This window comes from Desmodus rotundus, chromosome 13 (genome assembly GCF_022682495.2).
Source record: "Desmodus rotundus isolate HL8 chromosome 13, HLdesRot8A.1, whole genome shotgun sequence".
Classification (NCBI taxonomy): domain Eukaryota; kingdom Metazoa; phylum Chordata; class Mammalia; order Chiroptera; family Phyllostomidae; genus Desmodus; species Desmodus rotundus.
In genome coordinates this window covers 73,155,371-73,399,163 of record NC_071399.1, presented here as the reverse complement: position 1 = coordinate 73,399,163, position 243,793 = coordinate 73,155,371, and the positions used below count along the sequence as shown (strand labels likewise).

The following is a 243,793-nucleotide window of genomic DNA, read 5'->3' as shown; positions in this document are numbered from 1 at the left end:
ATCTCTCCACCTTCACAGCAGTGAAAAAGCCTATCTAATTCTTAATTACAATTCAGTAAGAGTAAAACGAGAAGAAAAGAGTCTAATTTGCTAAAATGAATAAAGAGTACTTCTCTTTCTGTTTTAAAATTAGAATGATCAAATTATCCCTATTTTTTTTACTACATATTAAAGGGTGAGAAATCTCCACACAAGTTCTAAACTGAGTATATATAATAAATAGAATATAACTCTTCCATATTTTAAGAAGTTGGCTGCACTAAGCTAAGAAGATTCATATTTCTTATACAATGCGTGATATTCCAACGTGATATTGGAAGTACAATATTTATTGTGATATTGTGACTTAAAACTAGAGTATTTTTGAGATTAAGAAATTAGATTCAGAAATTGTTATGCAACCTTTAGACGGAATTGAAACCATGCACATAAAAATAAAAATAAAAATAAAAATAAAAATAAAAAATAATAATAAAATCCCAGCGCCCTTTTGAGAGCGCCCCCTCTCTAGGGGGCAGCAGAGATGCCAAGAGGAGGACGGAGTTCAGGGCGACTTGAGAAAGGCCGACTTGGTCGGAGAGTGCGAGCGCTGGGCGCAGGACTGCTGCCCCAGGGGCGGATTGGAGGGGCGGGCTGGGCCAGGGGCCGGAGAAGGAGGCGGAGGGGCAACGGCACGGTTACGCTTTCGTAGGATGGGAGGCGGGGTAGCAGCCCGATTAAAGAAGCAGCCTGGAAGGAAGGAAGGAGCGAGGGAGGGACGGGAACAGTTGGAGGAGGAGCAGCGAGCTGGCCTGTGGCGACCAGAGGCGGAGCGGCCCCCACGAAGCCACGTTTTGTTTTTGTTATTTTCCATGTGAATAGCAGGCCCTTTCGGAAGCCCTTTGCGCGTGGAAGCCCGGCGGCCCCGACCTTCCAGGTGACAGCCGGTCACCCTGGTAGGAGTCAACTCCGCCCCCAGGCACCCCTCCCGCCCACAGAGCACTCCCCGCCCAGCCTCCCGGTGCCAGCGGCTCTGCGGCGCTGGAGCAGGCGGCCACCCGCTGCAGCGGCGGGGCGAGGGGACTCGGCGTCGTCCTCCTTCGACCGAGCAGAGCCGCGGCGGGGGAAGGGGAAGTCCGGCCTTCAGGCGCCAGCCCGAGGAAGGAGGATGGCGACTTAACCCGCCCTCTCCTGCCAGTCCAGCTGCCAGGCGCTCCCTAGGTGCCCGCCGCCGGAGCCTCCGAGCCGCGCCCGGGGAAGTGCCGCATGGGGCAGGGCCGCTGAAGCCGGAGTTCGGGGTCCCGGTGGGGCAGTTGGCATAGTTTCGGCGGCGGCTGCAGCGCGAGAGTTTGGGGCGCGGTGCGACTCTTCCGCCGTCTCGCTGCCCTCGGGAGGCGCGAGTTATGGAGCCCCCCAGCTGCATTCAGGATGAGCCCTTCCCACACCCCTTGGAGCCGGAGCCCGGGCCCTCAGCGCAGCCGGGTCCCGGGAAGCCGGGCGACAAGAGGTTCCGGCTGTGGTACGTGGGGTGGTCGTGCCTGGACCGCAGGACCACGCTGCCCATGTTGCCCTGGCTCATGGCCGAGATCCGCCGGCGCAGCCAGAAGCCCGAGGCTGGCGGCTGCGGGGGCCCGGCGGCCCGCGAGGTGCTCCTGGTGCTCAGCGCGCCCTTTCTGCGCTGCGTCCCGGCTCCCGGCGCCGGGACGGCGGGGGGCTCCAGCCCTGCGACCGCGCAGCCCAGCTCCGCGGTGTTCATCTTCGAGCACAAGGCACAGCACATCTCGCGCTTCATCCACAACAGCCACGACCTCACCTACTTTGCCTACCTGATCAAGGCTCAGCCCGACGACCCGGAGTCGCAGATGGCCTGCCACGTTTTCCGTGCTACAGACCCCAATCAGGCAAGTTGGCGGCTCCAGGGCGTGGGGGAGGGTCCGTAGCACCCGGGAGGAGTAGCAGGGTTGGGGGCGCTTGGACCCTACACTGAGCACCGCCTTTGGTCCTGCTGCTGGCGCGCGCTCTCCACGTGGCGCGTTTGAGCGCTCGATCGTTTGATCGTAGGGCTCCTACGACTCTGAGTCCGGGAGCTTGCGCTCGGGGGGGCGGGTCGGGGTTGGGTGGAGGGATGAGACGACCCTCTGGACCAGGGAAGGCAGAGGGAGGCAGAGTGGTCCTTCGACGGCGGAGGAGTGGGCGCGCCCTGGGAGGATGCGGAGAGCAGCGCGCGTCCCGGGCAGATCGCGGTGTCTGGGTCGAGACTGGCAATGGTATGCCAGGCTTGTGCCTTGCATGCGTGCATGTGTGTGTTTGAGAGGGAACACGGGAGAGGGTTGGGTTTCTAGAGGCCCCGCGCGCACTCTCGGTCTTGGTGGAGTTCTGCCCCTTAACCCATTTGGATAGTTGCATCCTAGTCACACAGCTGCACCTGCAGGTCTCCGTCTGGGAGGCTATTTCGGAGCGGGGCTTAGGAAAAGTTATTTATTAGACATTGTCAGATTCTTGGCAAAGTACAAGTCTGCGTTTACGTGTTGAGCGGAAAGACTTTGGTTAAAAATGGTTTTTATATGCTAATTGAAGACAGAATCAATACCTACTTGGGTGATTTAAAAATCAGTGTCACAGAAGCCGTCAAAATCTGTTTTCTAATATCATTTCTCCACAGTCTTACTAAATCGAGGTGCCTTTACCAAACAATGCATTTTTACTTCCTTAAAAACTAGCGCGGTTCTTCATCTGGTGGTGAGAGGCATTTAACGAAACTTTACCATAGTGAGTGTCATGGAAAACAGGCTTTAAAAAATGTGTGAAGAGTTTTTACAATGCCAAAAGCCACCAAAACGCTACTCTAGGTGGTTATTTCATGTTTGTATAGTATTTTAGATCCTTTGGAAAAATGTCGTCTAAATATAAACAAACAAATAAATAAAGTCTCAGTTGCACCATGTGGCTGTTCCTCTGGTATCTGGGAAATTAATAGTCAGATGAGAAAAATAGCGTATGAGTAAGGCTTTAATTTCTAAAAAATTCATTATTCTAGTGTCTGTAATTGAAAGACTTTGTGTTTGTTTAGTACATTTTTAGAAAAGGCCTGAGGCTGAATTGAAGAAAATAAAAGCTCATTGTCTTAGATTTCATCACTTTGTAAACTAGTTTAATATCTTAACAGAACTCCCAAAGTGAAGACAGCAATTTAAACCTATGTGACCACTGTTATATCTATGGTAAGACACATTGTTAAAATTTGTTTTAAGATTGTGAACATGATTAAAATAAATTTCATTTTATACTTATTTGTTCAAAATTCACTTTATCTTTCACCTGTGTTGTGAAATTGGAGTGTGGTGTGTTCTTTATTTCTGAAGGTTATCACCAACTTCGATTCTGTCAGCAAGGAGGAAGACATTGAGCATTTCATGATTCTTAGTGGTTTGTGTTAAAGTTATTTTCTTCGGATCTGAAACATGACACCTCGTTGCTCATTTCGTGGATGGTCAAAGTTTGCTTATGGGCCATGGCACCTTGAATTAGCAACACTGGTTGTTGGGTCCCTCCTGGATTCATTGGTAGGCCAATTAAAAGCATCCCCTTTTATTTACCTCTTTATGTATTTAGGTCTTAGACGCTGAATGTGCTGTTACTTGGCAAATAATAATATGCTTAGGTTCATTTTCTCCTTTTGGCTCTTTAGGAGTAGTGGAAGCCATATGGCTTTTTGATTAAACAAACAAACAAACAAACATAACATTTCCTGTTTATTGCCATTTCTCTGTTGAGTCTGTGTAAAGCAGTGATTTTCAACTTTTTTCATCTCATGGCTCACATAAACTGATTGCTAAAACTCTGCAGTACACCATAACCCATCATGATTTTTGCAAACTTGACAATAATAGGTGTAATTTTGATTGATTTACAGAATTCCTCCCCACAATAATAGTAATTACTAACCCTTTTTGCTCCAAAGTGACTTTTTAAAAAATCAGGTGCCTATACATGTATCGAAGGATTTCTGGTACCAAGAGTTAACCAGCCAGACGCATTCTTATTATGCAGTGTGACCAATGAGATGCACTCTATGTGCAACTCTATTATATAACCTATATATTTATAGTTCAAGACAGGGCATTCACACCAACAGCTATTGTTGTATTAGCTGTTGTCATTTTTTTTGTAATTTTTAAAAATAAGTTTATTGATTTTAGAGAGGGAAGAAGAGAGAGAAAGAGAGAGAGAGAGAGAGAGAGAGAGAGAGAAACCTTGATTGGTTGTCTCCAGTGTGCCCCCCAACTGGGGATTGCACCCGCAACCTAGGTATGTGCCATGAACAGGAATCGAACCCGCAACCTTTGGGTTACAGGACAACACTCAAACCAACTGAGCCACAGTGGCAAGGGCTGTTTTCATTGTTTTTACTTGTAAATCTAAGGGAAAGAGGTCAGTGCCCCTGAGTAAATAGTTAAGTATTGCACATTTAAAAAATTCTTGGCGGCACACTGGCTAAAAATCACTGATCTCAAGATATGGATTCCTGTTTGTCAATTTGAAAGGCCAGATGTTGTACCTCTAGGGATTATCTCCAACCATAACTCAGGGGTTACAACCCTCAATCAGGGAAGAGGGTTGAGTGAGGACTGTGCAGGACTAGATAGTGGATGTCCTTTCTTAAGGTGCTATTCTGCTCCAGTTAGAAATCGCATTAACAGGATACAAGCCCAGTGGTGCCAGAGCTTCTGATTTCCCAAGAGAAAGTGGAAAGCAGGATTTTTATGAACGAGTGCACACTTTAAACTGTTAGCAAGTGTTTTAAACATTTAAGAATCCTCTCTGGGTCAAACAAAACACATCTGAGGGTTGGCTTCAGAGGACTAAGGACTTTAACTGCAAATCTTTGGCACTAATATTGCCAAAGATTGGCAAATATTGGCAAAGACAACTGCAGTCATCAGACACTGTGTGCTGTTTGCCACATTTCCTTTTGAGTATCTGAATTCAGTCAATATGGCTCTCGTAGTAGGGAACATGAGAAACATTTCTGGGGAAGCATTTATTAAGTACAGCTCCCATAAGTGACGATTCTTCTTCACTTGTTAAAGGGATGAATTCACCACATTATTACTGTCCAGTGGTATGCCTCACCTAGAGTAGGCTCTGGGTGGTTCTGGGAACCCTTGAAATCAGAAGGAGAAAGACCTGTTGTTTGCTTTGCCCCTTAGTTCTACATTTGAAGAGGAGAATTATTTAGTTGCGCTTTTAAGATCGTTGTTAAGAGATTCTCATAAGTATTTTCCACAGTCACTGAACAAAGTGTGGGAAGGTAGCTTGGAGCAGTAAGTCTGCAAACACACCCAGATAAACTTGCTTCTGTTTTCACCCTCATGCCTGTCCCTTTGCTGAGATGGGCCAGTCTGTAGATGACTATGTAACTTATTGTTTAATCTGGGGCAGTTTTCATGGAGAAAGGGGGTACCACTCATAATTACACAAACATGGCAAGTACAAACCTAGATCGTTTAGGCACATGGGGACATATGGTGACCATAGTTAAATGGAGAAGTTTGTGTTCTTGCTGTATCACAAGATGAAGCTAGAAACAACTCAGTGGTTTCTACATATAAAATGAGAATGTTTTGCAGAATATCTATTCACACATCTTTTTGGGGATTAATCTACATGTAACCTCAGAGATAGCAGTGTTAGTAGTTTGGGTCTGGTTTGGGAGGTTGCCATAGTGATGTGCCCTCCGGCTCCAGATGTTCCTAGTAGATCTGTAAGTAGAGTCAATTTACAGATATGTGTCTGGAGGAGTGCTCAGCCTGAATGGTCTAATACAGAGCTGTTTCTCCCACGAGCAAAGACAAGTGGGGGTGGGGAGCAGACCAACCAGTTCCAGATCAAATATATGCCAACAGAGATTGGTTCCCATTTACTCAAGCCTGTGTAGTCTTGCACAGGGGAAATGTCAGCCTTAGTGCATTTCAGCCAGACTCGGATATTTGAGCTAGTAAAAGTGCTTAACTCTAACTCTTAAAAAAAATCCCACTGGCATAAATTGAGTTGTAGATTTAAAACGGTTGGGGATCCAAGAATATCTGATTCTGTACCCAAGATGGGTCACTGGAATTCTTCAAATACTGATCTACTTTCAGAAAGAGGTTATGTAGCATTCTCTCAATTTTCCTATTAAAAAGCAGAAATTGTTTTATGTTATATATATTTTACCATATTAAAAAAAAAGCAAGAGTTGTTAGTGTTTATAAGCATAGTTAGAGTTAATTATCATTTGCATGAGACTCTTAGGAAAATTATATATCATCATTATAGAATGAAAATCATTTAAAAGACAAAAAACATAATTGCTATAATTTTCATGGATTTTGTTTATATTTTTGAAGCTTACAAGAACATATTTTCTGAGCTTTATTCATGTAACCAATTTTCAAGTTAATTTTTATTGATCTGTTTCAAGAAGGTCACTTTTCAGTTCTCCCTCATAGTTGATGGTCAGTAGCTTTGTCAAGATACTCATCAGGTAACTACAGAGATAGAAATGTGGAAGTTTTCACAGTTCTCTCTCTGCTTACTCAGTAGTTTGCTATTCTGGGCAGGTGGACCACTGTCTTCTCATGTTTGGCGTAGTCATTTTCTTGTTTTGTCCTTTCCTCCTGAACTGAGGTGGAGGTTGAAGTGCTCGGTTCCGTGGTGAAACCTTTACTGTGATATTTGGGGGAAGGTAAACATGCGTGCCCAGAGCTTCCCAGTTATGAAGGTGAGCGGTAATGAAGATGGAGGCTGTTCAGTATCAGGACTTGTTTATCACAAGCCAGAGGTTCTCATACTTGATTATAGGTCAGGATCACCTGGAGGGCTAGTTCAAACAATTTCTGGATCCCACCCTTAGTTTCTGGTGCTTACAAGTTCCCTGGTGATTCTCAGACTGCTGCCCTGGGGACCACAGTTTGAGAACAATAGCTCTCAGTGATTTTGCTCTTGTGGTTGGTTGGTTATATGACTACAATATTCCTTTGGTTATTTTTACAGTTCTTCTCAGACTTGAAAGTTCAAGGTGAGTATGAGGAGGGATAATATCCGACTAGGGAAGATTTTATGAAACTGTGCATTTCCTAGCTTAATAGCTTTGCCTATCTTTTTCCCTGCATAGAAATTGTTCTGCCACTCATAAGACCATTCACATGTTGAACAAAAACTTTACCTTTCAAACGAAAGTTTTAATTTCTGTGGAGGGAATAAACATTTTTTGAAAATATATCCTAATGTTACATTATGATAACTTCTTGCAAAAATTACAGTTTTATTTATTTGCATCTAGAGAAAACAGCATTCAGTGTGTTTGATATACCTGCTATTAAGAAACTCAGACAAAAAGAAATAGAGATCGACACTTTGGTGAATAAAATGATGGCCACTCTGAATAATTGTAGCAAACAATTCTGTTCACTGCTTTTTTTTTTTTTCTTTTAAATCTCAGGGCCTTTGTTTTGTTAAATTGTCTGGATGGTTCTTTCATTTGGGCCATGTTGGCATGTCTGAATCAAGTTAACATGAAGTTACTTAGATGTAGCACCTCATACAATGAGGGACAGATTAATTATAATTTAATTTAGTAGTATATTCAGAATTATTGACCAGGAAAAGGATGTGCTTGAAATATGGTTTACATGAAATATTAATACAAATTTAATAACTCATTGGGAGGCATCAACTAAAGATGTCATTGGCTTGTTTCTCTAAGGCTGTGGTGTGATGCTGTACCTCATAGTATGTCTACCTGAGAAGGTCTTTAATGTATTTCCTTAAAAGTTAACATTTACTGAGCTCCTGTTGGGTGATGCCACTGCCCTTACTGTTTTCCCCAGGTTGTCACATTTTATCTTCACAGTAACCATGTCAAGTATGTGCCAGCTTTCTCCTTGGTTTTACAGCTGACAAAGCTGGTACAGAGAAGTTAAATTATTTCCCTGAGGACACAAGGCTTGTAATAATAGAAGCAGGTTCCAGTTCAGGCCAACAGATTCTAAAGCCTGTTCTCTTATCTTCTGCTCTAGGATACAGTTGTTGAAAAATTGTTCTTAGTGTTATCAACTTTTGTGCCATCACTTTTTCCCCACTTTTTTCAATATAGTAGCTTAATTTTTTTTCTAGCCTTATTGATGCATAATAACAAGTGAAAATTGTATATATTTTAGGGTACACTCTGGTGTTTTGATATGTATCAAATGAAATGATTACCACAGTCAAGCTAATTAGCATACCCATCACCTCGTGTGGCTACCATTTTTATTTTTTGTGGTGAGAAAACCTAAGGTCTTCTCTTTTAGCAAATTTCAAGTGTACAGTGTGGTGTTATTAACTATAGTCTCCATGTTGTCCGTGCATTAGATCTTCAAAACTTGTTTATCCTGCATAACTGAAAGTTGATACCCTTCAGCCAGCATCTCCTCATTCTTCCTATCCACTAGCCCTGGCAACCACTATGCTACTCTGTGCATTTATGAGTTTTTAGATTCTGTATATAGGTGAGGTCATGGATTCTACATTCCACATATAAGTGAGTATTTATATTTCTCCCACTTTTATAGTGTAATTCTCCACAGTTAAATATGCTTATTACATTTGTAAAATAATAATTAATGCTGGATGCATGCTTCGACATCGTTATACCATTATGTGCTCTTCTTTTAACAGGGAGTAAAAAGTTATATGATTTGTTAGGCTGATGAAACTAACCAGCTCACCTTTTCCTAAACCGCCAGAAAAGTCTTAGGATCAAAGGGGGAAGTTAAAATACAAAGGGCTGTCAAGAAATAGAATATAATACTATCCATTTTTAAATTGCTTTAATATTGTTATTAAAAAAAAAACTAAACAGAGATCTGAACCTGCTTCACATTAGGTAAAAGGTGATATTAGATGACTTGACTTTGGGTGGTGGGTACACAATGCAAAGTACAAATTAGCTATCATAGAAATGTACATTTGAAACCCATATGATCTTATTAACCAATGTCACCCCAATAAATTTAATTAAAAAAAGAATTATGGATAAATATAGAGGGGTTGTGCCCACTACCACCACTAGTCTGTGTTTATGCCAATAGGCCTTTGCAAAATCCATGTAAAAACTAAAACAAAAGCAGTTCCCAGTGGAGTAAACTAAAACAGTAAAATAAAAGCCTTGCCAGGAGCCAATAGGAAGGGACAGGATCAGACCATCTCATAGACGAGGGAAGACCAATTTTCATAACTGGAAAGAAATTCAGTGAAGCAGACAGTGCACAATATTTAAAGAGTTAGGCAACGGGCATTAGGTGGTCTTCAAAGTGAGCAACCGAACCTGGGCTGTCCAACAGAGTAATGAAGTATCCCAGCAGACACGAAGAGCGTGCTACTAGACACCTAAGGGGAAGAAATATTTGGAGAACCAAGCAGGAAGACCATGAGTTTAATTGCAGATAAACTCAGGAAAAGCTCTTGGGCTGCCCAGCTAATGAGAATTAAATGGCTAAAACCAGAGCAAGAGGTGTATTGAAAAAGCTGGGAACCATCTAGGGCCTGAAAACAGGTTTGTTTATTAGTTTGTAAAAAGCCTAAGCCATAAAGGTATTTCTTCAGATTATATAACATATTACTGAAAATGTATAGGGAAGAGGAAAACATTGGCAGGAAAATCTCAGACATTCCACGCAGCAACATCTTCACAGACACGTCCCCTAAAGCAAGGGACATAAAGGAAAGAATAAACAAATGGGACCTCATCAAAATAAAAAGCTTCTGCATGGCTAAAGAAAACAGCATTAAAATAAAAAGAGAACCAACAGTATGGGAAAACATATTTGCCAAGGATACCTCAGACAAGGGCCTGATCTCCAAAATATATAAAGAACTCACACAACTCTACTCCAGGAAGACAAACAACCCAATTAAAAAATGGGCAAAGGACTTGAACAGACACTTCTCCAAGGAAGACATACAGAGGGCCCAGAGACATATGAAAAGATGCTCAGCATCACTAGCCATCAGAGAGATGCAAATTAAAACCACAATGAGGTACCATCTCACACCAGTCAGAGTGGCCAACATAAACAAATCCACAAACAAATGTTGGAGAGAATGCAGAGAAAAGGGAACCCTAGTGCACTGTTGGTGGGAATGCAGACTGGTGAGGCCACTGTGGAAAACAGTATGGGATTTCCTCAGAAAACTAAAAATGGAACTGCCCTTTGACCCAGCAATTCCGCTGCTGGGATTATACCCTAAGAACCCTGAAACATCAATCCAAAAGAACCTATGCACCCCAATGTTCATAGCAGCACAATTTACAATAGCCAAGTACTGGAAACAACCTAAGTGCCCATCAGCAAATGAGTGGATGAAAAAAGTATGGTACATTTACACAATGGAATTCTATGTAGCAGAGAGAAAGAAGGAGCTTATACCCTTTGCAACAGCATGGATGGAACTGGAGAGCATTATGCTAAGTGAAATAAGCCAGGCGGTGAGGGACAAATACCATATGATCTCACCTTTAACTGGAACATAATCAACAAAAGAAAAAAACAAACAAAATATAACCAGAGACATTGAAGTTAAGAACAATCTAACAATAGCCAGGGGGGAGTAGGGAGGGGCCAGTGAGGAGAGGGGATTACAGGAACTACTGTAAAGGACACATGGACAAAATCAAGGGGGAGGGTGGAGGTGGGGAAGGAGGTGGGTTTGGCTGGGGTCGGGTGGAGGGATGGGGAGAAAAGGCATACAACTGTAATTGAATAACAATAAAAATTTAAAAAAAGAACTGGAAACCAAAAAATAAAAAAATTAAAAAATTAATCTCTTGAAGTCAAAAAAAAAGAAAATGTGTAGGAAGATACGATAGTGAGATACAAAAAAGATACAATTGTGAGATACAAGACTACTTGATTCGCTCAACCAGAAGCACTGTTTGACTTAGAACAACAAATTACTAACAAGTAATATAATATTGATAATACAATGTTCTATGGTTCTGTATTTGAGAGTTTTAGAAATTCGTGTAAAAATCCACAACAATTCCAGAGTACAGACTGTTCAACTGGTTAGGGACCTCCACAAAATAAGAGATCTGCAGCAGCAAATTTAGGTCCTATATTTAGCCAGGAAGATCCCATTACTTGGAAATCCTCTTTCTTTCCCAGCCTCTTACAAGAAATGAAACTTGGAATAGATCAGTAACTTAAAAAATAGTAACTCCCATACCCTTTCTGTGGGATTGCAAAAATCTGTGTCAAGATTATCTGAAATTAAAGCAATAAAACTTTTAATTCCATATTTTCCCTTTCCGTCAACTAATCATAGAGTATCAGAAACATATTAAATAATATCTGAAAGTCTAAACTCAGAGGTTTCCTAACTTAAGGTTTTTCAGAATCCTTTTAAAGGTAAATAAGATGTTGATATAATTATTTTACTTTTACTTTATGTTCACAGATATCTAGATAAAAACTTCATATACTGATAGCTCTAGCTTTTAAACAACTCTAAAGCCAATACCAATTTATAAAATACCCACAAACACAAGTATAAAACCAGTAATGGTTATACTAACAACCTAAATTCAGTGTGAGAAAAGAGGTGATTTTCCAAACACATGACTATGTTCACTGAATTCTATATATAGCATGAGTTCAGCATACTGATATTACTGCTGTGGATCCTAAGATTTTTTTTTTTTTAACCACTTTTTTCTACTTGAACTCTTGCAAAACCATACATTAGCCAATCAGGTCATTGGGTTTTATCTAACCTTAAAATTGATATATTCTTTCTTTTCTCTTTAACCCAAGTAATTAAGATCATACAACCTGTTGCCATTGTGCCTTGTCTTATTGTGTATATTGTATAATGATGGTCAGATGCATTATTTTTATATTTATCATTTAATACTATATAACAGTATACTTTATTGTCACAATACACTTTTATAGTTTATACTCTAATACTTATATACTTCATGGCTCAGTAACATATATTTAGATGCATGGTTGTACCTGTTTCTTAAGTACATATCCTAAAGATTTTTTATTCTAAAATAAGTAGTTATAAAGGTTACAAATAGACTCTCATCTTTTACTTCCCTTCCATTCCTAAGGACATTATTACGCCAGAGTTCAGCTTCACTGTTTGTTGGATTGGTGATGTTCACATTGACGTAATTTCTCAAGTATTCTTATGTAAGCCCACCTCAAAGTTTAACAGTTTTTTATCTCTCTTTTGCCTGACCCACCACAGTTATACAACATTTGATTCTATCTGTAGGAATGATACTCTAAACTTCTAGGTTAATAATGATAATAATATATGTATTAATAATAATTGCTTTAAGAAATATATATAATGCATATATTTTGACTAGGGGGTCTCAAACTTGAGCGTGTATCATCTGGAGGACTTGTGTAATACTGACCACTGGACCACCGTGCCCCCTCCCGAGTTTCCTTTTCTGTAAGCCTTGAGTGAGATTCAGAATTTGCTTTTCTAACAATTGCGAGGTGGTACTGATGCTGCCGGTCCAGGACCACACGCTGACAACTACTGCTGTAGACCAGGGCTTGGCAAACTATGGCCTTTACTTTTGTAAACGCAACTGTATTTGAACACAAGTCCACTCATCTGTCTGCATATCGTCTATGGCTGTTTTTATGCTTCGGTGGCAGGAGTGACAATTTTTGGCATAGACTCCATGGCCAGCCCAGAATTCTTATTATCTGGCCCTATACAGAAAAAGTTTGCTGGCCTCTGCTTTAAATAATCCCATTAAAAATAGGTCTTTTAAGATACCATTTTATAGGTGAGAAAGCTAAATTGATAATTTTCCTAAGGATACAAATTAGCAAGTAAGAGTTTTGAGTTTTCAAAACCCTGTACTTTCTAAAACCCACTTTGAAAGTTTTTATTGATGGCTTTCAAATATATTGTTACAACCTAGCTCTTGTCTCTAAGCTTAAGCTTTTTTTCAGTATCTAAATGTTTACTTCACATTTGCACTTGAATTGGTAGTTGCTGACTCATGTAACCTAGGAATTATATTTTCATCCTACTTTTCCCTCTCTCCAGTTCTGGTCTCAGAGGAAAGCTGTGTTGATCCTACCTCAGAAACTTAGTTTTAATATGCCCATATCTCTCCATCAGTCCTGCAGCGGCTTATTCTAGCTCCCGTTATCTCTTGCTGGGACTAGTAGACTCCTCTAAACTATTCCCCCTGCTTTCCTCCTGTCTTCCATCAGTCCCTTCTCCCGTGGAGCAGTAGGAGTGGTCGCTGTAAAATTCAAAGCAGATTAGGTTTCCTGGTACTTAAGGTAACACACAAATTCCTTCTCCCCTGATCCTGTATGACTCCTCCCCATTTAGTATCTGCAGTCTTATGTTAGACTGCTTTTCTCCCGCATGCTCTCTTCATTGTAGTCACCCTTCCCCAAGCCCAACTCTTAGATTACTTCAAAGCACGTGCGCTATTGTAAATCGTGCTGCTATGAACATTGGGGTGCATAGGTTCTTTTGGATTGGTGTTTCAGGGTTCTTAGGGTATAATCCCAGCAGTGGAATTGCTGGGTCAAAGGGCAGTTCCATTTTTAGTTTTCTGAGGAAATTCCATACTGTTTTCCACAGTGGCCTCACCGGTCTGCATTAAGAAAAAAGCAAACAAAATATAACCAGAGTCATTGAAGTTAAGAACAATCTAACGATAGCCAGAGGGGACTGGGGAGAGGATAGTGGGGACAGGGGTTTACAGGAACTACTATAAAGGACACATGGACAAAATCAAGGGGGAGGGTGGAGGCGGGGGAGGGAGGTGGGTTTGGCTGGGGTGGGGTGGAGGGATGGGGAGAAAATGCAGACAACTGTAATTGAATAACAATAAAAATCAAAAAAAAAAAAGCATGTGTGCTTCCCATTCTTTGCTAGATCAGCTTTTTCTCAGGTTTCACTTCTTTGCTTAACTCACTTTCTTTGCTTAATGTCACTTTCTCTGATTGGCCTCCAGTGACCCTCTATCTAATAAACAAGGCAGGAATCCCAGTTTTGCACTTCTATCTCAGCCCTTTATTTGTTTTCCCTTTGTCCCTTCAACATTAAACTTAATTTTTTAACACTTTCTGCTGTTACTGTTACCACCCTTAGAATGCAAAGCTCCACGGGGAGAGAGGTCTTGTCCGTTCCCAGTCGTGTGCTCAGGACCTAGTGTTACAGCCGGGATTCATTTGAACAAATTGAGATTCAGTAGAATTGGTCCCTGCCCTTAAGGAATTTAAATCCAGAGGCAGAGTTTAAAGTTTCCTGGCAAGGATATGTGTATGTTCCTATATTTGTTGCCTTTAGTCATCATTAACTTTAACACCTGTTGGTTGTATTGTTTGTACGATATTTTTTGTTATGTTTATAAATTTAGAGACATCATACTGCTTATAGTATTAAGTGGGATTATAAGTAAGGTATGTAGTTTTTGAAAAAATGTGTAGACTCATTTGAGATGCACTTTTTCTCCCCAACCCATCAAAACACAGGAAGCTTCTAATGTTGTCCACAGGCAAACTGATGTCTGTGTGGCCTTTTTGTTGAATAACGTGAACTGAGCTTTCGGGCTTCTGGAAGATGATCAGAAGGGTGGTGGTGTGACTATATCCTTGCAATAATTGGATTGTTTTTCACTTTCATTTCAGCTCAGTTATTTTGGCTTCTCAGTGGAAAAATGATCTCATTTGGAAGGTTATTTAAGATAGTTGCACAATGCTTTGAATGGATTCTATAAATTTTTATACAAAGTCTAAAATTGACTGTTTTTTCTTAGGCCGTGAATTTTAAGCCTTATCCTAGAAAGGGCAGGGAAGACTCAAGAGGTGTTTCAAACTTTTTTTTTTTTAAATCAACAAGGAAAATGAATGAATGGCGGGGAGATCTATCAGGATGAGACCAGGGATGAGAAAGAAAAAAACCCCAAAAACCTGTGGCCAATGTCCACAGTGACCTGTTGACTGATAATAAGAGGTAGGGTTTGTATTCTGGATTTCTTTGTTTGCTTAAATTGCATGTCCTTGTGATAGAGTAATTACTTCTCTTGTATTCATTTTATCTAATGTTTAGAATAACAGCAGTTAATAATAGGTTGATCATACTTTTCAGTGGCCAGAGGTGCATGAACCACGAAGCTACAAGTAAGCTGGTATTCACACTCTGCACTAGAATATTCCCATGGGTTGGGGCTCTACCTTAAAGAATATACACACAAGGAAAGATGACTTCATTTTTCCAGGAAAAATTAAAAGCCTTGTGGCCATTTGTCTTTATAAATACAGGCCCCCTGCTTCTTCCTCTTTCCCTCAGAAAAGGGCATTTTCTCTTCATTCCTTCATTGCCTCCAGGTATAATTTATTTACCTACAAGCATCTTCATGTTCCTCAGTGTTTGTTCCCTTGGACAGGGTAGGCGGTTACCATTCGCTCCATCGGTGAGGCCGTGTGTTTTCCAAATGAGCTTCTCTGTTTTGTCATCGTCCTGTGTTAATGACAGAAATGATCTTTGGAAACCTACTTTACACTAGTAGGCGTGGCTTGAAGACAGATGTTGCTGATGGTGCATTGTTCAAAACAGCAAGTATAGCTGTTATTAAGGCAAAAGGCAAATATGTAAATGGTTTCATAACCCGTTTGCCCATTTACATTGTTTTCTTTTGCCCCTGGCGTGACGGATAAACTCGGGAGTCACTTCTGCAGAGAGGCAAGCTGTAATGTTCATGTGAGTCTGAGAGCTGATGCTGGTTAGCATTGGACTTGGTACCCTGAGTCTGAGGAACTAGTTAGTTTCATAGCTTTGTGTACATGAGATTGTACCGATTAATAGCTTCTCTGGAAATGTTGTTTGGTGTGATTTTGCTTTGATATTTCTTTGGAGAGCAGAATTAATTCTGGACATTGATGGTGGAAACTGACATAGGTATGCCCTGTAATTTTATCTACTTATATTTTCCAGATGATTTATTTTTAAAAGTCCTTCTGCCATCATGAGAGAAAATTACAACAAGCACTCAGCCTATATGTAGATCTTCATAAATCAAGCAGAGACTTTGAACTGATTAGTTAACTAAAAATTTTTGATTTAAAAAAATTTTTGTTAAATTTCCTCAGTATCTGATGCCGTGAAGGGCTTTGTATATGCCATCAGTTTTGGGTTTTTACTCTTGATAAACACAGTGTTTATTTGTCGAATGCAGACAGGGTAAATGCAAGAAAATTTCATCCTTATCTCGTATTATTCTATGCTTAGAACACATTCACTCATGATGTCATAAGAGAAGTGACTGACTCCTGCTTGCATCTTCATTTGCTGTTTGGTGGCCTTGCAAAGGAGAAGAGACCTTATTACTGACTATGCAGGTCTGACCATGTGGAACAGAGATGGTGAACCTCCAGAAGAGAAGCCAGATGTAGGATATTGAAGCTGTGGACCCCACTCTTCCATAACACAAACAATCTGTAAACCTGGGTTGTGGTTTTCCAGGGTGTTCCCTTGTTCATTACCTCATTCATTCATTCACTTCAACCATCTATCAGTTTGTTCAGATATTAGGTGGACTGAGTTCTTTCTATATGCCTGGTACTACCTGGGACATTGATAAGGAATGGTATATAAAATCAATGCATTCCCTGCTTCATGAAGCTTATAGTTTTGTGGAGGAGTGGGGGAAAACTAAGGAGAAAGCACTGCATGGTCGAGTAGCTGGATGCTTGGACTCTGGAGTCTGGTGTTTGGGACACAAGGCTCTAGATATGGGCTCCATGGCTCTGAGCAAGCTGCACTTCTTGTACCCTGCTCCCCTCATCCAGAGCAGGGGGATGATAGGACTGTTCTGAGGATTCAGTGAACCCATTCATGTAAAGCATTCAGAACAGTGCCATGTAATCAGTGCTCTGCAAATGTTAGCTACATATCCCCCAGTGTCCCATTTCCAACTGTGATGGGGGCTGTGAAGAAAAAGAACGTGGTGCTCTGAGAGAGTAAAAAAAGAAAACTTGCTCTAGATTGGGATGAGTAGTAGGTAGATTCTTCAACTCTATTTTCCTAATGCCATCTTAAATATTCCTTCAAGTTATCTCTTCTTCAGCCACGCAGCCCAGGGGCTACAGGAATGCTGGCCCCACCCTCAGCCCCAAGGTGGGAAAATGCCATTGACTTGTTCTGGAATCCAGGCACCAGCTAGTTTGTAAGGTTGTACCTGGCGATCCCGGGAATGTGCCTCAGTTTTTGCCAATGCACGAGGACAGAAGTTTGGCAGGGGCTCCTGAGAACGTTTTCTCCTTTGTGGTTGTGTATAGACTGAGAGCCCGGAACTCTTACAGTCCCTTCACTGCCAGAGGGAGAATGGGACTGCCACACTAAGGAGAGCACTCTCAAGGGACGGGGGAAACGCTGCGTCTGAACTCCGATGGGAACAAGCCTGGTTACACCCACCTGCAGGCCTTTTCGGTTTATGAGAGCTGAGTTGAATTTTCTGGTACTTGTAGACAAAAGCAAGACAGGAGTTAGGGAAGGAAGGCCTTTTGTGGAGATGCCAATTCAGAGTAACTCCCAGCTTTGCTGATAATAGGTGGGTTCCATACTATTTACAGATATGAGGAAGGAGTGGAGGAGAAATAGCCTTTAGGGACAAAAATCAAGAGTTTTCATTTGTAAAATAAAAGGGCTGGATATTAGCAATGATTTGTGTACTTTTTCATTTTCTGGCCATAGATACCGGAGAGAGATGACATCCTTCATCAGTAACTATGATTTCTAGAGCATTGGCAACCATTTTCACGAACATGGGGGCCAACGAAATAAGAATCTCAGCGGGGTGTGGAGGGGGATATGCGGGTGTTTTTCTACTTGCAAGCACATGAGAATCTTTTGGTGAGTTTAAGAAAAGTGTACATATTTTTTTGATTCTTGGGCCCCTCCCCAGATATGTGGAATCAGAATCTCTAGGGTGAGACCTGAGAATCGATTTGAAAACTGGTAACTGGAAGGCAGCCAGCTTGGCACTTGTGTGCAGCCTGGATTTGGGGAACCACTGCATTAGGGGGTGCAAAGCCCCTTCCTGTACAGGGGTTTGGTTACAACTCTAGGAACCAGTTCCAGCTGATGTGAGCTCCAGAGACAGCAGGACTGTAGGAGCAGGCGCAGCACAGTCTTGTTAAAATGCCTTAGCTGCCCTTGTGGCACTGCTGCGTCTTCTGTCTCTGGTGAAACTGGTAAGACACGTGTTCTTTCTGGAGTGACTGTCAAAACGCCGTATCTGACTGTGCACATGTTGGCAATATTGCGAGTGTATTAACAGTTACCAAATTCTTGGGTGTTTGATTGATGGTTATTAGACTATCTGTCAGTTAAACAGCAGTTAAAACACCACTTTACACATCAGTAGCTGGGGAAGTTCCATGAGAAATCAGGGGCTAGATCAGCCTCTAATTGGAAGGGTATGCTCTGCAGTGATCGCATGGACATTACTACCCATCTTCTGCCCAAGCGAGATAATACCTACGGGTGACATTTGTGGTCAGACAGCTAGAGGCTGTCCCAGAGAAGAAGTGAGGCAGTGACGCATTGAGGCAGGATTGGGAGCAGTGTTACAAGCAGTGGGGAAGTGAGATGTCTGTGATAGGGATAAGCCAAGGTGGGCACTGGCTTCAAGGCTGAGGCAGGGCCCCCCAAAAACGAGGTGCTCCGCAGAAAGAAATTGCTCTAATTACTACAGTTAAGGCTTTATTTATGGTCATTTGGGGCTGCATTGGCAGTTAGGCAATTTGCCCAAGGTGATGGATTCACTCAGCTTTGGAAAATGATGCTGTAGGCATTTTGGGGAAATTTAGCTCTGCTCTGCCACATCTTCTTTTCCTTTTCTCCTTCAACCTCTGCCCTCATAGGCTTTTGAGTGGTGGATGGAGAACATTTGTTCCTGGAAGGAGGTGGCAGCATATTAAGTCAACTACCTAGTAAGAGATAGGTTTCTGATTTGAATTCTCCAGAAAGAAAGAAAAAAATCAAGATGTAAATATAACTGTCTTCTCTTTGCTTATTAATTTTGGCTTATTTACTTTTAAGGTAATATAACTTCGGGAGTTATCTTAGGTATCATATGAACTTTTAACATTGGACACATTTGCATTTGTTCCTCTGGTTCACTTTACTGTCCATTATTAACTGGCTTTTATATTTAAACATTAGTGGATCTGAGAAAAGCAAAAATAATAATGGTGTCCGTGTAGGACTTTTAGAAGATGATTTTTGGTTACATGTTGGGCAGTGGAAGCCATGAAAATCTCGTGGTCACCAGAGTGTTTTAATTTCCTTGTCACCCCCATTGTTACCAGCTCCACTATGGCCACGAACAAATATTGGTTGAGCTAATCAAGGGTAAGATTAGCGGGTTAGCAAGCAGGCATGAGAGATTTAGGTGATTTCTACAGCAACAGGCAAACAGTGGGAGTAGCATCAGCTTGCCTTAAATGTGAGGGGAAGCTGTGGAGGGAACGCACTTAATGGTCACTCCATAGTCTCTGATGTGAGACCTGCACCATGTGTTGAGGAACTTGGATGTTTCAGGGGCTGGTTCTAGAGTTTAGAGAAAAATGACAGGTCATTTTTAGCAATCAATGTTTTTGTGCTTTCGTGAAATGTTGCTCTTCGTCTGTCTGAGACTTTTTAAAGTCAATACATCTACCTTTGAAGGAAATGAAGAACTATGTTATTAGGAAATTTTAATAGCAATGGTTCTGCCATTTGAAAATTTCTATCAGTAGAAAGAATGTGTCATTTTATGGGTTTAATCAAGTTACACATTTCTTTCAGTAGCTTCATCGTGATTTCCAAGTTGCTCAGCAACATAACCATGCCATTTTGAAAGAACATGTTGGTAGAGCTGGAAAGTTTATAGCCCCTAGTAATTTTTGAAGCTGCAGTATTAAGGAAATTTATAGCTCCATTATATATGGAAGTGGGAGCTTGAAAGCGTATGGTAATTGAAATCCACGCATAGCCCTTCACTTGAAGTCTTCTCCTGACTGTGGTGAGAAGCACACGTAGGTAGTGTGAACCTTTTTTCTTTAAAGCCCTCACTTGCGTTTCTTTTATGCCAGTATGTATTGAAGATTCTAAGATGTATTAAACATGTTTTTAAGAAAGTAGTAAACTGAATATGAGCTCCTGTGTTGTTCCTTCCTTTCAGTAGTACAGACATCCCCGGACCCCAAACGCTATGCAGAATGTTAGATGCACTCTTTTGTGATCTAGTGGCTTAGGTAATCATGATAGTGTTGAAGATGACAATCAAACATCATGTGGACTCTTCACAGAAACAGATTACGAATGGGTGCAGCTTAATCTTGTATTGTATAACGTTAGTGTCTGGTGTGTAAGACTCTATGATCATTGATGGGGTATTTGGCTCAACCATTTATTTCAGTCCTTGTTTCTCTCCTTTCTTAGGCGCAGCCCAGTTACTCATAGAATGCCCAAGCTCCTTAACATGACTTCACTTCGGCCCCTTCCCCTTTCCCCCACCCAGTACTCCAGCTCTCTCTTCCTGCCTCTTTGAAGTCACCATTTCTCATGCCCACCTGGCCTTTCACATCTTTATGTTGTCTCGGCCACCAGTCTGGTGGTGTGGTCCCTAATCTTTACTAATGCCACTCAAGTCACTTCTTTTTCTGTAACATCTTTGATACGAACCTCCAGCCCCCATTTGAAGGTTGCTTCTTCCTCTTGCTCCCATACTTCTTATTTATCACCTTATTATGCACTTGTCTAGTGTTCTTATTGTTCACTTGCAAGCCTTTCTCCACTACTAGTTCCTAAACTCATTGCAAGTTGTGACATTGTCCAACCACTGTGCTGTACACCTGAAACTAAAACAAAATAATATTGAACGTAAACTGTAACTGAAAAATCAAATAAGATGAGACAGTGCCATTTTTGTACCTTTAGCATCTAGCGCAATGACTGATATGTATTTCGCATTCATTAATGTTTTTTTGAAATGATTTCAACAAAATATATATTTTTGCTGTTTTTGAGTGTTTCCTTTCTGAGTAGAACTATGCTATGTGTCCAGGAGTATAAGAAGTGTGATATTTGACTTGGGCTTTAAGAGGTTTATATTGCAGTTGGAAGAGAAAGACACATTGGGGGAATGTTAAATAATTAAAGACAGTGAATGGTACTGCCACTGTTCTAAGAAAAAGAACATGGAGAAAGAATTTAGGTCCTCCATAGAGAACTGTAAAGGATGCTATGATTATACAGAAGAGGAGAGATATAGGGAAGTTGGATGGAGAGGATGCATCTATTTTGAAGGAGGAAAAGCAAGAAAGAAACAAGCAACAACCAAACACACAAACAAAAAAAGCAGTACCTGAGCATGGAGACTAGTAGGGATTGGGAGAATTAGTACATTGCTTAATCTCTTTTCTTCTCCTATAATACAGTAGAAATGTTATTAGTACCTATTTCACAGAATTATGAAAAAGAAGTATGTCATATAAAGCATTTAACACAATGCTTACAACAAAGGAAGTGCTCACATGATAACATTTTGTTACTATTGTTGTTGTTATACTTGTCATTAAATTATTGTGGCCAGGCATAAAAACACACCATTATGAGGGAATCATAGAAAGTGAATCGTGCAGTCAATCAGAAATACAGTTGAGGAGGATAAAGATAAGGTGTCAGGAATCAGATAAGCCGAAAGGAAATTGGGAATGAATGCATATCAGGGCAGTGTTTGGGGAAGAGAAAGGCAGAGAAGTTGGAAGAGCAGGTGAGAGCAGAACACAAAGAACTAGTGAAAAGAAGACGACCTTGAAGCTAAGGGAATGCTTGCCTGAGGCTGGTAAAAAAAAAAAGGATCTGCTTTCTGCTGGGACTGGATTGATCAGGGAGTGCACCAGCTCTCGACCTGCTGGTGGGAGCAGGTGTGCTGAAGGAGTGAGCTGGTAAGTAGGTCAACTTGTGGAAAGTGCGGAATTGCTGTTCAGGGTAGATGGTGACAAGAGAGAATAGTGGTGGAGGGAAGTAAGGATGTTGTTGAGGTGAAGGAATGGCCTAAAAGGTTTACTAGAAACAGGATCCAGGTTCAAATTTACCTAGTGCTTTCCCTTTCTACTGCCGAGGTTGGAAAGGCAAGGCTGGCAGTCCAGAAATGGAGTCAGTCTCCTGGGCCCCTAGGGGAGACCACACTCGCTTGGGCATCTTTTGCCAAATGTGAGACAGTTCCTAGGCACAGTATTTCAGCTTTAGTAGACTTTTATTTTCTTGTAGCATGAAACTAAAAAAAAAAGGAAAGTCTTATTTATTATTTATGCTTGTGGAAATGCTCAGGATTTTTGTCATGCAATATAGCCAAAACACTTTCTACCTAAGGTGTATACGTTAAATACAGCTCTCTTGGAGTACTGTTCTCAGACTTGCATGTTTATAAAAATCACCTGAGGTGCTTGTTAGACAATTTAGATTTATAGGCTTCACTCCAGACCTCCTGGATGGCTAGGGAAAGCCCCTGGGAATTCGTATTTATAAGCATCTCAGGTACATGTTTAGGATCAGGCAACTTGGATAAGTATTGCTTGTGTCAAATGAAAGACTGAAATCATTGTCCTCTTGTAGGTCAGGGGTTCTAGTTGTAAATTTGTAAGTCGTGATCTGATTGTACTCTGGCCCACGCTTTAAGATGTTATAAGAAAGGATTACTGTATTCTCCTCATTACACCTAGAGTTTAGCTTTAGGGGTTCTCAAATGGGGAGGCTGGGTTTTATCTCTCAGGGGACATTTGGCGATGTCTGGAAACATCTTTGGTTATTATACTAGGGTGTGGGTGCTGTAGGCTCCTAATGGGTAGACAGGCCATGGATATGCTAAGCATTCTATAGTCCACAGGACAGCCTCTTACAAACTAGGAATTGTCTGGCCCCAATGCCAAGGTCAAGGGAGCCTGGTTAGCACTAAGATCTGCCTGTATTAAGTAATAAATAATTAGTTAATTAGCTTAGTCTTAAATTGAGGTATATCTCATGCGACTTCACCATCCACAGTGAAATGTAAAACATTTGCTACACTTTGTGTCTCGTGCCTCCTCTAGTAAATACCCATTCTCCTTCCAGAAATCACTGTCCTAGATCATCATAGATGAGTTTTGTTTGTGTCTGAACTTTAAAATAGAATCATATAGTATGTACCCTTTTGTGTCTTTCTTTCGTTCAGCGTTATACCTGGGAGATTTCTCTGTGTTGCTGCATACAGCAGGCGTGTGTCCTTTTTTTTATTACTGCGGTAAGCATTACCACAACTTGTTTTCCATTCGCCTGCTGATAGACTTGGTGCTGTTCCCCATTCTCAGCAGTTAGGATTACGGTGCTTTGGCCGTCTTTGTGTGTGTCTTTCGGTGGATGTAGGCAATCACTTCTCCAGTGTATATGCCTAGGAGTGGAATTGTTAGATCTTGGGATAGTGTCCGTTTGGCTTTAGTAGATGCAGCCAAACAGGCTTCCCAAGTGCTAGATCTCATCAGCAATATGTGGCAGCTGTAGCAGCTCTACTTCCTTCCTACCGTCTGATGTCGTCAGCTCTTACATGTTAGCCATCTTTGGGGGGGTCTAGCGGTATCTTGTGGAGGTTTGAATTTGCATTTCCCAGATGGCTAAGCACTGTTTCATATGACTCATTAGCCATTTGGATATTCTTTTATGTGAAATGCCTATTCGAACTCTTTTGCCCATTTAAAAAATATCGTATACCAATTGTACTTCAATTAAAAAAGGAAAAAATGGGTTTGTTTGTCTTTTTACTATTGATTTGTAGTAGTTCTAAAAACATATTTTGTATACATGTCCTTTTTCAGAGATGTGTATATTGCAATATATTGTTCTAGTGTGGCACTTGCCTTTTTATTCTCTTTTGTCTTTTGTGAAAGAGAAGTTCTTAATTTTAATTAAATCCAGTTTACCAGTCTTCTGTTGTATTTAATGCTGTTGTTACCGGTTAGAGCACCAGCTTTCAGCCAAGGTGTGCTGCGGCGCACTGGTGTGCTGCGAGCATCTCTAAAACATGCAGCGCCTGCCTGTTTAGTCAGGGGAACCGACCTCTTCTCCCTGAGATTGTCAAATAAAAAATGACAACAGCCAACATAACAATAGCCATCTGGTGTGAACGGATCAAAATTATATCTATTTTTTTATCTGATTGGCAAAAAAATTTTTTTGGTATGCCTCAGAATTGTAGTAATTAATTTATGTGTGCCTTGAGATGAAAAAGGTTGAAAATAGCTGTGTTAGAGAAATCATTGCCTCTCTCAAACACCTGAGGTCTTTCAATGTTCAGGTTTCTGTGTCAGCTCTGACCTTTGTAGTGAACTAGATTTGAGGCAATTATGATTTTTTGTTTCCTTTTGGTACAATGCAGTTGGTTTAAATTGGAGCCTCTATAAAAAGCCAAATGAGTAGCCGGCATGTGTATATTTTGCTAGTCCCTTGAGGTGGGTCCGGGTCAAGGTCCTTTCTTTGTGGATTGGTACGTTGTAGGGAGCGCAGTCTCTGATCCGTTTTTAAACTAAATCACACGTTAAAGGTTCTGTTAAAGTGGAGTCAGAATGTGAAGGCACTTGTATATCGGTCTGAGTACAAAGTCATCCTCTATTTTTATAATTTTTCTCATTTTCTTTTATGGTTGTTCAGTCTATACTTTATTTGGGCAACAGTTTCTGCTTTATTGACGTGCCTTGGTCCCATAAGACACTTTTATTTTTCATTTGGGACTCATATTTTGTCAGTTTACATTGTATTTAGTTACATGAATGTGGTTACAACAGCTGTAGAGTGAGTACAAACAGGACTGGGGACAAAACACTATAGACCTATAAGTATAGGATTGCACCAGGGGGACAGATAAGCTGTCCCTCTGGTGCATGAATGTATGCGGGGGAGGGGGCCTCTAGCTACTAGAAGCCAGTGAACTTGTGGTCACATGGGGCATGAATGTTTTACATTCATCAACTCATTTGTCGGGAAGGTGGATTAAGAAGTTTCTCCAGTTCTCATTGACCCATGTAATTTGAAAGACAGGATGGCAAGGATGGAAAACCAGATATTTTAATCTTTTTGATTAGGTACATAGAGACTGTCTACTTTTTCTAACCTCTCAATTAGACAATTAAAACTTAAATTTGGATTTTTCATCAATTCATATTTTCTGAAAAGAATCACAAGTAATGAAAGAGTAGCCATGTATTAATTAGGAAAAACATATGTTCATGTTTGCATTTTTTTCCCTATAGAGTACTGAGTTTTCAAATTTAAGATAATAGTTTGGGATTAGATAGAAGAGTCTGGCAAGTATAAAAGGTTATATTTGGTTACATTTGCAATGTAATTATGTAAAGTACTTTGAAAGCAAAATCCATGTGCCTTTAGATGAAATCACTGTGAGTCCTGGGTAAGAGGACTGGGACCTGCAGGCTCTTGTTCGGCCTTGCTTGTCTGTCTACAGTCAGCCTTGTGTTAACAAGCCAAGTTCCACCCCATACATTCTGCTGAGAGTGCTCTGCCAATTTGAAGCTGCGTGTTGCTTAATAAAGTCTAGCAGCTCCTCTATGTTTTCTGTGTTTAATTTTGGAAATAATAGTATCTTTTACTTAAAATATTTTAGTTAAAATTTGGAAGTAATTTTTGGATACAGATTTAATTCCACATAAACAATAGTTTTATATTCTGTAGGAGAAGTCCTGTAAGAACTTAAAATGGAACATCTATGCTAGCATTTGTATCAGTATTTTTTTAAATCCTAGAAAGAATTCTATTAAATAATACGAGTAGATAGTTTAAGCTACATTTCAGAATGGTAGAAGATTTGTTTTATGATACATTGTTAGAAAAAATTGTATCTCACAACTATTCCTTTTATTGTCATTTTTGCTTAGTTTATTATTGACAATTCAGGCACTGGGAACCACATGTGATTTTTCTAGTTCACCATTTTAAATAAGATTTTTTTAAAATAGAATTTTTTTGTCCCAGTGGAAGCATATGCATTACTATACTTATAATTACTATAATTTACATAACATTGATTTAAATGTGTATGGATTTAACTCAATTATTTGGCAGTATTGGGGGGAATATGAATTGGTAAAAATTTCAAATTTAAGTTTTAATTGTATAATGTAATTATTGTGTTGAAAGTGAAGTCTGTGATACATGAAATGTACTGCTTGTAAGAGACTCTTAGGAAATTCGGATTTGAATAGCCAAGAAAACCTTGTAATCAGCTTAATTCTGTGTGTGTGACTAGGTATGCTTACGGGTACTGGGAAACAAAAAAACATTTAAAAAATCACATTGACATATTTATAAAGCAATAAAATATCAGATTTCATTAAATCAGAAGTCATTTACTGTGACTGACTTCTGCCAGGCACACTAGAGGTACAAACCTTAGCATCATGAGGTGTCGCTGAGGCTTCCTGACACAGGCAAGATTGATTGAATTAATGGGACACATGATATCACAAAGCCCGTCCTCATTTTTATTTATTTACTTTTACTTTTTATTATTTTAAAATTATATTTTATTGATTATGTTTTTCCAATTGTCCCAATTTTTCCCCCTTTGCCCCCCCTCACCCAGCACCCCCACTTCTTCAGACAGTCCCCACACTTTGTTCATGTCCGTGGTCATGTGTATTATTAAGTTCTTTCCAAAGCCCGCCTTCCAATTGCACAGTGGTCTTTCTGGTGAGTCTTTTATAGCATAAACTACCTAAGGGGCAAGAGTTACCTCATTAGGATAACTGTCAAATGGGAAGTGTGGTCTTTGAGGCCTGCTGGGAAACAAAGAGACTTTTCTCACTTGGGAAATTCCCAGAGATCAACAGCCAGCCGAATTCTTAGTATAGACTCTTCTATTCTCCCGCAAAGTGTGTCTGATTTTATTTGGTGCCTGCGAAGTTGAACTTCGCATCATTTCTTCAACGTATTTGAATTGCGGCGCGAAGCGAGATCTCTCGATTCAGAACTCTACTCTGCCGCTGGCTGGTTATGCAGCCTTGGGTGCCTGGATACTTGTTTGAGCCTCAGTTTTCTTGTCTGCGTAGGAGGGCCGATAGGACCTATTTACCGGAGAAAAAGTGCAGTGCCTCACACGCCTGCACGTGAAAGGTGCTCTATGAAATAATAAGCATAAAAAAAGCATTAGGTCTTCTTTTCCCCCTGCTACTTACAAGCATACAGCTAGGATTGCCTTTGTCTTTGTCCTATTTGACTCTTATTTGTAACATTTATATTATATATATTGTATGTTTTATGTGAAACACATAAAGACTAATATTTATACTAAATATATATTACCTATATTGTATGTTTGTTATATATAAATATATTGTTTTTGTAATAAATATGAATATTTATTATTAAATGTATTAAATAGATATATATTATACTTAATGTATATGTAGAAAGGAACATTTAGCTAAGGAACTGATAATACAACTGTTTTGACATTTAGGCATTTCTTGTCAAGCAAACAAATTAATGATTGGTGTTTTAAACTATTCTACTTGAATTAGTTATATATTTTGGGGTAACATTTGTACTTAATCCTTCAATACAAGATGTAATTTTAAATAAGTAAATCTCTTTTGGACCATATTTTGACTGGTTCAATTACTTGAGATTTGACTGTTTTTATTTTTTAGTTGCTTATATTTGTTACGCATTTGTTTGAGTTTATCCTTTTTTCCAGGCAAACTTACTCTGTATTGCAGATGTTTTATAATCACTTTATAATGCCTGGGATTGCTCAGTATATGCTGTTGTCTGTCCAGAAATCAAAACTCAAATGAACTTTTGTACTTCTTTCATAAAGGACAAAGATACCACATTGGAATATATGACCAAAAATACCCTAATTATTACACAATGGCTCCATCTGTTCAGAAACTGTAAATATATGATATAAGCATATCTTTTAAATAAATAAATGAATTAATTAACCTATTTTTTATTGTTGTTCAAGTGCAGTTGTCTCCATTTTCCCTCCATTACTCCCCGCTGCCCTACCCATCCCTATCTCCCACCCTTGATCCTACCCTCCCTTTGGCTTTGTCCATGTGTGCTTTATACATGTTCCTTGATGACACTTTCCCCTTTCCACCCCCTAGTTATCCCCTCCCTCTGCCCCTTTGTTCACTGTCAATTTGTTCTTTATTTCAGTGACTCTGGTTATATTTTGCTGCCTGTTTGTTTTGTTGATTAGGTTCCATTTATAGGTGAGATCATATGGTATTTGTCTTTCATCATCTAGCTTATTTCACTTAGCATAATGCTCTCCAGGTCCATCCATGCTGTCACAAAGGGTAGGAGCTCCTTCTTTCTCTCTGCTGCATAAAATTCCATTGTGTAAATGTACCATAGTTCTTTGATCCATTCATTTACTGATGGGCACTTAGGTTGCTTCCAACACTTGGCTATTGTAAATTGTGCTGCTTTGAACATTGGGGTGCACAGGTTCTTTTGAATTGGTGTTTCAGGGTTTCTTAGGGTGTAATTCCAGCAGTGGAATTGCCAGGTCAAAAGGCAGTTCCATTCTTAGTTTTCTGAGGAAAATACATACTGTTTTTCACAGTGGCTGCATCAGTCTGCATTCCCACCAACAGTGTACTAGGGTTCCCTTTTCTTTACAACCTAGCCTGCACTTGTTTGTTGATTTGTTTATGATGGCCATTCTGACTGGTGTGAAGTGGTATCTCATCTTAATTTGCATCTCTCTGATGGCTAGTGATGCTGAGCATCCTTTCATATGCCTCTGGGGCTATGAGCATATCTTTTAAAAACTTGTCACATTGGCTTACAAAACTGAATTATAGCACCAATGAAAATGGGGAAACAATTTGAAATATTTATTAATTGTAATAAAAGCAATAAAATGAGTGTTTTATAGAAAAATAGATTTTATTTCATAGTTTTCTAAGAGCCTATCAGTTAATTTTTATGATTAAATATTAACTCATATTCTATTGCATAGCTCTTCCCCCACAAGTTGTTAAAATTGGCAGAAGTCATTTTTAACAGAGAAACTAGTAGAGGTTATACTGTATTATCTTTTAAAAACACTTTAATCCCTTGTATGTGAATGGAGCAGTGAATCACAGGAGATAAGATACAGTTTCATATGTTTTATGAAAGTCTTCCCCTCTTTCGGTGAAGTGCCTTGTTTCCAGCTTTCTGTGTAGCCTGCTGCTGTGTGGGGGAAACCTGGGGAGGAAACCCTGGGCGGTAGAGTCTGGAGGTTTCTGACTTCTCACTCAGCCTCTTTTGTCAGAGCGGCTGGTTTTATTTCATTTATATACTGGGGTTAGATAAATGATGTCCTTTGGAAAAAAAAAAAAAGAATTCTCCTGAGTCCAAAACCAGGCTGATTAGAAACCCCTGGTCTAAGAGAATGTTTAAGGATTTCAAACATAAACTGAGCAGTTGGAAATTATACTAGACCAAAGAGAAGTAGAAGGAGGAAGCAATACAGATGGCAGAGGATGGATTCATTTTCTCTCTACACACTACAGTGACAATGTGAAGAATGTAATAGGACTATTTGCATATGGCTGTTAACCATATGCTACTTGCTGGGATAATGCTGTACTTAAAAAATATGTTTATTAATTTGAGAAGGGGGTGGAGAGAGAGACAGAGAGACAGAGAGATATCAATTTGAAAGAACATATCTGCCCACAACCCAGGTAGATATATGCCTTGATGGGAAATTGAACCCCCAACCTTTTGGTGTATGAGATGATGCTCCAACCAACTGAGCCACACCAGCCAGGCCTGTACTTTTTTTTTTATTGAGGTAAAATTTTTAGAATAGAAAATTAACTATTTTAAATAAAAATATACTTCAGTAGCATAGGAACTAGACAGAGGTGATGATTGCCTAATCATCACTATGTTGTACTTTTAAATTTTGTTTACTGAATTTATTTACACTGGGCTTTTTTCTAAAAAGACCTTGGAAATGGCATTTAAGAAAGACTATTAATAAAGTAGGAATGGAGATCAGGGCCAAGGGAAGGAGAAGGAAGCTAATATACAATCTGTAAGTGTTACTGTTGTTTTTATTCAAAGTCATAGTTGACTCTTAGGCATCCCAGTGGCAGAGCATTAAGGCACATCTGATTCGAAATCTAAAGGCAGCAAAGAATACCAGCTCCTCAGAGGAAACAGTTTTTCTTAACACTCAGTTCTAACTGAAATTTCTTATTTGGGACTTGGCATAACCATGAACAAGTACAGTTTTACAGTGGGTGCTAAAGCATTTTTAATGTGTCTCTTTCTGTGATACTGTTCAATTAAAGCTAAGGGCGCAGTGTTATTCTGGGAGGCAATGACAGGAGTTAGTTATAGCAGAATCACTAATATTTGACTTCTACTTACTTGATTTCAGATTAGTCCAGATAAATTTTTTTTTTTAAACTAGAAAGGGCCAGAATGTGAGGTTGGCAGAAGCCCTTAAGGGGGCCTGTGTCAGCAGGTCCTGAGGGGGTAGGAGCCTGGTTGCACCAGGGGTATATTTTGCAAAAATACAGTTTGAGGGCTGACTTCTTTTTTTAAAATATGCTTATGTAATGAGGCGTAGATGATACAACATGTAAACCAAGAAGTTACTTGTTTTAGTGAATGGGCTTAGTGGGTGGCAAACCTAGAAATAATTGGGGGATATTTATAGGCAAAAATTTCCTTGTTTAGATTTGGAAAATTTGTTACCAGCAGTGGAAGTCTAGAAGAATCAGAATAGATTTTATTGGTTCTTCTTGGCGGGGAGACTCAAAAAAAAAACCCCAGGAATTATCTTCAGGAGGGCTTCCCCCACTTGGTGAGTGTCTTAGTGTGTATCAGTGTACCAGCTGTTGTTGTGAAAGGCTGCTCTAGGCTTCAGTAAAACTTTTTTGAAGACTCTTAATGCATTAGCCCATTCCATGCGGGGTGATTTACGAGTGCACCTGCCCACACACATCAACAGGTTTTGACCAAAAACGGCATGATAGCCATGCCCCACCCTCCCTATTTACCTGATCTCACCTGGAGAGACTCCTCCCCACCTCCCGTGCCCATGAAAAAAGTCCTCAAAGGGAAACATTTTGCCAATGTGGAAGAGGTGAAAGAAAAAACAGCAGAAACACTAAAAGGCATCAAAATCGATGAGTTCAAAAACCATTTTGAGCAGTGGGAAAAAATGTCTCACTAGATGTATTGCATCAAATGGAGAGTACTTTGAAGGTGACTGAAATTTAAACATGTAAGAATCAATACACAATTTTTAATAAAGAAATCCCATTTGGGGGGTCCTCCCTTAGATATACCTACTTTCAAGTTGTTTTTCCCAAAGCTTTCACAGGTTTAGAGTGCAACTATCAGTTAGGAGAGTTCCAGCTTCATTGCATATTTGTAAGCACTGGGTATAATCATTAACACTTTTTTCCTAATATATTACAAAAGGGCATTGTTATTGTTGCTGTTGTTATAGAAGAGGAAACTGAAGGCCATGATTACAAAATTTTGAAGTCTATAAAAGTTGGAAAAAATAGTACTATTCACATGGTATGCCCTTCATGTAGAATGGCCAAGTGTCACATTTGGGGACATTTGTATTATCTCCTTTATTAAATGCTGAACCATTTGAAAGTAAGTTGTAGACATGATGTTTAAACATGTATTTTTTAAAAAATAAGGATATTTTATTTTATTCCACTACCACCCTATAATTATTATAGCCAAGACACTTAACACTGTTAAAGTTATCTATACACAATCTATATGCAAAATTTCTTCCTAGTTGTTCCAGAAATGTCCTTTATTGCTGTTTTTCTTTTTTGCCCCCAATCCAGGATTCAGTCAAGGAACATGCTTTGCATTTGGGTCATGCCTCTGGAAACCACATACTGTTGTCTGTGTCTTTTGAAAATTTTTTTTTCTTGTTTGTTCATTTATTGCTTTCAGTTTTATATCCCACATAAGAATCATATGATTCTTAGAAATAGGATTTCTTTGTGTTTTATGGCTAAATAACATCACAGCATTTTCTTTATCCATTCCTCTGTCGATGGCCACTTAGGTTGCTTCCATGTCTTGCCTTTTGTGTATAATGCTGCAGTGAACACAAAAATGCAGGTATCTCTACGAGTTACTGATTCTGTTTCCTTTGGCTATAAACCAAGAAATGAGATTGCTGAGTCATGTGGTAGTTCTATTTTTAATTTTTGAGGAACCTCCCTACGGTTTTCCATAATAGCTGTACCAATTTACATTCCCACCAACTGTGCAAGGGTTCCCTTTTCTCATCTTTCTCAACAGTTGTTATCTCTTAACTTTAAAAAAAAATTTTTATTTATTTACTTTTAGAGAGAGGGGAAGGGTGGGAGAATGGGAGAGAAATATGGATGCCTCTTGTACACGCCTCGAACCAGGGCCGAACCTGTAGCCCAGGCATGTGTGCTGACTGGGAGTCAAACCAGTGACCTTTTGTTTTGCGGGACGATGCCCGACCTACTGAGCCACACTGGACAGAGCTATTCTTCTTCTATCTAAATTTATGCGCACTACTATATAACTATATATATGGTTATATACCGTGTTATATATATATATTACTGAGGAGTATCATTTGATTTATATAACTACATTCTTTTACCTTTTCTCCGACAACTAAATATATTTTGTTGAGCAGTTGGGCATGTCCTATCGGTGGTTATTTTGCCTTTTGTTCTCTGTTACTCTAACAGCTACAGCTTTTTTTCAGGTGTTCCTTTTTTTCCTGCTTCATCTGCTTATAAAATGCTTTAAGCAAACTGGGAAAGTTACTCCCTTGTCATGTCTCTATGCTCTTCTCATTGTCAGAGTTGGTGGTGGTCTGACGTGCTTGGCGAGGCAGCTGGGGACTGGTCACCCCTGCAGCCTCGTGTTTCCTGCTCTCTGTGATTGCTGATGCCTGTGGTTCTGAGTAGGGACAGGGCTCCCTGGCAAATTCCAAGTGGTGCTCTCAGGCGCGGGGTGGAGAAGGGACTAGCTTGTCTCCATAGAGTGAAAGGAGTAAAGGAAAAGCCTCCCTGGTGATTCTGAGGAGCAGTCCTCATTTCCCTTCATCCAGAGTCCCTGATGGAGAAGGGAAGGCGGTAGGGGTGCGTGGAAGGCACTGCGTGGTACGGCTCCGACACTCTTCTCCTGCTCCCCTCTGTTCCGCGCATGGCACGGTGAGGACTTTTCCAGCCGGGGACCTCATCGTGCCCACGCTTGGCAGTATGCTTGGATTTGCATGTAATTATGTTTTTGTTTTCTGTAACACTATGTTTAGCACTTTCAGATGATTATAATCAAAGTACTGAAACACTTTATAAATTCATATGGAAAGTTCCAACATTGTCTGGCTAGAAACCAGATTATCTGGCAAATATAGCTGCCTTTGTGTCTGTAATTCTGGTTTTTGTGTTCTTCGCATAAACATTTGAAACCCGGTGACAGATCTCTCTTTTTAATTCCTTCATAGTTCAACTCAACCGTGGGGAAGAAAAACAGTTAAACAGTTATTTGTCACTGACATGTTCTGGCCACTGTATTCACTTCTCATCTGCCCACATTCAACGAGGGGCCTCTGACATGAAGTAACTAAGCCCAGGGGAGCGATGATAAACTCCATAAAATAACAGATCAATGAGACACATAGCGGTTTATTAATAATGGTGCTTGTCATCAGGCTAAGTGGTGGCTGGTATTTTTAGCTTAGACCAGGATCCAGAGCAGAGTCCTCAGCCCTGGCGGGATAGGATTCTGCATTGGATTCTTTTTGTTTGTTTTCCTTTGTTTCCCTTCACTATCTTTTCTTCATTTTCCCCCCAAGTAAGTCATAGTTAAATTTAAGTATTAGTTTTATATTACATTCCAGAATCAAATGTAAGTGATTTTACACTTGCCTTCTTTTTTTGGGATATTCTAGCATCGCCATGTTTTATTATTGTTGATCATTAGTATCTTATTAATAATAACACTAATTGTAATGACTACAACGGCTAAGGTTTAGTGAACATCAATATGTGCTAGACTCTCTACTGGACATTTTACTTTGTTTAGTTCTAAAACGATTCTGTGAATAATTTTATTATTAGTCCCATTTCATGGAAGAAGAAACAGGTTTTAAGAGGTTAAATGTAAAACAGCATTTGCCAAAAACTAACTAAATATCACTTCCTCCTCTTTGACACCTGATAATTTTTTTTGAGGCTACTCATACAGTGAGGAAGTGCCATATATATATATATGCATATATATATATATGCATACACACACATATATTATAAATTATCCAAGTATGTGCTGAAACCACTGAGTAGCCCTCAAGCGGAAATTATGACTAATCACTATTAATAAGTACATTTAGCTGAGTTCTCTGCAACACATTGATTGAGCTTACTCATTGAGTCCAGCTACACCGACCATTAGATACAAGGATGTGGAAAGTGAGTGCAGTTTGTCTTCTAATGTATGAAACAGACATGTGTGATTAAACTGCAGTACAGGTCAAATCATGGTGGTTGCTGTCATTCGGGGGGAAACAGCGATGGGAATAAAGAGAATGCAATGATTGATCTTTCCTGGCAGGATTGGAGAAGGCTATAGCGTTGTCATTCTGTTTCTGGATTTAACTGATCGAGTCACAACTTGTAACTTTAAATTAGTTCAAATTGTCATGACTCCATAAATCTGCAACATAGTAGGTGTTGTATGCCATCTGTGTCTGTGGTACATAGACCTTCCTGGGCTATGGGAAATAAGAAACTTTGTTTTTAATTTTCTTATTAACATTAAGAACATAATGCTTCTAAGGTACCTGCTGGGGGGACTATTGGAATTTTTTGTAAGAATGTAATTCCTCAATTTTAATTTTTGAGATTGATTAGATTGCAGTTTTGAAAAGTATGAACATAATAACTGTTTCTTCATATTAATTCATGGTTTCTTGTGGTATTTGGTGTTTACCCTTGAAAATATGGTTCTAGATGAGTACCCTAAAGTAGGTATAGCTGCCTTCATTGTATACATTTTGTGTATCGTTGTATATATAAAGCAATGTTTTTTTTATATCTCAGAAGTAATAATCATGTCTTATTTCCTTTTTTATCATCTGTCTGACAGAAGTAAATGCTCATTGAATGTAATTAATATCAAAATATGGAGGTATAAACATAGGTGCAGTCTTCAATATTTACTTCTTGCTCTTAGTCTAGTCTTCATATTCTTTCCATCACAGGCAGTGCCTTTTCTTGTAAAATTTAATTGTGCCAATCACGGCACTAGTGAAAACCCCTGGCTGTGTTCTCATTACTAGAAAAATGAAGTCCGGTTTTGTGCATGGCCTGCTGCCCGCTTCACGAAGCGACCTGGCTCAGCTCCGCCTCAGACGTCTCAGGGGACCTCTTTCCCCATGAAGACTGAGCTGCTTCATTTGTGTGCCCTCCATTCCCAATTGAAATACCCTTTTCTTTGCTTCCAGTTAAGGTACTTTTTACCCTATCGTAAGTGTTCATTCACTTATATGACTCTTTGGAACTTCTTGAAGATGGGGATTTCTTTTTTTTTTTTTTAAATAATTTTAAAAATATATTTTCCATTACCATTTAATCCCCTTTGTGCCTCCTCCCCGCCTGCAATCACCACACTGTTGTCCATGTCCATGAGTCCTTTTTCCTTTTTGCTCAGTCCTTTCACCCTTTAACCTCCCCGCCCCCCACCAGGACCTAATAGCTGTCAGCCTGCTCTCTATTTATGAGACTGTGTCTATTTTGCTTGTTAGTTCAGTTTGTTCATTAGATTCCACATATGAGTGAAATCATAGGGTATTTGTCTTTCTCTAACTGGCTTATTTCACTTAGCATAATGCTCTTCAGAAGAAGGGGATTTCTGATTTTATATATTTATATTGTTCATCTTTTAAATACCAGTGTCTGACACATAGTAGATAAAACAAATGCTTGTCTAATAATTGTGTGCTATTTTCAGAGTCCTGCATAGTTCTTATGCTCCTTAAGGATAAAGAATCTTTTCATAAAAGATACAATTCAAAGTCAGACATTAATTTTAACATTTAGTCTACTATTTTCCAAGGAGTTTGGACTGTTGTATGTACACCAGCTTCTTTTCATGCTGACATATTTTATACTAGTAATTACTAAAAATAACTGTATTAGTTTTCTTTTGCTGCTGTAACAAATTACAACCGAGTTAGAGCCTGAGAACAGCACACATTTATTATCTCACAGTTCCGAGAGTCAGAGGTGTGAGACTGGGGTTTTATGAGACTAAAGTCAGTGCATCGGCTGCTTTCCTCCTGGAGGCTCTGAGGGAGGATCCAGCCCTGACTTTCTAATCCAGGGTAATCTCTCCAACTCAAGACCCAATTGAATCCCCCCTGCAGAGTCCCTTTTGCCATCACGACACGGATGTGTTCGAGAGGGGGCATTAGTCTGCCTGCCACGCTGATTAAACTCTCTTAAACATTTATTTGTTTTTCGAAACAGTGAGCAAAGCAAAAATAGGAATGGACAGAAAGAAGAGCAGATTGAAGGATGGGTTCTAAGCAACTACAGGTGAAGTGTTTATCAATTTATACCAAGATTTAGACACAGTCAGTGGTTTATAATTTCTGTTAAATACTCTCCATGCCTACCTTATTAATTTGTATAGTTAATATAATATTTTTGAGTGAACAGTATGATTTGTGTAGGAGAAAGAACAAGAGGTTCAAAGAGCAAGCATACAAGGCTTACAGTTGTAAGCAGCATGCCCAGGATGATGACAAAGTATTGAGTATGAACTGCTAAAAGTAAAAATTGGAAATTTTATCACAGTTGTTGGCCTTAAGTGAATAAATATCAGTAAGAACTCAAGTTTTATATAAAGTTTAGCATAAAGATATTTAGATGTGGCAAGTGTTGCTTAAATTCTCCACGAAGAAACTGAAACTATCTCTTGGATGAGGAACAAGGCAGTTTTTTGGAGGTTTTCCCCATGTCAAATATAGTCATAGAACTTTTACGGAGAAACAGTAAGTTATGTTGCTAGAGCTCATCCTCACTTGGAGCAGCTAAGCTCTCTGTTCTCAAATATAACGTGCACAGAACCCTATAAAATAAAGTATTACACATTTGGTATTGAAAATGTAACTCTTCATTTAAATTACCTTAAACTGTAAATATTTTTACCTCATCCTATGTCCTTTTTTAGGAAATGATTTTACAGTTTCCAGAAAACGAGTCAGGGAATTGGGTTACCACTATTTGTCTGTACTGGGGGGGTTGACACTGAACCGCTACACACAAGAAGTGAAGAGCAATGCCATGGTTTTAGGTGAAAGTCTCAACATAGTAAAAGTTTTCCATAAGGCTTTACTCTTTGTAGCTTGAATTTTCAGTTACAAGTGTCATAGGGCCTTGTGTGTTCCTGCATTTTAGATCTACCATTGCTAGAGGGTTTTGCTACAAGTTCGTTAGCGCTGCTTCCTAAAAAACAGGTGCTTTGGAGTCCATTGATTGGATTTGCCCATTGCTCTACATCTAGGAGGGAACTTTTTCTTTTTTTCATCTGTAGACATTTGTAAGTGACTAGGCTTTTGTTAAGGTGAGTATTTCAGGAGGGGCTAATATTCAGAGGCATGGTTAATGAAATGTTTCTGGAGAACACTGAACATAAACATTGCTTGAATTAATTATTAGGAATTTTGCTCTGGCTGGTGTGGCTCGATGGATTGAGTGCCAGCCTGCAAACCAAAGGACTCCCAGGCATGGCACTTGCCTGGGTTGTGGGCTAGGTCCCCAGTAGTGGGCGTGGAAGAGACAATCACACATTGATGTTTCTCTCCCTCTCTTTCTCCCTCCTTTCCCCTCTTCTAAAAATAAATAAATAAAGTCTAAAAAAATTATTATTAGGAATTTTCTTTAGCATGGTCAGATTAATAGAAATGCTTAGTAGTTTTATTCTTTATTAATTGCAAGTTTCTAATAGTTCCTAGAAAATCTAATTAATGGGCTATATATAATTTCAAGAGGAAGTATTGACTATGAAAATTAAAAGGCAGAAATTGTTTTTTGAAAGAGCAATTCATCATCATTTTAATTTCTGGATAAAGCAATAAAGCAGAATGAGAAAAAGTTTATAATGGCGACAAATTAGGCTGTGATGGGAGAGTCTGCAGGGTTTTTTCCCCTATTTCTTTAGCTGCTTTGAGATTGTTTAGGCCAACAGTGTTCAACCAGTGTGTTGCAAGAGTTTTTAAAACATGCAACACTTGACTATTTAGTCAGAGGCACTGGCCTCTTTTTCCTTAGATTGTCAAATAAAAAAGTGTCAACAGCCAATACAGTAATAGTTGTCCAGGGGGAATGAATCAAAATCACACGTTTTCTTTTTTTGGTCAGATCAGCCAAAAAATATATTTTTTCATGCGCCACAGAAGTTTAGTGACTAGTTTATGTGTGCCATGAGATGGAAAAGGTTGAAAATTGCTGGTCTAGGCTGAGAATGTTTTCCCCCAAATAGCAATAACTGCAGATATATTTTCTCTAAAATAGTTTAGAAGGGATTTAAAAAATACAGGTTTATTAATGATGTTAAGAACATCTCTACTCTTTAGCCAGCCCTCTCTACCAGTAACCAGAAAGAGTGAAGGCACCTTTATGTTCACTGCGAATGACAGTGACTTCTCAGTGAGAAGGGCAGGACACTTAGCAAGCAGCCTGCTCAGTTTTATAGAGGAATTAGCTGCTACTGGTGAGTTAGCTGTTCTCGGAGAGGCTGTTATCCATTGGAGAAGTGCCAAACTATTTTAAGACATCAGCAAGTTTGTAGTGTATTAAATCTGAAAAGTTGTACATTGGTTTTTTGTGGAGGAGCTAGAAATAACCCTATATTTTTTATTGTCTATAATGAGAATATAACTTAAAGGAATTTATTTAAAGGGAGTAATTTTCTTGCCAGACTCAAGGAATGTATATACTGTAGCCAACTGATTGTAGATTTAAAAAAAAACAAGTAGTTCTAGTGACTTTTGTTTTGAGATAATTTCAGACTTACAGAGAAATTGAAAGAACATTACAAAGAAATCATATATTTTTTGTTCTGATTTCCCATTTGTTAACATCATTGCCAAATTTGCTTACAGTTCTCTCCACACATTTTTACATATTTTTAATGAATGTTTTGAACTGTTTGAGAGTACGTTGCAGATGCGATGCCCTCCTACCCCATTAATACTTAAGTGTGTTTTTCCTAAACACAAAGACACTTCTATGTAACCACAGTGCTACCATTAGAATCAGGAGATTAACATCGGTCTATCATTACCGTTTAATCCACAGGCCCCATTTACATGGTATCAATGGTCTCCATTATACCTTTCATAGGTCTAGGATTTATACCCAGTTCCTTTGTTTGTTATGTCTCTCTGGTCTCGTCCAATCTGGAGTAGTTCCTTAGTCTTTTCTTCCCTTTCATTACCTTAATAAGGGTGTGTCTCAATTTGGGTATGACATTTTAGAAGAAACACCACAAATGTGTGTTTTTCTCAGTACATCATATCAGGGGGCAGAAGATGTTGTTTTGTCCCATTACTGGTGATGTTAACTCTTTAAAAAGCTTGAGATATAATTGACATACAATATTAAATGGTGATGCTAACTTTTATCAGTTTGTTAAGGTGGTGTCTATGGTTTCTCTAGTGTAAAGTTGATGAGATTCTGTACTTACAGATTCATAATAAGTATTTGTGAGGAGATACTTTCAAACTTTTACCCATTAGCATTCACTGATGATTCATTAATACATAACACGTTATTTTGAAATGTCTACGAGTCTATGCCTCCTACTATATTCTGTTTGTACAACATAGTCTGAACCCTTAGTGCTCATACAGATTCAGGCTCATCGTAGATACTCAATAATTCATTGTTCAATTAATTGAATGACAAGGCAAGGATCGCCTACTTCTAACTATTTGCAAATACTTCCTTAAGAAATATCTTTGGTAACATAACATTCCTTTTAATTATTTTTAACTTGACATCTGTTGCCTGATCATTAGGGTAATGAAGATCATTTAGAAAATTTAGAAAATGCACAAAAACTTTCCTATAATCCTGTTGTCCATATGCCTGATAGACATGCCATCTGTTTCTTCATTTTGTGAGAATGAAAATTACACAGAAATAAAGAGCCAACACTCACATTGCTCATAATTTGTATACATTATTACTAGCTTCTGCAAATCAACTAGCAAATTCCAAATTTCTAGATCGTCTTCTGTAATTGATTAGAAGTATTTAATAAAGCTGTTGGGAGCCCATTGCCCCCTCGCTTCCCTTTTCTTCTGTCTGGGACACCTCCAGAAAGAGCTCGGCCTAAGCTTGCCATGGGTGTTCATTGGCTGGGGATCCCTCAGGGGCCAAGTTTGAGTCCAGCACATTTTAAGCCACAAGGCTTAAAATTCACTTTGTCTTTGAATGGAAAACAGCAAAGATTTTTTTCCGCTCTGCTGGTGGGATCTTGGGGCGTTGCATAGGAAGGCAAGTGAGAGCAAACACCCGTATGGCTGGAGCTGTTTTGGCTATATTGAAAGGAGGGGTGCGGTGAGAGAGAGTGGGGTACTGTGCTGGAGGACCAGCCTTACGGGGCAAGTGTTCATATCCACACAAACCAAATGGGAAGCAAAAGAATGAAAGAGTCAAAACAGAAACAGCCATCTGCATGTATCATAAACATTTGGTAAGTTGTGACTTCTCCATCTGTCCCCTAATGGGCGGGAGTACTAAACTATTAGAAAGCAACAACACTTAACAAGAGAAGCCCTTGTAATGGCTTCTTTCCAAGTTACGCCAGTTTCTCATCCTGCTTTCTAAGTCCCACTGGGGGCCCTTTGGTTATGTCTGGAAAGAAGATAGGTCTGTAAGAAGGAAAGGAGATTTTGGAGTGTGTTTGGAAAGGGATGAGGGGAGCAGTGTAGCATTTTGAAAAATGGCCTATTTAATTTAGAATTCACAAAATTCATTTATTTAATGTCAAAGCAATGTAACAACGCTAAACTAAACTCCATTTTTCAGAGTAGAAAGTTGTCAGCCTTTAAAGAACATGTGTATTTCACAGTGAAAAAGAAATGTCTTTCAACTTAAAGTGTAAATCTTGTCAGATCTTTATCCAGATTACAGAGTGAATTTTGTAATTTCCAGTCACAAAGTAAATCTATAGTAAGATGTGGGTATAGACACTGTAAAGATATTTTGTGTAAGCTTGGATTCTCAAATGTCATGTCTATTTCTCATAATTTTCTTTTATTATGTTCACCAGAGTCCCTGCTGCAGTAAATGAATAAAATTTCCTGAACCCGCCTTGTCTGGAGATTTAGAGTGCAATGCCTTTATCAAATCTTGCTCATTCTGGGTGGACTAACTCTAGTTATCCTCCTTTACCATGGGAGTGTTTTTGAATACTTTATTATGTAGGTTACAAAATTAATCTAAAAATCTATTCATTTTATTCAAGTTCTTCAGGATTACTCTATGCTCTGAAGTCCTATGGGTCTCAAACTGAGGAATTTCTAGATTCCTGTTTACATTTCATGTTGTCTTAGCCCATTTGTGCTGCTATAAGAAAATATCATAGACTGGGTGGCTTATAAGCAACAGAAACCTTTTTCTCACAATCGGGAGGCTGGCAAGTCCAAGATGAAGGTCCTGGCACATTCATTGTCTGGTTGGGGGCCTTGCTGGTTCATAGATGCTTTCTGGTTCTCTCTATAACCTCACAGAAGAGGCTAGGGAGTTCTCTGGGGTCTCTAAGGTCACTAATACCATTCATGAGGGTTCCAGTCTTAAGACCTATCACCTCCCAAGTCCCCACCTCCAAATACCATCACATTGAGGGAATAAGTTTCAACATATGAGTTTGGGGCGAGGGACACAAATATTCAGCCTATGGCACATATTGTAATATTAAAAAAAATTTTTCTAATTTACCCCAGATGTTTTTTAAAATGACTCTCTTTTTTAGTGTTAGTTCTGCATAAATAAATTTTTAAAAGCATTTTAGGATCACTTAAATTAATACCTTTTGTTTTGTTACCAAGGGTTGTTTTTTTTTTGAAGAAAAAGTGCATAGGCCTTCCTGTCTAACAGAAATACGAATGCCCAGAAATGGAAATCCTGGCAAGTGGCACAACATCTGTCAGCCTCTGAAGCCTGAGATATGCAAGGCCAGCCCAGAAGATCCTGAAAGCGCTGGGTCACGCCTGGACCACTCTGCTTTATACTCGCACCCCAGAAGTTCTCTTCCATATTAGGACTTAGGGTGTTGTAATTGAACCTCGGAACTGGACTCACGTGATTAGATAAACATAGCTTTACTTTCAGTGACAGATAATGAAGGGAGGAATCTTGCTTTATCTTCTCTAGACTGTTGATTTCCACATTGACTTACTTTCTAGTGTAGGGTAGATGTTTATAAACATTTAACTTTGCTTGCTGTGTGACCTCAAAGAAAATTATCATCAAGCATAGAGTAGTCATGATTATGAAATATTAATGATAAAGAACTTAAAACATTCAATGTAAAATGTTAAAAAATACTATTTTTGATGATGATACCTTACCAACTCTATGGACCCTTCTGTGAAATGTGGTATTCCTCAGTCTGTTGGCTGCACTCTTACACAGTGTTTCTCCAAAGATGGACCTGGGATAAAATTAGCACTTGCCCAGTCATCATTAAAATTGAAGTATTTCTGTTTGACAGTCCGTCTTCAGTTTGTTTTAACTCTAGAAGAAAATGAAAGATGTAGTTAATATATTGGGGCATGATTTTTAAAGCTCTTTTTTAAAAATAAGATTTTATTTATTTGTTTTTAGAGAGAGGGGAAGGAGGGAGAAAGAGAGGGAGAGAACATTAATGTGTGTCTCCCTCTCATTTACCCTCAATTGGGGACCTGACCCACAACCCAGGTATGTGCTCTGACAGGGAATCGAACCAGCAACCTTTCAGTTTGTAGGCTGACCCTCAATCCACTGAGCTACACCAGCCAGGGCTAAAGCTCTTTCATATAAATCATGTCATTTGAATCTCACAACTGCCTGGTACAAGTAGTCAAGACAAAAGTCTTTATCTCAGTTTTACAGATGTGAAAATTGGCTTTAGTTTGTGAGTTAAATACCATGCTGAAGATCACACAGCAACTGTAATGGCAGAATTGGAATTAGAACACAGAATCATTTTGTCTCAATAAATGCTGTTCCCTCTACAATGGATTATTAATTTTTTTAGAAGGATATTGAACTTTACATTGAATTGCCACATAGGACTTCTTTATATAACCAGTTTCTGTTAACATTGGTAACTTAATTTATTGGTGTTTGATTAAACATATTGGTGTTTGATTATCATTTTTACATTGGAGTTTTAGAAGACACTGTTGATGACATGATGAGTCACGGGCTTGTAGTTTTTATATTGTTGCCAAGTGAAAGTTTTGAGCAGGAGAGAGTGGTCAAAGGCTGCTGATGTTGGGTGGCCGAGCCCTGGTGTAGCACCTACAATTGCCATGTAGCTTTAGAATGACATTGTTCCACTTTAAAAGAGCTGTCCCTTGACCTCTTGGTTCCTTCACTTACTGCTTCCTTTAAAACTCATTTAATTTTTAATCTGATAATTCCTTTAATTTATTTAATATTTTATTATAGGCTTGATTGTAAAAAATTAACTTCCTTATTTTCTTATTTTGGTGTGGTAAACTCTTGAGACTCTCCCTTCTGGTTATCAGATAGTTCCCCTTTTGGATATGTAAAAATGTTTAATTTATATTTTAGTTGCTCAAAATACTCTTATATTACTGTTAATTAAAAGTGACAACCATTAATATGCTATGAATGTTACTTGGTCCTCTTGGAAAAGTCATATAATCCCTCAGTTTTGAGAGTCAAATTTTTCATCACCAGAAAGATAATTTAAACAAAAGTAATACTAAGAATCTGTATCAAAACTTAATTGTCCTCAAACCTTTCTGTTTGCCTTATTTTTTCATTGTGGCTTGTGATATAGTCTACCTACTTTTTATTAAAATGAAAAATAAAATTGCAATGTTAGTATTGACCATTAAACAGAGTAAGGAATATCACATTTGTGTAGGTTTTGTAGACAGTGGCTTACACTTTTGGGCACATGTAATGGAACTGATTCTTCATTGGTCATAAGGTGGGAAAAAACCAAAACAAAACAGGAAATTTATAGCCAGTAGGGGGAGGGACCTGCCAGTGGAGAGCCTGGCCTTTGATGAGGCTGGCTCTTTTCTCAGCAGTCTGGAATATGTATATCCCTAGTATCTAAACAGGAGCTGAACAGACTTGGATGGTCCAGGGCATTTGCCTTTTACACTGTGTGCCGGTAAGCGATAAGCCTGTGACAGGATATAAGGAGGCATGCCAATCTGCTCTTTTCCACCCATGCCCATTGGTGATGGACATGATTCCAATATGAGTGAATGTCATATGCAGGTTTGCATTGTTTTCCTCTCTGTTTAAGGATTCGTTTATACAAGTGTGCTGTATCAAAGCACACATCCACACATATGTAGAGGCATAAAATGCTAAATTTGAACAAATTGTTATGGTGATATTTCTTGATACTCATAAACTGAATAGGGGCTTGGTATCTCATTATAGGTGTCCTTGTTTATTGTAGCAGATGACTTAATGATATAAAAACATAATGTGATGGTTTTAATTTTTCAATGATGCTTAAAATAATAAAACACAAAACGTCTCACACAAAGCTAGGATTGTCACCACTGGTGACTCTGTGTAACGGTAATTGGTGTATAAGATTTTGCGATAGTTGGGTGATTCAACAGTGGCAGTTTCCACACTTAATTTACTCTTATCTCCGGAATGCATGGATCTGTAGAGGTGGGGCTCCCATCATCATTCTTTCTCTGAAAGTTAGCCACTAAAGACCAAAGCTGTAAGGGGGGAAGGCAACAGGGGAGCCATAGGAAATGGTGATGAAGGGGTTCTCAGTGACAACTTGCGTTCCTCTATATGCCCTGAAGATGTTCATGGCAAACTTTGGTCCAAGAAGGCACCGGGCTTTGTGATATTGTCTCAGGTGCAGTGTCATTCCATTTCAAAGTGGACGAATGCGCTAATCCAGGGAACTATGCCACCAGAATCCACTTTGGAAGAAAATTGTTCCTTGATTGTCCGTTATATTTTCATTTTTGTTGTATTCAATCTCTGATTCTATATATAGGGTGTTTTAACTTATAAAAGTATTGTTTTTATTCATAAGAGCTAAATAAAATTATTATGTATTAATTCCTGGCTTGTTTGTTCTCTAGAAAAATCTAATATAGGTCCAAGTCAGTGAACATTATTCCTGTTTTCTAGTGTTTATTATTATATACATAATTTTAAAAAGTAAGGATGGAGCAGAAACATGCTGGGGTGGGGCATGCAAAATGTGAAAATTTTCTTAGGTAAATTTTCAATTTTTTCTTTAAAAGTCCGATTTGATAGTTCACATCAGAAATGAGTGTAGAATGTACAGAAACAGATACATGTTTGAGATCCGTCTCTTGAGATGAAGCATTTATACTGTAGTGTGGGTGATTTGCTTGCTTTATTTCTTGCCTCCCCCCCAAAAAACCTTAATAAACCATAATAAGCAAATGAACCCTATAGTACAGAAGCATCCCAGGAGTAAAGGCTGTATACTATATCCTCTGTAAGTTTTTATACTTACTAGTAGAGACTACCAGTTATTAAATACCAAGTTTTATATTATTTAATGCCAAGTATTAAGTACTTACTTTCTGACTTTATTTTTATGATTCATATCTTATAGTCTATTCCTTATTTCAGTCCTTCCTGTTGATAAATTATTAGAGGAATGTTTCCCAGTGTACATCAGAAATCAATGAAGAACTTACTAAATTAACTTTTATGAGAAAAGTAATGTAGCATTTTCATTTTGTGCCTCTAACCAACACAGAGCAAAAGAGAACAGAAACGTAGTTATGTTTTAAAGATTTGTCGGTGAAAGAGCGAATAAACCACTGTTGGAAATGCTGAAGTGGATGCAGAGATGAGTGAGACCAGAGGCCCCATCCCTTCCGAGGTCTCATTAAGTCTAGCGAGGGACAGTGGTGCTTAGGTGTCATTTGAGAGTGTGAATGTAGGACTAAAGTAAGGTTCCAGTGGGGTGTAAGTATGGAAGGTAGCCAGGCTCAAGCATCAGTAGTATACGGTTGATAACCTGCTCTCAAAATGCTGTTTTAATAATGTTGATGTACACAGGTTATCAACAAAAACAAAGTTAGTGCTTTGCAGATACTCATTCTTTCTACTTTTGTTTCAAGATTTTAGATCTAGGGGTGGTTTCCCTTTTGTGGAGTTTTTGGACATCAAAAGCCTTTTGTGGTTATTACCAGACATTGGATTGTGCAAGACAGCTTCCAAGCCCGTGTAGGAGTTTGCTCCTTCAGTTAAGAAGTTCAACCGGTGGCTGAGTACTTCCTAGAATTTCAGAGCAGTGTTGCTAGGAAATGAATTTAAATTTGAGGTGGATAACAGCAAGCATTGTTTGATTTATCTGTGTTTGTCCTGATAGGTCTAGAATCACAGGGTTAGCAGTAGCCAATCATAACTAAAGTTAATCACTCCTACTTAACTAGCTGTTTGCATGCTTCCCGTGAAATCACTTAGTAATAGGAAATCACTCCCTGTATTAGTTTTGGAAAAAAATGATTTGACTTAAGCATTATCTAAAATGACTTTTTCAAAGCCATTCTAAAGACCCAATAGAATGAAAAGATTGAAAAGTTATTACCTGACTTTTCTTGGAACAATTCTTCATCCATAATTTTTTTAAATTAATTTTTATTGAAAGAGAATAAAAACCTGTGGTATGAAAATACAGTGAGGGCCTGGCCAAAAGAAATTATATTAGAAAGGCCTTACACTGGAGGCTCAACAGGAAAGGTAGCTGTGGAGTTACTGTGTGGTGGCTGTGTGTTTATAGTCTCACGGAGAAGCCTTCCTTCCTTCCTCGCCCCCCAGTACCTGGACTCAGGAGACTAATTAATGTCTGGACTTGATGGATGTCTCCACCTGCTTGGGCGTATTCCCCTTACCACTTGGTTATTAAATCTCCTCCTTTCTTTTTGCAGCTTTACTGACTTTTAAAAAAAAAATTAAGAGAAAACTCTTTCTTAAATACAGCTTTTGTAGCAAGGCAGTGGCCCCAACAAACCAACTCTTGTTAAAAACAGTGCTTCCTGTATTTTTACTGCTGTAATAACTGGGGAGAAATATACATGGCCACATTCTTTTGGAAATAAGTTATGTAGAAATTTACTGAGATATTTCCCTAAAACTTACTAATTAGCTTTAAATAGCAAAGAAAAACTTAAATATACACATACCTAGCTCTTTAAGTTAAACATTAATTTAGAGATATTATAATAAAACTGTATCTACTTTTTGTTGATTGAGGACAAATGCCAGCTCTCTGTTTAGACCTAATTTGTGGTGACTTTGGGCTAATGCTTCTGTTCCCAGTTTAGAGTGTTTTGTTTTTTAAAACTTGCCCCCCAAGATTAGCTCTGGTGTAATGTCATTATAATGCATTTTCTCTCTCACCTGGGTCATTAGCTTAACTAGTAGGGAATGCAGCTCTAAAATTTACCTGACTTTTTGAAGTATAATTTGAATGAAAACTTTAAGGTAAATTAAAGTAGAATTGGTAAACAGATGGTGGCTAGACATACAAAGTAATGGAAAACTAAGGCAAAAATCAATTTTAAAAACTAAAAGTAACTGGATAATCAATTGAATTCTCTATTTTCCTTGTGTAGAAAAACCATCAAATTAAAAATCTTCTAAATATTTTGTGACATTTAGAAATGCATTGAGGGATTGTTCCCCCTCTGTCCAATTTTTATTAGAAAAAACTATTTTTTCCAGTGACTCTTTTTTTAGAAGGCATATTACGTTGATGCTCTTTAACGTAAATCCCCAGAGAAGATCCTTTTCCCAGTCTTTCTCGAACAATTATGAAAGGTAATTCAATAAATGCCTAACAGAAGTATAGCAGTTTTTAAAAAGATGGATTTCAATCTCAGAAAGGATTGAATTTTTGAAAGAATTTTCTTGGATAATGAAAAATTTATAGTACAAATTCTCAATATTTTAAAATGAACTTCCAATATTTTCTTATTCCAAAATTAATTTTTCAACTGAAAGAATTAACAAATGTTTGCTTGACACAAATGTGCTTATCAAAGAGTGTTTTAATATGAAGGTATATAGTGTCTGGGGTCGTGTGTTACATACAGCTTCTCATCTTGGTTATGACAAAGGAAAGCATCTTGTAGCTCTCACAGAAGCAGTGGCCTTCTGAGTTCAGGCATGAATTATTTTGATAGTTTTTCTCTTAACACTATATTTTTCAGATAGCATCCCAGGAAGTTCCACAAGGTCAGGCACAGATGAAATCATCTTTGCTCAGTATTTCGTAATGTGGATCAGCAACTTCTGTCCCTTAGAATAAGTCTATGATATTAAAATGGGGTGACATTAAAAATAACAGTTTATTAAATCTTCATTTTAGTGCAAAATCTTTGTACCTCTTGTACCTGTGGCGGGGCAGAAAATGTCTTTGTAGAACAATGTATGAAATGGAAGAACAAAGAACTTAAGTGATTGATCTATCCCAATGCCAGTGATTAAGCTAAGTCTCAACATTAACCTTAGAACAAACACATATCCTTTATGGATGAAGAATATGGTTTCCTTTTGCTAAGAAAGCTTTCACTTCCTTCACAGCAATTCCTTACTTGTTTTTAATATGAAAGGAAACAAGGTACATGTATTTTTCAAGCCCAAAATTGTCTTATTGAAAATAAGTTTTCTTCGGTCTATGATAGGCTGATTCATATTCTGTTTTTCTTCCAAGATTCTACACACAACCAATAGAGTAACCGTCAGTGTTCCTTTGAAGTGCAATTGTTCTTAGCAAAAATAATTATTCTGGAGTTCTTGTTATGAACAGCTTGGAACAGGAAAACATGTATAAATATACCCCGAAGAAAAACTGGGAACAGAGTTTCCAATTCTTCAAGGAAGTGCTGAGGACTCAACACCAGGCCCTCAGGGGTTGCACATGAGTGTGACCCAACTCCTGTGCTCCGGGACTTTCGTGATCTCAGTTTGGTGTAAGATCACACAGTTAGGGAGACTAGAAATGGGGTCGGAGAGAGCAAAACCAACTACAGCGATGTTTCTGAGGATGGGGAGATTCCTGTGGCCCGAAGGGTAAGAAAAGACTTTGTGAAGAAAGAAAGTGCTTTGTTTTATTGTCCTTGTTTCGAGATGCCATTTGTGTCAGCATGCGACTTGCAGAAGCCCCTCAAATACCTGTGGGGTGTGGTGGTGCCACCCAGTTTTTCCTAGTTTCTCTTCTGAGAGACACTTGGAAAGCAAATGTGGTGACATTTGTGAAGATATTGTTAGTGCTTCATTTTGAATATGCAGGTAGGGTTTCTGTTGATAAGCAAACATCTAAATTTTGAATGAATAAAGATGTTTTTATTGGTTGATTGTTGGAATGTCTAAAGTTGGGCTCTTAATAATAACCAGGTATACATCTGCTTAAATCATTCCAACTGCTTAGCATTTCGTTTTCATTCAAGTCCCGTTTTCTAAAGGCCTTGTTCACCTCTTATCTATGCTGCATTTCTTCTTTAGAGTTTGTTCTCTCATCCTTCCTGAATGATGTCCTGCTTTTATGTTTTCTCGCACTGTTCTCTTCCTGCCTTCTTGACATGTGCGTACTCCACTGTATTAGATGTAACTTAACTTAGCGTTGGTATATTGTGTGAGGTTATTTGAAAATCTTTGTTATATCTGATTATGTTCCAGGAACTTGTAATAGCAATCTGATTGTGATTGCTGCTTATCATCTTGAAAATAGAAGTATCGGCATTTCAGATTGCATTAAGTACTTCTAAATTTCTTGCTTATTTGCCTAACCAGATCCCCACTTAAGACCCAAGTACTTTCAACTACAAAAGGCAGGATATCTGGATGTAGATTTTGTTGATTACGTAATAAAGTAGCACTCTGAAAAGAAATTCAAACTTTTCAAAATCTAAAACCTAGGCTTACTCCATACTAATGATTTACATACCATAAATTAACCCATATATTTGACTACTTCTGCTCTTTGAACTTGCAAAGTCCATGGAGTTAGAAAGCTAGCCGCAGCTGGTGAGTATTGGCAGCCCCCATTCATTTGACCTTCTCTGGGGTCAAGTGTCTCTCAAAGAGGAGAAGCCTCTTTTCCAGTCCTGTTTCTACTGTTCTGCCCAGCACTCACCCCCACCCCTTTCCGCAGGCTCTTGGCCTTTAACCTCTTAGTTTGCTACTGAGGAATTTACCCGAGAGAGACTCTTTGACATTCTCTGGCCTATTCTGTCTCCGCCAAGATGTATTACTTGGGTACTTCAAATACATTCTTCTCTCTCTGCCTTCTTTGTGTTGATTGATGTGGTGTTCTTCCCAATTCTGCCCAGTGAAATCCTGCTTTTCCTACAAAATCCAGCTCTAATGTCTGTTCCCACATTAGGTCTTCTGATCGTTCCAGAACTTGTGATTTGTGCTAGTGGCGTAATGTTTTTTAGTGCTTATTATATATTTGCTGTTCTGTGGCAATCTGTATGAATCTTACCACCCTGAGGAGAGCTGCTGTATCATATAATTTATTTTATTTTATTTTTAAAAAGATTTATTTATTTATTTGTTTGTATATTTATTTGTTTATTTATTTATTTATTTTTAGAGACAGGGGAAGGGAGGGAGAAAGAGAGAGAGAGAGACATCTTTTCAAGAGAGAAACATCCATCGGTTGCCTGTTGCACACGCTCAGATGGGGGACTGGACCCACAACTCAGACACGTGCCCCAACCGGGAATCGAACCATCAACCTCTTGCTTTGTGGGACAATGGCCAACCCACTGAACCACACCCATATAATTTACTTGTATATTCCCTACAGTATGTAGCATGGTGCCATAAAGATTTTTGGATTTAACGGCATTTGTGATGCCCAAATGGACCGCCATACACATGGTGGCGATGGCTGGGAGACCGCAGTTAACGTGTGGTGCTCACTTCAGTCTCATCCTTTGGAAAACAGTAAATTGTTACAAACCCATTTACTAGCATGTGGTGGTTCTCATTCACTGCCTATTGTAATTTAAAAATGCATCTATTAGAATACGTGTTTGGAAGAATTTTTTCTTAATATTATTTTAATAGCTTTTTGACATAACTTTGAGGTATGCTTAATCTGAACTAAGATACTTGGCTTCTTTTCATCTATATTTTCTTAAAGCTGGTGATAGACTAATAAATCGAAAAAGTTGGTAAAAATCTGCACTGTTGAATAGATGCAGGCATTTTTAGGTAGCAATCCAAACAATAGAATATAAGAATGTTGAATAAAACTTCAACAACTTTTTTTCCCCCTCCAGCACTGGAATGGGAAGAGGGCAGAATGGTAAAGAGGTCAGATGATTACTTAAAGTCACTTCTTAGATTTCCACAGAACTTGACTAGCAAAACAAACTCCAGTGAAACTTTCTTAAGCAATTATCTGAGGGAATTGTAAAATTTGCATAGTAAAGGGCTCCTTAAGTAAAGGTCATATTCAAATTTGAATTACTATAAAAGTGCCTTGTTATTTATAATTAGAATATTCAAATTATAGTAGATTGTTAACAGTTATTCATGTAGGACTGTGTATTCATGTTATCTCTATTTTCCACTTAATTTAACATTGCTTGAAATACTGTCAAGTAAATATTTATTTAGAAAGCAAGTGTTTTGTTTAATCGATTAATTAATTAAAGTTTTCTATTGAAGTGTAATTGGCAACGTCACATTAATTTCAGTTGAACAACATGATGATTCAATATTTGTATGTATTGCAAAGTGCTCAGCACAGTAAGTCAACATGCATCACCATCCATACATAGTGGCAGGTATTTTTTGTGATGAGAATATTTAGATCTACTCTCTTTGCAACTTTAAAATATGCAATATAGAGTCAACTAAAGTCGCTGTGTGGCACATGCGTCCCTTATTTACACACGACTTATTTACTGGATCACTGCTGGTTTGTACCTGTTGACCGTCTTCACCCATTTCGCCCACCCTCACCCCCTACCCCGGCAATCATGCAACAAATCCACTTTAAAAAGACAGGTTGTTTTGAAATGTTTAAGGGGCCACTCTGTAGATTCATTAACAAGAAGTTTCGGCCTAAGAGCTCAGTGTATGTCTTTAACTGCTTATGCTTGTTCTTTGCTAGGAGTCTCTTCTCTCCTTGTTCACCTGGCAGATTCCTACTTACCTCTAGGGCCCAGCTCAGATGCTACTTGACCTGTTAACTGTCCCAGATTCATCCCCTTTCTGGCATGAGAAGTCGTCGTCTCTCCATCTGGATTCTTACTTAGTTTGGTCTTTTCGCACCTTTCATGTCACTTTTTCTTAACATTCTGACTTCCCAATAGGCTGTAAGGATAAACACTGTGGTGTCCTCAATACTGTATTTTGGGGCTAAGTATTGACAGTGACAAAAACCTAGCACTCAAACTTTTTTTTTTTAATTCTCAACAGAGGATGTATATATTCATTTTTAGAGAGAGAGGAAGGGAGAGAGAGAAACATCAATGTGAGAGAGAAACATTGGTCAGTTGCCTCCTGTACTTCCCCTGACCAGGGATCAAACCCACAAAGTTTGGTGTTCAGGACAATGCTCCAGCCAATTGACTCACCCAGCCAGGACCTAGCACTCAAACTTCAATTGAATTAAACATTGGGAAATAAGATTAACTTAATTTCAAATGAATTTTACTAGATGATTTTTAAGTCAGTCCTTGTCAGGTCTCACATTTTGTGATTCCAGGAGAAATATATAATTTTTAGTATTTTAACAATAATTATGATGATAATAGCAATAATAAAAATACAGTGGGCAACCAAACAGTAGGGAATTTATTATGTTCCGTGTATTGTGATTTAGAGATATATGCATTTGATTGTGGCACCAGCCTTATGCTGTTGTTCGTGTTGCTATAACACTGACATATGTAGAAGAGTGGGAGGGATTAGGTGACTTACTTAAGGTCGCATAATTAATAATTAGCTTATCTGTCAGTCAGCAGAATTGGAACTAAAAAGTGAACAAAGCAAGTAGCCATCTAGGGCATTTATTTATAAGGGTTAATAACTCACAAATCACTGGAATAAGAATAAATACTACAAAAGACCAGTTAAAATAAATTTTTTTAAATTAATTCTTACTATCTGGAAAAAGCAGCTGAAGTTGAGGCCATATCATTCCATGGATGTGCCCCCTTCCTCTGCCTCATCTCCACTCACTCCTGTTCTCCACAAGTTCAAGGTCAGGCCCAAACCAGGCCTTTGATCAAGCCTGTCCCAATACCCTAAGCTAGAAGCAGCATCCTGTTTTGAAACCATGTAGTGTTTTAAATTGTATGGCTCTTATTTTCTATCCATGCTATAGTGTCAGCAGGATGACAAAATGGGATTCAGTGTGAGCTGCGGTCCTATGTGCCCATCGCTGTCATGGTCCAAAGCACAGTGCCACACCTCCTAAGCAGGACTTGCTGAGGGCAGGGCAAGGAATGAGGTTTGGGGATGCCAGCTCCACACCCACCTTCAGCCTGTAAATGAGGCTGGCGAGGCTGAAAGGGATTTGGAAATAGGAGATGATGTGGCTAATGTGCTGTGAACCCTATCCCAGTGAGAAGGGGGCTAAGAGAGCCTGTGTGTGTGCTCTGGAGCTTGGGCAGCAGAAGGGACCATGTGTCAGCCATGCCAGGGAAATCTAAAGGGGAAGAAGGTGGCAGATGTAGCTGGGACAGAGTAGAGGACAGTGGATGGGAAGGACCTGCTTTCCACTGACAGTGGCCCAGAGATGTTCTGTGAAGTTGTAAGTGACCATCTGGAGGGAGGACGTGCTTGTCAAGGATGGGCCCGGGGGCCTACCTGAGCATCTGCGCTCAGCTTTGAGCATCTGCACAGCAAACCAGTCAGGTATCTGCAGGGCAGTTAGGACTTTCTCTGCCCCTTTAGCTCTGCTTAGGGGGTCAGAACCAACTGCTCATCAGTTACTAGGGGGCAGGGGAGACCTGCTGTCCAAGTGAGGAGAGGAAGCTGAGCCTGCCCTCCCGCCCCAGCCACACTGCAGCAGGCCAGAGCCTGGGGAGGTAATGCTGTACTTTTGAATGAAGTCGAGAGTTTGGTTTTACCTGGACTGGGTATTTAATCACTGAACTGAGAGTATCTTAGGGACTTTTTATTATCCAGTGCCTGGCACATGATTTGGGGGCCTTAGATTTAATCCAGGGCCAGAGAAAGATTTAGAAAACTGGTAGAATAGGTTTCTAGAGGTGCATGACAAAGGGAAAAACATTGTTTCATGGTTTTTGTGTATTGCTCTTACAGTGTCCTGAGTCTGATTTTTTCTTTCTCCTGGATGTTAAGTTCGTTGGCTGTGGTAGTTTGGAAATTAGAGGGAAATGATGTCTTTGTCATCAGGTCTTAGTTATTTTTGTAAATGGTATACAGCTGAGTACCCATTTGTTCAATACATATTTATTGAGTAAATGATTGGTTTATGAGATTAAGCAAAATGTGATCTTTAAGTAAAAAGAAGTGCAGTGGCCCTGGCTGGGCGGCTCAGTTGGTTGGAATGTCGTCCCGTACACCCAAAGGTTGCGAGTTTGATTCCTGCTCAGGGCACATACCCAGGCTGTGGGTTCAATCCCTGTGGCACATACTGGAGGCAACCAGTTGATGCTTCTCTCTCATAGATGTTTCTCTCTCCCTTCTTTTCTTTCTACAATCAATAAACATATCTTTGGGTGAGGATTAAAAATAAAAAAAGGAGTACAGCGGATTACTTTTTTGTTTCAAAACAAAACTTTTACTTTGGAGTAGTTTTAAATTTATATTAAAGTTACAAAGATAGCACAGAGTTCCTGCATACTTGCCCAGTTTCCCCTATCATTAAAATTTTACTTTAGTGTGGTGCATTGGTCACTACTAATGAACCAGTGATTACTTTTCATTTGTACAAATTGTACTTCCCATAGTATGAGGCGATACAGGAAAGAATGCAACAGTATTCTTTAAATATTTCAAAGAGAAGCCATAGTGATTTCTGGATCAAGATTTTGTACTATTGAGCTTCTTCCTGAGTTTGCTTTCTACAAGGAATATGCTTCCTAATTTTAGCTATAAATCAAAAAATATTGCAGAATTCTTAGTCATACCACTAAGTCCCTTGACCCTTGAATTTCACAAAGTAGTTATGCGTTTCTTTAAAATGATTAAGGAGGAACTTGATATTTCTGTGAGCTATTGTCTTCTTCAGTCCACGATGGTGTGTTACATGTTGTCGCCAAAAATAACATGGAAATGAAAGTTAAAATTGTTTTTAGTTCAGGTGGTTTTGTTCAAAACCATAAAATATCAGGAAGCGATCAAGTAAAACTTTACAGTCTAAGAAATTTTCCTCTCTCGATAGCCCAGCCTTTATATCCTTGATCCAAACAAATTGTGTGGTCTTCCTCAATGAATAATTGCAAAGAAAATGTCAGTTAATGCAAGAAAAATACTTGAAAAGCCAAAAGCCCTAAGTAAATTCAAGCAACAGAATCAATTTTGTGTTAATAATGTGATAACACCCTTTACCACTATTTGCCAAAACTGTGTTTGGTGGTCTGTTATTTAATGTTTCTGTCTTCATAAGCACAGTGTACAAATTAGAGAAAACAATACTGAGATTAGAAGTACTGTGAAACAGTATGCCCATGAAAAATGGCTTCATAAACTTGTTTTTGAAGATGGCTTAATCACCCATGAGGGAAATTTTATCAACCCTATACTTCTTCTGCTGTCACCCATCAGTGTCTTGTGGTCCTTGGGACACTTCCCATCACACCTGCCCCCTGTGCTGGCTGCGATTGGATGTCACATGTGAATGTGAACTCAGTGTGTCCAAAATCAGCTCGACTTTTTAAGTCTTAAGTATTTTTCTTGACATCCTCTTTTCAGTTTATGGGAATAATTCAGTGACCTATCCTCAAGCCTCATATTTTACCCTTGATTTTTTTTCTTTCCACCCCTGTATTCAAAATATCTTCACATCGTTGACTTTGAGTGTATTTCTCTCTTTCCACTTCCAAATCTGCAGTTTAAAGCTGGAACGCTTCTTATCTGAATTATTGACATAGCATCCTAATTAGTCTTCCTTCTTTTGTTTTCTGTCCCTGACACACACGTAGTCCCTTCAACTCATACACAGACCACACTCAAACCAACACCCCCTCTATCCCTTTCTTGCACAGGAACAAGGTCATGTGACTGCATGCACACACACGCACTGTAATTGATCTAGCTCATGGTTGGATGAATGTTCCTACAGTACTTCCGTTCATTGTAATATACTACGAAACTTTTACTGGATGGCTCCTCGTGCTGATAGGGTGTTGTCTGGACTTCTCAGTCTGATTCTGAGGGCAGTTCACTTATTATTTGCTTTGTTCAGGATTCTTCCTCTGCCAGGCCCTGAATTTCTGTACGTAGGTTTATGAGCTCTTTATTGAGACTTCTAATAAAGGCAGCTATTTTTGTGGCATCATCCAGAACTCATTCAGGATTGTCCACTGAGCGAGGCCTAGAATCCTCCTTACCTCACGTCAAAACCTGAGAATATACCCAGGCAAGCTGATTGAGGTTTCATAAGGCTTCATGTTTAGCCTCATGAAAATTTACGGGATTAAAGTGAACATTGCAAATGGAGGTAGTGCTTTTTTATCCATAATGGTCTTAAAAGACTCTAAGCATTCTGTGGTTGACTGACTCAATAAGTAGAGGCTGTTACTGTACCTTCATACAACAGTTTCAACATTGTTCTTTTAAAACACTTGGTCAAGTGGTCCCTCCCACCGATGCATTTTGAGAAAAGTCCTTTCTCCCAAATGTTTGTGAGTTTGAGAGGGATCCTAAAGGTCTTATGGGGCAGAGGCCTTTACTGATATATTTTGTGTATAATTATATCAATTATCATAATGATACTGTTAATTGGGTTTACAAAGACCCTCTTGCTTCATACTCAATGGTACCAAGTTTCATATCATTGTATTACATTGAAAAGGTGGAAAGAATGGTGTTGTGCATTTTATTTCACTCTAATTATCGGCATCAGAATTTGAATCATTGTCATGTTTACCATATGCTTGCCTTTGAAGCTCAGTAAAGCAAAGGAAACGTTGTGGAGCAGAGAATCATTTAAGTCATTTGTTGTAAAATCTGTGGCGGGATGGGAGGGCACTTTCGACTTCTTCATCTGGTGCAGCTTTTGCCTCTCGGATTTGTGGTTTGTGCGAAATATCTGGCATTTGACATGGGTTGAATACGAGAACGTAGGGTGTACATTTTCCCTGTCAGTATTTCTAAGGTAGTTATTTTCACTTTTAATTTCCATGTAGTATCTCTGGAAAAAAAAGACAGATGTTTAATTTTTTGGCAACCAAGTGTAGATCTGCACATCATGTAGCAGCTTTCTTCTGTGTCGTGTGCTATGATCCATCTTGTTTAGCAAATACAGCACATGTGGAGTCTATTTATAGTCCTGACATCTCGTCTTCATTGGCTCCTGGTTTATTTGGGGCATAACTCACTGGGGTTATGGGTTGCAATATTTAAGGGTCAGCTGAGGAGAATGAGACACAAGAAGACACATGTCCTATCGTGGGTATAATAAACAGAGGTGTGTCTACCCTTGAGCTATGTATTATGGAGTGTGTGGTTTGTCCAGAGAGGAGGACAAACTGAAAGCATAGGAACTCTCAGTATGAAAGGGGGAAGTGGGTATAATACAGAAAAGCGTGAATATATATTTAACTGTTACTAGCTAGAGCTATCATTTATTGAGTGGTTATCATGAGCATGCACTGTGTTAAGAGCTTTCTATATGATAGCTTACTTAACCCTCACAACAGTTTTCCAAGAGGGTTGTTATTTCCTTTGTACCAGATAGGTAGCTGTGTTTTAGGGCTGTGACAAATCAGGATGAAATAAACTAACATGAATTTGGTGAACAAATTTAAAAATCCTGATGTTGAGCAAATCTTTATAACTGCTGTGAAATAGATCATAACGTTTAAAAGTTTTGCATTCAGATTCATTTTCTCAAGAGGTGATATAGCAGCAAAAATATAAAGTGACTGGTATCGTAACAACCTAAGATTAGAAGGAACTTTTGTAGCTATTTAGAAAAGGGTTTGCAAAATTGATTAATTACACAAATATTTAAAGAGAAGCTGGGACTGTAGAGAACGTTCATCACTTCTTCGAAGATCCTTGTTGGCAGGAGATGTGTGTTTTTGTTCCATAAATTATATGTAGGATTTTGTTTGTTCTACTCTGAAACTTCACCGGGGGTCAATCTTAATCAAACTATGAGCTTCAAACTGAAGCGAACTAAACTAACTCACAAAAATTCAAGAGGAGCCCCCATACTTTCAACCATCTATTAACCAGAGTATTTTTAAGCTGGGGGAGGGGGGACAGCCCCTATTGAGTATCTTAAAATAAATCCACATTGGAAAAGGGTCAAATGTCTGCTAAGACAACTGAAGTGAAATTACAAATAATTGTGAACCTAGTCATTATTCCCTATTCTTAAATTGAAGCAGTTTATAAACTTCCTGGACAGAAGTGTAAAGCATTCTGTTTAAAAATGAATAAGAAATTTAAACATAGAAAAAATTGTACATATTTATTATAGAACAAACTCAAAAACAAAATGAACAAAGAGAAAAAAATTGCCCACGATCAGCCATCGCTATGATCAGAACATTGCTAAGGTTGTGGCATACACTTTCCTAGCTTAAACACACACACGCACACACACACACGTGAGCCTAGTTGTGTCCACACACACTTATATTTTAGCAATAAACAAGCCAAAAATATTAAGAAATCAATTACATCTATGATAGCATCAAAAAGAATAAAATACTTAGGAATAAATTTCACAGAAGAAGTACAAGTCTTGTACACTAAAAACTACAATATGTCTTTAAAAAGTAATAAAGAAGCTGTAATAAATGGAAAGTCATCCATGTTCATGGGTTAGAAGAATTCATATTGTCAAAATCACATTGTCAAGTTGATTTACATATTCAGTACAATCCGTATCAGAATCTTAACTGGCTTTTTTGCAGTAATTGATAAGCTGATCCTAAAATTCGTCTGGAAAGGGAAGGGATCCAGAATATTGAAAACAATATTGAAAAGTACAAAGTTGGAGGACTTACACTTCCCAGTTTCAAAATTTATTACTAACCTGCAGTGTCAAGCAGTGTAGTACTCACACAAAGAGAGATACATACGAGTAGATCAATGCAACATAATCCAGAATCAAGAAATAAATCCTTTCATTTATGATCAATTGACTTTCGACAAGAGTGTCAAGACAGTTCAATGGGGAAATAATTATCTTTTCAACAATTTGTTTGGGACAACCGTATAATCATATGCGAAAGGATGAATGTGGACCCTACCTACTTCATACCATACACAAAAATTAACTTCAACTGCATTAAAGATCTAAATGTAAGAGTTAAAACTATAAAACTCTTAGAAGAAAACATAGGGGTAAATCTTCATGCCCTTGGATAGTAAATGATTTTTAGATATGACTTCCAAAACACGAAGATCAAAGAGAAGACTGATAAGTTGGACTTCATCAATATTAGAAGCTTGTGTGCTTTTATAGTCAAGAAGTGAAAGGACAATTTACAGAATGAGAGAACATATTTGCAAATCATATATGTAAAGAGACTTGTAACCAGAATATATGAAGAATTCTTACAACTCCATTATAAAGAGAAATAATCCAGCTGAAAAATGGGTGAAATATTTGAATGGCATTTTTCCAGAGGAGATATGCAAATGTCCAATAAGCACATTAAAAGATGGTCACCACCAGTTGCCATTAGAGAAATGTAAACCAGAACCACGGTATATTACTGGGCACCCACCTGAACAACTATAATAAAAAGGACAGACAGTAACAAGTGTTGACAAAGAATGGAAGAATTGGAATCCTCATTCACTGTTGGTGGGAATACAGAATGGGGTAGCCGCTGTGTCAGACAGTTGGGTGGTTCCTGAAAAGGGCGTAGAGTTGCCATATGATTCAGCAACTCCACTCCCAGGTGCGTACTCAAGAGAAATGAAAATATAGCTGTATATAAAATTTGTACATGAATGTTCACAGCAGCATTGTTCATTATAGCCTAGAAGTGAAAACAACCCAAATGTCCCTCAGGTGATGAATGGATAAATGAAAGCGGTTTATCCATACAATGGAATGCTATTTGACAATAAAAAGGAATGAAGTTTATCAGTTACCAATCATGCTACAACATAGGGGAACTTCCAAAAGCACTAAGTGCAAGAAGCCAGTCACAAAAGATCACATGATGTCATTTTTACAAAATATTCAAAATAGGCAAATCTATATATAGCAGAAATAGATTAATGGTTCCCAGGACTGAAGGAATACTCTAGAAGAAGGTCAAGGGTATGGAGATGTGTAGACACAGGGTTTCTTTCTGGAGTATAGAAAATGTACTAAGATTGGGCAAGGGCGATGGTTGCAGAACTTTGGAAATACAGTAAACCCCAGTGAGTTGTATGCTTTAAAAGGGCATATTTATGGTTTGTAAATTATAGTCATAAAGCTGTTAAAAATGTGATAGTTTTTTTCTAAGATTTCCTGGCTTGTTTCTGTCTTTCTATTTGATCTGGAGTTTCTCTTTCCTTTTTCTCTATTTTCCTTGTTCTGCTCAAGTTTGCTTCTGTACTCAGCAGCTTCTTACTGTTTTGGGTTCCTATCCTGAACATGAGCCCTGGGGCAGTTCTGGGTGTCCAACCCGTGTGGCCCAGGATGGCTATGAATGTGGCCCAACACAAGACTGTAAATGTACTTAAAATCTTTTTTTGCTTATCAGTTTCTATTAATGTTAGTGTATTTAACATGTGGCCCAAGGGAACCCTTCTTCAAATATGGCCCAGAGACTCCAAAAGGTTGGACACCCCTGGTAGACCATCAGTCATGGCTGTGGCCCTGCCCACTGGCCTGGTATTGGAGAAGACAGAAGCCGTCCAGTTCAGCTGCTGTTCTCAGATTGGCCAACAGGCTTTCAGGGAGGCCCTGTCGGCTGCTCTGCAGTCTTCTGTTCCCTCACCCTTAGTCACCTCATTGCTTCCCTTTCCTTCTTTCCTCAAGGGTAGGGAGACTGTGTGAGTCTTGTAGGTATATGTGATTTATACCAAAACATTGGAGTTTTGGAATTCAACAGGAGACTTTCTCACCTAATTTTGTTGTGGCATTGTTCAAAGGTTTTGGTTTTGATATCATTCTTTTTATGTGCTTCCATTGCTGTTGCTATCTTTCTAGAATTCAGAAATATAATTTTTCAGACAATTTGAGGAAGATATTCGGAAGGAATTGGTCTGGTAAAAACAGAGTATGGCTTCCAGGAGATTTTAATATCCTAGAGGGAAGAGCCTGTGGCTTATTAATCTTTCTAAATACAACACCTGGCACAGGACAAGGCATTAATTAACACCCAGATAAATATTCCTCGGTTAAGTAGAAGTGACTTAGAATTTACAGCTAGTACCCACTTACCAGCATCGACATGAAGGGGTTCTGGAAAAATAGTTTCCCCGCTTACACATGCAGATCAGAAACTGCTGAAGTCTTTGTTCAGCTTACCTGCCTCAGTTTATCAAGAACTTGTTAAATGATATCATCATCATAGGTTTCTAGTATCCTAGATATTGATGATCTAGGTTGCTTGGGCTCTAGATGCACCTGAGTGAATGTTGGTAGACGCGTAATTGACCTATAGATTCTGGGTCTGTGTCTCAAAAGTCCACGGCCTTTTTGTAAGCAAGCCCTGCTTGTCGGTAAAAAAATCACATAGATGAGATAAAGTCTTGGCATGCAGGAGCTTCCAGTCTGATATGGGGGAAGCTGCCTGGTCTTTCCTGAGCTCCGCTGTTTCTCTAATAAATCAGTTTTGTTTATTCCACAGTCCTAGGAACCATGAAAACTGGGTAAATGGAACTATATATCTTACACAAATGAATTCTCAAGGCCCTCCTGTATTCTGGAACTGCTTCTGGGTTGCCTTGGGCCAGCTACTGTGATGTGCTAAACCCTTCCTGGGCCATTTATCCTCATCACCAGCTCCCTTCCTGTGTTTTGTTTCCTTGGTTCTCTGTGTTTTGTAACATTTAGTTTGATGAAATTGTGCTGAGATGGAAATGAAGGACAAAGGCGTAAGATATGCTGTCTCTTCAATACAGCAGATTTGTTTGTGTTGTAACAAAGACCTAAAAAATACATTTCTAATAAAAAATAAAAATGAAAATGAAATACTGAAGGTATAATAATTAAAAAAAAAAAAGAAAAATAAAAACAAAGGCCTGCAAGGCTTTGACTCAGAGAAGCTGAGTTGGGTGAAAATTTGAATACTTTTGCCATTTTTCAAATCCAGGTGATACCCATTGATTTTGGAAATAAGAAAGGAATGAAAATAATAAAGTTATAAGGAGCACAGTGTTTAGTCTCTGAATGGCCATGAACCTGATTAGAGCTGTATTTCTGGGTGGCACTCTCGGATGGATTTCTTAACAGATTCTCTTGAGGTTCGTGTGTCAAATCAGCTTGTTAAAAAGCCAAGCAGCAGGTAGCATCACCCGCACAGGTGGATGCTTTTAGATGCTGCAGCTGTTTCAGAGGCCTGGTTGAACTAATTTAATTACCGCTGAGACCTGTCTCCCTGATGTTGGTGCTTGTCATGGACATCCCTCTGAAAATGATAGCTGGGGAGGGAGGTGTGCAAGGAATGCAGGCAGCTACTTTTAATTTAAATTAAAAAAGGAACAAAACATAAAAATGGCATTTACACTCTTAAAAGATAGATAAAGAATTGTAATCTTGGTATGTCATGCTTGAAATTTATTGAAACTTCCTTTCTTTTTGATTTACTCTTTGGAACTGTGCCTAATTTTGTACATAGTATTTAACTTTTTACATGAGTGAGTTTTTGGCTAAAAGCTTTTTTATTTAGAATGTAATAATAGAAGATGCTTACAGTAAAGTTTATATAATCTAAAAATATAAGAAGTAAAAAACAACTTTTAATTTTTCTTCCTCTCCGGAAATTATAGACCTATGAATACCCTCTAGACTTAAAAATGCATATACATGATTTATTGGAGACGTATATATTATTTTCTTTTGTAAAAATTACATCACACTATTTATACTATTTTGCAGCTTTATTTTTTCACCTAATAGTTCATAATCTTCTCTCTGTATAAATGAGAATTTAATGAGCTGAATTCTCCCTTTTTGTATTCACAAGTGTATTCAATGTTGGCCTGTATGGAAGAAGGGTGTCAGGAAGAAAGACCAGCCTCCCCAAATAGTTTGCCCTTCTCTCCCTGGAGCCTAAAGAGATGTGCCAGAACCTAGAAGTCATCAGCAGCTGTCAAGTCAATTGCACCTCTGCTGGTGACATGGAGGAGAAGCAGCAGCTGGTAGACAAGTGCAGCCACCTCATTTCTGTGCATGGGAGGAGGGACAGCAGATGAACATATTTTTGCTATTGTCCATTTTTAAAACTGTGTTTTCCTTTAGGTGTTTCTTTTCATAGTCATAAACATTGTTTTTAGGGAAATGCTTTTAAAAAATGACTTAGACAAATGACAGAAGTTAGCCATAGACCCTCGTTACCCAAGTTAATTACTGGTAACAGTATATTCTAATTCTTTTTTCTGTGCCTTATATTAAGTGTGTTGCTAGAGATAGCACTGTGATATTCCCCACCAAAACTCATCACCACAGTCTGACCATGAGAAAAGCATCAGAAAAAGCCCAGTTAAGGAACATTCCACAAAGTGGGAGGTGATTGTGCCTCAAAACCGTCAAGGTCATCGGTGACAAGGCAAGTCTGGGAAATCATCAGAGCCAAGGGCAGTGTTAGGAGACCTGGGGACCGCATGAAAGTGGTGTGCTGGATGAGATCCTGGAACAGAATAAAAGGGCACTTGGGAGAAGCTTAGGACATTGGAATAAAGCGTGGACTTCAGTTAATAATAATAGCATGTCAGTACGGGGACAGCAATTGTGACAAGTGCACCACGCTCAAGGAAGATGCTAACAAGAGGAGAAACCGAGTTTCGATTATATTTATACTCTATGTTATCTTCCCATCTTTTCTGAAAACCTAAAACTATTCTGTATAAAGTTTAAAAAACATTTCATTTATTTATTTTTACAGAGAGGGGAAGGAGAAAGAGAGGGAGAGAAACATCAATGTGCTAGAGAAACATTGGTTGCCTCTCACGCACCCCCAGTCGGACACCCGGCCTGCAGCCCAGGCATGCTTCCTGAGCGGATTCGAGCCTGGCGGCTTGTTGCTTTTCGGGACCATGACCGACCCACTGAGCCAGACGAGTCAGGGCAATTCTACATAAAATTAAAATATTTTAAAGTATTGTAATCATACAGTGTATACAGTTTTATATTTTACTTTTTCTCATTGTGATATATTTAAAAAAAATAATGAATGTTTGCTATTTCTCAGAATGAATATGCCGCAACTCATCTATTTCATGTGGGATATATATCTCATATAAATTGCTTCTAATAATGAGTAATGCTCTGATAAAGAGCTATAGCATTTGTGCCCCTGTTTTAAAAGAATTTTAAAAATCGTTTTTTAAGAACCTAATAATTTGCAGAAATATATTTGCATATTAATTTGGGGGGGGAAGTAGATTCTTAGCAGTGGGGTTACTGGGTCAAGTTAAATGACGTGGTGAACAGTTTGCCCGTTTGTGTTCCTGAAAGACTACTCTAACTTGTAGTTGGGCCACGAGTGGACACAGGTGCCTGGCTCAGTGGACCTGCTCTAGCGTTGGGGATCATCTTTTTTCCTTAAACCTTCTTTTAAACTAGCATCTTATTGAGGCAATCTGTGTTTCTTTAATTACTTTTGAATTTAAAAATTGCTTCCTTCTTTTTATTTTGCTACTTCTCTTAACAATTATCTGTTCACATCCTTTGTCCCACTTAAATTTGTGTTTTTCTTGTCCTTTTGCTTGAGCTCAGTAAATAGGAAACGTAACTTTAACAGTAAACACAAAAACAGGTGAGATATTGGGTGTCAGAAGCACCCCTTTATTAGGGTGCTATAGTGCAACTGGGAAGAGCAGTAAGTATAATTTGTTATGGCAAAATCCAGTGTAATTGGAATTTGTATCATAAGAGGTTGAAATAATAGTAAGTAGTCAAACCATCATTGGAAACCTAAAATTAATACAGCATTATATGTTAATTAAATGTCGGTAAGACTGGAAAGAAAAACAAACAATAGTAAGTAGTAAGTCATTTCCCTTGTATAAGGGTAATTATTTTGGAGCATCATGTGAATTTTGGAAATGTTGGGAGTGTTTAAAAAAGTTATTTATACTTCCTGCCTTTATTCATTAGGGGATCTACCAGATCAAAATTGATAAGTTTTGTGACCATCTAGTAATATGCAAAAACCCCCACAAAATTGTATCGAATGTAGTTTAAGCAATATAAATAACAGTCTATAGTATTTTATTTTGTAGTGATGAAAAACTGGTTGTTAGCGAATGATTTTATTATACCTGTGAAGTTAGAACCAATCATTATTTTAATGCTCTCTCCCCCACCAAAAGAACCCACAAACTTTTCTCTGAAATATGAAATGAGTAACGATGCGGAGCTGAGGATGCGGTGGAAGATGAAGAAATGAAAATGCAGTGACCTTGGACCTGTGATACCCGGTCAGCCACGGGTGAAAGGCCGTTCAGTCTCTGGGTTCGGCTTATTTTGGATCTGCGTGCCTGGAACTGTCCTTAAGAGAGGGGCCCTGGAGCCCACGGCTGCATGTTTTTCCCCATGACTGCAAATGCCAGGCATACTCTCAAAGTGACTGTGGAGCTCATTCACCCAGGCCTGATGGCTGGCATGCTTCACAGCTGCCTCTTGTTTTGGCTACAGACACACGTTTAGCAGCCTTGTGTGTGTGCGTGTGTGTGCGCAGGTGTGTGTGACTTTAGCTCTCTGTGAGTTGTTTTCCTCTTTTGGGCTTAGGCAATATATAATTTTAGATATAAAAAGCTTCCTGTATCCCTTTCATTTTTACATCCTTTGTAAATGTCACCATTTATCCTGTGCTCACCTGAATTAAGATACATATATGAGATGATTTATTAGAGAAATCTTTGCACCCTGGCCTCTGTGGCTAAGTGGATTGAGTGCTGGCCTGTGAACCAAAAGGTTGGTGGTTCGATTCCCAGTCAGGTCACAGGCCTGGGTTGTGGGCTGGGTCCCCTGTTGGGGGGGGTGGTGCCAGAGGTAACTGGTTGATGTTTCTCCCACATGTCGATGTTTCTCTCCCTCTTCCTCCCTCTCTCTCCTTCTCTCTGAAAATAAATAAGTAAAATCTTAAATAAAAAAAACTTGTATTAAAAAAGAGAAATCTTTTCATCACAGGTCATGGTGTGTGTGTGTGTGTGTGCGCATGTGCGGAAGATCACATGGAAAATGACTTTCAAAGTAAAATTGTATGTATCAAATAAAACATATGGAGTCAGGTCAACAAATGGCCTTTTAAGTGGGAAATGTGAACAGAACGTTTAAATACTTTATCCTATTTTTTTCAAGCTACCACCTGAGAATGGAAGTACTTCTACCACAGTTATTGTTATATAAAGGCCTGGCTCCTTTCGTAACGTAGTGGTGAAATGTTCTGTGAAATGTTTTGTTCAGTCCTTTTGAATTTTTCAGCCAATTTTAAGGGGAGGGGAGAGTGCAGGTGCACACCTGGGTGGCTGGGGGCGAAACTCTGCAGGCTGCCACAAGCTCTATGTGACTTTTAACACTTCCTATGTATTAATACATGCAGATTTCAATCTTTCCTATAATACATCTTGTTTATTTTAATATAAAGTGTTTTAATTTGCTTATTAATGAAATTGTTAACCCTTCCACTCCAATATACAAATAGGAGTGTTTCTGCTAGAATACATGCCAGGTATATCCTTGACTTTGGGACACGCTTGGTGACTGGCTGTTACCCTAGCTTCATTTAAATAGCTCTGTAACAGATGCGGGAAGGACAGCTTGAGATCTGCATGGTTTAGGAGATGCAAAGCAGCATTTTTACTTGAAGTGTTCATTTGAGCAAAAGTCCACACGTTTTCATGGTTTGAGGAATGCCTCAGCGCTTAATGTCCACTTTTCATACAGTCATTCACCAATTTGACAAATATTCTAGTCTCCAGGAATGAAAAAGTGCTTGTCTTCATGGCATTTACCGTGTAGTTTTCCCTGTGATCGCTAGTTTGACAGACGCATTCTAAAACTAGTTTGAGCTTCTTGACTTTGTTTTTTATTAGCTAAAAATAGGTACAAGTTGAAACCAAAAACACTTTTATTATCTGGAACATAAATCTTCTGCATCCTGTGGGTGAGAAAATGTACGTGCATCTGTAGATTTGGTTAATTATTGCTAAGAAGAGACTTTCTCCTTGCCAGAGTATTATATTTTAAAATTTCATACACAGCTCATGATCGAAAAGAACTCATCGTGCCCCTGAAGGTGAAGCACTGTGTGCTTTCTGCTTATACTTTCAGCTGTTGAACAGGCAGCCTAACGCCAGGATCATTTATTATTGTGAACTGACTGGAAATGCTCCCAGAGGTTGTGCTGCCTGCGAAGGCCCTGACTCATGAACAGTGCCTGCAAACTGCAGGAGGCATCCTCCCCAGGCAGCTCACCCTCACATGGAGGGAGCCCTTGTGAGAAGGAAGCTCGGGTTTGTGAAGGTAATGTCACTTGAGAGGAAGAAAGGGTTGGGGAATCAACAAACAAAACAGAAACAGACTCGTAGATGCAGAGGACAGACCGATGGTTGCCAGAGGGGAAGGTGGCCGGGGCAAAAAAGGGTACAGGGATCAAGAAGTACAAATTGGTAGTTACAGAATAGACAGGGGGAATGTAAAGTTCAGCACAGGGAAGGAATATAGTTAATAGTATTAATAACTGTGTATGGTGCCAGGTGGGTACTGGAAATACCAGGGGAAACACTGTAAAGTATATGACTGTCTAACCACTATCTGTACACCTGAAACTAATATAATACAGTATTGAATGTCAATTGTAATTGAAAAATAAAATAAATAAGAAGAACAGATAAAGGAGCTGACCCTGGAGACAAGCTCCCAAGTAGGCATGAGGGTGGGAAGAAGGATGGTGTGTGCCACTCCCCTTCTGAAATGTGCTTTCCCTTCCTGACTAATTTTTAAAAACCATTTTGAGAATTGCAGCAAATTAAAGAGATCAAGGGATTGTCTAGTTTTTGTCTAGTGTTATAGGTAAAGGAAGCTGAAGTCTATTTTATGTGACTTGCCAAGGTCCACATGGTTAATTAGTGGCAAGATATACACATCTAGATTCCGGAACCTAGTCTTGGGTTTTTTCGTACCAGACTTTCTCTTCTTCTGGAGTGCCTATTGCCTGTGGGAGATGATGGATGTGAAGCAGAAGAGGCGGTCTGAAACCAAATCATGAGAGGCATTGTAGGTCATGCTGATGGATTCTCCTTTGTGTGATGGCAAGCTAATGATCATTTTAAGGATGGGCGTGATGTTATATTTGCACTAGTTCCTAAGTCCTCACTTAATGATGTATAATGGAACCAATTTTACCATAGGCTAATTGATATAAACAAGAGTTAAGTTCCTAAGGCATCTCATCAATGTTACAATAAACTGATGTTTAATGAAACACTGTTATTTGAGGACCTGCTGTAATTTGGAGAATGGGTTATATCTGGATGATTGTGAGTGGGTGAACAGACATTATTAGTAAGCTACTGGAGTAGTCCATTCAAAAATTATGAGGCTGAATATGAACAGTGAAGAGAAGAGTGGACTTGTAAGAACAATATAAGGAGGTGGAGACAAAATTTAATGATTATTTGAATATTAGTGCCAGATGGGAGTAAAGGGAGAGTGAGAAATTGTGTGTTTTGATTTTTTAGGGTGTAGAACAAGTCACCTTACCAACTAGTGGTTAAAACCAATAGCTATTGTCAGTTGTGCATTATTCTGCATTTGGACAGGGCTCTGTGAGGACAGCTTTGTACTTTATATGCTGTATGATCGAGCAGGAATATTCAGGATGGCGTTTTTGTTGTCTGGTGCCTGACCTGAGATTGCTGTCGTGAAGGGACTGGCCAGGAATCTCTGTCCTTGTGGTCTCTCTGCTTGGTTAGCTTTAGCTTCCGCCTGGCACCTCAGTCTCATAGTAGTCTGACTTCTCACACGGCACCTGGCTTTTCCTCAGAGTTCAGGCTGGAAGCTGAAGACTTTCTAAATGGGGGAGTGCAGAAATCCCACAACAACATTATTTTCACGGTATTCTGTGGGTCAGAGCAGTCACAAGGCTAGAGTGGATTCAAGATGACAGGAAATAGCCCCGTCGAATAATTTATGGGTACGTATTTCCTTCACCACAATCTGCTCTCTGGACACAAATTATTTACATTCTTTTACAGGCAAAATACACACGCCTACCAGCCTCATCCCAGTACAGGGTCACACTCAGACTCAAGTTCAAGACTTTGATCCATTAACACATGTCTAGGTACAGGTGAAGCGTGTTGGGTGTGCTTTCTCAGGCGCAGGGACCTGTGAACTACAAGGGCAAGTTACCTGGCCCCTCTTCCAATATGACGTGGGAAGAGAGGCACAAGTGGCTTCCGGGCTATATAGCAGGTACCGGTCCATAGCAATTCCCACATCCGGCCAATTCCTCCTGTCTTGGGGAAGGGGGACGCATGTTGCTTCAGGCCTCGTTCTCCCTGGGATGGTTTCTGCAGTTTTTGCTTCCGTCCTCTGGGTCATTCTTCTTTTCCCGGTAAGAAATGACTCTGTTGGCAACTGAACAGCTTTTTCAGTCTGCTTCCAGCCCATGAAGGTTTGGGGACCCCGAGGCCTATTTTCGTTTTGGAATGTCTCATTTTATTTTGGTTCAACCTGGTATAGCTCCCAAAATGTTGAGGGCTTCCTGTAAGTGAAATTATAGTCTACTCTGTTGGACAAGTGCCACACCCACAAATACTTTTGAGAGGGGTTTGCCCTTCTCTCCTGGAGGCTGGCTGTCGGGGTGCTGGGCGACAGCACCTTCAGAGTCTCAGAAGCCCGTTTGTCTAGATGAGAGAGTCAAGAAGGCAAGTCCTCAGGTCTTGGAGGTTTTGAAGAGGGTCTTACTTCCTTGGTCTTTATCCTGCAGACATTTTTACTGGCCGAGCCCTAGTTTGGTCTTTCCTTAGAGATGAGAGACTATGTCTTACTCTTTTGCTGAGAGGGACTGCAGAGGGGAAGCATTTTTACGGTTAGGCCCATAAAGTCCTGGATCCCCTAATTTATACTTTGAAAACTGAACAGTTTTCTTCTTAGCTTATCTTGCTTCTCCTTCACTTTATTACAGGCAGCTAGAAGAAGCCAGGCGCACTTTTAACTCTCTGACTGGAATCGCTTTAACCTTAGGTACTGTCAGATGCATTTGATACTCTCTTCCTCTGGTGCACGTGAGTGTGAAGAGTGTTTCACTGGTTGTGCGCGTGCACAGCTTGGGCCCTCTTCTCTCCAGCCTTTGGCTGCAGTTCTCTCACTGCCCTTTCAGCTTCCACGACCAGCCTCCCCGAGGCCCCCACACAATGTCCACTCCCAAAGCCAATGCCACACACTTTGGTTTTATGTTAGGGCACCAGCGCACTTCTGGATACTGATGTACATACTGCTGTTGCACGACAAACCAGCCCCACACTTAGTGGCTTCAAAGGACAACAACATTTATGTACTTACCACCCTGCGATTTGGGTTCTTCTTGGTGCGAACAGCTTATCTCTGCTCTTACAAGGCAACTGCTGGGACGGGAATGCCCACAGTGGCTTCTTCACTCTCACGCCTGCTCCCTCAGCTACATGGTTGAAACAGCTGGAGCCTGGCTAAGCATCTATTCTTTCTTTATACAGCCCCTTTCGCATGGGCTTCCTCAAACCATGGTGGTCTCATGGACGTCTGACTTCTTATGTGCACCTGCTGGCTTTTATTTCCAGAGCGCCAACGCAGAGGAAGCCAGGCTTTCTCAGTGCCTGAGCTTGGAAATCCCAGACTGTTAACTTCAGTTGCGTTCTGTTTGTAAAAAGGGCAAACCCTGATTCAAGGGGAGACAAATAGCCCTCACCTCTCAGTGGGAGGACTACCAAGCATTTGAAGCGGTCACAAACCCACTACACTAGGGTAGTCCCTAGGTGATTCTGGTGTAGGTAAATTTGGTAGATTATGATACTAGTCACTTGGACTCAGTTTTCTGGGAAAGGTCATGTTTCCCTTTTGGAAACATTTAAAAAGCCAAGTGCAGAACAAAATAAGACAACCATGACAAAAAGAAAATGAAACCCGTTCTGCCAAAGATGTAGACTCACTTACTCTAGCTCCCCTTGCCCTCTCCTCACAGTAGAGTTCTGTTATCATTTCCAGGTCCTCTACCCATTATCCGAGTTTCCTCTTCTGGCAGCTCGCTGTTGACAACATCTCTTAAAATTTCGGTGTCATCTCTACCATCTTTGCTTTTATCTCTTCCACTTCCCAGTTTCTGGTGTCTGTACTTTTGTATGTTGTTAAAATTGATATTATTATAAATCACGATGTGTCCATATTTAATTCCATGCTTTCTTTGTAGGTTGATTTTTAAGTTTGGTCATTAATAATAGGTTTTATGCAACTGTGACTAAGTAAATATTCACTAAAGACTCAGTGTGCCATAATTATACTTTTTTTGTATAAATTGGTAGAGCCGCCTGGCCAAGAATCTCTACGAATTTTTTCTTGCCTTTTTTCCTTTACTTATATTCTTGTACTCTTCCAACATCTCCAGCGCACTAACTCATCTGTGAAGCCCTGTGTTCCCTAGACCCTCCTCTGCAGGAGCCCTCGGACCCCTGCCCCAGTCAGGGCGGGCAGACGGTGCTGCCGTCCCTGACTCAGCCCGCAAGTTTGGGTTCACTATTCCTGAGATCCCATGACTTCTGTTATTTTTTTAATTTTACTCAAAAAATATCTCCAAATAACTTTTCCAAAATGCTTATATGGGAAGGATTCTGAATCTTTCCCATCTGAAAACGTGTCTATTCTGATCAGAGTTTATTTCAGCATTGCTGGAAACAAAACCTCTAAGTACTTAGAACACTATCTTAATTGTGCATAAATAAATGTAAGGGGGCATAATTACTTGTTTTGCTCCCCACGAGTCTATGTTATCCTTTCTATTGGTCCACTTCATCATTGCTTTTTCTCTTTGGTCTCTGTGTTTTTGAATTGTAGAAATTGCAACAGAAATTGCGATCAGACATGTGTTGTTGGCTTTATTTACTGGTAATTAATTACATTAGATGACAAACTTGTAGCATTTTACCTAAATGGAGATCATTATTGTGAAGCAAATAGATAAGCTTTTCCCTAAGACTCCAAAAATGTTTGGAGTATCTCCTGTTAGTCCTTATTTAAGAATCTCTTTATTTTTTAACCTGGTGAGATAAGGTGGCACTGTTTAAAACTCTTATCTCAGGAAGGTTTTTCCCTGCAGGTGAACTTAAGCTTTATCTTTCAAAAACACAGCAAACAAGACATAAAAAGATTTTAGACCCCATTGTAGTGGTACTCTTAGGTCAGTTCTCTTACCCCCCCTTTGAAATAGCTGTTGAGAAAATAAATGGTTGAAATACAAAATTCATTAGCAGCACTCATGCCTGGGAGAAAATGTCCTTTATTGTTTTAGTATAATGAATGGAACAGTCTGTGAGTCACTACTGAATTTTTTCAACACCTGTGGAGGGGCGAGGTTTGAAGCTTGTGATCTGTAATGAAGGAAACTGGATTAAGCATTCACCCTTTACATAAGTTATAAACATGTGAAATAACACTGTGGAAAACATTGCCTGAAAGCAGGAACTACGTTAATAGCGGGTCATGAGACAAGCGGGGTTCTCAGTTGGAAAGTCCAGAGCCAGTGGCTTGCAAACACCACCTGATCCTGTATATAAATGAGGGCGCTTAAACAAGCCAGCAGTTACAATGGAAGGAACACAAAAATTAACTGGTTCCAGAGCCATGATACATACCAAGGTGTCATTTTTTTTCCCTCTAGTGCGTTGTGAACTTCATAAACCGTTAATAGGTTTGCTATGTCTAGCAATACAAGGTACCTTTATATAAATAGCCTTTGATAGTATATGTATATATACTATGTACATATTGTATTTGTAAAAATATACATATATTTGAAAAAATATATGTATATTTTATTACAGTGTTTGAGGAGTGCATTTCATACTATGACTTGTGAACTTCACTGCTCACTTTGTACACACTGTGAAAGAGGTCTTCTAGTGTGGTCAGCTTTTTACACATCAGTCCTGTTGAGATCCCCGCAGAGTCAAGAGCCCCAGCCTGTGTGGTGAGGAGTAATGGGGAGAAACGGTGGCGGACGCACACAGCCCAGCCCAACCTCGTCCACTGCCAAGTAGATCCAGAGCAGCTGCCATCCTCCCATCTCTTTGGATTTCAGAGAAGTTCTACTTTTGTCCCAAAAATCCCCTCACAAGACCACTTTACTACTTAAAGGGACAGCAGTATTCTTTTCAGAAAATATATTAAAATAGGATAAACTCATGTTTTTAATTCACACACTTCTACATGCAAACCTTGTGTGTTGAGTCCCCAAACTCCATAAATGGCTGTTTGTATACTTGGCAGTCTACACTGTATGCAATCTTTTTGATGCAGTCACTCCCCCCGCATTGTATACACCAGTAAACCTAGCAAGAGTTTTGCAGATATGAGCTGCCCAGTAATGTCTGTTGGGTGACATTAATTAGATGCAGTTCCGTTCCTATTATTGCTTCCCTTTAACTCGAAGTCTACACTATGTTAGTGTATTGAAAGCACAGTAGCATTGCTCCCAGTGTTCAGAGTCATTGGGAAAAGCATATTTAATTTGACTTATACTGAGAAATAAAACATGACCCAACAGTGACATAGTTTTCTTTTATTTATTTGTTGGTTGGTCTGTTTTTTATTTTTAATTTTCTTAGTTTTTCAAGTGCCATGTATTTTCCCCATACCCTCATCTACCTCCACCCACTGTTCTCCTGCACACACCACCCTGGCGTCCATGTTCATGAGTTCTTTCTCTCTCTGTTTCCCTTTGGCTTTGTTGCTCAGTCTCTCCACCCCACCAAGCCTCCCCAGAGCTCTCAGCCCACTCTCTATGATCCGTCTTTATTTTGCCTGTTAGTTCAGTTTGTTCATTAGATTCCACATGTAAGTGAAATCATAGGGTATTTGTCTTTCTCTGACTGGCTTGTTTCATCTAGCATAATGTTCTCCAGGTCCATTCAGGCTGTCACAAAGGGAAATTTTATCTTTTTTACAGCCAAGTAGTATTCCATTGTATAAACATACTATAGTTGTTTTATCTCATCTGTTGTTGGGCACATGTGAGTTGCTTCCAAATTTTGGCTATTGTATATAATGCTGTAATGAACATAGGGATGCATATGTTCTTTTGAATTTTTTCTTCAGGTAAATTCCCAGAAGTGGAATTGCTGGGGCATAAGACAGTTCCATTTTTTATTTTTGAGGTTATTCCATACTGCTTTCCACAGGGACTGCGCCAATCTACATTCCCACCAACAGTGCGTAAAGGTTCCCCTTTCTCCACATCTTCCCCAACACTTACTATTTGTTGATTTATTGATGATAGCCATTATGACAGGTGTGAAGTATATTGTGTTTTCATTTGCATTTCTCTAGTGATTGTTGACTTTGAGTATTTTTCATATGTTTATTGATCATCTGTGTGTCCTCTCTAGAGAAATGTCTATTCAGATTTTTTGACCATTTTTTAATTAGATGTGTTTTTTTGTGTTAAGTTTTGTAAGTTCTTTATAAATTTTGTATACTAACCACTTATTAGATGTATTGGTGAATATATTCCCCCATTCAGTGGGTTGTCTTTTTATTTTGTTGAAGGTTTCCTTTGCTGCGCAAAAACTTTTCAGTTTGATGTACAGTGGTACCTCAGTACTCATGGTTAATGTATTCCAAAGACTTGTGAGCAAGCAACACTGATGAAGCATTTTCTCTTGCTGGGTGATGTTGTGACTCATACAAGTTCTAGCAAGTGTGATGAATGGCAAGCAAGCACTGAGTGCTGAAACATTTTTTCTTGTCAGAATGAGACAAGTACGGGGCTTGACGAGTTCTGAAGCTGATGAGTACCAAGGTGCCACTGTATCCCATTTGTTTATTTTTTCTTTTGTTTGCCTTGCTGAAGGAGATATATCAGGAAAAAAATGTTGCTACAAGAAATATCTGATATTTTACCACCTATGTCTTTTAGAATTTTTATGGTTTCAAGTCTAACATGTAAGTTTTTAATCCATCTTGAGTTTATTCTTGTGTGTGGTGTAAGAAGGTAGTCTAGTTTCATTATTTTGCGTGGATCTGTCCAATTTTCCCTACACCATTTATTGACTAAACAACCTTTATCCCATTGTATGTTTTTGCCCCATTTGTCAAATATTAATTGGCTGTAAAGGAATGGGTTTATTGCCAGGCTCTCTATTCTGCTTCATTGATCTCTATGTCTGTTTTTATGCAAGTACCATACTGTTTTGATTACCATGGTCTTATAGTATAGTTTGAAATCAGGCAGCATGATTCCTTTAACTTTGTTCTTCTTTCTCAAGATTGCTCTTGCTATTCAGGGTCTTTTGTAGATCCATATAAATTTTTGGAATGTTCTAGTTCTGTAAAATATGCCATTGGTATTTTGATAGGAATTGTGTTGATTCGATAGATTGCTTTGGGTAGTGTAGACATTTTAGTGATGTTAATTCTTTCTACCTATGAACACGGTATATGCTTCTACTTATTTTTATATTCTTCATTTTCTTTCTTTAGTGTCTTATAATTTTCTGAGTACAGGTCTTTTACATCCTTGCTTAAATTTATTCCTAGATATTTTATTTGCTTTTAAGGGATTGTGAATGGGATTGTTTTTTTAATTTCTTTTTCTGTTCATTATTGGCGTATAAAAATGCAATTGATTTCTATATATTAATTTTGTATCCTGCTACTTTACTGAATTCATTTATTAGTTTTAGTAGTTTTTTGATGGAATCTTTAGGTTCTTTATATATAATATCATGTCATCTGCAAATAATGACAATTTCACTTCTTTTTTTCCAATTTGGTTGCCTTTTCTTTCTTCTTGTCTGATTGCTGTGGCCAGCACTTTTAGTGCTATGTTAAATAAGAGCAGTGAAAGTGGACATCTTTGTCTTGTTCTTGATCTTAAGGGAAAAAGCTTTTGGTTTTTGCCTATTAGTATGAAGTTGGCTGTGTTTTTGTCATATGTGGACTTTATTGTATTGAGTTGGTTCCCACTTTGCTGAGAGTTTTGATCATAAATTGGTGCCGGATTTTATCAAATGCTTTTCCTGTATCTATTGATATGATCATGTGGTTTTATCTTTCATTTGATTTATGTGGTGCATCACATTTATTGATTTTTAGATATTGTACCAACCTTGCATCCCTGGAATAAATCTTACTTGATCATGCTATATGATCTCTTTAATATATTGCTGTGTTTGGTTTGCTAATATTTGGTTGAGGATTTTAGCATCTATATTCATCAGGGTAATTAATTGGTCTATAGTTTTTTTTCTTTGTGGTGTCTTTATCTGGTTTTAGAATTAGGATAATGGCCTTGTAAAATAAGCTTGAGAGTCTTCCTCTTTTTAAATTTTTTGGAATAGTTTGAAAGAGGTGTTAGTTCTTGGAACTAACTTTTGGTAAAATTCACCTGCAAAGCCATCCGGTCCAGGGCTTTTGGTTTTGGGAGTCTTTTGATTATTGCTTTGATTTCTAGTAGTTGTAGTCTGCCTTTTCAGATTCTCCGGTTCTTCCTGATTTAGTTTTGGACTATTGTTTGTGTATTTCTAGGAATTTATCCATTTTGTCCACATTGTCCAATTTGTTGGCATATAGTTGTTTGTAATATTTTCTTACAATCATTTGTATTTCTTTGGTGTCAGTTGTTACTTCTTTTCTTCTTTTATTTCTGATTTTATTTATTTGGGTCTTCTCTCTTTTTTTTCATGATGCTTCCAGTTAAAGATTTGTCAATCTTGTTTATCTTTTCAATGAAGCAGCTCTTGGATTCATTGATTGTTTTTATTGTTTTTTAGACTCTATTTTGTTTATTTCTGCACTGATCTTTATTATTTTATTTCTTCTACTCACTTTGGGCTTTGTTTTTTGTTCTGGCCTGAAATCTTTATGTTGAAAACCCAACCGAAGTTTTATGGGAGCTCCCTGTGGGTAACTAACTGCCTTTCACTTGTGGCTTTTGAGATTCTCTCCTTGTCTTTAGCCTTTGCCATTCTAAGTATGACATGTCTTATTTAGACAGGCCCAGGTTTGGGCCTCTTGGGGTCTATCTTGTGTGGGACTCTGTGCTTCCTGGACTTGTGTGTCTTTTTCCTTTGCCAGGTTTCTTCAGATAGGTTCTTGATCCCTTGCTTTCTCTCTTCTTTTTCTGGTACCCCTATCATGTGGATATTGTTATGCTTCATGTTGTTCCAAAGTTTCCTTAAACTATCCTTATTTTTTAATTTGTTTTTCCTTCTTTGCTGCTCTGATTGGATGTTTTTTCTACCTTATCATCCAAGTTGCTGATTCAAACCTCTGCTTCATCTAACCTGTTTATTCCTCCCAGTGTATTCTTTATTTCAGATACTACATTCTTCATTTCCAACTCATCCTTTTTTGTGGTTTTTATATTCTTTTTCATGCTGTTGAGCATCCTTATAATCATTACTTCAAGTTCTATATCTGATAAATTGCATTCCTCCATTTCATTTAGCTATTCTTCTGGAGAATGCTCTCAGTCTTTCATTTGGGGCCTGTTTCTTTGTCTTCCTATTTCGGCTGTCTCTTTGTGGTTTTTGTTGTTGTTGTTGTTTTGTATTACATAGATCCGCTATGACTCCTGGTCTTGGTAGTATGGCCTTATTTAGTAGGTCCTCTGTGGGACTCAGTGGTGTGGTCTCCCTGCTCATTTGAGCTGGGTGCTCTAGGAATGCCCCTGTCCACGTTATGTGGGCCTTCCTCTTGTAATTGAGTTTTAATGGTTTTAGGCACATTTGTGCATGGGATCAGCCCTCAGGCTGGCTTACTGTGAAGCTCAACTCCCAAGACATTGTGCAAGTTGCTGGCTGTGCAGGTACTGATCACACTAAGTGGAATTTACTTCATTGTGCTTTTGTGCCTGCTGAGATCTTCCTGTGGAACTGCTGCTTGGGCAGTTTATTGCATCCTGCTCTATTGTTTTCTGAAGCTTGCCACTGGATGGGTTGGTTCTGGGCCTCTTCAAAGGGACTGTGATGTAGAACTATGTCAGACACTGCCTGTGACTGGTCCTGGGCAACCTGTTTTGTGCTGTCAGTGATCCACAGCCTGTGGCTCACTCTGCTTGGCCTGGATGTGTCCAGAGAGGACCAAGGTATGCACCAAGGCTGGCTTTTACCAGCACTGGGCCTGGGGACAGGTCTGCATAAGTCTCAAAGCACCCAGAGATCAACCTCAGCCTAAAGGCTGCCTGTTTGTCTTAGTCACTGAACGAGCTCAGTGATGACCTCCTGCTGTACTCCTCAGCCTGATTTAAGCTCCACAGGGTGGGGTGAGAGGGAATTCCTGCAGGTGATGCTATTGCTTCTCCCCAGGCAAATCTCTCATGGAGGGAGAGCTCTGCCCAAGAAAGATGACTTCTGCATTATGTGGGGATGACTCGGCACTGGGATCCTGGAGACTGGATCCCAACCTCTTTAGCTCTCTCCCCAGTGCCACCCACCCCAGGCTGTTCTCATGCAACTCTAGCCCTCTTTGCCCTCCCTCTGCTGGAGCCCAGGGTAACTGGCTACAAAATTTTGTGTTTTGGCCCCTTGAGAGGGTGGTTGCATCTCTACCTGCTTACTGGCAGAGAGAAACCTTGCTGCTTTTCACAGCCTGATATCATGTGGGCACATTTCCTGATTCTTGTTCTTTAGGCTGAGAAGCCTGGCTTGGGGTTTATACTCCACACTTCTTGGGGGAAACCCCCACAGCTGAGCAATCCCTCCAGATACTCAGCTGCCACCTGTGCAAGCCCAGCCAGCCCTCTCGTGCCTCTGCACTTTCTACCAGTCTCAGTGTGTTCTCTCTGTCCTTGGTTATAAGGCTTCTCTCCAGCTAGGCTTCAGCTGGTTATTCAGGATGATTGTTTTATAATTTAGATGTATTCCAGTTTGGTCCTGGAAGGAGGAGAGTGTAGCTTCCATCTACTCTGCTGCCATTTTGGATCTTGTTTTATAGGCACATTAAAAAACCCGGTCTTTTGTTTATTAATTCAACACATATTTTGTTTATTTCATAAATATTTTTTATTAAAAATCTTTGGTTTCATAGGGCTTATATTTCAGTATGGGAAGACATGTTGAAAAGATAAAGTAAAATTTATAGTATGTTAAATTGTTAATAGTGATAATTGCTAAGGAGAAAAATTATGCAGAAAGGATGAGGGTAGAAGGAAGGAGGAAGTGAGGAGGGAGGAAGGAAAGAGAGAGTGGGAGGGAGGGAGAGAGAATGTAGGAAGAGTGAGAGAGTGAGCTTTGGGGAATATGGCCATGGAAGTTCTTGCTAAGAAGATGACAGTTGAGTCGTGACATAAAGAGGGACAGGAGTTTCATGGACCCCAGCAACAGGCCTCCTGGTCTGCTGCAGGAGCAGAAGGAGGCCAGTTGGCTGGGCGGGCTGAGTTGGGTAGAGTGGTAGGAGATGAGCTCAGAGGAGTAGTAGGAGGCAGATAGCATAGGGGCTTGTAAGCTGTGAGAATAGGTGACATTACTAAGTGGCGTGAGTATAGATCGAAAAGAGAAGAGGACTGATTGCGAGCCCAGAGTGTCTCCAAGGGCTACAGTTCTGGGAGGTGAGAAGGGATAAGCAGAAGAGACTGAAAAAGGAGAGCCAGGAAAGTGGAGAAAAACTAGGACAGCGTGGTGTCTGGAAGCCAAGTGAAGAAAGTGTTCCCAAGGGGAGGAAGTGATAATATCTGTCAGATGCTCTCTGTGAGTCCAGAAAGAAGACTGAGAATTAACCCCTGGAGTCAGCAATGTGGTGGTCAGAATTCTTGTTTGAAGGAATAATGGGAGCAATTGCCTGACTGATGTGGTTTCAAGAAGGAAAAAGAGAAGAGCAATTAGAGACAGCAAGCACAGGTAACTCCTGCAAGCATTTTAATTGTGACTGGGGTAGAGTGGTGGCATTGGCAGCTAGGAAAATGGGGTCAAGAGATTTCGTTTAGGATGGGCGAATAAAACAGCACTTCATAAACTGATGGGAAAGGTAAAGTAAAGAAAGGAAAAATTGGTGATGCAGCAGAGAGAGGGGAGAATTGTTACAGCGTGGTCCTTAAGTAAGCAATAGGCAATTGTATCTGGTATCCATGGCACACACGTGTGTGTGCATGTGTGTGTGTGTGTGTGTGTGTATAGCAGAAGGTGGCCTTAGCCAGCAGCATGTTCATTCACGGTACCAGGAGAGAAGACAGAGTTTATAAAGGCACAGATGCAGACAGGTGATTAGGTGTGGAAGGAGGAACTTGCAAAAACTTTGAGGGTATATCCAAATATAATACATGTTTTCTCCATTTGTCTTTCAAACAGTTTCCTGAAAGGATTTTTAAAACATACAATATCTGACTATTTAGTCAGGGACACTGACCTCTTTTCCCTTAGACTGTCAAAAAGATGACAACAACTAACATAACACTAGCCGTCTGGTGTGAATGAATCAAAATCATGTCTATTCTTTTCGGTCAGATTGGCAACAAATATTTTGGTGTGCTGCCGAATTTGAGTAATTCTGTGTGTGTGCTATGAGATGAAAAAGGTTGAAAATCACTGGTTTACATGCCTGTCTCGCTGTCCATCCATCCATCCATCCATCCATCCACCCACCCACCCACCCACACATGCATACAGATACATACACAACGATTCTGACAAATTAAATAGAAGAGAAAGGTAAGAGTTTGTCTTTTGACAATTGCTGACTCATATATCTTGAGTTCTGTTGTAATTTCTGGTCTTTTTGTAAATCTCTTTGAAGTTCACATGCAGCATCCTTAAGCTTTTACTCCAAGCCTTGAGGAATTGCTGTTAGAAAGCAGCAATAACTCTAGAATATCAGAGTTAGATTCCAGTTCACTTTCACTAATTATGTTTTAAATCTGGGGCTGGCGTTATGCAAGAGTAAGTGAGAATTGGAATCACTCAGGTGAATGAAGAGTGAATCACTATGCTGAAGGTGGCAGTAAGAGTCTGCTAGTGTCAGAAACACTTTGAAAAACACCGTTGGGCCTAAGCCCTGGGTTGGAGGTAGTGAGGGAAAAGCCCAGTCTCCGTCATTCCAAGTCCAGGTCTCTCTGCCGATACACTTGTACCTAATCTCCTGGATACCGGACCTTTGCCCATTGAGACTTCACTTTCCATTTAATCCCTGTTTTGACATTTTAACTTTAAGTTTTTGCCTTAATCACCTATATTCTGGACTAAATCTTTCTGTGACTTCTGGGACCCCATACGTCTGATTTCCTGATAATTTTCCAGTCTTCTGTGTTTTAATTTGTTAACTTTCAGATCTTTTCGACTCACATTTTTTGCTGATATTTGTCTGCATCTGACAAAAATAATTGTTTTGATGCCTCAAATTAGTATGCAGTAGCCAATTAGACTATAGCAAAATTGATTGGGTTTATATATTTCAATAATCACTATGCCTGAAATGATCAGAATGATCTCCTAAAATTATGAAATGACTTAACTAGTCAAATATGATTTTTAAATTCTATAGTATTTATTTAGTCAGTTTAACTGTGTCTCATGATCTACAGTATTAAAAATAAAGAAAAACCAACTCTGGAAATAGAATAAGTGATGTAAAACTAAGCTTTTCTATGAGCCAATCTGTTTTATTACATTATAGTGCTTTTCTGAAAGAGCAAAAAAGAAAACAACACTAATGGTAAGCTTCGAAATAAATAAAATTACATAGAAAAGAGATGTAGTTGTGACTTATTTTAGTATGAAATGTACACAGTATGATCAGTGCTTTTGTCTTTTTTCCAACTCTTGTCTCAAGGTCGTTTACAATTCATTTTGACTGCAACGTGGGTGACCGACAGGAGCAGGTCCGGGCTGTAGAGTTGTTCTAGCTGCCATAAAAATAGGATTCGAGTGAGCGTATTGACGTCCTGTTTTGAGTTAGGAGGAGTCTGGCGTATTGCAGTCTGTCTACCAGTTTTTTTAAAAAGCCAAAATACTTGAATCGAGAATAGATGGTGAGCAACACTTAGTGAGCACTTGTTCTGTGCCAAGCAAATACACGTGTACTCTCTCATTTACTCCTTGTAACAGTCACTGGAATGAGTATCATTAAACCATTTTATATATACGTAAAACTAATGTTTTAGAGAAGTTTGTGGTACATTTGTATAAGGCCACACTTGTATAAGGCAGTGAATAAAAGAGCTGGTATTGCAGCCTGTTTAAACAGTTTTGAAAGGCATCACATTTATAACCCCTATGTCTTATTTGTGCTTGTCTTTTTGATTTTGTTATTTACAACGATCAGAAATCATTAAAGAAAACAACAAAGATATATTAAAAACCACAGTTTATTATTTTATAGCAAGTGGCATTTTATTGTTCTACACCAAGTATAGAATGTATTTTTATAGTGTATTCTCTTTTTTTTAGAGATAATAAATAACAGTTATGGTTTGTTGTCCAAATTTATTGCCCAGCAATTTAATGTGGTAGTTTGAATCGACATATTTAAGATGGTGTTGTTGGTAGCTTTACCCATTAGATACTGATAGTAGATGGTTGGTAGTGCAGTTGTGCATGAACTTGACACTCCTTTTGCTTTCCGTTTAGTGTTTATGAATGAGCCTTGTAAGACAGAATTATACGGAGGGTGTTTGTAAAGATAGTGTGAACTTGGAGATCAGAGCAGGACATGGTGGCCTTGTGGTGTGTGCAGTTAATCACAAGCAAACACTGTCACAGAGACCCTGTGTCCGATGTCTAGTTTGTTTGATCTGTCTCGTCTTTCTCTCAACTTTGGAAATTGTCATAGTCATTTTCTTCTTCCAGTTGACATGATTTAGTGACTGAGTTAAGCAAATTTGCAGAATCTAGGACACTTTCTTATCAGTAAAGTCAGGATCATGATAGAATTACCTCAAAGGATGGCTGTGAAGAAGATCTAAAGTGTTTAGACCAGTGCCGAGTGCACAATAAGTACTTGATAAATTATTGAGGAAGTGCATAAAGTAAGTCCTATTATTATCCAGGAAAGGCGCGGAGTAAGTCCACAGCAAACACTGTTTACAAAGAGCTATCTGTCCCCAATATTCATTTATGAATTGTTCAGTGTTTACATTAGCAATGGTTACAAAGGCTCTTACCAGCGTTCCTCTTTAGAGCAGGCACTTGCTTTTAGGTGGCATTCGCAAATTGATTAGCACTGTTTTCTCAAATGAAAACAGGGTCCCAGCCAGAAGCTTTGCAGTGTTCTGATCTAGGAAAGTGAGCAGAGCCATTTTCTCTGATTGTTTGTTTGCTCATTCATTTATTCATTCACTGTGCAAACATATGTTGAGTGTGAGCCTTATGTGCTCTGCTGTGTATTGGGAACAGAGGAAAAGGCATGAGACACCTGTGGGAGAGACATGCCATCGGGTGACTAAGTATGGTTTGCTGTGTCTGTGGGCGGTTCAGAGGGGCCGATGCTGCTGCTGGGCTCTTGGGTGGGGCACAGCTGGGAAGGGTGCTGGAGGGAAATTTCCCTGAGGGGAATGATGTTATCTTATGGAAACTGTGGGCAGAAGGGCCTCCCAGGTGGAAGAGCCAGTGAGGCTTTGTTCTTCTCACTGGTTCCAGTTCTCCAAGGACATTTTATCATCTGCTGACGTGCCCTGGAGGCAGTTTGCATGGGATATTTATTAGTGATGCTTTTCTGTTCTTCATATTCTAGTCAGTAGTCTCTTCATTTATTCATTCGTTGTGCAAATGTGTATTGAGTATGAGCCATATGGGCTGTCTTTGTGTTTTTCCAATACTATAGGACATCAAAAGTTTTAGGAATTTTTTAAAAAGGCAAGATTTCAGAAAGATGTTTTCCTTGGGTTCTTTTAACCATAATCAGAGTTCTTAAAAATTTAATGATTATTTCTGTTTTATTTCAGAAACAGTGAAGGAATACTCCTTCCCAAATTATTATATTTTTTCTGAAGAGTCCACAAACTTATAGATTAATCGATTGATCATAAAGAAAGCATTTGCCTGGTATCTGTATGAAGAAATCTTTTATTATGACTAAATGTTCCAATTTGGGGGCTCATATTTACCTTTTGCAATAACATCTTTTTAAAACTATTTTTTCCCTTGACCTTTTTATATCTTTAAATCGAAGTATCACTTTTGAGAGCCCGAGAGTCACTGTTAGGTTGATTTGAGGCAGTGCCGCAGGGGTGTCCTTAAAGGAGGCTGTCAGCTCACTGGATAGAAGTTTCCAAATGGTCTAAGGGCTGGAGAGCAGGAGATGGGGAAGAACAGTTCAGGGAGGTAGACAGACTCTGTGCCCCGGCAATATACAAGGACCTAAGAAAGAGTACCCGGAAAGGAATTTAGAATCTTTCAGGAGCCACGAGGGAAGAAGACAAATTATATCCAATCAGAATGTATTGTAATAAGTACCATGAGTCTACAAACAAAATGTTTTAGCGGTTTATTAAGTAAATATTTATTGAGTGCCTTCTCTGCTGTGGGTGGGAGGGAGATAATTTCTACTTGAAGAATTAAGGAAAGTTAATTGTTTATAAATTATGATACATCTCTTGAAGATTTAAAACATTTAATCTTATCTAGTTTATTACCATTTTAGAGACAGACTCCTCAGACTGAAAAGTGCCTTTTAATAAAAAAGTCAAATGAACACAACTAATACCCTAGCTTTCATTTGGCTATTGTAGTGTCATCAATAATGATAAGTGTTTGGTTGATTGGATCAACCAGAAATGGGAGCTTTGTCTGACCCAGGAGAGTAAAAGGGTAGTCTTTAAAGCTGATGAATCATTTTCTGAATAGGTTGTATAAAGGCTCCAAGGACTTCTAATATCAATTAACCATCAAATATCTCTTGTGTTTACTCTTTGCTCATCATCATTTGCTCATTTCCTCTCTCTGGGTTTTCATTTTCTTTCAGAGTAACTTGTAGAGGATATTTGTGAACTCTTCTGATGTTAAATTTAGTTATGGTGTTATATGATTGAGATGTCTATACACTGTTTAAAAAAGTGTTCTAAAAACCTAAATGTATTTGTTTTCCCCTTACAGTAGTAGCTCAGACTTGTTCAGTAATAACTTGGTCCAGTCAGCATCAATAATGGTAGACCTCCCATACAGGAAACCTTGAAAGTTATGCAGATGCTTAAAAATGAAGCTTGAAAAGTACTGAGAAATTCTAAACTGTATTAGAAACCTTATTATTCTCTTAAACTGTCCATTCATTTTGTTTGCATCTTCTACACTTGAAACAGTTAGACACTTAGGACATCTCTGATCATCAGTTTTCCAGTTTCTTAGTTTTAATAGACTGGCTTTTAGAGCAGGTTTAGATTTACAGAAAAATTAAGAAGATTGTCCAATATTTTTTTGGAAGTGGGGTTAATAGAGCCTATTCTGGACACTTGTGGGAATTAATGAATGAACATAAAAGTCTTAGCACAGGTTTTCATTCTTAAGCTGCTATTGTTATTGTGATTGTCTCTTATTCTTCATCATGCTGTTCACGGCTGCACTGAAGCAGAGCTATCTGTATGTATATGTAGGTTAATAAAAGAGAAGCTTGTACTGTAAGCCCCAAATTTCTGTGGTGTCATTGATCGTCATCGTCGATCTTTTCCACCACTTGTTAGTTAATTCAGTTATCTTGTTTTCCTTTTTCTAACCATGGAGCTTTATAAAAATCTAGGGATTGAAAGGATGAAAGCTAAGAATGAATAGGTGATTTTTGTAATATTTTTCACATGCAAATCACTTGAAAACAGTTCCTAATCATATAGATATAACATGCATTTAAAGAATTTTTAATAATTTCAGCCAACTTTTAGTAAAGTAAAATTTGAAATATATTGATGAATATTATACAAGTTGGAATATATAGAAAACACAAGCTAAGGTTGAACAAAAATAAGGAGTAAAATCATGTTGATGGGCTGTCACAAAAAAATGCCAGATGTAACTATAGTACTAATGTATTGCTCTTTAATATACTACAATAATTATAATTTATGGAACTTAAAATATGAAAGCCCTAAATCATAAGCTTTTTGTATTTTAAAAGAAATGTAAGACACTAAATTGCTTCTATCAATTAGAAATATGTTTTGCATGCTGCTTTCATGTGTTCATTGTGGCAAGTTCCCAGGTGAATTCTGTTAGGCCTGGTTTAACTGACACACATAGTATTTTTAATATAATAGAATGTCCTTAAATACTTTTGTAATTTAAGTTCTTGCAAGTTCTGACTTGTCTTTATCAGTGAAATCATACTTGACTAGTAGGAGAGTAAGTGAATGTCTTTGTATTTGCTCATTTGTGTTTGAGGAAACACTTGTAGTGTCCAAGGGATAGTACAATTATATTTGCATCAAATACCTTTCACACTTGGGCTTTTCTGTTCCCATTGGCCTTCAGGGCCATAGACATAGACCATATGGTGGTTACCAGAGGGAAAGAGGGGGGCAAAGGGATGCAGAAAAGGGTAAAGAAGGTCAAATATACGGTGATGGGAAAGATGTGACTTTGGGTGGTGGGTTCACAATACAATACACAGATGATGTATCATAGAAATCTACACTTGAAAACCTGTATAATCTTATTAACCAATGGCACTCCAATAAATTTAATGAAAAAATCAATATACAAAAGTAAAAAAAAGTGTATTAAAGAAAAAAAAAGAAAATTGCTGAGACATTTTCTTCTAGAAACAAGCATGGTGATAGTAGAGTGATTTGTATGCCACGGCCCTTCTCCCATACTTGTGGAGAGCAGTCTGCAGAAGCAAGCAGGTGGCCATAGGAGTCACTCCTACTCAGCTCTCATCAAACTCTGTATATGGTGGAAGTAATATGGGGCCATATCTGACTTTGAACGGCCTCACTCTGTTTGAAGTTGAAGGTTCTTCATGGTGCAAATAATTTTTGGTGTTTATTCAGCAGTTGACTAGAAACAGGGGGACCCTGCTGGGTGACACTGAAGGTGTGATGTTTACATTTCACAACAGACAGAAACATTTACGTTAGGCCTAGTGTTACTGTTGATGAAGACAGAGATGTGTATACCAGAACGGCTCCCCCCAAACGATTAAAATGAAAGGTTACACACAGCACCGTGAACTCTCAGCTGCTCCATAAATTCTTGTAATAAGGTAAATAAATGCTGGTTTAAAAGGTGATAATGTTCCCTGTGCCTGGCCTATTGGAATGAGTTGAATCTATAGTTCCCAAGATAAAACATAATTAAAATGTATTTATTATATTTATTAACAGTCTCATTGCTTTGTGACTGCACCAGAATACTACATGGAGGTGCACGTTACAGCTGGTAATAAGTATTAGATGGTTGTCTGTGGGTTGTTGCCCCATCGCTATCTCTATAGAAATGTACAAATTGACTTAGAGACCACCAAACCAATATAGTTCTGTTTAGAAAAAATATTTAATTTCTCTAAATTAAATATTTTTAATCAAGTTTCAGTGGTGGTTGTTGATTTAGCTAACTATTATGATCAGAAGTGCTCTATCATCTTTGAATGAGAAACTATAGTCCCATGAAGGTTGTTCATAAGTTTTTTTTTGGGGGGGACACCTAGTCCAGTCTTATCTTTACTAGGTACATATTTCTGCAGCGTTGACGTGAGTCCTGTTTTTGAAGAGCCATTACATGATTTCACTACTCCAACAGATCTCCCCCGGCCTTTCTTCGTTGAAGGGCTCTGACTGATGCCTTTCTTTCTGATGAGTCATGGACAGTTCTGTCAGGAACGCAAGTTGTTCCTGATGTCTGATCTCCCCCCTTTAGCGATAGAATTTTTAACTAGGTATGTGCCTATTCAGAGTCAGGACTGCATTCTCAGCTTCTGTTGCTGCTAGGAATTCCTCTAGTTCTGGCTGGTGGCACTCTCCCAGGTGACCTTCAAGCAATGTGGTGATATTACAGAGGCTTCAAAGGTAGAGGTTTATTGCTTTAGAATTACTGCATTCATGAATGCGGTTACAAGTCAGATATCCGTGGAGTGCGTAGAAGGAATATATTCTTTCTCCAGGACTCTGAAAGGCTAGAGCTTTTCATTGTTTTCTGCAATTAAAGATGACAGGAAAATGGGTTGTTTGAGTCATGTAAATCATCATACGCTTCCCTTGGTGTCATTTAGCCAGACCACATACGAAAAGGGGAGGAGGGGGGAGTCTTTGATATTCAGTGAACAAGGAAGAAAATATTTAAACAGCCAGTATCAGCTCTGAACGAAGACTTTTCTGAGCAGAAACTCACCTAGGTAATGTTTATCCTAGTTGCAAACAAGAAGGAGGAGTGAGGGCCAGAAAGGCAGGTCTTGCTGCAAGGTTTCATTGTATTAATTTTTAATTTCACTAGGAGCAACTGAATCAGGCACACTCCATGATGACTTAATTTTATTTGCGGACAATTAATTCTGCTGGGAGGGCTGGATATAGCGGACTGTAGAGCTCTGGTGTGAATAGTCACAATGTGGAAACAGTGCTTTTCCTTCACCCACAGAAAGGGCAGGTCCAGGTCAGAGATGAGGCATCTGGTTGCTTGCCATTGCCTTTCCTTCCAGCCTAATTTTGGAGAGAGGTGAACCTTTGTTTTCCTCTCTGCCCTTGGGTAGCAGGCAGTTAGGACTTTTCTTCTTAGAAGAAGGCAGATGTCGCATTTTTACAAGAAACTTGATGTCTCTGAACAGAAGCTCAAGAATGTTGTGTTATTTTCATTTGCAAGGTGAAAAATCTTTTGTGGTCAAATGAATATCTGCAGTAATACAGAAAGCCAGGACGAAAATAGGTTTCTGGGAAATCCATGGTGTTTTTTGCTTCCTGATAATGTTACAGCTCTATCCACTGATCCCAGCCAGAGCTTGTCTTGTCCAGGTCCCTCTGGGCTTAACCCTCGCTCCCTTGCCAAGGGCCATTCCATTTAACAGCTAGCCTTGCCTAACTACTGCTCCCCTTGTGAGTTCAGACATTTCATAAGTTAAAACTGCTTATTATGTGTTCAGTTTTAGCATTTTGTTCAGATGACTTTATACTTTTATGGATCACAATAAAATAACCAAGGCTTATGTTCTTATTAGATTTATTATGTCCTCTATGAAAATATCTAACAGATTAAATGTCATCAAGTGCTGATTATTTTGATATTCTCTAATTTTTTCAGTGTAACTTTTATTAACTTACTAATTTTATTGCCAAACTTGTCTAATCAGTTAACATGCCAGTGATTAATTTTATAAGCCTAAAATGGGAGAGTAGTAATGATATTTTATAAACAGTGGCATTTTTTTTAATATTATAAGAAGCCTGTTTTTTTGTTTTTTTTTTTTGCTTAGGTAAACTAGTTCATGTGGGAAAGCTCCCTCTAGTGTTCCTTTGAGTAAATACAAATGTATTGAAACATTTTTGTTGGTAGACTTTTAAAATTTATTTATTTATTTAAAATGTTTTTATTGTTATTCAGTTACAGTTGTCCCCATTTCCCCCCATTACTCTCCCCTGCCCTGCCCACTGCTGCCTTCCACTTCCCCCCCACCCGGCCCCACCCCGTAGCCTTTGTCTGTGGCTCCTTTATACACGTTCCTTGACTTGACCCTTCCCTTTCTTTCCCCCATTATGCCCCTACCATCCCCACCCCCCACTGCTCTGGTTACTGTCAGTTTGTTCTTTATTTCCATGTCTCTGGTTCTATTTTGCCTGCTTGTTCGTTCTGTTGATTAGGTTCCACTTACTACACCAAATTAAAAGGTGAAGACTTTTTAAAGATCAATGTAGGATTCATATCAAAATTAAGAGGAAGGTACAGAGATTTCCCATATAGCTCTGCCTCCACACATCCATAGCCTTCCCCATTAGTAGTATGACTGACAAGAATTGTGTGTTTGTTACTGAGGATGAACCTACAGTGACACATCATGATCACCCAAAGTAAATAGTTTACCTTGGGTGCACTCTTGGTTTTGTACACTCTTTGGGCTTGGACAAATGTATAATGATATTATTATAATATCATACATAGTATTTTCACTGCCCTAAAATTTTCTGCATTCTGCCTAGTCAACTCCCCACTCCTTTTTATTGTCTCCACAATTTGCCTTTTCCAGAACTTACATAGTTGGAATCATGCATAGCCTTTCCAGACTGACTTCTTTCACTTATTAGCATGCATTTAAGGTCCCCCTATGTCTTTTCATGGTTTGAGAACTCGTTTCTTTTTGGTGGTGAATAATATTCCACTATACGGATATACCACGATTTATTTATCCATTTATGTACTGAAGGGCATCTGGGTTGCTTCCAAGTTTTGGAAATGCTGCATAAATATTCTACAAACCTTTGTGTGCAGGTTTTTATATGGATATGTGTTTTTTGAGTAAATACCCGGGTGCATGAATTGCTATATCCCATGGTAAGAGTATGTTTAATTTTGTGAGAAACCAGTATTTTTACTTCTATAACTATGTTTGAAAATGGCTGTCATTTTGCATTCTTATCAGTACTGCATGAAAGTTCCTCTTGCTCCACGTCATTACCAGTATTTGGTGTTGCCAGTGTTCTAGATTTTGGCCTTTCTCATAGGTGTTGAGTGTCTCATTGTTTTAATCTGCATTTCTCTGATGACATATGATGCAGAGCATCTTTTCATATGCTTACTGCCATCTGTATATCTTCTTTGGTGAGGCATCTGCTAAGGTCTTATACCCATTTTTTAATCATGTTGTTCATTTTCTTATTGTTGAGTTTTGAGGGTTCTGTATATATTTTGTATAACGGTCCTGTTGCAGAAGTGTGTTTGGCAAATACTTTCAGTATATGCCTTATCTTCTTATTCCCTTGATACTGTCTTTTGCAGAACAGAGTTTTAAATTTTAATGAGGTCCACTTATCAATTATTTCTTTAATGGATTGTGTCTTTGGCATTGTAACCAAGGTCGTCTAGGTTTTTTCCTGGAGTTTTATATTTTTGCATTTTATATAGAGGTATATAACCCATTTTGAGTTAATTTTTATAAATGATGTAAGGACTGTGTCTAGATTCACTTTTTTTGCATGTGGACGTCCAGTTGTTCCTGCACCATTTGTTGGAGAGACCATTTGGTTCTGCTGCATTGTCTTTGCTACTTTGTCAGAGATTAGTTGACTATGTTTAGGTGGGCCTTTGGGGGTGCCTGTTCTTTTCCATTGATCTATGTGTCTCTTCTTTCACCAGTACCGCAGTGTCTTGATTACTGTAGTTTTCTAGTAAACCGTGAAGTCAAGTGGCATCAGTCCTCCAACTTTGCTCTTCTCCTTTAGGATTGTGTTGGTTATTCTGAGTTGTTTGCCTCTCAAATCAGTTTGTCAATATCCATAAAATAGCACACAGGGGATTTTGATTGGAATTACATTGACTCTGTAGATTGAGTTGGGGAGAATTGACATCTGGACAATATTGAGTCTTCCTGACCATAAACATGGACTGTCTCTCCATTTTTGTAGTTTTTCTTTGATTATGTTCATGAGAGTTTTGTAGTTTTCCTCATACAGGCCTTGTATGTAACCGCTTAGATTTAATACCTAAGTATTTTACTTTAGGAGGTGCTCATGTAAATGATATTGTTTTTAATTGCAAATTCCACTTGTTCATTGCTGGCAAATAGCAAAGCAGTTGAGTTTTGTATGTCAACCTTGTATCCTGCAACCTTGCTACAATCGTTTGTTAGTTCCAGGAGTTAATTTTGTTTATTCTTTCAGGTTTTTTACATAGATGATTATGTCACCAGAGAAAAAAGTTTTGTTCTTTCCTGCCCAGTCTCTAACCTTTTGTGTCCTTCTCTTGCTCTGCATTAGCAAGGACTTCCAGGGTGCTGTTGAAACGGAGAGGGGATCTTACTGAATACATTGATCCTTGCCTTGTACAGGGTCTCAGTGTGGCAGCTTTGTGTTTCTCGCCGTGAAGTATAATGTTAGCTCTAGTTTTTTTTGTAGATAACCTTTATCAAGTTGAGGAAGTTTCCCTCTATTCTCAGTTTGCTGAGAGTTTTTATAATGAATGGGGGTTGAATTTTGTCAAATGTTTTTCTGCATTTATTGATAGGTCATGTGATTTTTATTTTTATTTTGTGTCTGTTGGTGTGATGGATTACATTTATTGATTTTCAGGTGTTGAACCAGCCTTGCATACTTCAGATAAATCCCACTTTGTCTTTTTGTGTAATTCTTTTTATGCTTTTTTGGATTCAATTTGCTAATATTTCAAGAATTTTGGTACCTATATTCATGAAAGTTATAGGTCTAGAGTTTTTTCTCTGCTTTTTTACTCTGTAAGAGATTGTAGAGAATTGGTATAATTTCTTCCTAAAATGTTTTATAAAATTTACCAGCAAACTCATGTGGGCCTCGTGCTTTCTGTTTTGGAAGATTATTAATCATTGATTCAATTTCTTTACTAGATATAGGCCTCTTCAGATCATCCGTTTCTTCTAGTGTCAGTTTTTGGCAGATTGTGTCATTTAAGGAATTGGTCTATTTTTTTAAACATTAATTTATTTTTGTTCACGTATAGTTGTCTGCGTTTACCCCCACCCCTCTCCCCCACCCCAGCCATCCCCACCTCCCCCACTGCTTCCACCCCCCCCCACTTGGTTTTGTCCATGTGTCCTTTATAGTTGTTCTTGAAAACCCTTACCCCCTTGCCCTGCATTAAGTGCCCATCAGTAAATGAATGGGTCAAAAAACTATGGTACATTTATATAATGGAATACTATGCAGCAGAAAGAAAGAAGGAGCTCCTACCCTTTGCAACAGCATGGATGGATCTGGAGAACATTATGCTAAGTGAAATAAGCCAGGCAGTGAGGGACACATACCATATGATCTCACCTTTATGTGGAACCTAGTCAACAAAACAAACAAGCAAGCAAAATATCAGAGACATTGAAATTAAGAACAATGAAATTAAGGAATTGGTCTATTACATTTAGGATATCAAATTTCTGGGCATAGAGAGGTTCATAGTATTCTTTAATTATCCTTTTAATTTCCATGGGATCTGTAGTGATGGCCCCTTTTCATTTCTGATATTAATAATTTGTTTTCTCTCTTCTTCGTAAGCCTGGCTAGAGGATTATTGATTTTTGAACCATATACTTTTAAGACTGTGAATATGAAGAAAATAATAGGACTAATTTGATGAAAAGAAGGCATCCAGTTGAATAAACAGGGAGTAGGCTGATCTCACATTGAAAGTGCTTTATGGTTGGGTAAAGGGCTATGCTGCATTTGAAACTGAGTCTCGTAGTGCTGGCATACATAAGTAAATAATGACTCTTCAGGGTGTTTCTTAGATGCCCCTTTTCTGTAGTTAAGGTGAAAAAATGGAAGATTTAACTTTCTTGATTACATTTATATAAGAAGTTTGATTTTGTCATGTTAATGAGTTTGCTTATTTTACTTTTTTATCATGTCTGTATAAATACCCATAACCAATAAAAGAAATATAGAATTATTTTTCACAAGTGGCACAAATACTTTACAATCATACTATGTTATTTTTATTTTCATAAGGTACAGAACTGATCTTTTTTTTTTTGCCTAACTACATGCAATCTTTTTCCAAAATTTGTTCCTTATATAAGTGTTACTTATATAAGATAGTTCCCAGTCTCATTGTAGTCAGAAAAAGCAGTTTACACATGTGGCTTTATTCCAGGATACAAAAATCTCCCTTTTCATTTTTGGCTGATTCCTGAGTTTCATCTGATTCTTGAGCTGTCAAATGAAATCTTAGATTAAAATGCACATTTCCTGCTGAAGGGGTTGTGGGGGTCACATTTTGACGTCATTAGAGCACAGAAAGGTAGCCCTAGGATGCTAAAGATAACTTCACCTCACGGTTTTGCCTATGCTCAGCGCTGAATCAAATGAAATGTTCAGTGTTTAATACTCTGCTCTTTTTCCACATCCTCAGCTGATCATGCTTTCAGAGGAAATTAAATAAAGCCTTATGCCTTTCCCTTTGGGATAACTGTCCTTGCTGCAGGTCAGTTCAAACTCTTCTGTTGAGCTCCAGATCCTGTACCCTCTTGGCTACTTAAGGTCATGGCCAGCAATTCGACCCTCTTGCTCTAGATCATCAGCGTCCCTTTCACTATTGAGTGTTCCCTTATTGGAAGCTGTCATTTCTTCCATTTATAAGAGAACTCTCTTCTGACTCACTTGTACCTCCGGCTACTGCCCTGATAGATTGTCTGTGTCGTTTTGCATTTCGTTCCTGAAACTGTCTTTGGAACCCACTCCAGTAAGGCTTTTGCCTTAAGTCCTCATCAAATTTTTCTTGTCAGAGTCACCTATGACTTAATTTTCTTTAGTTACTCCTTCTTGGAAACCTTCTTACTTGGCTTCAGGATACTGTTCTCACCTGATTTTACCCCTGGCTCTTGCTATATTTTCCTTTTCTCATATCTCTCCATCTCCCAAACTTATAAGCATCATGTGCCTCAGGAGTTGGTTCCTTAGAGATATTTCTCTCCATGCTAACTCTCTCTGTCTCTCTTCCTATGCCTCGCCCTGCTCCCTCCTGCTCACTGTGTCTTCTATACTGACTCTCTTGATGAAATCATCTAATCTCATGGCTTTAAATATCATCTACATGTTAATACCTTCCAGTTCCTTTCTCAGTTCTGTTCTCTTAACTGAACTCTAGATACATATCTTCAGCTGCCTACTGTCATCTCCCCTCAGAGAAACAGAACAGCTTCACAAAATGAACATGTCCCAAACTAAGCTCCTGCTACCTTAAGCCACCCAATTCCCTCCCCTGTTTCACTGCAGCTCCATTTTCCTAGTTCCTCCAGCCAAAACCCATAAAGTTCACCCATTCCTCCTCTCCTCGCTTACACTACATTAAGTAAATGTATCAACAGATCATCTTGACTGTGTTTTTAAAATTGTATCCAGATGCCTTCAGCTTCTTACCACTTTCGTGCTGTTGATCCTGTGTGAACCACCATTGCCCCACCCTGGATGGGTGCAATAGGCTCCCACCCCATCAACCTGGCTATCTAGTCAATCACGCAACTGCCTAAGCGATCCTTTAAACACATAACTCAACACCTGATCTTGGCTTTGTGTCTCACTGAGCCAAAGTCAAAAGCCAAGCCAAAAGTCCTTTCAAAGTCCTGCATGATTTAGATGCCCCCTGCCCCACAATGGCCTCTGGGATAATCTCCTCCCACTCACCCACTCACTCATGTTCAGCCACACTGGCTCCTTGATGTTCCCTTAACATGCCAGGCAATCTTTTGCTTCAAGGCCTTGGTACTTGATGTACTGTTTGTCCAGAAAGTTCCTCCCCCACATAGCTGTAGGGCTCACCTTCTTGCGCAATAGAAGTTTTTACTCATTTTAGACAAAGTCCTTTCCCTAAAATTGCAAATCTCCCGCCACCCCCTCCAAATTTTCTGTCTACCTTCCCTGCATTATTTTTCTCCTTGGTAATTTTTACTATTTAGAATCCTTTATATTTTATGTATTTATCATATACTCTCTGCTACCATTGAAGTTTCTTGAAGGCAATGTTTTCTTATTTAGCAACAGCTTTTCACTTCTTCCATCTCCTTACACAGTGCAAATCAGACTTACTTTTTTAATTTAATTGAATATTATTGAATGCTTTCATTGTCCCAGCAGTGTGCCAGGCACATTTGCACATTTAATTTAATTTTCCCAGCTTTCCTCTGAAACAAACATTGTGGTTCCCATTTTGCAGAAGAAAAACCGAAGGCTGAAAGGATACAGTGTCTTTTCTATAGACAATAATAGATACTGGAATGAGGCTTTAAACTCAAGACCTCTAACTGCATGTTATGTCCTTTTCTATTATGCCACACTGTGGACTAATCCACTTTAAAAATAAAGATTTTGCTCTTGAAAGGGAATTTGTAAAGGACTGTTCTTACCCATCCTTCACCATTTCACTTCTCAATACGTCATCTCCTGTCTTTTGTGCCTGTCTTTCCCTGTAACATTTAACTCAGCTGTTACTGAGGACTTTCTCTTCTCTTCATCCAATTGCATGACTCCCCACCTCTTTTCTGTAAGTTACTCTCGTATGTTGAATAGATGGCCACTTTCACAAATTTGAAGTGGCCAGAAAGGCACAGGTCATACTTCTCAGAGAAGGAAGTCAATGATATGATCCGGGAGATGGAATGGGAGGGGGGAACTGAGCTGAAAGGTTTAAGGAATTTCTCTCTCCCTGATGCCTGAAAAGACTCAGAAGCCACCAAGAAATCAGCAGTTAGAGAGTTACAGAGCCAAAAATGAGTTTGGAGCAAAGTGATCGAAAATATCTAACAAATAACAAGGGAAATGGGGACAGATTCACGGATGGAGAGCAGAATCATGGCTAGTGGGAGGGGGCGTTAGAGGGTGGACGGATTGAGCAAAAAGGAAAAAGGACTCACAGATAAGGACAACAGTGTGGTGATTGAAGAGGGGGTATAAGGGGACTAAACGGTAATGGAAAAAATACAATAAAGATTTTAAAAAAGCATTTTCTCAAGCAAAAAAATAAAATAAAAACTATTGAATTGTTTAAAAAGCACGTAAACATATTTTTTAACATTAAATAAAATAAAGGGCAAGAAAAAAAAAAAGAGAAAAAACTGAGAACTACGGCCTGGTCTAAGAGGAAACTGTTTTGGCTCAAGCCCAAGAATCTAAAACCAAGTAACGTAAGTCTTAGAGGTACTTCACTTTCTGTGGCCCCAGGCAGTTTCTTGTCTCCTTATTTTCTTCTTTATTGACTAAAGTTTTGATTTAAATGGTTTGTTTCCACATCTGTAAAATAAGATAGTGTACACTTATTTTGATATTTTTGTAATTTTAAATCACCAAATCATTCCAGTCTATTTACAATCTAGATCTAGAAAATTAGACCTCTTTTTTACTGTGCAAAATCTTTCTTAAAGTAATATTTCATATTTTTAACTAAATACAAAGAATCACTGAAGTGCTTTTGGATAAAAGTGAAAATGGTTTAAAAATCATTTTTATTTCTTATTAAGATGTTCAGACAGCCTCATGTTAAAAATAACAGACTGCGCTTCCAAAGTAACTGGGACTGGAAAAACCTCATGGGTTCTTAGGTAATGGTTAGTGTTTCCTTAATATTAGTGAGCCATTTCATGATGTCTATATACCATCTGATTACTTTCCATTGGCTGAAGATGAGGTTTTAAAAAAACAAATAGGACTTGTAACATTAAATGACAAAATCAGACTTTTCTCAAAATCCTGAGCTGATCTTAATGATTTAAGTAAAACATAATTAGAAAGAAATCTAGCAATATGAAACAAAGCAATATGGCTTGAATGAAAAAACTGAACAAAACTCCAGAAATAGAACTAAAGAAAATGGAGACAAGCAATCTGTCAGATGCAGAGCTCAAAACATTGGGTATTAGGATGCTCAAGGAACTGATTGGGCACTTCAACAGCATAAAAAAGACCCAGGCAGAAATAAAGGTTACACTAAGTGAAATAAAGAAAAATTTATGGCAAATCAACAGTGGAGTGGATGAAGCTGAGAATCAAATCAATGATTTGGAATACAAGGAAGAAAAAAAATTCAATCAGAACAGCAAGAAGAAAAAAGAATTAAAAAAAAAACAAAGATAGGCTAAGGAGCCTCTGGGACATCATCAAACAAACCAGCGTTCAAATGATAAGGGTGCTGGGAGGAGAAGAAAAAGAGCAAGAAATTGAAAACTTATTTGAAAAAATAATGAAAGAAAACTTCCCTAATTTGGTGAAGAAAATAGACATAGAAGTTCAGGAAGCACAAAGTCCCAAACAAGTTGGACCCAAAGAGGACCACACCAAGACACATCATTATTAAAAAGCCAAAGGTTAAAGGTAAAGAGAGAATCTTAAAAGCTGTAAAAGAAAAACAGATAGTTACCTACCAAGGAGTTCCCATAAGACTGATAGTTGATGTCTCAAAGAAACATTGCAGGCTAGAAGGGACTGGAAAGAAATATTCAAAATGATGAAAAGCAAAGACATACAACCTTAATTACTCCAGCCAGCAAAGCTATCATTTAGAATCTAAGGGCAGATAAAATGCTTCCAGACAAGGTAAAGCTAAAGGAGTTCATCATCACCAAGCCCTTATTATATAAAATGCTAAATGGACTTAAAAGAGTTAGAAGATCAAAACTATGAACATTAAAATGGCAATAAATTCACAACTATCAGCAATTGAATCTTTAAAAAAAATGAAACTAAAACAAGCAGAACAGAAACAGAATCAGATCATTTGGAGGGTTATCAGCTGGGGGGGGGAGGGGAAGGAAAGGAGGAAAATGTGCAGTGATTAAGAAGTACAAATTGATAGGTAAAGAATAGACAGGGGGCTATTAAGAACAGTATAGGAAGTGGAATAGCCAAAGAACTTACATGCATGAGCCATGGACGTGAACTAAGGGGGGGGATTACCAGAGGGAATGGGCGTACCAGGTGGAGGAGGGTAAAGGGGGAAAAGTGGGACAACAGTAATAGCATAATGGATAAAATATATTTTTAAAAATCTCCCTTCCCCTAAAGGCATTTAATACCTCCAAAGCAAACATGTTTCTTTTCCATACTGTCTCTATCTGATTGAGACTGGTTTAAATTGTTAGTTCTCATTAGGCAGTTTTCTTTAGTTTATTTTAAGTGTTCCTGGTTTCTCCCCACTTTCTTTTTACACATCTCCCCCACCCCCCGCTTTTTTTTTGCATTAATCTATATCTTGCTGGGCTTACTCAAATTATTATTAAAAAGATTAATAAGGAATCTAGTGGTTAAGCTCATATCAAGTATGAAAGGATTTACCCAGTTTTTTTGGCTTTAAGTATGTTTTAAGCAGCTTATTCTCACATTCATATTTGTATCCATTTTTAATTGTTTGCTGAATTTCATCTCTTTATCAATGAAGTCTTCGAGGAAAAGAGACATTGTACTATAGATTAATCTCTTCATTTTTAATGAGTACTGGACACTGGCAATTATTTAAATAGCATCAGAAAGACAATGGTTATCCAACTTAAAATGTTCTTTTTAAAGAAAGCTACAGTTTCTGCGCTTCACTCCTGAACAATCAGGGTGTTTCCTGATTGCAGAGTCAGGAAATACTTTACTTTTGAAGCAATAACGGTTATTCCTGGAAGGTTTTATAATTGGCTGCATAGTGATAATGTGGACTTTCAACAAGTGCAATGAAATTTCTGCTGCCTTACTTAAAAAGAAAGCTTCTTAAGTGCGACCGAAGGGGATTACATCGGTTTGGTTTATTCAGTGCTCTTGGAGAACGACTTTCCCCTGACTTCCTGAGCGAAGGTATCTTTCCTTAGTGCATTTAATCTAGATTTTTGCCCAGTGTTTGATTGTTTAAACATTATTATGTTTTACTTGTAGAATTTGTTTCTTTATCAGGCAAAATGTAATTTCTACAATACCACTGGATTGCTTGAAGTATGATGAATAATTATGATACTTAATGGGAAATAACAGCGTGACATTCAGGCATTTAGTAGGAAGTTTCTTTTAATCTTGAGCGAGGACTTGCTTTAATGTGTGAATATTTGAGAGTCGAATCTAAATTCTTTTAGTGAGGTTACTAAAGTGTAACAACAAAATACTATGTAAAGGTGGCACTGTGCTTTTTCTAAATAATCATAAGGCATTTGAGAAAAGCCCTGTTCATTTTATTATTTCTTGAATTGATTATTGTGTCAATGGAGATGAATAAGTTCAATGACTTACAATATTTATGGCTTACCCATAGAGATAATTTTCCATCTCCTTTAGTGACATTGACATAGAAATAAACCCACCAAAATTTGGATCTAGACCTTCACTGACTATGTTATCTATCCCCTTACCTTGACTGGAGAGGAAACAGCAGGAAGCAGAATAGCAAAGATTTCTGCCTGAGCTGGGGATAGAATTCAAACCTCTCAATCTCTAGTTCGGTAGAGTTTTTTGTCATTATTGTTGTTTTATGTTAAAGATTACGTGCTGCCACAGAAAAAAACCTTGCCTTGAGTTGGCAGTACGTCCTCATCGGGCTCTGTGGGATGTAGGCAGGGTCTGAGGCACGGCGTTTTTCATATCTGGAGTACGGGTCACCTGAGCAAGAAGCGCCAGTGTGCAGCTGGAGGGGCTCCGTGGCTTCAGGAGACGTTCCTGACACGCGCATTGGCTTCTCGGTTGGGGTAAGCACTGAGCAGAGTGGAGAGCCATGCTCTCTATTTTGGGCACTGCCAGGTCTCTTGAATTATCAGTAGGAATTTAATAAACCTCTCTCACTCCCGGAGAACTTGTGTCAGGGTTCTGGGTAGTTGTTCACTACTATTAATATGCCTGTTTGCTGACAGCCGTCACCCGTTTTCTTCTGAGCACAGAACACTTCCCCAGTGGTCATAGGAAGAGCTCTAAGTACCATTCAGAATCACCCCAAGTCATTCTTTCATTTAAGAGCTTACGGTGTAGTGGTACAGAAAACACAAGACATAATACCTTGTGTGTTGAAAGACACAGTACATACAAGAAGTCAACTATATATATATATATATTCGGTTAATGCTATCCTATGGGAGAATACTGCTTTCCCCAAATATCATTTTTATGTGCAAGTACTGGATAGAGATTTCATTTCTCTGCTGCCACTTCTGGAATAAATGCCTCAATAGAAGGTTTTCATGGTTCTCTGACAACTCATTTCCCCACTATGGGGATTTTACTGTTTTTATCCGTGTGATCCTTCTGGTGCGAGCTCTGAGTGTGTAGACAGGGGCGTATAATGATGAGTTTCACATGTGTCTTCCACATAACGTCAAAAGCAGAGCAGACGGTTGTCAGGTCAGCCTCGCAGTTAGAGTCTCTGCGGCCCCAGCCACTGAAAGCTGTGGCTAGTTGTGGCCAAGCAATGGCATTACAGGTAACTAGAACTTGTGTTTCGTGGTGTAGTTAACAACTGAAATCGCTGGAAGGTTAAATCACTCAGTTCAGTCCAGATGATGAGCTTTGCTTGAATTGGGTTGGCCAAAAAGTTTGTTTAGTTTTTTCTGTAAAATAAAAACCACATTTTTCATTTTCACCAGTAACTTTATTGACTTGAGTATTTTGAGTATGGTGGCTATCTCCTGTGTGGTATAATGTTGATTGCTCTCAATTAATGTCTCGATTTGATCGCTGTCAACTTTAACTGGTCCACTTGACCATGGAGCGTCATCCAGTAAGAAATCTCCAGCATGAAACTTCACAAACCACTTTTGACATGTTTGATCAGTAAGAGCACCTTATCCATACACTACACAAGTCTTTTTTTTTTTTTTGCATTTCAGTTGCATTTTTACCTTTCTTGAAATAATAAAGCATAATACGCTGAAAATATGTATTTTCTTCTATCTTCAATATTAAAATGGCTGCACAAAAATTGACCAATTTCGATGTTTTTTTAAATGCACGCTGATATGACAGCTGTCACAATACAATCTAACAAAATTGTTTCAAATGAAGTTAAAGAAAACTAAGTGCTACAAGAACCATCTTACAGAAAAAAGACAAATGAAATTTTTGACCAACCCAGTATAAGCTGGATCGTTAACTGAATTACTCAATACATTTAGGTGTTGGGCCTTTACCCGCCATCACAGGGAGGTGTCCTGTGAGACTGTAGAAATCCAGCCACTGACCAGTCATTCATGTAAGAGCTCTCAAGATGATGGAAGAGAAAATGTACAAACCTCGATACAGAGTAAGTGACACAGCAGAGGTTGAATTGACTTTATTTGCAGTTTCAATGGTGGGATACAATATAATTTTAATACCCCCCAAAATAATTTAAATATTTGTAACAAGATAAAAATTCTTCAGGTCCAAAAATATCCTACCGAAAATATTTCTGATTCCATGCTTTTACAGAGACATGCTGGGAAATTTAGGAGCATTGGGGTTGCAAAATCAGATGGAAAGTATTTAATAAAATTATGGTTTTTGAGGGAGAAGGGATCACTGTATCTTAGGGCTTTGCCCAAGGCACTAGAATCATCTTACCTTCAGCAGGGTTTAATTAATGTCAGCTAGCTCACGCTCCACAGCTTTGAACCTTGTCAGGTACAAAAGTAAAAGGAAAATAAAAGAACCCTTTCTGGTGTGGCTTGGTTGGCTGCAGTCTAGTGCCCTAAACCGAAAGGTTGCAGGTTCTATTCCCAGTCAGGGCACACGCCTGGATTGCGGGTTCAGTCCCCAGCTGGGGAGCGTGTGGTTGGCAACTGATCGATGTTTCTCTTGTATTGATCTCTCTCTCTTCCCCACCCCCTCCCGTCTCTCTCTGGAATAGAAAAGAAAGAAAATGTCAGAGAGCGGTGTTTCTCTCTCCCTTTCTTCTCTCTCTAACATGAAAAAATAATGATAATAAAAAGGAAACTGTCACAGAGCTAAGGGTGACTGTCATGCTGTAGTACACAACACCTGACTTTTTTCTGGGTCATGTCAAGTGTTCAGGGTGAGTCACAGGAAACACAACAGCCAGTTGAAATTTTTGTGATTTTTAAATTGTGAATTCTCTGGCGATATATCCCCAATAATCACATGAAAAAGAAGAAATTCTAGATTTTGAATTGGTGCTAGAACATTTGAAGATATACCGTAGATGTCTGACTGTGAAGCAACACTGTAGACGAGATGCTCTCCTCTTTTTCCAAAGACAAAAATGATCAAAACAGTTTTTTATGCTAGTACACATATTGAGGGTCTGCTATGTACCATGAATTATTCCAGGCTCTGTGGATTCAACAAGGGAAAAATGAAAAAGGGGAGGAAGGACAAAAAAGAGACAGAAATCACCAGTCTCCTAGGGCTTACATGTTAGCAAATAAATTATACAGAATGTTATTGGTAAGTGCTATGCATAGCACTAAAGCAGGGAAAAAGTCCAGCGCAATGCTGGCTGTGTGGGGGGGGGGGGGGGAATGGGTGCTGCCTCACAGGTGATACTAGCGCATGGATTTAAATGAGGTGAGGGAGTGAGCCTTGTGCTTATCTGGGGGAGAAGCTTGGAGGTCAGAGACCCTGAGAGAGGGTGTGCCTGGTGTGTCCCGGGAAAAACTAGGAGACTGGAGTGGCTGAAGCAGAGTGAGTGAGAGGGAGGGAGTGTTACCTAGGAGTAAGGTCAGAGCTAATGAGGGAGGGATGGAAAGATGGAGACCCAGGTTGACTCTCTAAAGATAACATGCAGGATGTGTAGCCACAGTGCACATTTAATCCACGTGTATGTCATGCGGATGGCAAGGGCCCTGTAGGACATTGTAAGGACCTTGTCTTTCACCCTTTATGAAATGGGGGGCCTGGAGAATTTGCCCGTGAGTAACATGACAAGTTTAAAAAGGATCCTTTTGATGTCTGAGAATAGATTGAAGGGGGCGAGGAATACCAGTTACAAGATTATTGCCGTAAACCAGTTGAGAGATGATGAGTAGTATTCCACTGTGTGAATGTACCACATTTTGTTTATCCATTCACTTTTTTCTTCAGTATAATTGAGATATAATTGACATATAACATTGTATTAGTTTAAGGTGTACAACATAATAATTTGATACATGGATGCATTGTGAAATGATTACCACAATAAGTCTAGTAATAAGTATATTACATCCCCAGAACTTATTTATCTTGTAACTAGAAGTTTGCACCTTTGACCCCTTCATCCATTCCCTCCACTGTTTCTATGAGCCGTTTTTTTTAATTTTTATTTTTAGATTCCACATGTAGGTGAGACTACATAGTGTTTGTCTTTCTTTGTCTGACTTACTCAGCAAAATGCCCTCAAGGTTCACGCATGTTGTCCCCAATGGCAGGATTTCCTTTTTTATGGCCACATAATATTCCGTGTGTTTGTGTGTCCATGCGTTTCCCACCTTCTTTACCCGCTTATCTATTGATGGGCACTTAGGTTGTTTCCGCATTTTGGCTACTGGGAATCACGCTGCAGTGAACGCGGGGCTGCAGACAGCTTTTCAAGACAGTGATTCTGTTTCCTTTGTGTTTATACCCGGAAATAGAATTACTGGGTCATATGGTAGTTCTATTTTTAATGTTTTGAGGAACCTCCATACTGTTTTCCATAGCGACTGTACCAATTTACATTCCCACCAACAGGGCACAAGGGTTCCCTTGTTCTGCATGTCCTCACCAGCACTTACTGCTTGTATTTTGATGATGTCATTCTAACAGGTGTGAGGTGATGTCTCATTGTGGTTTTGAATTGCATTTCCCTGATGATTAGGGAGTATTACTTGTAATGAACATTTGGGTTGTTTCCAGTTTGGGGCTCTTTTGACCAGGGCTTCTATGAATATTTGTATACGAGCTTTTGTGTGGGCTTATGTTTTCAGGGTTTTGGCTAAATCTTAGCAGTGCCGTAGTTGTTAGGTCCTGAGTTAAGTCTGTGTTTTAACTCCTGAGAAACTGCTGAACAGTTTTTTGAATACAATGTATGCAAGTTCCGGTTGCTCCACATCCCAGTGGGCTCTTGGTCTTTTTGATGTTAGCACCTCTAATAGATGTGCAATGTTATTTTACTATGGTTTTAATTTGTATTTTCCCTGATGGCTAATGCTGATGAAGGGTGTCTGGATTTTAACCTATCCCTCCGGAAAATTTATTTTATACTCTTTGTTGAAACTTTGGTTCCTTTCAGCTGAGGCTCATAGTAACACTTATTCATTCATTCATTCATTCATGTATTTTCGGTCATTACACTTTTTTAAAATTTATCTTTTTCCCTTCATTTTAACTTTTGATGCCCTTCATAGTAACTTTTGAAAGTACTCGAAGGATATACTCTGATTTATTAAAGGTTAGCAGTGGCCTATATCATCTCATGGTTTGTTTTGGGGAAATGTATACATTCAAAATGGGGATGTATAATAGTGATGTCATCACATGTCAATCTTTTGAGGCATTGATGTCTGATAGTGTAATTTAAATGTGTTTTCTCTTATGTAGGGTCTGACAGTTGCCTTCCATATTTTATCATTTAGTAAGAGAATACATTCTGTGTGATAATAACAGGCTACGTCAACATACACTACTCCTAAAGAGTCAACCGAAATAAGTTTGTCTAATTATTTTCTTTAGGTTCCCGAGGTGATCAGCAGCATAAGGCAGTTGTCGAAAGCTGCCATGCAGGAGGATGCCAAACCCAGCAAAGACAGCGAGGACGCCTTCTACAACTCGCAGAAGTTCGAAGTCCTGTACTGCGGCAGGGTGACCGTGACCCACAAGAACGCGCCGTCCAGCCTCATCGACGACTGCATCGAAAAGTTCAGCCTGCACGAGCAGCAGCGCCTGAAGATCCAGGGCGAGCCGCGCGGGCCCGAGGCCGGCAACGACCGGGTCATCTTCGAAGTGGAGGGGCCCAGTTCACCCTCAGACATTCTGCTGGAGGAAGAGGATGGCGACGCCAACTCCCACCCCGCCTTACCCACGGTGGCCAGCCAGCCGGCGCTGTCCGGCTCCCGATCTTGCTTCCCCGAGCGGATTTTGGAAGATTCTGGCTTTGATGAACAGCAGGAGTTCCGGTCTCGGTGCAGCAGCGTCACCGGAGCCCTGCAAAGGAAAGTCCATGAGAACAGCCAAAAACCGCAGCTGCGAAGGAGACACGCCAGCGCGCCCAGTCACGTACAGCCCTCGGACTCGGAGAAGAACAGGACCATGCTGTTTCAGGTGCTGCCCTGGCGGGGTGCCCCAGCGCGGCTGGAGCGAGCCGCCAGGCGCCCGGCCCCTCCCATTTCCCCATTCTGCAGTTACCCAGCTTCAATTCTCTCCCCCGGGAAAAGCAGATCGTGCGGGAGGGGAAGGAGCAGAGGGAGGGAGAGAGGGGCCGAAAGGCAGAGGTGGAATGTGCATTGTAAGAAATGAGGGAGCAGGGCAGGGAGAGATGGAGAGAGAAGCGATTAAAGGAGCCCCCTGGAAGGCTGGTGGAAGGAGTAAGAAGAGACGATTGATTACTCTTAATATCACCAGCAGTTTGCCTTAGGTGGTTCTCCAGTAAGTGTTGTTGCTGGTTTTTCAACAACTGCAGAGCATGTAAAGATGTGACAGGGGGTGTGATTAGGCATGGAGGAGAAAGGTTTCAGAGAAAAAAAAAGTTCAGAGGCTCACAGGTTTATTTTCAGATGAGATTGCACACAAAATAGAATGTTAAAGAACCACTGTAGGCCTGACAATTGACTGGGTCGGGGATTAAAATAATTTGGTGCAAGCTAGGTTCAGTCTGGGTGTCAAATGTCTTAAGTGTAAGAAGTTTCTGAAGTTGTGCAGGGTATAGAAAATAGTTCCACTTAAAAGAGCTTAATTTGTTACAAAGCACTGTAGCAATTACTTTGTTACAAAGGACTTCACTTGTTAACAAAGCACTTCTCTAATCCTGAGTTTGTACGATTCGAGTTTTCTGGGGGTGGGGGGGGGATGGGACTTGAAGAATGACTGTCCTTATATCCTGTTGTAAAAAACCCAGGAGAAGGAAATTCCACACATTGGTAAATAGTCCCTGTGTGTAATATTTGCTTTATCAGAAGTCCAGGAGTTCTTTAGTTTTTTTTGTTTTCTTTTAAAAATAACTCTAGGCATATAAAATGCCTATCATCTTGTCTTTGGTGATCCGTTACCTGTTTTCCTTCTTCTTCAGGCCATTGGATCTGTTCTCTTTCTTAGTGAGCCACAGTCCTTGCTGTTTGTTAATTTTTCTGAATGGTGGTTTACTTAAAATTTAAAAAAATTATCTGCCCAATGGCACATACAGGGGTGGGCAAAAGTAGGTTCACAGTTGTGAGTACATGACACACAAATTTATTCTTATTTATCGATTATTGTATTTTTGACTTATTTGTCTTCTTCGTGTTATTATTTTGTAACCTTCTTTATCTTTTAGGTACTGATGGCTGGTAATTTAACCTACTTTTGCCCACCCTGGTAGACCTTTTTATTGACCACTTGGGAGAAAGTATGATTATAAATTATAATTCAATAATTGGTAGTTTTAGAAATCACAAAGTAAGGAAAGGTTGCACTTTTTTTTTGAAAAGAGAATCACTTTTAATCTGAAAAAAAAAGTTTCTTGTATCTTGTAAATGAAGACCAACCCAATTTTTATGACTTTTTTAGACAAAGGAAGAAGCATGAGGCAGCTGATATTTGGGGGTGAAATGTTGGTTGGATTGGATGATGCAGCACATGTGAATATTTATATCTGGATATGGCACTTGACTCTGTGTTAGTAGTTGAATATTTAATTGTAAAGTAAGATGCTAGGTCCTCGTGAGTTGAAATTAATTGGAGTGTTTTTATTTTTAAGGTCGGACGGTTTGAGGTAAACCTTATCAGTCCAGACACTAAATCAGTTGTGCTTGAAAAGAATTTTAAAGATATCTCTTCTTGTTCACAGGTATGTATTGAAGTAGAGCATGGTTTTGAGGAAACCAACTGAATCTTGCTTCTAAATTAACCACAAAGTAACTGGGCTTTCACATCTTCGAACTGGAACATTCTTTTTCATTTTAATTGTTCAAGTGGGTGTGTCTTCAGCTAAGTGTGTCTATGTGTTTGTGTCTTTGTCAGTGACGAAGTCCTGTCCAGGTTTGTCCGTGTCATAATAGTTTGCCCTCATTGTCGTCAGCCTTTTCTTTTCATAGCGTCACTTCATGAAATTCCTTCCACCGATGGAGTTTTTGTGGTGACGAGTTCTCCTGAAAATGCCTTCACAGACAGTGTTTCTCCAAAGCTCGGGCAGTGGGGCTTGTGGGCATCACTGAGTCATATTTGCTCTTTGCTCTGTAACCAGGCAGTGAAAGGAGAACCAGTACTTTCAAGTTCTATTGATGCAAATGCTAAAGTTTGAAAAGTAGGCTTTGGCATGTGTATGTACTTTTGTTTATTTTCATTTCACACACTGTATATTTGAAAGTCGTTTGAATAATTGGTACAGCTAAACGTGTACAAGGTCGTGTTAGGCACTGACTAGTGTCCTAACTACCATACTAATAATTTAGAATATGCCAAAGGTAGAACTACCTAAATATATTGTAAACATAGAAAAAAATGGAAGATGTTGGAGTAGAGGGAGTCTCTAAATGTAAATGTGGGCAGGTTAAAAATGTGATGCTGCCTCTGAGGAAGTCACGGGAATAGGGAAGGATTAACTTCTGTTCTAGCCAGGTGACTTAGATGTACCTACAGGGAACTGGGTCTCACCAGGACCCCTTCCTACAGTTCCATGTTGGAGCGTCAAGACTGGCTTTTTTAAAAATTTGTAGTTAGCGGTACCATAGATATGATGTTCAGACATCTTCCCCTTTGAAAATGACAAGTTTTTATACGTCTTGTTGATTATTCACCTCAACCTCAGCTAATGGTGTTTCATTTTGCTCTGTTATGTGGAGACGTAAAATTATGTGTAAAGGTAAACATTTTCTACTCTAATAACAGAGAGGCAGCATCCCTCTATAAGGAAGAATACATTGCAAACTTCTAATTTCCTATTTAAAGGACAACAAATTGGGTAGAATGATTACCCACTTGCACAGAAAAAGTATGTACTGAGCATTTTCATAATTATCTGTTTACTGGGAGTCCCTGCAAGATCAAAAGCTGTGTGAGGGCAGGTGTCTTAGTCTGTGGTGTCTGATTCTGCATCAGACTGAGATGCATTAAGACAGATCTTGACACTTAGGTATTTGATAAGGGTTGAGTGGATATTTCTACATGTAGGTCCTTGTGCCAAGTACTGGGGAGCGGGTGGTGTATGAACCAGTGGAGTGACTGCCCCCCGCCCCCAGAGCACAAAGAATCATCCTAAAAAAGTGCCTCTCACCCCCACAGTCCCCAAGCCTTTCCAGTAAGAAAACTGGCAATGCTCATTGAACACCCAAGGGGAAAAAATAGATAAAGGGGGGAAAAACAACCCAAAACAAAAAGAACCAGCCAAACCAAATATGTAAAACAGGCAGTTCAAATGTGATTTTTCCTTTTTTTTTTTTTAAAGTAAGCTTTCTATTCTGACATTCTAGACCAGAAAAAGAATTAAACAAAAATATGACATAAATTTGTGGAAAGTCCTTAAGGGAAAGGAATAATTGTCCCGTTAACCTCTGCTCCTTGCTGAGTGGCCCTGCTCCTTACTACTCCTTTCCACAGCATTGGACTGGTACAATGTGGCCACATTCAGGAATTGAGCTGATACAGGGTGGCCACATTTCAGGAACAGGCTTGCTTTTCAACATATGCACACCAGCTAATGTTTCCTTCTTCGGAATCTGTGGCACCGTGTCCCTGGCAAGCACGGGGAATAAGACAGTGGTTTTCTTTACTGGAAGCAGGGCCACTGCCTAAAGACTCCCTGAGCTAATGAGGTCCTATGATTTTTTTCCAGTTAGTACTAAGCTGGTAAGAGATACTCTTTAGTCACTAATGAGTTGTACCAGATGGAGCTGACTTTCACCTCATGAATTGTCACCTCAATCCTCTCTATTGACTTTTTTCTTTTTATCAGAGTTGATTTCCTTTTTCCTATCTGTTGGATAGCTGGAGCTTATTATTACAAGAATAGTGGTTACCATTTATCAAATGTGCCAGGAACAATGATAGATATTTCTTACTTCCAAATCACAAAAATTTCTTACCATCAAGAGAAATGGGGCCTCATAGGTAATTACTAGCAACCCAACATGATGTCTCGTACCAAGTAGGTGGTTGAACTAAGATTGAAGCTCAGATCCGTGTGACTCCAAATCCCTCTTTTTAAATTTTTTCATAGGGATTTAGGTTGACTGCAGAGCAACTATAAATTATTGCCTAACTGGCTTTTCAAAGTCCGGTGCTTGCTATTAACATAAGAAGGTACTGTCTACTAATTGGTTATGAATGTATTCAGGCTGACTGAGATTCACAAATGATTCAGAATTTTTTATTAAGTGTAGCTGAGGTTATGTAGCCTGCATTCAGGAAGTACAGTGATTGGTGAATTTGGATAACTGACATCTGCAACAATTTCTTTAATGTATTGTCTTCTAGCTGGTGTAGCTCTTTAATGTCTATAAGTAGACAAATATTCTTGTGTTTTTCATGCGCACTTTTGGCAATGCCATCATTTAATTGGAGCATTGTTAGATGTAGTTTTTCTGATTCTCAGCCTCATATAGACAAGAACAGGGTTATGATGAATCACCAGACTGCCTGTTCTAAGTATACCAATAAATTGTAAGTTCCATTACTCGCAAACACTGAGAAGCACTTTTATTACAAGAGTCAGTGGATCATGCCATCATATTTTTATTCCTGTGGCCCTGAGTAAACAATGTTTGTCTGAAAAAAAAAAGTTTTTGTTCTCACCCTTTATGTATCAAAAGTCCACTGTGTAAATTTGTTATGACATTATGTCGTCTATCACAGCACTGTAGGGAGATTCATGGAAGTGTGAAGGCTTAGAACTAATGTTGATTTCCATGGTGTTGGTTAAAAGGGACATATCCCCATAAACAACCACTTCCTTTCCTCCCCCAGGGTATAAAGCATGTCGATCACTTTGGCTTTATCTGCCGGGAGTCAGCAGAGCCTGGGCTGAGCCAGTATATCTGTTACGTGTTCCAGTGTGCCAGTGAATCCCTGGTAAGTAGTGCGAGTGCCCCTGCCCACACACCCAGCTAAGGGGCCACGCGTCTCTTGTGAGCCAAGCCTCACAGAGCAGCCATCACCGGAAAAAGGAGAGGACAACTAGAAATAGGTCTCTGCTCTTTCAGCAACACAACAACAGGAAAAACACAATTTGTCATGGTAGGTCCTGGCCGGTGGCCAGTTAGTTAGAGCATTGACCCGATACGCCAAGGCGGCAGGTTCGCTCCCTGGTTAGGGCTCATACAAGGGATGACCAAACAATGTGTAAATAAGTGAAACAACAAATCGATGTTTCTCTGTCTCTCTCCCTCCCCCCCCTCTAAAATCAATACATAAAATTTAAAACAAAGTCACTGTAATTTTTAAGTCAAGATACGTTCTTGAGTTCAGTAAATTCAGTCATCTTACTAGGAGGCAAGCACAAGTCTAGTAATAGGAGAAGAGCTTTAACTGTTTCCATTGCTTGCGTAAGAAGATAAGGAAGGCCTCTGACTTCTTACTCTTAATTGCTGTAACATCTCAGAATAGATAGTGCTTATACAGCACAGCAAAGAATGATTTTATTTTATTTCATTAGCCCTGTCTTTATTTTTAAAATACTTCATTCTTTATGGCCTTAGTTTAGCCTTCATTTTCTTTCTTTGGAATTGGAAAGACAATTCTTGTCTTCACTACCCCTCACCTTCCCACACTCCATACACCTTTTATGTTGGAGTTTGAAAAGAAACATGTAAGGCAAACTTGAAAATAGAGCTGAGTAAATAAAAGTATATTGATATTTTCCCTAAAATTTCTCCCTTATTCTTCCACTTGTGTTATCTTTCCTAACCATTTTAACACAAACCTTTAGATGTAGCACCAAAATGTGAAGAAACATATTTCCTTATACAGATAATCCTCCCGCAAATATTTCTCCCATATGCCACTTTGATGTATTTAAATAAGCCAGGCAGCGTCCTCTTCATTTCCGTGGTGCACGAGTTCTGTGTAACTCTCGCCTCCTGTTGTCTCAGTGTGGGGACTTAGTGTAGGAATAATGAAGACGTGGAAGTGAATTGATACAAAGACACTTCCTGACTAGAGCCTTCTGGATCTCAACCTTTTCCTCCAGGGATTATAGCATTCTTATCACTAACGGTTTCTTACTCAATAGAGATCCATTTGAGTTTTGTTCTCACTCTAGGTAAGTAACCACACCTATGAGAAATCTAAGTGTTGATATCCAGATGACTACTGGGTAATAGTTCAGTTTGGGCTGGAGACAGAAATTTGATGGCTGTTATGATATGTTATGATGGCTGTTGTGACAGTTGAAGGCATGGGAGTAGATGAATAGCCAAGGGGAAGCAAGAGAGAGAAAGCCAGAGAGAACCGATGATACAATACTGCAAAATGCCAACCAAGTAAGCGGTAGGTAGAGCATGACAATGTAGGGTCGTCTGCCACCCATGCCCTGCTCCTCACCAACCCCTGCCCGGCTCACCCCTCACTACCTCCCCACTCTGTTCCTCTTTCTATCGAAGACTGATTCCCACCCCATGTTCTGGAGCCTTAGCTCTCCTGCCTTCTGCAAACCTGTCATATATTCCATATTTTATTTTGGCAGCTCCATTCATCTAACTTCCCAATTTAGAAACCACAATGCATTCTTCTTCACCTTCTCTATTTACTGTTCACCAGAGTCCATTAACTCGACATGGAAATGTCCCTTATATCCATCTCACCTCTTTTTTCTCTCTGCTCCCTGAATCGGGGCATTTATCTTCTTAGACTATTGCATTCCAACTAGTCTCCCTGCCCCTGGTTTGATGTCCTCCATCCACTTTCTACATTATGCTATGGTCTTCTTTCCCACAGTATTTCTTTATCAAAAACCAGTTTAGCCTTGGCTGGTGTGGCTCAGAGGGTTGAGTGCCAGCCTGTGAACCAAAGGGTTGCCAGTTTGATTCCCAGTCAGGGCACATGCCTGGGTTGTGGGCCAGGTCCCCAGTAAGGGGCGTGCAAAAGGCAACCACACATTGATGTTTCCCTCCCTCTTTCTCCCGCCCTTCCCCTCTAAAAATAATAAAATTTTCTTCTTTATTCTTTAAAGAAATTTTTTTTCTTTAAAATAAAACAGTTTAGGCCTCCTTTTTAGGGGATAAAATCTACGTTGTCTAGCATGGCAGAAGGGCCTGCCTCATTGTTCTTCCACCCCCAGCGAAGGCCTCACCCTTCCAGGATGGTGACCTCACACATGCTGTTCTGCCCGCTCGACTGTTTTCTGGGCCAGACCTCAGAGCTGGTGTGACGGTTGCTGTGGTGGTGCTTTCATTTGGTCTGCTGCTGAATCAGCCAGTGGTTCATGCATGTGACACATGAGATCTAGGGTTTCAGTGAGTGGCTGGGGTGCACCGTCGGGCAGGGACGCAGACCAGGTGGGCCTCAAGGGTCTGCCCTGCTTCCAAACAAGGAGGTCGTGTTGTGCCTTCATTATCTGTTTTTACACTCTCTTTCTTATTGCTTCATTGGATGTGAAGCAGGCCCGGCCTTGCCCTACTGTAATCTGCGTCCACCTCCTCTTTTTTATCCTGTACTTTTTAGGACCCAGCTTAAATATCACATCCTAGTGAAGGCTTTTCTGACGCCTGATTTCAGGAACTGACTTCTGTAGTCACTTTGTGGTCAGAGCTCTTGCAACACCTTATTCACAGGTCACTCACGGTTCCCTCAAATCCCCACAGTGTGTATTTGTTCACAACTTTCTCCTCCACGAGACTGTGAATCCCACAGCATTAGGACCATTCGTGTCCTTGTCATATGCTCCTGTGAGTGTGTCTAGGATATCGGGTGCCTGTGAAGGGTGTTTTGAGTGATGGAGTGTATTACTCCTAACTTCAGGCAATTGTTTCCTGGGTGCCGTTAACTCTCTCATTACTGGATCATCTACAGTGAAAGGAAGACAATGTGAAACCTTCTTATTTCCAACCTCTGTTACACATTTTGTTTTGTTTGTAGTTTTAGTATTTTTGTTTTGCCCTCGTGCATGGGGAACGAGTTTTCGAAACAGGGATTCAGAGTAGGAAGTCTGGGAACGTGCTGTGTTTTTCCACCTGAAGACTCTCTGTGACTAGGGCAACAGACTGCACCGGCTGAGAATGTCTTCCTCCTACACTGAACTGGACGAGCATCTCAGTTTTGGCACCGCTATTGAAGAACAGGCCCGTACTAGAGTCTCTGAAGCCCTGTTTAATTTTATCAGTAGGCATCTTAACTGAAGAGTGAGACATCAGAACTGCAAGCTGGAAGAAAAATTAAGTGTAAATTTCCTGCATAACAGAGGATGGCCCACGCAGCTGACAAATGGAGCAAAGCAAAACAGTCAAACAAATAGTATAGGCCTATGCAGTGTTGTGTGATTGATGTGGCTTGGCAGTTGTGTAAGACAATATATTGTAAAACCGCACATGCTGACTTCTGTGAGTACGAAGAATACACAATCAGCATTTTCTTTTGCTTCTTTGTAGCAATGGCTATGAATTGATAAATAGTCTAGTGTTCTGATGGGCCCCAGAGGGTTATTTATACTGGAAGTTTAGATGCTCAGTACTCCTTCCTTCCTTCTTTTATCAAATAAAGCTATAGATAAGTGGGTTAATTTTGTTTAACCAACCCTTGAGATTTGTAGAAAATGTCATTTCTGTTCTCTCCAAAATTGGTTTAAGAGGTGTGAAAAAATTGGAAGTTACTACTACTTATAGGAAAGGAGAAGGTAAAATGCCACAAATACAGATAATAATAAATACCCAGGGAAAGTCTAACAAAAAAAATAAATAAAGACCCAGGCTACCAAGACTTAGGTTTAAATTTTTCCAGAGGATTAGATTCGATAATCTTTTTATGTATTTTTAAAAATCTTCATTGTATTTTTTCCATTGCCATTTAGTCCCCTTACACCCCCTCACCCCAGCAATCACCACACCGTTGTCCATGCCCATGAGCCCTTTTTCCTTTTTGCTCAGTCCCTGTTCCCCCTAACCTCCCCCTAACTGTCATCCTGCTCTCCATCCATGTAGACTCAATAATCGTTTGCAGTCCTGACACACTCTGATCCTTAGGCTTTTGCTAAAATGCCACGAAATACCTAAGTTTGGTGTATACATGCTTATGAGCATCGTCTTCAGAATGGATTTTCACCTGAATAGCATAAATTGGATTTATTTGTCCTGTCTCACACTTTTCACTGGAAAAGTTTTTGCTTGATGGTAACGCTAAGAATACTGTCTTTGTGTTTCTATATGATTGATTTATCTTTACTCATTTTTTAGCTTTTAACCTTTTGACACAACCTGTGACATTTTTGTTTTTGTAGCTGAATAAAAACAATTAAGTTATTCATATTATGCTAATTTGAACTTCTAGTTGCTCTGATCCCATGGTAGAACTTATAGGTGGATTTAAAAAAATACAACACTTAGAATTTCAGAAGTCATGTAAAGTTTTTAGTAATATTTATGGCTGGAAGAATTTGGTAATCATATTTCAGACATTAAAATGGCCTTTTGTTTCATCTAGAAATAGATAAGAAAACATGAAAGTTTAGTATTTTCCATTGGAGGCCTTTTTACACATCAGTGTTACTAAATAAAAAATAAGAAATCTACATGAAAGCTGAGCCCTAAATAAATGAGAAATGAGAAAATAGAAATAAGTAAACTTTTGCATAAGTAATTAAAATTGCTTTTGAATACATAATAAGTCAAATGAAATCAAAACTTGAAGGGGTTAAACATGTAGTGCTTTTTTTTTCAAGAACTAGAAATCATTATTCTTAATTATAGTGTAAAAGACCAGACCTTGTGAATAATTCATTTTAATTCATGGAGTGATATAAAATTATTCATAAGCCTTTTAAACTGTTGGTAATACAGTAAAACATAACCTACTAATGACTGGCTACTTAGTGTTTGATCTCTCCTTTTGTAATATTAGAAGAATAAAGTTTCTTTTTATTCTAGGTTCCGCATACATTCAAATGCAGAAGTAGAGTAAATCCTTTAAATATTAGGTTATTCTTCAACTAGGTCATAGGGAAAGGGGAATAAGAGTCTTTAAAACAAAACAGTTTACAAGCAGCCGTGAATGGTTTTGAATATTAAAGGTAGTTCCGATGAGCCCCTTCGTGCTTCATAGCTCCCCATGCAGACGAGAGTTCGATCTCAGTTCTGCAGCCGGATCTGACTGTCGTGTGGGAGAGCCACACCTGACACTGATGTTTGCTGGCCAAGACAAGGCCACATGGCCTGAGGTTGGTTTAACAGAGCCTGAGGATGAGCTGTCAGTTGACCGAAGAAGCAGCCAGCTACTGGGAAACTAGGATGCTAGATCCAGACTTACTGATGAGTCACTGGAGGAGCAAGGAAGAAAGTAGCTGGCCGCTTTCAAGATGCTGGCCCAGGGGCGAGACCAGCTATTGGACAGCACGAGGTCAGGACCTCTTAGTGTCACCAGTCAGGAGCAAAATGATAATAAATTAGAGGCCACACAGATAGGATGAGCAACATTTATAGACTTCTCCAACATTATTGAAATTGAACTCATTTCCTTTCCAGAAGTCTGCTTAAATAGGTTTTGTTTTTTTGCACTAAAACATCATCCAGAAGGATAAAGTAAATAGGATACATATCAATACAAGTGAATAGTAAACCTATTTGTTGCTCATTATGTATTGCAGGTAAACTTCCAAAGAGGTCTTTGTCTGATACTTAAACAGAGACCCAATTGACTATCAACCCGCCTGGGATAGCATAACATTTGGTGGGATTCAAACATAGCATTCGATAACAGATCAGTATTATATTACACACATTAAAATAGTCTTGTTTCAAGTCAGTCAGAGAAAGACAAGTACCATATGATTTCACTCATATGTGGAATCTAATGAACAAACTGAACTGACAAGGAAAATGGGGACAGACCCATAGAAGGAGAGCAGGATGACAGCTAATGGGGGAAGGGAGGGGAGGGGGTGGAGGGATGAAGCAAAAGGGAAAAAGGACTCATGGACATGGACAACAGGGTGGTGATTGCTGGGGGAGGGGGGTATAAGGGGACTAAATGGTAATGGAAAAAATACAATAAAGATTACATTTAAAAATGGTCTTTTTCATCCAACTTTCAAATAAATGTATAATTAAAAATCTAACTTCAAGACAGTATTTTCTCTCTAAGATCTGAAGTCATGCCCTGGCTGATGGGGCTCAGCTGGTTGGAGCATTGTCCTGTGACTGAAAGGTCACAGGTTTGATTCCCAGTCAGGTCACAAACCTAGGTTGCCTGTTCTGTCCCCAGTTGGGGCGCGTGTGACAGGCAACCAATGGATGCTTATCTCTCACCTCGGTGTTTCTCTGCCTCTTTCTCTCCCTCCATTCCCCTCTCTCTGGGATCAACGGGCATGTCCTTGGGTGAGGATGAAAAAATAGAGTTCCATAGCCATCAAAATTCCATCATTTATTATTTAGTCAGCACCAACAAAGTCTCACGTTGCTGTTGTGATTTTAATGTGTTACCTTGCTCATGTACTTTTACAGACCTGAGTTCTGTTGCTTCCTGCAGGTGGATGAGGTGATGCTGACTCTGAAACAGGCTTTCAGGACGGCGGCTGCCCTGCAGAGTGCCAAGACCCAGATCAAGCTGTGCGAGGCCTGCCCCATGCACTCCCTGCATAAGCTCTGTGAAAGGGTTGAAGGTACAGCATAGCTTGGCCTTTGCAAAAGAGGAGTTTGCTTTGGCATTGGGGAAGTGAGAAAGCTGCTGTCATTGAAAGGTCCTTTGTTTCAATGGAAATCAAGGGCCCAAAGAATCACTTCTCACGACCAGTGGAATTTGCGTTGTCAGTCTCTCCTAGGTGCTTGGCTCCTGCCTCCCTTTCTTTCTTCTTTTTTATTCTTAAGTTCTTTTTTTCCTGAAGGCAGACTCAAGGAAGGAACTTGTATTTCCCACAGTTCTTAAGACTGTGCTGTGTACACAGTGGGAACTGACTAAATATTTGATGAATGAAAGAAGAGAAGCAACACCATTTCAGAATGTCGACTGTTTAATCTTTTCTTTTTAGCCCCTTTCACTCGATGTGTGCCTTTTTCCTGAAGGTTTAAGACGGGAATGAAACTTGTGTGGCTTTGAGGGACATTGAAACATGAGAGAGATAATTGGTGTGATATCATAAAGCAGGGTTTTTTTGTTTTTAATGTATTCTTAGGAGGGGAGGGGCATGAGGGAGAGATGACTCTGACTCACCTTCCCTTTCTTCTTTTTATGGTCTTACTAACAAAAAAAGTTTGAAAAATACTGCGTGAGAGAAGAAACACAATTTAATAAACACTTGTTAAGCATCTCCTATGCACCAGGCAACATACTGGACACTTGGGCTTCAGAAGTGGTTGAGATGAGGACTGGCCCTCAGAAAGCTTACCGAGTGCAGAGTAGAAGACGGGTCTTGAGCCAGCGAATGCAGTTCAGCACCATCGGTGTTATAATAGGTGGGAGAGTGCAAACTCCAGAACAAAGCAGAGAATGGTCCAGTCATTGTAAACGCACATTGTGATTTCTTTTTAGTAGGCAGCAGACCCATAGTCATGTGGCAAAATCGATGATGAATAGCAAGTATTTGTTGAATATCAATGCAACTCTGCAATCAAGGACTATTTACACATAATATTCAGATTTTAAAATTTGTAATTATATATAATTTTATAGAATGCACATTATTTTCAAACATATTATATAACGTTTCCAAAAATGGGACATTTTTTTGGTGTATGGTAAAGGGAACACTATAAATCTGTGGAGGAAAGGCTGAATTACTCAAGAAATGGTGTTGAATTGGTTTGCTATTTAAAGAGATAAAGTTTCCTTTTACTTATCCTACTGAATTTCACTGTAGGTGGATCAAAGGCCTTAGTGTGTAGTAAACAAAATGTTAAAATCACTCAAAGAAAATAAGAATATTGCGATGTCCTTGAACAAGTCTTTATTAAGACACAAAAATGCAAAAGCTATTAAAAGAAGACATTGGCAGATTTGACTTCCTAAAAATTAAAAAATTTTATGTAGCAGCAACTGCTTCCTTGGAAGTTAAATGATAAGTGACAAATGAGGAAATAGCAGGTTGGTTTTTAGAATTTGTAAGAACTCTTATTATCTACAGGAAAACGATAAAACCACCAGTAAGAAATTATGCAAATCATATTAAAATACTTGTCTGTGAAAAGGAAATTAAAAGGTCCAGTAATAAAAATGAGAAGATGCTCAATCTCACTGTATGTCATAGACACGCCAATTGAATCAACAAGATTAGCGGTTGGTGAGATTGTGGAGACAGTGATGCGTTTATGTGGGCCGATGGGAGTGCAAGTCAGCACGGCATTTCGGGGGACAGTTAATAGAAACCCACTAACCGAAAACTGCATACACCCTGTTAACCAGCAGTTAGTTCCATGTCTTAATAAGAGAAACTCTTATTCTTATCTAGGTTCAGAAGGTGACGTTTTTATCTTCAAGGTTGTATTATTCATAAATAGTGGAAAATTGGAAACAGCCTAAATGTGCGCAATAGGGCACCTGAAGTAAGTTCATATAATGGAGCAATTAATGGGAGTTAAGTTTAACTGTTTATGAACTTGGATACATCTCAAAATTACATTATTTAGTGAAGGAAGTAACTGGCTGGATAGCACCTACACCTTAATGCTGTATCAGAGAAATACATAAAATGATACCCTGTCCTGTATTTCTTACACAATTTTGAAAACGTGGTCCACTTTCAGACTTACATAAAAGTTGTAGTGGGTTTCACAATATTCCTCCCCACCCGCCGCGGTTTTAACATCTTCTGTAGTCCCGTGCCCTGATCAGAGCAGGATCTTAACATCGGTGCGGTATTATTATCCCTACTAAACACCTCATTTGAGTTTCATCATCTTTTTCCACTCATGTCCTTTCTTTTTCTGAGATTTCAGTCCGTATCCCACTGGTTTTCCCACTGATTCTGTAAAAGGCAAATTTAGCTCTGTTTTTAACGTTCTAATATTTTTAAGCTTATATTACTTGGGTAATAAAATATAAAGCATATATATTTTTTTATTCGACAGCAAATATGGCCCAAAAGTTAATAGAGTAATGATGAGTGATATTTTCCTCTTTGAATGTATAGTTTTCAGACCTCACGCCGTAAAAATAAGTTTTGTCTATGTAGACAAAGCTATACACTTAGCAGTAAAGGAGCAACTTTGTATCCCTCTTTTTAACAATGACATTGTAGATGTGTTTTAAAATATATTTTCTATTACAGAAAAGAAATTTAAACTTTCTTACCAGTAGATAGTCCATCCGAAACTGGCTCTAACTCACGGGGAAGCTATAGGGATGGGAAGGACCCTGTTTATATGTATATAGGACTGGACCTCAGTTTGGTGGCAGCTAAAGTGTTTATAGTTTTAAAGACCTTTCTAAAGAGAAAGCATACGAGTTATGAATCCAGAATCCACTGACCAAAACGAGTCGCAGGGCCTAGGGCCTGCTGTTCCTCTGTGCAGCCGCAGAGCTTCTCTGGGAACTGTGTTTCACGCCTCACAAAAAAACTTGCTTCTAACTGACTCCCCCTGCGCACCACACACGTGGTTTAAAGCAGGTTCACCCGCGGCACTGCACGCATTCTGACGGCCAGAAACGAATTCAAGTTCTCTTCAAACAATGTGTATTTTGATGTGATTCTGTCAGCGATGTTCAAGTGCTCAGTTACCTAGAAGGTTCACTCAGTGTTATTTATAGCTAGGTCTCCTCTTTCCCATCAGAGCATAGTAGCAGTATTATAAGTGGCACCTAACTATGTAAAGGAGATGTGTTCTTTAAGAATAGGTGGTCATTGGAATCATTTTACATATGAATTATGTTTTCTCTTTTTAAACGATTATACAACCAAAAAATGTTTTCATGGAAAAAAAATTTCACCCAAGGCTTTAATATAAATTATGTGTAACAGTGTGATAGATGTGTAAATAACGTAATATAAAGAAGTAGACAATTTCTTGGAAAGATAATAACATTAAGAATGTCACTACATTTTCATGTGGTCTTTGAAGTTTTGTTACCACAGAACAACACCTGCGTGAGGAAGAAGGGGTGCCTGACTAAGCCATAGCTCTGCCTTTAACATTATTATTTATTCTTTTTTAAAGGTCAAGTTTTATTCTTAGAGATTTCAGCCAAGGCTAGCGTCTAGCTTTTATTTCCATGTCAGGAGCTAGGATAAGTTAATTCACCAAATGTTTCTATGGTACCCAGTTCCATTGTTACTGTGTTCGTGGTATCTGGTTAAGGGGTTGATGTGCTATCACTTAGAAATGTTTTGTTAATAAACTGACTTCAGGATCACTGACAGGGGCCGGTGGTTCGGCTGAGGAGGTTTTCCATTGTGTGTTAATGATTTCGTTGCCATGTTCCAAGTTTTGTTGTAGGAGGGGCCGCAGCTCCTTGAGAGGGTTTAACTTCAGAGCCTGCTGGCTAAGGGATAAGCTGCAGTATATTATTGGTATTCTTGTTTCTGCAGCCATACTCGGTTTAATATGTATTCCCATCATTTCCCTTAGGTCTCTACCCCCCCAGAGCCAAACTGGTCATTCAGAGGCATCTCTCATCACTGACCGATAATGAGCAAGCTGACATCTTTGAACGAGTCCAGGTAACATGACTTAAAATTCTCACAAATGAGATGTAAGAAATGAGAATCAGATCCTGTTTCTCTAAGTTCCTCTTCTTATTTCTGTATCTGAAGTTGAAGATATATGTCCTATAGTGCTCTATGATAGTAACTAGAATGCCATTGTTCCTTTTGCATCCAAGAGCAGTTAATGCTGAGCTTCATTTAGGCTTGCCTGCCAGACAGATAAAAATCAAGTGGGAGTAAAATAAAACAAGAGAAGCTGTGTTTCCGTGGTGTGCTCTTGGTTTTGTCTTTTCCACAGAAAATGAAGCCAGTCAATGACCAGGAGGAGAATGAACTTGTGATTTTGCATCTGAGGCAGCTTTGCGAGGCCAAGCAGAAGACCCACGTTCACATCGGGGAAGGCCCATCGGTGCGGAGAGGTTTTTCCCTCGGCCTGCTTTTGTTTTATTACCATGTTTAGTCAAATTTTCACAGAAAATCAGAGTGGAGTTTCTTTCCTTTGTGTTCTCATCGTAAGGGCTAAAGTCCTATGAGATTTTTTTTTTTTGGCACTTTAGTAGTTTTATAGGAAATTTTAGCAGGAATTGGCATATTGGGATAAAATAATTATAGTTTCAAAATGTAAAAACATCTATGGGGGTTTTTGCATAAAAACATTAATAACATGTTGATGGTTTAGAGTGAATGTGAATGTGAATTTTTAGTTACATTCATCCATTTTATTTCAAATTTATATGAACATGCGGAGGAAGAAGAAACTTTCCTCCACATTTCTAGGATTTTTTGGCTGGTCTAGTAATCAAATAGACAGGAGACAGATTGATAAGAGACGATGACCACATTAAGTTACATCCGTGTGTATGGGAACCCCACGTATTGAGGGAGTCGGAGGCCCCATGAACAAGAGAGGGTCAGGCACAGACAGGGGAAATGGGGTCTGCGAGGCATTCTGAGGTAGAAGATGGGGTAAGGTGCCTTGGGCTTCTGAGGGGAGGAAGGGCTTTGCAGGCTGATAAGAAGATGATAAGAAGAGCAGGTATTCTCTACTTAGAAGTTTTCCCTGCCCTATAGATAGTTCATAAGTTTTTTCTGGTGATAACTCTTATTATGGGCAAGGCCCCTGATTTGAATTCTTTAAGGGAGAGGGAGAAGTTCCTCTGGAGCCCACAGAGCCTTGATTGTCTTCATCTCAAAATAATCCACATGCCAAAGTAGCACGTCTTGGGGAGGGTTCCTCTGAACCCCTTCAAACATCGTATTTCATTAAATGCTTACACAGTGCTGGCCAGGTGGCTCGGTTGGTTGAAGTGTTGTCCTTTGGCCTGCACACCAAAAGGTTGTGGGTTCAATCCCCTGCTGGATGTGGATGGGAGGCAGCCTGTTGACGTTTCTCTCTCATATCAATGTTTCTCCCTGTCTCTCTCTCTCTCTCCTTCCCTCCCTCTCCCCTTCCCCCCACTCTCTCTCTCTTCCCCTCTCTCTAAAAGCAATACATATATCCTCGGGTGATTATTAAAAAGAAATCTTACACAGTCTTGAATGGTAAATAGAAACACCCAAACAAATTGTAGGATCATGCAAATAGCTATTCTCGCTGCAAACTGAGGGATGATATTTTGGTGCATGTGGTTTAGAACATGTTTCCAGCTGTATACAAATAAAGTAAGACCACCGGCAACAGCATGTAAAGAGATGATTACATATTTACCTCTTAATAACACTAATGCAAATTATGTCTTTATTTCACTTTATTCAGGACAAATCAGACATCCCTGTATTAGTGGTTTCTTAATTTATTCATTGAACAAGCTTTTCTAGAGAAACTTCTCTGAGCCAAGCTGTGTGGTAATGGTGAACAGAAATGTGTTGTATGAATACGTTCCTCCCAGAGAAGGGCTCAACTATTTCAAAAGGGATTGCAGACAGATAAATGGACTCATATAATAGAGGCAACAAAGTCGCTTTTTAAAAGAATGTGCAGTGAGCAAAAAAGTAGCCACGTCTTAGCTTTGGAGCTGGAGTCGAGAGTAAGGGTAGAGGAAAGAATTAAAGAATTCAAGAGGAAGATGTTTGGCAGAGGCAGAGGGTCTTGAGTTTTGAGGGGATAAAGTTTGCTGATCAGAGAAGTTGAGGAAGTATGGTTTAAGGAAAGGACATTGAGCACAAAGTTGTGTAGTAACTTCGTGACCAAAAATGAACATGTTGCGTGTAGACCCTGGACGTACACACTTGAGTTGTCCTAAATTAAAATTTATCTGTTTTTTTTTTTCCTATAGACTATTTCAAGTAGTACAATCCCGGAAAATGCAACAAGCAGTGGAAGGTTCAAACTTGACATTCTGAAAAATAAAGCTAAGAGATCCTTAACTAGCTCGCTGGAAAATATCTTCTCAAGGGTAAGATGACATTGAGACTTGGGCATTGACGTCTGTATCTTTTAGCTGCTTTGCTTCATCTCAACTGGCTGACAGAAGAGTTCTTTAAAAGAAAACTACTAAGATAATTTAACTTAGGTATACTTATTTAAAATAATCTCTAAACCTCAGTTTCATTCTCAGATATGGATTTATTCTGGTGCTTATAATATCTGAATTTGAGTAATAGACATTTATTAATAGAGGTATATGTATAGAAAAGGGAAAATAGGATATTGTTGCTCAATACTATAGGAACTTTTTTATCATTTGCCACATAAAGTTATAAAGAAATCCTTCATTGCTCATTTTAGGAGCTGATAAGAAATGTTGAAGACAGTGAGTATAAGTTAACAGAAATTTATGTATTCCTTTTAGTAAATTTGGAAAGAGAAAATATTCTATTTAAAAATAAGCACAGTGATTCCTCTTCCCCTTCATTTCGTTCTTCCTGAACAACTCAGTCCTAATGCTGGTAGATGAGGTCAAGCAAGGGTGCCCATGGGTGTCCTGGGGCCGGGGGTAGGGGAGACACAGTGGTTCAGTGCAGGGAGACAGACCACTTGGGGTGCTGTGTGGGGGTGGCCCAGTGCAGCATGTGGACACCAGAGTGTGGTGAGGAGCGTGCTGGGTTAGGAAGGCAGCCTCATTCAGGAAGTTGCAGCCTGAGTTGGTGAGACCCTCAAGAGGGATGGCCCCATGCAGGGTGCCCGGGCCAGAGTGGGGGGGAGATGGTACTCAAGGTGCCCGACGCCAGGGTCAGAGGCTGTGGGGGGTGAGGACAGCCCCATGCAGGGTGCCCGGGCCAGAGTGGGGGGCAGAGGGCACTCAAGGTGCCCGACGCCAGGAGTCAGAGGCTGTGTGGGGTGAGGACAGCCCCATGCAGGGTTCCCGGGCCAGAGTGGGGGGCAGAGGGCACTCAAGGTGCCCGACGCCAGGAGTCAGAGGCTGTGTGGTGTGAGGACAGCATCCGTGTCTGGGTGTTGGAACCTGTGTAGGATGAGGAGAGTGTCTGTGAGGAGGCAGTTGTGGAGATTGGTTACACACAGGGCTGATCAAATATATAAATGTATTAAGGGTAGTGGGATGTTAGGAGAAATTACACATATGCAAAGAGAGGACATTATAATGAGTTCTGTGTTGTTGCATTTGGCACTGAAGTAATGGTGTGGAGTCTTGGTTATTAATCTATCTGTTTATATTTGTGAGGAATAGAATTTTATATGTTATATGTACGGGGGTCTGTCTGGAAAAAGTCCAGCCATTGTCAACATAACAAGAATGGTTTGGGTGACATCGATGTAACCTGGCAGCCAAGGAGAGTGGACTGGAATGTGCATGTGTGAACAATGACGACTTCACTGTACTAGTCAGTGGGGGCAACAGATGCTATTGAGTGAGCATGTGTACTATGTGGCCGTCACATTCAAAATGACTGAGCGAGTGAGTAGAGCAACGAATTGGCATCAAATTTTGCATTAAGCTTGAACATTCCTCTGTGGAAACTATTCAGATGATTCAGAAGGCCGCAGCTATGGGCAGCTTCATCAGGACAATGCACCTGCTCATGTATCACACCTCATGCAGAGTTTTTTGCCAAAACATCAAATCACCCAGGTGACTCAGTCCCCCTACAACCCAGATTTGGTGCTCTGTGACTTCTGACTTTTCCCAAAACTAAAATTGCCTTCGAAAGGGAAGAGATTTCAGACCATTGATGAGATTCAGGAAAATACAATGGGGCAACTGATGGCAATTGGGAGAACTGTGTGAGGTCCAAGGTGCCCACTTTGAAGGGGACTGAGGCATCATTGTCCCGTGTACAATGTTTCTTGTATTTTGTATCTTCTTCAATAAATGTCTCTCTTTTACATAGGACATGGCTGGATACTTTCCGGACAGGACTCAGATAATTTATGTATTAACATGTGTGCATATGTGTTTGTGTAAATGTGTACATATGGTCTCTGGCTCTGTCCCCTGATAGGAGCTGGGTGACAACTAGCACCCATTTGGGTTTCTGTATATCATTCTGCAAGAGGCATGGGGATCCTGGGAGACATGGCTGATTCCGTGGCTGCAGGGAAAGGAGGAAAGAAGGCTGGAGCCTCCTGGTGTTCTGGGCCATAGAGGAGTGCTCAGAGGAAGGTGCTGCTGTGTCGTAAAGACACAAAAGCCACAAATCCCACTGGTGATATCGGAGACATATGAGCATCAAAATAAATGGTAGTAACAGATTATAATCTGTTGCATAAAAGAAGAAACCTGAGTCTATTCTGACATGAGAAATAAATTAATACATCGAGAGTTTGATCAGGATCAGGATATTGACTGGATGTAATGAATACTTATTACTTACAAAGAGGAAGATAGTAACTTTGCAATGGAGAAGGCTGGCGGACACCACCTTCATCAATAATCAAACCGAACACCATCAGCAATGGGACACCCGATACAAAGAACACGGCACCACGCCTGTGGCATTCCTGCCAAAGGGCGGTCCCTGAACCTGGTCACGAGGAAATATCAACCAACCCAAGTGACTCACAGTGCACAAAATAACTTGTTGTTATTTTGTTAACTTGTTGTTAAAGTGCACCGTTGAAGGCCGGTCACCTTCAACGGTGTCCAGGTCAAGAAAGTACCGCAGAGCGTCCGGGCATAGTAACTTCTGATACAGGGTGCTCTTAATGTGTTTTTTATTTTTATTTTGCTAGAACTCAAAATACTTTTATAGGTATTTTCTGAATGATTGAGATTCTTCTAGTTCTAACAGCAGCCTGCAGCAGGCACAGTTAGCTCTCAGTGCTGTTAGTTTATCTCAGAAACGGAATCTAGAAAGTATCTAGGAGATTACTCAGAAGTGTGTTAATGCAGTTTTTCATAAAATTTTACTACCTCCTTTTCTTCAAAATTTTTAAATTAGTTATGTTCTTTCCCCTCCCTCCTTCCTTCCCTCCCTCCTCTCCTTCCCCTCTGCCCCTCTCTCCTATGCTTCAGTGAGACTCCATTTGAATACATGGGCATGGGACCTGAATTCAAGACCTGACCCTAGCAGAATTTATGTTTTTGATTTTGGACACATTATTTGCCTTCTCTAAGCCAGTTTCCCTGTTTGGGAAGCAGGCCTACTGCTACTTGCTTGCCTCCCGTTGCTGTGGAATGAAACGTCAGTTTATTAGGAAAGTGTCACAGTAGAGATGTGAGATGGTACGAACAGTGGGAGCTCTGCAAGCTTGTCATTGACCAAGTGGCAGAAGGGTACTGAGAGTTACTCTCTGGGTCCCCACTCAGCACTAGCCAGTCTGCGCAGTACCCGCACCGCCGGCTTTGAAGTGCCGCCTGCATAGCCATGAATGACGGTAAGAACAGTTTACGCAAGAGCACGGCCAATCTATTTCGGTCAAGGTGGCTGCTGTAGCTTTCGTGACACACATGCTGCCGAGAGTCATAAATTATGTGACCTAACAAGGTCTTGCTGGTACCATGTGCGGCGGAAGGGACTTACTGGGGAGGTTGGCAGCTGGCTATGTCGTATCAAAGGTTACGTACAGCAGGGGTTTGGCCTGCTTCTAAAACTTACCAGGTCTTTTTCCTCTTTGGGTACAAAGTAGAACATTGACACTTCGGCCATGAAGCTTGGCTCATAATTGCTGCCATTTTTAAATATCAAAATATTTTATTTATCTAACTATAGTTGTTGATGAAATAGGATACATTTTTAAATAGCCCAGTAGCTCAGCTCACTCACAATTAACAAGTGGGCCCAAGGGAAAAGGCTTGACGTGTGTGTTGCCAAATCGTAATACAGTAAAACTGAAGAAGTTGTCTGTGCAGAGGTGAAAAGACAGCCTTGTATTCTGGCTGTTTGTTGCTTGTTCTTAGGTTGAAGTTTCCCAAAAGGGAAATAGTTATGAGTACATTTCTTAATGTGCACATTTCTGAAAAAGGGATGTAAAATAAAGTGTGAGTCATTGGAAAGCTCAAATGTCACGTTTTCTTCAGACTGATATCCAGTATCTTTACTTGTTAAAAATGTGTGAATACTTAATTAAAGTAAGTTTGGTTTTCTTTGTGTACACACACACACACACACAAAACAAGTGGATAAAACACCACTGCGAGTAAAATGTGTAATTTAAGTTGCTGTCGTAGTAATGCCAGTGGTCTGCCACCCACCTGACTCCTTTTACCTTTGTGACCAAACAGCCTGTTTAAGATACCCAGGCAGGGTGGCATGTAAGTAGCAGCTGAAAAAGTAGCAGAAAGTGACCTGGTCTTTACAGCATTTATCTCTTGGCCACACACACTAACCCAACAATCTGTCAGTCAAACATAGTTTTTATTAGAAGTGTGTCATGTTAAGGTAGAGAACTGCAGAATTGAAATAACCCCGGTCGGTGTCTGGGCATTTGCAAAACCTACACTGTACCAATGCGGGCCACTTAGTTTTATTTGTAATTCTGCTTTTCACAAAGCTCTGTCTGCAGGAGGGAATATTGGGTAAGATTTCAAGAGCTTCACTTCTAAATTGTGCTTCCTGGGTTCAAATCGCTACTCTGTCCTTGAACTAGCTGTGTAAACCTTGGTGACGGGATCATACCAGAGCTTCAGTCTCCTTATCTGTAAAGTTGAGCTAAAAACTACACCTACCTGATGGAATCTTTGTGAGGAATAAATGCGATAATGCAGTGTAAAATGCTTACCATGGTACATAGCACATAAGCATTCAGCAGTAATAGATGCGGCTCTTAATTTTATTGTTTACATAGTTTCTTTTTAAAAATATTGTATTTATTTATTTTTAGAGAGGGCAAGGGAGGGAGAGAGGGAAAGAAACATCAGTGTATGGTTGCCTCTCAAGTGCTCCCCACTGGGGACCTGGCCCACAACCCAGGCATGTGCTCTGACTGGGAATCAAACCAGCGACCCTTTGGTTAGCAGGCCGGCACTCAATCCACTGAGCCATACCAGCCAGGGTCATAACTGTTATTTAGAGACCCACCAAAGATGTGAAACTCTGATTAATATACACAGATAAGAATAAATATTGCTTCTATGAAACAAGATAGGATACCATAAATACAAAACAGTCAGTTGAGAACTAGAAAGAACTTTAAAACTTTCTGATAGTAGACATAAAAAGAAAAGCTCAATAGAAGGCAAGGAAGCTAGAATTAAAAGAAATCATCAGAAAAATAAAGCAAAATGCTAAAGAAATGGAAAATAGGAGAACAGGGTAAAAGGTTAAAGGATTAGTCTGAAGATCCAAAAAGCCAAATGGTAGGAGTTCTGGAAAGAGAAGATGAATGCAGAAATGTTCAAAGAAATCATTTTAGCAAGTTCTCGGAACTAATAGATATGTTTCCAGGTTTAGTGGGCTCAGAATATGTACACTAGAGTGACTGAATGAAGCCGTGCCCAGGCACATAGTTGTGAAATTTCAGAATGCCAAGGGTGAGCGTAGAATCCATTCCAGAGAGAAATAGCAGGTCACACAAAAAAGGCTCAGGAATCACAGTGGTGTTAGATCTCTGTGCCAGGGACACCTGAGCAGTGCTAACATTCTGAAGGTCAGTTTCTAACCAAACGACATATTCATCCAAACTGTTAATGATGTTCAAGGATAGAGTAATGACATTTACAGATAGGTAAATCAAAAAAATTAGTTCCCGGTCTCCCTTTCTCACAAAGGATTCTGTGCTCCCTCAAATGCAGAAGTAACTAAAAAAAGAGGAAGCCATGGGGTTAAGGAAACAAATTCCAACACAGGGGGGGAGCATTAAAGGATATTTCTAGGTTAACAGTGAAGGAAAATACCGGGGAGATCTATTCAGCAAGACTAAATTGCAACCAGGCCAGAACGGGGCAGGCAGATAGAGGTCTTCATAATGGGTAGCTCAAAGAAAAAGAAGAACATTGTAACTGATGGATTATGGGATGTTTGACCATTTGGAGATCTGTTGGTAACTTTGAAGATACATTAGTGATTGCTGAAGTGGATGTTAACTCTTTGCAAAACAAACTATACAAGTTATAAGTTGTAACAATAGTCAAACATATAGCTCAGATATGAACACTATTTATAAAGTCATAATAATCTAATCACAAATTATTGTTTTAACTGAAATTTGTGACATAACTGTATTGAGAGAAGAGAAAAGGAGTGTGCATAGGGGTGGGAAATGAAGTAAAAATACTAAATGTCTCATCTTCCAACGTAGGAAGTGAATAAATAGTGCCCGGAGTGGAAAGATTAAGGAATAGTAGTAATAGAAGCTGAATACCAGAAGCATCAAAACAAACTTTCAAGTGTTTGCTTTTGGCGAATGTTTTCAGTGTGTGAGAGAGGGGGCGGGGGGTGACCGTCACCCTTCATTTGGAGCTTGGTAGCACAGTTTGGCTTTTGAAATATTGTGCAGGTATCACTTTGATTAAAAATTGAAATGAAATTGAACTCCCTTCCCTCAAAAAATTAAACCCAAGACTGTCTGGCCACAAACGGTAAAACTGTAAACTGCTACACAGGTGTCGTGCATTTTTTATTGTGCAGAGTCGCCGTCCCACTGACCTGTATTCCCAGTTACTCTCCTTCGGGCATGCCCCTGTGTTATAGGGTCACACAGAACCCCTCCTCCGTCGGTACTTTGTCTCAGACCTTCTCTATGATGTGGCTCCCAGCCTGCCTTTCCATTCTCTTTCCTTCAAAAACTGGCTCAGTTTCTTCCTGGATAACGTGGGGGAAATACAGGCTGGGGCAAAAGTAGATTTACAGTTGTTCGCACGGGAAATAATACAACATAAATGGTTTCATGGCACACAGCGGTGCCAGGGCTCTCACCGACGTTGTGGGAATCTCCTGATTGTGTGAATGAGTGATGTTTAACCTCGGAACCAAGAAAACCAAAAAGCTTGGCCCGAGTATCTAGTTATCTAATGATCGATTTAGAAGTGCTGGACATAGATTGTGAATAGTTCTGCTTACTGTGCTGGAATGGCTGTTAACACTACCAAGAAAATTTAGTGAGCTGCGAAAAGGATCAGTTTAGTGCTAACACGAAGAAGCAACTGCTTGTTACAGTCGTTTTAAAGTAAAACCTCAGACCACATGACTGATTTAATTTTACCCTTTTCGCTCGCCCAGGGAGCCAGCAGAATGAGAGGCCGGCTGAGCAGCGCGGACAGCTTTGACCGGGCCAACAGCCCGGCTTCGGAGAAGGTACCTAAGCGGCTCCCTTTTTCACTGTTCATTGGCACTTGGCCCAAACTAGCGCCGGTATGGTAATTGGCATGCTTGGTTATTTTGTTCTGAATCCTTTATGATTTTTTAGAAAATAAATATTTGAGGCCTTCTTATTTAAAATAAGATTCTGGATTGGAGCACGTTCCTCTTTTTTTTTTTTTTATCCTCATCCGCCGACATGCTTATTGATTTTAGAGAGGGGGGAGAAACACATTGATCAGTGGGCCCAAAACCCAGGCATGCGCCCTGGCCGGGGGTTGAACTGGCAGCCTTTCAGTTTATGGCACAGCCTTTAGCTAACTGAGCCACACAGGCCAGGGCAGTGTGGTGCTCTTTATTCAGCTGCAGCTTTCTCACGGTGAGGCAGAACTCCTCCCTTGCAGTCTAACTCTGCTCTGTCTTGCTGCTTACCATTTGGACGTAGTATAATTTGGAGGATAGTATTTGAACAACTGTTGCTCCAAAGCCATAGAACGATGTCGCTCCAAAGGCGTGTAATTACCGCACTTGTACAGCAATGCTCTTGTCTTTTGCTTTCTCCCCATGTGTATCCCCCCACCACTTTTAACCATTTTAACTGCAACATTCAGCTCTTTATCTCATAGACAATTCTCAGTAGGTTTGGTTTCCTGTTTCCCGTATCATGCACCATGCAGGCTGAGGCATATGCAATCTGTTTTTTAATGGAACAATATTAAAATATTTTTATTAACCTTTCTGTTGATAAAATTGAAGACTTAGGTCAGCTGTGAGTCTTTTTAGTCCTAACCCACGCTTATTAAGCTGAACACTTCTGTAGGGGCTCTTGTTCTGTAAAGTATAAACAGCACACCTGTCTAAATGGAAAGATTTACGATGTCTGTGCATGCAATATGAGACACGTTCCAGCATCAGTCACTTTTCATTTATTTCCTGTTTTTCATGTCTTTTAAAAAATGTTACATCAGGGAACATGTAGTTGGATAGAAACATCCATCGTCAAGGAAGATACTTAACAGCCTTTATTTTAGTTTCCTGGAGGCTTTGCCACCAGACTTGGCCACTGACACTTTAGGATATTCTTTTGACAGTACAGGAAGCGTGCAACTGACAATGTCACGGAAATCAGGAGATACGTAAATGCAGACTCCACCCTTTTTGGGTCCTGATCTCTTTTCATCTTTCGGGCAACGGTGAGAAGGGTACAGTAGCTACAGCCTTTTACCACCAAGTGTTAGGGAAGAGAATACCTTTTCTTATCATCCCTTTCACTTTCTTGCCTATCTTGACGCGTGCTGTGTGACAGCTGCTTATCAGAAGAGAGGGGTTGTGGTGATGCTGATTAGCCTTCAGCTTGGATTGAGTAAAAGAGAAAAAAAGACCAGTTTTGTCCTGACTCAGGAGGAAGAGGAGGCACCCTGTCCCTCTGAGCTCTGTGTTTAAGCGGGGCTGCCATGGTCCATGTAGGAAGGAAAGACCTCCCTTCTGCTTGCCTTTCAGGAGTACTCACCAGGAGAATCTCCACCAGGGACACCACCGGCCTCCCCACTGTCCTCAGTCTGGCAGACCTTCCCTGAAGAGGATTCTGACTCCCCGCAGTTTCGAAGACGGGCACACACGTTCAGCCACCCACCTTCAAGCACAAAGAGAAAGCTGAATTTACAGGATGGGAGGGCTCCCGGGGTTCGCTCTCCTTTCCTGAGGCAGAGCTCCAGCGAGCAGTACAGGTGAGTCTAAACCTCTCTCCGGAATGCGAAATAAAGTTCTTCTTCCAAACTGTTTTGATCACTGGGAAGTCAAGATTTGTGGTGCCTTCACACTGCGGCCAACATTTAGTTTTTCGAAAGACCATAAAATAAATTGAATTGTAAACACCGTAGTTAGTAAGGGAAGCAAGGCAAGGTTTAAGCCAAAGAGCTGAGTTAAAGCATTTTGGATGGAAGTATTTTTTTCCAGAAAAAGAGGGAAAACAAGATATTATAGATGTGGCTTTGCCTGAGACTCTGCTGACAGTGCATGTCATCAGTGCCTTGGTGACTACTTCGCGAAGCCAAGCCAGCAGATGCAAAAACAGCAGCAGTGGAACTTCCTGTCAGCCTGCAGCAAAATGCCAGGGTTAAAACATCACCTCACTCACCCTCATACAGAAGGCAAAACTTGGTTGCATGTGATTTCATAATAAACTAGAGAGCAATAAGAAAATTAAGAATTTTATCTAGAATAACCTGATATCTATAAGGAATACATACAACATAATTTACAGGAAGTAGCCATTAGGAATTATCTTACATGGTATTTAAAATATAACTCCACAAAATTGTTGGCACTTAATAAGAAATGATAAAGGAGGTAAATCTAGAATAGAAGAATTTTTATACTTCTTACTGTGTAGCACAAATCAGAATTTATATCCTAGAACTAATTTTGTTTTTCTTCTTTTCCTATGAATTTGATACAGGAAATGGTTTGATAGGGATCTCAGTTGGAGAAAAAAAACAAACAAACCAGAACTCTAAGTAAAAAGAGATTAATTTTTACATTGTTATTAAATTTACCAGCATTTCTTTTAAGGATACAGTTTTATTCTCCTTGTGTTTTGAATGATTCAAAATAAAAATAAGATATTTAGGATATATAAAAATAGAGTAAATTAACAGAATTAATTATCCTCAGATTTTTTTAATGAAGAATATTAAGTATTCATGTGTAAATCAAGATTTTTTTAATGGTCACTTTATATTTACCAAGGCAGTTAAATCTCTTTATAACCCCCGCCCAGGAAAAATTATTTTTAATAATTTAAAAATGTTTTTAACTATAAATGATGTCTCTATTCTTCCTTATGCTTTCTACTTTTTATAATGTATAAGCTCAAATAATTACTATCAACATAAAAAGATGCTATTTGTATCATTGTAAAAACTTGCTGGAAAAGAATCTTCTAGAAATAAAAAGAGCTGTGCTGGAGATTTAGGGATTCAGATAAACCCATGGCTGCACAATTCTGCTGGCTGCCGGCAAGAATGTGGACCTTAACATTCGTTAGGTAAAGGTCGTAGGATGACTTCCAACAACCAAACATCTTGTTCTTAAATTTTTAGAGGAGTTTATGTCTTTCAAATAGTTAAGTCTTTGAACTTCTGATAATCAGTTTTTCCATTTGGAACTTGTTTCCTGTAATTATTTGTGCTTTCCTATTTTTTCCCCTTGAAGTATCTTTTGCATGTAAAAACAGACACTTTTCGTCTCAGATTTGTTAAGAAATTGTTAAGAGACGAACACGACGTCCTACATGGACGAGGAGGAATTCTGATTTGCGAAAGGGTAAAACTGGGTCGTACTTTTAAGTGGAGAGAACTGCATGCTCCCCCACCCCCATTTAAGATCCAGCCCTGAGCCTTTAAAGGAAAGCTTAAATTAATAACAAGAACCTGTTTATATACTTTTTCATAGTGAATGAAGATGTTGACAGAATATAAATTGAGACAAATTTGCTGTTTTCTGTACTCAGCATTCTTCCATCTGCTCGGCGCGTGCACAAGGAGAGTAGCTCTTCCTGCAGCCTTCCGAGTCTGCACACTTCCTCCTCTGCCCCTTCCTTCACTGCCCCCTCTTTCCTGAAAAGCTTTTACCAGAATTCAGGTAGACTGTCCCCACAGTATGAAAATGAAATCAGGTGAGATCAGTGTCCTCTGTTTGCAAAGCAAAATCTTCCACAGTGATACACTGTTATGTTACTAAAGAGTGGCTAATTTTGGAGTGACTGACATTTATGCATCCTTCTGCTGTGCCTGTTCTAATTTGTTTCTAATGTTTTCGCACTCATTCCACTTAACTTTATTAAGAAAACTTTTAAAACCAGCTGAGTCCATGATGATCTTACTTTTAAAATTATTATTGTTTTCATACCATTTGTGTGTTTCCTGGCTCCGTAGTCTAAGCTTTGCTTTTGTCTGGGACAAGCCCTGGTGCTAACACATACTAAGCGGACCTCTCCTGACCACGCCTTTTCTTCTCAGCCTCTCTGGGTATGCATGCCTTCTGGAACCCAACAGCCGCTGCCTTAAACATATGTACCAAAGGGGTGGATATATTTGTATTTTTAAGTCTATAGAATATTTCCTAGGCATTTCTTTGTTTTTTCAGCGACATAGACTGACTTGTCTGAGTCTCCTGAATATCACATGGTGGGTGCGGAGTCATGGTGATAGCAACAGCCTTCAGAGAGCATGAGAGATCTCTTGAGTTGTGGAGACATTTGAGTTTTTGTTCGGGGCCCCAATACTGAAATGTATAGCCCCTTAAGTCTTGCTCTTTGCTCTTAGAGCTACACAAAATTAGATGCAGTGATTTTGTGAAACTGCCTCTTTTAAAAAATTGAAATTCTGAGCTCTTACTGATCATTAAAATTCTTAGGGGATTGTTTTCCACCTTTGGAAAGAGGGAGGTTAAGTTGGGAGTTTTTCTAAGGAGACTGTTGTTGGCTTAGAAGTTTATGAGATCATTCCTGTTTTTTCTTTTTTTAAAAATCTTCATCTGAGAGCATGCTTATTGATTTTAAGAGAAGGGAAGGGAGTGAGAGAGGTGGAGAGAAACATTGATGTCAGAGAGAAACATCAATTGGTTGCCTTTCCTATGTGCTCCTGACTGGGGACCAAACTGGCAATCTAGGTTTGTGCCCTGAATGGGAATCGAACCTGCAACTTTTTGGTTTACATGTTGATACTCCAACCAACCTAGCCACACCGGCCAGGGCTCACTTCTTTCTTTTTGTGTGGCTTGGCTCCTTCATACTTATTGCTATATAGTATTCGTTTTTTTAAATCCTCACCCAAGGACATGCTTTTTGATTTTAGAGAGAGGGGAGGGAGAAAGAGGGTGAGAAACATCGATGTGAGGGACAAATATAGATTGGTTGCCTTCGCACGCATTCTGACCAGGGACCAAACTGAAACCTAGGCATGTGCCCTGACTGGGAATTGAACCTGTGACCTTTCAGTTTACAGGACAGTGCTCCAACCAACTGAGCCACACCAGCCAAGGTGCTGTATTAAATGATGTTCATTTAATCCATGACAATTTATCCAGTCTCCTGATGACGGACATTTGGGTCGTTTTGAGTAGTTTGATAACTGGCAATTCTTGCAATCCAGGAGGAGAACACATGCTACCAATCAGCCTGTGGGCCACTAAAATCTTCTTTTATGTTCTTTTGGTCCCTTTTCTTTAGACTTAGGAAATCCCCAAAGTTAACATATAACTAGGTAACCTTCCCTACCTAGTTAAATCAGAGTATTTCTTAAATTATCTCTGAGTATCTTTTGTCTGTGTGCCAATATTTTTCACTCTGTCAAAGGTTATTAATATTGGATTAATGAACTTTTGAATCTGAACTTTTCTCTGAATTAGTACAGTTTAAACAGTGAATTTCTAGTGAAGAAAGTTGATGAAGAATTGGTTCTGAAAGGTTTTTTAAGGGACAATCTTAGGGGAGAAATTTTAAAGGAAGTTATCCACAAAAAAATAGTATAATATATATAGAAGATGCAATAAATTTAGAGAACCAAAATGCACACACATAAAAATGTCAGTTTGCCTTATCTCTATAGTACCACCTATTAATAAGAATACAACATTTTTGGTGAACTCTATTTGCAGTTTATTTTTTGTTATGTTAGTTACAATGAGCATTTGGAAAATCACAGTTTCCTTCTCGGAAGCGAAACCAGGCCTGAAAGTGACAATTAGGACTAGCCATTAAGAAGGTCACAGGTGATCTGTGATAGCATGTAGAGGACAAAATGAGTGACTTTTAAAGGATTATTTATAGTGCTGAGTATAAAGTTATATGTTCATCTTTAGTTCTTCTTCTGCTGAGCTGTGTGTGTTATTTTTTTTTCATAGCTTCCTGTGGCCCATTACATCTCATTCTGTAGAAGGATATTGAAGTCCAGAAGGCACATATATGCTCATTTGGCATTGAAAAGTTTCACATTCTTGTTGCTTTCTTGGAAGTGCTATATTTAAACATGAGGAGAACTTTTAAATTTGTAGGAGCATTGAGAATTTCACTATTTTTTTTTGTATTACTTTGTAATGCTTTCTTGGCTCTAAGAAATTCTAAACATCAGAAAGCACTTTTTTGGATACTTTTGTATGCTTTTTAATAATTTGACAGCATAGAATCAAAAGACTAAAAAGACACTTACCATTTTTTTCATCAAAAATAAGTTTTATTAAAAGCACCCATACAGCCCATCAGAGTGAACACGCCACATCACCCGCCACCCTGTCACCGAGTGCACTGCCACCAGTAGCCCTGTGGCTGCTGTCATGCTCCCACCCAGGCAGGACCCCTGTCCTGACCTCTAATGCCATGCCTTAAATACCGTTCAAAGCTTTACGTAAACGGCATGAAACAGTATGAATTCTTTTATACATGGCTTTTTTCACTGGACATTACTTTGTGAGATTTATTTCCATTTTTATGTGCACTTCAGTCTATTCACTTATATTGCAGGATGGTATTCTGTGTGACATGTCACCGCGTACCCATCCTTTTGGTGATGGACATGGGGATGATTTCTAGCTCTTTGGCTTCTACAGAGCCCTGCCCTGGGGAGCACTGTTCACGGCCGTGCTTGCATACTCCTGTGCGTTACTGATGACTGTCCGCACAGGAATCAAATTGTTGGGCAAAATTAATGCTTAGTAGGTGCATTTCAACACGTGAGTCATTTAGACATCAATTACTAGTTACAATTTTGAAGAGAGTGCTTTTCAAATTTGTGTTTGGAAATAATTTCAAGTATATAGAAAAGTTGCAAACGTGTCGTGGAGAACGGCTGCTAGCTCTTCCCCCAGATTCATCGGTGTTTATCATGTGCCCCATTAGCTTTATCATTCTCTCTGCCTGTTTACACATGAATGTATACATGCATATATGTACATACATGTGCTTTTTAAACTTCTAAGCCATTTATGAATAAGTCGCATACGTCATGCCCCCTTACTCTAAATACTCTTGTGTGTATTTTCTAAGAAGGAGGACATTCAAGAGCGTGGTTTTAACCCAGTGATTTCTAAACTCTGTATCTCTGGTTATCACTACTTTCAGAGAGAACACCATACTTACACAATCACCATGAAATCTGGAACTGCTCAGAGTACTGAGGGGAGGAGGTTCCTAATATGATGGGTTATAGTTTTCTTTTCACTAGGGTACCTCATGTTTTGTGGAACAGGTCTCCAAATATGCATAGTCAAGTAAGATATAGGGTGGGTTAGTGTATAAGCTAACAGATACTACTTTTTTAAAAAAAGATTTTATTTATTTATTTTTAGAGAGATGGGAAGGGAGGGAGAAAGAGAGAGAAACATCATTGTGTGGTTGCCTCTTGCCCCTACTGGGGATCTTGCCCACAACCCAGGCATGTGCCCTGACCCTTTGGTTCGCAGGCTGGCACTCAGTCCACTGAGCCACCCCGGTCAGGGCCAGATACTACTTTTTAGAAGGCATATTAATTTGAAATTTGAAATTCAGATTACATGTCCTTTCTAGGACCACTATTCTGAATTATTAAAAACATGTCAGGTTACTGTTTTTAAGGAGGTTGAGAGAAGGGATCCAAGATATTTTTAATATCATGGTTTATTGATTAGTAGGGTCATTTGAACAGCATTAAAATGATAAAGGAAAGGAATAAATGTATGTTTACCTTACTTCAAATCATTTTTTATATGTAATGTCATTTCATTGTTTAGTAGTTAAACTATAATTGCCTATGATGATATAGTAAGTATATTTATAAAATATCCATTTATCAAATATAATATGTTCTTTCTAACAACAGGCATCTTGTCACTCCTTATTTTGGCTTCTCAGCTTTTAAGACTAGTTAAAAAACTATTAATATTGAAGATTATTTGTCAAAAGTGAAATGATAGTCATTGCTTTTATTTACTTATAAAACTTTTCAATGAGAAACTAAGATTTTTGCTGATGAAGCACTTTGTTACATAGTTTTGATCCTCTGTGGTTCTGTCGTATTCACTGACAAAAATAGTCTAAGTATTCATTTTGGTTCATCATTGAAATAACCTCATTTATGCTGTATTGACTTACGGGAATGCTGTTTTATTCTAAATCCTGATTTTGGACACATATCTCTTTCTTTGTGCTAATATCATTCCTTGTTTTCCTGTTGTACTAGACAAGACACTGCTTCAGAATCAAGGTGACTAGAGGTCTCAGTATTTTTGTTAAAAAATTTCATAAATCCCTCCAGCTGAGTATCACCGTTAGTTTAACACGCGGTTCTGGCTGTCTCCTGAATGCATGCCATCGTTCTGGGGCTGTAAGGGTTACGTAGCAGGAAAAAAGATGGTGCCTGGTATAACCAAAGGTCACACATGATCATGTGAAATGTGGATTGCAAACAGAAATCCTGTTTCTACTCTATTCCTTGTTGAGATTTCCTTAAAACTGTGCGGAATCCTTCAATCAACACCTAATTTTAATTTTGAATCAGTAGAATTAGTGCATATAAATTCCTTATGTAAACTCGTTTAGAGGTACCTTTAAGGAGTTTATTCTGAATCCCAAGAAAAAAGAACCTCAAGGACACATACTCATAAAATTGAATCTGCTTTGACCTGAGAGGATAGTTAATCTATTTCTGCTCATCTTGATTTCTGTCACAGTGGCCACTTTGAAGCACTGCTGAGACCTTCCAGATCCCCCCCTCCCCTGTTTGGGCACAGGAAAACACCTACTTCCTTAGCAAAGACGTCGGGGAGTTCTTCCTCTTGCCCAGCGTGCTCATTGCGGTGCACACCCAGAGTCACTGCTGAGCGGGTTTGCTGGGAACAGTCGTTCTTTGCTTTGTTCTTCTTTCTGTACTTTGCTTCTATCACAAGCTCAGTGGAAGACAGACATGCCCGCCTTCCTGTTTGGGACCACGGACGTTTCGATTGCTTTCAAGTTGGAGTAAAAGCATAGTATTAAAAATTGGACTAGAATGAGACATACAAGGAGAAAAATGTTCCCCCCAAATTATTTTGGCCACATTGGAAAGATGAAAAGTGGCTTTTTTAATCTTTGTAATTGACCTGTATTTTTTTATGGTTAGCTGTAAGACCATTTCAATAATATTTCTTATGTACTTTTAAAAGCATAATGGAAATGTTAGTTTTACTTTTTCTCCGTTTAGGTTCTACAACAGCATAGAATTAGATCCCTTGATTACCTTAGATATCATTTGGCCCATAATGCCCTTACTTTACATATGTTTAAATTGAGCTACAAAAAGATTTAATGTCTTGCTTGCTGTCTTTTCCTTAATCTTAGGTTAAAAGGATGTAAGTAAATAAGCTACTCATAGACATTTTAAATTCCAATGTAAAAAACTTACTTTTTTAAAAAAATTGACATTCAGTATAAATTTTCAGTGTAGAGTTTAGGAAATAAAACTGTTTTCTTCATCCTTTGTTTTGTTTTGCACATTGTTCCACTGATTAATCTGTCCCTTTTGACTCATAGCTCAGATGCTGTATATTGATTTCCACTAGAATAGTTCAATCTTGACTTTCTTTAATTAGTAAAGATTTTCCACAGGATGGTAGATGGTTGCCCAGTTGAAATCAAGGACTTAGATAAACTGTTAGTGCACCTGATTCGATTCTGAGTTAAATTGTACTATGGGTCCCGTGGGGAAAAACAAAAAGTTTCATCCCTGTGTTGTTCTCTGCAGCTTTTTGGGGGGGCATTTACAAAGAGAAAGCTTTTTCAGGTCTCTGTTAAATAGTTGCTGTTACATTAGTCAAGTTTTGTTTCTGTCCTGAGCTGTCATACCTTGTGATCTAGCTGTGACTTCCTCTGCAGTCATGTCTTTGGACTTTATGAAGCTGGTGGGTTTAAGACGGGTACTCGGGGTTGAAGGATGGGGGGCAGTTTGCTGCTCAGCAGGACAGCGCCTTTGCAAAACTGGTCCTGCCTGACAGTTTACTTCAATGAAAAGTGCATCTGTGTTGCCTATATAGGAAATAAGGCATGATGACATCCTCCTTAAAAGTTGGGTCTCTGTGAGCGGACACTGAAATGCCTTCATTCTGTACAGTATCCAGTAAATTAATTGTTATCAAAGCAGGCAAGTATGCGTTAAAAATTTTGTATTAACGTAAGAAGCACAGTATTAATTTGGTAGTTGATGTGCTGAGGACTGTAACTGCCCGGTCAAGGATATGTTATTAAAAAGTTATCTTGAAGCTCTGTGGGAGGGTTCATGTCGTGTTCGTAGCTTTTGATCAAGGCTGTGTCCAGAAGGACTTGGCAATGCCTCCCAGCCCACATTGTGATGCACATGTTATATTTTCCCCCCTTGTAGACCTTCATTTTGTTCACAGGTTGTGGTTCTTGATTAATTGGGGAGTAGCGATAGGAAGAATATATAGAATACACCCATACAAAGACAGGTGGGAGTTCTTCACGTGGTACTTCCCTCCTAGGTATTCATTTTTCACTTAATAAATTTAAATGGAGGTAACACTGGCCCAGAATACTTTTACTGAATGTGTAGAATGCTAAGAACAATCCTTGGCCCATAGTATGTGCTTCTTGTATTAGCTTAATTATGGGTGTAGTGAATACCACATGTGTTGTTTTATTTTTATTTCCGTTCAAAAAGTGGACATCGTACTTGGCTCGCTGCTAAATTTAATTAAAGGGGAAGTCAAAGTGAGCACTACTGTTGTAGTTACAAAAACAACCAAAAGATATAATAGTAACAAAAAAAACGTGTTTTTTTCACCTCATCCTGTGCAGTTTTCAAGGTAGAATATGAGAATTTTCATGCACCATCTTTCACATGGTTTTGATTCTTGAAATTACTCCCTTAAGAATGTCAGATTGCTGACTAAGTGTAAATCAGAAGGTAAACTACTGTAAGTCCCTTACGCACCGCTATTGAAACACTTATCAGTAGGCACCTTGGCTTCTGAGTGCATGTCTTCTCGCGGCTTTGGCCTTATCTCTGCCACCAAACTGCTTTTTCAGGATGTCGTTTTTTAGTGCAAGATAAAGGTCAATGGTCTGTTATGTAAGTTTTTCCTTTCAGTATATTATTATCTTATATTTTGACTGCTAATTTTTGGCTTATTGCTCGCCGTTAAATTCCAGACATAGGAGGACAATGGGTCATTTGGCATTTTGTTTGGATTACAGGATTTAAAATTGTAGACCTTACGAATTTTTCAAGTATGTAAGGCTAATGTGAGGATGCTTTATGTCCTTGTTTTAGAACATGTCCCCCCCAAAATTTATATTTTACAAGCAATACTAAAGGTGATATAGGTACTCCTTGGTCTTATTTGTAGTACTTTCTAAACACTTGGTATGTTATTAACAGTGAATTAGAAGGTGATTTTTAAAAGACAATTTATTCTCAGCATTAAAATGTGAAAGTTTCAGAATCTTTTGGATTGGTTTACTCCAGCATTCTTTATTAGAGCTACGAAGAGGTTAAGAGAAACTCACCTTGTGAAGCATTGAAATGGGTGCTTTTACACTCATTTTATTTAGCTTTCTGAGCTTAAGTTACTAATTAGATACTTTTGTACAGGACAGGAGCAGCACTTACTCGGAAAAAGGGTGCCTTATGTTGCTACTCACAGGTTTCATGGGCGATGCTCGCCAATGCCATCAACGGCTTAGTCAGTACTTTTGGGAAACAGAACTTTTCGCCAGAAAGACTTAAAAGTCGTGACTTCCAACAAAGGGTTTTAAGAAGGTTGATCTTTTATTTATTCCTGTCACATTGGCCTAGCCAGTGGTACTTTTTGTCCATTTTAGTAACCTTCTGAATTAATGTTTCATAGGGTTTTACAGTATTAATTTACTCAGTGGATGTTTGTTGAGTGCTTACTGTTATTTGCCATTACCACACTAGGAGCTGGAAATGTGCCCGTGAACTGGGTGTTTAGCAGGTAACTTCCAGGGAGGGAGCGTCACCAAATCAAAGTGTTTGTCAGGATGTGACTGTTGTATACAGAACATTTGAACACAGTTTCTAAAAGAGTGACACTTGAATTAATACTTTCCAAAGTGGAAGTAAAGATGGACAGATTTGTTCACTATTTCAGGGAGTTTGGAATCGCGGACACATACTGGGGTTATAATTTTCTCCAGGACATACAACAAAGGGGGTTCGATGTATGTATTAGCTGTTTCTGAAATATCATAATACAGCATGACAGTTAGTATCTGCGTAGCAGCTTGAAGGTATGGCTTTTTTGTAACTTTTTAAAATTGTTGTTCAAGTACAATTGTCTCCATTTGCCCCCCCAACACTCCCCCCCACCCCAGCCACCCTTACCTCCCACCCTCGATTCTACCGCCGTTGTCTTTGTCCATGTGTCCTTTATACATGTTCCTTGATGACCCTCCCCCCATTCCCCCCCATTATCCCCTCCCACCTCCCTTCTGGTTACTGTCAGATTGTTCTTAATCTCACTGTCTCTGGTTATATTTTACTTGCTTGTTTGTTTTGTTGATTAGGTTCCACTTATAGGTGAGATCACATGGCATTTGTCTTTCACTGCCTGGCTTATTTCACTTCGCATAATTTAGCTAATGCAGAAGTAGTATTTCCAGGATGCTAGATCGAGATTAGAAAGCACTGAATTACCTGGTATGTGCGTACCTAAAGTAAACAGAAATACGGCAGGCGGGTGCTGGATTGCTCTGCCGACTAGGGATTGCCTCGGCTCTACCACACCCTTGTGACCACGTCATTGGGCTTGTGGCCGGTCCCGCTGTTTCGTTTCTGACTTAAGATCTGACACTCGACACCATCAGAACTTCTGCCCCTTCACTTACTGGTGCCACCACTTGTAAACATGGGTATCTTCATCATTCTCTCAGGAAGGCTCAGAGACCTTGAAACTGAAAAAAAAGTAAAATACTCGCACCGCTAACAGCAACAATTACTGCATGGCATTTCCAGCTGCTAACGGAATTGGTCTCAAGAGTAAGTGCGAGGCAGAACGACCTTTTGTTGCCGACGGGCCTGGCCTGACTGACAGTGACCTTCACTAGGAAATGACATTCATGGGGCAGACCAGCCTTTCCACACGTTTGTCTCAAACACACTGACATAGAAAGATGGGACACCCCCAACCCCCACAAAATTGGGGGGGGCGATTCGGAACTTGAGTAAGTTAGGGAGTTCTTGTACACCCCTTCCCTCTTGGAGAGTGGCAGTGCGTGCCAACACATCACAGTCTCTGCGAAGCCCTACTATGGAGAAGATGTTTAATATTTTAAAATTTAACCTATCCAAACTTATTTGACCATAGCTTTTTTCCTAAGATGTGCCCTAACAAAATCCCACAGTTGACCATTTCTGCCTTTATTCAGGTCACTTTCTGCCATGGTCCAGCTATTGGTGGCTAGCAAGGTGGAGACAGACCCTAAACAGTCACAGGCAATTAGAAGTATCCTTATTAGCCTATTCTGTAAGAACTATGAGAAGGGCTCTTTGTGACCCACTTATGGAATATCTACATTGTTTAGAGTGTACTCTTAATTTGAAATTTTGAAAAAAGCATGAGTTCTTTACTTCAGCAGCCTTTGCTTGCCTGCATACGTGCTTCTATTCCTTACAGTGGGACTTAAAAGGTGGGCTATATGGAATGAGTAGAAACAGGTGAGCTTCTCGTGACTGGGCTGTGGCCTGGGTGACCAGCGTGCCCACTGACGCATTGCTCCATCTTCTTGTGGCTTTTGCTTGCCCGTGATGGGACTTGTGAATGGCTTGTGCGTCCATATCGTTGCGAAGAACTACGTTATGCAGCAGCCCTTACAAGTTATATGTTCATTTGCTTTCTGCAGTGATGGAGAAGGGAGAAAAAGGACCTCGTCGACCTGCAGCAATGAGTCGCTGAACGCTGGGGGCACCCCAGTCACCCCTCGCCGAGTCTCCTGGCGGCAGCGCATCTTCCTCAGGGTTGCCTCTCCCGTGAACAGATCGCCCTCGGCCATGCAGCAGCAGGGTCTGTGTGGTGCGCGCTCACCAATCACCCTCCCCAGCATCATAGATCAGGGAAGGGGATGCAGTGGTTCGTGCACCAGGGGATGCATGCTTTACAGTGGGGAAGTAGTGTCTCCTTCTCTATCTGGTACTTCTCAGATATGAGCAGAACATATTCGACACTCAGTAAATGCTTGTTGAATGAAGGAATGAATGAGTAAACAAGTTTCCCAAACCAGGAACTGTGATAGTGCTAGAAAAGAAGTTACGGGTATTTTTTTTTTAACTTTGTTTATCTTGAAATTTAAAAAATTTATTGGGGTAACCTTGGTCAATGAAACCATACAAGTTTCAAGTGCACACGGTATGGCACATCATCTACAAACTGCCTCGTGCAGTCACGACCCAAAGGAAAGTCTCTTTCCACCTCCTTGCATCCCTCCTTTCCCCTCCCCCACCCCCTCCCCTCTGGCAGTCACCATGCTGTTGTCTGTGTCTCTGTGTTTTCTCCCCCTTACTCTCCCTTCACCCTCATCCCCCAGCCCCACAACCCCCTCCCCTCCGAGAGCTGTCAGTATGTTCTGGTCAGTTACAGCTGACATTCAGCGTAGTCATAGAGCTTTTTATTCTTAGAAAAGCAATGTACTCTCTTTTAAGAGCTGCACATAGAGCAGAGTGACAGAACAATGTTGGACGATAACAGAAAGGCAAACATCAAGCAGCAAGGGGAGTTGGCAGCTCCCTTCAGCGTTAGGCCTATTAGAGATTAAAGCAGAAGCGTACAGAGGGGCAAAGCGACTGTAACAGTAAACAAACAGAACAATAAGGAGAACACACGTAAGTCAACAGACCAGAGAGCTAGAAAAATAACAGAATTTTTGGCAGAAAGAAATGAATCAGTAGCTCTTGTGGGAGATTTTGCTATGTTCCTCCCTGAAGATTAAATATAGAGGAATTAAATAACAGATAAAAATTGAGAAATAAAATCGAACAAGGGTAATCTACCTAGATTGCCTTGCCACCTAGAGAGAAAATTCATTCATTTTTAGCACACAGGGAGCAGTCATAAAAATTAACTATGTACTTGGCTACAAAGATTTCTTAATAAATTCCAGACAGTCATAATTATTTATACTGTAGTCTCTGATCACAGGGCAAATGATTTCACAAAAGAAAGAAAAATTAAGAAATAAAAGAAAGGAAGGAGTCAACAATGAGAGGACTACTAAATATTTTATGCATCTGGAAACTGAAAACTACTAGAAAGTAGAAGGGAGAAAATGTGACCAGAGGCCTGCATGTCAAAATTGAGTAATATTTAGAGGGCATTTCTAAAATTAAGAAAGCCAAAACTCAAATATACTAGTCAACCCAAGAAGCTTAAAACAGGAACAACAGAGTAAAAAAATTTTTAATTACTTACTAAAAAATAAGGGTAAAGATGGAAGTCAATTAATAAATTAAAAAACCCAAGAAAACAACATTACTAAAAATAAAATTAACTGGTCAGGAAAAGCTTCATGGAAAAGTTAGATATTTTCTTAAAGTCATTGCTGAGACAAGTACATTTCAGGAAGAGGAACTAGCAAAGCTCTAGAGTCATGGAAGGGGATTTTGTGGGTCAGAGAACCATGGGAAATGAAGCATTGGGAGCAGCAGATGGGAGACTGAGACGGGGCTGGAAAGGTTACCGGAGGCCGGAGTCTGAAGGGATCTCTCTGCTATCCCCAGTGGTTTGGACTTAGTTCTTTGGGGTATAAGCAACCATGGAAATGTTTTAAGAGGCATGATCAAGTGTGTTAATGTGTCAAAAAAAAAAAAAAGAAAAAAAAAGGCGAGTACAGAAGATGGCCTGGAACAGAGGGAGAAAACGAGCTCCAGGAATTGGGTAGGAGAGTGTTGCAGTGGGGGTGAAGAGGGCCTCTGAGCCAAGACACGCCCGGAGTGGCTCTGCGCTTTTCTGTTGAAGGGTTCCGATGGTAGATGTGGCCTTTAGGAGGTCCCGCATTCCACCTCACAGAAGTGTTTTGTTTCGCACAGAGAACACACACAGGTTGATTGCAGAAGTGTTAAGACGCTGGGGAAAGGCCAGTTCATTTTGGAGCACCTATCTTATAGGTCATTTCGTGCAGAAAGGAGAAGTGGGGAAACTGCACACACTTTCATTTCACGGCGAGAGGGAAATCTGGAAGGGGAATTCAGTCTAGTGAGTTTACTTAAACCATGAGTTCCAGAAGCGAACAGTCCCTCGGAGAGTGGTTTGGTGCAGAGCTTTAAAAGCGGACTGTCGGATGAGAGCGCGTGGGTTCCGGAGAACATTTCTGTAGTCTGGGTTACTGCTGCGGAATGCCTCTCACTGTCTTCTTCTCTGCAGATGGACTGGACCGGAATGAGCTGCTGCCGCTGTCCCCTCTGGCTCCAACCATGGAAGAGGAACCGTTGGTTATATTTGTGTCTGGGGACGATGACCCAGAAAAAGTTGAAAAAAGAAAAAAATCAGAAGAATTGAGGAGTTTATGGAGAAAAGCTATACACCAACAAATTTTGTTGCTTCGAATGGAAAAAGAGAACCAGAAACTCGAAGGTTAGCCATTCAAACAGGGCCAAGTGATATGCTACTACAATTTAAGGTTGTAGGCTAAAACTGTCTTTGTGCCCCACAAACTCACATGCATACTTGGACTGTATACACACTTTTGCTAGACTATCTAATGATAATTGTTTGTTTTGTGAGGTGGTTATGACATGGGAAAGTAGCTTAAGATATTTGCATTTTGGTTTGCCAGATTTAAAACATCAGGCACCCTTAGAGTATATTTGGATGATGGAGAGTGTAGATAAAATGGTAATATTTAGTGATATGTATTTGATATGACTGAAATATCATGGTGCCTTATTTTTTAAAAACTCTTAAACATAAAAAAGCAAATTCTGTTCTTGTTGAATATGATTTTCAACTTGGAATCTAATTGTTTTTATAATAGGATAAATTGACTATTTCAAATAAATTGTATCTAATTCAACTATAATTAATTACATGTTATCAAATCAAAGTTTATATTGTTTTACTGCTTTATACATTTTCTATTTAAAAAATCGTATTCAAATCATTAAATATATAATTGGACAATTTATAATGGCTATTATGCTATTTGTAATGCTTTATGGCTAAGCTGATGAATACCAAATGCTTTAGAATGTGTTTTCCAAACTTTGAAATGTTAATGTAATTTATGCCAGCACTGACAGACTCATACACAGGGAGATGTATAGTCAGAGCCAAAATGTATCATGCTATTATCTTCGGCAAGTCACTTAACATAAAAGAGCCTTGCCGTTGACATTTGTAAAACAAAAGGTTTAGCTTAAGTGGGCCCTTTTCAGAGTCTTAGAAACTGGCAGTCTGGGTTTGTCTCTGAGTTGCTTTTATTGTGTTGTCTTCCGAAAAGCTTTTCTTTAATACAGGTATTAACATTTCTATGTGTATTATCTATCTTAATATTCCTCTTACTATACCTGTTATTTAGTTCAATTTTTAATTTCAACAATATTTAGTTTGCAAGTGCAGTTTATATTTTTGTTATTTTTGTAGCAGAATAAGAAGTGCTATAATTTTTCATATTCCTAGGAAATAAATCTTTTCTTTAAAATAAAAATGCAGAAAAAAAACAAAATAAAGTTTAAACCCATGAGACCCTTGAAAAAAAAAATAAAATAAAAATCCAATTAGTTGCTGTGGACATAGCAAGTGCCCATTTGAACTTCCACAGATTTTTGAAAGGAATTGAATTTACAGGGTGGGGCAAAAGTAGATTCAATGCTTTGTGTATAAAACAATACAATAATTAATAAATTATTATACAAGAATAAACTGTGTTTCACATACTTACAACTGTAAACCTACTTTTGCCCCACCCTGTATATTTTTAAGCAATTGGTTACCTTTCAAATAACTCATAGACAGAAAAAAAGGTTGTAAAAAGGATGATTGTTATTCCTTTAAAACATTTACAACATGAAATTATATTTCATTAACATTTTGGGAATATGTACAAGGAGAATCTGACATTAAATGTCAAAGGATAGTTTTAGTGTCATAGACTATTTAAATTGGAAATGGCCCTAGTTAATCTGCATTCTTCGTTCTGCAGCTGAGATGGTGATTGGATTGCGAGGGTCAGGAATTAACCTGCAGTCACACAGTCATAAGTAGTATAGATAAGTGATAAGTCTGACTACCTGTCAGACAAGTAGTAAAACCCAGGCTTACTTCTCATGGTTCTCGGGCTTTTCCCGGTCTGCCACAGCTTTTTCTCAACTGTGTGCGTTAATATAGAGAAATGGGATGTTTAATGCAAATGACTGTGTATGTTAAGGTCAGTTATACATAAATGGACAAAACAAGAAAGGAGTGACATTCAGAATGTATTATAGAAACCTTTATCAATTTTATATATACTTCTGTACTTACGTAACGAAGACAAAAAATAATTTCACTTATTACAGGTCTAGCCAATGGATAATCATTTCTTCATGGTGCTGTATTCTTGCCTAGTTAACCAGTTGAAGGCCAAGGTTAACTGCTCTTGCTTAGCAGTTTATCCTCAAGGCCTGCAGCTGGCACATGGAAGGTGCTTTTTATTTATTTATTTACTTATTTCTTTAATCCTCACCCAAGGATATGATTATTGGTCTTAGAGAGGGAGGAAGGGGAGGGGAGAGAGAGAGAGAAGGACAGACAGACAGACATTGCTGTGAGAGAGAATCATTGATGTGAGAAACATCCATCCGTTGCCTCCTGTACGTACCCTGACTGGGGATCGAACCCACAATCTAGGTATGAGCCCTAACTGGGGATTAAACCCGCAATCTTTTGGTGTATGGGATGATGCTCCAACCAACTGAGCCACCCAGCCAGGTCTTTATTATTATTTTAAATGAAAAACGGTCTAGAGATGGTTGTACAAAAAGAAAATCTGAAGATATATTATGCTCTGCTCATTTTGAAAAAAACATTAGTGAAGTTAAATGTAGGATTATATTTATTATTAACTTTAATGAACTCCTTTTATTTGATTATCATAGAGAAATATGAAACAAGTATTGATGCAAAGCTAAATTATGTTAGAGCGCCATCTAGTGGTATCAAGGAGGAATATTTTTGTAGAGCAATTTATTTTTTGGTTGCGTCTGGACTTTTAAGTAGAAATTTTTACAGTCCTGCTTGAATAGCAGTGCATTATAACATATTTAAATTCTTTTGGAAAGGTTTCAAGCAAACTAAGAGTAATACTCATTTTGCTATTGTTTTTGTGCTGTCGAGGACTTTGGATGCATGATAAAGATTTGTGTTGCAGAAGGTAAGGGGGTCAAGTCTTGTGGGCTTGAAGGAATACAGGTTACTCCGAGAAACTCCTGTTCACTGTGATGCTAGTGAACGAGAAGAACATGAACTGACATGATTTTGCCTCTTGCTTCCTTCTGAAATCAAATAAAGACCAAGTTAAGACAGTGGTTGCTTTTATAGGCATTTCTTTTAATGAGTCTTGGGCTTTTATTTCAGACCATCCAATGGAAGAGAATTTTGCACTATTTAAAAAATGGAAGTAGTGATAACTTCAGTAACATGCATTTTCCTCTTTCAGATTATTAAAACTGAGCACAGGAACACATAACTCAGTGTTGTTAAGGGCACTGTTGCCAACCCTGGAAATAGTTATAAAAATATATCAGGTTGTTATGGTCACGTATTTTGGAGTCAAGGTTAGCATGAGGCATTGTTTCCTCATTTATGTCAAATATACTAACACCCTAATGGTGTTTGAAATGATGCAAGCTGTCACATCTGAGGCTATCACCTTTATCAGAAAATTGGAATTTGTAGCACAGCAAATGTGGTTTGTTTTTATGTTCGGTATGAAATGACTCAAAGTGTGAGAAGCTTTTATGTATTCTCAATTTTTTTTTAAGTTTTCGTTTTGAGAAAATGTTAGTGTTTGATCTCTAAAAGTCATTTGCTGTGATTTTACAAATATAAGAAAATGGTAAGAACACTATGTTTTAAAAACACGTTGGTCTTCCATAAATGCTCTTGTTTTTCTCAGCAAGCAGAGATGAACTCCATACCAGAAAAGTTAAATTGGACTATGAAGAAGTCGGTGTGTGTCAGAAGGAGGTCTTAATAACCTGGGATAAGAAGTTATTAAACTGCAGAGGAAAAATCAGATGTGATATGGAAGACATTTGTGCTTCTCTTAAAGAAGGTATTCTCAGTCTTTTTGTAGAGAAGCCACAGAGATTTTTTTGGTTTGTGCAACTGGGGCCTACTTTTGTCTTGGTGCTTTACCTGTAAGAAAAGGACAGTAATGATCTCTGCCACCAGTCAGTGACTCAGTTGGTAAGAAGGGTGCTAATGGAGAGGCTGTGCCTGAGGAGATAGCAAACCCCTTTTCTGCAGACTTCCGGGCCTCCTCCAACCAGCTGTGCTCAGCACTGTGCTGTTGTTTACCAGGGAAGGAGTGGGTTCATCGGCACGGATCTGTGATCACAGCCGTGAAAATAATTCAGACTCACACACTTGACTCATGTCCATCCTTTGGTCAGAAGAGTTTATTTACACACACGTAAACATGTATATGTGTATGTATATTCACCTACATGTATGTGTTTATATATACAAAATTATGTTCTTATTAGTCAATTAATCAGTTTTCCTTCCATCTATTGATTTCTATATTTACTTTGGAAGAATTCCTTTTATTTAACCATTATATTGCACTGTTGTTCTGTTGTATAAAATGACTGATATTTAAACATCTTAAATTTAACATTAAAACTACCGTGTGAATATGTTAGGTGTGTTTCTGTGACCCAGATTGCATACATTGAAAATCCCCATGGCCTGCTTAAACTGGGTGTCAAATAAAAATTTAAAAGTATCCAAAGAAACGTGATAATGAATCTTGTTTTAAAAGCTTATGGTAATGTATGAAACTGTTGCCTGAGTTTAAATTAAGATTAATTTTGTAAGATGCTACATTTACAAGCCTACTCTATTGGCATTCTTCCTTGAAGGTAAGGAAATCCCAAAGATTTTCACTGAATGCCTTATTTGGGAGACAAAGTAGGAGTTACTAGAATGTGTGTGAGATGTGTGACTTTTAAAGAAGTTTTAGGGATGCTCATCTCCCCATTTTTAATAGGATACAGTTTAAACTTCTGAGCATTGTGTCCAAGGCCCTCCATAGTCTCTCCTTCACCTTTCTGATCTCACTTTCTGCCTCTTGCTACCTTGTAGCATGTGCCCCAGAGTGACTGTTCGTCCGTGTGTGTCCCAGGCTCTTTCTTTCATGGAAGTCTGCAACCTCCCTATACTCCTTCCTTTCCATGCTACCTTCTCCCCTTTCCCATCTCCCTTTCTCTCCATCCCATCGCCTTCCCACTGCTCCTTCCCACCCCGCTCAGGGCATCCCCACATTCCTCCTCCTGAAGCATTGCTGCCCACACTCCCAGTCTGGAGAACCCTCTTTCCTCACAAATCAATGCCTGTCCCTCTCCTACACCAACAGGAATTGGTTTTGTTTTATTGTTCTTATGATTCTTTCTCTTTAATTGTGATTATCATAATTTGTAATTTTGTGTTTATTATATATTTGTTTAACATTTTTCTTTCCCCACTACTGTATGCCTTGCATCTAAAACAGTGCCTTGCACAAGTTATTTGCTGAGTGGATGAATGGTTGGATGAATGAATGAATGAATGGGAGTAATTTTCCTGAGAATTGATTTACTCATCTCTTATTAATGAAGTACCCTCAGTGCCATGCTCTATACTCTCTGCTCAATAAATATTTGTTTAACTGAAGTGAATGACCTTTTGTAAAACTGTTATTGGGTGGATAATAAAACAGTCCACCCCCAGTATCAGTGATACATTTAATAAGCTAATGGAAATTACCATCTAAAAAGGACATTTTACATGAGATCACTCATTCATTCATTCAACGGATGTTTAAATAGCAAGATGTATTCTTGGATTTCATCATACGAAGATGAAAGTATGCTCAGCTCACTGTTCTCAAGGAGCTTCCCGTTGAAGTGGGGAAAGTAGACAACCGCGCAGTGTAGAGCTAACTGTGATCCATTAAGGTAGTGTGATAGGCGGAGCAGGCGTCACATAGTATGTGGGCAGGGGGTGATTACTCCTAGGGATGTCAGGGAGACCTGCAGCAGAAGAATGGCCTTCTCTCTCCTCCATTAAAGACAAACTGAAATACACTAGGCATTCAAGCAGGGGAGCTTGGATTTCCCTAAGGCAACCGTGAGAAACTGGGGGTGTGAAAGTAACCTTAAGCTTCGTATACTTAGTGCACAGTGGGGAGTGGGAGGTAATTGAACTGAAAAAGGCGGCTTGGAGGTGTGGAAGGCCATATAAATCCTTCCAGAGAGCCTGAGTTACACCTTTTGGACAGTGATACTTTTAGTTTATGCAAACTGTGACCTTGCAGTTCAAAAAGGATTATTGCCATTAAACCTTCTTTAACCAGCTGGAACTCAGGAACTTATTACAGATCTATTCTGTCTGAACTGAAAAAACTTAGTGAAATAAAATGAGCTGCTCTGCAAAGAATTGAATTCTGTCCCTCCCAGTGCTTACTTCCTAGTCTTTGGCATACAAAGCACAGTTTTTGCATACTTTGAAGTGCTTGTGACACCCTTTGGTTTTCAAGCATATGGAGTTAATGCTTCATTATGTAGGCAAGATATTTTCTTCTTAAAGACTAAAGATTGTTCCGTAGCACTCCAGTTATACCTTCATATTGTATTTCTCATTTTTACTAATCTATTCTTCTCTGATCACGCAAGAATGGTATTTAATTCTCTTCTACAAAGTTACTTGTTTATGACAAATATTTGGAAGTCATAACATGAAGAGTGGCATTTGTTACTAGCTTCAAACCAAACAAAAGGTGATCATAGGAAGTATATAATACATTTCAGGATTTCAGAATTTGGCCTCTGAAACCAGAGTTGCGGAGTTCTCATTCTAAACTGCCACTTGCTAGCTGTGTGAATTTGGGCGAGTTATAGCTTCACCAGCCTCTTCTATAAGTAGGGATAATAGCAATTACCTCTCTCATGGGGCTGTTTTCCCAGCACATTTACCATGCTCAGTAGAGAGGAGCCTTCAATAAATGTTGCAGCGGGAGCTCACTCAGTGTTGACTGATGTTGCTAAAATCGCCATTATTATCATTGGTATTTGAGGGTTTTCTTTCGCAAGATGCCAGCAGCTACAGGAGTACACTTGTCAGAATGTGCTGTGGGTACACTGTGCTGCATGATCGTCCGGGGGCACTCAGCTCACAAGAGCAGCCTGTTTCTAAGCATCTCGTAGTTCACCAGCTATGATTTAGCAACTTCCCTCCAGAGTTCAAGGCCTTGCTTTTTTATCTTTGATCGTAGGTGTTCCCAAAAGTCGACGAGGAGAAATCTGGCAGTTCTTAGCTTTACAATATCGTCTCAGGCACAGATTGCCTACCAAGCAGCAACCTCCTGACGTATCCTATAAAGAACTTCTGAAGCAGCTCACGGCTCAGCAGCATGCTATTCTCGTGGATTTAGGTATGTTTGTCCCGTTGATTATTGCTCACAAAAGGAAACAGCAGGTTCGTTTGTTGAGTCATTTGTTTGGTTGCTGGTCTATCTAGCTACTGACTTTGTCCTTTTTTGAGGGCCAGCTGGCTTTCCGTCCAGTTAAAGATACCGTAAGTGCCTGAGTGTGAAATGAAGTATTTGTCCCCAGACTTGCCCTGTGACAGGGGAGTTAGCTTATGTGTTAATCATTTTAAAGGCCGTATTGCCAGATACTCTCAGTTCCCGTGTTTTAAATAACTGACTTTTGTTTGCCAGTTATCTCGGGTTAGAATTGTTTAAAAGGCTACTGGTTTTTTTTTTTTTTAAACAAAGGTCTTTAAGTATACCTGGCCATATTGCTGAAAACAATCCTTTGAATATAACTTTAAAAACAGTGCAATACGTGATTATGTTGTGGAAATCGTGAGTACAGCCCCACAGGATGACAGGAAAATCACCTGTTGTGATGCTGTGTGCGTGGGCGATTGTGCCCTGGGGGAGAAATGCCCACTCATACAGTCACACAGCCATCCTTGTAAATGCTGAATTTCACATAACTTAAGAAAGTAAAGACAGTGTGATTTTTAAAATGTTATTGTATCTAGTTTTTCTCTAAATTAACATTACACATATTTTATCATTTTAAAATATCAAAATTATCGGATTAAATATTGCGCATTCACCTTTGCTATTTCATCTATATCCCTGAAGTTGACTTGCTTACAGGAGACAGGCACATGACTCGAGCCGGTTTGCGAAAACAAGGGGGCGCCTTATGTAAGGTATATGCCCTACATATTAGGGCGTTTAAAAAGGACTGGCCGGGTGCTCACTCCCGCAGCACATGAGGTAAAATTGGAACACTGTGGCGGAGATCAGCGTGGCCCCAGCACGAGGATGACACGCAAATTCACGAAGCGTTCCATATATATTTTTTTAATTACTGGCCCAAACCTAGTTTTGACCTCTCTGCTCCTTTTAGATGACAGCTTTTGTTGGGAGAGGGGCCAAAATAGGTTAATATTTTTGAGCTCAAAAGAATTAAGAAAGGAGAAAGAAGGGGAAGGGACTAGTCACAGAACATGTGTGAATGACCCACGGACACGGACGACAGTGTGGGCATGGACCGTGGCAGCGGCGGGATGGGCGGGGCGGAGGAGCGCAAAGCGGGGAAACTTGGGACAACTGTAATAGAACAACAATAAAAAAATTAAAAAGCAGATAAAAAGGAATTAAAAAGGAGAATTTTATAAAGAAGCTAAAAAACTCCAGTTTTTGGCCTGGCTTTAGGCAAATCACTCTGCTCCCGAGTCTCAGTCCTGTCTCTGCGATGAAGACTTGGCCTCAGGCAATCCCTGTGCGTCTCCGCACATCCGTGGCTCTGTGACCGGAAGCTGATGCCCAGGCTGGAAATTGGGATGATACATTTAGGGCTAGTCAAGCTCTCCTAATGAAGGGAAGGAGATGATGAGATCAGACTGCAGGGACTTATTTATATAATTTATTTATAGTTTTTTTTTTAGCAAAAATTGTAACTGAGAAAGTCAAATAGTTTTTAAAAGTGCTTATTTGACTGCTTGCAGCCATCTGTGTTTCCTCAGCATGTTCTTGTTATTTGCTTTTATCTTTTCCTTACTTGCTCTGCAGAATTAATCTTATCATTTCCTGGGGGAGGAAATCACTTTTAAGCATATATGTCGGAAAACATTAAAAAATCTGGAACTCTTACACAAGTTTTAACTGACTTCAGTGGTCATTCCACAAGAAAGCTAACACCCCCGCATTCTCCTGGCTGGACCAGGGTGCACAGCTTGGGTGGGAGACGGGCCTGTCTCCCTGTTTAGTGCCAGCTTTTCAGTGATCCAGGACTGATTGTGTTGCTTGTTGAAGTGTTTCTATGGTAATTTTATGCCCAAAGGTGAATTTTAGAGGGGAATTTTAAAAAAGGATTTTATTTATTTATTTTTAGAGAGAGGAAAAGGGAGGGAGAAGGAGAGGGAGAGAAACATCAATGTGTGGTTGCCTCTCGTGCTCCCCCCACTGGGGACCTGGCCCACAACCCAGGCATGTGCCCTGACTGGGAATCAAACCGGCGACCCTTTGGTTCACAGGTTGGTGCTCAATCCACTGAGCCACACCAGCTGGGAAGAGGGGACTTTTTTTGAAATCATTTTGACCCTTTACTTTCCTTGCCTTTGTGGGATATATTGAAAACAAAGAAGAGGTCTACATGGCTCATGGAGGTGGTTTAAGATAGAGAGAGCAAAGGGTGTTTGAAAAATAAGTATTCCCTGAATGATAGACTGAATATACAACAAACAAACAAAAAACCCAAAGTCCCTCCAGTGTCATATTACAGGAGAAGCAAGAATAAATCTGCTTAGGACTACTAAGATCTCTTTTTTTCACATTTTTTTATTGTTGTTCAAGTACAGTTAAGATTTCTTTTTAAATAATATGATACCTCTTGTAGAATTCTTGTTTCAGTTAGTGGGTGTTCTTTATGTGACCTTAGAATTTGCCTTGATTTGTAGTCAGAAGAAATTCTATATTTTGTTCTCTTGAGATCTCTTCTGGATATATCCTTGATTTGTTTGTAGACTTTTTGCTTCCTGGATAGAGTTCTGGTTAGCACAGAACATTCACTTCCCCATCTTATATGTGGAGGTATGGTGGTGACCTGGCAGGTGAGACTTGGGACTTGAGAGAGAGAGAGAGAGACACACTTCGTTCCATGGGTACTCCAAGCAAGTCTCACTGGTTTGAAAAGAAATCACCGAATGGCAATTTGTCTGGTCTCCAAGGCGTGGGACATCTCACAAATATTTCCTTCCCTCTGCAGGGAGGACATTTCCTACTCACCCCTACTTTTCAGCACAGCTTGGCGCAGGGCAGCTGTCACTCTTCAACCTCTTGAAAGCCTACTCATTGCTGGACAAGGAAGTGGGTTACTGTCAGGGGATCAGCTTTGTGGCGGGAGTCCTGCTTTTGCACATGAGTGAAGAGCAAGCCTTCGAAATGCTGAAATTCCTCATGTATGACCTGGGCTTCCGCAAGCAGTACAGACCCGACATGATGTCGCTACAGGTGAGGCTGCAGATGCTCACGAGGGATGCGTGAAGCTGTTATGAGAAATCTTAGTGCAGTCCTCTTTTAAATTGCAGTGGATTCAAAGAAATTTGGGCCTATTGTCTTGGAACTTAGGTAAATGTAGAGCCCATTTCAGTCCATGGAATTTGCAGTTTTGCTAAACCTCTGAGTCTGTGACATCCATATACAGAATAACTTTTCCATAAGTTCCTGAAGTGAATAAACAAGCAATTCAAGAAAGGTCGTGAGTACTCACGTCTCCATCCCCTAAGACTACATGCTACATGGAATGAGTTATCTTTATTCATTTGTCCTCAACTGGTCAGTTGCAAAGAATCATAGATATTTTGTTTAAAATCTGAAGATATGTATTTATTCTTTTATTTACTCGGAGTGCATAAATGGCAGATATCTATGTCATGGTCTTCTTGAGCTGACCATGTCTTCCCTCTTTTATCTCAAGGCCAGATAGGTCCTTAGACATAAGAAGCGTTCAAAGTGGGTGGCAGGCACTGTTTCAGCCTGCTTTTCTCAGCACGCGCTGAAGAAGCACTGGTAAGATTTTTCGGTGAAGTAGGGTATTCGCTGCTACTGCTATCTCCAACCTATTTCAAACTCCCTGTTTACACATGTCTCCTCTCTAGTTTAAACTTCACTTTCCTTAGTGTAGAGGTTTCTAACAAGAAGTTTAAATTTTATATGTAGATATAATATCCCAAAGAACCACTACCTTTCAATTTAAAGCTTTTAGTCGTAAAAATTTCAAGGAAGACTCTAAAGAGAGGAATGTGAGGGTTCTCCTGCTTTGAAGGGAAGTAGGCATGATACCCAGTTGGTCATACTTTTATGCTTTATAATAAGAATATTTAAAATATTTTTAATAAGAATACTTAAAATATTTAGAATATTTAAAATGCTTAAAAAAATATACTCTTTTTCCTGGTTCCCAGTGATCTGTTTTCTCATTTAACATTTTAGTTACCAATCCACAGGCCAAAAAGGCTGTGTTTTCTCTTTATGAATACTACAGTAAATGGGATTTTCTTGGGAGGTTGAGTGGAGAAGGAGTGCTCCATTTTTCTTCATGAAATTTTTGCAAGGGAGATGGGGCTTTGCTCTCAGTGTTTGGTTTTCAGGTGTAAGTTCATATGAAGTATGTTCACCAGGACACATAAACCAGATACATTGATTTGATTCCTAATTCATGACTCTTCATAGGTCTGTAAACATCCCACGAGAGAGAGAGAAATGACTGTGGAAAGTTTTATTTTTCACTCTATTTCTGAACAATTTACCTGCATCTCCTATCGGACTGAAGTGTTGGTGCCCTTGCAGGGAATTAAATAGTTCTGATTTCCTGGAATACCAGTTTGGTGGCTATCATTAGAATTTCAGAGAATGGAGAGGACCTGTCAATAGTTGATTTTGGTCAATAAATAGAAGGATAGAACTATCACTTTAAAAATGTAGTGACTTTTATTTAAAAATATCTCATCAATTTGAGATTAAAAATTCATATCAATTGGATTGATACTTGTACATTAATTTAATATGACTTGCTATTACCAACAAATATATCTATACTCATGAAAACGAAGATGTTTTACAACTATGGGACATTTATACAATGGAATTCTATTCAGCTATAAAAAAGAAGAAAATTTTACCCTTTGCAACAATATGGATGGACCTGGAGAGCATTATGCTAAGTGAATAAGCCAGTAAGAGAAAGGCAAATACCATATGATTTCACTCATATGTGGAATCTAATGGACAAACTGAACTAACAACCAAAACAGAGACAGACTCATAGGTGGAGAGTAGGTGACAGCTAGTGCCGGAGTGGAGGGAGGAGCAGTTAGGGAGTGGAGGAATGGAGGAAAAAAGAAAAAGGACTCATGGACACAGACAACAGTGTGCTGATTACTGGGGAGCGGGGGTATAAGGGGAGTAAATGGTAATGGAGAAAATATAATAAAGATTACATATTTAAAAAAAAGAAAATGAAGATGTTTTAGAATCTTTGGTGGTAGCTTTCCTATAGGTCACATGATAGCGGGCCTTATTCTCGCAGAGTAGATCTCCTTTTCTTTATAGAGTGAGATACAACACTTTTCCACTTCCTAGAGAAAGAGATGCTTTTTATCCAATCAGTTGAATTTCAAAAGTGGAAGTGGCAATGGGCTTGGGATGACTTGGTGGGATTTCTGATTACCTGCATAGAGTGAGCGTGGGTGCTGCAGGCTGCGTCCCTTTACCTTGCTTTTGTGTGTCTGCTGTTACTGTTAAGCATAGAAGCATCGTATTTTTACGTGATGCCTTCCATCCCTACTTTATCCCATCTTCTCACCCCCACCCTTCTCTCCTGTCCCTGCACCTCCCCTCTGCCCTCTGAACATGTGCCATGTTACCTGCAAGGTAGAACAAAAGAATTATTTATTCTTAGAAAATGGCATGTTATTATTAAGGCTTCCTTTGAAAGAGCACTGAATTGGGTTTTTATTTGCCTTTTTCAAAAGTAATGTAATGTCAATATGTCTTGATGGCATATTTTCCACATCTAGTTTAGAAGGTAGGAAAAAAGTATGGTCCTTTAAAAAAAATTAAACAGTGAAGTATTGGTTCTGAATTATGATCATAACTGAACAAGCACAGAATGCTTTTGATGCTATGCTTTTTAAAAAATTCTGCTATTTGAGTTCTCTGATTTTTATGCTACCAAAGTGCTTTTTATAACTTCTATTGATATAACTCCGTATGTCTAGTTTATAAATTGAAAATGGCCTAAGGGAAACATTTTTTCAATATGCCTTATTAAGATAATAACCTCATTTTTTAAACCCTATGTTTGCCTGTAGCTAAGCTTCTTATTTTATAGCTGTGACTTGCCGTGGCTCCTTCTTTCCTTTTACAGTTGCTGTCAGACCTTAGTTTTCACAGATATGTGTTATAGGTAAAGATAAACAAATAATTTGCTCTATTTTTATACAGTACTTTGAATTTTAGTTTTGTGTCCTGGAAATAACAGTTGCTGAATTCGCCATGTAGCTGGGTATTTTCATGTATTTTTATAGAGCTAACTGTTTAACGGTGATGTTTTGATGGAAACGTCTAGTGGAAGAAGTTCTGGTGGATTTTGTAAGATATTGTAAACATTTCACACCAAAATGTCAAGCTGACCGAACTGGGTCAAGGAACCACTACTTAATCTCCTACTGCATGGGCAAAAATAGAAATTAAAGCCCAGCTCACAAATTTGTTTATTATTTGCTACTATGTAGCCTTTAGCCATCTCAGATATAAGAGTTTAAAAGTTGCTATATACTATCTTTAAAAATTTTTTTTAAATGCCAGTAATCAACTCAGTAGCTGTGTGAAGTAATTTCTCCTTTTAATACTAGAGACATTCAGATTGCACCTTTTGCTTTAATCCCCTTTGTCCTGAAAACTAAGTGCTGGAATACCTTGAACATTAGAAATCACATCTCGGACTTCGGGCTCTGTGACATTCTGAGCCTGACGGTGTCCTCACACTGCAGATTGCCTGGTGGGTCTAGGCCAGAGCCGCCTCGCGAATCAGTGCTGAGCCCAGTGAACAGCATTAGGCTTTGCTTGTGAACGGAATGTGGGGCATTCGTTAGAATGGAGGCTGTTCTGGGATTGGTCTGAAATTAGAATGGGCCTTCCATAAGCATCCTGAACCAGGAAAGTTCGGATTAAATTCCAAAAGCAATGCCTTCCTACATGAGGAAAAATGACCATTTCCGAATACACGTTAAAACAAAAACCCACATTTTAGCAAAACTTGCTCAGTAGTCTTAGATGGCCTTTCTGTGAGTTGCTTTTATGACCTAAGTGAACTTGGACTTCAATGCCAACTTTAACATAACAGTAAAAATAAAATAATACTGCTTTTATTTATTGAATATATGTGATTTTTGTCATTACCTATTAGAGCAATGAAATCAAAGTTTGTGTATTTTATGCACCCTCAGACAAATGCATAATGTTTTACTCTCTTCTCCAAATTCACTTCAGATTCAAATGTACCAGCTGTCCAGGCTCCTCCACGACTACCACAGAGACCTCTACAACCATCTGGAAGAGAACGAAATCAGCCCCAGTCTCTATGCCGCCCCGTGGTTCCTCACACTGTTTGCCTCTCAGTTTCCACTAGGATTTGTAGCCAGAGTTTTTGGTAAGAGACGCCTTTGATCAAATGGAGCAGTGTTACTTATCCCCAGGAATACACTTCTAGCCGATTGTTTCATCGTGTGTCATACAGAATAGCAAATTGCTACTGGAATTTAATAAATGTGCCTGGCTCTATTCTGAGAGTAATTGAAAACCATATTGGTCTTAAATAAAATTGATGTTTCAAGGGAAAGAAGAAGAATTGGGCTCCTGTGTTTGAGTAAGTGATACTGGAGCACTTACTTTCATTTATACCTAGAAATCAGAGTATACTTTAAAAAAAAATCCGAACTCTGCAGCTGTGAAGCCCAGGTGGGCTGAGCACATCGGATCTCATTCTCCCAGCCCTTCAACTCTCAATAAAATGGTTTGACACCCCCCAAAAAAAATCCAAACTGAGAATTTACCCTGTTTAATTTTCCAAATTTGCATACATATCATTCGACCTCTGTTTGTGTTTTATTTGTTTTATTTCCCCCTTCCCCATCGTCCTCTTCAACCTAGATGCAAAACTCAGAGAAACACGTTCTCTCTTGGGATCAGAGGAAGCACCCGTCTATGTCAATGTTATTTCCAGTGGCCCCTTAATCTGACTTTTTGTTGTTAACAAGGTAACGGAGATCCATCGCTTAAGTGACTCCCCTCTCATGCTGGCCGTGGTGGTGCCAGGCCCTCTGACATGGTGGCCCCGGGAAAAGCCCTGAGCACAGGCAGTAGGGCCTGGGAGAGTTAGCGGGTCCCTGTCCAGCTCCATCACAGTGCTGGGCACCGGGAAGAAACAGAGTGTGACGTGATAGGCTCCCTTTGGGGGCCCTTACACCTTTCCCCAAGTCGTTAGTTAGATTTGTCTTAAGTTCATTATTCAAGAAGCAAAATGTCTTTAATCAACAGCTATTTAATAGAAGTTTGTCCTAACGCTATTTAGGGACTTGATGGCCTCAGCGGGGCTCCCCCAGCGCTGCGTTCTGCTCCTCCACCTGGTGTCCGTGCTGTAAGCAGTCAGCACTTACAACTGTGCTTTTGCTAACTTGGCACTTTTTGTTAAATGGTATTGGCTCACTTGTAGGTTATTACCCGCATTAGAGAAAAAATGAAATGAGTAGAATACAGTGAAAATATCAGAGAGATTTTACAAATAATAAGGGAAAGTGTTGTTTGAGGAAACTTCAGTTTCTCAGGTATTTGTGTAATATGTACACCCATACCAGATTACACTGTTCAGTATGTTTCTTATTGGGGCTGTGGTTTAAAAAATGAAACACTGTATTAGCAACAATACGATTTATAGACAGTGAAGCAAAAGAGTAAATTCAAGATGCACGGAATCGAACATTCTTCAAATTTCTCTTTTTTATTGAATGCACATGATTGCTTTTCTCCAGTGAGGTTTTCTCTGGAGCGTGGGTTCTTAGTAATAGGTCTTCTGTAGGTTTTATATGTAATGATGTTACGATGTTTCATCTCTTTGACTTACCCTTGGAAGCTCACTATTGAAATTCTGGGAGGAACTCGATTTTTGCCATGAGAACATGCATGAGTGATGCTGTCGGCTCTGCCTCAGCTGCTCAGTCCTTCCCTCTGAGTTTAGTGAAGGATAGAGACCCTCAGGAAGGGGTGCGATGCGTTAGCAAGAGGAGTGACCATGTTTGAAGGAATTGTTTTGCAGTTCCCTCTTTTTAAAGACTCCAGAGGGAACAGAATGCTTTGATGCTTTGCTTTCTTTATGTTCTGCTTATTCGATTTCTCTGATTTTTGCGCTACCAAAGTACTTCAACATAACTTCTATTGATACAACTCCCATTGCCATAAATAATTATGTCTAGTTTAAAAATTGTAAACAGCCTAAAGGAAATGTATGCTTTTTTCCAACACGGCTTCTTAAGGTAGTAATCTCATTTTTTAAAAATCCTTATGTTTGTTTGCCCGTCGCTCCGCTTATTTTATAGCTATGATTTCCTGCGGCTGTTTCTTTCCTTTCGCAGTTTGTGTCGAACCTGAGTTTCACGATGTGTGTTATAAAGATCAAACAAGTGATTTGCTCTATTCGTGTGTAGGAGCTTGCATTTTAGTTCTGTGCCCTGGAAACGACAGTTGCTGAATTCATAGTGTAGCTGGGTGCTTTAATGTATTTTTTATAGAGCTAACTATTTCAGGGCGATATTTTAATGAGAACCTTCTAGTAAGAGGAATGAACATCTGTTTGTTTCAGTCATTTTTTTGTTTTGTTTTGAAATATAGGTGATTTTGACCAGGGTTGTTGTTTTTTTTGCAAAATATTTGGTGGTCTCACTGCGGTAATGAAAAAGAACAACCAGGGTAAAAATACACACACACGCACAAAACGATTAGCACAAAGAGCATGCTATTTACAAGAGTGGATGTGTACTCTTAATCATAAAAATTGTATCTCTTTTTTTAGATATTATTTTTCTTCAGGGAACTGAAGTTATATTTAAGGTTGCACTCAGCCTCCTGAGCAGCCAAGAGACACTTATAATGGAATGTGAAAACTTTGAAAACATCGTTGAATTTCTTAAAAACACACTACCTGATATGAATACATCTGAAATGGAAAAAATTATCACCCAGGTATGATCTAAATGATAGTAATGAGATATACGGTTATATAACAGTTTATATATTATATATTAATATATAATTATGTATTGAATGTTTTAGTGTAAAGATGTAGGTTTGCTTGACAGGTTTTTTAAAAAAATTTGATCAGTTGTATTTTACTTAAAGATGAGACTGCTGTGAAATTTCTACGCTGTAACATTTTCTCTGTGGCTGTGCACCGGGAAAGTGGTTCAGGGCTACATAAAGGGTTTTCAGGAATCTTTCAATTTAGACCAGTGGTGAGACTGACAATAGAACCGATAGGGTTAGGGAGACCTAATGAAAATGAGGCCCACTTATATTTGTACTAGTTTAAATTCTGATGAAAAATAGGAGGAGTACATGAAGCGAGAGCATAGGCTTTGCAATTAGACAGTAGGGCACTTGCATCATCTTCTAGCTCTTTCATTAGTTGTTTGGCTTGCACACCTGCTCCTCTGAAACCTAGTGTTTTCCCTTCCAGAATGCGTGACAACACTGATCCCGGGGTTTTGTGAGGCTTAAATGAGGAGATGTGTAGCAACCAGGGTCCCTTACAGGAAACAGAGTCTGCCCTTAATGATTCAAACGAAGGTACATTTACAGAGTTGTGTGCAGTGAGAAGGGAACCAAAAATCATGTCTAGGTGCCCAGGACCTAGTAACAGGGAGGATGTTCATACCCACGTGCTGGGAGGCAGTCCTCGGGTTACCGGCCCAGCAAGGAAGAAACATCCGTTCTTTTCCTCCCGCCCCTCTGACCTCCCGCTGGCACCTCCGGTGGACCACACCCAACTGAAGCCTGCAGGAACTGAAGTGTAGGGAGGTTCAGGGAAGCCAGGTCTGTCCCCCGGGGTCTCGAAAAATGGATGAGGGCAGAGAATGGGTCTGGGTCTAGTGCCTGCTTTTCATAGGTGCAGGCAAGTGGGAGTTATTTGTCGATGCTGCTCAGATGACATGAAAAGGTTTAGGACTATACTTGTAGATAAGGCCGTCATCCTCTGTATCGATAAAGGTCGCCCCTTTCCTAGAAGCACTGGGGATGGCAGATAACAGGCCGAATTTACAGCTGGACAAAGGGGTTTGAGATCTTGTTCTGATGCCCTTCTGCCTACTAGCGGTGTGACTTTGGGCAAGTTATGACTCCCTGAGCCTCAACTTCCTCCCCTACGAAATGGGAACAGCAATCATGCCCTATTACTTTCTCATGTTGTTTATAGGAGCGAACGTAGCTGATTAGGTTGAAAATTTTTGTATACTGCAATTCTCATGAGAACATGAACTCATTATATTATTACACGTAACATTTTCTTTCTGTTACATGGAAACTAAATCACAAGCAGATTATTCTGCAAATATCTACGAACAGTTTTTTCTTGCTAAAATGCTCGGTAAGCTGGAAAGTACAGCTTTTTTCATACTTTTATGTATTTTTTATTCTTTAGAAATATCATTTTGGGCCAGCAAGCAGTCAGAGATTGTGGTTTCAGAGTGGTGATATCTGATTTCAAAATAATGAGGGAATTGCCTGCTTTAGAGATTAGTATTAGGATTCATGGATAGAATTTATAGGAAGGTAGACTTGGACTTGGTTTAGGGAGACTTTTCTAACAATTAGAGTTGATTAACCAATGAAAGAACTGTTGATATTAGGCGGACTTTGATAAGCTTTATTTACGGTCACTGTAAACAATGCACGTAAAGCAGAAAAGCACAGAGAAGAAAATAAAAGTAACTACAAATCTCGACACCTTGAGATTAGATGTTTTATGTTTCTCATTACAGTGGACCTTTAATATGATACAGAAGTGTTAGTTTCAGGTGCATACCCTGGTGGTGAGACATTTATATAACTTAGCAAGCGATTCCCCCAATAAATGTAGCACCCACCTGGAACCGTAACAGTTGTTGTAACATCATTGACTATATTTTCTATGCTGTACTTTACATCCCTGTGACTATTGTATAACTACCAATCTGTACTTCTTTTTCCCTTCACCTCTGACACATTGAGATTTAAAAACTTTTCAACTCAAAAGACTTTTACTCATCTCCCTTTGCTTATATACACATATAAATATGGATATATTCTCACATAGCTGGAATCATGCCATACATGCTACTGTGTAACCTGATTTTTTAATTAAAATATTTGTAAAGTATTAGACGTTTTTATGCCAATACATATAGGCCCATACTATCATTTTATCGATTGTGTAATCATCTGTACACATGAGTAGGGAAGAAGTGATACGAGTTTGGGAGGTATAACGAGATTGTCTAGAAATCTCATTTAAATCCTAAGGTTTGAGTATATCTAATTATAGTAGGGTAAGTCAGGGTCTTTGTGGGAACTCACAGGAAGATAGAGACAGACTCAGAGAGCGGGCTGGCAGCTCTGGGGTGGGTGCATTTTGTGGATGGAGGGGTGGAGCAAAAAGGGAAATGGACTCATGGACACCGTGTGATGATTGCAGGGGGAGGGGGTATAAGGGGGATAAATGGGAATGAAAAAATATGATAGAAATAAAATAGATACAATATTTGATAATAGTTTGATTTCAGTAACCTAATCTTTTAGTTTCTTTTCTTCCTCAAAGTTGCTATTGTTATTTTTTCTTTTAAGTTAATATGAAGGAAAGGCTGCTTTCCTTTCTTACCTTCTCTGTCCACTCCTTGTCAGCTGTGTTTAGAGTAGGCACCATTGTTTACAGGACAATTGCTGCCTCACCTCCCCTTACAAGTGAGGGGTTGCCTACTCTCTATCTGCTCAATAACTTGTTTTCCTATTTGGCGGCGGTATGGGAGAGAGGAGGCAGCCCCCATTAAACCCACAGCTGGGGTGTGCGATTTTGAGGATTCTCCGTGTGGTAGAACATGTAGGTGTCTCCTCAGAGGCTCACATGGATTAGCAAATGGATCAAAATGTTTAGGATAAGACCTTTCTGCCCCATTGACAAATAATTACAGGGGGTTGGGGTCTCATTATTATAGAAATACCCAGTGCAATTTTGCTTACTAATCAGCACAGTTGATCTCTAACAAACATAGGACTTACTCAGTAACTAACGTTGTTTATCTGGTTGCTACATTTGGGGAGATAGTTCTCAGATTACATATACTTTGGTTACACAATACCTTTGAACATTAACTTACTGTAGTGTCTTGGCCTCATTTTAAGAATGTTTCATCCTGTATCAATAACCTATTCATCCTGACATCGATAGTCACACTTGTCATTTGGTTTGTCATACTGTTGCCCATCAGTAAGGCTTTGGGAATCTCTATGAAATATACCCGAGATACACCGACCGCCTCTCTGTACACATACTGAAGACTAGACTAACCTGTGGCGTTTCCACGCAGGTTTTTGAGATGGACATCTCTAAGCAGTTGCATGCCTATGAGGTGGAGTATCACGTGCTGCAGGACGAGCTTCAGGAATCCTCAAATGCCTGCGAGTACAGTGAGCCTATGGAGAAGCTGGAGAGGGCCAATAGCCAGCTGAAAAGACAAAACATGGACCTCCTCGAAAAACTACAGGTAAAGAGGGAAAGATTTGACCAAAAGAGTGCTTGAATGCCTCCTGCCTGTCCAGAGCTCTCCCGGGAATGCCCGGGGTGCAACGTGGATCGAACCATCGCTGCCGACGGGCCACCGTGTGTCAGGCTGTGCCCACGTGCTATGGGGCTGCAGGTGCACATATCAATTTAAAGGTCGGTTGGGAGAGGAAATATACACTCACAAACGGTGAAATGGCAATTCGAAGTAGAGCCTGGTTAGACAGCTGTGTGTTGTACATACAGGGCAGGGCAGACGTAGGCTTGCAGTTGTTTGTATGGAAATAATACAAGAAATAATAATCCAAGAGTGACCTGTGCTTTGGTGCTCGCAATGGCAAACTTTTGCCCCAGCCTGTATGTTTGGTTAAATTCAAGGAAGGAGGGGTTGCATTTGGGAAATGGGGGGCGTGCTGGGGAACTTGGGGCTTGAGCCAACTCCGAGCAGGTGGTGGAAGAAGCGAGTGAGGAGTGGGAAGGGGTTGGCGTGAAGAAGGGGGCTGTGGCATAGCAGCCGGGGAAGCTTGGTGTCGGTTCACAATTTACGTCGGGGAGCGATGGGATACATGCGATGGAGGCAGAACTGAGAGAACGCTCAGTGTGAAGCAAAGGAGCTTTAATCCTGCTGAAAGGGAAGTATCTCCCAGTGTTTGAGCTGTACTTCAGAAAGACCAGTCTAAACTTAGTTGAGGACAGAGGAGAACAGGGAGAGAAGGTGGGGAGACCAGCCAGAAGTCACTCGCACAAATCCGATTGGGGATGATGAATGAGAGTTGTCTAGAGTAAAACTCTCAGAAATGGAAAGACAAGGAGACACGTTTGAGAGAATGAAATGCAAATGTGAATACACAATCCCTGACACCAAGTTTACAATTATTAGGGATATAAAACATTATATATTTACTTATAAATAAAGGCACATTTGCAAGTGCAATAAGCAATTTAATAGAGATTAATACTTCCCCCTGCAAGTTATAGAAGGTGAGCCGTGTACTCCGAGCCCTGAGGGCGGGAGCCGGAGGTTAGAAGGTGAGCCTCCTGGGAGGGCTGGAGAGGAGAGTTCCGAGTTAGACCTTCCGGTCCCTTGGTTCCTGCTTCTCCCTCACTTCCCAGCCCTGCACCTGTTCCCGGACTGGAAACACAACAGCCTGCTTCCAGGTGGCGAATCCTCTGGCCCAACTAGGAGAGAAATAGCTCAGAAACGAGGGAACTCTAGAGTAATTGCTCCCCATGAATAGGGACAGTAACTTCCTTTCCCTTCATCTTACATTAGCTGTGGCCCATACAAAGTGCTATGCCTTTTCTTATTAAAAAAAAAAAAAGCCAACGTTGTTTGTTTTCAAAAACAAAAAATAAACTGTTGGGATATTGTTGTCCATTATTACATGGATATTTCAGTGCTGGTTAATTAAGTACTACCCCATTAGGGAGGTGTGTTTGCTTTATATTATAATGATTTTTATTAGTGGTTACAAACTTTTTAAAATTTATTTATATTTTTTAAATTACTTTATTGTTGTTCAGTTACAGTTGTCTGCATTACCCCCCACCACTCCTCCCACCCCAGACAATCCTCCCTCCCTCCCTCCCTTGCTTCCACCCTCCCCCTTGGTTTTGTCATAAACTTTTTCATTGACAGTTCAGTGTTGTCATGTCTGGGTTCCCAAGTTACAGGGTTACCCCTGACACCCCCCCAACTGATAGGATCCTAACTGTGTGTTTAGAACACCCTGCATCTGCATTTAGAGGTAGAAAGCCTCTCTGCGCACCTCCAGGCAGGGGCGGGAGTCTCCCGCTTCTGCCTCAGATCCCCTGCTTCCAGGGAGCAGGGCTGTGTGGAGGGAGGACCCTCCCTCACCGCCCTGGGCAATGACTTCATGCTGCATTGTTGGTGCGTTTAGTGAAACGAGAGGTATTTTGTTAGTACCGTAGTTACACGTTTGAGAAATCTATACATCTCCATTTCATGGAAGGTTTCAGAGTATTTACTTCACATATTATTTTATTTATTAAGCCATATGATACGATTGCTTAATACCTGTAAGTTCTGGCTGCTGCTATAGTTTAGGGCCATAGTCTTCAAATTTTTTGATTTGGAGGCTTTTTGTTCCGCCCCGCCCCTCCCAACAGGTAGCTCATGCTAAAATCCAGACGTTGGAATCCAGCCTGGAAAATCTTTTGACCAGAGAGACCAAAATGAAATCTTTAATCCGGACCCTGGAACAGGAGAAAACGGCTTATCAGAAGACGGTGGAGCAGATTCGGAAGCTGCTGCCCGCCGACGCTCTCGCGGACTGCGAATCGCTGCTGAGAGAAATGACCTGCGTCCCCAACAACAAAGCCAAGACCGGCAGCAAGGCCTAACTGCGCGGCGCGGCCCCGAACGCGCTCCGGGCGCTCCGGGAGCGCGGACCCTGCATGCTGCGGCCCGCACACCCAGCCGGGGCTGAGCCGTCGCCCGGCCCGGGCGCCTGCGATTGGAAAAGTTTGCCAATCCCAAGCCATAGGCAGACTAATTTTTGTTACTGCTGTTGACTGTGTACAGATATAAAATGGACATCAAGAATTCATGCTTTCGGATAAAAAGAGTACATGCAGATTTAGAGCAGTTTTTTAAATCAAAACTTCATGAAATCCATACCAAAGGGAAGTAAAAGTGAAATGTCCCTTAACACCTGTGAAATCATTTCATCTGTCATGAAACAAAGCTAGAGAATCTTTATATATTGAAATATACTTGACAAAAATGAATGTATTTTTCTTCTCCAAAGAGCAGCATGTCTCACTCAACAGCAGAGAGGGGGAAACATTTGTGTCAGTTTGTGTGTGTCTGTCTTAAAATGCATTGACCTTGTGTGTCCGAGGAAAATGACTGGTGGTCAGTCCTGCTTCTGTGGTTCTTTCAGGAAGGTGGACGTCTTCTTCCCCCGCCTGCTTTGTGCCAACTGGCTTGTGGTGTTTACATGCATTTGGAAAAGCAAGACACTGTGGCTGAGTCTCCCCGCTCAGTTCAAGGTGAAAGAGAATGTTGCTAATTTTTTTGGCAAATTTGACCAGCATTGTAATTCAATATCAGGCGTCAGACTTTTAATTTAGGACCTAAATTGTCCTGTCCGGGTTTTCCCCTTTTTATTTAAATTACTCCTACATTCTCCTCCCCTTTACTCGGTGCCACAGTTGGTGACAAGGATTTGCCATTTTCCCACCAAAATGTGGGAGCTCTTACTTTTCTCTACCTTAAATGAAGGATAAGGGAATGCAATCATGATTAGTTTTTAAAGATGATATGCTGTGTTCGGATACTTTTTGGGGACTGGTGATCGACTGTGACATAAGCTCACAACCATCTTCCCCTTCAATGTGAACGTTTGTGAGAACTGTGAAATGTCTTGGAAACAAATGGTGGAATGTGTTGGAAGGGAAGGGAAAGTGGCACCAGGCCCTTCTGACACACGCGTCTCTGCACTCGGACCGCCAGCTGTCTCGGCCACGGACAGCACGTTGGAAGACGTTCTCGCCTGCCCGGTGTGTGGAAGGGAGGTAGTGATCACAGTACACAAGCAGGTCTCCACGTCACAGATGGTTCTGGGATGGTGCCTCCGGAAGTTGGTGCAGCGTTTTTGCCTTTCCAAAAACGATACTTATCATCACTGCTTTCTGCAGTACTTACATTAGCACAGGTGGATTCTCTGCGGTAATTTTCTCTGAAGGGAGTTCATTTTACACAAGCTACGCCATATTGCAGAGAAAGAGTCAAGCTTTAAAGGTTTTGGAAAACCTTGAGGAGCAGATGATAAGCATCTGCTGTCCCCTCCGCACTGTTACTTGGTATAACTGTAATGATTCTTGTTACAAATCAACGGGCCCTCGAATCCAGGAAGTTTGTTAAAAGAAAATGAAGTCTTGTTAGTCAAGGTAATGTAATTTCTAGGTTCTAGAAAATGCTGATTCTGGGTACCTCATACAGTTGGGGTCGCCAACTGATCTGTTGCTTGGATATCCCTGGAATGTCTCTATTTGTAGGAGAGGTTTTTTATTTTTATTTTTTCTTGTGATGAAAATTACCTGATATGTGTGATATACAGGTGGTAGCCAAGGAATCTTCAAGTTGGGAAAAGAAGCTTTCAATTCAGTTTGAAGTTAACTTTACTCTGGATGTTCAAGGCAATGTTATAATCTGTTTTATGGAGTTTGGAGGTTGAGGTGTCTTGGATACAATACTTCTTTTGAAAATGAATTTCCTTTGCTTTCCTGATTTTGTAAATGTTGCATCAGTTATGCTTCATGCATTGTTACATCTTCATGGGGTATATGTAATGTCTAGTTCATTTCCAATAAATACATTGCTACAGTTTCTGGCTTATTTGTTTTACTTTCGTTTGTAACAGGAGAGAAGAAGCTCTTGGTTAGAGTGCTTTGCAAAATCTGCATGGGTTGCATTGTTGCTACTTAAAATTGGTTCAGTGATAATTCTGTTGAATAGAATCAGAGAAAGCAAAGATCATTTTTAGAAACATTTCCAAAAGTACATTTTTGGATACCAATTTTAAACTTCTTTCCAGTGGAGACTTTGCTGATAAAAATAAAAAGACAACCACACCGACAGATTTGCATGGTGCCCCTTTTGTCTATGCAACCCCTTGTAAATAGCCAGAGAGAGAAAGACAGCACATTTTTAAATGGGGTTAGCTCCCAAATAAGAATTGAAGGCACTTATTTGGTGGCTATGATACAGATGTGTTTACACAAAATGTATATCCCCAGAATATTCCTAGGTATGTTTGTAATCTAATAAAGGGACACTGTATCTTCTTGCTAACTGTAGGGTTAAAACTTTTAAGTATTTTGCACTACATATAGTAGTTAAACATTTTGAGTGTCAATGTCAGCTTGCGTAGTACGGTCTCTTAATATCCATGCTGACTTAACACATTTTATCACCATTTCACTGTTCCCCACCCCCGCCCTGCTAGATGAAGAACAGGAAATCCGTCCTCTGAAGTATATAGTCCCCTACCACAGTCTGTCAAAATGAATGATAAATCAGGCTTACCTGTCTGATTGCAGGTGTCTGTGTACAGCTAAAAAAAGCTGTGTGATTTGACTGAATTTGAATATATTTCATGATTTCTAGGGACATGTAAGGTATAAGGTAGAAAATGTCTTACTTAGTGGAGAAAGGAAGGACTAACAGGTTAGTACGGGATTTCTGAGATTACGTCTGCACCTAGCATTGTACTGTATGGACTGGCTGGCAGACTTGGTGAGTAAATGGAGGACGTCTCAATATTTTGGAGCACTGGTATCTGACAATTCAGCAGTAAAAAAATCTTGGGCCATTTTCCCCTTGACAGAATAATATAGACTTTCTAGGAAATGAGCTTCCTTTTTAGTGGGAGAATAAAAGATGAACAATGACTTATTGACACTCTAACTTCTGTGTTAATATCATTTAAATAAAAGTCACTTCAAAATATTTTTGTAGATGTATTTGGTTCTCTGATACCTAATTTCTCTTCACCTCAGAGCTGCATCTTCCCATGTGATCTAGGAGAATTTTAGTTACTAGGTCGACACATGCTGTATGCAATCTAGGATTACTGTCTGTAGAACTCAAATTTGGAAACACTACCCCATTTTTTATTAATAACTTCATTGTAAGAACTTTGAGTAGGAGGAATAATCAATTAATCAGTGATTTGAAAAGCACTGACTAACCTCAGACGTGTCTGAAAATCGCATCATTTAATTAAAGCTAATTCATACAACAATTACTGCACACCCAGCGTGCCCACTGTACTGAGGAGAGAGGCACAAATATCTCCATTTCCGCTTGCTGAGTTCTGTCATCAGATAGGTTGGAAGTTAAATTCTACATCAGTGAGGACACAATTAGTTGTTTCCAGGAGGGCAGGCAGGAAAGCAAGGGACTTTTTTTTTTAACTTTATTTTTTATTGTTGACACTATTACAGATGTCCCCATGCCCCCTCACCTCCTTTTCCACCTCCTCCCAAGCTCCGCCCCACTTCCCTCTGGCCATCCCCACACTGCTGTCTGTGTCTATGGGTCATGCATGCATATGTGTTTTTTCGCTCATCCCTTCACCTTTGTTCATCCAGTTCCCCCTTCCTACTCCCCTCTGACATGTGTCAGTCTGTTCCATGTATCCATGCCTCTGTTTCTATTTTGTCTGTCAATTTATTTTGTTTAATTATATATATTTTTTAAATTTATTTATTTATTTTAGAGAGGGGGAGGGAGGGAGAAAGAGAGGGAGAGAAACATCAATATGTGGTTGCCTCTCACATGCTCCCTATTGGGGGCCTGGCCTGCAACCCAGGCATGTGCTCTGACTGGGAATCGAACCAGTGACCCTTTGGTTCACAGGCTGGTGCTCAATCTACTGCACCACACCAGCCAGGGCTGTTTATTATATTCTACATATAAGTGAGATCACATGGTATTGTCTTTCTCTGACTGGTGTATTTCACTTAGCAAAATAATTTCCAGGTCCATCCATGCTGTCGAAAAAGGTAAGATTTCCTTCCTTTTTACAGCTGAGTAGTATTCCACTGTGTAAATGTATCAGGGCTTTTTAATCCACTCATTTACTGATGGGCCCTTGGGCTGTTTCCAGACCTTGGCTATTGTAAACGCTGCTACTAAAAATTTAAGTGAGCCTCCAATTGTTGGAAGAGAACCAACAAGGAGGGGTGTGTGTATGTGTGTGTATGAGAGAGAGAGAGAGAGAGAGAGAGAGAGAGAGTGTATTGGGGGTTCGGGTGGAGGGAGGAAGTCTGAAAGGCAAAAGGACTGTTAGCTAGACTTTGACATTCCTTGATGAGCTGTTCTTCAAAACACTACCTGTGTGGGGACTAATTCAGTCGAATGCAGCTTGTGAACCTAAGATTTCCTGACTACCAACAAAACTGGAGTTTTGTAAGAGGAAGACCACCTAAAACAACGGGGTGTTTCCTAAAGGACCTGTCAGAGAGAGAACACCTAGAAGGGACTAGTAGGAGGGCAGCCCAAAGGGCCCCGCCCATCATTTTAACTTTCTGATGACCACTCATCAGCAGTCATAACTTATCCAGCAGCTGAGATTTGCACTTGACTTCAAATCTAGGAAACCCAAGGCACGCATTAGGAGTGTGGCTATGGAGAATTTAATCAATTCATTCCAATTCTGTTGGCTTTAGTCTTTCTACTCTGACTGTTGAAGTCCTCACAATTGGCCAGTCTCTTCTGGGGGGTTTAGTTATCAGTTGGGCTGATGATTTGGGGCTTCTTTTTCCCTTAAGTGTATGTGGCTGAATCATGAATGGGAAATATAATCTTGAAACAGGTTTGCATCTAGATTTTAAAAAGATTAATTAGATTTTTTGATTTAATCTTTGCATATTTTTTTCCATTACCATTTAGTCCCCTTATGCCCCTCTCCCCGCCAGCAATCACCACACTGGTGTCCATACCTGAAGTATATAGGGATTTATTCAATCCTGGATCAGTATATTGAGTGTTATTACTGAGTTTTACACTAGATGGCACTATTGTTTCAATTTAGTTGCACTTTTGCTTTCTTTGGAATGGGCTTCTTGGGACAGCAAGCTAATTAAAAAAACGTAGTTCACCATTCTGCTTCCAGGTAAAATATCTCCAGTATAAGAAGTCTGGCTTATTTATAAATGCCTTTGGGGAAAGTACTTAAATCTCTCTTTGTACTATCCCTAAAACTTGATTCTCTTTATTGTCAAGGAATTTTTATATCAAACATATTTTTAATACTGCTGATTAAACACATTTCTTCCTCTGTTCTCAATGGAGATGAAGAAAAACAGATCATCTTCTTATATAGAAAACCCTTTCATATATAGAAAACCAATATAAAATTGCTTTTCATCTTTTTTCCCTTAAGGCAAAAATAATATAATTTTTTCAAAGTTTTCATCATATTTCTCATGATTCATTCTGCTTAGTTTTTGATGAGAGCTGTAATCCAAAATATCCCAAGGACTTTGGGTTTCTGTGCATGGCTGGTTCACTTGTTGGTTTTCCAAAGTCTCAGCCATGGGATGTAACGATAGTTTCTTGGGTTCTCAGACAAACACAGAGAATAAAGCTAGTGCCGGTTTAGGTCAGCACATCGCCTTCTGACGGTGGTCACAGAGACCCGGGCGAGCGGACAGCTGCTCACCAGCTCTGACTTGTCCTGGCCAGACCCTCTTTGAATGCACCGTGCCCCGTCCCGCCTTTGGCCTTGTTATTTCCTCCTGCGGGACCGTCGCGGCATCCGCACCCTATCTCCCTCGCTGTGCCCGGCTCCGGCACCCACCTTCACTCCCAGGTTAGACCCTTTCCTCAGGCGGCAGCCTCGGGGCCTGCCAGCCAGCACCTGCTGTCCCGCAGACACGGCGTGCGTCCCAGAATAGTCTCCCTTAGCATCTTGCCCTTCCCTTCTATAGAATTTTGCACACGTGTAGTAATATAATTATTTGTGAACACCTGTTTTCACGTCTGTTCTCTTCCTCCATTAGCCCCTATTAAATTAGGGCGAAGGCCCATTTCCCCCCACACAGTCCCAGCACTTTCACTAGTAATACAGCAGGCACATGGAGTGAACTCGGTCGGCCCGGTTTAACAAATGGACTCATTTCTGACTGACTTTGCATCCTTTCCTTTTCCTTAGTAGCGCCCTTATCAGGAGAGAGACAGGAGCACGGCTTATTCAAATGTCTGAAAACAAGGTCAGGGACGCAGATGGGGAGGAAGAGAGTGGCACACACCTGTTTGATACGGAGGGAAAAGCCACGTTTTAAATTTAGTGCTGTGGGCAATGAAAACTATTGATGGGTCTTTGGAGAGGGATACGATAGGGTCGGATGGTCACAATTCACCAGGAATGCGGAGTGGTTCCTGCGGACCGAGGCCGTTGGTGCTGACAATGGCGCTGATAATCTTGACACTGAGCCTGCTCTTCTTGGCTGGTTGTAATTTCCTTTCCACCTGCTACTTTGGAGGTGATGTCACCCTGCTGTAGAAAACTTTCCCATATGTGGGTGACAACGATGACGCCGATAGTAACACCGTAGCTAACACTTGGGGGCGCTCACTGTGCACCGCGCGCTGGGCTAGCCACTTAGAAGCGTTCTGCACGATCCTTCATCAGCGCGCACAACCATCACCTGGGCGCTTCTCGTGACGTCCAGTCGTAGCTCGTTTTGGTGCCCTTCCCGTTACTGAGCTTCGCAGGTGTTGCATGGTTACAAATTGAAGGCGAGACCCTTCCCTATAAAAAAGGGCTAGGACTCACTTTCTCGCGATGCTGGCCGTATTGCCGTGGCCTGGAGCCGAGCCGCAGCGTGTCCGGGGTACGCCCGTCCCGGCAGGTAGGCCGCGCTCTCAGAGTTGCTGGTTCGGAAGGTGTGGGTGAGGCTGATAACTTCTGTGTTTCTGGCAATATCCTAGGTGAGGCCGGGGCTGCCGATTCAGGGCTCACTTCGATAACCACGGCGTTCTGTCGTTTAATCAAGGCCACTCTCAAAGGTAAGCACAGCTATCATTTCCTTTTCGCAGACGAGGAGACGGAAGCTGTCTCTTGAGCTTGACTGCTCATCTCCTCGAAACACTGAACCATGAATCCATTACGTAAAGGAGGTTAAAGCGAGAAAGACTGAGCCGCAGGCTTTAGCAGGAGGAGCTCTGCCTGCGTTTCCGTTGTTCTGTTATTTACTAACCCTGCTGTAATCTTGGCCGAGTCACTAAAACTTTCCCAAAGCTCAGTGTCCTCGTTTGAGAACGAGGACACTGGTAACACTGTGTGTCCACAATGCGTAGTATTATGGCGAAACTGAAGTGAAACGGTGTCTTTTTAAGGCTGTAGGAACGCTTGGATACTACACACAGGTGCGATTGCTTTTGCTAATTCGAAGAGAGACTTCATGCCCAAGATACATCCCAGCTGGTAATAAGTGAGGCCCGTTTATTTTTTCCACCCATAGCAGCCATAATGCCCAGCTCGTATTCAGGTAGTTATTTCCTTGGGCTTTTCTTCCTGGCAGGCATAAACAGAGACAAGACTCTTTTTTATATAATCTGTATGCTTTCCTGAAAGCACCAAATTATAGGCAGGACTAATGGGTTGAAAATGCTTAACGCCAGTTTCTTGTGATTTGCTTATGACATATCGCCGTCTGAAAAGCCACCGCAGAGGGGGAAACACATTCATAGTCTAATTTAAATAATGGTCGCATCTTTGCAATGATGACAGACTGTGACAGTTTATAGGTTTTTGATGGTGACTCCTTCACGCTGTAAAAACAGCTCAGCTGCCGGTGGACCGACAGTGATTGCCACATGCATCTGTGAGTTCTAAAAGGGGAGTGGAGTGGGCAGCTGCCATTACAAGCAGGTAAATGGAGTTGGACGAACGTATCCAGCAAGCAGAGGTTAGGTTATTCCCTTTGCTCTGAATGCAGAGGGAGGGAGGTGGGGACCCAAAGTTGTAATAATAATGACACCATTTGTATAATGCTCCAAAAGATTGGCAAAATTTCCTCATTACATTCTACCCAATGGCACCTTCACTCTGGGTCCTCACTCACGGACTTGCGCCGATGGCAGTACTGAAATGAACTGTTTTTTGAACGACTTTCCAATGACTTTAAGTACCGAATGCAGTGATGTCATCCGCCTTCATCTGACGTGGCCATTTGACAGGCGGGGCATCCAGCTCCACCTTCTTTTCCTTCGGTAGCTTCCCTGCCCGTGGGCAGAGAAAAAGGGATTGGATAGTGGTCAGAGAACTAGGAAATAAAACTACTTCTATATAATACAAATCTGGCCTTCCATACTGCTTTTACTTCTCAACGATTGTGCTCACCAAGTTGTCTGGTAACTTCCTGTGCTGGCCTATTAAGCATTAAAATGGTGGGGGTGGTGCTTCATGCATAGTTAAGTGTTTGGTAAGTGTGTATCACATGAATGAGTATTTAAATTTAGCTTTATTTAAGCATAGTTGGTATACAATCTTATATTGATTATATTAGTTTTGAGTGTACAATCTTATATTGGTTATAAGATTGTACACTCAAAATTGGTTAGTTTTAGGTGTACAATATAGTAATTTAACGTTACTTATATCTCAAAAATTTGATCACCACCCCACTAATTCTAGTAATCATCTGTCACTGTGTAAACTTATCACACTATTGTTATCTTCTCTTTTTACCCATCCTTCAATCCCTCTCTTTTGGTAACCATTTCTCTGGTCTCTGTTTCTATGAGTCTGTTTTTTTCCTTTGTTTTGTTTTTAGTTTCCACAAATAAGTGAAACTATATGGTATTTGTCTTTCTATGCCTGACTTATTTCACTTAGCATAATACTGTCTAAATCCATCCATGTTGTCACAAATGGCAAGATTCCGTTCTTTTTTATTGCTGTGTAATGATTTCATTGTGTGGGTGTGTATGCTCATCTATATTTATCCACTCATCCACTGATGTACAGCTAAGACTGCTTCCATATCTTGTTTTTGCAAATAATGTAGCATTGAATGTAGGGGTGCATGTATCTTTTTGCATTAGTGTTTTCATTTTCTTTGGATAAATACCCAGAAGTAGATTTGCTGGGTAGTATGGTATGTCTTTTTAGGTGGTTTTTTGTTTTTTTTGTTTGTTTGTTTTGTTTTGTTTTTTAAAGAATCTTCCTGCTGTTTCCCATAGGGGCTGCACCAGTCTGCAGTCCCACCAACAGTGCGCAAGGGTTTCCTTTTCTCCACATCCTCTCCAGCACATTATTTGTTGACTTTCGATAATAGCCATTGGGACTGGTGTGAGGTGGTATCTCATTGTGGTTTTGATTTGCATTTGCTTGATGATTAGTGTTGAGCATCTTTTCATATATCTGCTGGCCATTTATTTGTCTTTTCTAGAAAAATGTCTTTTCATGTTCTTTCCCCATTTTTTGGTCAGATTTTTTTTGTTACTGAGTTTTATGAATTTCTTGTGTATTTTGGATATCAATCCCTTATTGGACATATCTTTGTGAATATATTTTCCTAGTCAGTGGGTTGCCTTTTGTTGAAGGTTCCTTTGGCTGTGCAGAAACTTTTTAGTTTGATGTAGTCCCATTTATTTTTTTGTTTCCCTTGCTCAATGAGACATGTCCAAAAAGATATTATTCATACTGATGTCTGATAGTTTACTTCCTATGTTTTCTTCTGGGAGTTTTCTGATTTCAGGCCTTACATATAATAAGTCTTTAAACCATTTTGAGTTTATTTTTGAATATGGTGTAAGAGAGTGGTCCAGTTTCATTTTTTTGCAGGTATCTTTCCTGTTTTCCCAATACAACTTGTTGAAGAGACTGTTGTTACTTCAGTCTATATTTGCACCTGCTTTGCCATGGGTGAATTGCCCATGTAAGTGGGGGTTTGTTTGGGCTCTCTATTCTGTTCCATTGATCTATGTGTCTGTTTTTATGCCAGAACCATAGGATTTTGATTATTATAGCTCTGTAGAGTAGTTTGAGATTGAGGACTATGATACCTCCAACTTTGTTCTTCTTTCTCAAGATTGCTTTGGCTATATTTGAGGTCATTTGTGGTTCCATATAAATTTTAGTATTATTTGTTCCTGTTCTGAGAAGAGTGATATTGGCATTTTGATAGGGATTATATTGATTCTGCATTGAAATTGCTTTGGGTAGTATGATCAATTTAACAATTTTAATTCTTTCTATCCATGAACATGGTATATTCCTCCTTTTATTTGTGTCCTTTTCAATTTCTTTAATGCCTTATTGTTTTTAGAGTAGTGGTCTTTCAGCTCCTTGGTTAAGTTTATTCCTAAGTATTTTATTCTTTTTGATGCAATTTATAAATTAATGAGTATTTGAATTCATATATAATAACCCACAGAGATAACCAACAATTTATAAGAATATGTTTCATATGATGCTCTGTGTTAAAATACACATATATTTATCTTTCTCTGACTGGCTTATTTCACTTAGCATAATGTTCTCCAGGCCCATCTGTGCTGTCAAAAAGGGTAAAAACCTTCTTCTTTTTTATGGCTGAGTAGTATTCCATTGGGTAGATATCCCACGGTAGTCTTGTCCACTCATCTCCTGTTGGACACTTGGGCTGCTTCCATGTCTTGGCAATTGTGAATAATGCTGCAATGAACAGAGGGGTGCTTATGTTCTTTTGAATTACTATTTTGGATTTCTTTGAATATATTCTCAGAAATGGGTTTTCTGGGTCAAAAAACAGATTCATTTTTAATTTTTTTGAGGTATTTCCCTACTGCAGCATTCTGCATTCCAACCAATGGTGAAAAGGTGTTTCCTTTTCTCCACATCCTTGGCAGCACTTGTTGTTTGTTGATTTATTGATGACAGCCATTCTGACAGGTGTAAGGTGATATCTCATTGTGCTTTTAATTTGCATATTTCTCTGATGATTAATGACGTTGAGCATCTTTTCATATGTCTATTGGATATTTGTATGTCCTCTTTGGAGAAGTGTCTATTCAGGTCTCTTGCCGTTTTTTAAATTGGATTGTCTGTTTAACAAGCAAAATAGAGACCGACTCATAGAGAGCAGGATGACAAGATATTGGGGTGGGGGGGAGGCTAGGGGGTGGAGAGATTGAGCAAAAAAGAAAAGGACTTATGGACATGGACAGCAGTATGGCAAGTGCAGGGGAGAGGGGGGTATAAATAAGGGGGTTAAGTCATAATGGAAAAATACAATAAAAATTCTTTAAAAAATAATGAAATACACATAGTCATACATGTAACTGGTATGGTCACTTCACCAGCTTGGGTTACAAATACCGTCACAACCCTCTCACCTCTAAAGTCTTTTGGGATTCCAGAACTGTATTTTAGGAAAAAATCCACAGCCTTCTCGAAATCTCTTCCACCACAAATTGTTCAGAAACCTCAGGGGCTCACTTAGTTTAGTGGGTCTGTGCATAGCCTGGTTGGGTCAGTAGTGGGCCTTGGCTGGAGTAGTCGTTGCTTTTGTTTGATTGGTCCATACGCTTTCTTGCCTGCCTTCCTTCCCTGATCCTTTATGGAGTTCTCTGGGTCACTGTTTCATTTCATGGGCCCTACTGTAGTGAGGTGCCAAGCTATTGGCTCCTTCAGATATGTATGGAGGCCACATGGGGCTCCCTCCTCAGAATTTCAGGGTAACCTCTTCTGCGTTTCATTGGGCTCACATAACAGGTTGGGTCTCCAGGTTCTTCTAGGCCCCAGCACACACCGTGCTGGGACAAGCCTGTGCCCCAGGCCTTAAGCCCTCACTGTGAGAGAATGGGTTCCCCTGGACTTCCCTACCATCCTGGAGCCCTGTGGTTCTTTCCTACCACCAGGTCATTTTCAGGACCATCCCAAATATTCCAATAACACTGAACCTCAAAAAGGGAGAATATAATGCTCATCTTCCTTTCTTCCTAGAAGACTCATAGACCCTTAACGAAAAATTGTATACCTTCTCCGCAAGTGCCGACTCTGCATTTCAAGGGATATAAGGAGGGTGAGACTGCCAGCAGTTTCGGCTGTATCTTTCCCCCAAGCACCAGGTGCCTGCTACCCTTATTTTTTAAATTTTATTTATTTTTAGAAAGAAGGGAAGGGAAGGGAGGGAGAAAGAGAAGGAGAGAGACATTGATGTGAGAAAGAGACAGAGATAGCCATAGGCTGTCATATGCACCCTAACTGGGGACCGAACCGCAACCCAGATATGTGCCCTGACCAGAAGGCTGCAGGAGAAGGGCGTAGTAAGAAGATCTGGCTTCCATGGCTCCTACAAAGTCCACCGCCAAGTACTAAGTCATGGAAAAAAGCTACTGGCTACACAAGCTGCGGGCAACAATGCGCCCTCTACTGGAAGGGTGGAGAAACTTCATGTTTACAGGTCTGCTACGGTGGCACTCAATAGAATTAAATTATCAGAAGTCCACCGAACACCTGGTTGGTAAACTTCCCTCCCGGTGTCTGGTGCGAGAACTTGCTCACAACTTCAAAACAGACCTGCGCTTCCAGAGTGCAGCTGTTGGTGCTCTGCAGGAGGCAGGAGGCAGGTGAAGCCTGTGATTGGCTGCTTTGAAGACACCAACCTGTGTGCTGTCCAAGCCAACTGTGTAACAATTCTGCCAGCACACCGCACATGTGGGGAATATGCTTAAGAATCCACCATGACAGGAGACATTCCATTCTTTACAAGCATTCTCTCCTCCCTGTCATTGGTAGTTCTGCACGTTAGATATTTTTTTTCCGTGGCGCCAACAGGTACCTAAGTGTATGACTCAAGTGGAAAGTAGGGGCAGAAATCAGGTGTGGGCAGTTTTCCCATTTTCATTTGTGTGTGAAGTTTTAATATAAATGCCAGGACGTAAAGAATTAATGTAAGTCAAAATGTTCTAGTGAATAAGGTTCAGCAATTCAATTTTACAACAATTATAAATAAACCCCTTAATTTTTTCTGGACAAGGCCAGCATTTGGATTTTTAAAAAAACAAGTAGATTTCTTATTGATGGCAACTAAAAACAGAACAAAAAAAGAAACCATCTCTGGATAATAAGATGGCAAAGCATGAAATTATTTTCTTATTTACCTCAATAAATACATGTTTCAGCAATTTTATTTTTATTTATTATGTTTTTAATTTTTTATTGATGTTCAAATACAGTTGTCTCCATTTCCCCACCACCACTTCCCCCTGTCAATACATGTTATTTGAACAATAAAATGTTAAAAGTTGCTAAAATAAAGAAACATAAATCAAAATAAATATAAACCAAATAACTTTAGGTTAATAGATATCAACCACATATGCCAAATCTGCAATATCTTTGAAAATAAAACATGCCATTGTCTATAGTTCTTATCTTCCTTTTCACTACAAACTCAATTTCAGGTGAGTTTATAAAAATACCAAAGCACCTTACTACTTGCTTCCTTGCTGAAATGCAGGGATGGTGAAAAGCCATATATACAATTTAGTGACAGTAGCTGGGACTCTGAATATCAATTTTAATTGTATTTTACCCTCCAGTTTGGAATGTGTTATTTTTCTTATAAAGTATATAAATGGAGAAGCAATTTCAGAACTTTTATTGCCGAAAGAGAACAAGTTGTGGCCTCCGCTCGTGTTTACATATTTTATTTTCAATCTACAATTTGTCTAAGATAGTGCATCTCCTGCCATCTTTTCAGGAAGGTTAGCCAGATCTTTCAGGCAATCTCTTTCACACGTTGTTATTTAGAAATGCAATTTTTCGTTGTTGATTTAATCTCCAAACCTATCCTCCAAACAAAATCACCCCAGAGCAACACTGCTGTTCAAATGCGAAGTGGAAGAGAGGAGCACTTAAACCTTCATGGGTTGGATTGTCCTCTGTCAGTCGCAGTGCCCGTGTGCTAACTGACGTCCACACATGTGAGACAGACAACATATGCCGCGTGTGCTCTGGAATCCGGGTCCCCTACATCTCTCTGTGCGGTGAGAGAGCAGCTCCTCCACTCCTCTGCCTTCGGTGGAACTGGGGCTGGGCATTGGGGATGCAACGCCTCACATTCCCCGAACACCTGGGAGGGTGAGAAAGATGATTTCCTTAGGAAGCAGATTCCAAACCAGAGGAGAGTGGCTTTCACAAATTTTATACTAAAATCTGATTTTTGTATCTTCCGTGTGCTTATTCTGCAAATGTTTAGCCTGCAAGGTTTAATTTTCTCATTTGGCTCTGGTTTGCACAGGACACTGATTTGAATAACTTCAAGGGGGGGCGGTGTTAAGGGTTTCTTTGGGGGGGGCAAGCAGTGGGAGTGCTCAGTCATAGGAACTTCATTATCCTCGATAGGCTCTTTGCAGTCAAATGTCACAGAATTCAGTGGGCGAGAGATGTTTCCTGTCATGTCATCTACATCAGATTATTTCATGATTCAGTGAGTCATAGAATCAGGGATTGTTTTAGTTGGCTGGGGACCTTGGTGGGGGAGGGTTTGCACAAGTTGAGCAGTATGTGGGACTCAGCCTGGGCGTGTCATACAACAAACTTCTTCCAGACCGCTCCTAACTTCCCCAGTCATGGCAGGTAGTAGTCCCCTAGAGACGGGAATGTTTACTTAGCAAAAATTCTTAAGGAGATTTTAATGGGATCCTCCGGCTGAAAATGATACATTTTATGTTCATATGAAAAAAGAAAAATTCCAGAGAGGTAAAATATCCATCCATCAGTGCCTACTTTTTCAGACCATTTCTCTTTAGAATCTATTGAGGATATTAGGCAAATATACAGTCATGCGCCACTTCACAGGAAACTGTGCTGAGCAATGCGCTGTTAGGTGATTGTGTCGTGTGAACAGCACAGAAGTGCACTTACACAAACCTAGAGGGTGCAGCCTAGCCCGGTAACTAGACGGGCTAAGCATGTTTGTTTACACCAGCATGGCACAAACGTGGACTCGTGCTTTGTGGTACAACAGCTGATAGGAAGCTTTCAGTTCCATTACAATCCTATGGGACCGCTGCATTCCCTGCAGTCTGTCGTTCACCAGAACACGATTGCGGCTTACGGCCGCACCTTGGTTTGCAACCTCAGGCGTTCGCCAGGTGAAATCTGACACTGGCCCCATACATGGAAGGGCGAGGAGACATGAACACAGAGAGGTGGACCACTCCTGATGAGTAGGTGACAATTTTAATAAGCAAGGGAACTCACTAGGCTTGTCTTGCGTGGTCCTCAAGACAAAGATCTCCACCCTGCCTGCCAGAATCTTAAGAGTTCATATAAAAGCCTTCATGTGGTCCAGACAGTCTCAAAGACACATTGCTCTCTCAAGGCTGCATCTTTGAAGTGGCTTCCAGTGCGGGAACAGTGGACAGACCGTACATTCCAAGGACAGGGCAGGGGGTGAGGAGGCTCCATTTGTCCCATCCAGCTCACGGGTCAGCCAGCGGTCATGTTCTCTTGATGACCTTCTTTAACAGTATATGTTGCAGGTAATCACTTCCAGGTATTGTCCTGCAGTGTAACAACAGTCCAAGTGTTTACGTCATGATTCTTTCCTGAATTGTGAGTGGGCGTGAGGGCAAGCCGTGGCTCTTCCAGAGGGAGACAGGTCTGAAGCTGAGTTACTTAGAGGGGACTGTTCATTTGTTTTTCCCTGTTAGGCACCAGCCTCTAGTCTTGATAGCAAGAGTCCACTCAGTCGCTGCATCTTTCTGTAAATGTCCCTAGATGGGGGGCTTATGTTAGATTTGAGTACTGAAAATTAATTGTCCTCTTAAATTCACATTTGCATTGACAAAGTGGGTTTATCTTTTATAGCAGTATTAGTTTGAATTTGAAGCCAAATATGTTTCAGAACTGCATCTGTCCAAGTTAAGTAAATTCAATCACTGTCAGCGCAATACTGTTAACAATGAATTCGAAAGAGAATCGCATACATTGAAAAGCAACTCTAAATTTATCCTTATAAACAAAATGTTTTTCAAGTTTTCTTGAAGGTTTCAGAGCCAATTTGCATAACACTGTCAATTACACTGAAAATCTTCTGCATATTGATTCGTGTGAGAAAAACTTGTAAAATTTTATATGTATGACAAAAAAATTCAATTGTAATATAAATTTTTGTATTTGTCTAGTGTACTCACAAATACGCTTTTCCTTGGTGCTTCAGACTTAGCTCATTCATATGCAATTTGATATCTAGGAGAACTCATAAATCACGTGGCTCTGTTGTCTTTGATTATTGCATATTTGGCAAGTATTCAGTATGTTTCAAGAAAAACGTGAATACAAGTTAGCAGTACTATACATTTTTGTAAAGCATTTCCATGCCTCAGACAAACAGTATTAACCAAGAATACAGGCTCTTTTAATCTATTGTCTATTATTTATTTTAACTGTTCTATTAACTAACAATGATTAATCATTTGCACATAATTACTGAATGATTTTAACAATTGTAACTGTGATACTCTTTGTACAGTCTGCTTCAGAGAGCTGAGCACAAATATATTTAGTATGTATCGTACACTAGAACAAGGTGATGGGAAGGAAAGTGTCTGTCTCTTGTTTTCAAATTTTAATAAATATAGGTTTTTGACCTGACCTAACTAGAGTGCCATCTGTCATGATAGAAATGAATTTTTTTTTCATATCTAGCTGAGATTCTCCTTTGACATATATAGAAAAGCTTAAAAAATATCTATTCTATGAGTTTGACTTTTAAACTATATATATAAACTGATGACATTTCTTCCTTCATACACTGGAAGTCCTTCAAGACAAAAATGCTCTTGGGGACCTCAAAGGGAAAAGGCTTTAAGTACCAACCATGTGCTGCTGACTTCTACAAGTGTGTTTAGCCCCGACCTCTTCTTTGAATCCTAGTCTTGAATATCCAGTGTCTACATAACATTTCCAAATTCTTATGTCTCCTGACTAAATGTTTTTGTCATTCTTCAATAAATGATAACTCCAGGCCAAAAATTTGGGAGTTATTTTTGACTTTTTCTTTTCTTTACACCCCACATTCACATTTACCAGCAAATCCTGTATCCTAAAAATGACCATTTCTCACCAGCTCCGTTGTAACGACTCCCATCCCGTATGACCTCTTGCAGAACCTCCCAGGTAGTCTGCTTGCTGCTGTTTGGAAATTGTCTATTTCAAAGCACCAGTAAGTCAGATCATTCCCTGCTTGTCTTCCACATGTCTCCCGTGGTTTCCCTTCCCATTGGACTAAAGTCCAAAAGTCTTTCCTGTGAGCTACATAACTTTGTGCCATCTGCCTCTCTGTCCTTAACCCCTACCTTCCTCTTCCTTGCTCCTTCCCCGGTGGGGTTCCTTGCTGTTTTTCAAATAGGCCAAGCATACTCATACTTCTGGGCTTTTGAACTTACTATTCCTTCTGTCTGGGACACACTTTCCCCAATAGCCAGTAACTTGTTCCCTCATCTCATTCCTGACTTCGCTTAAAATTCTTGCCCCAATTTTTACCTAGCCTGTTACTGTGTCTTTTTACCTTGGTCTGTTTCTGTATAGTACCCATCACATTATACATTTGTTTTTTGGGGGGTGTTTGTCTGTCTCTCCCCCTAGAGTATGAATATCAGTAGATCAGGTGTTGGAGGAAAGCCCCAAAAGTCTAAATTCAGGATTTTTTTTTTCAAAAATTTTAATGCAGCAAGAGGGTTCCAACTTAATTAAAACTTTAATATATAGTCTCTTTTTTCCATATTTTTTATTGTTGTTCAAGTACAGTTGTCTCCATTTTCCTCCCACCACTCCCCCCGACCCCAGCCATCCCCACTTCCCACTCTTGATCCTGCCCCGCTCTGAGGATTGATGCTGAAGAACTGACGAAGCCTTATTCACATTTATAAGAGTTTAAGAAAGTCACACACGCGGGCAAAGCAGCTGTGCTCCCAGCGGTGGCCAGGAGGAAATCAGCACCTCTCCCTGGACAGGGTCTCTTTTATAGGAAGTTAATAGTTAAGCAACATGGTGGGTAGTCACATAGACCACCAGAAAGAACAATGACTCTCTAAGTTAACAGGTCACATCAAGCAGTTACCCCACTCTGTACATTCACCAGCCTCCTTCCTGGGGGCATGACATTTGTCTACGGGCAGTTTTCTGGGTCGTCGGCCAAGCCTGAGACAACAGAGTTCACCATTTTCCCAGAAGCCTTTACTGCTGGAGCCATAGTGCATCTTTGAGTTACACTACAGCAGGGTATTAATCCAGTTGCCACTCCTCTGTCTCCAGTGCCTAGACCAGCATGGAGCACATAAGATGCTCAATGACAGGTTGTCGAACTTATAAATAGTTTATGCTTCTGATTAAAACTCCATCAGTAGATTGAAGTCTTGGGGTATCTGCTTTCTGGATGTCTCTATTTTCTGAAAATAACTGATTTGTCTGTGGTACGGTGGCTAAGGTGCATGAGAAAGAAATGATGCTGTGAAAATAAGCAGCTGTTACTTAGATTTGATGCTGTAGGCATCCTGTTGCACTTCACAACCACGCAAATGGTTCAGTTCCTAGAAAGGCCAGGTTTATTGTTTTTTTAGTTCAGCCTTCCTTTTTCCACAGCAAGCTCTGTATTTATCTGTAGAAAAACCCCAGGTTTCTAGACAGTGCAGAGACTAGCATTCTCATCCCTGCACTGGTACAAATTTTATAGTCACTAAATTGAGTGTGCAAAAATGTAACTTTATTCTCTATAAATTTTTATTCTGGGGCCTGGAACTCCTACTCTGAAGGCAGCATGAATCTCAGTCCAGCCCTGACTGGTGTGGCTCAGTGGATTGAGCACCAGCCTGTGAACCAAAGGGTCGCTGGTTCGATTCGAAGTCAGGGCTCCTGCCTGTGTTGCTGGCCAGGTCCCCAGTTGGGGGCACATGAGAGGCAACCACATATTGATGTTTCTCTCCTTCTTTCTCCCTCCTTTTCCCCTCTGTCTAAAAATAAATAAAATCTTTTTAAAAAACCTCAATCCACTAACCTCTGGGGAATTTTGGTCACATTCCATGATTTCTCAGCCACTTCAGACTTAACCAAGTTACAGTCTGGACATCTTAGGGTTTGTTCTCCTTGCCCCATGGACTCAAGGCTGCACTCCACAGTTGGAATGCAGAGCATGGTGGCAAAGGCAGAAGAGTCGCTCCTTCTCTGGTGCTGACCGTCCTGTGCCCATTCATGGCTTGCTCCTCTGGGCCTCTGGCGCAGGCAGTGTGCGGGGTGCTTCCTTGAATGCACACTGCGGTGGAATGGGCCCTGACTGGGCCCCTCAGCTCTGCGGAGCCAGCGGTCATCTGACATAAACACAGCTTGTTCCACTGGTCCATGCGGCACCCTTCTGGGGGAGCCTCCTCTTGTTTTCAGCTGCAATCTAGGCCTTCTGGCTTAATTTCCCTCGTTAAAACCTAGGTCCCAATTATGGCTCGAACACTTAGGCTTTATAAAACTCAAGGGGTTGTCTCCACCCCCCCCCCCCCATGCCCACAGAATTCCTCTGATGTTTCTACTCTTCACTACATAGGTATGAATTTTTCTCTGAGGTGTCATATTTCTGAACTTCACCTGGGAGCCACAGCTCAGTTTCTCTCTCCTCTCGAATCCTTTTATTTAAAGGAAGTTAAGTATCCTTTTCCCCCACTCCACTCCTGGTACTTAACTCAAGAGAGCAGAGGTTCAGATATTTCTGGTTTGCTGTAAGAGCCCTCTCCATTTCTATCCAATTTAGAGGGTGTTTCTAGCCCTTATTTTTAGAGCTGGTACAAAATACGTGGGGAGAAAATTGGTTTTGACTTGTCAGGAAACAAGACTTGGAAGTGGGCAAAAGACAGTACTGGAGGCTGGGGCGTTGTCTAGAAGGGCGGTTCTCGTTCGGCAATGTCCAGAGACGTTTTCTGCAGTTTCATTACGATGTCACTGGCATATGTACTGCACAAGTTTAAGATGTACAGAACAATGACTTTGTATATTGTTGAGTGATTGCCCCAGTAAGTTTCGTTAACATCCATGATCTCATACACACACAAAAGTTTATTTTCCTCATGATGAGAAGTCTGAAGATGTGCCTAGAGACACTGGCGATTGTCATAACTGGGCAAGGCGTATGTATGCTCCTGGCATCTAGCGGGTGCAGGCCAGGGCTTCTACTAAATATCTTACAGTAAGGAAGACAGGCTCTTACCACAAAGAGTTATGCAGCCTCAGATATCAATGGTGCCAAGGGTAAGAAATCATGGTCTCGTGGATTCTATGGGGACTGTATGTGATTTATAGGGGTGTGTCTCTTTGATTGCTTTTCTGTTGACGAGACTGCTTCACATCGCTGTAGGGTAAGCAGTTCACTTGTTAAAAACTAACACTAATGCAGATGATTCCTGTCCACTGCAATGCACGTGAATTCTGCCCCCTACAGGGGCTCTTGGGTTTTATTTATAGAAAATATGACCCCAAACATTTTATTTTATTGCCCCATAAGATAATAACCAAATTCTCTTTTGAACTGGTTTTAGCATCTTACTCATTTCCTCATAAATGAACGAGTTGAATAAAATTTTTGACATGTTGATTTCAAAGTGGCCCTGTAGTCATGTTATTAATATTTTGAAAATTATCCTTTAGCAAACTGTTTATGTCCCCTTTCAGATATTTGCTGTCTTCCACTGGGATGATGCCTTTTGATCTTAGAGGTCAAGAATTCATTGCTTTCTTCTTGGGCTCTACACTGATTGTCCCTAAGCTACCAGGCCTCACCGATAGGGTAGAGGTGAGTTTAGGAAGGTGGAGAGTCAGTTAAGACCCCAAGAGCCCTTATTTTTCAAACATGACTATCAATACTCACCCCTTAAAAATTAATAACGATTGCTTAATATCGACAAGTATCCAGTATTCAGGTTCCTGACATTTCACATATTTTTATTTGTGAAATTTGTCACATTTATATTTTTGTTTGAGTTGATAATCCAGATAGGGTCCACATATTGCTATTGGTTGAGATGTCCTTCAGGGTCTCTTCTGACCTAAAGCTGTTCTCCAACTTCTCATTTTAATTTCCTTCTAATTACATTGTTGACGAAATGTGATCATTCATCTCCTAGCGTTTCCAATACCTTTGATTTTGTTGATTATATCCTGTGCTGCTGTTACCCATGCTTCCTATAACGAGGCATTAGGTCTTCAGGCTTCGTTAGACCCAGGTTTGATTTTTTTTTTTTTTTTTTTTTTTGGTAACAATACCTCATAGGTGATGGTGTGAATTTCCATCAAGTGACTTCAGTGCCTGGTGGTCTTTTTTCTGATGTTAGCAACCATTGATTATCACTGCCTACATTGATTTATTTTTTTAAATGAAGGATGAGCCCTGCATATGAATTCGATATTATTGGCCTCATTTTCTTCTAGGCTTCCTTTTCACCTCTCCTTTGGTATGTTTCATGGCTGCGGGTACCTCACTTTGTAGTGTGATAATAGTAAAGACGCTTTCCCTAGGAGGTTAACTTCTCTTAAGGAAGAGTAGGAATTAGGAATGGATAAAGGGAATTCCAGGCAGAGGGAACAGAATGTTCACAGACGAGAGAACGTGAACGAGCATGAATCCACCAGGAATGGTGAATGTGTTTCGGGGAGTAAAGTCCCCGGAAGAGCAGATGGGAGATAAGCTCCGGGAAAATGTAGATTTGGGTCCTGCTGTGAAACGTCCTGTCATATAAGGCATTTTCCAAAGTCTGTAACTAATGATTAGGTTATTGCATTCCAGAAGGTCCTACATGCAGATCCCTGAAAGGGAAAGGACTGTGCACAGAGGAAACCGCAGCACCACCAGGGCGTCCACTCGCCCCGTGCTAATGCCCTCACGGCGTGTTCCCTTTCTTCCAGGGGAAGAGAATCAATGAGTCCCACACGGCTGAAGGAGACAAGCAAGGAGAAGTCAAATCCAACTTTGCTCTTTTCAAAGTCTTTGCTATTTCTGTTGAGAGAATTATCGAGAGACCCCTCACCCTTATTGTGTGATGGGAGAGGGAGAAATCAGGCATGCATCCATTATATTATTTTTCTTGTCATTTTAAATTACTAGGTGGCAGTTTTGAAATACTGTACATGGCTGAATATGGCTTATAGTAAATACCATGTCTGATGCTGGCAGACAATAGATTTCCACAAGCCCGAAGCAAGCAGTTTTTAAAGCTCTTTCTCTCCTTCTCTTTCTTGAGGCTGAGGGTATTTTTTACATATAAAATAATAAGCTTTAAGAATATGAGCATATCAAATATATTTTAAAATCCCATCTGTACTTAGGGTTTTAGCTTTAGTCATTTATTTTTTCTTTGACTTCACTGCAATCACTATCTTAGCTTTTTCTATCCTTCCCTATGCCCTACTTATTACTATTTTTATCTCCTTTGATGATTCTCTTTCCCTATTTGTCTTCTTTAATATAAAACTCAGTGTTTGAAAAGGGATACTCCATTCTCCAGCACTGCTTTTTCTGGATATAAGGACCCCTAATTTCCTATTTTGCATGTGGCTTTAGAATGAGATCATGTACAGCTCTGGTGCGGCTGTTGTTTGGGTGTCGCTGGTTCTGTTCCCGGTTAGGGCACATGGCTGGGTTGTGGGCCAGGTCCCTCTCGTCTCCTCTCTCTAAAAATAAATACATGACATTTAAAGAGAATGAAATGATGTACAGGACTAAGAGGACACAGTTTTGGTTTATCTTCAGCCTTTTTCACAGACTTGGTACTACTCCTGGGCACAGCAGTCCATGATTTATTATTTTTTTGACGTATTTTACTAATGTTTCTCACTGGAGTCCTTTTTCACTTACTTAATCACATTAATCGAGAACTTATCCTGGGCCAAGCTTTGGAAATTCAGTAGAAGAAGAGAAACAAGTTCCCAGATAACATGGAAATAAAATTTCCACAGCTAAAACGAAATCTGTTACCTCTCTCCTTCTGATGTCCTGTTTCTCTCTGCACAAAAGTGTCCCTTTAACCAGAAACCAGGAGCTAGACCGTCTCTCCTTTCTTTCCCTTTGTGTCTTCCTCAACTGAGCCAGTAAACAATTCCCGCTAACTCCACAATATTTATTTTTTCACTTTTTCATTTTTTCCCATGCTCAATACAGCCCTGTGGCTTGGATGTATAACCTTTTATTTTGATTTTTGCCAAAACTTTTATTGATCTCTCTCTCCCTTCTCTTCATGAAAACCCTCTGAACTTCAGAATAATTTCTGGTCATATTAGTTGAGTGTGTCAGTTTACTCTCGCAAACACTGTCAGTTACTAATGACTAACTTACAGCATCACTTCCCAAAGCCTGTTCCCACAGAATGCATTCATTGCCTCTAACTAAGGTTTCTTAGATTTGAAAGCACGTGGGTAAACACAGTAAAATAAATGAGCTGTAAGGGTGGAGGTTTTCACAGTGGCACTTCCGTGAGCCTCAAATACGCTCGAGGAGACAGCTGGGGTGGTGGTGCCCGTTTCCCACACTTGTCTGTAAAATATTTCTACTCTCCGCCCTCACAGCGTTTTTCTTCCACAGTGGGTGGGTCTCCCGGGGTTAGGTTCATGGGGTATTGATTTGACAACTGCTGGTCTGTGGTGAGAAGTCCAAACTCCTTGGCCTGGCCTTGAAGAACCTCGACAATCTGACCACCACCCTCTGCCAGCCTTTCGTCTCCACGCTCCCTCGGCGACAGTTGTCTTCAGTCTGCAGGACAGGTTACGTACCTTGTCTCTTCACGTCTTGGTTCACGCTGCTGCCTTCTCCTATGACACCTGCTCTGCGTCCGTCTCTTCAGAGCTTACACAGCATTAAAGGGAACTAACTACACAAACCCCAAAGGAAAAAAAAAGGCAGAGCTGACCTTGTGTTTTGAATCTTAGAGGGAAGGTGGCTGACTCCAAGGGGAATGAGGAGAGCAGATTTCTGGAGTGGAGGGAGGCTGGTGTCGTGAATGCCTTGGAAGCTGCCACCCTGGCTGAGGAGGAGGAGGGTCGAAGCTGCTGCCTAGCCTGGGGGAGGGTGAAGGGAAAAAGCCCCACGCGTGCCCAGGTTTACGCCCAAGGCCCAGCAGCTGTGCTCTTTGGGAGGGCCCTCTGCCAAGGAAAAGGAAAGCAGCTAAAAAGTTAGGCCATGGGCTGTGGGGGAGGCTGGGTGAGCGGGGATGGTGGACCGAGGCTGCAGAGGCTGAGCAGGAATTATAAAGGCGTTGGCCAATGAAAGCGAGACAGTGCAGGGGCTGGGGCCTGGAGATGGAAAACTACCGGCCAGTCTGGAGGCCAAGTGGAGCCCAGGTGGCCAGAAGAAACGCCAGATAAGCTGACCGCAAGAATGTCACCACCCCTCTCCTCCCTCCTCAAAAATGCAGAGGTAGCTGATTTGTTTCATTGTGACTATATAGCTTATTCAGACCGAACTCCGATAATGTGGAGAAGAGAATGAGGTGGCAGCTGCCCAGAATCTCTGTGGGTTACAGATACAAATTGGCTGGAGAGGAGTCCTTGGACCTGCACTGCGGGAAAAGGCGGACAAGTCAGCTGCATAAAAACCGGGAGCATAAGACACAAGGCTTTTCACAGCTTTTTGCTTTGCCTTTCCATTTTAAATGGGTATGTTACTTTGCATCTTAAATTACTACACGTGTTTCGTGACAATAGCTAAAGATGCAGTGGTCTCAACCCCCCCGACATAGCTGACTTTATCTCCCTTCTAACTGCCCGCTCCCTGCAGGTGTGGAAACTACTGACCCACAGGCGCAGCTATACCACCTCCCGAGGGGGACAGCAGAGATCAATCTGCCATCTTGCTCCCAAGGCACAGGCAGGAATGTAGTTACCAGGCAACACAGGAGAAAGAGTTCACTGAATCCTAAAATGGAAGATTCCACAAGTGTGCCTTTTCATGCAAACCCACCTTTTTCAAAAGGCCCGCCTCTTCTTTCTCTCCCTCCCTCCCTTCCTTCCCAGAATAGTTTATTTAAAGAGATCTTTCCTCATCAATGTTGGGATAGGCACAATTCCATTTACAAAAGTCCTACCTTTTTGCACAAGCCCACTTTGTTTCCAGCCTAGAAAAGCAGCCAAGCAGAGCCAGCCCCAAGTCAGTTCAGGGGACCTTCCTTTCCTCTTTGCTGCCTCCCTTGTGCTCGAGCATAAGCTTAATAAAATCTGTCTGGAAATTTCTCTGAAGTTTCCTCTTGATTTCTATCTTGGGGAGCCCAAGGGCCCCAAATGCTGGTGACAAAAGTAAAGCAGAGGCAGCGGCAGCCCTGGAGACTGTAATGAAGGAAGAGGTGCTTACCGTGGCCCCAACTGCTCTTGGAGCTTTAGCCGCTGATGCGTCAGTCTGGGAAGTTGTGCACCCTGCTTAGTGGTTCAAGGAAATGTTGGTGTGAGCGGTGGTGGAGAGAAGGGGGAGTTTGGTCCCCTTAGCTTCTGGGTGTGCAGCTGTTCTGTTACCCATTTACTTCGTAATGCACCCACAGGCTGGTGCTACCACACAAAACATTTGAGTAGTACTTTAGAGTCTGCAATTCATCTGCATAATCTCCTTTCTTGTAGGAGTCCTGCAGGTACACTCTGGGATTTTCAGGCGGGCAGGCAGTTATTGTGGGAGTAAAGGAAAGAAGGAGGCCTGGGCAGAGCAAGGAGCTGGGCTGCAACGCAGTTAGGACAAAGCCTGATCGTCCCACCTCCCCTGCCCCCTGCTCTCTGCAGCTGTGCTGGCTCGGTGGCATTGTGGGGAGTTGGGACAGGGACTTGGATTTCAATGCATGAGTCTCTCCCTGTTGGATGCAAACAGCTCCCCTTCCTCCACCTAGGAGGTTTGTCTTTGGGAAGGCCAGTGCTCTGGAGAGGGAACTTCAGGTGAGCTGACTGTCCCCAGCTCTCAGCAGGTGAGAGAATGAAGGAGTGCTTCAGTATTACCCAGAGGGGGCAGATCTGAGGGGTACACCACAGCACCTACTAACCCTGTTAGCCTCAGAATAATCTTTAGAGGATCCTCATTTTATAGATGAGGAAATGGAGGCCCAGGACTGGTAGGGGAATTTCCAATTTTTCTGTAGCCAATAAATACCCAATAAGCCAGTACTACTCCGAATTCAAATTCAGGACCTCAGACTCCAAAGGCAGTGGTCATCGCGCCGTACCCTGCGGTCCAAGGTACATCTGTCCTGTAATACAGGGCACTTTCCCCCGCCCCTGGCCTCAGCCTCTGCGGAGGGACGGGGCCTTCATTCTGGGACCACTTTATTTGGTACTGTGAAACTAGTATTATGTCTATATTCCTGTTTTATATGTTGGGGAGGCTGAAACAGAGGAAGCACCTTTTGGAAATGGGGAAATATGAATTTTCCACTTAAAGAGGAGTCAGTTCAACTCTGGAAAAACATTTCTCTCTTTATGTCTTCAAAAGTGAGGCATTCGATGAGCCCCTTGTCATTTTGCGTTAAGCAGTTCTCTGTGTTTCTTTGGTAAGCTGTGGCATTTGGAGGTAGCCTGCCTCCTCCTTTTCTTACAACGCGTGCCTTTTTCCTTACTCATATGTAGGAGGAAGATACACCTTTACCCTGGTTGACGTGTAGGTCAACTTCCTACTGGCTAGAAACTTCCAGACTTCCCTTCACAGATTGATTCCTACCTGGCTGATTCGGTACCTAAACAAGGGGCCTACGACAAGCGTTTGGACCTAACGTGATCTGTGTTTGGGCCGCGTACTAAGTGTCAGGAGGTTCTAAAACCTTCCAGAGAAAAGGCTGTAGAAGACCGTTCTGAATTTTAGGTGACATTTTTTAATTCCACCCCTGTCTTCTGATGATTGCCTTTCTGCCCATCGATTACAGCGGGGCAGAGGGGTCACAAATCGGGAGAAGAGGGTGAAATCGGGTCCTGGGGGACAGGCTTTCTTGGGACCTAAGTTTTGGACAAAATGCACCCAGTGAGCTAGGCCTTCTTCTCTTGTGGAGCCTTTTGAGGGTAATTGAACTGTCTGAACTCCCTGAGTGACCTTTGCTTAAATCCCCCCTGGTGAATCCTTTCCTGACTCCCTCAGGCCAAGAGGAATGTAATGACCTGTAATGACCAGGGGGTGGGGCGCAGGCTCCGGGACACTCTCTCCAGCATTGTGTTATAACCTCCCTGAGGGCAGGGACTGCTCTTTCGCATTTTATATTCCCCATGCAGGAATTGCTCTTTGATGGCAGTGTGCCTACAAATTGCTTGGAGATATATTAAAAGTGTAGATCCCGGTCTCTTCCTGTAAGTCTTCAGAATCCACACTTATACACAGCACGCAGGCTATTCTTCTGTGAAAGCCCCTGGTCATTTAACAGGTACTTCTTAATGTATGTAGCATGAGGATAGTTCTTCCTGCTTTTTTGCGGCTCTTTTCAATAGTAACAATTTGTTGAGATATAACTCGTCTACCATAAAGTCACCCTCTAATGGTGCACACTGTAGGGGGTTTTAGTGTATTCACACAGGTGTGCAGCCACCACCACCGTCTGATTCCAGAACATTTTCCTGAGCCCCTGAAGCAACTCCTTACCCACCAGCAGTGATTCCCCACTTCCCCCTGCTTTGTAGTTTTCGGTGTCCAGGTCTTCCCCTTCTGTTACTGAATTTACTCCTAAGTATTTTATTCATTGTTGATGCTATTGCGAATGAAATATTTTTCTTAGTTTTATCTTGGGATTGTTCCTTGCCAGTGTTTAAAAGATAATTGACTTTTGTAAGCTGCCCTTACATCCCACGACCTTGTTGAAATGGTTCACAGGCTGTAAAATAGCATGTAGTGGACTCCTTAGGATTTTCTGTCCATAAGATCACATTATTTGTGAGTATAGATTTACTTTTTCTGTTATAACCTTCCTTTGTACAGACAGTTTTACTTCTTTCTTTATAGTCTTCCTTTATAATCTGAAGCTTAACCAGTCATAGCTTTATTCATATTTTTAATTTCTTCTTGAGTCAGTTTTGGTGGTTTGTTTTTCTAGGGATGTGGTCATTTCACCTGTGTCATTTGTTGTAGCGTTTCACAGTGTCCCCTTCAAGGTCCTTAAAAATGCGAGAAGCAGGCAGGAAAGCCAGAGTCAGAGGATGTGACCACAGAACCAGAGGTCAGATTGAGCCAAGGAACGTGGGCAGCGGCTGGAAGATGGAAGAGGAAGGGAATTGGGTTCTTCCCTAGAAACACCAGAAAGAACAAAGCTCTGCCTACACTTTGCGTCAGCCCAGTGAAACCCACTCAGACTTCGATTTCCAGAAATATAAGAATATAAATTTATTTTGTGAAGCCACTAAGTTTCCGGTCATTTTTACATCAGCAATGGGAAACTAATGACAGGTGAACCTTCAAGGTTCATCAGGTGACAACACAGCCTTAGCCTGTATTTCCTGCTTATGCAGAGCAGTGAGGCCAGAACGAGAGAGCAGGCCTCTCAGGTCTTTCTGATGAACACACCGACGTGTGTGTGTGTGTGTGTGTGTGTGTGTGTGTGTGTGTGTGTGTGTGTGTGTGTCTCGGGGGAAGGTGGTTTCTTGATCTCCAGGGATATACCTGAATGTTATAAAGTCCCCTATGGATATTTCACTCCCCACATTTTCCTTTTAAATTGTTTAGCCAGTCCATTGTTTGCACCAACTGGTTCCAGTGCCTTGAGCAGGGGCAGTTTTGAACAATTGTCTTTTTTTTTAAGTATTTTATTTTTTAAAATCCTCACCTGAGGATATGTTTATATTGATTTTTTTTTTAGAGAGGAATGGTGGGGGGAAAGAGAAGTGGGGGGGGAGAGAGAGAGAGAGAGAGAGAGAGAGAAACATCAACTGGTTGCCTCCTGTATGTACCCAAACTGGGGATCAAACTCGAAACCCAAGCATGTGCCAGGCCTGGGGATCAAACCACTAACCTTTTGGTGTGCAGGACCACACTACAACCAACTGAGCCACCTAGCCAGGGCACTTCTGTTTTATTTTTACAAACACCTTTTTACAAAGATAGGACTTCCCCCACTGAGTCAGGTCAAACAGAGGCCAGCTCTGGGAATGGCACTTCTCCAAGGAACTTGCAGACAGGTCAGCTGGGACGGTTCTTTGGGAAGGGTACTTCTGGGAAGCTTCAAATGCACTTCCACCCCCTCCCCTGTGGCTCCTGGGCTGCTGGTCTTCACAGCTGCTGTGGCCGTGGGGCTGCTGGTTTGCAGAGTGACTGCAGACCTCGGAGGACATGATGGGAACAGCAGGTTCAAATGGCACAAAGCCTGCTGTTCGGGAAGAGAGCCGGCCAGGTGGTTGTGTTTGCTTTTTAATAACACTCCTTGGCTTGTTGGAAGCCTTTGGTTAATTTCCAAAGTCCTGGAAAGTTAATGTTGACCAATTTTGCTGGTGTTCTTTTTGCTTTTATGAAGGAGTAAATTTTTGGAAGTCCTTATTTTGACATGTTGGAAATGCATTCTTTGTCTCTGTTTTGAACTTGTTTTCTAAACAACTCTCTTCTGTCGCTTCCCTTCAGAGTCTTCTCCCTAAGGCTTCCCTCCTGGATTCTCTTGGTAGGAAGAAAGTCAGCTTGACTAAATTGTGTTCAACTAAATGAGTACAGTTGGGCTTACAAGTCTCCTGTGTCCTAGAAAAAACACGCAGCCTTCAAGGAAGGAGCCCACATTTCGGGCAGCAAGAATCAAGACATGCCAGCTTGCTGTTGGGCAAACTCACTGAGTAAGCCATGCGGTCTTGTGCTATCACACAGAGATCCAGGCGGGGGACATTTCTCTCCCACTTAGAGGAGCCACAGAGTTGCAGTGACAGCCCCAGCAAATGCCACTGTGGGCAGTTCAAAAGCAGCAGGGTGGGTGGGTCGGCTCTGGAAGATAATACAGCGTGTTCGAGGCGCCCTGGCTTCTGGGGGGGGGGGGTCTCATTAGCAAGGCAGCCTAAGGAGTTGTATGAAAGGGAGGAGTCTGGGTTTGAGCTCCCCCCAGGGGTGCTTGGAAATAGTGCTGCAGGGAGCAGACAGGGATCTTAGGTGGAACGTAAAACTCCTGTAAGAGAGGATGGGAGCAGAGTAAGAAATATGTAACTTGCAGTGTTCAGGTGGTCATAGGGAATTCCCAGAGGCCGGGGTGTGTGGAGAGGTGAGTGAAGTGTCTAACCCTTTCACTGGCCTTTGGCTCTAGGAGGGAAGAGGAGGTGGTGGCCTTTTTTCCTGGCCTGTGGCAGTCTGTGCCAGAGACACTCAATGCCCAGTAAAGGAAGGAGGCCTGAGTTCCCACCTCCTCAAAGTAGCCTCAAGGTATGTGCCTTCCATGTGACTCAAAGTGTGTTGAACCTTCGCCTAACCTGTTTCTTAAAATGAGGGGGGAGGCTTGTAAATGACTCACTGAAATATTATCAATTTAAAGAAGTTCTTTGTTTTTCTAGAATCTCAGTGGACTGGGATTTCTTGCTGACAGAGGCTTCTTATCAGCTGATGAGTTTCCTCTTGGGCAGAGAGTGAGGCAGGTGTTAAGTCCGCCTCACCTACAGTTTTCAGAGCTCATTGTTCATCCTCAGGGTTTTAGATTTTAGATTTTAGGTCTTTATTTTTTTTTCCAACTAGTTTAAGTTGCACAAAGGCTGTGTAGATTGAATTGTGTCTACCCCTAAATTCATGTATCAAAGCCCTAACCCTTAGTTTGGGGGCCCCTGAGGAAGTAATGAAGGTTAAGTGAGGTGATAAGAAAGGGGCTGTGGTCCAAGAGCATTGGTGCCCTTACAGTACGAGACAGCAGAGAGCTCGCGGCCTTGTCTCTGCACGCACATGCGCACACAGGGACACTCATGCGGAGGAAAGACCTTGGGAGCTCACGGCAAGAAGTCCGCATCTGCGGCCCAAGAGGAGCCCTCCTCAAACATCAGCCCGGCTGGCGCCGTGGGTTTGCACTTCCAGCCTCCAGAATTTGAGAAAATCGGTTTCTCTTGTTTAAACCACCTGGTCTAGGGTATTTGGTTATGGCAGCCTGAGCAGACTAAAAGTGTATTAGAACATAACATTTGGGATTAGCTCTAGAGACTAGGAAAGAAAAAATAAGTTAGACATTAAAAGGAACAAAAACTCATAGAAAGAAATCTAAACCCAGAGAAAGACACACAGAGGGCCAAACGGCTTGCTTTTGCTGCCGGCTAATTTCTTGTGAATGAAGGAAAGTGCCAGAAACGAGGGGACTCAGAGCCCGCTGCCAGGCTCTGGGTATTTCCTGCCTCTAAACATCTGTCCTGTTTAGGTCTCACTATCCATTTGATGGAACTTCTTCCTGAACTAATTGCAGAGCCTCACAGGGCAGCAGACCCCACTCCCTGACTCTGCAGCTCCCTAGAAGAGCCTGACTGCAATGTGTCCAGGCCTGCTCATGCCCCTGCGTGTTTTATGGCCCTGCCGTCCCCTGGCCTGAACGCCGAAGCTCTGACGCTGTGTGGGAGAGTGGCTTGCTCTCATTCTTTTTCAACAAGTAACTATTAAGCATTATATGCCAGGCAATGGGAGGTGCTGAGATACAGCTGTCAGCAAAATGGCCCAAAATTCCTGCTCTCAGGGAGCCCACATTCTTGTGCTTTGTGGATGCACTTGGTGTTTTCTTCACATGACGGCTGTACTTTCACAGCAAATACTTCATCTTTTTTTGACAGTTCATCTGCCTTTATTTTATTTATTATTGTATTTTTTCCATTACCATTTAGTCCCCTTATACCTCCTCCCCCCAACAATCATCACACTGTTGCCCATGAGTCCGGTTTCCTTTCGGTTCAATCCCTCCACCCCCTGCCCTCCCCGACCCCTCAGCTGTCATCTACTCTCCATTTAGGAGTCTGTCCCCATCTTGCTTGTTTGTTTGCTAGAATCCACATTTGAGTGAAATCATATGGTATTTGTCATTTTCTGGCTGGCTTATTTCATTTAGCATAATGTTCTCCAGGTCCATCCATGCTGTTGCAAAGGGTAAAATTTTCTTCTGTTTTTACTGCCAAGTAGTTTTCTATTGTGTAAATATACGTACCACAGTTGTTTTATCCACTTATCTACTGGTGGACACTTGGGCTGCTTCCATATCTTGGCGATTGTAAATATCCCTGCCGTAAGTGTAGTGGTACTTATGTTCTTTCAGTGTGTACTTCATTTTTTTTTTTTTTTTTTGGCAATATAGGATTTTATTTTTATTTTTTTAAAATATATTTATTGATTATGCTATTACAGTTGTCCCATTTCCCCCCCCACTCCACTCCATCCTGCCCACCCCCCTCCCTCCCACATTCCCCCCCCATAGTTCATGTCCATGGGTCATACTTATAAGTTCTTTGGCTTCTACATTTCCTACACTATTTTTACCCTCCCCCTGTCTATTTTCCACCTATCATCTATGCTACTTATTCTCTGTACCTTTACCCCCCTCTCCCCCTCCCACTCCCTTATTGACAACCCTCATGTTCTAGTTGTTTGCCTAGTTTGCTCTCGTTTTTGTTTTATGTGTGGTCGTTAATAACTGTGAGTTTGCTGTCATTTTTACTGTTCCTATTTTTGATCTTTTTCTTAGGTAACTCCCTTTAACATTTCATATAATAAGGGCTTGGTGATGATGAGCCTCTTCAACTTGACCTTATCTGAGAAGCACTTTATCCTCCCTTCCATTCTAAATGATAGCTTTGCTGGATACAGTAATCTTGGACGTAGGTCCTTGCATTTAATCTTGGGTAATGTAATTATGATGTGTCTTGTTGTGTTCCTCCTTGGGTCCAGCTTCTTTGGGACTCTCTGAGCTTCCTGGACTTCCCGGAAGTCTATTTCCTTTGCCAGATCGGGGAAGTTCTCCATTATTTGTTCAAATAAGTTTTCAATTTTTTGTTCTTCCTCTTCTCCTTCTGGCACCCCTATAATTCGGATGTTGGAACGTTTCAAGGTGTCCTGGAGGTTCCTAAGCCTCTCCTCATTTTTCCAAGTTCTTGTTTCTTCATTCTTTTCTGGTTGAATGTTTGTTTCTTCCTTCTGGTCCATACCATTGATTTGAGTCCCAGTTTCCTTCTCATCACTATTGGTTCCCTGTACATTTTCCTTTGTTTCTATTTGCATAGGCTTCATTTTTTCATCTGTTTTTCGAATAGATTCAACCAAGTCTGTGAGCATATTGATAACCAGTGCTTTGAACTGTGCATCCGATAGGTTGGCTATCTCTTCGTCGCTTAGTTGTATTTTTTCTGGAGCTTTGAAGTGTTCTGTCATTTGGGCCATTTTTTTTGTTTGTTTGTCTTGGCGCGTCTGTTACTTTAAGGGGCGGAGCCTTAGGTGTTCACCGGGGCGGGGTAATGCTGGTCGCTGCGCTGTGATGCTGTACGTGGGGGTGGGGCTGAGAGGGAGCAATGGCGCCCGCTTCACTCTCCTCCGGATTTCAGTCTTTCACTCCGCTACCCACAATCAAACTGGGCCCCTCTGGTGCTGGTTCCCGAGTAAGTGGGCCTGTGCACACTCTAGGCCCCTGTGGGTCTCTCCAACAACCTCTCCTGTGAGGCTGGGAGTCTCTCCTGCCGCCCCACCCCCCAGGGGCGCTTTCAATCAGAGGTTTGAGGCTTTATTTCCCCAAGCTAGAGCCCTGGGTTGCGCAGCGGTCTGCTTCTCTGCCCGCCGTTGGTCCGGTTTATCTGTGGGCGAATGTGGTGCCGCAATGTGCTATCCGCCACTCTGCCTGCCCCACTCTCCGCCACTCTGAGTCCGGCCCTCTGGGTTTATCTGTGCAAATGTGGGACCGCAGGGTCTGCTAGTGCTCGGACTGCCTGCGCCATTTGTCCCACACTCCGCCAGTCTCAGTCCCGCCACAGCCACGCGAGTCCTCTCCACCCCGGTGCCCGTCTCTGCCCCTCCTACCAGTCTGGATGAATGATTATTTTCTGTTTCCTTGGTGTTGGTCCCCCTTGCTGTTCGATTCTCTGTCAGTTCTGGTTGTGCGAGGAGGCGCAGTGTGTCTACCTACGCTGCCATCTTGGTTCTCTGTACTTCATTTTTTAATTGGAATGTCCGCTCTGCTTCAAGATGGTAAGCACCTTAAAGAAAGGGATTCTAGCTGTCCACAGGAGCATTGCACCTGGCGTGTACTGTGTTGTAGTAGGTACTCAACATACATTTTGTACGGTGGATTAATTCAGGGACCATGTTTACTTCCCATAGGTTTTTTTGCACCTCAACCCTTCTTAAAGCAACTCAGAATTTCCAAACATAGGGTCGTCCTCATCTGTCTAGAATGATTTAAACTAGTGAATCAGGCTTGCTGTTTATCCATAGGCTTTTGGTAAAATGTTGCTCACTTGCCATGCATCTGGAAAGCCGAGGACTCCCACGCTCCGAGCACTGTCCTCCCACCAGAGGTACCCCTCCCTTTGCCCTGGGCTACTGCCTGGCCCAACAGCTGGTGGTGTACTGGAGCCAGCTCATGCAGGCTCGTGAGATCTGATTGTTCACCTTTCAGGGATTTTGCAGACCACCTAGCGTCATGGAGAGACTGAAATGAACAATTGTGGAAATATTTACACCATGGAAATTGGCAACTGCTACAAATCAAAATGATACAAATCGGCAGGAGCCCCCACCCCAGGCAGCTGTTAAAAATTTATTGGCATACCACTGGAGCGGACAGAGAGAAAGGGTGCATGACTCTGTCACGGAGCCACAGGCACAGTCCTGAACTGCCAGCTTCTGGTCATCTTATTAAATAACTTACAAGTGTCTTTGCGGTTTAAGTTCTTGCTACTTAAAAATGTGATTGGTGAACCAGCAGTACTGGCATCAGCAGGAGCTTGTTGCAAATGCAGAATCTCAGGCTCCACTCTAGACCTACTACATCAGAATCTGCATTTGAACAAACATTCCAGTTAAATAATGAGGTCTGTCCAGGAAAAGGCCAGCCACTGTTAATATAACAAGAATGGTTTGCATGATATTGATGTAACCTGGCAGCCAAGGAAAGTGAACTGGAATGCATATGTGTGAACAATGATGACTCACTGTACTAGTCAGTGGGGGTGTAGACACTGTTGAGTGAGCATGTGTACTGTGTGGCCATCACATTCAAAATGACTGAGAGAGTAGAGCAACGAATCTGAATCAAATTTTGCATTAAGCTTGAACATTCCTCCACAGACACTATTCAGATGATGCAGAAGGCCGCAGCTATGGGCAACTGGTGATTGACAGCTTTGTCATGACAACAGCCCACTCATGCACCATGTCTGAACTCATGCACCATGTCTGATGCAGAGTTTTTTGGTGAAGCATCAAATCATGCAGGTGACTCAGCCCCCCTACAGCCCAGATTTGGCTCCCTGTGACATCTGGCTTCTCCTGAAACTAAAATCACCCTGGAAAGGGAAGGGATTTCAGATTGTTAATGAGATTCAGGAAAATATGATGGGGCAGCTGATGGCGACTGGGAGAACTGTGTGATGTCCCAAGGTGCCCACTTTGAAGGGGACTGAGGTATCACTGTCCTATGTACACTGTTTTTTGTATCTTGTATCTTCTTCAATAAATGTCCCTATTTTTCATATTACATTACTGGATACCTTCTGGGCAGATCTTGTATGTGAAAATTAGAGGTTTTGAGCACGGGATTAAGTCAGTAGCTCTCAAATATTAGTGGACATTCGATTCAGCCGAGTGCTTGTTGCAGCACGGATTCCTGGGCCCAACCCCCGCATTTCTGACTCAGAAGGTCTTGCAGGGTGTGTCCAACCTGTGGCCCTTGGGCCGCATGTGGCCCAGGAGGGCTATGAATGTGGCCCAACACAAATTGCAAATTTACTTTAAACCTCTTTTTTCCTCATCAGTTTTCATTAGTGTTTGTGTATTTAATGTGTGGCCCAAGACAACAGTTCTTCCAGTGTGGCCCAAAGACACCAAAAGGTCTGACACCCCAGGAAGGTAAGCCCTGAGAGTTTGCATTTTTAACAAGTTCCTAGATGACGTGTCCGCTAGCCTGGGACCACATTCTGAAAATGACAGGCGGTTTATCTGTCATTGGCTGCATTTTCTTTTTCTTGTACCTGAATGTACCCTAACTAATGGAGGCAGTACTGTGTGGCTCGAAAGTGTTTAACAACCAGCTCTCCTATTTAAACACAAGACCAAACAAAGCCTTGATGTGTAGTTCTTGCCGGTTTTCTATGGTGTGCATGTTCTTGCCTTGGCCAGTTTCTGTCTTTATTTTTCTGTTATGCATATTTTATTTATTTACTTTTTAAATTTTTATTGTTATTCAGTTACAGTTGTATGCCTTTTCTCCCCATCCCTCCACCCCACCCCAGCCGAACCAACCTCCCTCCCCCGCCTCCACCTCCCCACCTTGGCCAGTTTCAAGCAACCAGCATGGTGTCACCGAATGCAGAGGTGAGTGGAGACGGGCATGGGAGTAAGCCTGCTCCTGTGCAGGGCTGCAGCCTGCCCAAGACAGCCTCCGAGCTGTCCGAGTGAGGAGTTAGCTGTTAAATAAGCTTTAAGCAAATGGACCCAATTGGATTTGGGTTTTAGAAGGACCTGCGTCCCCAGGCTCACTTTCCTAGGGTCGGATGGAGGCGGAGATCCCCTCAGAGGACAAGGCAACGTTCCAGCTCAGAGCTTCGATGAGTGTGGCAGGAGGAGAGGGGGGCGCATTTGCAGCCCTGGGAGTGTGGGGGTTGGGATGGTTTCCAGAATTTCCGACTGGGTGATTGGTAGAGTCATTCATTAAGACTAGGGCACTGGAAGAAGAGAAGATTCTGGCAGCTTTTGAGTGGATTTGATTTCTCAGTCCTTTACAAAAATCATAGCAGCTTATTTATTCATATATTTTTGCCCCTCCTGTGGATTCTTGCCCAATGCTGGAGATTTTTTTTCCCATCCCTCAAGCTGTCAATATCAAAACATTTGGAACCCCACAGGGTTCCCTGATTAAAAATAGGATACTTGGTTAAATGTGTGTTTCAGATGAACAACAAATATTTTTTTCAGTATATGTGTGTCCAAATATTGCATGGAACATACTTACACTAAAAAAAGATACTGGTTTATTTGAAACTCAGAGTTTGGCATCCTGTACTTTTATTTGCGAGCGACTCTAGCCTTCATGTATTCACAAGGGAGACACTTGTGATGGGCTGCATTGAAATCAGAGTAAATCCGGTGCGGGGCCTACTGACGACAAATTGCCATGGACACAGGTTGTCTGTAAGGGGAGGTGTAGGTGTAGCCTGCACATGAGCTTCCTGGGAGGCCGGAGGAGGGAAAGCAAGAGGGGGGATGACTCCAAAGATCAGGGTGTGAGCCCGTGGGAAACTGACTAAATGTGAACATGTGATGTAAACGTACAAGTGGGTCTGTAGTTTATTGTCACTGGCCCGCAGTGTCCCTTCTGAGAGAGGGGCTCTCTGAGTTGGCCCTCCCTAGTGTGTTTCTAAGGTTTCTGTGCTATTTGTCACTTCCAATGAGTGCCGACCGAAGCCTCTGGGGGGCATCCCATGCATCTCTCCAATATCAAACCTCATGGTTTCTTTCCTCCAGACTCCTTACTCCTGCTTTAAATCCGATTTTCGGTCTCAGGCCTGAATCTCCCTGAGCAGGGCCCAGCTGGCCCTCCCAGTCCTGGGTGAGGTATAGACCACGTCTGAGCATGCTTTCCCCACCTGGGGCCCGCCTGGCAGGCGTTCCCTCACCACAGCCTGGTCCCTGCAGGCCTCCTGGGGAGATGAGCGGGGATCTGGAGCGCAGCTGGGCCTCTGCCTCCCGGAACACCCTGCCTGGAGTATGGCCCTGATGTGACAGGGATAATCATGTCCACGTGCAAGTTCAGAAATATGAAGTCATGAGAGTGTGTAGAATAGAGTGCATCTGATGAAATATTTGGGTGATGCTGGGAGCACAATGTTAGTCACGCTTGAGGTCAATGAAAATTTCTATGGGTCTGAAATGTTTTTAAATTGCTTTGCATTTTTGTAGAGGGGCAGTTTTTACCTTGTTTGCGCTTCTTGGGAAAGGCATGTCTTAGTCACCTATGTGCTTCTCAGCCCATACAAAGGTAAGCATCGCCCCACTCCTTTCCTGTCCAAACCTGCTCTTAGCCTTATACTCCTAAGCATTACTGCAAGGGCTGCCATCGCCCATCAGCAGTACTAAGAATATTGGAGCCATCCTGGGCTCTGCTGCTTCTCTCAGCTCCTCCTTCACCAGGACAGCACATCCTTCCAGCTCTATGCCTCAAAGCCAACCTGTCCTGCTTCTGAACCGTCTGCTGCCTGAGTCGTACCTCTCAGCTGAAAGGCTACGGCCTAGTCCCATTTCTGAATTAAATAGTACTTGGTTGGGGGCAGTGAATAGATGAATAGACTACTTTCATATTGGTGTAAGTTTGAATTTTCTCATAAGTTGGGTGGGCTCAGGTTACCGTTGCCTTTTTTGTTGGTGGAATGACTGGCATAGCTCAAGTGTGGTCACAGAACAGAGAATCAGTGTCGCATAAAGAGTAATAACACAGGCTCTGAGGCCAGCCCGCTGTAGTTCAGAGCCTGTCGCTGCCCACGTGTGACCTTGTGCAGGCAACCTGACATCACTGTCTCAGTGTTCTTGTGGATCAAGTGCAATGATAACCAATAGGGCTATTCTAAAGATTGAATGAATGCTGTGTACGAAGTAGTAAGAGCTCTGTAGGTGCTGGCTAAATGAAATAGTGGGTCTTCGGGGATGCTGGGTCTGAACCTGTCTCTCACCACACCTGCCACAACTTGGGAGCTCACTAGAGGTATGGCTGGCTTCTCATGCCTGGATGGCACTTCTGAAAGATCGAGAACCTGGCTCGGGGGGAAGACTGGGAACACTAATTTATCTTTAGATTTGCACCTGCAGAAGTAAAGCAGGGGGCAGGAGAGCCTGGGGCCAGCCATACAATATACCTCTTAGGGGTGAATTGGTTTGGGGGTGCCCAAGGGGTGCTGTCAGTTGGGTATTACTAGTATCATCTGTTTATTAATTTATTTTTCTACATTTGTTGTACATGCATCTCTTGTGTCTGCCTGGCATTTGGGCACATACAAAGATATGCAAAGAACCACAGCATCGCCACTCAAAACGAGCAGATCACTTGCACACATTGGGACAAAGATGAAAGTGGCCAGGAGTGGAGTCAAAGAGACAAAGACATTCAGTGTGTGGCCGTCCAGGCAAGTGGATGGCTGATCACCATACAAGAGCAAAGCTCAGCAATCAGGAACTCCAGATGAAACTTCATGCTCAGGAGTAATGGGGATACAGGCTGGAGTTACTGGCCAGAATCTAGGCAAAGGCCCATAGCAGGAGCCCGCCTATGACAAGGCCAATGATGGGAGGTGGTGGTGGCAGCTGAGGTACTCTGGGGCCACAGGACTGACCTCCCTGGAGACCCAGGTCTCAAGAGAACGCAGCTGATCTGGGCTTGCTCTTGAGGTACCTGGTCCTGATCTGGAGACGGCCATTTAAGTGTCTGCTGAGCCAGCAGCTTGTTTCTATGCTTGTCCATTAAGAATGGATTTGCTTAGCAATTAGGGCTGAGCCAGGGAAACAAGACATCGCCGAGTGCTTGCTGTCCACGGAGCACTGTGTTGGGTGCCTGAGTAGGAAGGAGGAAGAAAAACAGTCTTTCTCTCCAGGAGGAGTTGATGCTTTAAGAAGAGGGTGTGACCACACATATGGACACAACATACACATACATGGCAGGACTCATCTCCCTCCTCCCTGCCGGCCCCACCTCCCACTGCGATCAACATCGCCACGCACATCTGTACTTACGCGGTGCTTCAGTTAGTGAATCCACGAGGAATAGCTTCGTTTCTTAAAAAACGGTCTTAATACGGCAGTTTTTTAAAGAAGGAAGGGACATAGTGTCCTATAAAGAACAGGTATTTTTTTTCCAGTCTTAATGTCATAGACAAACTAGAACTTTATGTTGTAACCACCACCCTAAGAACCATCCCTGCTTGGTTCTTTCACATTAAAAAAATTAAAATTGTTCTTGAGTTATAATTGCGAGCAATTAGATTACATGGCCCCATCTGCTCAGTTTTGTAAGGCTGAAAAATACATCAGTAGTATGTGTCTTTGCTTGCTTTCTTGGGATTATTTTTAAGAGTATTTGGCAAAATGAAGACAACCTGGGATACATCTAATATAAGCTCCCTTGCCTCATTCTCAGCAAGACACGTGTTTTTGGTTCTCTGTAAAAGGATTCTCATTATTTGCCATGGCTGCCCCAAGTTGGTGGTGTCAAAGACTTGCCAGCCTCTGAGACTTATTCGCAGGGATTTTTCGGAAGAGCAGGGTGGGTGTTGGGGGGCCAGCTTTAGAGCTCCCCGAGGGCAGAGTGTGGGGAAGAGCAGACTGAGAGGTAGTGTCGCTGCAGCCAACACTCCCTAATCTGATGCCCCTGTGCTTCATGGGCGTGAGTGAACAACGGCTCCTTATTTCGACAGTCACGTGTCAGGATCCCTGGAGGAGGGATCTGTGGTACTACTCATTCGACTCGACAGCTAAGAAATTGTTCCTAATTTGGGTCTTGCAGTGGGCTTTGGCTTTGCTCATGCCAGCCCTTTGAAATGGAGTATTCTGTGGTTCTTTAGATTCCTGGGAAGTGAAGACTTCAAAATGGAGCTGTTGAGGGTAGTAAGTAAAGGGTGTCAGTCTGTGGTCGGGCAGCCCCACCCTGGGTCAGAAGTCAAGGAAGGTGGTGAAGCTCAAACTGTTTGGCAGGCTCCTGGGAGTTCTGGGCGGCACCAGGGCTATCCTCAGCCTAGCGGAGATCTGGGGCAGAGAGGCAGCTGGGCTTTTGTTACACTCAGGAGTGAAAGCACTTCTCTGCCGGGATGGACAGCGCTGACAATGCAGCTCCTGATTGGATCTGCCCACATCCCTGTTGCACTGTGCTTTTGTTGCAGGTGACTCCTGAGCCCCGCCCCCCACCCCAGCACTCTCATTGGTTAGCCCAGCTGGCTGAGGCGAAGGGGGTGGTGCCCAGCCTGCAGTGAAGCCTTTTCTAAAGCCTGGCCTCCAGGAGCCAAAACCAGCCCCGTTCTCTCCCCGCCCTCAGACAAGCCAATTTATGCCATCCCCTGCTTTTCTAAGGGGGCATTTCCATTTCTTTTTCTCTGCGTATTCTTCCATAGGAAATTTGGAGGAGGAAAGCTGGGTAAGGGGTTGTTGAAAGTGTCTGCACTTCATCATTTTTCTTCGGATCCTAACTTTGAGCAGCCGGGTTCCAAAAGCCCCACTGACAAAATGATCCAGGTCTGTTTCCAGTCATGTGGGGCGCTCCTCGCACCTGTGGCCAGTAGGTGGCGCTCCGTCACCACTCAGCCGCGCAAGAGGCCCAGGCATGGGGCTGTGCTTTGTGGTCCAAAGTGAAAACCGGTGTTAGGCAGGCAAGAGGCAAATATTAAACGTAGCATTTTATGCATTTTGAGAAAGAAAGCCTTTCTATTTAGGTTCACTCCAGGTTCTCCGGAGATGTGTTTGGAAACCCCCTCTGCAACTGAACTCATCACCATGGCCTTTTATTCACTTACAAAATACTTCCCCAGAATCCCAGCTCAATTACCTTTTGTCTCCCCTCTGTCCTAATACTCTGGTTGAATGCAGGAAAAACAGAGCGGCAAGGTCAGACGGCCCCTTCTTCTCTCACAGTGGTCTGTCTTGTTTTCCGGGACCAAAGGGAATGAGCGGCCCTGCTGCCCAAATATAAACGTGTGCGTGTTTGTGCACAGATATTCCACAAGCGCGTACTTTTGTCCAGAGGGAAGAAATATATCAGCACGTATAAATAGACATAGGTCTTTTCTTTGGACAAAAGCAGACGTGTTTGGACAGTATTTTCGCCATTCTTCTCAGTGCACATTTGCATGCCATTTCAGGGGCCCAAAGTCTGAAAAACTATCATGACGTTCTGACAGTTCATCAATTGAACAACCAGGTGCTGACGGAGGATGTGCAAAGTCTTACAGTCCTTGTTGTGGGGAATCCGCAGATAAGAGCCTTCTCACCCTCAGGGATTTTACCACCCAGTCCTGGAAACGCAGCCCCTGGACGATTAGAGCCGCAGCGCCGTGCACATGGATTTGGATAAGTGCACGTCGGCTGCGTGTGCACCTTAGCGCATGGACCACATTCCCGTCAAACTGAGGTCTGGTGGCTGTTTTCCACCGAGAGCCACGTATTGAGATAAGTAGGATGATTTGGTTGCTCAAATCACCATACCTGGATTGAGCTAGTCTTGCGCTCTGTGGACAAAGTTGTTAATTAGGCTCTGAAAAGGAATAAATTTCCCTTAGGTTGATAGAACAAGCATGTCTACTGCGTATTATCTCCAAGATAATACTTGGCAAATGTTTTGTGGAGACTTAACTTTCAGTGATATGTAAACAAGAGAGGAAAAAATAAAGTATTGAGTAACAATGCCTGACCAGAACTCAGGTGCCAGCCATTGTTTCATCCGTTCTGCTTCCTATTACCTGAGTTTCCCCCCAGAAAATAGTTAATGGATTTGGATGGAGAGGGAAAGTTCCTCTGGTGGGAAAGCAAGTAATCTGTGTGTGTGTGTGTGTGTATGTATGTGTAGGCGTGCACATGTGCTATTAAACGTCTTTCCAGAGGTTTTGTTCTGTTGCAATTGCCTTGCCAATCCTTCAATTACTGTTTTCTTTCATGAGAAATTGTTACTGGAATGCACTCACCCTTTTAGGGAGCTGTGAATGTGGTTATAATTGCTTGTTTCTAAGATAATTGGCCTGACTGCAGAGCCCTGGAAAAGTTACTTGGAAGAATGGAATGTGGAGGGGAGCCTGAGCTGCATTCTGGCTCCAGCTTGGCTGTGAGGGCTTGCTGCTGCCATGGACCATGGTTCTGGGGTCATCGCCGTGGACAGCCAGAGATGTGAAACTAGAAAGTTCTATCAGTAAGGCCATTTTGAAGTGCCACGACCACTTGAGTTTTGACATATCCTTGTAGGAGGAGTTTGTGGTAGTGGTGGTGGTGGTGGTGAGATTACCCTTTCTAGCTTTGGATGGGTTCAAATCCAGTAGCTGTAGCATACCAGCCTTTTCAGTGGCTCCCAGGCCCCTCTTTGTAGAAGGTCCTGGAGTGTAAGGATCTTAATGGTGTCTGAGTCCGCAAGGCCAATGGAAGAGACATTGAATGGTGAAAGGTTGATTGATATCAGGCATTAAATCAATGCAAAATTTTCTCACATCTATGTTATTGGTACTCTTGATAGCCTTTGATGGCATTGATCAAAGAGTTGTGTTAATTCATTACAAGCTGACATGAAATGACCAATGTGTTAGCTCCTGGGGAGAAACTAAAATATACTTTCACTTAAAAGTGTAGGATCCTGAGGTGTTTAGGATGCAATTAGTTTTTCTTTCCCTTAAACTTTAGGCCCATTTCACTTTCTTTCTTTTTTTTTTTTTAAGATTTTATTTATTTATTTTAGAGGGGAAGGGAGGAAGAAAGGGTGAGAAACATCAATGTGTGCTTGCTTCTCACATGCCCCCTCCTGGGGACCTGACCTGCCAGCAACCCAGGCATGTTCCCTGACTGGGAATCAAACCAGCGACCCTTTGGTTCTCAGGCTGGCACTCAGTCCACTGAGCCACACCTGCCAGGGCCCATTTTACTTTCTTAAAAAGAAAAGGAAGACACTATAAAACCCCTCATGATATATTTCTGTGGCAGTAACTGAAACTTGGTTACCTAAAAGGTGAAAGAATCTTTAACTTGCTCAGAGCAAGAGAGTAGTAATTCACAGGGGAAAATAGAGGCCAATGTTGTAATGAGGTGAGTAACCCAATCAAGAACCCCCAGTTTGATGAAAGATCCCCTAACCATTCTGGGGTTTATGGGAAGCAAGTAAGGACCATCAGGAAAATCGCCCTAACAAATAAGAGTTGCTCTTCTCCTGGTTCTTGTTTTCCTTTTCCTCCCCCTAACAACCTTCTCCTTGTGTTAAGCACTCACAGGGTCATGGGAAAATACAGGTCATAGGGAAAGCATTGTCAGGATTGGAAATGACTTGAACTCCATCAGTTCCAAGGAGGCACTGCAAAGCGCTGCTTACCCAAGTGGTGACCCCCCCACCCCCCCACCCCCGCACCCCACCGCCCCCAGACCAGCCAGTTGCATGGCAGGTGGGTCTGTGCTAGAAGAGGCCTTCAGCAGCCGTGAACTCTGGTTCATTTTGCAGAGCATTTTTTTCAGGGACTAGCAGCTTAAGCATGGCTCTGCCACCTACCAGTTAATTTTTCCAAAAGTTACTACAAAACCAGGCAAATCGTGCACTTCTTTTTCAAAGTTCTTTTGGGCCTCGACAATGCAATTACGATTTTCTATATCAAATCACAACGACTAAGCAGCCATTACAGGCAACGCGGCACACCTGTATGTGCGAACATGGGAAGACCCTAAAAGGTGTTAATGGGACAAAGTGACAAGCAGAAACATAGCTTCAGGAAAAACCTGTTATTTACCTCGATGTATAGAAAAGGGGCCAGAAGCGCATACACCAACGTGGTTACGTTTGGGGAGAAAACTGGGAGTGGGAGAGGCGTAAAAAATGAACTCATCCAGGTTACTCTCTGTCCTTCTATGTTGCTCGAATCTTTTTTTTTTTCCTGAAATGTATTAATGAATTAGTTATGTAATAAAACAGTTTTTAAAGAGTGACAATAAGTGGGATCAAACACACTGAGAAGACCACTTGTGCTATTTTCTGCTTTGTGTCAGAGCAGACACGCGGTTTCTTGTTGTTCCATCACTGACTGCAGCACAGAGAAGAAGGGGTTAAGGCACCCAGGTCACTGTTTAAATGCCTAGATTCTTGCAATCAAGGCAATCAAAATCCGATTCCACCTCAGCCCTCCATCCCCATTCATCATCAAATAGGTCCTGCTCCACTGGGAAGACGACCTTTTGTCACAACCAACCAAACACCCAGCCGCAAACAGTTTAACAGTTTGCAGAGAGCTGGTGGGAAGACGTCTGCTGAGCGTTCAGGGAGAATGAGGCCAGGGGGGCCTGCCGGCCCCTCCGTGGGTCTTGGTGTTTGCTTCCTTTTCGACAGCGAAAGCTTCCTCGAATAGCCGGACCTCGTGGAGGTGAATGAAAAATAGCCTGGCGCGCAGAGCGGGTGTAAGAAATGAGCATTCAGTGAGGTCTAACACCGGAGGGATGAGAATTGGGAATTCTCTCTGAAGGGACAGGAACTGGGGCTCCAAGGGAGCCAGCCTGGGCTGGAGGCCTTTCTGGTTCCATTTGTGTTGTCGGAGTGCCACTGACGGCTCAACTCTCTCCGGTGCCTGTTACCCGTCCCGCTCTGGGAAGGCCGAGGGAAGTCACTGCTGCAGGCCTCAGTGCAGGGTTCTAGGCGGGAGCAGGAGATGTTTTTCTTCTTTCTTTCTAGCCCTTCCGTCTCTCACCTTCCTCCAGTCAGAGCTTCCTGTACAACCCTGAGCAGGCCTGCTAGGGTAGTTCATGACCCACGGGCGCACAGCACCATAGTCCTTGGTTCTCCTGGGAAAGAGTGAGCCTGCTTACCTTGTCAGTGTCTAATCGAACCTTTTGCCTGCTTGCTTGTTTTTCCTTCCCTGAATATTGTGCCGAGAGGCACAGTCTCGAGCAGATCATTCCCTGGTGCTTGAGGAACAGGAACTGGCAGGGAAATGTGGGAGACATGGAGGGAGCCACCCCTCCACAAAGCTTGCGGTGGGCGGGCCTGGCAGTTATCAGTGAGAAAATGCCTTACTCAAGGGTGTCCTGCTCGTAGGAACTGGACACGGGCACAAACCACAGCGACTCAACACGTCACCTCCAACGTGTATCTTTATAAAGTGGTTATAGAACTGTGTCACACCTAAAAGGAGACTTAAAGTCAGAGTTCAAGGGGTGGGACATAAAAACCCAATGTGGTCAATTAAGGAAGCAGGGTTATTTAACTTATATAAGAATTGTTTTTATTCTCAAGACTAAAGAGATGTAGCAGCAGATTCCTTATGGTGTGCCTTCCCTGGGCCGTACCCACTGTCTCTAAGACCGGAGTGCCCACTCCGCACCGCCCGCAGCCAGCCCTGTTTGTGGCATGTAACTCTGCCCACCTCTCCTGCCCATGCTGCCTGGCCAGAGCAGTGGATGCTTGGCTCAGGAATGTCTCATCCAAAGACTAGGTTAGGCCAATAGGTTCTGTACCAGGGATTTCATGTTTGAAATGCACCCTACTGCATTTTAACTTTTCAGCAGTCCTGTTTCTTTTTCTGAAGTCCTTCTGCTATCTTTGCCCAGGAAAAGGGGAGGAGAGTGGGAAAACTTTTCTGGCTTTGCCAGGCTAACATGTTCTGGTGGGTGTCCTGCCCAGGAGAAAAGCCCCTTTATTCGTGTCCACAGAGCCACACGGCACTTCCCGGGCAGTGGAGTAGAAGTAACTGCCCCGGGCATCCCGGCTGATGGGCAGGGTGCTGCAGGCTGAGAATTAGAAAAAGTTACCCCCTCTGCGTGGATGCAGTAGGGACCCATTTGGCCACCTGACTGGTGCCTTTTTGCAAAAGTTGAAGGCCCTTTCCCTCCAAATGGAGGCCTTGCAATGCCAGGACACAGCTTGGTGAGCATAACAAGGGTTGGACTTCGCGCTGTTTGCTCCCTGGCTGGAGGTCTTTGTGCAGTGCAGGAGTGGTTGGTTCAGCTGTGCACCCAAGCCTGTGGCTGAGAACCGCTTCCCCCAGCTGCCTGTTTCATTTGGTGGTGAGAAAGAGGCTGAGATTTCCCATGCCACAGAAGGAGGTGGCGAGTGCTGAGGAAAGTGGTTGGTGGAGGGTGGAACCAGCCATCTTGCACACGGTCCCCAGGGACTGGGCAGGACAGATTTCACAGAGAAGTCATGCAGGTGGCCAGCTCTCCGTGAGTACCTGCTTGAGAAACACCTACCTGTAGCTGTCACCGGATTCTGATTTCTCGTTATATCCTGGCCTTTGAAATTTGCTTTAATTGGAGCTCTGCTTGTTCACACAGGTTGGGTTTCACAAGGCAGAAGTCAGGGGGCCAACACAGTGGCAATAGCGACTCCCACAATTTGCTCTTCCGTGTAGGCACAGGCTCCTCCCATATTTCGCTGTTACCGAATCCTGCTGCAGTGCCTGTTCTCTGCAGTACTGATCATCGGCAGTCTTCTCATTCACCCACACCAGCGTAGTCCAAGTTACACTGTGTTTTTGCAAGATTCGTATGCTCTGATCTTCATCAGGGTTCCTGAATTCCTAAATCATCTCTACCATGAACTCATGGCGTTTCTAGTTAAAGATGGACCACATTAGATCTGTTGACCTAAAAGAAAAGAGGTGAACGGAGGCAAGTTCAAGTCGCCAGAAGGAGAGTCTATGTGGGAATAGCAGAGGAATTGCAGTTAGGGACAGGCACGCCGCCATGAACTACAGGCCGGCCCATGAGGGTCGGGGAGGGTTGCCTTTGTGGGCCAGTCAGACAAAAGGGGGAAGTCAGGCCAGGGGCTACGCAGTGAGTTCATTGGCTCTAAGTCAGGCAGAGGTTCTAGGCAGATGCTTGTTGGTATAGAGATAAGTTTTGATTTTATGTAAGTCAGGCATTTCTGGGAAACCAGTTTCTCAGTCTCTGAAGTTTTGCTTTTCTGAAAGTGTATGCACGAGACTCCCCACCGAATACGCCTCTGTTCCGTTTCAGACGACAGTCCTTTCTCAGGCCCACAGTAGGCTTCGAGACAAAATAGTTCTGTCGTCAGGTAAGTTTGAAAGGACTGCACAATGTATTTCTCTCTTCATATTCTCTTTGCTTTCATATTATTATCATCATATTAGAGTTCACGAAAACTCTCTAATAGCCCTTTAAACTCCATTTAACCCAGAATGGCCTGGACTTCTTCAACTCTGAAGCTCTCGGTCCCTGTGGAACTGGTCTAGGAAAACATTTTGATAAATGCTCTTCTAGACTTTGGATTCTTGCAGCCAAGATAACGAAGGGACGTTTTGCGCCCGACCTTGCAACATGTTGCATATTTTCAGGATAGTTTATTTTTGTATTTGGGAAACCAGCTCTCCCTGTTTTAAAACAACTGACCGTGGGCTTCCATTTTCTGAAGTGACCTACGCTAGTCTGGCTTTTGTTTTTAATACTTCCTCTGCTTAAGTAGTTTGTGACAGTTTACCATTCATGCTGTTCTTTCCAAGGAAAAAATCGAGTATTTTCTTCTCACTCACGTGCAGGTAGCCATTTACCATGGGCAGAGTATTGTCACATTCATTATCCTATCGATTGTCGCTATGACACAGTCGTTTTCAACAACCTTGCAAGTAGTATTTAAAAATCTTTAGGGCCATTAATATTCTATTTGGTCTGCAAAAACTTGAAATGGCTGACTCCTCCATATCCCAGGACTAAGAGAATATAAAATTTTGCCTGTGGCTAAAATGCTCAGAGCTTTTACTTAAACAAATTACTAGACTCCAGTGAAAACGAAAAGAAAGGAAGTTAAAGAGTAGGAGAGTTGTTTATTATTGTTAATGTTAGAAATACTACCTTTCTAAAAATTATGCTTCTCGTAATTTATTTTAAATTCTGGCCATGCCAGCGGCCAAGGCCATTGTACATAATATGTTACCAAAGACTCTCAAACTCAAATTATGATATTCTGTGGGAACCCACAGCAAATAAATATCTAAGTAAAATATTTTGTTTGCTATCTTTAATTTACCCAAAAGCTTATGACAGGGAATGTTATTTTTAGAGCTGCTTCTGAGTTACAAATTCTAGAATTTCTTAGTTTTATTTTTCTAGTTTCTACTAGAAATAAAACTTATTTGTGGAGTGATTAAATAATGAAGTAATAACTAACAAACTCCTGGAATTAATCTCTTTTTTCTTTTCCTCTGATATCTTTAATACATAATAGGTTTAAGTCTGAACCAATTGCATTTAGCTCTTCATTATTCCTGTTGAATTTATATCATTTTAGCAACTTGATTAATGTGTAATTGACACAGTAACATGCATAAGGTTAAAGGGTACAGTGGGTGGTGTGTGACATATACGGTCACATAGGAAAGGCCATCACATGAAGATGACAAACATTTCCGCTACCCCCAGGCTGTCTGTGCCCCTCTGCCATCATCTCTCCTTGTCCCACGTCCCCAGGCGACCACCGGCCTGTTTTCTGTCATTATACTTCGGTTTCGTTTTCTAGGACTTTATAAAAATGGAATCACGCAGCATATACTTTTTGGTGTGTCTAGCCTTTTTCACTCAGTGTAAAGATTTTGAGATTCATTCTGTTGTATACCAATATTTAATTTAAAAAAAAATCTATTGAGCATAAGACATTCTTGAGCATATATTGTTACTGCAGAGTATTATATGAATATTTCACATTTTGTTTATTCACTTGTAGCTTTGCAATGAAAATGTTTTTTTGTTTGTTTTTTGCGACTGTGAACAAAACTATTATAAGTATGTAACAGCAGGAACGCAGGAATGGTGGGTGGTCTGGTGGGTAGATGTATGTTTACCTGTCTAAAAAAAATAGTTTTTGCAATGTCACTTGTGATAACATCTCAGTTGCAATCAGAATACTAATCATATGTTTAAAAAATATCTTAAGCATGTATTATGTGCTGGGCACTGTGCCAAGAGCTGAGGATATAATGGAGACAAAAAAGACACTTTGCCTATTTTCATGTAGCTTAGCATTACATTAAAGAACTATATTTAATTACATAGCTTTTCTAATAATTGTACACGGATGTATGTGCTTTATAGGAAAGGAATGTGATTCTGAAAAAAACTATAGTACAGTGAACTGCCTGAGCCTGGACTCAGGGAAGGCTTCCCAGGGGAAGTGATAATTAAGGATGAATGGGGGTGAACCAGGTGCAGGGCTGGGGGTACAGAGAGTGGACGAACATATCAGAAAGAAGAACATTATGTGCAAAGGCCCTGAGGTGAAGGGAAACAGGTGTGTTTGAGGAGCTAGAAAACTGGGTGGCCAGATGGGAGACGGAGGCAGAAATCAGGTCGTGCAGGCTCAGGGAGGTCCTGTTCATGGCTGGACCTTTATTTCAAAAGGATGTGAAGGGTCTGAAGCAGGACGATCATATATTCTGGCTGCAGCATGGCAGGGATTAGAATTAGAATGGGTGTGGAAGGCAGTTTGGAGGCTACCACAATGTCCAGTGTGAGCTGAGGTGGTGGGCAAGGTGATGCCATCAAACAGGAGGCTCTGAGAGCTGGTTAGGAGAGACAGTGGGCAGTGACTGCAGATGGGTAGGGTAGGTGTGAGCGCAGAGAGAGTCAAGTGTTTTGGCTAGTGCAGTAGAGCCATTTGCTGATGCAGAGACCCCTCGTGCAGGGCCAAACTCAGTGTAAGAGGCCAGATTTGGTTTTGAAAAGTTGTGTGTGAGGTGCAGCAGGCCCTTGAATAATGTTGTTTGTTCAGTGTTGTTTCATTTTAACATTAATTAAAAGAGAAAAAAAAGGTTCGCTGCAGGGTCCACTGTCTGTGGAAAGTACGTGCTCTCCCAGGTCGGTCGGGGTTGTCTGCGGGCGCTCCAGCTTTCTCCCACGTTCTGTGGGTGTGTGTGGGTGAACTGGCATCTCACTTGTCCCACTGCAAGCCACTGGGGGTGTCATGTGCTCCCTGTGACAGAGGGACGTCCTGTGCAGGGTGGGCTGCCACCCCAGCTGAGGCTCTGATAGCCTCTGATAACGCTCTTACTTGTTTTTATCCATCGTTCTTAAACATGTGGATAGCTCACATTTACTTGTGGGCCTCATGTTAGAAGTGTTTTGAGTCTCTATTTGGAAGTTTGGTGATGTTTTTGTTACTAGATATATATGGCAGGAACTCAACTCTTGTTTATATCAATTAGCCTACGGTAAAATTGGCTTCATTATTCGTTATTTTGCTTGAAGTCGCAGTTTCCAAGAACCTACTGATGCTGTTACGTGAGCACTTACTGTACATTTGAATAATCCACATGGGCATGCATGTGAGATATATCTCTGTCGATGACTCGTGAGCTCAGGGAAGATATTTGGGTTCGGAAATACATTTTTTAAAAATCCTCACCTGAAGATGATACGTTTAAAGGGGAGGGGGGAGAAAAACATCAATTGGTTGCCTCCTGTACGTTCCCCAACCAGTGATTGAACCCACAACCTCAGGTATCCCTGACCTGGAATCAAACCCACAACCTTTTTGGTGTAAGGGGTGATGCTCTAACTGAGCCACCCGGCCCAGGCAGGAAGTACACTTTTGATTAATCACTATCTAGCTGGTACCTGCATTTGTGGATCAGAGCGAGATTGGGATTGGGGGATTGTATGGAGAAGAGGTGAGGACTTTCGTAAACATTGAGGAGCCTTGAGGAACTTCCGTACTTAATGATCAAGCAGGGAAGAAAGAACCTGAAAAGAGAAGACATGGCCCAAAACAAAGGAGAAAAACCAAGAAAGTGTATTCACAGAAGTTCAAGATGTCACTTACATCAAGACGGTGGGCCAGACGGGAACAGACAATGAAGCTGTCCCAGCGCCCTTCGGAAGCTGGGAGGTGTCACAGAGGTTAAGGAGCACCAGACTGAAGATCGGGAGGCAGGGAGGTACGTACCATTCTCGAGCATCTATTACGTGTCAGGTTAACTGTCGTCTCTCCCACTATCCCTGTGAAGAATGTTCTGTTACCCCTACACAAATTTAAGGAGGTAAGAGTGGAAGTGATGGTGTCAAACAAGGAGGGACTGTTTCCACGCCCCAGAGAGAGCGGAAGGCCTAACAACTGCTTTTGAAGGTTCGTGAATCAGGGAGTAATGTTTTTTTTCCTTTGGTCTCCAAAATTGTATGTCTTCACAGTGGCACATTCTGCTGAAAGTGAGGTTAAAAAATATTCTAAGGAGATAGGAAAAAATCTAAATGCAACCTTTCAAGCCCTTCTTTTTTCAAAGGTTTAGTGACAGTGTCTCATAAATTCAAACTCTGGTCCAAGGTGTTAGTGTTGAATTCAGAGAACAGATGCTGCCGCTCACGGTGGGCATGGGGGTCCGCTGGCTTTGCAGTGGGTGCCAGGCATTCATGGTAAAGGGGCCATATGTTACAGCCTTCAAGGGAGTGTGCACGGCAGTTCTGTGGCTGAAATTAAAGGTCTTGGACTCCTGTGTCCATTTACCTTCTGCCTGTGTATTTTACCCTCTCCATGTTCCTCCAGCTAATTTCCAGAAGTACTTGTAGCATTCCCTTCAGACACCCTCATCATCGTTTCCTCCTTGATCCTGTTGTAAAGTTGAAAGGCCAAAGTTATGACTTTGCAGTTATTTTCATGGCAAGAGACTGTGGCAGCGTAAAAACAAGATTCCCATGACTTCGCGGCAGCTTCCAGCAGAAGGAGAATCCGGGTTCTAGGCAGGAGCAGCTCCTTTTCAGACGCAGGCTGCTTTGATGACAGCAGGGAGAACACCAAGAGTCCGCGCTGATACAGGGAGAGACTCCCCAACGTCAGCGATGGTTCTATCAGCCGTGCCCAGGTCGGAAGATCTGAGTCAACCCTTTGATGTTTTTGAAAACAGATGTCCAGCCATGAAACTTGTGTGGATATTGGAAACTTTAAGTGGTGATTTTTTTTTTTTTTTTTGAAGTAGATTTTCCTCAGTGACTATTTGGCTGAAGTTTGAAAGGTGAGCAAAATACTTTCTCATGTTTCTGACATCTGAAAGTAACAGTAGAATGAAAGTTGAAGTTCCAGTAATGTTGGTTGGTTTCTTTTATAGCTAAGTTTAATTTTTGGTTCAGTTTGAAAAAATGCTTCGGATGAGTTCTCATGAAAGCCACGTAGCAGTGTAGACTTATGCTTCGAATCAAACTGTATTCTCTGTGTTCGTAGTGCTGTGTCAGAAGTCCTTCTATCTATTGCATTGGGTGACAGTCCTTGGTTTTAAATATTTGGGTCCATTTATCTTCTTTTAGAATACTCACATTTTGTTCTATTGAGAGGAATATTTCACATACCAACAATGCTTTCTGATGTAACAACCTCTCTGTATGTGCTGTGGCTGAATTTAACTCACTTATTGACTATTTTCTGTGAGCCAGGCATTGCCCCTGTCCTGGGCTAGCTGGTCAGTCTTGCGTGTATTACAGCGTATTGCGTTCCCCTGCGAGGGCGTATCTGTATGTGCAAGAGCTACAGAGGGAAGGAGAACGCTTCCTTCCTGAGACTCATCAGGCAGACAACTAAGAGGCCGTGCCTAATGGCAGTTTCTGAGACGTTGTCAGAGTGGATTTTGAGGTCCTCTGATTAAAAAATAGCTGGAGTTCATGTTGACAACCTGCCTCTCCTAAAATGTCCTAACGTCTGACTGTACCTTGAAATTTCGCCAGAATGCAGAGAAGTGATGGGGCACACGTGTGAGAGCTGCGTTTATTCTTCTCTCATCTTTGCCTCTTTGGAAGTTTTATGCAAAGGAGCTTATAACATAGGCGGAGGATCGTAAACCAGACTTGGTGGTCCAATAGATCTGCTCTGAGTCCTGGTTTTGGGCTACACGTTTTGTGTAACATTAGATAAACCTTTTGTGAAGCTATTAAGGTGGTGATCCAAGTCTCTTTTGGTGAATGTCTTTTCCTGTTGCCTTCTGGAAGTTTCTCAATTTAATCTTTCAGCTCACAAATTGGCACTCTGACTGTTTCCATCCTGCTGTTTTTCCCATTGCTCTGTTTAAAAATTGCCTTGCTGCCTATTTTTCTTCACACCTTTATCTCTTTCCTTCTCTTTTTTAAAAGTATGTGTCTACACTGGGGGTTGTCAACTCCTGCACCCAGGCCAGGGATCGAACCCGCAACCTCGGCGTGTGTTCTAACTGGGAATCGAACCCACAACCTTTAGGTTATGGAACAAGGTTCCAATTGATTGAGCCACACTGGCCAGGGCTCCCTTTCTTCTTGATTTGTGAGGATATAGGTTTAAATGGGACTCAGATGGGGTAGAAGTTTACTTTCCTCTTGTGCAAAAGGCTGGTGGTAAGTGGCAGGTCTGATACAGTGCCTTTGCTTCATGGAGTCCTCAGGGATTCCGTTGCTTTTAAGTTCACCTCACTGCCGCCCCTAGGATGTGGCCCAAGGTGCTGACACCACCTTCCATGCAACAGGATGAAGACGGATTGGGCAAAGGAAAGGCTATAAGCTGGCTCTTTCGTGGAGGAAGGTTCCACAAAACTTGCCTTTACATATTAGTCACAACTTAATTGTGTAGTCACATCTACCTACAGTGAAGCTAGAAAATTAGTGTTTTTTTGTGGCCAAACACGTACCCAGATAAAAGTCTTCTAATTATAGAACAGGGGAAGAATATGTATAGGGAACCACCGGTAGTCTCTGTTGCTTCTTTCTTCCTTTCTGCCTTAATTTATCTTGTCTTTGTGTTTTCATTTGTTCCTTTCTCACCTATATTCCTTCCCCCGATATTATTTAGTTCCTATGTACATCAGTGGCTATATTAGATGCTTAACAACCTTAGCATTTTATTTTGCATTGCCATCATTCACCTGGAGAGCAAAGATACTTTACTACATTGAGAGGAAATCTCAGGAAGAAAAATACAGGTTGGATGCAGAAGCTATATTTGTTCTAGGAGAAACGGTTTCCTGTATAACAGATAAAGAGACCCAGAGAAACAGTGTCAAGGATGTAGGTTAAAGTCTACTTATGCAACTTACTAAGTAGTTAGAGACACTCAACATTATTCATTCCCCAAGTATGTCAAGCACTGTGTCAGGCAGTAGGAATTCAACAACACACAGCTAGTCCCCACGCTTGCCCTCCACTACACTGGAGACTGCAGCCTCGTCCAGCAAACAAGCAGTTGGAGAGAGCAGATTTACTCAAATGGGGTGGGTGGGGAAGCTCCGGGATTTCCCCGCTAGCCTGAAATACATCTCAGACAAAACAGAGTAAAACCTTTCTTTCATTTATACAGTGCTTCCCAGAGTAGCCAATGTTTTCAGCATAGTAAGTAAAAAAGATCAGGGGATTTCCAGGCCCCGGGAAATTATGACTTCAGTCTCCGAGGCAGACATAGTGTGGGGGGAAAGAGATCAGTTCACTAGAGTCTAGCCCTGTTTTGCAGAATGAGGGGGGTAAACTTGGAGACTTGGGCATCAAACCATGAAGACCCTTTCGTGGCAGATTAGGTAGTTTGGATTTAGACCAGAGGGAGGATGGTTTACGAACACAGTATTTTAGTAATCAGATGGAGAGGCGGGAGGAGCCTGGAAACATTTAAGTTCGAGGGCTGAGGGCTGAACACTGACAGCGGGAAGGGAAGTGGTGGCTGGTAAGTGTGAGAGCTCTTAGGGAGGAACTTCCGGTGGAAGCGCAGCTGTGATGCTCCTTGGTGATGGGCTCTGCTATCCCTAGGTGTCACGTTTGGTCTCTTCCATGGGGGCGGAAGCGTGTGTCCTCTTGAGGACTTTTCAGCAGTTGTATGGGCTGTCAGTGGCCAGAGTGATTTTCTTTCCTTCAGCTGTGGGTAGGCTTGGCTGGTGGGAGTGAACCGAAGACAGTGAGCCTATACCAGCCCAGGCACGCAGGAGGAGGGAGAGGCTAGTGTTGTTTATCTGGGGCTCAGGTCAGGAAACCGTTGTATGCTCGTTCATTACCTGGACACTAGGTCTAGGAGAGCCGCGACACAGGTATGTGGTGGGAACTCCGTCATTCAATACCTGGACATGCTGTTCTGGCAGTAAATTACTAGGTGACTTAGAGAAAAATCTTCTTTTCCCATTAAATTTATTCCAGTGACATTAGTTAATAAAATTAAATAGGTTGCAAATGTCCAATTCTGTGATATGCCATCTGTATATTGCAAAGTGTGCTCACCACCCCAGGTCAACTCTCCTCCTGTCACCATATTTGACCCCCTTTACCCTTTTCTACACCCCCTTGCCTCTGGTAACCACATCCTGTTGTCTGTGTCTGAGTTCTTGTTTGTTCATTTGTTGCTTTCAGTTTTATAGCCTACATGTCTGTGAAATGATATGGTTCTTGACTTTTTTCTGTGTGACATTTCACTTAGCATGGAATTCTCAAGACCTCTCCATGTTGTCACAGATGGCCGTATTTCATCTTTCCTTATGGCTGAGTAGTGCTCCGATCCCTTGAACATAGTAATGTTGTTAATGCTGATGTCCGTGACAGAACAACCTATAGCTTGGGGAACACATTTTCTTTCTTTTTTTTTTATTGCAGTATAATTGAAATATCATTGAGAACTGGTATTGTATGCATTAGTAATAAATGTACAACAAAGTGATTTGATATACATATATGTCATGAAATGATTACCACAGTAAGTTCAGCTAACATCTAATATCACACATAGGTACATTTTTCTTGTGATGAGAATTTTTAAGACCTACTGTCTTAGCAACTTCAGGTATACAGCACAGTGTTGGTAAATATTCTTACTGAGCTGTACATTACATGCTATACAGGACTTGTTTATTTTACGAGTGGAAGTTTGTACTTGAAAATATAGTTTCTTTACCCATTGTGAAGGGGACAAACAACTGGTCTGAGTGCTTTACTCAAAGATGAAGAAAAACCAACCAGCTCTGAATCAACTGAAAGGGTGGCCACTCTTTGTGAAGTATTTCCCCTCCCAGTTTACTTTCTGTATTGAATTGTGCACCCTAAATCTCAATAGAGGAAGAGATGATCAAATTTCAGTGTGTGCTTGAGAAACTTTAACTCCAGCCGTTTTGAAGCTGGGGGATTTCAGGGGAAGGACAAACAGCCAAAACAGTGCTGATGTTTGTGTGAAGAGCATGTTATTGGATAAAATGATCTGAAAGTACTTTCCCCTCTATATACCTTGGTTGGTTTTTGCTTTTTAAATTTTGATTCGCTTTTAAAATAGCTATAAACAAGACCTATTTAGTATTAAAGAAATGGAAATCTAGCCTTGAATTCACCATCTGTCTTCTGTACCACTTAGGAATTGTGTTCAACTGCAAGTAATAGAGATTTGAAATACAGTGGGTTCAAAACACAAGGGTTTTTTCTCTTGCAAAAAAAAAAAAAAAAAAACCTTGTAAAGTAGGCAGTTTTATAAAGTCCCTAGGGACCCATACTCCTTTTGGCACCATCATACTGAGTTTACCTCAGCATGCAAGGTGGCTGCTGGAGATCCAGACATCACCTTCATGTTCCATGCAGGAGGAAAAAAAAAAAAAGCTACTGAGTCAGATTCCTTTAAGTATACTTGAAACGTGCCTACAATCCTACTTCTATCTCATTGGCCAGAATTTGGTTATGTGACCACACCTATCTAAAAGGAAGATTGGGAATTTAATATATCATTCTTGGAGGCCTTAAGCTCAGCTAAAATATCAATAATCTATTTCTAATAGAGGGGAGCCCACCCTTTTTATTAAGAGAGGAAAAAAAGGACTGAATGTTGAAAGGCAACCAGCAGTCTCTACCACATCTTAGGATAATCTAAGGAAAGGAAAGCTGTCCAAGACTCTGGCTAGAAAAGCAGGAAAGAGGGAAAGGACTTTGTATCAGGTAAATGTCATGAGAGGAAGAGAAGGAAAAAAGACAGAGATTCCAGGATTGGAGGATTACAAAATTATGAATTGACCAGTCTGGGACATCTTCTGTCCACACTGTGAGCATTGGCAATGTGACACGTTCATGCCAAGGGAGACTGGCAGGGCGGGTGCACGCTGCATACTTCTAGGGGACACCATTCATGTGGAATATGTGAGTAGTGCCCCTGAAATTGCGCAACACAGAACATCCCTGGCTGCTGCCACCGGGGGGGGCTTTCTGACACTGCCACCTCACGTGGTTCTTTAATTTAAGCTGTCCTAGCTACAAAAGGTGGCCAAAAGTGATGACCTAAAAGCTAGGTTCAGTGTGTTCTCTGCTTCTTCAACAAGGATTGACAAGCATAAGAAGGAGGGGTGGGGAAGGGAACAGGTTGTCGGCTAAGCTCTGTTTTAAGGGTCTGCATGGCTAGATGGATCAGCTTCGTACAGTGGAGGAAAGAAATTAGAAATTCTAGTTGGAACCTTCATGTTTTCATAAGTAACTTGGATTTCCTACTTGAAAATCTCTATTACAGGCAACCTTAACCTTAAACTGAGGGGTTTCATAGAGGGAGGGAAGGAGAAAGGGAAGGAGAAAGGGAGGGAGGGAGGGAGGGAGGAGCAACAGTGATGTCATAGGAAGAAAGTCCATTGAACTTGGAATTATATGACACAGGTTTTAATTCCAAGTCTGCCACTTGTTAGCTGGGTGATCTTGTTAAATTATGTCAATTTCCTTATCTATGTAAAGTAATTATAAAGTAATAATCCCGAGGTTGTTACAAGAAGTAAAGGGGTTAGAGTATTATAGACACACAAAGACAGCCAGTGTAATAGGAAAACTGAAGGGCAAGTGTAAAATTCTGACATTTGTGATAAACTGGATTCAGTACTTCTTGCTAATATTCTCAGTCCTTCCCTAGTTAATCTTCCATCCTGTGTACTTAGTGGGGCCCCAACTTTGCCTCCCCACTTTTACCTCTATGTGCTGAACAGAGCCAGGAAAACTTACACAACTGAATATTGTTGCTACAAAGTTTTATGGTCTCCAATCTCAGTTTGGTCCTGAGTACTGCTTACTGTCTTTTGTGTGATTTGCTCTCCCTGGTTCTCTAGAGTATCTTAAAAAAAAAAAAAAAAAAAAGTCCTCCATGAGCCCCAAATCTCCTTCCCCCTCCCGCCCTGTCTTTCCTTCCCCTGGCCTTTGCTTGATAAAAGTAATTTCCCTTCCCTCCACGCAGTGAAATTAGATGCCATCTTGACTCTGTGCCAACTCTTACCCTGCAAAATTAATGTTTTTCCACATCCATCTTTTCTCTTTAATTCCTGTTAATGGGAGAAGTGGCCTTCATCCAATAGGCGAGTTGTCTTCATTTGTTTTAGAGGTCAGTCCCCTTCTGCCTTCTCAGGATTACTGCTTCATTCATGATCCCATCTCTTTTGCATCTTTCAGCTTTTTCTTCACACCGGCTCTTTCCTACAGGCATTCACACATGCCTTACTTTTCCCCGTCTTTAGAAAATATCTTCCTGGACAAAATTCCAGCTAAGAAAGCAGAAAGCTTCTTTCCACACCCCGTTCAATTCTACTCTCTCTTCTTGTTATTCTCTACTCACTGGAAGGAATTTTGGGCAGGACTTGAGACTTTTCTAGTTATATTTAGATAATAAAAAAAATCCAGTCCAGCTTATTAATCACATAACAAAAACCTCCAATCCAATTGGACTCTCCCTGCAACTAGTGATTTGCTTTGATCAAGTGAATATTAATAATTTTCTATGAAAACACACTTCAGAAGAAATTTTCTAAATATGTAGAACCTTATGATCACAGGAAATAAAAGTTAAATTTAGCCCTGGCTGGTATAGCTCAGTGGATTGAGTGTGGGCCTGCTAACCAAAGGATCCCTGGTTTGATTCCCAGTCAGGGCACATGCCTGGGTTGCAGGCCAGGTCCCCAGCAGGGGGCGCACAAGAGGCAACCACACACTGTTTCTCTCCCTCTTTTTCTCCCTCCCATCCCTGCTCTCTAAAAATAAATAAAATATTTTAAAAAAATTAAATTTAGATATGTATTTTATTGGAGGAAAGTACATGGGAATAAAAGACTGAATCTTCTATGAATCTTTTAATAAATTTTGAAATCTTCCAGTGTGAAGAAGGGATAGTTGCTTCTCTATTTTTCATTCATTGGCCAGCTGTTGTTGAAGGGAAGGAAAGAGGAAGGGGGGAAAATGAGATTTTACTTCTGGTTCAGTTTTTATTTGGTGTTCATGGTCTCTGGCTGTGAAAGATACCAAAACCTGACCCTTTTTCCTGGAGCTCTTTCATGTGTTTTCAGACCTCCCTGTGGCTGGGAGTCGCCAGCCTGCCTTTCGCTCCCTCCAGGCTCACCTGCTGTGGCAGCCACATCTGACCCTCACTCCCACCCCCAGACCCTTTGGCCCTGCTTCCTGTGATTGGCCCCTCTGTGTCCTTCTCCCAGGGTTTTTTGGAGACTTTGCCTCAGGATGACCCACCACAACCCTCTCCTGTGAGTGGACATCTGCCGAGTAGAGAATTCCCATAGCACTTGCTCTGCCAAATTCTGGAAGTGTGCTTATTCTCAGCACTACCCCGTCTTCTCTGCTCTTGTCAGGGCCACAACTTCTTAAGTGTTCTGGTGGGGAAAATCTTCTCTCTCCTGTGGTGGGTGACAGGGAGGAAGCCCATCCTACTGAAACCTCTCCAAGGAAACCCTCACTCCTAGACTCTCTCCTTTCTCCGAGAGCCTGGGGTCGCTCGTGGGCAGGTGCTGGTACACCTGGGCAGTACCTTTGAGGGCACTGGTTGTCCAACTCTCTGACGACAGACCACTTGGGCTCATTTGGAAATTGAACTGTGTACTTCCTACACATTTTTATGCTGCTATCTAAAATTTTAATCACAAATTTAAGTAGTACCGAAGGATATCCTTTTTTACTTATTATAAATATCAATATTTTCAAATAAAATGTTTAATTTACTTTTAAATATGCCTAATAGAACTTAAGTACCATAGCAATTTGATGCTCACCATCATCTTTTAAATAAATTACCACCACCTCCACAGCAAAATATATCTCTTTTAGTAGAGATTTTTCATTGTTCTTTTTTCCTTCTCAAACTCTTCTTTCTATTTCATTTCACCAAAGAATTTTCCCCTATGTGATATGTTTTGAAGCTTTCCAGTCTTTTAATCTCATTATACTTTTCTTGAACAAAAATACATATTTAAATTATTTTTTAAAATTTCCTGTAATCATAAGGTTCTATTTTTCTTTTGAAGTGTGTTATGACAAGTGTTGACACTAAGTTGGTCAAAGCTTAAACAATATTGTAAGTTTTGATAAATACCTCCTAACTGTAAAAGTAAACTTTTATTAGAAATGTGCTTTCTAAAGAGAAATGAGGTCTTTCTTCTCCTCCTCCACCTCTTTCCCCTTCTTTCAGTTTTAGGGATGAGGAAAGGTTTAGTGGAAATCGCAGCAACATTAACAAAGTATGGGGTCTTGAGGAAGTATGAGATTACAAAAGATTCGTTACAGTTCCTAATGACATTATTTGCGCTGAAATCTATAATGCCTTCCCATTAAGGCGATCCAAATAAGAGAATTACATGCTAACAGGGAGTAATTGAGGACAGAAGAGGTTAAAAAATAACAGTAAGCAGTGAAAATCAAATATTTATTTATTTATTTTAAAGATTTTATTCATTTTTAGAGAAAGAAGAGAAGGAGAAAGACAGAGAAACATCAATGTGTGGTTGCCTCTTGTGCTCCCCCCACTGGGGACCTGGCCCACAACCCAGGCATGTGCCCTGACTGGGAATCGAACTGGTGACCCTTTGGTTCACAGCCTGCACTCAGTCCACTGAGTTACACCAGCCAGGGCAAAATCAACTAGATAATTTAGACTGTTCAGTGATGTTCTGGCAAAAGTTTAACTTATTTCTCTTAACAATCTGAATAAATGTTCAAGAAAATATAATACTCTATTTGACTCAAAGATAGTATTAATCTTTTGTCAGTAAACTTGGAGTATTTCATCTTTTTATTCTTAAATGTATAAAATATATTTATAATATATTGAAATATGTAATTATATATATATTTGCATAATCTAGCATTAATTTTATAAAACCATCCGTGGCCTTGTACCCCTCTGCAAGTCTTGGTGTACCTCCAGGTACACCAGGCAGCAATTCCAGTAGCAACTGCTTTGGGAGTGACCTCTCCATTTATGATGTGGGGTGGGGGGCCCCTGATGCTGGCTGTGTATACTCATCCCTTGTGGCTTCTGTGACAATTCTGAGCAACCGAGAATGCCATCTCTAACTTTCCGTTTCACACATCCTCCTGGGAGGAGCATCTCTAGCTCTCATGGGCTTTATAAGGGTCCTCTTGACTCAAGAGCATTAAGAAGCCTGACCTGACTGGCAGATTGACCCCCTTTGACAATCCTATTATCAGGCAACTGTGGATGCAACATATGAATCTGGATTGTGTACATTACATAACATTTCTGCCTTGTTTTGATTCTGCAGACCAAATGGTCTGCTTCTGTTAAGTTCCCCCTGTACCCACTGGGGACTCAGCTGCCATTCCACAGGGCATGGAGTGCAAATTAGTTATTCAGGCTCCATTGGCAAACAGCGAGAGCACTGTGCAATCTGCTACCCCGTCTAAATATCTGTGGCACAAACAATCACTTAAACATGATTATAGTTATTTGACGCCACAACTTAATTTCGTGATAAAATTATATGTGTTTATTATCTCTCTGCCAGTTTTTATAAGATTTTGTCACACAAAGGACTCAGTTTGTTAGAAATCAGATATCCATTGTAATTTGCGCAACACACACACACCAAACATGGGATGTTTTTGTAGGAAGGTAACAAGACCAATATCAGAACTATTTTTTGTTTATTTAGAAAAATGCTGCCCAGCCAGGAATGTTGAAGGAGTATAGTTCTGGTTAGGTACAGAAGTAGCTGGAGAGGGGAGATACACATTTGAAAAATGCCTTAACCTTGGCTGAATCCTGCATAGGTAAAAAAAAAAACAACCCAAAAAACCCCAAAACGACACAGGTGCGGAAGTAGCTGGAGAGAGGAAATACACATTTGAAAAATTCCTTAACCTTGGCTGAATCCTACACAGGTAAAAAGATGACACAAAGGGAGGGAGAAACGTGTATCCTAATCTAATGGAACCAAGGGAACCACCGAGCTGTCAATTCACTGAGCTGTAGATGTGGAAACAGAATGGAGCCTTTCAATTCTGCTGCCTTCTCCCTGGGGTTAGAGACTGGTTGCCATGGATATTCTGGAATCCTGCAGCTAATGGGAGGGAGATCTGTAGCCCTGGTATCCTGGGGACCTGCCAGGGTGATACATGAGATGCAGGCCTGTGGGTGTGGTGGGGAAGGCTGGAAAGCAGGAGGTCATAAGGTCGGTTTCCAGCAGAGTTAAAGCTGATTTTATTTCAAGTCACATTCATTTGGCAATCTATATTTTCCTGAAAAATCAAACCTTTTTGTGCCCCCCCTGCAGAGCAGAGAGAATCTTCATCTCCTCGAAACGGTCACCATCACAGCACTAAGCAGTGTACGCTATAATGAGGCACGCATGGATGGTTCAGAGAAGCATTTTTTTTCAATGCAATTTTTTGGGGGGAGGGGGAGAGGGAAACTAATTTTGGTTTGGCTCAGAGACTCGAAGATGTTTAAAAACATCCCCGCCACACAGCAAATAGGGTGAATGAATAAGAAAGTTTCTGATTTATTCTATTTCATCCAAAAATATTATTTACCTGGCCCCATCTCTCTTTCCAATAACTTATGGCAAGGTCAGCCTTTCCCTACTCCTTTTGTCTGGTGTTCATTCTGCCTCTGTTTATAACCAAGTCACAGCAAAAACACTCTCCCTCTCTTTAGTCGCTTGGAGAATCTACCTCTCGGCTGGATAATCAAGCCCTTTAAAGTCAGGTTCTTAGACAGTGTTTGCTATTCCTGATAAGCGGGAAGGGCCTCTGCCCCTACCTTCCGAGCCGCCTCCTTAGCAGAGCACCGAAACAGCGGTAGGGTCCTCATTGGATGATTTCAGTGAGCAAGAGATTCCGCAGTTTCTGCCAGTGCCTCCTCCATCTGCACACTCCTCCAGTCTTCACTGAAGGAGTTACTGCAGTGCAGATTCAACGAATCTTAATCACTGATGCTGCCTGGTGAGGTGAAGAGGTGCGGGTTGAAAATTAGGACTGTTTTTGGCGTTTTATGCGTGTCTTGCTTTTAAAATATCACATGGTCCTTGCTTGGCATTCACTGTGTAGCTGGTTGGCAAGGACAACAGAGGAAGGTTGGCATCCTCTAATCCCTGAATTCCAGGAATAGAACTGCAGGCTTAATATTATCGGCCTCATGGAAAGCATGAGGACTTGGAAACATTTCTTTGTGGGCCAAACTTAAGGAAGTTCAGCGGTTTGGAATCTGGGAGAAGTAGCTTGCCAGACGCAGATGAGCACATGCTGGCCAAGCAAGCACATGGAGTTCTGCCCATCTTTCAGAACTACTGTGATTCTTCCATTATAAACCCCCTTCTTCCTATTGACATTCCCTTGTTTTTTCTACCATATTGTCTTAATCCATTAGACCAGTGATTTTCAAAATTTTCATCTCGTGGCACACATAAACTAATTACTAAAATTCTGCAGCACACCAAAAATTATATTATTTTTTGCTGATCTGACAAAAATAGGTCTGATTTTGATTTATTCACACTAGGCAGTTATTGTGTTAGTTGTTGTCATTTCTTTTTATTTGACAATCCAAGGGAAAAGACATCAGTGCCCCTGATGAAATAGTCAGGTGTTGCAATTTTTAAAATTCCCTGTGGCGCACCGGTTGACATAAACCGCTGCATTGGACATTAAGGTAAATAACTTTTTCTTCCCTTTTCTGAAACTGCGGAAGCTGCAGGGGTCGGCCACAAGCCTCCACACTCGCACATCCGTAGCTACGAGCACAAGAGGCCACCCGAAGATCCCGTCTTCCTTTATCCACTGCTGTTTCATGGCGGGCTCAGGTCTCTGTGAGCCGGGCACCAGCCAGAGGACTGGGAAGCGTAGCCCGAACGGGGGCTGACAGTGCGTGAAGGGAGCGTGGAGACTTTCCCGCAATTGTTAGCAGCCAGAGCATCTCGTTCATGGCCTTTCAGAAGGAAAAGAGATCACTGATCTGCTTAATTCTCCAGGAGTTAGGAGAGTGAAATACTTTGATTCTAGTCTTGGCCATAGTAGAAATTAATGATGTGGCCAGAGTATAGTCATGAAATCTCTCAAGAATCTTACTTTTCTTAAGTATGAAATGGTGGGTTTGAACTCTGTAATCGCTAAGTGCAGCTTCCAATTCCTGCTTTTATATAGGAGAGTATTTATATAATCCAGAAATGAGGGAGGACTTTTCTCACCCAAAGAAGAAATTGAAAGAAGCTTGATAGACTTGATAGCCCCCAAAAGAAAATATCTGTATATCCAATAAATATCCAAATGTTATAAATAAAATTGGAAGTTAAATATTCCTAACATGTGAAAAGGATCAATGCCTTTGTTATATAAAACACTTAGTCACGAAGAAAAACTACTTTAAGGACTCAGAGACAAATCACAAAAGTGCTAAAAAATCCAAGACGCAGGTGACAAGAATATTTGTTCAGTATCATCAATAATTAAATAAAAACCACATACGGCTTTTAGCCTGCAAACTGTTTGTCAAGTAGAAAACGTACATTAGGGATAGCCAGGCTGCAGGGAAGGTCAGGCCAGTTGTTCCCCAAGCCGGCCTTTTTGAAAAGTCATCGGCGATGTTATAAATTGCTGAACTCTTTCTGCTAGTTGTTATGTCAGTAAGTTATACAACAACTCCACTTTCAGGAATTTTCCTAAGGAAATAAATAATGGTGGGTAAAATACGTAGCTCTAGTTCTGCTAATTATAGCAAATTATTGAAAAAAAAACCCTCAAGTTTTAATATTGGGGATTAAGTAAATTAAGATGCATTCACATAATGAAATACTTTATAAAAAGTTATTGAGATGGTACCCAAATGCTTCTCTTTGTATGGAAAGATGTTTTATAATGTTTTTTTGAAACAAATGATCAAATATACAAGTAGGCAGATATTACAGTATTGTTATTAAAATAACCGTGGGTACTGCATGTCTAGACATACAAACAATCTTGAATTATAGAAACCAGTGCGTTAGAGGTGAGTTTCTGTGGGTAGAAAAATTTATGGATTTATATGCATTTTAATTTCTTATCCATTTTCAGCAGTGAAAATTTATTGCTCTTGTATTAGAGAACAAAAACTTCATTGAATAAAAAACTTAAAATACTACCATTTTCAAGGACTGCTTGGTTAAATAACTAATTTCTACACTGTCCCTCATCTATAGCACAGTTATGGCAGATTTACAAACCTGTAGGAGTTACGCCAATAAAGGCAGTGGTTGTTGTTCGGGCTGGTATAATCAAGGTGTACACACAGTCGGTGTTCATTAGTAACTTAAAAAACATGGAAGGGGGAAGGTGAACAAGTATTCCCCATGTCAAGTGCGAGGAGAAATAGGTTTTCAACAGTCGTAAGTGTTCTCAGATCTGCAAAAACAATTGCATAGTTGGAGGAGCAAAAATGAAAGACATTTTATTGGATCTGATTCTAAATGAACTTTTTAAATCACGTAGTAAAGTACATAAACACTATTAATAGTCACACAATAAATGCTATGAGAGTTTCACAGAGATATCCTTTACAACATTTATTTTAGATTTCTCTATTAGAGAACAAATGTATATTGGAAAGAATTTGATGTAAATTCAATCTTTGTCTCCAAAACAAAATGGCAGTTCACTGTCATAATGTAGCAAAATTTACCTATGTGGATTGACAAATCACTTAAAAATGCTCACTAAAAAGTTAAATTATCCAGCATGCTTTTCTTTTTTTTACAAAAGCAATTTCTGCTTATTTTATAATCTTTTCATTTGAGTGTCCAGCTGTTGCCCTTTTATAACCATACCTACTTTCCTCCTGCACCCTTGACCCCACCCCTACCCGCACCCCTACCTTGGCAACCACTAATCCGTTCTCCACTTCCAAAATGTTGTCATTTCAAAATGTTATGTAATAGAATCACACAGCATGTGACTTTTTAGGATTAGCTTCTTTTTCAGCTCAGCATAAGCCCTGGGGATTCATCAAAGTTGTTACATGTATCAGTAGTTTTTTGTTTTTCTGTGTAGTATCCCATGGCGATACTACATCACAGTTTGATCAGCCATTCTCCTGTTGAAGAATAACTGGGCTATTTCCCACTTTTGGCTGTTATAAATAAAGTTTCAATAAACATTCATGTGTAGGTTTTTGTGTAATACAGGTTTTCATTTCTTTTGGAATAAAATTCTAAGGTTGCAATTGCTGAGTCATACGGTAATTGTGTATTTAGATTAATCAGAAACTGCCCAACTTTTTTCTAGAGCGGCTGTATCATTTTGTATTGCCGCCAGCAGTGTGTGAATGGTCAAAGTTCTCTTCCTCCTCAGCGACATGTGGTTCTACTATTTTTATTTAAGCCTTTCTGTAAGTGTGTAGTAATATGCACTTATATATCATCGGTTTTCATTGCATTTCCCTGATTGCTAATGATGTTAAAATATTTTCCTGTGCTTTTTTTGTCATCAATATATTATCTTCAGTTTAATGTCTGTGCACGACTTTACGCATACTATAATTGTTCTTTTAAACTGTTAAACTTTTAGAATTCTTCATATTCTAGATACCAGTCCTTTGTTGGGTATGTGGTTTGACGATACATTTTCTGAGCATGTAGCTTACTCTTTCATCCTTTTTGCATGGGCCATCGCCAGTCAAAAGTTTTTAATTTTGATAAGATTCAGTTTATGAATTTCATGATTAAGAAGCACATTCATTTATGACTAGGGTTTTTGATGTCAAGTCTAAGAACTCTCTGCCTAGCCCTAAATCTCAAAGATTTTCTCCTCTTTATTTCTCTACATGTTTCATAATTTATATTTTACATTTAAGCCCATAATACATTTTAATTTTTGCCTATGGCTTGAGGTTTAGGTTAAGTTTCATTTCTTTTGCTATGGGTGTCCAATTGCTCTGGCATCATTTGTTGGAAAAGGCTATCTTTCTTCCCTTGAATTGCTTTAGCACTTTTGTTAAATCAGTTGAGGATATTTGCATGAATCTGTCTCAGGGTTCTCTATGGCCCATTGATTCATGTCTGCCACACTGTCTCGATTGCTGTAGCTAGATATGGTCTTAATCTCATGTACTAACTTCTTAGGGCCCCTCCAGCACATTACTGCAACTCAGTGACTGAGAGCAATAGAAATGCTTTCTCTTACACTTCCGGACCCCACGTGTCTGAAATGCTGGTGCAGACAGGGCTGCATTTCCTCTGGGGACCCCGGGGAAGAATTCTTCCTTGCCTCTTTCAGCTTTTGGTACCTCTGGCTTCCTTGTACTATGGCTGTATTGCTTCAGTCTCTGACTCTGTCTTCACATCACCATCTCCTCTGTGTGTCTTCCGTGTCTCTAGCACCCCACCCCCACCTCTCTCTCCTGAGGGTACACGTAATTGTAATTAGGGCCACCCAGATAATCCAGGATGAACTTCTCCTTTCAAGACTTTTTTGCCTTAATCATATATATTTTTTTATCATATAAATAACATAAGGCAAAAATATAAGGCAAATATAAGGCAATAAAATATTTTTAACCATATAAGACCATATATGGCAAACTATTTACTGTTTTGCCAAATATTTACTATTTTGCCATATAATATTTACAGGCACCAGGCATTAGGACATGGATCTATATTTGGGGGGCTAATAGTCAACCTATTACAGTTGATTAGTTCCTCTCACTTTATTCTTGTTTATCTAGATTGTAGATTGCTTTAGCTTTTCTGGGGCCTGTGCCTTTTCATATAAATTTTAGAGTAAGTTCGTGGCTGCAAGGGCCTTGCTGGGATTTTGGTAGACATTGTATTAAAGCCTGTAGATCAGGTTTGGAAGAATTGACTAATTTACTATGTTAAGTTTTCCAACCCACAGACATGGTATATCTCTATTTATTTAGATCTTTTTCTTCACTCTCATTTTTGTAATTTTTTATCATATAGATTCTGCACAGGTTTAAGTGTATGTCTAAGTAGTTCTCCTTTTGGGAAATATAGTAAATAGTTTATTTTCATTTTTGTTTCTGCCTGTTCATTAAAGTGCATAGACGTATGATCTACTTTGTGTTGATCTTCTATGCTCTGGCCTTACTGTAATCATTTATTAGTTATAGGGGTTTTTGTAGTTTCTCTGGGGTTTTCTACATAAACAGTCATGTCACCTGCAAATAGAAACAGGTTCGTTTCTTCCTTTCCCTTGCCTGTCTCAGTGACTACAGCCTTCAATACTGCATTGAATAAGAGTAATGAGAGTGGACATTCATGCTTTGCTCCCAGTCCGACTGGGAAAGCATTCAGTTTTCTACCGTTAAGTATGTTGTTATCTTTAGTTTTTGTTATGGTTGGCTTTATCAAGTTGATGTAATAGCATTATATTTCTTAGTTGCTGAAAGTTTTATCATGGTGTTATATTTTATCAAATGCTTTTCCTCTCTCAATTGATATGATGATTTTGCTTGGTTTGATTGTTGATATGGATTACTTTGACTGGTTTTCTTTTTCATTTTTAATTTAATCTTTCTTGTATTTTTTTTCCTCCATTACCATTTTGTCCCCTTATAGTGACTGATTTTCTGAGGCCGAACCACTCTTGCATACCTAGAATAAACCCCACTTGGTCACGGCACACAATTCTTGTATGCACTCTTGGGCTCAGGCTGCTCTTGTTTTGTTAAGGACTGCCACGCCCATGTTCATGAGTGCTACTGGCCTGCAATTTCTTCTCTTTTACTGTCTTTGTTTTGGTATCTATTTCATCTTAGGCGAGTGTTGAAAGTTTGTGTTTTTTAAGGAATTGGTCCATTTCTTTGAAGTTATCAAATTTATGAGCATGAAGTTATTCAGAATATTTCCCAATTATTGTCTAGTGACTGTGGGGTCTGTAATGCTACCCCAGTACTGGTCACTTACGTCATTTGCCTTTTTATTTTTGTCAGTGCTTCTAGTGTTTATCAATTTTATTTAAAAGAACTAGCTTTTAAAAATTAACTTTATTGGGGTGACACTGGTTAATAAAATTTGTTTCAAGTGTACAATTCTATAATATGTCATCTGCATATTGCACTGTGTGTTCACTATACAAAGTCAGGTCTCCTTCCATCTCCACATATTTGACCCCCTTTTCAACTCTTCTACCTCCCCTGTACCCCCTTTCCTCTGGTAACCACTATACTGTTGCCTGTGTCTGAGTTTTCACTTGTTTGTCTCATTCATTTCTTTGTTGCTTTCAGTTTTATATCCCAAATATGGGTGAAATCATATGGTTCTTGACTTTTTCTGACTTATTTTGCTTAGCACGATAGTCTCAAGATCCATCCATGTTGTTGCAAATGGCAGTATTTCATTCTTTCTTATTACTGGCTGAGTGGTGTTCCATTGTACAAATGTACCATATCTTCTTTATCCAATCATCTGTCAAGAGACACTATGGTTGTTTCCATGTCTCGGCCACCGTGAATAATGTTGCAGTGAACATAGGGGAGTATATATCTTTACAGATAAAGGTTTAAAATTTTTCAGGTAGATACCCAAGAGAGGGGTTGCTGGGTCATATGGTTAGTTTACTCTTAATTTTTTGAGGAATATCCATACTGTTTTCCTCAGTGACTGTACCGGTCACTGAAACCGGAATGAGGGTTTCTTTTTCTCCACAACCTCTCCAACACTTGTTATTTCTTGTCTTACTGATAACATCCATTCTAACAGGTGTGAGGTGGTACCTCATTGTGGTTTTGATTTGCATTTCCCAAATAGCTATTAAAGTTGAGCATCTTTTAATATGTCTGTTGACCATTTGAATGTCTTCTTGGAAGAGGTGTTCAGGTGCTCTGCCTTTTTTTGAATTTGACTTTTTCAGTGTTGACTTGTATGAGTTCTTTATATATTTTGAATATTAACACCTTAGTGGAGGTGTTGTTTGCAAATATCTTCTCTCCTTTGGTTGATTCCCTTCTTGTTTTGCTGATGGTTTCTTTTGCTGTGCAGAAGTGTTTTAGTTTGATGTAGTCCCATTCATTTATTTTTGTTTTATTTCCTTTGCCTTTGAGGTCAAGTTCATAAAATCTTCTCTAAGATCAAGATCCATAAGTTTGGTACCTCTGTTTTCTTCTATGTATTTTCTTGTTTCAGGTCTCATATCCTTGATCCATTTTGAGTTAATTTTTGTGTATGATTTTGTAAATAGCAGTCTAGTTTCATTCTTTTGTATGTGGCTTTCCAATTTTCCCAGCACCATTTATTGAAGAGGGTTTCTTTTCTCCATTCTGTGTTGGGCCTCCTTGTTGAAAATTATTTGCCTGTACACATGTGGATGTACTTTGGGGTTCTCAATTCTGTTCCATTGGTCTGTGTGTCTGTTTTTCTGCCAGTACCATGCTGTTTTGATTATTGTGGCCTTATAGTATAATCTGAAGTCAGGGAGTGTGATACCTCTGGCTTTAGAACTACTTTGTTTCATTTATTTTCTTCATTATATTTCCATTTTTAATTTTATTTATTCTTTTTAGTATTTCCTTTTTTCTACTTGTTTTAGTTTTTTGCTCTTTATTATTTTTTTTCTTTTAGGTAGGAACTTAGACTATTAAGACTTTTTCTCATTTCTTATGCAAACATTTAATGCTATAAATCTCCCTCCCATCATTGCTTAAGCAACAACATGTATTTTTGTTTTCATTCAATTCTACACATATTTTTTAAAATTTCTGTTGAGATGTTTTCTTTGATCCCTGGCTTATTAAAAAGTATGTTCTTTAATTTTAATTCTATTTTTTTCTTGAGTTTGTTTTATGATCTAGGATATGGTCTAAGGTCATGGCTGTCCCACGGGTGCTTGAAAAAATTATGTTTTCTGCTTTTGTTGTGTGGAGTGTTCTACATGTGTCCATTAGATTCTGTTGGTTGTGTTGTAAATATCTCCTATATCCTTTCTTGTTTTCTCTCTAGTGAGTCTATCAGTTTCTGGGAGGAGGTTTCTTGAGCTATTGGGAAACTACTTAGTTTCCAACTATAATTGTGAATTTGTCTGCTTCTCCATTCAGCTCTCTGTTTTTGGTTCTTGTATTGTCAGGCTTTGTTAGTTGGTGGGTATACATTTAGGGTTGTCTTCCTGGTGCAGTGTTGCTTGTATCATTATATAATGCCCTTCTTCGTCTATACTAATTCACTTTGCTCTAAAATCTACTTTATCAAATATTAACATAGCCACTTCTGCTTTTAAAATTTAATTTGACTCATCAGTTTGCATGATTTTATCCTTTATATAACTTTTCCATTTCTTTACTTT

The 243,793-nt window shown here is 40.6% G+C and overlaps 1 protein-coding gene and 1 non-coding gene across 3 annotated transcripts; both read left to right on the top strand.

Annotated features, from left to right (window-relative positions):
- Nucleotides 1-593: 593 nt before the first annotated feature.
- TBC1D4 (TBC1 domain family member 4) lies at nucleotides 594-173,379 on the top strand. Of its 2 annotated transcripts, XM_045201816.3 has the most exons (20): nucleotides 594-1,880; nucleotides 106,052-106,639; nucleotides 108,270-108,359; nucleotides 111,473-111,577; nucleotides 118,178-118,310; nucleotides 122,209-122,300; nucleotides 122,584-122,694; nucleotides 124,562-124,681; nucleotides 131,844-131,918; nucleotides 133,422-133,648; nucleotides 135,433-135,597; nucleotides 145,810-145,970; nucleotides 148,323-148,532; nucleotides 152,053-152,211; nucleotides 155,413-155,571; nucleotides 158,426-158,670; nucleotides 162,712-162,871; nucleotides 165,287-165,456; nucleotides 168,831-169,007; nucleotides 171,155-173,379. In XM_045201816.3, exons 1-20 carry the CDS (start codon nucleotides 1,383-1,385, stop codon nucleotides 171,386-171,388), a joined length of 3,879 nt encoding a protein of 1,292 aa, XP_045057751.2. In that variant the 5' UTR covers nucleotides 594-1,382; the 3' UTR covers nucleotides 171,389-173,379. The 2 variants fall into 2 exon arrangements, with proteins under 2 accessions (XP_045057751.2, XP_053772281.1); XM_053916306.2 differs by lacking the exon at nucleotides 135,433-135,597 and having other exon boundaries at nucleotides 598-1,880.
- On the top strand, nucleotides 156,409-156,515 carry LOC112314042 (U6 spliceosomal RNA). Its single transcript, XR_002975755.1, has one exon. It is a non-coding gene; the product is annotated as a U6 spliceosomal RNA (small nuclear RNA).
- Nucleotides 173,380-243,793: the final 70,414 nt, after the last annotated feature.

What these genes read in the sequence shown, in the direction of transcription:
- TBC1D4 (XM_045201816.3), top strand. Translation starts at nt 1,383, where the DNA reads ATGGAGCCCCCCAGCTGCATTCAGGATGAGCCCTTCCCACACCCCTTG. An exon ending in AGTGTGCCAGTGAATCCCTG is followed by an intron (nt 111,578 to 118,177) that starts GTAAGTAGTGCG and finishes TGCTTCCTGCAG; the next exon opens with GTGGATGAGGTGATGCTGAC. An exon ending in TTGTGCTTCTCTTAAAGAAG is followed by an intron (nt 152,212 to 155,412) that starts GTATTCTCAGTC and finishes CTTTGATCGTAG; the next exon opens with GTGTTCCCAAAAGTCGACGA.